Here is a 275,225-nt window from a genome sequence, read left to right as displayed (position 1 = left end):
TAACGTTTTTTATTGTACAAATGCAGAAAGTTTTCTGTTAAAGGGTTAGGGCATAGTCTACGGCATTTCCTCATGTAGATAAGTAAACATTTTCATAAATGTCACTTTAGTCATTTCATTGCTATTTAACAAATTTGAGCCTTTCGCTGTAAAACCCTAAATGTATGCAAGCTTTTTTGGCAAAAAAACACTTCTAAAAAAAGTCTTCAGTCATTTCTAAACAGTGGCGGCCGGTGACTTCTCTTCCGAGGGGCGTGAATTCAAAATATGTGTTCGGTGCGTCATGTGAACCTACAGTATGTGCATCATGCGTTATGTCAAAATACATGCATGCTGCACACGCATCGAAAGGGCCTACGATAAAAGAAACGCTCACATTCACAAAATACTCGCAAGACACTAACTTAACACTAAACTCTGATTACGCATGAGATTAAGCGAGAATCTAAAAAACGTGAGCGTCTCCCTGATCATAAACCCCCTCGAAGCGTCCGCAGCAGGCATGTATTTTGACATGAACATTTTTTTCAGTTTGACAACTAAAATCTGACATACGCGCACCATCGTTCATGCAATTCTTATTCCGCACTTAGAGGACTTTGCTGAAAAATCGTTGTGGTGTTTAACAGATTCTGCCAATAAACCTTTATTTCTTAATGGCTGGGATGAAGCGAATTTGAAGCAAAAGTATTTAATGAACATATAATACGTGCCGAGAGCATCCGTTTTGGAATCCATTCAGCCGTTCTCCGGGTGTGGCGCCAGCACCTCTAGCACAGCCCAGCACAATCCACTGAATCTGACCAGACCATTTAGCGTCGCTCAAAAATAACCCAAAAGTTTCCATACTTTTCCCATTTATAACTTGACTCTTCTGTAGTTATATTGTGTACTAAGACCAACAGAAAATTAAAAGTTGTGATTTTCTAGGCAGATATGGCTAGGAACTATACTCTCATTCTGGCGTAATAATCAAGGACTTTGCTGCCGTAACATGGCTATTGATATTACGCACAGTGCCAAAAAATAAATAGGAAAAATACCGAAACTCTCTAGTTACTTCCGAGCGCGATGCCAACCGTCCAATCAGACTCAACGGACCATGCCAAGCCATGCCAAAAGTGATAGCACCAGACCCGGAGATCGGCTGAATGGGGAGCTGGAAAATGAGCATATTTAAAATATTTATCTATTTATTTATCATAAGACATACAATCATTGTAGTTTTATTCTTACCTTGAATTGTAACGGTTGCTTTTCTGAAATAGAACCTGAAATATTAAACCTTGATAACGCGTGGAGGACACAGCCGAAATACTGTCCAGGACGTGTCCGGGGAAAATGGCACCCTATGGTCACCCTAGTTTAGCAGCTTTTTCAACTGAGCTCTTCATATATTTATATATAGTACTGTGTATGTGTGTATGCATATATTTATATTTAACTTACGGGTCTGTGCGTTGTTTGCGGATATTGGCAATAGCCAGATCCTGACATTGTTCAATCATTATGATTAGCTCTCCGATAGGGCTGTACATCATTGCAAACTCTACAGAGCCTTGCACATGGACATTCCCAAAGTCCCCCGCCTCACTGTACACGCTCATCAAACTGCCGGTGCGCTTCAAAACACAAACAAACAAACAAAGGGGATAAATCTTTCCTGAAGACAATCTGTTTTTGGACTTTCATTTTAATTAGAAGGTGAAGCATGGCAGGAAAGAGTTAGAGACAAAGAGGATTATGGGATTGGGATATGACACGATGTGAACTTGAACCCCATGACACCACTTCAGCCTTTATGTGTCATCATAATGTACTGCATACCAAAGAAGTGTGTATTTTAAAAACTATCCCAGTTTAATATGCATGGTTTATCATGCAGTAAGTCTTTATGAAAATGCTGTAGTGGCTTTCAAACGTCACGTAATTAATTGACATTTTTGATGTTAACAGTGCAGAAATGCAGAAATGACATGCTTCACCTTTAAAAACACAGGCAGAAATGGTCAACAAAATCCTGCTCACATTAACAGACAATCCACTTGAAGAATGACCTTTTTTGCTAGACAGATCTGACCCATAGCTGGACAGTGAGCTGTCATCATCCGAGTTCACCCCTTCATCCTACAACATGAAAAATTATATAAACACCAAAATTTTGCAGGTGTCAAACAGGTGTAACCAACACTACATGCTACATTGATGATGTGATACTCCCACTGAAGAGTTTAAAGGAATAGTCTACTCATTTTCAATATTAAAATATGTTATTACCTTAACTAAGAATTGTTGATACATCCCTCTATCATCTGTGTGTTTGCACGTAAGCGCTGGAGCGCGCTGCGATAGCATTTAGCTTAGCCCCATTCATTCAATGGTACCATTTAGAGATAAAGTTAGAAGTGACCAAACACATCAACGTTTTTCCTATTTAAGACGAGCAGTTATATGAGCAAGTTTGGTGGTACAAAATAAAACGTAGCGCTTTTCTAAGCGGATTTAAAAGAGGAACTATATTTTATGGCATAATAGCACTTTTGGGAGTACTTCGACTCGGCGCAGTAACACTCTCCCTCTCCCATTATGAGAGTGAGAAGGGGAGCGGACTTTTCAGGCGAGTCGAAGTACTCCCAAAAGTGCTATTACGCCATAAAATATAGTTCCTCTTTTAAATCCGATTAGAAAAGCGCTGCGTTTTGTTTTGTGCCACCGGGCTTGCTCGTGTGGCTGCTCGTCTTGAATGGGAGGGACGTTGATGTGTTTGGTCACTTCTAGCTTTGTCTCTGGATGGTACCATTGAATGAATGGGGCCAAGCTAAATGCTAGCGAAGCGTCACGTGCACGCACACAGATGATAGAGGGATGCATCAACAACTCCCAGTCAAGGCAACAACACATTTCATATTTAAAATGAGTAGACTATTCCTTTAAACAGTATATTGGTGAGATGAATAGTACTGTACACTAGCTCATCCTCCCAAGCATCTGCAGTGAAGGAGGGCATTTTAGATCCCTCACCCGAAGCCTCCAAAACAAATGCTTCATGCCTGTTTCCTGAAAACAGCAAATAAAGCACAAAAATCTATGATTATACACCTACCAACAAAGACTTCAGTTAACAGGTGAAGGGTGAACTTTAGCAGCATGTATAAATACATAATCCGGGGTGTGTCTATGTGAGCATTGTTTCTGTAATATCAGCCCTTAAGGGCACAGATCAGCAAAGAAACCAGACACTCTTAAGCTTGCAGTTTCTGGGAATTTTGGAAACTATGCAAATTACACAGGAATAGATAGGATTGTGGCATGCGGAAGAAGATAAGTCAGATGTGAATGATGCTAATGTTTGTATGTGATGTATAATTTGTATAAATGACCTATACATTTACAAATAATTTCATTTAATTCCTTAAACAATTGCTAAAAACAATGTTATTTTGTGTATTTGGTATAATACAATGTGTTTGCGTGGTTTATGATTAAAAAACACATTATTTTCCACATAGCGTACATTTTTGTAGCTCCAGATTTCACTCACTTCCTGAAACGCACGGATTTTATACAAAACTCATCAATTTGAAAAGCGTTGAGTCCCTGATTGGCCAGCTAATCTGTATGTCGTAATTGGCCTGACGTCAGTCGAAAATGTGACGCTCCTTACCATGTTTAAAAGATTTAGTCACAATGCAATGCTAACAGGAGTTAACTTACAGGCTGACTCCAAAGCAGGCGGAATTATAATAATGTCGGTCTTGTCTACATCACCAATCCCAGGAAGTAAACTGTTGCCTACAATCCGTGTGTTTGATGTAGTCCAAGAAAAGAGATTTACGTTGGAGATGATAACTCGCATCATTGTATACTTTTGGGGTTTTTACCTTTTGTATATCTTTAGCATGTACTAATACACACTTACACACAAGGAAATGTAAAATCGTGAATCGGACTATAGGTGCCCTTTAAGTTTCCCACTTGGAATATTTCCAAAATTCCAACCCTACTCTTAAACCCCATAAAATTGCCAGACAAGCTTCTGTGTGAATGCAAACACAAATCTTCTGAGATCATTGCCGGAAAGAGGACCTAGTAAGATACACCGAAAACCCTCGGTGTGAACAAGAAGCCGAAACAATGCCGTAATGGGCGTGTCGTACAGCAAAAGTAATGGTTCAGCTCTTTAAAATAAAAGATTTACATGCAAATCAACATTCACGATGAGAAATGTCGCAAACTAGACTGAAGCAGATATCAGGTAAGTTAGCTCAACACTTACTGTGCTGAAGCGGAGATCATTCAGCAGCATAAAAGAATATCGCGTCACGCGCTCATTTGAGCTTATAATAAACAAAAATGCCTGCGCGTCATCCCAACAAGATATATAATTCAGCACCTCAAAACGGGGGTTTTAAATGCATATGAACAATCACGATGACAAATCAGCTAATCACTAAAGCAGAGATCAGGGAGCTCGTCAAATATCCCCTCTGAAGCGGAGATCATTCACCAGCGTAGAATGACGAGTCACGCGCTCCTTTATAGTCTTATCATAAACAAAAATGCACGCGAGTGGTTTCTGGTTCGAGAAATAATAAATAATATGCAAACTTCAGACGCTGCATAGAAGAATGTGAAGTACTTTAAACAGGTCACGTGTCTTTCCAGGACCTTGCAGATTCCAGCAAATCATTGGCAGTGTTAATGAACAAAAAGTTAAACGATCCCAGAAAAATCCTCACCAAATTATGTACCTATAGTCGCGTAATTTTTTGATTCATTTTCGTGATACTGTAACGAATTTCCGCGTTTTTTCGTAGTTGTATCACGAATTTCTGTTTATGTGTCATTGTCACGTATTGGTTACTTAACTGCTTTTTCCTATTTTCAAACAATTGTCGCTTCGGTTTAGGGTTAGATTTGGTGTTTGCGTTAGGATGTCACTTTAGGTATTGGTCTATACTATTTTTTCTGATTTATTTTTTATATTTTCTACATTTTAAAACATTGTCGCCTGGCGTTATAGGGTTAGAGTTGGGTTTGGGTAAGGATGTCATTTTTATTTATCTAACCCTAAACCGAAGTGACAATGGTAAGAAAATAGGACTGTTGAGTAAACAATACGTGGCAAGAAATTTTGATACGATCACAAAAAAACGCGGAAATTCGTGACAGTATCACGAAAAATAATAAAAAAATTACGTGACTATAGGTACGTAATTTCATATGACTGGGCTAAATGTGCAGTGACTAATAGAAGACATTACTAAACATGACTACTTACCTTCCATTTCTTTCGCACCAGGAGATTCAGATGGCAAAATCACTATTGTGGGAAGTTTATTGTCTCTGTCCTCAGCTGTGATCTTCTGCAAAACAGGTGGTCTTGCCTTTTGGGCTCTTGCAAGAACATTTAGTAGAATATTTGACTCTTTACTCTGGTTTGTGTCTTTGTATCCCTCCACATCATTCATTTCTGAAGAACCACGCGTGGGTTCTGTTACAGTAAGTGGTCCGGCAATGTCTTCAGATGATGATTTGTAAGTTTTAGCTGGATGAACTGGCGTAAAAGCTGCATTGTCATTTTGTTTAGAGCCGACATGCAATGTAACATCTCCACCGTGCACTAACTTTCCATCATCTGTCATGGAAAGATGGTCTTTGCTTAGCTTTCCCAAAACATCACTCGGCCTATGCTTGTCATCCGTTGGCTGTATTTGATCCTTTTCTTCTTGGGAAGGGTTTTCAGTAAATTTAGTGTTAACATTTCCACCGCGTGCTAATTTTCCATCATCTGTCATAGAAAGATGGTGTTTGCTTAGTTGTGGTCGGTTCAGATCACTTGATGACTTTACTTTTTCTCTATCTTCACAGGCATCATCTTTCTTTATCACACATGCATGTGGTTCCACCACATTTACAGATATTTTCTGATTTGGTATCAGCTCAGTGTGGATGTTAGATGTTCCCTTTATTCTGGTCTCAACTTGCTGGAAGTCATCTTTATGATGCATAGGGTCAGAAGGAATTTTGTGTGATTCCATTTTAATTTCCCATTTTTGGGATGGTTCATCAGTATTGGAACACCTATCCATGTGTTTTTCGCCACTTACATGCTTTGATAGCTGATCTGTATCCGCCTTGGCAAGCATGCCAGTGTTTACATATTTTCGCTCGCCTCCCTTCCTGTCTAAACTTGCCTTGTCATTTGCCTCATCTCTGGAGACCACTTCACCACTACTAGCTGAGTTTGAGAAAAACGGCTTATCTGTCTCTGACACTCTATGTAAAACTTGTATCAAATTTTGTTGATTTCCATCTGTGCTGCCTTTTGAAGCATTAGTTGAATAAGTAACTTCTTTTGAACCTAAAAGTTTGGAGATGTTTGATCTTTCTGAAGAAACGTCTTGGATGAAGCGTTTAGGCTTAACTGGAGGAATTTTCTCAGATACTGTTTTTAATGTTGTTTGATCTGCAGAATTTAAAGATGAAGACTCAAAATCAACATTAATCCCATCTACTTTCTTTTGATCTGATATGTCCTTCTTCATCTGTGTCTTTGCGTTCTCACCGTGTGTATTTTCCTCTTTCAGTTTAGGTTCAACAGTACTGCTTTCATCCTGTATAGGTTTAACTGGGTTTGCCTCTAGGGAGATCTTCACCCAGTTTTCTTCAAATGATTGGTCTTTCTTTAGCGCAGGTGGAAGGGAAATCTTTCTTCGTCGCTCAGCATTTGTTGCATCTTTTGTGGCACTTCTTTCAGATTTAGTCTCAGGTTGCATTTGAACTGCATTTGACCATTGAACACCGCCTGTTGTTCTGTCACCAGAGAAGTCTTTGGGTTGAGTTTCTGTTGAGTTGTTTCTTGGCTCTGTGTCATTGAGGGCAGGTCTGTGATCTAAAGAGCTTTTGGGTTGTGCTTTTGGGTCAGTGTTATTGAATGTAGGTTTGTGACCATTTGAAGCCTTTAATTTTTCTAATGAGCTTTTATCAGCCGGACCTACAGTAAAGAAGATAATGCCTCTATAAATACATTAAGGGCCAGTTTAGTTATTTCCAATATTTTAATTCAACTTAATTCCCTATAAAAGTATCCAGTTGTAAAACTGTTCAGATTCAGAATACACTAAGGGACGGTTTCCCGGACTGTAGGAGCTGTCCAAACTAAAAAAATACATCTTAAAATACATCAGTGCCCTTTTCTTGCCTCAAAATGCACAGTAATGTTTTTAGTAAGGCGTGTTTGTTAAAAATTGTTATATTTCATAATTAAACTAAGGCCTAGTTCTGGCTTAAGATAATCCCTGTCCGGGAAACCACCTCTAAAGGTCAGTTTCCCGGACAGGGTTTAGATTAATTCAGGACTAGGCCTTAGTTATATTAATACATTTAAGTAGTTTTAAGAGCTGTCAAAATGAATTCATTTTAACGACACTAATTGTTTTATTAACGTACGATTTATGCAACGCACCATTTCTGTTTGACCCTTGGCCTAGCCCGTTGTTGAGATGCAGTTTTACTGTGGGTTTACACCAGGCACGTTTGAGGTGTCAAATTCGCATGTACCGTGTCTAGTTTGCCGCTTGAACATTTTGAGTTTATTTGCTTCATTCGCGCATGAAATTTTAGTCATCAAGACATTCACGCGGAAATTTGCGTCATGGGAGGGGCTTCTGCGACTCCGCTCACTTCCTGTAATCACGTCACTACTAGAGCAAGCTCCTGATTGGTTAACACGACGCGGTCAGAATTTTCAACTCGCACATTTCCCGCAGCAACGTTCAATTCGCACCATTCGCGTGTCTAGAATTAAGCGCATCTACTGCGCCGCGCTAAACGCCTCATTTGTGCCGCGAGACCCCCAGGCGCGCATCAACGCGTCTTCACATTGACTTAACATTGAAATCACTCGCGCTTGACGCCTCTACCGCGGCTGGTGTGAACACAGCATTAGAAAGTAAATAGTCATTAAACATCTAATATGATCTTTATTTGTACATTTTCTGAGAGGTGTACTGTCCTAAATGCTTAATCTAATACAAAGATGCATGTCCATCCATTTGCACGTCTGAAATTTTGGTTTCAGTTTAAAGGCGGAGTCCACGATGTTTGAAAGCCAATGTTGATATTTGACATCACCCAAACAAACACGCCCCTACCCCAATAGAATCTGGACCTTCTGTTGATAGACCCGCCCCACACATACGCAACCCAGCATTTGATTTGATTTGATTGGCTATAAGTGTGTTTTGGTAGTCGGCCCGTCTCCTTTTCCAACGCGTTTTTCTAACATCGTGGACTCCGCCTTTAAAACAAGCAGGAATTAGAAAATAAAGTGCAGGACTTGCTTGATGTTAAAATAGTTATTAAGAGAGATAAAGTTCGGGATCTGATTGATGTTTTAAAGAGTAATTAAGAGCGACAAGACTCAAAAACGATCTTCCTCGCTCGCGCTGACTGACACATCTGAAACATGCACACAGGCACGCGACCCCGATATATCTGCTGAGTCTTTCACTAATAATAAACATACATTTCCATAAAGCATCCATATTCGTCCATGCCTATGTTGATTAGAATATTAACAACTTGAAAAGTGTTAAAGAGCACCTATAAACAACGTTATTTTGTGTATTTGGTATTATACAATGTGTTCATGTTGTTTATGGTTAAAAAAACACATTATTTTCCACATACCATACATTTTTGTAGCCCCAGCTTTCACTCTCTTCTTGAAACGCATGGATTTGAAAAGCTCTGTGTCCCTGATTGGCCAGCTAATCTGTACATTGTGATTGGCCTGAATACCTCTGACGTCAGCCGGAAATGTGACGCTCCTTACAATGTTTGAAAGATTAACAGGAGTTAACTTACAGGCTGTGAGTCTAAAGTGGGAGGAATTCTGATAATGTCGGTCTTGTCTACATCACCAATCCCAGGAAGTAAACTCTTGCCTACAATCCGTGTGTTTGTTGTAGTCCAAGAAAAAAGATTTACGTTGGAGACGATAACTCGCGTCATCGTTTGCTTTAGGGTTTGTACCTTTTGCATATCATAAACATGTACTAATACACACTTACACACCAAAGGAAATGTAAAAACGTGAATCGGACAATAGGTGCTCTTTAAATTATGGTAAATATAGAACAGATGAAAATGTCAGGTTAACTTATGACAATCATGTGATTAATCTAGATTAAATATTGTAATCGTCTGACAGCCCTAGTAGTTTTACATACAATCTTTAGAAAAAAACATTACTGGTGTGCATCTTGAGACAAAACAGTGGCACTGATTATGTTAAAATAAATTGTTTAAATTAAGGCAGCTACATGCATTTTAGTCTGGGACTAGGATAAGCCCTGTCTGGGAAACGTCGCGATTACGTATGTAATCCTTGTTCCCTGAAGGAAGGGAACGGAGACAACATGTCGTGACCGACTGAAAGGGAACCGCCCCTTTATCACCCAAGCAAAGCTTACTTAATAATTTTGTTGTATAATTTACATATAAAATTACCATGTAGTTCAAACTCACCGTCGTCCATAAAGTCCTCATCAGTATATTGGTGATAGTTCTGAAAAAACAATACATTGAAATTCCAGTCTTGCATAAGAATTGCGGATATTTCTAAATAATCTGAAAATATGGTGTGACAAACCTCTTTTGTAAGAGCTGGATGAATTAATCTAGGGTCAGCAGACGCACTACAGTGGAAAAACAATATAGCATACATGAATGTACATGCCTGACCTGGCTTACTTTGTGACTAAGACAGACTATTAAATACTTATGGCTGGCTGTAAAATAAAAGTCATTACTTTGGAGGTGCGGTACACGTCCCATTTTCACCTTCTATCTTCTCCTCTTCTACATTCTTCAGGAAAGGATTGAATTTATGGGCTGAGATTAAAAAGACAGACGCAAATGCAATGAGTTCTGACAGGTAATGTACTGTACGAATATGGGATTCATAAGTTTTTCTTAACTATCCCAAAACAGTCAATATTTACTTAAAAGTAAAAAAAACTATTCAAGGGCATGCAGGGCACATATTGACACATATGCACAGTTAGTGTTAAACATTTGAAAGGACCGAGGTTTGTGATGTGTGTGCATTGCAAGATTTAAAAAAATCTTGACAAGAATGTGTTCAGGAAGGACAGCATGGATTGCAACACACCTGCCGTTTTCTTCCATCTCATGGAGGACCTCACTACCGCTGTGACATCGGTTCGTTGGCCGTATCGCTTGGCACTGAGCTCCTCGAACCACTCACCTGTCAAGATCTTGAGCTGACTGAGGTCAGGGACTGACTGCCTTAGTTTCCTGGTATGACAAACACAAGCAGTGTGCTGTATCTGATGATACTACGCCTACAGATTAATGCTTTGCACAACTTTTGTAAACTGTAGAAATTACTTCTTACATGCAATCCCACTTTAAATTAGTTTCTTATATAAGCACACATAAGTTCATACTAAAGTTTGCACAAATCAACTTGTTCTTTACTGTTATTATTCAATATTTAAAATTATAATAATAGTGAAGTAAGAAAAAAATATGAAATGATAACATTTATGTAAGGTCCAAAATGATTACATTCCTCAAAGTGGACGCGTGTAAACACATAGGCTACTTAAGTGTGCACTGGCATAGTGAAGCACGCATACTCGTATGATAGTTATAAGAAACATATTTCCTACCTGACTCGTCCCGTCTCAAGTCTTTTTAAATCCTCATCTCGCAACAGCACTTGTCGGATCGCTGCCTCTTCCTCCGCTGACAGAAAGCTCAGGTCAATAAAATCTAATGCGCTTTTAGATGGTTTCATGCTGTTCAATGAAAACTTCTTTCTAGCAGCCGCGCGCCTCTCAAGGTAATCTTCAAACTGCTGCGTTTTCCTCTAATCAAAAACGTATGTACCTACTTTCATTAACTCCGGAGGTGTTTAACTGGTAACGGGTGATTGAGGAAACGAGTTGTGCTTTCAGCGCATGGTTAAAAGCCCGTTCACGTTCACGCGCAGTGACGTCATTCGTCAACACTGTTTGGGAAAAGATAATGAAGTCGCTAATGTTTGCTTTTCAAGTGTCCTTCAATATAACCTGGTTAACTGAAGCAGATCAAACTCGCATTAAAAATACTGTAGCGTTCATTACTATCGTAAAGTGCAGTAATAATGTTGTTTTGCTTGCTAGTAAATAATAAAGTAATCTATATAAATGTATACTTTAACAAAGTGTAGTACGTTAGTCATATTTTTAATGTAGTATAGTCGAGGTTAAAAATGTTAATAAAAGTAGATCTTCACAAGTTGACCAATAAGCTAATACATCATTAACTTACTACGATAGTATTTTTTTGCATAAAAATATAGTAACCGTAAATATGTCATGAATTCCGCCAAAATACTTCACCTTTACTATATTAAAAAAAGACAATACTATATTAAATTACATTTCATATACTGTAAATGGCAAAATCCAAAATTACCTTTCATTGTGATTACCTAATAAAGAAATAATTTTCATATCAGTTACCAAATATTTTGACACAACGTGCTTTCTCTTTGTAAGTTTAGAGATTGTCAAAAAAGAGGAAGTAGTAGAGGTTAGGTCTTTATGAGTCAAGCAAGAGGATGAGATTATATCATCTGACTATTAGAATGCTTCTGGTTTCCTGTTACTTGGTACCAGAGTCTAAGTATTTTTGCTAATGTATGATTTTTTTTTATTTTGAGAAGCTTTTGGAAAGATACACAAAGTAAGAATCTTTCCCAGCCCAACATTTATATTGGGATGTGTTTGGAATGCATTCACCATTGACTTTGGTGTGTTACTGAAAGAACAATGTTGACCAACACCACACCCTTTAGATAAGTCTTTTGCAATGAATAGATATGTTTGAGTTTATGTGGCGCTGCGCCATTTGACGTTTCCTTTTATCACACAGGTACACAGCTGTAAGAAAATTAAAATGGGTTGTGTTTGGTAGACATGAGTACCCTACAGCAAACTTTTTCGGCATGCGGCCCCCCTTGTGTACAGTGCATCCCTTCATGGCCCCCTAAAGAAAATTATGACATTCCAAATCTTAAAATTTGAATTAAACAAAGTAATAAATTATTTTAATTTTCTGATGTTTAACTACACAGAATGTATGATAAATTAATAAAATGTTATAAAGCTGGGGGCCCCCTGGCACCATCTTAGGGCCCCCAGTTTGAGAACCACTGCCCTACAGCACTCCCATAGGCCTACCAGTAGGTGGCATTAATGACAAAAAAAAGAAATCAGCAAAGCCTGAGCTGTTTATATGGTTGATAAATGAAATACATGTCCAGAGATCTGCATGAATTTGTAAGCCTTTGAGGAGAAACGTGTAGCACGAATTTGACGCAAAGACGCACATAGCCTATATAGTAATTTATCTTAAGTGACAATAAATACGGATGATTTTATCTTTGTTTGACATCCTAATCGGAGTTATATCTAGGAAAAAAAGACATTATAGGTTGTAAAATGAATTTTTCCTGATTTTATGTAATGGTTTCTTTTAGAATGCAGGTGCAGATGAAGAATCCTTCATAAAAATCCATCCAATATATTCTTTGCACAAGGAAGCATTTGATCATTTTAAAGATGTTGTGTTCATAGGTTTGTATGTTAAATATATAATCACATATATTTGGTAATAATATGTGTGTATAAATGTGTAGCTGTAGTTTAGAACAATTTATTTTAAATGATTTTAGGAGCATGTTGCTTTTATTCCATCTCACAAATGTTCTGCTTTGCATCCGGGCTTTCTGCATCTAGCCTACAAAGATTTTAGATTCTTCAGCATTGAGGCAAATGGATTGCATCATATTTCCTAATTCTCTTATCTGGGTGTGGCTTTCTTTGAATTATTTGGTAACACTTTATAAGGTTGCATTTGTTAACATTAGTTAAGTTAATGCACAATGAACTAGCATGAACAACTGTATTAACATTAACAAAGATTAATAAATACTGCATCAACTATATTTCTCATTGTTGGTTTGTATTAGTTAATCCATTTTTAATAATGTTAACAAATACAAATTTACTGTAAAGCATGGGCGGATTGGCCATCTGGCAATTCTGGCAAATGGAGCATTCTTGGACCTTTTTTTTTTTTTTAAATGTGGGCCGGTGAGATTTTTTTATATGGGACCCACATAATGAAACCCACATGGAACCCACATATATTGCCTATGTGAAGCCCATGCTCACATGTAACCCATGCTGCCCAGATGGGACCCACGTGGGGCCCACATATCATTGTTTGGGTGGAAACGAAAAGTCCAAAATAAACCTGTGCATCACTTTCAGATCAGTTCACAAGTCTGTGAAAATGTATAGCTTTTGCTGCTGACCCACCAACTCAACTGCCTGATTTAACTCTGTTTACACTTCTGGCCCTTGGGGTCTATATGACCCCAAAATTGAAAGCATAATTGTAAGAAAAATATACATTTTCAATAATACAAATAATATATAATTTTTTGTTTGTTTACTTCTCATCTGTACAATAAAGCTGTGTTTTGAGAGATTTGAAGTACTTTTGTACCTGTTTACCACTAAATTCCTCAACTTCACCATTGGCTTGCCTGAAAAAGATCACATTTTTATGAAAATTCACATAAATTATGATCTAAATTTGATTTAAATTGTTTTTAGATATTAATATAGGTGTTATGTGTTGAATTCAGCCATCGGTTTTTAGAAAAAAAAAAAACATAAAAAATACTGTTTAGGAATTAAATCATTTCGACCAGCAGATGCCATACTTTTACTGGATATGGACAAATCATTACTTTAGTGATACATTTTGTGAATTTATGTTTATATAAACATTAGAAAGCACATTAAAAATAAATATGATTTCAAATTGTAATTTTTTATAATTTTTGATGCATTACATTAGCTACACAGGTAAAATACAGGCCTATGCTGTTTTAAGGATGTGTCAACTGCGCGTTTAACATTTTATAGGCTAACGCACCAGCCTGCAACGCCTAGCTATATTTTACATTGGCCATCTTATTTCACAAACACTTAAAATAAATCTTGGCATGGCAAACAGGAAAACATCATAGACTGAGTCTGAACCCCTATATTGGGCAGATCCATTTACAAGCTTTTACAGCATAGCGACGCATAAGAAAACGATAGGCCAATGCAATACTAGCTGTCTAAACCGTCAGCATTTTTAAATGAACAAATGATGTATGGTGCTTATTTTGCATTTTAGGCCATAAATTGTGTTTTACAAATTTAATAGTAAATTAATAAGGTACGTAGCCTATATTATGCAGCAGAAATGTTGCTCCAAAAGATATGGTGTGAGGTAACCATGCGCGCGCTCATTACTGAGACTTTACAGATCTGACGTCATCATTTACAACTCTCTCTCTCACTCTCTCTTTCACTCTCTCTCTCTCCTCCGTTCTGCAACTGCCAGCGCGTGTGATGATGCACGAGCGTCCAGCCTATTGTCAAGTACCCGTTCACTAAAAACATAAATAACATGCATTTGCGCGCGTGTTACGCATCGAGAAGCGTTAATATCAGTCGTTCGGAATATTAATTCTCCGTCAATGTTTCGCATACAGCCCTTTTATCGGTTGCTCTTAAACGAAGTGATTGACATGTGGATGAACACCACGGTGGATCTGGATGCATTCATACGGATGACCGGTGTGGTGATGTCGCAGCATCATCCTTAACCAACTCGCAGGGATCTTGTTTCGTAAGTGAAGATGGCGACGGGAACGGGATGGCAGCAACCGTACAGCGCAGCTCCAGGCAACACCGCTCCTGCCTCCGGATCAGGGACCAGTCCATCCTTAACATCCAGCAATCTGCTGTACGAGTCTGCTCTCAGCATGGAGTACACTCAAGATCTGCACCTGAAGATGAGTAAAAAAATAGCACAACTCACTAAGGTTGGTATAATGATCATGTATGATGATAGTGATTGCTTTAGATTTTAGGAAATGTCTCGTAGATGGCAGCAGTTTATTAAAACTTCAATGTTCTGCATGTTGTTTAATCGGTATCCCCCACTGAGAAGATGCCCTACATATTGCAATGTTGCACCGCAGCAACAATCCAGCAAAAATCTGTTTATAATCCTTGATACGATTTGCAAGATGCGTTTAATCTCTGATTAATTTCTAAATAAATAGCATCACAAACACATTTATGTAATAAATGCATGCTTCTTTAATGCAAAGATAACCTGTTATGTTTGGGGTCCCAGAGGCATGATGCATGTGGATAAACAATAATTGTGCAGTTAATCTGTTATTTCCCTATACAAATCTTTTAATATGTTCCCCAAACAAAAGCCAGCAGGCAAATATTTTGATGCTGTAATCCTGTTTTGTCACACAGTAGCACGTTGCAGAAATGTGTCAGGTATCTTTTCACTAGTTTCTGTAACATTGTGGGAAAATGCATTTAAAGGGATAGTTCACCCAAAAATTAAAATTCTGTTATCATTTACTCACCCTCATGTTGTCCTAAAGCTGTATGAGATTTATTTGAACACACACACACACAAAAACATAATTTGATAAATTAAGTTAAAGGATAAGTCAATTTTCTTAAAAAAATCCAGATAATTTACTCACCACCATGTCATCCAAAATGTTGATGTCTTTCTTTGTTCAGTCGAGAAGAAATTATGCTTTTAAAGAAAACATTCCAGGATTTTTCTCACTTTAATGGACTTTAATGGACCACAACACGTAACAATTTTAATGCAGTTTAAAATGGCAGTTTCAAAGGACTCTAAACAATCCCAAATGAGGCATAAGGTTCTTATCTAGCGAAACGATTGTCATTTTTGACAAGAAAAATAAAAAATATGCACTTTTAAACCACAACTTCTCGTCTATCTCGGCCCTGTGACGCGACAGCGCGACCTCACGTAATTGTGTAATGCCGTGGAAAGGTCACGTGTTATGAAACGCACATTTGCAGACCATTTCAAACAATAAACTGACACAAAGACATTAATTAGTATCATTCAACATACAACAATGTTGGAACGGTCCTCTTTCTCAACACTTGTAAACACTGGGGCGTATTTTCGCATACGTCCTCCGCTACCTCTTGTCGTGATGACGTATTGCGTGAGGTCGCACTTGCACGTCACAGGACCGGAGATAGATGAGTTGTGGTTTAAAAGTGCATATTTTTTATTTTTCTTGTGAAAAATGTCAATCGTTTCGCTAGATAAGACCCTTATGGCTTGTTATGAGATGGTTTAGAGTCCTTTGAAACTGCGATTTTAAACTGAATTAAAACTGTTACGTGTTGGGGTCCATTAAAGTTCATTAAAATGAAAAAAATCCTGGAATGTTTTCCTCAAAAAACATAATTTCTTCTCGACTGAACAAAGAAAGACATCAACATTTTGGATGAAATGGTCGTGAGTAAATTATCTGGATTTTTTTTTTTTAAGAAAATGGACTAATCCTTTAAGCACACAGTTTAGGTACCCAGTGATTTCCATAGTAGGAAAAACAAATATAGAAGTCAATGGGTATCGTCAACTGTGTTACACTTTTTTTATCAAAATATCTTTTGCGTTCAATAAAGAAACTTATACAGGTTTAGAACAACATGAGGGTGATTAAATAATGAATTTTCATTTTTGGATGAACTATCCCTTTAAGCAAACCATCAGATCAGAGATGATGCATAGCATTTGTTTATTTTTTTAACCTAGTCGTGGATCTCTTGAGACTCCAAACATAAGTAACGTTACATTTTCCATGATGAGTTCTCTCGGAATAGGAAAACCTGTGACGCATCAACATGACACTTGCCGTAAACGCCAAGTTTATTAAAATCTCTCAGACCCCAAAAACATATAAGTGTTAAATAAATTCAAGTATTTCTTCTCTTCATTAGTAAAAAATAAAGAAGGTGCTTGATTTAAGTGAGCATGAAAGAAAATCCAGTTTTGCAGGTGAGAAATTGCCAGGGAATGTTTTAATAAACTACTTAAGGCTACAATTGTGAAGCACAAATGTCTTACAGTATGTTAATAACATAGGATGCGACATAGAGGAATCAATTAAAGATGAAAAGGAGAACAGCAGTACGAGAGCAGCAAGTGAAGACTGTTTGCTTTGATGTGAAACTCTTAAGTGAAGGGAAAGAGTGTTGTGTTAATGAAATGCTTGACTGAAAAGTGTTTGAACCTGAATGCCTCCAGAAGTGAATTTTAATACAAAACCTGTCCTCTTAAATTATACGTTTGATGATTTAATTTAATAATTTGTTATTTGCACTGTTTAGTATTAGTTTTTTATCTCTGTGTCATGCATTGAGAAGTTTTTCATAGAAGATCTAAAGAACGAAAATTCTTCTAGGTCATTTATGCCCTCAACACAAAAAACGACGAGCATGAAGATGCTATCCAGTCTCTAAAGGAGGCTCATGATGAGGAGGTGCAGCACATCCTGACGGAGACACGGGAGAAGATCTTCCACTACAAGAGCAAGATCGGAGACGAGGCCGACTTGAAACGTCGCCTGCAGTCCCTGGAGGAATCCGTGGAGCTGCACGAACACATGAAACGTCAAGCCCTGGCCGAGTTCGAGATGTATCGCCAGCGCATGGAGGACACGCAGTTGTGCACGGAGGCCCAGCACACGCAACGCGTGGTCTCCATGTCCCGTGAGGTGGAGGACATGCGCCACGAGTTCGAGGAGAAACTGCGCTCCTTCAGCCAGGTGCAGGCTCAGTTCGAGCAGGAGAAACGACGTGCGATGGACGAGCTGAAGTCGTCCCACCGGCTGGAGGTGGAGGAGCTGCTGGAAAGCCAGGAGAACCAGAGCGTGTCTTCCAGCATGGAGCAGGAGAAGCTGGCCGAGCTACACCGTACCGAGTTGGAGTCCCTGATGGAGCGCGTGGAGGAGTTGATGCAAGACAAAGTCCGGCTGGTGGAGGAGTACGAGGCCAAGCTGAGCAAGGCGCAGGCGTTTTACGAACGTGAGCTGGAGGCCATGAGGCGAACGCAGCAGCTCACGACAGAAAACCTGCTGGCCTGGAAGAGGACGGAGGTGGAACTAAGAAAGGAGTTTCAGGTGCAGGAAGGTGCGCTCCAGAGGACGCTTTGCAAGCTCCGCTCTGAATTACACAGAGCTCAGGAGGAGGCGCGAGAGAGCAGAGACAAAACCAACAGACTGCAGGCGTCTCTCAACAACGCAGAGGTCACAATCACGGTACTGTATGAATTGCAACATATTCCTTGAACAGAGCTTCAGACTTTTCTTTTGAAATTTGAAGGCCACATTAAGTCTGTCTTTGGGCTACTTTTCAGACGTCTTTGGCAAGATTTTATTCTTTTGCCCTTGTCGCATAGCCAGACGTTCAATCTTAAAAATGAAAAATCACTTTCAATGTGAATTATTAAATACAATGAAAAACTAAACAAAGAGTAAGAAAATAATTGTATACAAAGGGTGAGATTTGTGAAAAAATGTGAGGGGGGATGTTTTTCAAATATTTTTATTTATAAGGAAAAAAAATTAATGAACAACGCTTATTAGGCTTATTAGGGTGGTCCTTATAATGGGTCAATTTTTTTTAAATGTTATACTCTAACCCCTTAAATGTGTTAAGATATCAATAAAAACACACTGTGCAAAATGTTGAATGTTCCTACAATATCTAGAGGTTTTTCAAAGCCTTTTAATTTTTCCGAATTCACATATTTTTTGCAAAAACTGTACCATTTAAAAACGCATAAAACTTGCTTCTTGGAGGGTAACTTTGTTCCAGTTATTTCAGTCTCTTCTGATCTGAGTAACCATATAGCAGACTTGCTTCGTGTTGCTTCCGCCATTGTCTCAGTATATATTGTCTATTCACACTGAAGCTTTCATGCTTTGAAAGACATATCATCACAACTAAAACAGGAGTTTTAATTGCATTAAGCATGGTCAAATAAGTCCATTGCTGCCATTAGGAAAAATAATTAAACAATTATACATGCTAACACAAAGTATCACATAACACGCAAATGTGTTAAACTTGAGCAACCTCTAAATATTAATTAATATTTAAAAAAAAAAAAATTTTTATTTAAACATATTGGTGGGGTGAGAGCATGAACTTTTAAAAGTTGAAAAATAAGGACCACCCTAGGGCTTATATTGATTAATAATTATAATATTTAATAGAAAATGCAATGCACAACATACTATTAGTAACAATAAATAGGCTATCTATTTATGCCTACTTAGACAAGACATCAGACTAAGAAAAAAGTCTGTTTGATGACAGACCTGTTTTTTGCTTTCCTGTTTTATCCTGGCAGTTCCCCACGATTCTAACGATGGTAGTTTCTGTTGTCCCACCGGAAAGAAAAAAAATAGTTAATCAGAGACAGGTATATAAAGACCAGGGGGGGGGGGGTGATCCCCCCATCACCCCAGCAAATCGCACGCTCTACAGAAACTTTTATGTTTGTGTTTTAGAAGCCTAGAACAGTGGTCTCCAACATGGTGCCCGCCTGTGAATTGCCCGCCAAAGCACATTCTATTCTCAATTTTAATATTTATTTATTACATATTTTTATATTGGCTTCCCTGCTGAAAAAAACAATAAAACCATTACAGAAATGTATAATGGTTTCCATTAAAATACCAATAGGAACCATTAGCTTTTACCATTAAAACCACTACACTGTAGTGTTTTGGGCCATATTCCATTAGAACCAATACATATTCCATTAGAACCAATACATACCATTAGAGACTAACAAAAAAAACAATACACTGTAGTGTGTTTTAGGCCATATTCCATTAGAACCAATACATATTCCATTAGAACCAATACATACCATTAGAGACTAACAAAAACCAATACACTGTAGTGTGTTTTGGGCCATATTCCATTAGACCCAATACAATTGCCAATAAAACCATTAGAATTTTCTGTAATGTTTTTATTGTTTTTTTCAGCAGGGTTGGCTTCTTTTATGTGTTTACATTTTAAACAATAATAAAACCTATCCCGCCATTGACGACTCGATATAACTCGTCAATTAACTTCCGCAACTTATACAACCCGGAAGTAGCGCGTCAAGTTAAAGAGAAAGAACTCCGTGTATGTTTTAAACATCGCTCTGCATCTGATCTCTATCAAAAGTCCTTCACAAAAATGTAATTATCTGCGCTTTTTGCTCAAAAATTGAGTGTTTTTGAAGAAACCTACCCATATTTGAGAGGTGATAAAGAGAGAACTAATGAAGGTTTTTTTTTTAAAGGAGAGGGTCTGTTCTTTCATTTGATATAATAAATCTAAATATTATTGTTTGTTTATATATTTAAAGAAGAAAATTTTGGCAACTTTTTTTAAAAACGCCGGCAGGGAAAGAGTTAACAAGTTAAAAAAAATCAAGTAAAACAAAAAAAAAATTGAGTAGACTTAATCAAAAAAGTAGCCCTTCAGATTGTTTAATCCATTTTGGTAGCCCTTGCTCACAAAAAGGTTGGAGACCACTGCCCTAGAAGCTAAAACACCCAGAAGAATCACCAATAAACTGTGCTGGAGAGTTACAGTTTACATGAGCAGAAAAGATAAATGACAAAAAAACTAAAATTGTTTTAAAAAATCAGTTTAAAGGTTTTCTTCTCTTTTGGCAGGAGTTACACAAGCAGCTTGAGGAGGCCATACAGGACGGAGAGATTTGGGTGATGCAGCTTAAGGACACAGAATATGAGCTGGATGGAAGCCGAGATCGAGTTCAGCAGCAGGCCAATGAAATTCTTCACAAAGCCAGTGAGAATAATGTCATGGCCAAATTACATTTTTCGACCTTGTATGAGAGCGAATAACTCAGGCTGCAGTTTTGGTGGTTTTAGAGAGATTGCAGTATCACGATTGAAGCTTGACAGGGCTGTGGTCAGACAGCATGGCCACTGACCGCCCACAGTCTGTTTATTGACCATCTGATGTGTAGTGCACAAAAATTGCCAATTACTGGCTGAAATCGGCCAGTTCCAGTCTGATGGCTGGCTTTACGTAACTCACCGAATTGATGCGGTGAGCACTTGTGAGCCAGAACAAATCACTTGATTTGCTAAAGTCTTGCAAAGTTCGTTTTTGGCATTAAAAACAAATCGATGTCAAAATGGAATTCTGTGTTCCACTTGAATTGTGATTTGTAGACCAGCCACAAGTCAAACGTGTGAATTTTTAATTATTGGAGAGGTGTTAATCTAATCATCAATATTGCCAAAGATAAATTCGGCTATATTTTATCATCTACAGGTCAAATAGGCTCTCTTCAAGCGACTCAAATGAGTCATGAGGCGACTATCAGGGACCTGGGCTCCGAGCAGAACCGTCTGAAGGAGAAGATCCTACAGCTGGAGGAAGAGAGAGAGAGACTACAGAAACAGATTCAAACACTTGAAGAACAACAACACCAGAAGATTCTCAATCTAGAGAAGGTAAAACATCAACAATTATTCTTCCTTCACCTTGGGTTTTCTTACATGGAAGTCACCGCCATAGATATGTATAAAGGCTAGATGTCTCGCTCGTGCTGCTGGCCAATTGAGTGGAACGTCCGCATTTGGCGGCCATCCCACCACAGGCAGCCCGCTCACTCACAGCACTGAGCTCTAATGGTGCAGGTACCTCCAAATGACCACAACTTGCTCAACTTTCTACCGATTTTCAAACGGTTTGGTCTGTTATAAACATCAAAGATGTACCTATGACACTGCATACTTATACAAAAAAAAAAATAATGAAACATGTTAAAGCATCCAGAATTATAGCCACGTTAATACCGTTTGTAAGAAACCAACCCGTTCGAAAATCGGTAGAAAACCAAGCAAGTTATGGTCATTTAAAATCACCTGCACCATTAAAAATCAATGCTACGAGTGAGCGAGCTGCCCGTGGCAAGATGGCCGCCAGTTGATGATGTTAGAGACTCCGCTGTAACACATCTAGCCTTTATACATATCTATGGTCACCGCCATGTTTCTACAGTAGCCCTACTCAGACAATTAATGTTTGTCCTGTGGAGGCTACCATAGCTTCTCTATGCGTTTTCGAAAGGGAGTGGTGACCTGTGAACTGAGCCGTTGGTTGCAACTGGTCTCACTGCTAGATGCCGCTAAAATCTACACAGTGGACCTTTAAAAGCAAGCTATGACATTTTTCAAATACTTTCTTTCGTGCAAGCTTAAAGCACAAAAACAACTATAAGTACAGTTTTATTGTGTAAACTTTTTGCCGCTTTCAACATTACGTTATTTGTTTCAGCGTTCTGATGTGATTGACTCAACTATAGATTCAGCCATTGTATGTTTAGGCCGAAACTATCTGTTGGCTGTAGGGTTGGGAATAGGAAAATCAATTCCAATTCTGGAATCAGATTCTTATTATAAAATTAAAATTTCTTCTTATCAATTCCTGCATTCGTATTTTAAGATAGCCCTGTTTTTTCTTTTATGTTATCTCTGAAGCCAGACCTGCAGCAGTTTACTCCGAGACCTTTGTACTCACGTCCATTTTTTTTTTAACGTAACCTAAATCAAGTTAATGTACCTGTTTGTGTGACCCCTGCATTTACAACCTGATATCTTATTTGAACAGTTGGATTGAAAAGTAATGATTGTTTATACTACAGAAACCATAATTTAACTATGGTTAATGTAATAAAACTAGACTCTAAAAATGTTGAGTTATTTTTAACAGAAAAAGGGATAAACCCAGCCCCTTCGGTTGTAATTTAACCTACACACTGCAAAAAAATGACTTTCTTAGTTTTTAGTAAAAATATCTTTATTCTTAAATCAAAATGCATTTTCTTGATGAGCAAAATGACCTAAAAAAAATAAGTCTAGTTTTAGACCAAAAAAATATAAAATTTAAGTGAATTTGTGCTTAAAACAAGAAAAAAAATATGCCAATGGGGTAAGCAATCAATTTTCAGTAAATTAAGTGTTTAAGAAAAAAGTTAAAGATATTTTTACCCCATTGGAAGACTTTTTTATTTGTTTTATTCACAAATTCACTCAAATTTAATAGACTTATTTTTTAGGTTGTTTTGCTCATCAAGAAAATGCATCTTGATTTAAGAATTTTTAGATATATGTACTTAAAGGGACACTCCACTTTTTTGAAAATATGCTAATTTTCCAGCCCCCCTAGAGTTAAACACTTGATTTTTACCGTTTTGGTATCCATTCAGCTGATCTCCAGGTCTGGCGGTACCACTTTTAGCATAGCTTAGCGCAATCCATTGAATGTGATTAGACCATTAGCATCGTCTAAAAAATAACCAAAGAGTTTCAATATTTTTCCTATTTAAATTTTGACTCTTCTGTAGTTACATTGTGTACTAAGACCGACGGAAAATTAAAAGTTTTTTTTTAACATGATTGCAACAGGCGCACTGATATTGAAAGATACTAAGGGGACTATTTTCGGCTGCTGCGTAATATCATTGTGCCACCTGCAGCCATGTTACGCAGCAAAGTCCTTGATTATGACGCCAGAATTAATTTTAATTTTTAAAATGTTATTTTTGCAGTGCAGGTAAGCTGGGTTGATTTAACCAGTATTGAGTCAAATATTAACATTATCTGGGTTCGTTTTATCCAAACATCTGGCCGTGACCCTTTTTTAAAACAACATTGGGTTAAAAATAGCATTTTTTTAGATTCTGGTAATATGATAATACAAATAGTAATCAATCTGATTTTGATGTTATTGCACTAAAATAGCTTACATTAATACAAACCAGAGAGCACATACAAGAGTTCATCACAAAGTGTTTCAAACACATGTTGGGTTATAAGTAGCCCTTTGCTGAGTTGGTTTAACGCAAATGCTGGGTTGTTTCAACCCATGGCTGGGTAACACATTTATTTATAACCCAACATGTTTTCTTTCCAATATTTACCCAGCATTAGGTTAAAAACAACCCAGAGCAAATCCGCCACTGCCTATTGGAAACACTTATCATGGTCTTCAACATGCTATCAGGGATGTTAATGAAGTGCTGTGCTGTTTTGGCAGTCGCTCCGTGAGGAAAAGCAGAACTACGAGATGGAGCTGGCACACGTCAGGGCCAAATACGAGGAGGAAACGTCTCATCTGAAGGAAAGCCATACGGAAGCATTGGAAGAACTACAGGAGAAGCACAGAGACCAACTAGAGAGTGCACGTAACGCTTCAGAGAGAGAGAAGAGCCAGTTACTCAATGTAAGATGTCTCCCTGCCTATGAAATCCAGGCTAAAGTCTCTTAATCTGTTTATAAGAGCATCAAGGTTTGATTTCACTCATAGATTTCAATCTTTGACACGGCCTTGGTCAATATTTAGGATATCAAGGTAATATTTTCACAGAATGTTCTTTACATTATGTGGGGTGAATTAATATAGCTAGGTTTTGACAGGAATAGTCATGTATACAGTACAGTGTTTGCGTGGAGCTAAAAGGGACACTCCACTTTTTTTTTGAAAATATGCTCATTTTCCAGCTCCCCTTAGAGTTAAACATTTACCTTTTTGGAATCCATTCAGCTGATCTCTGTCTGGTGGTACCACTTTTAGCATAGCTTAGCATAGTTCATTGAATCTGATTAGACCATTAGCATCGCGCTCAAAAATAACCAAAGAGTTTGGATATTTTTCCTAGTTAAAACTTACATCGTGTACTAAGATTGACGGAAAATTAAAAGTTGCAATTTTCTAGGCAGATATGGCTAGGACTATACTCTTATTATGACGTAATAACCAAGGACTTTGCTGCTGTAACATGGCTGCAGAAGGTGCAATGATATTACCCAGTGCCCGAAAGTAGTCTCCTCTGCTATTGAAAGTTACTAAGGGGACTATTTTCAGCTGCTGCGTAATATCATTGTGCTTCCTGCAGCCATGTCACAGCAGCAAAGTTCTTGATAATTACGCCAAAATGAGAGTATAGTCCTAACCATATCTGCATAGAAAATCGCTAATTTTTATTTTCCGCCAGTCTTAGTACATGATGTAACTACAAAAGAGTAGGAAAAATTTATAGGAAAAATTTCGAAAATCTTTGGTTATTTTTTGTGCGATGCTAATGGTCTAATCAGATTCAATGGATTATGCTAAGCCATGGGGACTTGTGACTTGGTGACTTGGACTCGAGTCGACTCAAGTCACTTTTTTTGTGACTTGTGACTTGACTTGACAAAAAATAAAATACTTGAGACTTGACTCGGACTTGGAAGTTAAAGACTCGGGACTTGACTTGACTTGAGACACGATGACTTGAATGACTTGAGTGTTAATCACACATGTTTTCAATTTTAATATAAAATAATTATTTTAAAAAATAAAGTTGACCCAGCTGGAGCGCAGGCTGAGAATGGCGTTGTCATGACTAAATCACGTCATTCGTCATGCCCTCTCGTACCTTACGCACACCATGCCCACTTAGATCAGATATCAACATGTCAGCCGGAGGGGTACCGGGATTCATCGCTTTCGGCTTCAACAAGATGGCAAAAGACGAACAGTGCGTTGTAAGACATGCAACATTAAAATCACAGGCAGCCAGACGACAACCTCAAATTTCGTCCGTCATTTAAGAGCCATTCTGCCTAGTAAATGCTTGTCAATTTGTTAATATGTGGTTAGTTGGTAGTTAGCTAATGTAATAATAGCTAAAGTAGCCATCAAATTATACCGTGTTAGGGACAAATGTGGGCAAAATCATTTTGATTTATTTTTTAAAAATACTTCCCTTGTTTTGAGCGGTACGAGACTTGGCTACTTTTTCTAAGTTTGCAACCTGAACACACACACACACACACACACACAGAGAGAGAAAAATGACTCGATTCTAAAATGTTAGGGGAGGTTCACACGTCTTTTGCACGCTCAAGTTCGTATTTCAAATGTAGGCGCGCGAACGGGTGAGACGCGCACGCGGTGGGAGAAATGTAACACAGTTTAATCTTGTACGTAAACTGTGTTTGAGAGAGAGAGAGGGAGGTGTTCAGAGAGAATCCTGTTGGAAGTTAAAGGAATATTCCATTTTCTTAAAAGAAAAATCCAGATAATTTACTCACCACCATGTCATCCAAAATGTTGATGTCTTTCTTTGTTCAGTCGAGAAGAAATTGTGTTTTTTGAGGAAAACATTGCAGGTTTTTTCTCATTTTAATGGACTTTAATAGAGCCCAACATTTAATACTTAACTCAACACTTAACAGTTTTTTTCAACGGAGTTTCAAAGGTCTATAAACGATCCCAAATGAGGAATGAGGGTCTTATCTAGCAAAACAATTGTCATTTTTGACAAGAAAAATAAAAAATATGCTCTTTTAAATCACAACTTTTCGTCTAGGTCCGGTCCAGCGCAACCTAACGTAAATGCGTAGTGACGTAGGGAGGTCAAGTGTTACATATATAAAACGCACATTTGCGGACCATTGTAAACAATAAACTGACACAAAGACATTAATTAGTATCAGTTGACATACAACAACGTAGGAACAGTCCTCTTTCAACACACTTGTAAACACTGAGGCGGAGTTTGGCGTTCGTTCTCTGTGACCTCTTGACGTCATGACGTATTGCGCTGGGTCACGCTGGCGCATCATGACCGGATTTAGACAAGAAGTTGTGCTTTAAAAGTGGATATTTTTTATTTTTCTTGTCAAAAATGACAATCGTTTTGCTAGATAAGACCCTTATGCCTCGTTTGGGATCGTTTAGAGTCCTTTGAAACTCCGTTGAAAAAAACTGTTAAGTGTTAAGTATTAAATGTTGGGCTCTATTAAAGTCCATTAAAATGAGAAAAATCCTGCAATGGTTTCCTCAAAAAACATAATTTCTTCTTGACTGAACAAAGAAAGACATCAACATTTTGGATGACATGGTGGTGAGTAAATTATCTGGATTTTTCTTTTAAGAAAATGGAATATTCCTTTAAGCTGTTATTTGTTTTATGAACTCAATGTTGAAAATTTCAAACATTGATGGCAGAAGTGAAAAATAAATAATTTATAAAGTTACAATTTTGTTTGATTCCATGATGTATTTTACTGAACATGAGTATTTACAATGCAAATCCAAATTATTGTAATTTACTGATAGTTACTTACTGTACATCTTGTCTTTTTACTTTATTAAGATCAGATTCTGCAGGTAAAATTACAATAATAAGGTGACTTGACTTGGACTTGACTTGACCTAGTACAGGACTTGACATAGCCTGTGACTTGACTTGCCCAAGAAAAAAAATACTTGGGACTTACTTGAGACTTTAAGGTTCAGACTTGAGACTTACTTGAGACTTGCACATGTGTGACTTGGTCCCATCTCTGTGCTAAGCTATGCTAAAAGTGGTACCACCAAACCCGAAGATAAGCTGAATGGATTCCAAAAAGATAAAAATCAAATGTTTAACTCTAGGGGAGCTGGTAAATGAGCATATTTTCAAAAAAAGTGGAGTGTTACTTTAATGTCTGGTAAAGAACTGACATTAGTTTCTCTGTAAGTTTTTGCTGTTTTTCACTTGATAGACACTCCCATGTGTTTTGTACACTTCACTATTCTCTGTGTTGTGATTAATAAAAATTAAACATAACATCTTGTAAATGTATTAGAGCTGGGATTTTGGTACGCAAGACCAATTAACTGTATGAATATTCAGTCCAATAGTGCCACAGCATAACCACTGTTCCCAAATCATATTCGGCTCTTGAGAGCAGCACCACTAAATGAAATTTTCCACCGCTCGCTCAAGTGTGTTGATATGCAAACAACCGTTTCTTATTGCAGCGATGACAAAGTGACATTGATATTATTCCCAGTTTTGTAGCTCCACAAAAATGGCTTTCAATCACGATGAATATTGAGACTAATCTACTTGTCATCTTGTGGCAATCATCTCAATTTATTTTTTTGAAAACATTTCCGCGCCCAACAAAGCTTTATCTTCGATGTAATTAAATCGGCTCCATCTGCCAGCGGCAGATTGTCACACTGTCTGGATGTACCTCTTATTTAATTGCTCTGCTGTGGTTCTTCTAATGTTGTCATTTCATTTTTGCTTACGCAGGAGATGAGACAACAGTTTGAGATTCGCCGTCTGTCATTGGAAGAGCAGAGGAACCACCTGCAACAACAATTAGAGACCATACGAGAGGAACTCACTACCAAGCTCAATATGGCCAACCAAGAGGTTTACATCCACCACTTCTTATCAGTCTTATCAATTATATAAACAGATCATTTCCAGAAACTTGTGTAAAAACATTTTCGTAGACTGGGTGCACAGCCGACATAAATCAGCTCACACATTGAGTTTTATGACATCTACTATGCTGCACAGAACCAAAGCCTAAAACCTAAGCTCACTTAAACCTTTCATTATTCTTTTGCTGCCTTGCAAGCACTGCTATTTCCTTCAGGAAATGCAAATCAAGTTGTAATAGTTGTATATGCATTCAGCTGTCATTGTGGCTTATCTCAGGTGGCTCATCTAAAGGATCTCGTGAAAGAGAGTGAAGAAAACCTGGATAGCGCTGAGAGCCACATCTCTTGTCTTAAAGACAGCCAGGAAAAGCTTCTCATCGAGCTAGACGCCACCAGGTCGAGAGTGAGAGAGACGAGCAACCTGCTCACGGATCTACAAGTAAAATCATTTCCTTTTTTGCTCAATTTATTATTTACAACATGCATGAGTAAATCTCTCATTTTGATCGAAGCTAACAATAGAAAATGTATCAGCATTTAAAGGAAAACACCACCGTTTTTCAATATTTTATGTTCTTACCTCAACTTAGATGAATTAATACATACCTATCTTTTTTCAATGCGTGCACTTTTAGGGCTCTATCTTACACCCGGCGCAATGCAGTGCAATGCGCGACGCAAGTGTATTTTGCTAGTTTCCACCCTGCACAATTATAATTTTCACGTTTAGCACCGCGTTGTTTAAATAGCAAATGCATTTGCACCCCCTTTTGCGCCCATGGCCGTTCTGGTCTGAAAACAAGGTGTGTTCAGGCGCATTGTTGGCGCGTTGCTATTTTGAGGCAACTAAAATATGTTTTAGTTTTAGTTATTTAAAGAGCGTTATGGAACGTAGAGTTATAGAATTCTAATGTTGTTCACAAGCTCTGTATTCTGCAGACCACTCTACCCATGTCTTCTTTTAAAAAAATCACTCGCCCCTCCCATCCATAAAGTAGCCTACAGCTGAGCTGACGGGGCATACAAACTATATAGCCTATTGCAACATAGAAATTCTCTGCCCAGGACGTTATTTTCCGCTACTATCCTCGGGCCGGGCCGATATAAGCATATTTTGAATCATTACTTTATTAGCCCAATTGGGGAGAAAGCTATGCCATAATCAGAAATATTATGACTATATTTAGGGCAAAGTAACAAATGTCTCCAAAAAGTTACACAAATTACAAATTACAAAATGATTTGTAAAAGTTACAAAATGCAACGCGAGTCAGGTGCGGAGTCTCCTCTGGCACGCATCACGCACCGGGCATGCTGTGGGGTACAGTATGGTGGAGCTTAAGTGCAACATGGAGTTTGAAGATGTAAAGAAAAAAGAAAAACAGGAGAATTAACTTTGAGCAAGTTTGGAGGAAAGTCGGAGGTATGGAACCAGTTTATGTACACATATGCATTCTCACTGGTCCCAGTAGTTTTTGTTGTCCTTTGGTTAAGTTTTTAATATTTCTAAACTCTAACATAATAACTTTATTGACATTACTCGAGTTAAGGCGATTATAGTGGTCCTTTCAATTCACGGGTTTCATTTAATTCTATTTTTACACGTAAATGTAATATTTGTGTCTTTAAGTTTTGTTTCACTTTGCCATGCCTCCTGCGGTGTAAAAATAAGATATTTTTCGACTTTAAAATTCCAAAATCATGTCCTAAATTGTCGGAATATATTCCAAATGGATTCATTTGAATTTATAGACGTTTTACATTAAAATCGATGCATGGGAATAATTTATATATTTTTTTTGAAATACCTTTTAGATGTCGCATGCATGTTCCTTATTGTACATATATAATTTAGTTCCTTTTGCGTCGTTTTAATAATTTAATTCAACCGTTTATACATTCATTCAATAAAGCACATGTTCTGTAACATTTACAAGTGCGTTAAACACCGCAAAACAATTTGGCTATATTTTTAAATATTTTTGAAAAGATAACGAACTAGAAAATCGATTACTGAACCTAGCTTAGCTTGGACGCATTTTTCCATCGGAATATGTTTAAAATATCAAAATGGGCCAACATATTTTGATTAAAATATATTCTAAAACCATGCTAAATTATTTTAAGAGTAGACCTTCTCATATAGGCCAACCACACTCCACAGTTCATTCTTGTTCGTTTTATATGTGTTTCATTGTTGCATGCACTTTTTACGCATGCAAACTAAAATGCTATTTATATAGTGCGACCATTGTAAATCAATGCGAATCATTGTAAAAATGTATTAGCAATACATGCCTTAATAACTAGTCCTCGGGAATTTTGCGTTCTGTGATTGAAAAAAATCCAAATTTCTCTTTTGGGACATTGCAAAGCTGATAGATAAACTCATTCGGCGTTCAGTATGTGGCTGTGAGTGTGCGTGCTTGTGTGTTATGCTTATGCCTATTACAGCATATCGGCTGAATGCAATCACGTCGTCAAGACAGAATCTGATAGAATCTGGCTAATACACACTGAAATAAATTAAATCATTTTAAAATTACTAAAATTATCCCTCTCTTCATCACACACCCAACATGGCATACAAAATGTCTTTGTACAGAAACAAACCAAAATCAAGAGATTTTTATAAGATATAATTTTACTGTAATCGCTTTTTTAAATCTCTGCCACCCGGGGGTGCTGCAGCACCTGCAGCACCCCCACTTCCCGCGCCCCTGGCCTGGTAAGTAAATAAATGCTTTGCTTTAAACAAATGCATCTGTTTTTAAATGTTTTTTTTTAAATGCTACCTCACGGATTTATTGTATATGATGACTCTGTACCTGCGGATATGGTGAGATGAGAAACATTTTTAAGTAATGCAATGCTTAAAAAAAACTGACGCTGTCCAAGTGCTGAACCTTGCGGAGGGCCGTTTGTAAATTCTTTATCTCCTGTTTGTTACAAATAAAGTATTTTTACAGTACAAACCTTTTCTTACATACTTGTAAATCATTTTTTGATGATATTTTGATAGCCATACATTTAAAGCAATTAAAAGCCTGCTTTTTTACTTCCATGACTAAAAGAAAACGGGTTTTAAATGTTTTAATAAAAAATAACAATTTCAATACAAGTGAAAAACAACACAATTATTTAACATTAAACTGGTGGTCTTCTTCCTCCGCTTAGTTTTTCAGTTTACAAAGTTCGTCATCTAAATAGGGATTAGACATTTTAAAGGGGATGAGAGCTGAGACTCTCATTGGTTTATTGCACGTTACGCCCAAAATACTCCCATTAATCATTATAAAAATCGGACCAACCCTTTTCGACCATGCGCTCGGCGCACAAACCATTTCTCCCGTCGTTAAATTAGCAAAAGTGCATTCGGACACGCCCATTTAGACGTTGCGCTGTGCGCTTTAGACAATGCGCTTAGATCGTTAAAATAGGGCCCTTAATCTTTGTACAGCACTTTGTGAATGAGTTAGCATTTAGCTTAGCCCCATTCATTTCTATGGCTCCAAATAAAAGTTTAATTTTGTGCCACCATACTTACTCATGTAACTACTCATGTAACAGTCTTTAAATAGGGAAAACATGGAAGTGTTTGGTAGCTTCTAAATTTATCCCTGTGTGGATCCTAAGGAATGAATGGGGCTAGGCTAAATGCTAACACATTTACGAGGCGCTGTACAAAGATTAAAAGTGGCGCATTGAAAAAAGATAGATAGCCTATGTATTATATTGTCTAAGTTGATGTAAGAACAGTAATATATTGAAAAACGGTGGTGTTTTCCTTTAAAATAGCTTGTAGGAGGCTATAAACCGAGAGCTGTGTATTCAGTGGGCCAATCACTGCAATAGAAGATGGATAATGGAGCATGGCGAGATGTTAAAAGAAAAATTAAGCCTCATTCAATTTCGAAGGCGCCCAAAACAGCCGCTTTTGTTTTGCACTGAAGCCCGCAAAGATCTCTTCAGCAAACTGTGCTTTCTTTGCTTTTACCGTGATGAATCATTATCCATACTTCACACACCAACAGGAAGAGATAGAGAGCCAAAAACAGCAACACGAAGCCCGGGTCATCGGCATCAAAACGGAGGAGAAGCAGAAAATGGACAAAATCACGGAGGAGCTGGACCTCAAGTGGACCGACGCTCTGAGGTGCTACAGCAAGCGTATGAGTCACATGATGAGTAATTGTACACGGTGCTAAAAATGGAGCTGAGATTTGCATGCCGCATTAAATTGAATAAACTGCGACTGTACAGTGTTTGGTATTTGAGCACACAGTAAATTAAATAATAAATGCTGTAAAACAAAAGCACTCTGTCTTGAATCAATGCCTATCCAACAAATCTTATTCATCCAGCATGCATTTGGATTAAAATATGATTTTAATCTGATCTGCACAACTGTATACAGTCAAAAGAGTTAACTGAAGGTAACTGAGACGTTTGTGCCGCTGTCAATGAGTTAAACAGCTTTAAAATAATGCATCTTTGTGCCCTTTCTTCACCTGTCTCTTTGTTGCATCTCTGAGGGCCGAGCTGAAGGGTCTGCGAGAGGAGCTGACAGCCGAATATCAGGCAGAAAAACAGATGGCCCTCACACAGCTTTCCCAGCAGAGGGACCTGGAGATGATGGCAGCCAGAGAGAGCTGGCAGAGGAAGGTGGAGGACCTTTTGGAACAGGTAACACACAGTTTGAGAGATGACCCCTATTTATCTATCTGTCTATTGTGTCTGTCTGTCTGCCTGCCTTTCTTAATAACTATCATTACAATTGTAGGGGTGTCACGATTCTCCAAATCCTCGATTCGATTACATTTTTTCGATTCTGAGGTCACGATTCGATTTGTACATTTTTATTTTTTGTTTCCCATGTAAAGAGCAGTTCGCGTGGTGTCTCCTGCCTCTGCCATGCTATCTTTTGACTGGCTGTAGCTAGCTAAGTTAGAGGAGGTTGACTCGCAGCACTCAACACGTGTTTTTTTCCCGCTTGGCAAGCTGACCGGACGTGACATCGATGATTCCATTTTTAATGCGAAGTTCGAGGTTTTGATTTAATTTCGATTTAAAATCTAAATCGTGACACCCTTATACAATTGTATCACAATTGCACATAGCATCTGCTGTGCGCCTTTATTTTCCATGATGCTCTGAGTATTTGAGTCTCGGTGACAACCTGCCTCATGTAATCTGTCTTTGTGTTGGTTTAGAGTCACTGACTCTCATGTCATAGACCTACAAAGGACCTTATCGCCAGTATAGGTCAACATTTTCATATAAGAGAAACTTGTTATTTCTTTGTGATCCTATTGGCAAGTAGTTTCTAGATTTAAGCATAACTTCTCTAAAAACAAGATTTTATATCCAATGTAGCTTTGCTTGTCTTTGCTTCGTGTTCCTATTTGTCATGGGTTCGAAATGGGTTAGGTCGCTTATTTGGACAAGAGCGTATATGACAAATGCATAATGTAAATGTACATTTAAATGCAAGTATGTGTGTTGGGACATTTCACAAGACTTTTTTAAGATGTCAAATAAATCTTTGGTGTCCCCACAGTGCGTATGTGAGGTTTTAGCTCCAAATACCATATGGATAATTTATTATGGAATGTTAACCAATTCCCCGCCAGCCATTTTTTGAAAAGTTTCCCGCCAGCATTTTTTTGTGATTTTCACAAAAGTTTAAAACAAAAACTTCCAGGAAAATTTTCTTCTAAAAATATACAAACATACAAATTTATCAAAAAAAGAACAGACCCTCTGCTTTCAAACGAACAATCAAAAAAAAAACGTTTCATCCTATCTATATAAATAAATAAATATATATATATATATATTTATTTTTTATTTATTTTTTGCTTATAAACTCTTTAATATGAGTATTTTTCTTTAAAATAAAATTTTAGCAAAGAAGCTGAAATAATTGCATTTTTATTCAGAACGATTATCAAAACATACACAATATTTCCATATAAGAAAACTTGTTATTTCTTTGTAATCTTATTGGCAAGTAGTTTCTAGATTTAAGCATAAATTCTCTAAAAACAATGTAGCTTTGCTTGTCTTTGCTTCGTGTTCTTATCTGTCATGGGTTCGAAACATTTGTACTGATAAATATAGATTAAATGCACTATAGGTCTCTTTGGACAAGAGCATTTGACAAATGCATATTGTAAATGTATGTTTAAATGCAAGTATGTGTTTTTTAAAGGGGACATTTCACAAGACTTTTTTAAGATGTCAAATAAATCGTTGGTTTCCCCACAGTGCGTATATGAGGTTTTAGCTCAAAATACCATATGGATAATTTATTATAGCATGTTAACTCATTCCCCGCCAGCCTTTTTTTTTTGAAAAGTTGCCCACCAGCAAAGTTTAAAACAGAAACTTCAAGGAAAATTTTCCTCAAAAAATATACAAACATACAAATATATCAAATAAAAGAACAGACCCTCTGCTTTCAAACAAACAATAAACAAACAAAGAAAACGGGGGAAAAAAAAACGTTTCATCCTATATATTTTTTTCTTTGCTTATAAACTCTTAAATATGTTTTTTTTCATCATTTACAAAGCTCATTTACAATGTTTGCATTTGTATTGTTTTACTACTTACACAATTATTTAAAGAATTAGTTCACCCAAAAGTTACAATTTTATCATAAATCACTTACCCCTGTGTCGTTCTAAACCACCAAGTCAAAACACATTTTTAGATAGTTTTGATGAAAACACGCTGCTGACTTGACCTTCTGATGTAGTTACCCTGATGAGAGCTAGTTAAAGGCGGGGTGCATGATTTTTGAGAAACTCTTTGGAAACAGGAGTCATGCCGAGTACCAAATCACACTTGTAGCCAATCGGTGAGTAAGGGGCATGTCTATTAACCGACATAGTTATATTTTTTAGCAAAAAACTGAAATAATTGCATTTTTGTGAAGGAATTTTGTTAGAGATCAGATTCAAACGATTATCAAAACATAAACAGAGTTTAAAATGAGTAAATAACGTTTTGGCTTCAGTTTTTTATAAATTGGGTAAGTGCACCATCTAGTGGATAATCGCAGTTATGCAGATTAACATAAAAATTCATCAGGAAGACTTGTTTATGCAAATGTTTTCTCTTAATTGATGAGATAACTCTCCAATGGCAGGGAAAGAGTTAAAATTGCCACTTTGTAGGTGTGAGCAAAAATGTGCCATTTTTGGGTGCTGATCTCTGCACTAAACGGGTGTGCCGAGGTTGGAAAGCGTTGATTAAAGAGCAGTATTATGGCTTTCTGACATCACAAGGGGAGCCAAATTTCAATGACCTATTTTTTCACATGCTTGCAGAGAATGGTTTACCAAAGCTAAGTTACTGGGTTGATCCTTTTTACATTTTCTAGGTTAGTAGAAGCAATTATAGCACTTAAACATGGAAAAAGTCAGATTTTCATGATATGTCCCCTTTAATAGACATATATTTTACTGGAAAAGAAGGCGACAATACCGAGCTAGTCTGCTTAGACTGTAACTCTAGTGTGGTCCCTCAACCTCACGTAATCCTGTATCTAATAAGTCCCTCAGCAGTGGGTTAAGACAAATCTCAGAGCCGGTTTCAAAGGCAGTATATACTAAAGCTCCAGTGAAACGCTCTCTTCTTTGTTGGCCTCATTTTATTGCCTCCATGTCTATTTTCGGCCTGCGGTGTGGAGCATGCAGAAATGCGTTCAACATTCTCAGTTTCTCCCTCTTGGTGATTAGAAAGAATTTACTTCATTATTTCTTCATCTTAATCCTGCTCTTATCTTATTTAATAGTCTGTGAGAATTAAACCCCTCTTATCTTGTAAATTGAGCTGTTTTGAATACATTACTTTTCTCATTTCAGGGTACCTAGGGGTATGTAAAAAAAGGTTTCAAATGAAAATTTAATTTACATAAAACTGATGACAAAGCTGCATGGTTGAAATGATTTTAATAGCATCTTCCTGTCTGTACATGTTACAGTACGTGATGTTGATGGGGAAAGTAAGCACTGAACCAAACCTATGTGAGGCAAGGGTGCAGGGACTCATTTACAAAGCGCATTTACAATGTTTGCATTTGTATACTTACACAATTATTTAAAGGGTTAGTTCAACCCTTAATTACAATTTTATCATAAATCACTTACCCTGCGAGATTTTTCACCCTGTTTTTCTTGTGTCAGATCTCATTGCTGAAGCAGAGCCTGGAGCTGCAGATGTCGCAGTCGAAAAGCGCGTTGCAGCAGTTGCAGGCGCAGTTCAGCCAGGAGCGCGAGCACCTTGCGCAGCAGTTGCAGGAACTGGCGATGGAGCATCAGCATAGGGAGCATCATCTGCAGGAGGTCCACTGCTGCACTATGCAGGATATGGAGGATGCGCAACAGATGGAGCTTAGGGTAACGCCACCATATACACCAACATGCGCACAACATAGCCTACTCTAAACAGACATTCACATACACACAAGCTGCATACAGTATAAGCCTGTCACATGGAAAACTGCACATGGAGACACTTTGCATGTCTTGACGTTGTTAGTCTTATTATGTGATTACACTTGAGTCGGGCTGGGCGATATTGACCAAAATTCTTTCAATTTTAAAATTCTATTTGTGGATGATGTATCTCTGTATTTTCTACAAGGTGGGATAGATGTCATCTCATGTGAGATTTCACAACCATTTTATTATAAGAGTAGCATGAAATGAAAAACATCCTGGTAGGAAAGCCAGAGTCATATCAGACCTTACAGATATAGACGGTGTTGTCTAGAGCTGCCTAACGATTAGTTTTGATTAATCATTTGCAGAATAAAAGTTTTTGTTTACATAATATATGCGCGTTTACTGTGTCTAAAAATATGTATATATAAACACACAAATGCATATAATTTTAAGAATAAAATCATTTAAAAAATAAATTATATAATATTTTTATTTATTTATACATAATATAAATTATATATAAATAAAAACATGTATATTCACATGCAAATATTTCTTAAATATATACATGCATGTGTGTGTGTGTGTGTGTGTGTGTGTGTGTGTGTGTGTGTGTGTATTTATACATAATTATTAGACACAGTATGCCTATATATATATTTGGATGTGACTTACCATCTCTCATCCTCTATTGATCACCTTCATTGTGTCTCCTCTTACTCTTCTTAAAGGCATAGTTAATAGTTATTTTTTTCATACAATGAAAGTAAAAGGTGACTAGGGCTGTGCAGTAAGTCAATAACATTCTGCTTAATATCTTTTATTGTATAAAAGTCGTGCATCATTTTTGGGTGAAGTATGCCTTTAAGTTCAAGCTCACTGGACCAGAGCACCCATCTCCACTATGTATGATGTTGATTGTAAATATTGCTCCTTGTCTTCTCTTAACACATTACAAATGTTTAAGCGAACACCTTTCTCCTTCAGGCAACTTGAACACTGTTGTTTATTTCAATATTGGACGTGACAGAATACTTTAGGATATCAACCCAGGCGTTTAAAGTAGGAGTGCTGTGTAACGTCTAACAGGCTTTTCTTTATATCTCTTGGCCTGCTTCTGTGGCCAAGAAAAGTTTTTTAAGCTGATTTGGCCATATTTCGGATTACAGAGTAATGGAAAAACATTAATAGTTGCTTTCATCTCCATCCTTTTTTTTGTTAGACCTTGAATGCATTTGGTGCCGCTGCATGCTGAAATGGCTTTGTGGATGGACTGTGTAAATGTTTCCACGTTCTCCGCAGATCAGGGCTGGCAGTAGAAAATGATCCATGAAATGAGAGTGTAAAGGATAAAGCTGAATGATTTTCTAATTAGATGAAGCTGTTTCCTATTATCATTGTATCTTCATGCACTATAAAGGCAAATGATCTACTTTGCTTTATTTGTTTCTTCATACACTGTGGTTCAAATGTTTAGGGTCAATTTACTGAAATGTTCTTATTTTTTGAAAACCCTTAGATAAACCCTTAGAAGGTGTATGCTTAAATATTTTGAATTTGTTAAGAAAAAATGTAATAGTGCCAACATATACATTTTTGAATTATAATAAAAAAAACTGAGCTCTAGTGTCATATAAAAAACATTATAATTATGCGAAAAAATATTTTTGTATTACAAACAAAAGTGTTGTTATATAGAAAAATGTAATTGTGCCAATATATAATTTTTTTTTATTATAAACTAACATTTTGTTATATAGAAAAACTGTAATTGTGTGGGGAACATTTTTTATTACAAACAAAAATGTTGTCATATAGAAAATTGTAATTGTGCCTGCCAACATATACAGTTTTTTATTGTGTTATATAATATAATTCTAATTATGCGGAAAAAAAAATTTGTATTACAAACGAAAAATTTGTTATATAGAAAACGTTATTGTGCCAACAAATAATTTTTTGTATTACAAACTAAAGGTTTGTTAGAAAAACTGTAATTGTGAGGGGAACATTTTTATTACAAACAAAAATGTAATTGTGCCAACATATAAATTTTTTGATTGTGTTATATAATTATAATTACGTAAAAAGAAAAATATTATTTGTATTACAAGCGAAAAATGTGTGTTATATAGAAAACGTAAAAAAAATTAATTGTGCCAACATATAATTTTTTGTATTACATACAAAATTTTGTTAGATAGAAAAACTGTATTTGTGCGAGGAATTTTTTTATTACAAACAAATATGTTGTCATGTAGAAAAATTTAATTGTGCCAACATATAATTTTTTTGATGTGTTATATAATATAATTATAATTATGTGAAACAAATTATTTTTTGTATTACAAACGAAAACTGTGTTATATAGAAAACGTAATTGTGCCAACAAATACATTTTTTGTATTACAAAAAAAATGTTTAGATAGAAAACTGTAATTGTGCCAACATAAACATTATTTTATTGTGTTATATAATATTATTATAATTACGCAAAACAATTTTTTTGTATTACAAAAAAATTGTTATATAGAAAACGTAACTGTGCCAACAAATACATTTTTTGTATTACAAACAAAAATAATGTTGTATAGAAAAATGTAATTGTGCCAACATATTCATTTTTTGATGTGTTATATACTTTAATTCTAATTATGCTAAACAATTTTTTATTACAAACGAAAAATTTGTTATATAGAAAACGTAATTGTGCCAACAAATACATTTTTTGTATTACAAAAAAAATGTTTGACAGAAAACTGTAATTGTGCCAACATAAACATTATTTTATTGTGTTATATAATATTATTATAATTATGCAAAACAATTTTTTTGTATTACAAACGAAAAATGTGACATATGAAAAACATAATTGTGCCAACAAATACATTTTTTGTATTACAAACAAAAATAATGTTGTATAGAAAAATGTAATTGTGCCAACATATTCATTTTTTGATGTGTTATATACTTTAATTCTAATTATGCTAAACAATTTTTTATTACAAACGAAAAATTTGTTAAATAGACAATGTAATTGTGCCAACAAATACATTTTTTGTATTACAAACAAAAATTTGTTAGATAGAAAAATGTAATTGTGCCAACATATACATTTTTTTAATTTGTGTAATATAATATAATTAAAATTATGCGAAACAAATAGTATTTTTTGTATTACAAACGAAAAATGTGTTATATGAAAAACATAATTGTGCCAAAAAAATTTTTTTTATTACAAATAAAAATCTTATTATGTAGACAAAGTAATTGTGCCAACATATAATTTTTTTGATTGTGTTATATAATATAATTATTATTATTCAAAACAAATAATTTTTTGTATTACAAACAAAAATGTTGTTTTATAGAAAAATGTAATTGTGCCAACATATAAATTTTTTGATTGTGTTATATTATATAATTATGCGAAACAAAAAACATTTTTTTATTAAAAATGAAAAATTTGTTATATAGAAAACGCAATTGTGCCAACAAATAAACATGTTGTATGTGTATGAATATGTTTGCATAGGAGCTGGAGGATCGTATGAAGCAGGAACAGAGGGAAGAGTTACACGCTTTGCGAGAAGCTCACAGACAGACCCTTGAAATCCTCCGTCAGCAGTCGGACCAGGAGCTGCAGACTCTGCGCTTTGAGCTGGAGGATGAGGGCAAAGCCATGCTCGGTGAGTCATATACCCACCATCTTAAATATAGCATCACACACCTTCCTACAGCATCAGAGCCATTAATCGGGTCATTGAAGTCTTTTCATGCAGTATAAGCTTTTGTTATGTAAGTATTTTATAGGGACGATATCTGTGAGTCACTCGGGGCATCTACACAACATTCTGTACAGACTTGAGATGGTGTTTTGGGACAGGGACATAGATTTGTGTGTTCTTTGGTTTTTCTAGCTTTTGTTTTTGTTGTAGCTTCCCTGCGCTCTGAGCTCAATCATCTTCACGCCACTGCCATTGAACATATGAGGCAAGTTCACCTGAAGGAGAACAACGCCGCCAGACGGGAGCTGGACGATACTATTGAACGCTGCAAAGAACATGTGAGACTTTTTCAAAGTATTACTTTGATAACATTACACCCATAGGCCAAACCAGTAAGAAATTGAAATTACTGCTTTGGTTGAAATGTGAACAGAAGAAATGTCAGGTTTAAATTGATGTGCATCAATTTATTAGTTTGTCAAAGTACTGCTGCTTGTGTTGTTAGCAAACATGCAATTGATATAATAAGCTTGTGTAACTTTGACACGCTAGCAAAGTGAAGCAAAAATAAAAGAGCAGCCGCTTTAGTTTTATCAACCCTGTTTATACCTGTATTTAGCGTCGTCCACTTGCAATCCGATCGACTAAAGCGTATCTTAATACCAAGTCTAAACAAGGCCTCAGGGTAGGTTTATGTATATAAATGTCAAGTAGTGTGTAAATAAACAAGATTTTTACATTGTCTAGAGAAAATTAGAGAAAATTCCCACCATAGACAGATAGATGGATGGACAGATGGAATGACGGATAGATAGACGGACAGACAAATAGAGGGAGAGATAGACAGCCAGATAGACAGATGAGCAAATGGATGGACGGACAAATGGATTTACAGACAGATGAATAGACAGACGGATGGACAGACAGACAGACAGACAGACAGACAGACAGATAGATGGATGGCCAACAGACAGATGCATGGATGACCAGACAGATGAGCAGATAGATAGATAGACAGACAGACAGACAAATGCATGGATAACCAGACAGAAGAACAGACAGATAGATGGATGGATGGATGGATGGATAGACAGATGAGCGGATAGATAAACAGACAGACGGACGGACGAACAGACAGACAGATACATAAACAGACAGATGAACAGATAGACAGACAAATAGATAGATGGATGCATGATGGACAGACAGATGAACGTCCAGACAGACGTATGGACAGACAGGCCAACAGACGGACGTATGGACAGACAGGCCAACAGACAGATGCATGGATTACCAGACAGATGAACAGACAGAAAGACGGACAGACCAAGAGGCAGACACACGGATGCATGGATGGACAGACAGATGAACAGATAGATAGACAGACAGACAGATAGATGCATGGATGGACAGACAGATGAACGGATAGATAAACAGATGGACGGACGGACAGATACATGGTTGGACAGACAGATGAACAGATAGACAGACAGATAGATAGACAGATGTATGGATGGATGACCAGATAGATGAATAGATAGATAAACAAATGGACGGATAGACAGACATACAGGCCAACAGACAGATGCATGGATGACCAGACAGATGAACAGATAGATAGATAGACAGATAGATGCATAGATGGACAGACAGATGAACGGATAGATATACAGACGGACGGACAGACAGACGGATACATGGATGGACAGACAGATGAACAAATAGACAGACAGATAGATAGACAGATACATGGATGGATGACCAGATAGATAGACAGATGGACGGATAGACAGACAGAAAGGCCAACAGACAGATGCATGGATGACCAGACAGATGAACAGATAGACAGATGAACAGATAGATAGACAGACAGACAGACAGACAGATAGATAGATGCATGGATGGACAGACAAATAAACGGATAGATAAACTGACAGACAGATGAGCAGATAGATAGACAAATATACAGACAGACAGATGCATGGATGGACGGACAGAAAGACAGAGAGACAGACAGATGCATGGATGAACATATAGGTAGACATACAGACAGACGGACAGATAGATGCATGGATGGACAGACAGGTGAATGGATAGATAGACAGACAGACAGATGGATCTAGACACAGTCTCTATACTGTATGGTAAGTCTGAAGAATTTTCCAGTTGTCTTAGCAAGTACTATCAGCAGAATAACTAGAACCCCACAATCCCACACTGGATTTGTATCCGTAATTTTTCAGGGTGAGAGCCAGGGCCAGCTGTCTTTCTGGATTTATTAAAGATAAAACCAAATGATACATTGCTTCTCTTGGCTTCAAGACGAGGTTGTGGTTTCTGAGAATAGAGCGGCATGAATTCTACTGAGAACTCAAAGCAGTGGCCATGATAAAATGTCTCTAGGCTAAGCTGCACTTTACATGAATGTGAAGAATAACCGCAATGAATAAAAAATGAGGATAGTGAGTTCTGAATTATGGCAGGACTCTGGTCACAATCCTTTCCCATTCTCATATTTGATTTATAATCCTTCTTTTTTCTCTCAGTCTCATGTTTGTCTCACTACAGTTAATACCCCTCACGACTCAGTATTGTATAATATGAACTATATACACTGGGCCAAACCCACAGGTTTTTTTTAAAAGCATTATGATGTGCATAATGTGACTGCGTTTAGTTTAATTCAGTACGTAATTTTTTTTAAATCGAATTAATTAAACTAAAAAAGTAACTTGCATTACTTTTTATAAAAGTAACTCAAATATTAATGTTTACATTTAAAAAGTAATGCGTTACTTTACTCGTTACTTTCAGAAAAGCAATATTATTACGTAATGCACGTTACTTGTAATGCGTTACCCCCAGCATGCCCAGAGCAATCAGTGTGGTCTAAAAAGTTACCAAAACTGCTAAAAAAGCAACAATGTATAATTTTTTTGCTTTTGGTCCAGAGCAAATGAACCGATCTACAGATGTGAAAGCAACCTGACTTTACTTCAGTGTTGTGACGTATTTACACGCGAAACGAGAAAAATAGTGGCCGTGGCTTGTGTTTTCCACTGTGCTTTGATTGGAGAAAAATAGGACTTTAAAATCATGTTCATCTTTTTTCGGGCGTAAAGGGCATAGTTAGACACATCTGAAGTTTCTAGCTGTTTTCTTTGTTTGATGCCTTCAGGAAGAAGACCTCCTGGCACGTATATCAGACTTAGAGCAGGAGGTGAACTGCAGGAAGAACCGGATCGCTGATCTGGACCATGAAATCCACTCTCTCAATGAGACCATCAGCACTCTGACAAAGGAGCTGGAGATTAAAGGAAAAGAAGTTCTGAGGATCCGCAGTGAGGCCAACCTACAGATCAGGTATTGCTCTGTTGTGCTTTCTAAATTCTGTATCCTTGCAAATTTGGGCATGTAACAAAAAAATTAACATGGTTGGTTCAGTTGATCCTAAAATTATCACAAATTTCTCCCTAATGCTGCGTTTAGAGACGTCAAGCGTGAGTGAAGTCAATGTAAAGACGTGTTGAGGCACGTCTGGAGGTCTCGCAGCGCAAATGAGGCGTTTAGCGCGGCACGGTTTGAGCGTTGGCGAATGGCGCAAATTGAGCGTTGCCGCTGGAAACAGCGAGTAAAAAATTTGAACTTTTGCGGAAAAATGCGCCGCATTAACCAATCAGGAACTTAGTCTAGTAGTGACGTGATTACAGGAAGCGAGCGGAGTCGCAAAAGTCCCTCCCATGACGCGAATTTCCAAGTGAATGTCTCAATGACTAGAATTTCACGCGACGCTTTCACGCGAGAATGAAGCGAGTACACTCAAAATGTTTAAGCGTCCAACTATGCGCGGTAGATGCGAATTTGATGCCTCAAACGCGTCTGGTGTGAAACCAACATAATAGTGTATATAACATAAAAATATAAGTAATCTCACTCTAAAAATGGCTAGGTTATTTTTTACCCATAATGGGTAAATATTGGACAGAACACTTGCTGGGTTAATAATATCCCAATGCTGGGTTGTTGTTATGCAACCATGGATTATACTGTAACAACCCAGCTGTTGGGTTAAAACAACCCATTGGGTCAATTTTAACCCAGCAGTGTGTTCTGTCCAACGTTAACCTATTATGGGTCAAAAATAAATCAGCCATTTTTAGAGTGCTGTTACTAAATGACAAATTAGTACCTGTTACATAAGACAATTATGAAGATTTATTGATTTATTGTCAGTTATATTACACTTGAAATAATGATGATTTTGGAAAAAAAATATATATATATAAATATAAATATAAATATATATATATATATATATATATATATATATATATATATATATATATATATATATATATATATATATATATATATATATATATATATATATATATATATATATATATATATATATATATATATGAAGAGTTTGGTTCCAAAACGCAATAAACGCCATTTTTAAAAAAACTGAGTTACTGCCAAAATCAGTATTATATCAGGTCAGTAGTTAAAAGTAAATAATTACTTTTACGCAAAATCCAATACCCGCCGTGATATTCTGTCATCTTTTCTCCCTTTTTTCCCAAAATGCGACAAACGCCACTCCTCCTTTTTTACAGAACGCAATAAATCCATTCCTGATATTACAGCGGACCATTCACGCAATGTAAACAAACATGGCGGCGCGCTGAGTACACGGAATCCTAATTTTCCTCATCTACTTTGTACTTCGTGATCAACAAACATAACAAAATAATACTTTAATGGCATTGCTAAACCTGTGATGGTTTTCTGTGACGGGAAAGAAACGTAAGCCATCAACATCTAATAATTTCCGCGAGAGGCATTCGGCTGCTTGTTCTCCAGACAGCATCAAGCTTCTCATGCTAACACATTGACCCCAGAGGATCTTATGAAAACTTTACATTATTTTACTCAAAGTCAACGAAAATCGAGCGGGACCAAAACATTTTACAGCTGATCGCTGTGAAAATGTAAAGAGACGACGTCAAGTACAGTATAATGTGTTCTTAATATAACAAAGTAAGTGTTTTGGTTAATGCGATTAATGTTTATTTTTTTAGTCATTGTATACCACTAGTCAACTAAATAAATATAAAATGGTAAAGATGAATGCACATTTATACATTGCTTTAATAGATTTATAGCATTTTGAAATAAAAACTGTCATGGATTTATTGCATTTTGTGGAAAAAAATAATTAGTTTTTATAATAAATCTTTGAAAATCAAGTTATGGATTTGAATTTCTTATGTTTTTATAACCTAAAGATGCTATGTGAAAGTTTGTAACAGAAAATAGTGGTTTTCATCTTGTCACTTTCTTGGTATAGAAAACACGTTTTTACCGAAATTTGTCAAAATGGATTTATTGCGTTTTGGAACCAAACTCTTCATATATATATATATATATATATATATATATATATATATATATATATATATATATATATATATATATATATATATATATATATATATATATATATATATATATATATATATATATATATATATATATATATATATATATATATATTAATAATAATAATAATAATAATAATAATAATAATAATTATTATTATTATTATTATTATCATTATTATTATTATTATTATTATTATTATTATTATTATTATTATTATTATTATTATTATTAAATGGCTTGACAAGTAAAGTTTTCAGTCTCGTGATAATGAAATCAGTTTATCTCACTGCATGTTTTCTGTCCTTGTGTATATTACCGAAAGGATAATAATAGACAGAAGTAGAAAATTGCAAGTAAAGGTTATTGTATTAACTGTAAAAATTACAGTGTTCAAAGCTTCTATATTCTCATTTTATTCAGGCAAGAATATCAAAACATGTAATGCGTGTTTAGAATAATGTTTTTACAATCTATTATAATATACAGTACAGAGATTTAAAGGTCAGTCTAGCTGAACCAGACGCTTAATTTAATAAAAGAGGAAGGCACATGTTTCCCACGCAGCCTCAGCTACAATCTTCTTATCTTACCATATGAAAGCCTCAAGGTCAGAGAAGTTGTCTCCAGATACAGTGCTTTATTAGACCTCCTGTCTATTTGTTTCAAACATCATCCTTTATCGTGAAGTGCTTTAATATATATTCCTACAGAGAGTTCTCAACATTTTACCAGTTTGAACAAAAGTGAATTTAATAAATTTCAAATTGAATTGTTTTTAATCCAAATTTGAGTGGGCACATTCACATACTTCGTTTTAACCATTAAACTCTTTTTATTAAATGCCTCATGAAATCAAAATTAAACTTTTTTCCTTGTAGTGTAAATATGTTTAAGGACATATATATAAACTGCCATGGTCCAAAACACTGACAAAATTCTCGTACAGAAGATATAAGCATTCAAAACGTACAGTGTGGCACTTGCGCTAAAAACGGTTTTTGTCACCCCACTTCACCCCGCTTTCTAGACATTGAACCCCTGCCTGACACATCACCAGTCAGGGACGGACTGGGACTAAAAAACAGCCCTGGACTTTGACTACGCCCGGCCCAAAGCAATCGGAGTGCGGAAACTCGACAACAATAATAACGCCTGGCATGAGTGTCACAAGACTTTAATTGTGGCTCATGATACTATCCCATCCAAATTATAGCAATAGCACTGATATTGACTAGATGTTGTGTTAAAAGCATATTATTCTAGATAAACTTGAATACTCACATGTAAATGGAGGTCTCAACACACTGCAGTCCCTCTGGCTGAACCAATACAAAACAGGTAGCTGAAACACACAACATAGTACTGTATGAGTTATATGATAAATCACAAAGTAAAGAGATTTTAATATACAGTTTAACTTGAATACTCACATATAAATGGAGGTTGAATACTCACCTAAAAAAACAATCCAGCAATGGAATTTTACTCAATGTTGGGGATAAGGATTTTCTTCAACAGGTCGCTTTGTTCTGCAACTAAATAGTTCAGTTATTTTGTGACATTTAGCTGCTTCACTATCTAAATTCCGCAATTTTTTTTCTCTCGCCTTCTCAGCCCCACCCTTTTCTTTCCGCTTTTTACCCGCGGCCGCGTTATGCATATTGTTTGTTTGTTTCTATGCTTCTATGTTCTACTTCTATCTAACGTCAGTGCAGCTGGCATCCAACTTAAAGGTGCATTACTGCCACCTACAGTACTGGAGTGTGAATCAGATTAGTGGGGGGGGGAAACAGGTAATGACTGCGTGCGTGCAGGGCCGCATTAAGAGCTCACTGGGCCCCGGGGCTATGAATTACTGCAGCCCCCCCCCCAACACCACTTTAGGTCACCAACTACAGAGAGAACACATTTTTCTAAAACACTGCTGAAGTTGTTTTACATAAATATAATCTAGAATAATTCAGAATAACAGTTGCACGAAAAAAGCTGTTAGATTAACACTAACCTGTAAACATGACTTGCTAATAGCGAATATAGGGGTGGGCGATGAGCTAAATGTTTTATCATTATACGAGTCATTTTATCTAACAATAATGATATACTTCACAGTCAAGTTATATTACTTTTAATAAGAATTTTATCATATAGAAATTTAATGCCACTAACATTTCAGAATTCTTTTGACCAATTTCCATATCACAAAAAATAATAGTCACTTAAGAAAATAATCTCAAGCTTACTGATGACAAGAGTTACAATTAATAACAATAGAACAAAGGCACACAAGAAATCGACCTACTTGAAAAACTCAAAGCACTGAATAATATTATATTGTGTAAAGTAATCAAATATACAGTACCTATCTTTCACTATAAATTCAACATTCATTCTTATTTATTTTACAAAAGTGATTCAGTCAATGGCAGTAAATTACTTTATTTCTGATGTTTGATTTATTTATTTATTTATATTTATTTAATGTTTATTTGACAGGGACAAATGGATAAAACATTGCTTTATAAAAAATACAAAGTAGATGCCATGCATACAGGTTTATAGCCAAGACTAATTTGCAACCCCTGTCCCTGGTTAGGCTTGTACTGTAAGGTTAAAACAGAGATTACAGAGTATTGAAGCACAAATTTATAGCTATTAAAATATATACAATAAATACATCAAATACATCAAATAAGATGTGGGCTTAAATAGATGTAGTAGTCACTATAACACAGAATCTAAACAAATTTATACATTAAGTTGTAGCCTGTATAATCAGCGTTCACAAAGTTGTTTCAGTTTTCAGTTTTAGCCATTGCTTTAAATGTGTATTAAAAACCTTGAGTCCTTTCAGTGTTTTAATTTCTGATGGTAAAGCATTCCACCATTTTATGCCATTTCAAAGTGATGTCTGACCAAATGTTGTTCTACGTTTTGCGACTATACAGCCTATACAGTGCGGCGCGGCTTTTTATATTGCTAAGCAACCACCGAGTAAGCTGTCTTGTCAATCAAATATTGATGCGTGAGCGCTCTTTTACTGTTAACTGTCATATTAGCAGAAACTTTAAAAATAGGACGCTTGCTCTGACCTTGTTTGAGGGTGAGAGGTGCACAAAGACGCAGGAGAAAGTGAGCGAGTGGAGTCTGGTTCTTCCCACAACGTAAGGCTCGCCTCTCCACTCATTCGATTGGACAATGCGCCCGACGCGAATGACGTCGGGCGCTTCTCCGCTCTCAGCGCTTCTTCAAAAGCGCGTGCTGCGGCTGGCGGCAAAAACCTAATTTGTAGGGGGCGTGGTAAGGCTTTGGTAATCAGATGTCTAGTAGCAGTCAATCTGCTTCACAGCCAATCACGGGCCCCCTACTTGTTCGGGCCCCGGGGCTTTAGCCCCGCCTAGCCCTATGGTTAATGCGGCCCTGCGTGCGTGGCGGGTGGTGGGCCGGCCCACCGGCCGTCCTGAGTACCGGCCGCTCTGTGATTCTCCAGATCACACAGATGGCCAGTCCGCCCCTGTCACCAGTAGTGTTTGTTTAGGGCAGCTGTGGCACAAACCTTACATTGGGTGGTGGTCTAATAAATTTGTTAAGTAATAAGAAATGTAGGCTCTAGAAAAAAGTTGTGTCCTCTTGGGAGCTGAGGAGTCAGGTTTAATAAATAAGAGGAAGTTTGTTTGCCTCAGATCCGGTTAATAAGACAAATTTGAACAAATCTGCAGTTTGTTGTGTTTTTGCTATAAATACATCTATAAATTGATTGCCCTTCATTCTCCAAATCTAAACTAATTTTTTTTTTTGGCAGGGCTCATGAACAGGATCTTTCTAAGCGACTGGAGAGAGAGATCGAAGAGTTGAATGCGTCCCACAACAGAGAGACTCAGATCATGCTGTCAGATTTTAACAAAGCTCAAGAGCTGTTAAAAGACAAGATCTCTGCTCTACAGATTTTGTGAGTATGTTAACTCAACTGCGGTTAAGCAAATGGCAATGTCACTTTATTTTCTTCTAAATCATTTTTTAAATATGAATGATTCATATTAGCTCTGTTTCAAAGCTTGCTGTCTACTATACATACATGGCCCTATTTTAAAGGATCAGTATGTAGGATTGTGGCCAAAACTGGTATTGCAATCACAAAACTTGTGGCTAAAACTGGTACTGCAATCACACATGTGGCGGCCAATACACAAAATGACAACATAAACATCAGTTGAGGGCTGCAACTCCACTTTTTAAATGACAATATCCTGGCCAGACCAGTTTTGTCAGTGATATAAGTATTTGAAATGAAAATGATTTCTTAATGTCTAGTGATATATCAGGGTCATTGTATGATTAATTGATATAAATTTCTTACATACTGTTCCTTTAACGTTCTAAGCGCGTGGTCTAAAGCGCACAGCGCAAGTGCATTTAGGGCGTCTCCAAATCCACTTTCGCTAGTTTAACGAAAAAATGGTCTTTGCGCCTGGCACACAGTCTAAAAGTGTTGTTCCTATTCTCGTAATGAGTAATTGGTGTGGTTTGGGCGTAAAGTTCAATAAACCAATGAGAGTCTCAGCTTTCATCCCCTTTAAAAGCCACTTGCGCCGGCGCCAAGGTGGATTGCCTACCTACATGGCAGAGTTTGTAAGCAAAAGAACTGTAAGCATAGGAAGAAGACCATCAGTTTAAGACTGATGTTCAAAAAAGTGCTTTGTTTTATTTATTAAAATGGTTATTTTTGTAATTAGTTGATGATAAATTATGATGCATGATTACTGTAATCACAAAATGTTTTTTGCAAGTAAAAATACTTTATTTGTAACAAATAGATAAAGAATTTACAAACGAGTAGAGAGGCGTTCCAGCACTGGGAGTAAAAATATTATAAAAATACTATAAAATATTTTAAAATATTATAAAATATTATAAAAATATTACGTAAAAATGGTTTTCACCTGACTATATCTAAAGGTACAAAGTCATTATATTCAATAAATCCGTGGGGTAGCATTAAAAAAACTAAATAAATGCAATATAGCAAAAAAACTGCTTACCAGGCTACAGGTGAAGCAGCTCTTCATGCCTTCTAAAGTCCTGTAAACTATCCTAATTTATGTGCAAGATACTCAATAATAATATTTTACATTTTATCCAAGCATGTAAAAAGCAAATGTGCGTTGTCGTCCCATTTAAAGGTGCATATTAATAATGCGCTCTTAAAATAACAAAAACAATATTGCGACATTGAATTTAGCCTTTAGACCAGGTTTTAGTTGGTCAATGGTGTAGTCTATTTTAGTAGGAGAAAACTGTCCTGATTTCGTCTTCCGTTTTAAAATCTACATCGTGTTAAGGTCACAGGTTGTCACGTGGCGACGTACGATGTACTACAGTGAGTATTCATGAGACTACATTCTTATCCAATAAGAAGACGTTCAGTTCGAACCAGGGAGCTTCTTGCTGTGAGGGAACAGTGCTATGTCATGTTTAACTTATGATGCCTAGCAATGTTAATAAGCTGTTTGATTATAAATGTATGCATCTGGTTGAGCAGGCTGGAAGGAACAGAGGAGAAGTTCAGGAACAGAGAGAGCAGACCAGAAGATCTCCAGGTGATCGCTGACCTCCGAGAAATGGTGACTGAAAGAGAGTCTCTGGTGAAAAAGCTTGTGGTAAGCCTTTACAGTAAAAAACCATCACGGTACAGCACTAATCTCGATTTGTGTTATAGATGTGTTTCGTTTTTGTATAGTCCCAAAGCATTACACATGTTCACAGTCAAAGTCAGTTAATTTTGTTTCTGCACAGGGTCTTTTGGTCTGACTCTGCCTTCTTTGTTCCAGGATGACAAGAAGTTTTATCAGCTGGAGTTGGTGAATCGAGAGCCTGGCTTCAACAAAGTGTTCAACACCAATCCTAATGTTGGGGTCATAAACCCCCTCATAAAGGTTAGAGAGTAACAGCTACACCCATCAGAGGATTTATCTGCTGTCAGCAAACATGATTTCATAGTAAACGGCGCACAAATCTTTTTAAGCGCTCCATCTACACAGTTCATGGAGTTCAGCGTAAAATGAATTATTAAGGAATACTTTAAAGGTTATGTCTTACAAATGTATTTTATAAAGGTACCACTGGCATGGGAGGTTCTGCAACTATTGTCTGTAATACTCTTTCCTGAGTTTAACTTTTGCTTCCTGATGTATAACTTCTGTTTGTGGCCATTGTTCGTCTTTTATATTCATGTTCTGCCATACATGAACTTTAACCATGCAGTTCACATTATAAGCTCTGCTCCAAAACCTAAATACCCACGATGCTTATTGCTTACTACTGCCACAAGTATTGGATTGAATTATTTTTATATATCTTTTAGGATTTAAATAAATATGAATATACACTCACCTAAAGTATTATTAGGAACACCTGTTCAATTTCTCATTAATGCAATTATCTAATCAACCAATCACATGGCAGTTGCTTCAATACATTTAGGGGTGTGGTCCTGGTCAAGACAATCTCCTGAACTCCAAACTGAATGTCAGAATGGGAAAGAAAGGTGATTTAAGCAATTTTGAGCGTGGCATGGTTGTTGATGTCAGACGGGACAGTCTAAGTATTTCAGAATCTGCTCAGTTACTGGGATTTTCACGCACAACCATTTCTAGGGTTTACAAAGAATGGTGTGAAAAGGGTAAAACATCCAGTATGCGGCAGTCCTGTGGGCGAAAATGCCTTGTTGATGCTAGAGGTCAGAGGAGAATGGGCCGACTGATTCAAGTTGATAGAAGAGCAACTTTGACTGAAATAACCACTCGTTACAACCGAGGTATGCAGCAAAGCATTTGTGAAGCCACAACACGCACAACCTTGAGGCAAATGGGCTACATCAGCCGAAGACTCCACCGGGGACCACTCATCTCCACTACAAATAGGAAAAAGAGGCTACAATTTGCACGAGCTCACCAAAATTGGACAGTTGAAGACTGGAAAAATGTTGCTTGGTCTGATGAGTCTCGACTTCTGTTGAGACATTCAGATGGTAGAGTCAGAATTTGGTGTAAACAGAATGAGAACATGGATCCATCATGCCTTGTTACCACTGTGCAGGCTGGTGGTGGTGTTGTAATGGTGTGGGGGATGTTAGTGCCAATTGGGCATCGTTTAAATGCCACTGCCTACCTGAGCATTGTTTCTGACCATGTCTCTATCCCTTTATGACCACCATGTACCCATCATTTGATGGCTACTTCCAGCATGATAATGCACCATGTCACAAAGCTCAAATCATTTCAAATTGGTTTCTTGAACATGACAATGAGTTCACTGTACTAAAATGGCCCCCACAGTCACCAGATCTCAATCCAATAGAGCATCTTTGAGATGTGGTGGAACGGGAGCTTTGTGCCCTGGATGTGCATCCCACAAATCTCCATCAACTGCAAGATGCTATAATTTCAATATGGACCAACATTTCTTAAGAATGCTTTCAGCACCTTATTGAATCAATGCCACGTAGAATTAAGGCAGTTCTGAAGGCGAAAGGGGGTCAAACACAGTATTAGTATGGTGTTCCTAATAATCCTTTAGGTAAGTGTTTATCTTAGGTTGTCCACCATCTTGGAATAACTTTTGCAATGCATTCTGGAAATGATACAATGTCTTAATATTAGGCGGTGGCATCTTACCATTACTTTTTGAAATACCTCATTAGTTAGGTTTGTAACAGAGCTGTAATCTATCATTTCTATTCCCTGTCCACATTCACGATGGCGTTCGTAGCCTTGTCATTGTTAACTCTACGGTTCGCCATCACTTTCCACCTCCCACGATTCCTTTCTGTGTGTGTCCTTTTTAATGTAGCATAAGAGTAGAAAACCTGCGAACAGCTCTCCGAACCTAAGTGTTGTCGCGGTGGAAGGGACGGCAGGCAGGTCCGTTCCGCCCTCCTGCCTAGAGTCTTTCCCCATCTCCCCCATTCACCACCCTGAGCTCAGGTCTAGCAAAGCTCAACCCCCTCCGACCCCTCCGCCTCAGGCCGACTCCGCTCGGAGGTGAGATGCGCCTCGTCGTTTGACGTTCTTGTCTTTACATAACGTAAGAGAGACATGCTTAAACCACAGAACTGTCTGCCATTGGTTGGATCACACGGTCTCAGTCCTGTGCTGCGGTCGCTGAAGAACCGTCAGTCTGTCTGTTGATTGGACGTTTTGATGCGAGAACACAGCCATGTGTGTCCACAGTGAATTGTGGGTATGCTTGTCTCACCCTTCAGCACATCGTGCGATGAATGGCTCACAGCGAAATGTATGTTTTTTTTAATATGCATGTTAAGTCATGCGTATTAATTCTTTTTAATATCCACTGTGTGTGTGTGGTTTGTGTACAAAAGTTGATTGAATAATCACAAAACTGCACCGTTGAGACTGATGCTCATGAAAAAAGGACTGAAATATCACAAACTGTGTGTGATCACACAATGGCATTGGAATGCCAAAGCGAGCATGCCGCCAATCTCATGACATCATCATCATTGCATATAGCTGTGCCTTCATGAACGTGTGGCCCCGCCCATTAGCTGTACTTCATCTTTCATTTTTCATGCATATGTTGTTTTTGTGTTTTTATTCAAATGATCCCTGGTAGTCCTGATAACATTTCCAAATGTAAAGCAGGCACTGGGACTTACCGCACAAAGCTTCAGGCTCGGAGATAATGTTAGACAGCTCTGGCAGTGCAACATATTTTATTTATTATTTAAAGGATATACTAGTTCAGCATGACTGCTTTGTGTCTGTGGTTGATTTAATGCTTTAAGGAAAGGCAGCTTTCCATGTGTCCTGCCATAGTTATTCTTGCGGTCACAAAAGCCAAACGATATCTGATTTTAAAAATGCCTACATTAGGGAAATAATGTAAATGAATTGTATACACTGATACCAAAACGTGTTTGGACACTTGCTGTATGCCGCACATGTCTTTGCATTAGAAACATCAAAATATTAAAGGGACACTCCACTTTTTTGAAAATATGCTTATTTTCCAGCTCCCCTAGAGTTTGATTCTTGCCGTTTTGGAATCCGTTCGGTTGGTCACCGGGTCTGGCGCTGCCACATTTGGCATGGCTTGGCAAAATTCATTGGGTCTGGTTGGACCATTGGCATTGCGGTGGAGAGTGACCAAAGAGTTTTGATATTTTTTATATTTGGGACTTGACTCTTCTGTAGTTACATCGACCGACGGAAAATTAAAAGTTGCAATTTTCTAGGCCAGTGGTTCCCAAACTTTTTCAGCGTGCGGCCCCCTTGTGTATGGTGCATTCCTTCGCGGCCCCCCAAAGAAAATTTGTGACAAAAACTGTTCTTAAATTCAACATTTTAATAAAAAAAGGTTTTTAGGTTTAATTACACAGAATTCATGATAAATTAATGTATTTCATAAAATGTCATAAAAATGGGGCCCCCCTGGCACCATCTCGCAGCCCCCCAGTTTGAAAACCACTGTTCTAGGCCAATTTGGCTAGGAACTATACTCTCATTCTGGCGTAATAATCAAGGACTTTGCTGTCGTACCACGGCTGCAGCAGGCGCAATGATATTATGCAGCAGCTGAAAATAGTCCCCTTAGCTTATTTTATTTCTCTGTCGGTCTTAGTACACAATGTAACTACAGAAGAGTCAAGTTTTAAATAGCCAAAACTCTTTGGTTATTTTTTTGCGCAATGCTAATGGTCTAATCAGATTCAATGGATTGTGCTAGGCTATGCTAAAAGTGGTAGCGCCAGACCTGGAGATCAGCTGAATAGATTCCAAATTGGTAAAAATCAAATGTTTTACTGATAGCTGGAAAATGAGCACATTTTCAAGATAAGTGGAGTGTCCCTTTAAACCAAATGATATACAAGCACAATGCTAGACCTTTTTTAATAAGTTATTTTTCCGGTGGCTTTTTAACAAATCTGACCCTGGACCACATCATAAGGGTCAATAATAATAATAATAATAATATGTTTTCCATTGATGTGTGGTTTGTTAGGATAGGACAATATTTGGCCAAGATACAACTGTTTAAAATTCTGGAATCTGAGGGTGCAAAAAAATCCAAATATTGAGAAAATCGCCTTTAAAGTTGTCCAAATGAAGTCCTAAGAAACACATATTACTGATGATAAATACAATTTTTATATATATTCACTTATATTTACTTAACATCCTAATTATTTTTTCAATAATTTTGACCCATACAATAAATTTTGTCCATTTCCACACATATATACCAATGCGACTTATGACTGGATTTGTGGTCCAGGTTCACAAATGGACTCAAGGTCAATTTTTGTGGATGAATATGAATGTGTTCCACTTTATTCGACATTTCCATTTTACTTTTATGCATTTGGCAGATTTGTGCAACTTGCAGTGCACTCAAGTTATGTTATATGATTTTATCAATTTATATGTTTCTTGAGATTAAATCCACAACCTTTTGCACTGCTAATGTATTGAGCTTTATGAACCAGACAACCAGAGATTTTAAAAATAGTTTATGCATCAATTAAGTAATATTATATATTTTTTAAACATGAATGACTTGTTATTCTTCTCTTTCTTAAATAACTTATATTTTGTTACCATTTTAATGGAATTACATTAATGTACATTTCAGTATGCCATAAGTGTCCAAATACCTTTTGGTGTCCACTGTGTGTAATGCAGAAAATGTATCAATGTGTTAAGTGTTCACTTTATGTTGATGTCCTCGTATTGATGCTGTAGTGTAACTGGTTATGTTTAAATTTTGTGTGTCCTGTGCAGCCCTCTTGAGTCTGAGGACGCAACCGTAGCACCGACTGAAGAGGACCCACAAGAGCTATTTTCACAATACTTCTCCTTTTAAATTTTTCAAGAAACAACCTAAAGAGCATGTACTGTAAAACAGCAGTTTTCAATAGTTCATTCGTCTGTCCTCGATATTTCACTGTGATTTTTCTTATTTTACTCTTTTGATATAGGCATTTATTCGATATAAAATGAGATGCACATTCATTTCATATACTGTAATATTAATAGATATGTCCTTTCTGGATGGACTGAAACTGTTGGAACACCAATGTCTTGCCAGTTTTGAAAATAAATTGCACAAACACGTGTATATTTGTATTATATTGTCTATTATAAACGATACCTTGCAAAAGAGCAATTTGCGATATATGTCCATTAACACGTGTCCAAAATAATGAGTCTGTGAAAACCCAGCTAGTCATTTTTTGTGATTTATCATAAAATCATCCTACATAATGTAAAGAACATTCTGTGAAAATATAATCTTTATATCTTTATTACTTTGATGCTCCAAATCTTTAGACTTAAATTTTATTTATCTTCTAACCATTACCTCAAAGCCACCGTGATATGTGATCTCCGCTATGTCCATCCATTTGTAGCAATATGAACATTATAATATTTATATAATAAGTCATGCCATCGGATGCTGATCGTATACCAGTGGGCTGAAAATTTGCTTATGAAGTTTACAACTTATAGACTTTTTCATTGCCCATTCTCGCTCAATGTAAAACTAGGAGGTTTTGTTACAAGCAAAATAACTGCTTATCATAAAATGACTTGAACATGATGTTCATATCTCACTACTTTTGTTTAAAACATTTAATCAGAACATAAAACAAACATTGCCTTTATTGGTTTACCAGATTTAAAAATATCTGTATAATCTCTATATCATTCTCTCTGACCATTTCACAAGAAGAGACATTGATGTGTTAAATGTACAAGCTACAGTAGTTTACACCAGTGCCCACATGCTTTTTTCTCGGTGAATTATAAATAATTTCTGAGGCTGGCTTATTAATTTTGCATTTCAACACCGCAATTACAAGAAAAATGTTTTGGGCATCAGTGTGAAAGACGTGTCTGTCTGCTTTTGGAAAACAGCTCTTACAGTATAGTTATATGAGTTATACTAACTCAGAGGTCAAATATAGCCTTTAGTAGGAAAAACGCAACAAACATAAAATCAGTGCAATCATTTTCAGAAAATTGACATGTGTTGCATCATCATTAGGAACTTCAGTGCCCTAAGATCTATCCCAGTTCATCTTCTGATTGGCCGGTTGTCATCTTTTGGTGTTACATCAGCAAGACGATAATGTAGATAAGCAGGAGGCAGATAAGGATGAGGGAGAAGTTGATGATGAGATCTTGCAAGTTGCGCTTGGCCTGCGGATTCACTTCAATATTGGACGCCCTCCGAATCGCTGACCGTGTCATGTGCTGCACCCTTTCCATCCTGCTGGGTTCCAAAGGTGAGAGTCAAGATTGAAGACACGGGTAAGCAGAGTCGATGGATTTCAGGAGATTATGGTGCTTTTTTATTGTAGTTGTGCTTCGTGGGAAATTAAAGAGAAATACTTTTAAAACACATTGTTTCAGGAAACAGCATTAATAGTACATTAGATTTTTTGATAAAGGTGGCTCAGTTTAATAGTATAGTTGATATATTTTTAAAAGCATTTTTTGCACTCAAGAGTGTGCTGTTGCAACCAAATACCCACTGGTGTTGTTTTTAAACATCGAGTAGATTTACAACTTCACTCTAAAAATGTCTGGGTTATTTTTGACCCATAATGGGTAAATATTGGACAGAACACATGCTTAGTTAAAAATTACCCCGTGCTGGGTTAAAATGACCCAATGTTGGGTTGTTGTTATGCAACCATGGGGTATAATAGCCCAGCAGTTGGGTCAATTTTTGGCCCAGCACGTGTTCTGTCCAGTGTTTGCCCATTGTGGGTGGAAAATAACCCAGCCATTTTTAGAGTGTTGTAATGACTTTTTGTTTACTGTTGTTCTAAGTAAAAAATTTTTGCCAACCTATTGCATTTATGTTTACATTTATGCATTGGACAGAATCTTAATAAGACCAAGGTGCTTTAAAGATATATAGGTTTATACAGTGCTTTAAAGGTATTAAATTAGGTTCAAACCACCATGTGACAATTAGATTTGTTGTTTTTGCAATGTTATAGTGAATATATATTATTGTTTCTCAGTCTCTTTAATAGAATACATCCAGAAAATACAGAAAATGTGTATATAGAATTGTATAGAAACTGTAAATGTAAACTGATCTGTCAAGTTTTTAGGGTAAACTCCCCTTCCACTTGACCGATAGCAGGAAACTGAAGGATCTCTTAAACTTAAATAAAATTAAAGCAACACTATGTAGTTTTTTTTACCTTTAAAAAATTTCTCTAAAATTATTTCAGTGATAGAACAACTTTTAACTGGACAAATTGTACTGTTGCTGCAACCTGAGCAGCCTCCTAGCTGCTACAAGCAGACTCTGAAAGTGGCGGTGGAGGGTAGGAAACACAGCTCCGCCCCTTCCCCTGCCTGCAGAGAGTGTCTGATACCAGGCACTGTTGCGCTTTTCAACCACATGGGGGAGCTGTAAGTAATTTTTACATGGAAACTACATAGTGTTGCTTTAAATCCTAATTTTAAAGAAATTTGTTTTTTACTGCATTCTGCTCAAAAACTCTCAAGATGTGTTTAGTGCCAAGAGAGGTCACATTAAACAAAGACGATGGCTAAAATAGACATTTAGGCCTGAAAATTACATTTTTTTTACATATTTCCTGTATTTTCTGTTTGTATCTTAATAAAATAGATTGAAAAATAAATATGGATGGACATTAAAACTTCTAAAACAAAAGGTCTGGTGGTGGTGGTGGCCTAAGACTTTTGCACAGTATATTAAAGGTGACATAGAATGATTGAACGGAGTATTTATCCTCGTTCTGTGATGTGACATGTAGACACATTTTTTTTGTTTGGGTCTGTAATGCCTTAGAAGCTTCCTAAAAACCTCTCTCATAAAGCTCTATTAGGGCGGGGGATTTTAAACAAGTGGTTTTGCACCTATTTGGCTCCCCCTACTGGCTTAACTTGCAATCTCATTACTAATTGGCAGGCTTTGCTGCCACTCAAAAAAATGTAGTCAATTATTTTAAAGTGGAGGGGCAGTTAGATGCCTGTGATGTCATAAGCATCAGTTTTTCAGATTTTCAGTTTTCTGGCTGACATTTCTAAAAGACTAATTTCTATGAGACTGAGATGTTTAGCATATTTAGCACTTTTTGTATGTTTGTGAATGTGGGTAGACTACCATTATTCAACAAAGACAAGGTAAAAATGGTTTTTCATTCTCTGTCCCCTTTAAAAAGACCAAAGTGCTTTAAGGATTTATGAGTTTATACAGTGCATGGTATTTATTTTTTTATTTGTATGTGCATTATAGGTTAAAATTATATATATATATATATATATATATATATATATATATATATATATATATATATATATATATATATATATATATATATATATATATATATATAAAATTAAAAATAAAGATATAAATGTATTTATTTATTTGATTATTATTTGTTCATGTTAGCTAATGCATTATTGTTAACAATACGGTCTTATGGTATTTGCTCTTGAGTTTACTTTGTCTTTGCTTTGCTTTATTATCCACGTTGTGGAAATGTGTCTCCTGGCATAACACATAAAAAAATAAGAAAGCACTTCAATCTTTATTGTGAGTCCCTCTACATCATCTTCTTCTTTATATTCGTTAAAATTATGTTGCATATAATTATTGATTGTTGCGAAACTGTCTTGGAGGTGCTGTTTTATTTTTACTGATGCTAATATGTATTGACTATATTCCCAGAAGGACATGGATCTGTATCAACACCCTCTGATTTGTTCTGGGAGCAACATATTCATCAAGTTAATTGAGCATTAAAGAGACAAGGCTCAAGAGAACTGTAGAAGTTCACTATATCATATTAATGGTAGTGTTAAGATTGGTTATGCTTTGCCTAGGATTCCTAGAACTATCATTGAATGAGACAATGAAAGTGGATAGCAACCACAGACAGCTTTACTGAAAATGTGCCAAAACTCATTATAATTCTCACATGTCATAAACATGCCAGGTATAAGTTGAAGAATTTAAGTGAACAACTTCATTTTGATTCTTACACATATAGACACAGAACAGATATCATAAATATTGCTTTTACACTGTAGAAAATGATTTGTTGGTTCAACTTAAAAATGTAAGTTCCCTGGTTGCCTTAAAATTTTGAGTTAATTTTAATTAAAAATATTATCTCTAAAAAGTTATTTAAAAATTGTTGTGTCAAGTTGAATTAACTAAAAATTTTAGTCAACCAGATAACTTTTTTTTAAGTGGGACTTCTTTTATGATCTTTCATGATACTTTATTTATTAAGTTGCTCCAGATTCTAACATTGGATAAACAAGCATCAGCCAGAATGATAAAAATATCACAGCGAAAGTCAGACTGGGCAGTGTGTCACCAAAAAATGCCCTTAATCCCAGTTTAAAGTCTCTAAAACCAGTAGCCTACTTATGAAGGATCCACTGTTGTGATCCAGTGAAACTGCTCAGCTTTATGTAAACACAAGCGTCTGTGATGTTTTGAAGTTAAATAAAAGGTAGACTTGCCTTTTATTCAGCTTCAAAAGCCTGAGCAAAAAGAAAACACCGTGTAATGTTTGTACAGTAATAAAAATTGTAAACGATACACACAGACACAAGTATTGTATGTTTTCAGTTCACTCATTTGCATAGAAACAAATTTTCTGAGTGTGATATTTCAGTTCAGCATGCAAATTAGCTTTTTGGAGGACAGCACATCCTCTGTGTATGTTGTGTATTTTATTTATCTCTGTATTTTTATTTTCTAAACCAAGCACAATGTCTAGCAATAGAAAAGATCATGTGAATATTAAATAAATTAGTAGATTAAAGTATTAAGTTAACTATAATTGTAATCCACTATTTTAACATCACTTTGATAGTTCTGTTCAGGCATGGTTAACAAAAATGTAATGTCTTACCTGTAAAAAATACGTCAGGCAGATCCAAGCACTCCTTTCAAACGTGAGGCACAAAGTGAACCAGGAAAATGCTGGATGTAGCCAACAAAAACTCCTGTTGTTGTCTCTTACAACATGCTACAAAGTTTATAGGAGGGACTGAAAGGGGTGGAGAAACATTACAGGATGACTAGATATAGAGGGAAACACGTCCCCAAGAGGACAATCCTGTTTGTATCTACCTTTTAGTCCAGTGTTTGTTTTGATGACATTAATACAGTTCTCTCCAAACGCCAGTTTACAGTAAATAGAAAGAGGATTGATACAGCTGGTATAGATTTTGTAATTAAATCAATGTAACTGTTATAAAACTATCTATTGACTGAAAATGGAGAGTCATGCACACAAAAGTACTTTTAAGGCTTGTTCGACTTCATGCGGCGCTGCAAGAACCGACAAGCGGATGACGTCAAAGTACCGCGAGAGCGATTCGAGAAATCATTACGAAGTGTAATTTCGTCTCGCTCTCACGGCACTTTGACGTCATCCGCCTGTCAGTTCCAGCGGCACCTTATGAAGATGAACAAGCCTATTATCGGATGTACGTGCGTTGCCGCGGTTACGAGTGTGGGGGTTAACTTCCGGTCTATTCTTGTTTATCGGTTTGGAAAGTGACTAAACTGACCTCTTGAACAAATACCTGAGGAAAAAATGTTTCTGTTTCCAAAAAACGAGGGGAGACAGTTGTCGTGGATCACCGGTGTGCGGATTTGGCAACCAGGCAAGCTAACATTGTAAAGAAAGTTTCATCAGATTCAGTGTGTTTTCATGCCTCTACGAAAATTAACTATGTTTACTACACTTTTACCTGTAAAAAACATGGTTAATTTTCGTAAGGGCGGTTACGCGCCTGAACCGAACTTCCGGTCTGTATTTATTAATCAGTCTGACTAAACTGGCCTCTGAAACAAATACCTTGTCAAAAATTCAATATAATAAAATGTTTTGGTTTACTGAAGACGAGCATGTAGCCTATCACAACTGTGAGGAGAGGTTTGGCAGCCAGGCAAGATTTCAATGTAAAATGAAAATTGTAACTTATACAGTAACGTTAGCCAGCGTTATGATATATGAACAAAGGTTAATTTACGTTTTTTGTTATCAAAAATAAACTAGCTTTAAAGGACTATATTGTTATTGATTCAATATGTAAGTCTACTACCGGAAGATGCATTTAGTCCACAAAAGCTATTTGTTTATGTTGTTGCTGCCGAAACTGTCTAACGTTTTATACATAAATTTTACACATGCGATGGTTGCCCAGTGTGATGGTTGAAGTGCTTTAGCTATGATTTGAACAAAGTAAAATTACTACTGGTTATTTATTTTGCTTGTTTTAAAAAAATAATCTACTCTAGAAGGGCTCTGTTGTCATTGGTTCTATGAGGAGGTCTACCGGAAGTCAAGTTTGGTCACAAAAAAAAAACAACAACGTTGTTGCCGCTGAAACTGTCTATACAAATGCATTTGAAAAATTGATGATTTCTGTATCAAGGATTTCTTTATACGACAACAGGGCATTGCGGAGGCTCCTTTGTGTTAAAAAGCTTTGCAAGCTTTGGACAACCTAAATCGAGCACTGATAAACGTTTCAAAAGCCCACCGCTCTCTTATCTAGCAGCCAGGGATGGGTACGGGAATGTGTGCTGCTTGTGTTTTCCCTGGATTCGACTTTGCTGCTTTTGGCATTACTCCATATCTCCTGCTGTTCACCAGCTATGTGAATGCACATGACTCCACAGTATAAACCCTGCGGCTATTACTAAAATAAATGTGCAGAAGTGAATGAGAAGATGACAGTGCAATGATGTGTTACCAGACAGGGATGAAATGGATGCTGTGTGACTTTCTTTCATGTTTTACTGTGTGCTGCAATATAAAGCTTTAGCGAACTGTTTAGATTTCATGCAGCTCAATGGGTGCTAGCAATGCATAGGCCATGGGTTTGAATCCTGGGAAATGCACATGCTTATAAAAAGTATAGTTTGAATGCACTGTAAGACACTTTTGATAAAAATGTTATTTGCTTTTGCTTTCACTATAAATAAATAAACAAAAAGAGGTTATGCAGTGTTAGGAAAAGGCCTCTAGGGCAGGTGAGAGATCATGGTAATTCATTCATTGTTCTTATTCTCGATTTTCAAAGCTCCGTCTGCGTTTTGTCATTGCAAAGAGGACAACAGTGTCACTTCCAGTGAAGACGCAGAGGACCCTGTCAACACCTCCTGGTTGTGGTGGATGGATGGCTCCAACAGAAATGTCAGGGCAAAGAAGGTGCTGCTTTTCCACAGGATAAGGAGTGGATCCCGCATGTCTGACACATAGAAATGACATTCTGCAAAGGTGCCGTTTGATGCATCATGGCGAGAGAGGGCAACTGATAATCTTAGAGGTATTGGTTATTTGAAAGCGTATTTGGCCTGGACTTGTTAGCCATTAAGATGCAGAAATGCAAATTTATTAAACCAAAACCTGGTTATATATAGTTGTGGCATTTTATATAACATCATAAAGCATCGTCCTATTCTGATTTCAGAATAGTACTACAAGCTGTTTTGGGGTGCAGTTTCACTATTTAAACCTTCATCCTGTGGTGACATTGTAAATGAATTTGGAGTTAAGGGGAAATAATATGCAGGGAACATGCAGAAGGCTTGTACCGATAGATGAATTATTACCAAGAGTTTTATGGACAGTCGCACATAACCAGATAGATTAACACCCCTTTCAGCTGTAGAGGGATGCTTTCCACAGGCTTTGTAAATTAAAAGCACTTTAGAGGGATTTAGCGTGATGGGCTAAGAAGAATGCCTTGAACTATTTTTATATCCACATTCACAACAGGCCTTATTTGGAAACCGAAACAAATTAACAGGCTGTTGTATTTTAAGAAGAAACCGAATTTCTGTTTCTTCATTATTATATTCCATACTCTATTAAAGCCATGACCTTACGCAATGCTCTTCCAATTAAGGTACAATATACTGATAATAAACAGACCAGGGGCACCATTTACATCCATAGTATTATTTTTCCCACTATGGAAGTCAGTGGTGTCCCAGATCTGCTTTGTTACAAACATTCTTCATTATATCTTCCTTGTGTTCAGCAGAATGAATACATTTAGGTTTGGAACAACATGAAGAAATATGTGAATGATGACCGAATGTTGACTTTTTTTTTGGTGATCTATCCCTTGAGTTAAAGGGACACTCCACTTTTTTGAAAATAGGCTCCTTTTTCAGCTCCCCTAATGTTTTGGAATTCATTCAGCTGATCCCCGGTTCTGGCGGTACCACTTTTAGCATAGCTTAGCACAATCCATTGAATCTGACCAGACCATTAGCATGGCGCTCAAAAATAACCAAAGAGTTTGGATATGTTTCCCATTCAAAACTTAGATTGTGTATTAAGATCGGCTGAAACGTAAAAGTTGCGATTTTCTAGGGCGATATGGCTAGGAACTATACTCCCATTCTGGCGTAATAATCAAGGACTTTGCTGCCGTAACATGGCTGCAGCAGGCGCAATGATATTACGCAGCCCCGAAAATAGTCCCCTTGTTACTTTCATATAATAATAGCAGAGGGACTATTTTCGGCCATTGCGTAATAAAAAAAAGTGTCCCTTTAAGCAAATTCAACTTGTTTTTAAAAGTTATAGCAACTAATCATAACAACAAAACAGTAAAGAATAAAACAACGTTAGTTGAAATGAATTGCACAGCAAATTGTTTAAACTACACTGTAAAAAATCTTTGCTGCCTTTTTTTGTTGAGATTTACAAGTCATGTCAACTTATTTATGTCAACTATTATTTATCCTGACAAGAGACCAGTTGCTACAACTTATAAAATATAGTTAAAAAAGGCAACTTCATTTTATAAGTTATAACAACTCATCTGTAGTTATAACAACTCATCTCTAGTCAATATAAATAATAATAAGTTGAAATGACTTGATTGAGTTGATTCAACCGAAAAAGTTAAGGCAGCAAATAATTTGTTTACAGTGTAAGAATTTTAAGACAAGAACAACTTTATAGGAGACCAACAAATCACATCTTTATAACAATTTTTATACCCATTTAATGACCTAGCTTAGGACTTTGAACAATGTACAGGTCAGCCTTTTGCTCTGTGAAATTATAATACCACATTCATCGACGAGCCTCATCCCTCATAGTTTTGTTATAGGGATTTTCTTGGACCGCGGCTGATCAGAGTCAAATAGGATCTCCCAGAATAAACTTCCTTTGTTCTTACAAATCCTCTCCAGTCTAAATAAAACTCGAGTGGCAGTCTTTGCGTAGTTGTGGCGGGCTGGTCCTGAGAGAACACCCTGACCAAACTTTCACCGCGGCGTGTCCCAGAGCCATCCACACACTCCTGTTCTTACGTATTCAAGCAGGTGTGAGGGATTTTCACATATTTGTGGGACGATGACAATACTTTCTTCACGATTTACAATTAGAAAATGATCTCATGAGTGAGTTACTGAGTAAAACAACTTCTATAGACGGTCTTATTTTTTGGTCTCTGCTGACAACAATGAAAGAGAATAGCAAGTATTTGGGGTATACGTTGCTTACTGTACACTCTTAAAAATAAAGGTGTTACACTCCCATAATGAGACACCATAAATATAAACTAAAATGTGCAAAAAATATATTTAAAAAATGTATTTAGGTACCACTTGTAGTAAACTTGAACCCATGTTTGTATGAAAGTCGAGTTCAAGTTTAATACAAGTGTTAACTAAATACATTTTTAATACAAAGTGCATTTTAGTTCATATTCATGGTGTCTCAAAATAGCACAGTGAAGTACACTTAGATAATCTTAAGAACATCTTAAGAGGTACTAAACATGAATTTTTAGTAGGCTATATTAAGTACAAAATTAGTGTGCGAAAATAAAGCACTTAAAGTACACTATGGGTTGTTTTGACCATTTCTTACTGTCTACAATATACAGTGTGCAGCATGCAGAAACCTTACTGGTAGTTGACCAATAGCATCCATATTTCATCACTATAAGCTCCCAAATACTAAGGAGAGGAACAATTAAATGGATTAACTGTATCTCTTAATACACATGTGCTGTGCTCTATCTGACTGTGTGATATTTTAGTCTTGGCGAAGTTACAACTTGGATGAAGACAGTGGAAAACATTTCTGTTATTTATAAGGTCTGATTAAAGGGTGAGACCTTCTCATGTGATTGTGTAAACACATAAACAAGTACATCTGGTTCATTGTCACACCACAGGGTCAATTACAAAGGACTTTGCGGGTTTAAAACGTGGCCTCTTTATCAACAGGACATGTAGCTTTCACACTGGCAATTAGACACATGTTGTTTATCCTTTCCTCTTGGAGCTCCACATTATTTGCATGCAGGACACGTTCATTAAATGACAAAACGCAAATGATTAAAACCGCTATCTATCGTATAATCAAAATTAACCAAGCGACGGCCCTCTGCAAATGTCAGTTTCATTTTTGGGGTTATGTATAAGCAAATGCTGTGTAAATATAAAGCATTTGGGCTTTGGTTATGTTGTGTGACTTTAAGGCCACAACATGTAACGCACGTTCAATAGAAAAGAGATCAAAAGGCCCATCTTTTATTTTATCATTTTTAGAGAATTGTTTTTTAACACATTATAAAGTTCAGTACTGAAGTGTGGAGGGTCACCGTTAAACAGTTTTCCCACATTTTCTGTGTTTAGGATCATTTGGGCGGAGTTAAAACGGTAGCTCGATGACATGCTGGAGCCACCGAGCATAGCCCAGCCCCTAACACAACCACAAGCATCCATTCAGGTTGTAGAGGTATTTGGAAGTTGAGAGAGATCAGAACAGGGGTGTTTAACGCATGTAAAATAAAGGCTAGTTGTCTTACAGCGGAGTCTCAACACCGGCGGCCATCTTGTCTCCCTCAGCTTGGTTTGTTTTCTTACAAACGTTATTAACGTTGCTAAAATTCTGGATGCTTGAACATGTTTCATGAACATTATTTATAAGTATGCAGTGTCGTAGATACATCTCTGACATTTATAACAAACCAAACAGTTTAAAATTGGAGAAAATTAAGCAAGTTATGGTTATTTAAAAAAAACGAGCATGCACCATTAACACAATGCTACGAGTGAGCGAGCTGACTGAGACAGGATGGCCGCCAGGTGCAGACGTCGACCTTCATTGGCCAGCAGCAAGGGCAAGACATCTAGCCTTTATTATACATATCATGGTTCAACCCATCATCGTGTTGTTGCAGCTTTTCCGCATGTGGGCGTAGTTTTACCATCGACAGCGGACACGCCCCCAGCGTTTGAGAGTAGAGAATGCGCTTATGTTTCCCATTCCCAGACTATGATCACTTTTTTATGGCGTTTTTATCATTCAAATTTGGCTGGGTGGTTAATTACACATTTTTCTGTTGGTGTGACAAACTTGGATCACATATTTAATATCACTTAACACAGACTTTAAAATCTATTAACCCCCTTTAAAAAGGCTTACCGTGCATAAAAGCGTTTCTCGAGTCAGAGTTATGATCTAATGCAGTGGTGATTTTTATAACAAAAATACTAGTTTGCCGATGCATAATATTTTAATGGCTTGAAATTGTGAGATGAGAGCCTGTAAATATTGTTGTGGACAATGGGAGCCTTGAAGGGATAGTTCACCTTAAAATGAAAATTCTGTCATAATTTACTCATCCTCATGTTGTTCTAAACCTGTATGAATTTCTTTTTTCTGATAAACACAAAGAATATATTTTGAGAAATGATGATAGACACACAGCAGATAGTGACCATTGACTTCCATAGTAGGAATAAAAAATGTTATGGAATTTAATGGGTACTGTCAACTGTGTGTTTACCATCATTTATCAAAATATTTTCTTCATCATTTATCACAATACTTTCAAAATATGTTTTCCTACTGTGGAGGTCAGTGGTCGCTGTCTGCTGTGTGTTTACTGCTGTTGTTTCTCAAAATACCTTCTTTTGTGTTCATCAGAAAAAAGAAATTCATACAGGTTTAGAACAACATGAGGATGAGTAAATGATGACAGAATTTTCATTTTAGGGTGAACTATCCCTTTAAAGTCAAAAAGGTTTAGAATAGATCTACTGAACTTACCAGTTAGTAAAGATTTTGGAGAGTGGCACCACCTAGTGGTGAACTCTATTAAAACATGCTTCAGGTTAAATCTTACAACGTATGATCTACCAGTAGCATCTGTGTCATTTTTTATAAGATACTGTTACCTTTGCATACTGGAAACACAATTTTTGTTTTGTTTTTACAAAATAGGGGCAAATCTAAATTATGTGCTTATGGTACAAATGTTGTTGTTATGGGCTAGAATCTGGAACAATCCTTTAATTCAAATGTGATCCTGGACCACAAAACCAGTCAATTGTGAGTGTCAATTGTTAAAAATTGAGATGTATGCATCATCTGAAAGATAAATAAATAAGTGTTTTATAGGACAATAGGATATGACAATTTTTGTCCAAGATACAACTATTTCAAAATCTGGAATATGAGGGTGCAAAAAATCTAAATATTAATGAAATCGCTTTTAAAGTTGTCCAGATTAAGTCCTTAGCAACACATATTACTAATGATATACATACATTTTGATATATTTATGGTATGTTCATTTACTGTACATTTACTAAATATCTTCATGGAACATGATCTTTACTTCATATCCTAATGATTTTTGGCATAAAAATAATTTTGACCCATACAATGTATTGTTGGCTATAGCTACAAATATACCGGTGCGACATATGACTAGTTTTGTGGTCCAGGGTCACATATGCATTTTAATTGTGTACTCTTTCCTATTCTCATTGTACTTGTATGTGGTTATAGTACTGTACAGTATCTTGGATATGGCACAAAATTTACATCTTTTAATTGACAAAATTTGCTCTTATGTCACCACATTAGATCTGTTGGCAATTACATTTTAACCATTAAATAAACACTTCCTTGTAAAGATAAGATTCTCCACACTTTACCGTCAAGTGTCATAGTTCAGCCTCTCTACTTTGATATCCACCAATGAAAGGCAGTTTTAGAGATTCTTACGAAACACCTGCTCGGTTCCCGTTTGTCCTCTGGTCAGACACACCTGTACCACGCAGACCTGTGACTAAAGCTTTGGTTATATATGTTATTGATTGATACTTCATGTTTTTGAAGTGTCTGCTATTGTCATGTAAAAATTGACACTTGAGTTCACAGTCAGAGCAGGCTGTGTTGTATATCAAGAAGTTTGGAGTCTGAAAAATGGTAAAGATTTGCAGAAAACGGAATGAAACTATTGGTTTAGAGACTCTTTTTGGACTTTTCTGTCTATTGATTTATCTCAAAGCTTCATTGTGTGACAAATGCCTTCTTGATGCCTCAGTGCAGCTCATGGTAAGACTCCAAGAGTTATTTTTTTAATATATGAGTTTTCATTTGCTTTAACTAATGTCCAGCTAAAGTTTAACTAAATTGTAATTCTAGACACCGAAAAGTGATTACGGAGAGTTCAAGAATGACACTTGCCAAAGTAAGTGAAGCTCAAATCAAATTCACATTGTGTCTCTCAGTGTCTGTTTCCTGATTCATTTGCTTTAATTCATGCCCAGAGGATTTGTGTAAGATCACAGCACCGTATGCATCTTGGATTGGATCTCACAGTATTACTTTGACCTGGAAAGCTCAGAATCAATCGGATGTTGTGTATATTCCTCAATGGACAAGCCCGATTCTGTCTGGAGTTTGGGCACAAGCAGAGGTGGATATCTTTGTTGATTATTTATCTTAGTGATGCGTAAAATGCTATTGACTTTGTTTCTTTGTTTTTTATGTACTGTATCATTCTTAAATTGTTAACTTTACAAAAAGGTTGCAATTGTTAGCATTAGTTAATGCGCTGTGAACTAACATAAACAACTGAGTTTTTATAAACATACCTTATAAAAAAACAATACTAGTGTAGATCTTGAGAAAAAACAATGACACTGATATATGTTAGGTCAGTGCAAGATGTTTTTAAATTAAGGCACCTCAAACATGCATTTTAGTTACATCAGTGGCGGCTTGTGACTGCTCATCCGAGGGGCGCAAATTCAAAATATGTGTTCGGAGTGTTTTCAAAAATATTTGTTTGTTGTGTCGTGTTAACCATGGGCATCACGTCTTTTGTCAAAATAAGTGCCTGCTGCACACACGTCAAAACCTTTTATGATAAAAGAGATGCTCACGTTCACGAAATACACGCAAGACACTTCCTTAATAGTAAACTCTGATTACGCATGAGATTATACGAGTATCTGGCAAACGCGAGCATCTCTTTTATCATAAACCCTTTAGATGTGTCTGCAGCAGGCACTTATTTTGACAAGACACTTGATACATATGAATATGATCACTCGACGCACAGAAAACATATTTTGAAATTACGCACCACACACATGACGGGCTACTTACATGTTGTGATGAACTTCGCATCAAGCGCCCTCGAAAAAAGAAGTCACCACCGCCACTGGATCACATAAGTCCTGTCTGGGAAACCGCCCCTAAGTGTTCAAGTTAATTCAACTTAATTCAGTTAATTCAACTTAAAGGTGCAGTGTGTAGATTTTAGCGGCATCTGGCAGTGAGATTGTGAATTACAACCAACAGATCAGTCCGCCGTTCACTGAAACGCATAGAGAAGCTACGGTAGCCGCCCAAGGACAAACATGTTATTGTCTAAGACAAAGTACAGTAGTGACAAAATGCGCCCTGTAGAGCAGTTTGTCCGTTTAGTGCTACTGTAGAAACATGGCGGCACAAAATGGCGACTTCCTATGACCTATTTTTTCACATGCTTGCAAAGAATGGTTTATCAAAACTAAGTTACTGGGTTGTTATTTTTCAATTATAGCACTTAAAACATGGATAAAGTCAGATTTTCTTGATATGTCCCCTTTAACTAATTAAATGAATATTTAATAAAATACAGCAACACACATTTGAATGAGGGAAAAGTCGAAAATAAACAACTAAATAAATTTTTTACTATTTTTGAGTTTCCAGGTTGAAAAATCACCTGGATTTTCCGTGTCTTTAAGAGTGAGATTTGATCACTTAAATTTTTTATACTTTTAACATTTGTTTATATTGAACAGTTTTTTTTCTTATTTTCCCCATGTAGAACGTTACAGAATCAACATACACTGTTGAACAGCTTGAACCTTTCACCTGTTACAAATTCAGGGTCTGGGCAGTGAAAGCAGAAGAGTACATTCGTTCACCAGAAAGCCCTTGGTATCAAACCGAACCATTTGGATGTAAGTGAACTTGAACGTAATTTCTTTCATTTAAGGTTCAAAATTAATCGTCTGGAGCTACTCATTTCTGTGCTCCTTTCTAAAGTGCCATCTAGCCCTTTTATTGACAGTGTTGAAAGCCTGTCTGGAGAGAGCGTGGACGTCCACTGGTCTCCACCTGAGAAACCAGGAGGACACATTTTAGGCTTTAACCTCAACCTCACAACCAACAAACACGTCATCAGTTTAGCAACCAGTGGAAATGTTTTCTTCACCACATTCTATCCTACGTCTCATAACACTACATACAGGTAGATACAGTAATGTCTTCTTAAGATGTCATTTAAAACATTGTATTGCGTCTCACTTACTCTCACTGTGTCTTATTCAGGATCTCTATAGCTGCTGTTAACAGGGAAGGTCAAGGATCTGTAGCTGAAGCCAGTATAACAACACCAGAACGAGCTGGTTAGTTGTTTACAATAAAATGTTTATGTTATCCTGCATTAGTGACCATGATTTTGCCAAGTACAACAGATTTTCGAATCATCATCGTTTGATGTAAAACTGCGACCAATAGTTTCCAATTGATAATTTCTTGTGCACATTGCATTCAGTATATATAAAATACATCAAACTGTTTTTTCTTTGCAGTATACAGATGGCGCCAAGTTTTTCACGACTATTTGTATATATCCATATAATAGTGTATGTAACAACTCTTGAATCTAATGTTCAACCACCTAAGCTAATCTTAAAATTGGATTGGTTGATAGAAGTGTTGTTTAAAAGGGACATTTTACAAGACTTTTTTAAGATGTAAAATAAATCTTTGGTGTCCATAGAGTACATATGTAAAGTTCTAGCTTAAAATACCATATAGATAATTTATTATAGCATGCTAAAATTTGCAGGTGTGAGCAAAAATGTGTCCTTTTAAATGCAAATGAGCTAGTCTCTGAACAAATGGCAGTGCCGTGGTTGGATAGTGCAGATTAAGGGGCTGTATTATCCCCTTCTGACATCACAAGGGGAGCCAAATTTCAATGACCTATTTTTTCACATGCTTGCAGAGAATGGTTTACCAAAACTAAGTCACTAGGTTGATCTTTTTTACATTTTCTAGGTTGATAGAAGCACTGGGTACCCAATTATAACTAAAAGTCAGATTTTTATGATATGTCCACTTTAAAGACCAACAAGGTGCTCCTGAAACATATCCAACTTGGTTAAATGCTTGTATACATCATGTTACCACATGTTTACACCATTCTGCAATCATTGTGTCAATGCATTGTTTTAAAATAAGCAGGATTCTTATTGGTCCTTTTGTGCATGTCTTTCAGAGCAGGATGGAGGACGTTGGGTGTTTGCATCTAGATGGAACACATTAAGAAAAAGAGAAAAGGATGCTGATTTCTTCACTACAGCTGAATGTCTCTCTGAAGGTCTAATAGAGAGCAACATTACAGGTCAATTCTGCAACAAATCTATAAATATTGATCCGCTAAACACAAGAATGTCCAAGTTAGAGATCACAGTGTAAATTCAAACATTTCTCATTATTTTACAGCACTACAGTATAGTTGTATAGTGATCAATTATTGGTCACATCACCTAAAATATGTTTCATGTAACTATTTAGTATCTAAATGACCTGATTTTGCTTAAAGGTCACATAGTATGCCCACTTTTCAAGAAGTAATATAAGTCTCAGGTGTGCCTAGAAAGTGCCTTTGACGTTTCAGCTCAAAATACCCCACAGATCATTTATTATAGCATGTCCAAAAAAATGCTTCTATTTGGGTGGGAGCAAAAAGCACCGTTTTTATGTGTAGTACCTTTAAATGCAAATGAGCTACTGCTCCCCCCCTCTCTTACCAACAGACAGTGAGCGCTTTTAGTTAAAAATAGATCTGATTCCTGGAAATACAGTCAGAGACATCAGTATCTTTAGCCACATTAGCTCTACAACGTGCTAACAAACACATTTAGAAAAGCTTTTGGGTGAAATTAACCAGTCAGTCAGTGGTAGTGGGCGGGGCTTTGTTTGTATGACATCCAATAACAAGAGAATCAAAACAGCTACTTTGGGTAAATAGGGATTATAAAAGATAGAGATGGAGGATTTTTTTGTGCTCACCCAAGGTCAACACACATTTATGTCCAAACACCTTGTTAAAGTGGATTTTCCATAAAATGTGCCCTTTAATATAAAAAATCAACCTGACTATAGCTATCCCAACAAAATGGTAAATGACAAAGTATACTCCCACATGAAAAAATACTGTAGTATGCGTTAGTTACTTTTTCGGCGTGCACCACCCCCAAAAGAAAATGTATGACATACAAAATTATTTAAATTAAAAAACATATTATATTATGCAGTTAAGCGCTGTTGGTTAGTAGCCTTATTTTTCTGATGTTTAATTACACAGAATTTATGAAAAAATTTATGTATTTTTAAAAAGTCATAAGGGTGGGGGGGCTGGCACAATCTCGTGGCCCCCTGGCCCCAGTTTGATAACCACTGCTACTTTAATATGTGCTATGTTAAGATTCAAAAACAATATAATATCAGGAATTTTACTAAGGTATCCAATAGTAAATGTTCAAATAAACCACATTTTTTTATGTTAGCTCTGTGTCAATAATTGTTTCATTTGCTGAAATTTGATTTAAAAAGTACACCTTTTACCTAAAAAGTTCATATTAGTGCGTGAGTGCTTATTAGTACCTCAAATGTACATATTAGTAACAAATATATATATCTGTACCTACATGGTACATATTAGGACTTTTTTAAATGGTACTGCCCCAGTGACAGTGTAGATGAATGTTACCTGAGCTATGAAAGAGTCTTCGCTATTTGCTTTCTAATATCTGACTCATGCTTTTTACAGGAGTGGCCATGCACTACAGTTCAAACAAGGTGTATTTTTCTGAAGGGACTCATATTTGGGTGAAAGGGGCAGAAAATCTCACTGACCACTCGGATCTTAAGCTTCTTCACTCTGCTCATCTAAAGGTCACAGCACTGACAATCGATTGGCTTTATCAGAGGATTTACTATGTTTCCAGCGGTAGGGTGAGTATTTACCTTTTGAACCTCCATCTGGATTTTTATATGCTGTTGTAGTTATGTTTGTTTGATCACTCTGTTATTAAATATTGTCATAATACGCTCTTTATTTCCTGCTGCAGGTCTATTATTGTGGATTAGATGACTGTTCTGTGCCAGTCAGTGTAAATCTCACCTTATTCAGTGACCTTTTAAACATAATTGCAGATCCATATAATGGGTAAGTATCATTCATTTTTTATTACCTCTTTTTTAACTCTTTCCTCGCCATTGACGAGTTATCTCATCAATTAAAGGCAGGGTTCATGATCTCTGAAAGCCAGTGTTGACATTTGAAATCCCCTAAACAAACACGCCCCTACCCCAATAGAATCTGGACCTTTTTTTGATAGACCCGCCCCACACATACGCAACGCAGGCAACAATGTCGTTTTTAGTTTACTGCTGATTGGCTACATGTGTGTTTTGGTAGTCGGCCCGACTCTCTTTTACAAAGCGTTTTTCAGATATCATGCACCCCGCCTTTAAGAGAAAACATTTGCATAAAAAATTTGTTCCTGATGAGGTTTTATGTTGATCTGTAATAGCGCGATTATCCACTAGATGACACACTTACCCAATTTATAAAAAAACTGAAGCAAAAAAATGATTTACCAATTTTAAACTATGTTTTGATAGTCGTTCAGAATTGATCTCTAACAAAATTCCTTCACAAAAATGCAATTATTTCAGCTTTTTGCTAATTTTTAAATTTTTTTTAAAGAAAAATAGTAATACTCATATTTAAGAGTTTATAAGCAGAGAAAAAAATATAGATAGAATGAAACTTTTTTCTGTTTTGTTAGTTTGTTTGTTTGCAGAGGATCTGTTCTTTCATTTGATATATTTGTATGTTTATATATTTTTAGAAGAAAATTTTCCTGGAAGGCATTTTGTGAAACTCTTGTGAAAATCACAAAAATGCTGGCGGGCAACTTTTTAAAAATGGCTAGCGGGGAATGAGTTAAGAGCTTAACATTATATATATTAAAGCTGCAATCTTTACTTTTTGGGTTAAAAATAAAAAAAGTAAGTTATTTCGCAAGTAAATAAAGACTGTACCCATTTTTAGGGATAGTACACCTAAAAATGTAAATTCTGTCATCAATTATTCACCCTCAAGTTGTTACAAACCTGTATTCATTTCTTTGTTCTGCTAAACACAGAGATATTTTGAGCAAAGTTTGTAACCAAACAGTTTTTGAGCGCCATTGACTTCCATAGTAGTCTTTTATACTACTATTGAAGTCAATGGTGCTTTTGTTTCCTACTTCATTACAAATATCTTTGTAATTTATACAGGTTTGTAATAACATAAGGGTAATTCATTTCAGTTCATTTTTCATTGAACAATCCCTTTAAGATTATATTTGATCATTTTGTAACCAATTACATTTATTTTAAATGTAAAAATTATGTTTTGTCAGCTTTTTATTCTTGCTGATGCCCAACGGTATATTCCGCACCCCTCTTCACGGCCAACAAGATGAGTTAACACAAATTGTGAACACATCGACAAATGCTTTCTATGACTTGGTGGTCAGTTTCCCCAATAAGAGGCTGGTTTTTCACGACAGAAAGGATCAGATTCTCAAAGCCGTGTCTCTGGATGGCTTACACGCGGTTACACTGTACACAAGCGTTACGTTTGGAGCGACCAGTATTGCTAACGAGAACGATTTCTTCATGCTCACCAATGGATACGCACTTTACAAACAGGTTGGCCATGGTCAGGTGGCCATCTTTAATGAATTCCCTATGGACTGTGATATCTTCAATCAGTATGAAGGCTTTGGTAATCTCTGCTATTTTAGTCCATCTGCCCAGCCTTACCCTGTGCCACAAAGGCCAAGAAATCTCGGAATCCTGTTTGGATCAGATAAGGCCAATTTGTACTGGGATGAACCTGAAAATATGATCGGAGCGAGTAAGCAATAAAGCTAATATATTGTTTGTCATTTATTTTTAAGGTTTGATTTAGCTCATTAAATGCACAATATTTTTTTTTTGCATTGTAGGCTCATCCGCCTGGCAAAATTGGACTTATTCTGTAAACTGCTCATTGCATGGTCTGCTGGTGACCAGCATTAGTGGTGTAATTGGCACACATTTAACAATGTCAGATCTGCAAAGTTCACAGCGGTACGATGTTTCTGTCAGGGCTTGTTCTCCTGGTGGATGTTCTACATCTGTCTCATATGAAGGATCAACTCTTCACATTGGTGACTTGATCTTTGATTTTTACCTATAAAGTTTAATGGCAGTGTTTACAAAACTGGTTAAACATTATGGGATTTCTTGTCTTTTTAACTAGCGGATGAGGCACCATATATAGCTGCTGCTGCTCAGTATGGCATCTGGAAGCAGGATTTGGATAGCAATGAACTTCTTGAAGCACTGGTGACTAATATTAAAGATGTTAAAGGTAAGATTGACAGATCATATAGAGACTGACTTAGAAAAGTGAAGAAATCAACAAACCCTGTGACCCTGGACCACCAAACCAGTAGTAGCACAAACCATTTGTAGCAATAGCCAACAATTCATTGTCATTTTTTACACAAAAAAATTATTATGATATTAAGTAAAGATCATGTTCCATGAAGATATTTTGTAATTTTCCTATCGTAAGTATATCGAAATGTATTTATCATTAGTAATGTGTGTTGCTAAGGACTTCATTTGGACAACTTTAAATTTAACTTCTAAATTTTCTCAATATTTAGATTTTTTTGCACTCTCAAATTAAAACCTTACATCGTTGGAAATGTATTTATTTAGCTTTCAGATGATGTATAAGTCTCAATTTTAAAAAAAAACCTTATGACTGGTGGTCCAAGGTCACATTTATGCATTTGCCTGGCACGTTTTTCTTAAGCGACTTGCGTTACATTCAGGCAATATATATATATATATATAAGTGATTACTTTTTCTTATTATAAAATTATTTTTTAATAATTAAATTATCAATAATGTAGAAAATAGCAATAGTGTGTGTCCAAATGTTTGAGTTTTACACTGTAAAAAGTTGGATCAACTTAAAAAAATTGTAACGCCTATATATATATAAATATTTGGTGTTACCAATTCAAGTACTTTTTAAAAAAATGCTAAAAAAATCACCTTACATTTTCACTTAAAGGAACAGTATGCAGGATTGTGGTCAAAACTGGTATTGCAATCACATAACTTGTGGCTAAAACTTGTACTGCAATCACACAACTGGTGGCCAATACACAAAATGACAACATAAACATCAGTTGAGGGCTGCAACTCCACTTTTTAAATGACAATATTCTGGCCATACCACTGTTGTCAGTGATATAAGTATTTGAAATGAAAATGTTTTGTTAATGTCTAGTGACATATCAGGGCCATTTTATGATTAATTGATATACATTTCTTACATACTGTTCCTTTAAGTGAGAACATTTTAATTGAAAAACATGGATTTTAGGCATTGGTAGAAAACTTTTTACAGTGTAAAACTCAAACATTTGGATACACACTATTACTGTTTTCCACATTACTATTGATAATTCAATTATCAAATAGATATGAAAGTTTTAATTTGAATTGTTTAGTACGATTTTTCAAACTTTACAATGCCAAGGACTTCCAAATATGATTAACCTTTTGTAAGGGCCCCTGTACCTAAAACATATAGTATGAATTAATATATTTTTATTTTTAGCAAATATACACTTGGAGTACTGCTGGATGTACAAACCTGGAAGAAAATCATTTTCAATTCAATTCAATTCAAATTTATAAACTAAATGGGACATTTCACAAGACTCTTTTAAATTGTAAAATAAATCTTTGGTGTCCCAGAGCACATGTGTGAAGTTTTAGCTCAAATGAACATATGGATAATTTATTATAACATGTTAAAATTGCCACTTTATAGGTGTGAGCAAAAATTTGTCGTTTTTGGGTCCTTTAAAATGCACATGAGCTGATGAAATGCAAACACTGATTGCCATAATGGTGGTCTGTTGAAATGGAAACTCAATTTTTTCTCTCTTTTTCTCTGCACTACATGGCAGTGCCGTGGTTGGATAGTGCAGATTGAATTATAATAATATCCCCTTCTGACATCACAAGGGGAACCAAATTTCAATGACCTATTTTTTCACGTGCTTGCAGAGAATTGTTTACCAAAACTAAGATCTTTTTCACATTTTCTAGGTTGATAGAACCACTGGGGACCCAATTATAACATGTAAAAAGTCAAATTTTCATGACATGTCCCCTTTAAAGCAGCTTTATAAAGACTTTAAAAATAACCCTTATGAGTGAGATAAAGGAGATTGTAATAAGGAAAACACTTCATGATATATTGTTATAACAAATACACATTTGTCTACATAAATGTGTCCAAACGTACTGTACAATATTTAATACAATTTTGTATGACATTTCATACTATAATGCCTTAAATATCTGCTTTCGTGTGGAATAGACATTGACTGGTATAATGGAACAATCTACTGGAGCAACAGCTCAGGCCACATTAACTGGGTTGAACTAGCTGACCCGTCTGTGAGTGAGAGAGTCATGACAAATCCATTATCACTAAAGGCTGAATCTGTGGCGTTTGACTGGCTTGGCCACTATCTATACTGGAGCTGCAACTCAAATCAGGTACGTCCATATGATGTTTAATATCAACTATAAACACTGTGACTTAAAAAACACTGAAAACAAAAAAAACTGTTGGACATATTTGTCCCCTATATTAGATATGCAGAGGGTCTACATCGAAACAGGATGTTGAGGTATTTCTCCAAGCAGATGATACGATTCTCAGTTTGGTCATCGATTCATTGAATGCTGCCATCTACTGGACCACTAAACTATCTGTGGAGGGTTGTAGATTGGATGGAGGTGGTTATCAACTTCTGGATAAAATGAGCGTGTTCTCTGGAAGAGAGGTGAGATGTGCACATCAAACTGATATAAGAGTCTTATATAGGCACTTAAAGCCTGGCAGATAAATTTTATATTGACAACAAATATGTGTTAATACACTTGTTGTAGGTTGCTGGAATCACTTTGGATGTGATGGAGAGAAATCTTTATTGGCTGGTGAAGGATGGTACACTGTTACATCTGTACAGAGCAAACTTTAGCGGAGACAGGTTGGAACAGAGAAGATATTTATCTTATAAAGGATTGTTAAAATGATTGCTATAAGTGAATTAAAAAATACCAATTTGATGTTACTTTAAAGGATGCAAGAGCCTAAAGTGGTAGAATATGTTAAATGGACCACATCTCAAATCTTGAATCATCAAGTGGGCTACTACAGCGGACGACTTGTGTGGCTGGATGAGAATAAACAGTTGAGGATACAAGAGGTGAACCAAAAAAACAGTGTCCACATGTCTTCCAGTAACACACTGACAGCATTTACCATAGTACAGAAAATGCTCAAACCTCTGCCAGGTAAAGTGGCCCACATCTCATTGCACATTACAACTTTAAAGTCTGTGTAAAGTCATTTCAGAGATTTGTTTCTAAAAGCATTATAAATGTTAAAAATGTATTGCTTAAACACACTACAAATACTGTGAATTATGTTGTACTGAATTGTGGAGTTACTGTTAAAAAGTGTCCCCACCTTTCTGTGTTCAGGAATATTTTGGGCGGGGATAAAATGTTGGCTCGAAGCCACGAGCATGGCCCCGCCCCTAACACAATCGCAGCATTCGTTCATTTTGATCAGCAATGTTTTTGAAAAGGGTTTCACCACGGGCGTGGTTTCAGTGCCAACAGGGCGTGGTTTCAGTGCCAACAGAGGACATGCGCCCAGCGTGATTATTTTAAAAGATTTTGATAACTTATTTTATATTTTTATAATGTAAATTTGGCTGGATGGTTAATATCACATTTTTCTGTGGTGTCACAAACTGAGAACACATTTCATCTCAGACTTTACACAAACTTTAAAGGGACAGTTCACCCAAAAATCAAAATTCTTTCATAATTTTTTTATCCTCATGTTGTTCTAAACATGTATGAATTTCTTTTTTCTGATGAAACACAAAAGAAGATATTTTAATAAATGATGGTAAGCACAAATACAATGAAGTTCAATGGGTACCAGGGGCGGAGTGGGAACAAAAAATCTACAGAGAAATTTCGTATACCACCGGCCCTCCGTGGTAAAAAAAAAATGTTTCGTAGCCTATTTGTAGTAAAACTAGGGTAGGCTAATACAAATCGTAATCAATTTGCCCCCCCAAAAAAAACTTTTTCATAATAATAATAAAATCATTAAATCATGGCTAATTTTCCTAAATGAGTAACTATACAAAATGATACCTGGTTGAAAGACGGAGATGCGTACCTCAATCAGCTATTACATAACAGAGCGAGGCCAGAGATGAATGTGCTCATAAACGGAGTAATATGGAATAATTTGTGCATCTTTGAATAACTGTAAGAATATTTCCTTTAAATATCATTTTTGTCATATGAAGTTTTGAGAGATAGCCTAATAATGTTTTTCCACGGTTATTGCTTATTTATTTTAACGTGTTTGGCGCATTACCTTAGAGTTTATTTCAGTAATATTGCTTTTTTTCTCTCTAATAATAATACAATTTACATGCCAATCCTGCTTCCTTGTCTTTTTTTTATTTCATTATGCTGTAATGTTAATTTATATGTGGATATGAGACGTTCATTGCCGTTATATAATCTCGTCTAATTTTAAAATCATATCTGGAATAATGTGTGCATCTTTGAATAACTGTAAGTATACAGTTCATTTGAAAATAATTTGAGAAATGAATAAGTTGAATAAGTTTTGAGAAATAATAATGTTGTGAGGATATTTATATATTCAAGTTGAATACTCTCAACTATTAATATGGAAATCTAATAGAAATCTAATAGTAGGAAATATAAAATGTGATACTGCAAAGTTACCCTTCTTAATTTTATTTATGATATATAGCCATATGGAGATAAACCTTTGCAAATGTGCTGATTTTATCCATTCAAGTAATGACCACCAGGCTAGAAATTTTAAACATCCTTAATCCACACTTTCTATTAAATAGTGGATTGATGGATCAATCCGACCGCATATGTACTGCAATAAACAGGCATTCAGCGACGCGGCTTTTCACATCAAAGGCCGACAGGCTATGGCAATTTGGAGAGGGGCCGTTCAATAATCCCCCTATATTTTTAAAAAATCCTAAACATGGTTGGACCTGCCGAACAGGTTGAGCACTTTTATATAGCCTACTGTGTTGAGCAAAGAGGCTGCACAGTTTGACCAGAGGGAAGCGGCCGCACATCAGGCCGCCAGACGGGGTTAACTTGCAATGTATAACTATTATCAGACCGGCCCTCGCAGCCTCAAAACACTATCGGCCCACCGGGAAATGTCCCGACTCTCCCGATGGCCACTCCACTACTGATGGGTACCATCAACTGTACCATCATTTATCAAAATATCTTCTTGATCATTTATCACAATACTTCAATTTTATTTATTTTTCTACTATGGAAGTCAATGGTTACCATTAACTGTGTGCTTACCATCATTTTTCAAAATATCTTCATAATATGTGTTAATCCGAAAAATAATCATACAGGGTTATTTATGAACTTTACGTTTAAAGGATTAGTCCATTTATTAGTCCACCACCATGTCATAGAAAATGTTGACGTCTTTCTTTGTTCAGTCAAGAAGAAATTATGTTTTTTGAGGAAAACATTCCAGGATTTTTCTCATTTTAATGGACCCCAACACGTAACAGTTTTAATGCAGTTTAAAATTGCAGTTTCAACAGAGTTTCAAAGGACTCTTAACAATCCCAAACAAGGCATAAGGGTCTTATCTAGTGAAACAATTGTAATTTTTTACAAGAAAAAAAGTGCGACCTCACGTAATTGCGTACTGTGGTGGAAAGGTCACGTGTTACATGAAATGCACATTGCGGACCATTTTAAACAATAAACTGACACAAAGACATTAATTAGTATCATTCAACATACAACGAAAGCGATCCTCTTTCTCCACACTTGTAAACACTGGGGCAGAGTTTCGAATACGTCATCCGTGACCTCTTGACGTGATGACGGATTATGTGAGGTCACGTTGGCGCGTCACAGGACCGGAGATAGACAAGAAGTTGTGGTTTAAAAGTGCATATTTTTTATTTTTCTTGTCAAAAATGACTATTGTTTCGCTAGATAAGACCCTTATGCCTTGTTTGGGATCGTTTAGAGTCCTTTGAAACTGCAATTTTAAACTGCATTAAAACTGTTACGTGTTGGGGTCCATTAAAGTCCATTCAAATGAAAAAAATCCTGGAATGTTTTCCTCAACAATTTCTTCTCGATTGAACAAAGAAAGACATCAACATTTTGGATGACATGGTGGTGAGTAAATTATCTGGATTTTTTTTAAGAAAATGGACTAATCCTTTAAGTCATCATCTGCCAAACCTTCATACAGTTTAAAGTGAGCACTTTAATGTGTCTGTGTGTGTTGCAGATGGGTTCCTGTCTTCCCCTGTAGTTATTCCACCTGCAGTTCCCAAAACCTCTGTTCATCTTGAAGGCAATCACACATTTTTCCAGATACTCTGGGATGCCATTAATACTGACTTTGGGAATGCGTTTTATTGTGTGGTGTCTAATGGACTGTCACAAAATGTGAAACGACTTCAAAATGTACATCACTTTTCTTAATAAGATATAAGAGTGTTTTTAAAGAGAAACGTATTAATGATCGTCTTTTTGATTCATTTTTTACAGAACTACCCAAGCAGATATTGTCACCCTGCCAATACAATTTCTGAGCCAGTCATAAATGTGACCAGATTTAAGCCGGACACTGAATTTAACGTCACCATTACTCCCTTTTCATACTGGGGTAAAGGGGAATCAACAAGTACAGTTCTCTATACTCCAGGAAAGGGTAAGGATGCTTGATTATTATTGTATTTGTATACATTTATAATATGTACTATAAATCACTTTATATATGCAACAATAATATGAAAATGAAGAAAGCTCAAATAGGACTATGTGTGTAATCTAACTCTGTAACCCAACAGGCTCTTCAAAACAATCTGACATGACGTTGGTTATTGTAATCATAGCAGTGTGTGTCAGTATTGCACTTATTATTATCATCCTGTCTGCAGTCTGTAAGTATAAAAGTGATACAACTTTAGAAAAAAGAATGTACACTTTACTAGACTTAAAGTGCATGTTATCATCACTGTTTTTCTGTAGTTTGGCACAGACGTCAAAATAAAAAGGATCATGGGACATCTACACAAACCGGTGTGCATATCCACAGCGATGAGGAGTTGGAGTATATCCGAGGTTTGGTTGGTCTTGGGAACGCTTGCTATGCCGTCAGGTGAGCAAGAATGTCACATCCAGTGTCTAAGGTTTTATATTATTTTTTCTAATTGCAAGTGTATTTATCTTGAAATAAATGTCTCCAGTGCCATACCCGCCCAAAGAGAGATCGAGTCCATCCCTGTGTTTCCCAGGGACTGTCTGAAGCTCCAGAGGTTGTTGGGAAGTGGAGCGTTTGGAGAGGTTTATGAAGCTATCACAGTTGGCAGCCAACTCACTGCTGGAGTCATGCCAGAGATGAGAGTGGCTGTTAAGGTACATCTGAATGAATACTTCAGGGATACTTTAGGGATGTTTATATAGGCTTCTCTAAATGTCCGGTATGTTGTTTGATGAATGTCTTTCAATCTCCAGGAATTTGCATTTTCACATTGCACTGGCAAATATTGCATAGTGTAAATCTTATAAATAAGTCTTAGGTTGACTTCCGTCAGCATGTGTAAATACTCTGTGATGCTGACAAACATTGCTGTTCATTTGAGTGTCCTGAGCATTGTGATTTAGGATTGGAAAGTTTTATTACTTTGCATTTCTATTTGTCGATGCTAGTGGCACAGACATTATACAGTTAGGGGCAGTTTCCCGAACAGGGTTTAGATTAATCCAGGACTAGGCCTTAGTTATAAAATAGTTTTTACAAACAAATCTTACAAAAAAACAAAACTGGTGTGCATCTTGAGTTAAAACAATGTATGTTAACATATGTCAGTACAAGCTGTTTTTAAATTAAGGCACCTCAAACACGCATTTTAATCTGGGACAGGATAAGCCCGGTCTGGGAAACCGCATTTAGGGGCGGTTTCCCGGACAGGGATTATTTTAAGCCAGGACTAGACCTGAGTTTAATTGGGAAATATAACTTGTTTTAACAAACATACCTTACTAAAAACATTACTTATGTGCATTTTGAGCCAAAACCAAGGGCACTGATGTATTTTAAGATATGCCAGTGCAAGTTGTTTTGAGTTTGGACAGCTCTTTTATTTATTTTAGTCTAGGACTAGTCTAATCCCTGTCCGGGAAACCGCCCCTTAATGTTTAAAAGGTTCATCCCTAACTTCTGTAATGGACCAACATCTTTCACAAGTATACTTCTTCAGGGGCCGTTCACATATCGCGTCTTTTGCGTGCTCAAGTTCATTATTTCAAATGTATGCTCATAACGGTACATTCACACAGGGCAAGAAGGCTTGTCTGAAGCATGGCCAACGGCCAATCACAGTGGCCGCAACAAATGCTCTGGTCTTGCATAAACGTAGTTGGCTGGTTCGCACTAGGTTATTTAAATAAGGTGATCTGATTGGCTGACGCATGCATTGGTGCTTGAAAAGTTGAGAAGTGTTCAACTTCTGCCGCGAGAAACGGCAGTGACGCAACGACAATGGGTCCACAAATCAGTTCGGCAACACATGACGTCGCCCATTAAAAGTAAATGAAAAGCGTTAACGCTTACGCCCCGCGAACGTACCGTAATAGAAGTGACGCGATCACGACGCGCACATGATGCGACTTGCTCGTTTTTTTCCAGGCGCGTCTGCACCGCATCGAGCTAAAAACACCCCAACTTTTCAGAATGCCGCAAGAGCACCGCAGGTCATGTGACAAGAACCTACGCACCTCGTGTTTCCACGTGTTTTAGGCGCGACATGTGAACGGCCCCTTAGAAACTATAACAAACACAATTGGTGCCATTTTGAATTCATCTCTTCACAGACGCTGCGCAGCGGTGCCAGTGAATATGAGAAAGTTGAATTCTTGAAGGAGGCTCATCTCATGAGGTATAAACAAACTTTTTCCTCAGGATCACATTAAATGATCATAATCATATTTTTTTTAAACGTGACCCAGTCTGTGAAATCACAGTTAAAGGTGCAGTGTGTACATTTTAGAAGGATCTTTTAACAGCAACGCAATATAATATAGATAACTATGTTTTCAGTGATTTATAAAGACCTTACAAAATGAACTGTATTGTTTTTATTACCATAGAATGAGCCAGTTTTATCTACATACACCACGGGTGCCCTTACACAGAAGCCGCCATTTTGCGCCATCATGTTTCTACAGAAGCCCCAAACAAACAAACTGCTCTACATAGCGTGTTTGTCACCACGTTATCTCAGATGATGACATGTTTTTCCTGTGACGCCACCATAGCTTCTCTATGTGCTTCGAAAGGGAGGGTGCAATTTGCAACCTCACCACTAGATGCCACTAAAATGCACACATGGCACCTTTAAAGTAATTTTTTGATTTACAGTTTTTTACATCAAACATGCTACATAATGTAAATACTTTATGTAAATATATAACTATTAGGGATACTGAGTAAGGCCACGTCAAAAATTTTAAACAATGTAAAAAATCAAATTTTAATGGTACTAATATCATCATTAGATTATGAGTCTTTAGCCTGGATTTCACAGACAGAGTCACATATTGACTAAGATATTGGAGCAATTCTATGTTTTTTTTTTTTTTTTTTTTGATAGCCAGTTTACTCATACTAACATCCTGCGTTTGCTTGGAGTCTGCCTGCTGAATGAACCTCATTACCTCATTCTGGAGCTGATGGAGGGAGGAGACCTCCGTTCCTACCTGAGGGGAGCTCGACCTACCAATGTAAGAGTCTCATTGAAGTAGCAACTAAATTGAAATAAAAAAAAAAACTTTTAATTGGTCCTTTAGTTTGTAAGAACACACAAACATGTGTATAGCAATACACATACAGTCGAGGTCACACTGTTATGAATGTGAGATTTTTTTTACATTTCTGGTTTGAAAGACTCGGGAATGCTTTAGTAACATCTGCAGTCTTATATCTTACAGAACCACAGAGAGCTACTAAATCTAACCAGCCTTCTGGACATCAGTTTGGATGCCTCCAAAGGGTGTGCTTATTTAGAAAGGAAGCGCTTTGTTCATAGGTAACATCTTTTGGTATTATAGATTCATACTTCAACTACATTTAAAGGGGACATATTTAGAAAATCTGACTTTTTTCATGTTTAAGTGCTATAATTTGGTCCCCAGTGCTTATATCAATCTAGAAAATGTGAAAAAATCAACCCAGTAACTTACTTTTGGTAAACCATTCTCTGCAAACATGTGAAAAAATTAGGTAATTGAAATTTGGCTCCCCCCGCGACGCCAGAATGGGACAGCATCGTCCCCTAATCTGCACCATCCAAACATTTAGTGCCACTTAGTGCAGAGATCAGCTCATTTGCATTAAAAACGACACATTTTTGCTCACACCTAAAATGTGGCAATTTTAACATGTTATAATAACTTATCTGTGGGGTTTTCTTAGCTAAAACTTTAAATACTCACTCTGGAGGCACCAAAGATTTATTTGACATCCGAAAAAAGTCTTGTGAAATGTCCCCTTTAAAAAAAATAAAGGTTCTTCACAGTGATGTTATAAAAAAACATTATATCCTATCTGTTGATTCATAATCTAAATAACCTTTCTTCACTACAAAGAATCTTTTGTAAAACAAAAATGTTAAGGTTATTTAATGAACCATGTAGCCAAAAATGTTTTTTTGTATAGCGTCATACAGCACCTTTATTTATTTGGGTTTTTTTGTGGATATTAAACTTTTTTATAGAACCATACAGTCTGACAGAAGTCTTTAAAGGAGCAGTGTGTAATTTTTAGAAGGATCTCTTGACAGAAATGCAAAATAATATACAAAACTATATTATCAGGGGTGTACAAAGACCTTTCATAATGAACCGTTATGTGTTTATTACCTTAGAACGAGATCTTTTTATTTACATACAAAGAGGGTCCCCTTACATGGAAGTCGCCATTTTGTGCCACCATTTTTCTAGAGAAGCCCTAAACGGACAATTTTTTTACTAAGTTGTCTCTGACGATGACATGTTTGTCCGGTGGCAGCTACCGTTGCTTCTCTATGTGTGTCAAAAGCGAGGGGTGAGCAGTGGACTACGCCGTTGGTTGCAATTCGCAACCTCACCACTAGATGCAGCTAAAATTTACACATTGCACCTTTAAAGCAGTGGTTCTCAAACTGGGGGCCGGGGCCCCCAGGGGGGCTGCAAGATGGTGCCAGGGTGGCCCCAGTTTTATGACATTTTATAAAATACATTAATTTATCATGAATTCTGTGTTATTAAACCTAAAAAATTTGTATAATTTAATGTTTTTTTTTATTCAAACGTCAAGTTTTAGAACTGTTTTTTGTCATACATTTTCTTTGGGGGGGCCGCGAAGGAATGCACCGTACACAAAGGGGGCTGTCCGCTGAAAAAGTTTGAGAACGACTGCTTTAAAGAGCTTTTATTTAAAGCTGTCTAGGCTCTCCATTAGAAAACATAGAACTGTATTCAATAGTGCACTGTATTAATTTCTTGTGTACAGAGATATTGCCTCAAGGAACTGTTTGGTTTCAGTAAAAAGCTATACGGACCCAAACAGAGTCATTAAAATAGGTGACTTTGGATTGGCCCGTGATGTGTACAAGAATGACTACTACAGGAAAAAGGGTGAAGGTTTATTTCCTGTTCGCTGGATGTCACCAGAAAGTTTAACAGATGGAATTTTCAACAAATACTCGGATGTCTGGTAAATATTGAAAATATTGCCATTTACATTTTTTTTTTTGGAATTCATATCCTATCATGAAAATGTTATTTACATATTTTCAGGGCGTTTGGTGTACTCCTGTGGGAGATTATGACATTAGGAAAGCTTCCATATCCAACATACACCAACCATGAAGTCTTAAGCTACATTAATGCCGGTGGACGACTGCCTTTACCAACAGGGTGTCCTAAGAGTTTGTGAGTTCAATAAATAATTGTTAAATGTGTTGACTGAAAACAAAGACATAACAATTGCTTTAAACATGTATTGTATTGTTTGTATTGTATTATATCATGTTTTGATTTATAATATTATATTATAGGTACAATCTGATGATGGACTGTTGGAAAAAGGGGCCAAATGAAAGACCAAGCTTCCAGGACCTACAGGAAACCCTGCATAGATTGCGAGATTACGAAGCAGATCAAATAGGCGAAAATATGATTGCATGTCATGTAAACCAAGCATACCAAGAAGATGGTAAGAAACAAGCATGTTGAAATGTTTTCTATCTCTTCTTTTATATACCCTTTAGAACCACTTCGTATTGTCAATATATAAGCTTTCCTTTTCACCTAAAAAAACATTATGATTAGGTTTCTCAAAATCCTCTGGATTAAATTGCATTGCAAACTTAACCAATTTTGTAAATTGGTACAAATGTACTAATAGTATCTGTTTTTGGTTTTGTCAGAGGAGGAGGTCTGCACAAGGGTGGATGAAGATGAAGATGTAGAAACAGGACTTTCTCCTGTGCTCAACAACGATGGACTGAATTACTTGATGTATCGAGCTGACAGTCCAGACAGTATCAAAACAGACAAATCCACACTGTCAGAGGACAGATAAGACTAGGAAACCACATTTTTACAAGACTTTTTTAAGATGTCAAATAAATATTTGGTGTCCCCAGAATACGTATGTGAAGTTTTAGCTCAAAATACCATCTAGATCATTTATTATAACATGTTAAAATTGACACTTTGTAGGTGAAAATGTGCCGTTTTGGGTGTGTCCTTTAAAATGCAAATGAGCTGATCTCGGCACTAAATGGCAGTGCTGTGGTTGGATTGTGCAGATGAAGGGGTGGTATTATCCCATTCTGACATCACAAGGGGAGCCAAATTTCAATGACCTATTTTATCACATGCTTGCAGAGAATGGTTTACCAAAACTAAGTTACTGTCATTGACTTTCACGCTGCTGCTTCCTCAAATTCATTCCATTTGGCTCATTAGAGTCCATATAATTTAAACTCCATTTCGTGTTTTCACTACTTTCGCCTGTTGCGCTCCTACAACAAAACAAGGTAAACAAAGCTCTTAGGCTATAAAACAATTGTTTCATGAAAAGTCAACAGAATACAAGAAAAATGTATCTACTCCAGGAAATGTTTTGGAACCAGAATATAAGTATTTTACAGTATAAGTGTTAAAAATTATTTTATTTTAAAACTTCTCAACATCTGCCATAGAAGTTACTACCTATTAAGTGAACCAAACATAAGAACAAAATCCTGGTGTCCACTACAAAGGACATCAAATAAAATTTTGCTTTGTAAGGATCAAAATGATGGTCTACATTTTTGAAATACAGCTAAATACAGTCTAGACTCTCATTTTGGAAAAAAAAAAGATGATTATCAAATATATATTCTGCAGAAAAGTATTACTTAGTTATCTTGTTGCTATAAAATGTGAAAATCACAACTGTTGTTGTTTTGAAAAGTTTGTGTCCCCATATAAGACCCAGAGGATGTCCTCTGGACCAAACAGTATGATTCAAATAGGTTGAACAAATTGTGCTTGACTTAGAGGTCTGAAACTCATGTTCATTATACAGAAGACAAAAATGAATTGCTGGGACTCAGGTGGCTATATTGATATTTATTAATCATTACCATTTGACAGTAGCAGAATAAAAGTACAGTTTTTTCCACTAGAAAAAGTGTCCATCTTTATATATACTCTAAAAGTACTAGTTACAAAAAAATACTCAAGAAAATATAACAATTTAAATGTAATTCAATACTACCCACCTCTGATGTCAAGATGCACAGCTGATTACCATACATGTATATTAGGCCTACATACATCTGAATTATTCTTATGGCTCAAATGTTTCAATATTTATTTGTTTGTTTATCCAAAAAAACGTGTTTATATATGAGTAAATCTTCAAGTTATTTACAATAATCTACTTTATTTATATAAACTGTTCATGTATTTGTTGAAAGTCTAAGGGATGGTTTCCCGGAAAGGGATTAGCTTAAACCAGGACTAGGCCTTAGTTTAAAATATATAACTAGTATATATAATTATATATAAACTAGTTTTAACAAACATTAGTTAATGTATTACCTAACATGAACAAACCATCAGCAATACATTTGTTACAGTATTTATTAATTTTTGTTAATGTTATTTAATAGAAATAAATCTTTAAATTGTTTGTTCATGTTAGTTCACACTGCATTAACTAATGTTAACAAGAATTTAATAAAGTCTTAGTAATTGTTAAATGTAATATTACCAAGATTAATAAATGCTTTATAAGTGCAGTTCATTATTAGTTCATGTTAACTAATGTAGTTAACTAATGAACCTTATTGTAAAGTGTTACAACATGCCTTACTTAAAACATTACTTGTGTGCATTTTGGGGCAAAACAAAGTGCCTCAATTTGGACAGACTAGGACTAGTCTAATCCCTGTCCGGGAAATCGCCCCAAAGGGTTTAAACATAATGAATAAAATGTCATTCAATATATTTGTGCGTGTGTGCTCCAACATTAAAATTATTTGGATCTCACTATGAAAACCAACAGAAATGTTTAGTGTCAAGAAATGACATCAATTCAATATTTTCATTAAACAGGCCAAGAGGCACTCTACCACCTGTTAGATACTGTAGATATTTAGGGGTGGTTTTCCATACAGGGCTTATCTTAGTCCCAGACTACAATGCATGTTTGAGTTTCCTTCATTAAAAAAAAAAAAAAATCTAAATACACTGTAAAAAATGACTTTCTTAGTATTTTTGTCTTGTTTTCAGTAAAAAATCTAAAAATTCTTAAATCAAGATGTATTTTCTTGATGAACAAAATTACCTAAGAAAATAATACTAGTTTTTAGACAAAAAATATACAATTTAAGTGAATTTATGCTTAAAACAAGCAAAAATATCTGCCAATGGGGTGAGTAAATTTTACTTAAATTAAGCGTTTAAGAAAAAATAAATCTTATTTTTTTCTCACCCCATTGGCAGATAATTTTGCTTGTTTTAAGGACCGCCTTTTGAAGCCGCAGAAAACTTCGAAACAAGTTTCTGGTCTTGAAACACTGGACCTGTATATGAAAAGCGTTTTATGAATTTTACAGTATAAGAGTTAAGGAGAACAATAAGATAATTCTTTCTTCCAGTATTATATTGATTATGTAAGTATATGGGCCAACATGTTTGACATTAAGTTGACATCAAATCAACGTCATGTTAAAGGCGTTCAGTTGATTTCAAATTGATATCAATATAAATTTAAAATAATTTAAAAAAATTAACTGGGCCCTCAAATTGCATCCATTTGGCACATATGTTTTGAATCATATGTTGTTGGATTTCTGCATAAAAGTGGACTTGTGTAACTTCTGTGGGTAAAACAAATAAACAACAACAACAAAAACATTTATGTAAATTACTGATAATGAAATAAGAAGCGAACAGTAATTATTATATTTGACAAAAAATATATACGGATTTGCTTAATTACAATAAAAAAGTAAAAAGGGCAGCATTTTTGCTGTAACCCCACATGAAGTCCTTATTTTTTTTAAATCATTTTTTATTTTTAGTGATATTATATACGTTATAACTAAAATACATTTGTTGTAATTGATAATGAAATTGTAATACCCTATACCTATAATGTAAGCATACATACAGTATTACAATTACATGGTAATTTATGGAAAATTTACATTAGTTAGATTTTTCATAGTGAACATGCTGCATATTTTAAAATGATTTAGATTTTCTCGTCTTTAACTGATAAATGCAATGCTAGGGTTCTTAAAAAAATCATATTTATTTTTCAGAAATTCATTTTTTTTTTAATTATAAAAAATGTAGGGCCTACATGCCCATTCATATTGTCTATTCCTAATACCACCTGTAGATGGCGCCATAGCTTTTTGACATTCTTGGGTTTCTCTGCAGCTAAATAATGGACTACAACAATTAATTAATGTATTTTGTGTGTAAATTGATTCAAACCTAGTATGACAATGTTATACATGTATACACGAAAAAAATAAAATATTTGAAAGATTCACGACGTTGATGACCGTTGAAACGCACGTCATTACGTCAGGCCAGACAGTGTGCGCGGGAAGTCGAAGCAGCTCGAGAAGGTTGGCGCTTTTATCAAGTGAGTAATAAACATCTCATGAAATAAAACATAATTTGGTAATTTTAAAAACTTAAAAGATTGTGTTTTGATTAAATATTTGACGTTGCAATGAGTATTTTGTTCTTTTTGTGAATTGAAATTTCCCGGCTGTTAATGTAACGTTACTGTGAAGGATTCTGAGGTAATTTAACAGAGTTAGATCCATTAAGCAGGTACCTATTGTTTTTTTTTTTTTTAATGTCTACGATTTTTAAATGTCGCGAGTAATGTTAGTTTTACAGTTTTTGTTCGTACTAATAAAACTGCCCTAACGTTTGAATCTCTTTCCCGCATGCGATGCAACAAAACACAACAACCCATTATTATTCAAAAATGTGTCCACTAAAGTTAGATGCGAAATTAACATGACGTAGGCTACATCGTTGTTATGTCTTTATCAGTGCAGTTGGATCGTTGAATCGGTAAGTTAAGCTATACTGTACTGTACGCAGCGAGTTCGCCAGTACGACGTTTGTTCAGAACGACGACTCGTACACGAATGATTCATTTAAACCGCTTCATTTAAGCTATTGAACTTTTCAGTCATATGTCGTGTTGGTATAAAAAAATCTTGTGAAGGTGGTGAAAAAGGTAGTAAATTTATCTCTATAATTTCTGAATATACCCTGATTGAATCATTTAAATTGAACCACAGAGAATGCAAGATGTGAACAAGCTTTGATCATTTAGTAAAACTGGTTAAATCAGTTGGCCATTGTGGGCTAAAAAGTTAATTAAAAGTGATAAAAAGCTTTATTTTATTAAAAACATTCCTGTTTGGTAAAATAAGTGATGTTTTATATAACTTTTAACTGAATAATTGTCATTTTCATCTAATTTTATTAACACCCTGTCTCTCGTCTTGTCTTTGTCAGATCGTTTTTTAAGAGTCTCTGTTTGTTTCAGCCATTGTGTTCCTTTATGCTCCTCCAGAGACTACTATCCGGGTTGTCCATGCCAGGGTTGTGACTCTTGCATCTTTCACCGTGTGAAGTTGTCCGGCAGGGCCCGAGGGTGAGTGGGGGCTCTGAATCTCTCCCTGTGATTTGCTTATCCAGGGTTTTTTCCTCCAGGGTTAGCCTATATGTGCTGTTTGGTGTAACAATGGACCGAGTTCCACATCTTTCCCATCACCAAACACATAAATACGATTACTGTTATCATGTATAATTGGTTGTCTTTTTTCTTTCATCAAAGGTTCTTACAAACAGATTGATGGCAACAATGAACATGGATGGTTCAGGGGTGAAGAAGGCCTTTGAAAAACACGGCTATGTCGGGTTATAATAGGTACTACATTACGTTTTTTGTATGACTAGATGATGTAGTGTTGTGTCTATTTAGTGTTACCCATTGTGCAGCAAACTTTTATCAGGGTTTCCGTGGGGTCTTAAAACGTCTCAAATTCAGAATGTTACATATAAGGCCTTAAAAAGTTTTAAAAACACCCAGATTTGTATCCTAGGCCTTCAATTTAATTTACCAAAGTCTTAAATTTCTAAATTCCGTTCATTCCCGAAAAGCGTTGTCCACAAAAAATAAAATAATAATTTAAAACACAGAAGAACTAATCAGTGGCAGAGGCAGAAAGTGTTTAATGGGTGGGTCTTAAAAAAGAAACCTTCTGCACTTTGTCATAGTCCACGCAAATCGTAGGACCCAGAAACGAAAAAAAGCAACAGCTTTATTGAAACTCAATTTACACAATCGGGCCGTCGAGTCACGTGCCACCAACAGCGAGTCAACTTTAGTATTACACAGTTTTCACTTTGGAGGCTTTTGCTTACCTCACTGCTCAAAGCGCGTTTACTCCATTGACTTTAAGCTGCTCTCAGTCTCTGCTGCAAATGCACTCGAACCGAACCTAACGCGCTTCCCCTTCAGCTCTTCACAAACAGCAGTGATTGGCGGCGGGAATCAAGAAAGTACCGTAATAAACCATATATTTCAAAAAAGTGTAATTGTCGTCTTTTAGAAACAATTTAAACTTTTTTTGAAAGTGCAAATGCTTCAGGAGTTACGGTTAAATGAATAGCGGTAGAATCAGAGCCCTTCAGTCTGTAACCTCCGGAGGTCACATACGTCATCAAGCCTGGTTTATTTAAGTAACTGAGCATTACATTCGCAAGTCATAATCATATTACAACAATTTATGATTAACTAAGCAGGGCTCCAGACTAACTTTTTTCACTAGGAGCACAGTGGCCCCCAACTGAAAATTTTAGGGGCGCAACCAAAAAATTTGGGGGCAACACCGTAAATCAACATGCTAACCAAATAATCACATTTCTACAAATTTCCTAATAAATACTTAGATGATAGATGCAGAAAGTACAATGTGCTGTTTCAAATTCAGTGTCACATCACAAAAAAAAGGTCAAATTTACTTGTCGCACATGTGCGACTGGATGTAAAATTCAGTGGCACACTCTCAAATTTTGGTGGCAAAATGCCACCATTTGGGGGCAGTCTGGAGCCCTGCTAAGAATAATAATCAATATTTTAATTCAAAATTTAATTTCAATGTTAATATTCTGAAATAAGACTTTATGACGTATGCAGCTAGAAATGCGACCTCCGGAGGCTACAGCCTTCGGATTGAGAAGCGGCCTTAGTGGATAATGTTAGCAACACATAACAAACAATGAACACCCTTTTAATGGTATATTTCATTTTCTTAATGCAAATTCATCCGTTATTGTGTAATTAGAGATTAAAAGTGATGGCGTTAGTGCATATTTATTAGGGCTGGGACAACGCGTCGACGTAATCGACGACGTCGACGCAAAAAATACGTCGACGCAAAATATGCGCGTCGATTCGTCAGACCCAAAAAGGCGGCGCCGTATAATACGTCAGACCCAAAAAGCAATAGTAGCAACGCGAGTGGCTTCAGTCCAAGCCGGTTTCACACAGCAAGTGTGAGCAGTACGTGCGGCGCGTGTTTTTTTCAGCGCCCATGTTAACAAGCATGCACCCCGCCGCTTGAGCAGCGCGAGCTCGCGGCTCTGTAGCAACAGTGCTGCAATCGTTTCTGCGTCGGTTCTGCTGCGCTGCTCATGCTCAATTAAAGTGAAAGTGCTTTGTTTATGGTTTAAATGCTCGCGGATTGACGCGAAAAAGTGTCATTTTACCTTAAAATCATGAATGTGAAGTGTGTTTTAAACAGTCATGACTTTGAGCAATTTAACAGAAAGCAATGAAATATACTGTTGCCAGAAGACTGCGCTTTCATTCACTCTCTGTCCAGCAGTAAATGAGTCCTAGTCTATCTTAACAAACTTAAGAGAAAGAGATTTAATAATATATGTGCTTCTTAAGCCTATAATTGTGTTTATATCTGTCATTAAATGGACTAGAACAGCACGAAAAGAATGTGGATTAAACAAATCAAGTTATAAAAGTTACACTGACCATCAAAAGGCACATTGAAGAGGTTTTGCTCATAAATGCATGTAAAATAAAGTAATTTGAACTTGAGATTTTTATACTGTTACTAAACTGCACAGTATGAGCTGCAAACGCTTTATTGAATGCTACCTCTGACTAAGAATGCAGTATTTTGCACTTGTATAGTCTTTTTTTATTTTGAAATTTTAAGAGCAATGAACATATATTGAAATGTTTACATTCAGATATATAAATCAACATGTATAAATTGCTATTAGTTAATTAATGGGGAGATAATCGAGAATCGAATCGAAGTCGAATCGGACTGATAAAATGAATCGTTAGATTAATCGATGCATCGAAAAAATAATCGCTAGATTAATCGTTGAAAAAATAATCGTTTATCCCAGCCCTAATATTTATGCATAAAACGTATGGATGGCGTGTTTTTGGCTCTGTGATTCTGTATTCAATTAACCCTTGTGCCTTGTTCCAGTTTGCTACCCTTTCGTGTTGTTGGCGGCCAGGGAAGGCCACTAAATTAAACTGCTGTGAAGATGTATCGGATTAATATTTTTTTCAAAATTGTTTGCATGGATCTGTTGATCAGCCTCGGAACTGATCAAAACTACCAAATGTTTCCAAAAATGTCATGATTTTAACTCTTTAATTGCCAATCTCATGAGTGATGCCACTTTTTTGAGAAAAAAAAAACACAAAATCACTGATTTTCAATATAAAAAGTGAATGTGGACTGGGTTTTCTTTTGCCTTTTTTGCGGTCTTGGGCATGTCAAAGATTAGTAAAACCATTGGCTTTGATGCATTTTTAGTTTGTGTGCAGCATCAGATTAAATTTTTTTCTCCCTCATTTATGGTTTGTGGCCATTTTTTCCCCATTGACTTCCATTATAACAACATTTTTTGATTGCAGAGCTATGACACCTTATTACCATGCATTCTTGATTCTTTGTGGCTTTTCCTTTTGCAAAGAGGTAAAATTTGTCATTTTTACTGTTGATCACAATGTGGCACCATTAACCCTTTGGTAGCCTGTGCAAAAAAAACAGAGCTTAATTTCTGGTTTGTACATTGAGTTATATGGACTATAACACCATAGTGTGTGTGTGTGTGTGTGTGTGTGTGTGTGTGTGTGTGTGTGTGTGTGTGTGTGTAGGGTTAGTGTTAGTATTGAGGAGAGAGCACCTCCCTCGCCCACCAGTTAGTGCTGCACTGGTGAGAGGGATTTAGTCTCCTGTGGCTGTCCCTCTAGACACAAATCCACAGACACCAGCAGGCACCAGTGGCTCAGGAGTGAAGAGGGGAACATGCAAGTGGTGTACAGAACAAAAAAAAGAACAGTCAGCACTTGTATCCGTTGTGGTACACACACTTGCAGAGAGCACCAAGTAATATGCTGCAAGTCCTGCTGAAAAGACTGAACACACACAGGTACACATATACACACTAAAAATTAGTTTGATTGTTTAGTTCTCCATCCATCTTCTACTCTTGCTTCATTGTTCAGTTTATTTGAAGTTGTTTTTGCATTTTGGTTCATAATAAATGTAGTTCATAAATCTGATGCAGAGAAGATTTTTTACAGATTTTTTTACACAGACGCACACACACACACACACACACTCTCTCTCTTTCTCTCTCTCTCTCTCTAATATGCTGTTATACTCCATATAACTCAATGTACAATCCAGAATTTAAGCTCTGTTTTTTTGCACATGCTACTAAAGGGTTAATGGTGCCACATGGTGATCAACAGTAAAAATGACAAATTTTACCTCTTTGCAAAAGGTACAACCACAAAGAATCAAGAATGCATGGTAATAAGGTGTCATGGCTCTGCTTTTAAAAAATGTTGTTATAATGGAAGTCAATGGGGAAAAAATGGCCACAAACAATAAATGAGGGAGAAAAAAATTGATTCTGATGCTGCACAAAAACTAAAAATGCATCAAAGCCAATGTTTTTACCAATCTTTGACATGCCCAAGACTGTTAAAAAGGTAAAAGAAAATCCAGTCCACATTCACTTTTTATATTGAAAATCTGTCATTTTGTGTGTGTTTTTTCCCCAAATAAGTGACACTACTTATAAACTTGGCAATGAAAGAGTTGAAATCATGGAATTTTTGCGAGCGTTTGGTAGTTTTGATCGGTGCTGAGGTTGATTAACAGATTTATGCAAAAAAAAGTGTGAGAAAGAATTCATCCGATATATTTTTGCAGCGGTTTGGTTTGGTGGCCTTTTTTGGCCGCTAACGACACGTAAGGGTAGTAAATTTGCCCACGGTATATTGTTAAGTTTTTGAAAAATTTCAAAGCATTTTCTTAAAATATGTGTAAATATAAGATTTGTCACCAAAAATCATTCCATTTGCTGAAACACAGAGAAAGTTGTGGCCAAATTAAGACAAAAAAATTGCAAAAATGGCCCCAACAACACATAAGGGTTAAAGGCACACCGCAGAACTTTTTGGCCATGTATTTTTCACGCCTAGAGGCCACAAGCGCCGCAGCACTGTCGCATAGGAAAAGAACTGGCCAACCTTAAAACTAAACTAAAAACTAAACCTTTAAAACACATGGGGACGATTTCCCAGACAGGGATTAGACTAGTCCTAGACTAAAATAAATGTAAGAGCTGTCCAAACTGAAAACAACTTGCACGGACATATCTTTAAATACATCAGTGCCCTTTGTTTTGCCTCAAAATGCACACCAGTAATGTTTTTAGTAAGTCATGTTTGTTATAACTAGTTATATTTCATAATTAAACTAAGGCCTAGTCTTGGTTTAAGCTAATCCCTGTCCAGGAAACCACCCCTAAACGATCCACATTTTGAGGCATCAGGGAGAAACGCAGTCATGTTACAACTTTCTGATGAGGAAAGCCATTTCTCAATCTGAAGGTTGCAGCCTCCGGATGACGAATTTCTAAGCTGCATACGTCATCAAGACTGTCTTATTTCAGAATATTAACAATTATAAAGTTGACTATTATACTTAGTTAATCGTAAATTGTTGCAGTATGCTTATGACTTGCGAATGTAATGCTCAATTTATCTTAATAAACCAGGCTTGATGACGTATGCAGCCTGCATATTTGACCTCCGGATGCTGCAGCCTTCCAATTGAGAAACAACCAGAAGTATTTCCTTGCCTTTTTCGAAACCAATATTGTTGCATCGTCTCTCTCTCCCTCGCCACCAGGATTTTCCCCAATGGCACTCGTTTTTCCTCTCTTTTGTGTGAAAATTGTCGCTCCAAATCCAAGTAAACCAATGTGTTTTGGTCTGCCGCTTTGTAATACGTCATGCGAGATACAGCGGAACGCAGCAAATGAGGTAGAGAGAAGAGAGAAACGCTCGGATCTGATTGGTGAATGAATAGGGTTTGGTTTTACACTGTGCGAGTTTGAGCAAGTTTGACTGCTATAGCATCCTGAATTGTAATGTAAATACCATAGACAGTAAAAGAAAAGTAAATACGTGAACACGTGAATGCAGCATCTGAATACAGGGAACTATATGCAAGATAATCGCCGTCATTTAGAAAGATCGCATTGATGTATGAATCAAGATTGTGAGTTTATATATAAAAAAATGCCTTAAAGGGGAATCGAACCCGGGTCGCCCGTATCATAGGTCCGTGACACTAACACGGTGCCACAGTCACATAATAGAAATTGCTCTCTACACTCCTTAAGTAACCTCCAGCAAAATTCACGTTAAAAAAATTGTGTGCCGTAAAGCAGTCGAATTTTGTAGTTTTTTTGTGCTCTGGTTACTACCCGAAACCCTAAGTTTTAAAGTACGAGTAAAAGCGATACAGACCCCGTCAGGCTATGGTAGACATTGTCATTCAACCTATTAAAGTCGATGTACTATCACAAGGGTCTTGAAAATTTATTATGAAGGTTGAAAATCTACATGGTGTCGCTTTAAATGCAATAAATTATTTATTAATAACTTTCAATAAAATGCATGTATTAATGCTTTTAAATATTAATAATAATGGAAAGTGATCTTTTTTTAGTATTTATAAATCAAACAGGCACAAGATATATACACAGCAGACAGTCAGTTGTACATTATAAACATGCATAAACATTATGGTGTGGTTTCCCGGACAGGGATTATCTTATAGCCAATCAGCAGTAAGGAGTGTGTCTACTAACCGACATCCTTGCCGGGTTGGGTATGTGTGGGGCAGGTCTTTTAAAAGAAGATCCAGAAGATTCTATTGGGGTAGGGGCATGTTTGTTTAGGTGATTTCAAATATCAACATTGGCCTTTAAGCCAGGACTAGGCCTTAGTTTAATTAGGAAATATAACTAGTTTTAACAAACATGTCTTTCTAAAAACATTACTTGTGTGCATTTGGATGTATTTTAAAGACCCAGTAAAATGACAATTTTAAGCATCCTATCACTCTTTATAAGTCCCGGACAACAGGTTTAAATGCATGCAAGGTCAAAAAACACTTTTAAATTTAAAATTGCCCCATTTCTCAGAGATCTCCAAACGATTCATGTGAAGCCGTTTAACGACTCAGTCTGCCTAAACCCCACCTTTCAGTAGCCTACTCTGCTCTGATTGGTCAACTGACAATAGTCTTCACACAGATCAGTGGCACAGACCAACAATAGTGCAACATGTATTGACTAGGGGTGGGCGATATGACCAAAATCTTCTATCATGATAGGATTCATTTTATATCATGATAACGATATGTATCACGGTAGAGGTTTTTTATGTTTTAATAAGGTTTAAATCTTTAATACCATAGAAATGTTCATAATTCTCACAAAAAAAACATATACAAGCATAGAAAGAAGATAAAAACAAACAAAACTCAAGCTCTCTGAAGATAAACAGTGAATGATTTGAGAATGATAATAAATAATTATCCATGTATGTATAGGCCTATATATATTTTTATTTAAGGTGGAAAAGTGATTTAATCAGGAGCAGTGAGAGATTTTCTTTCAATGCTGATTGATTAACACGAGTGACAGACAGGAGCAAAATAAGGCAACTTCTCCTTTAAGACCAAAGTCCGGATCCAATACACTGTTACAAATATGCGCTTTCTCTTTTAGCTGTTTACTTTCTCTTCAGACCTAACGGGTTGTGTTTATGAGGATGCTTGCAAAGACTTGAATTTTGACACATATGTCTATTTAACGCCAATAGAGCGGAAAAATGCTCATGAGCTTAATGAGTAGCGGTCACGCGACTTGTGTGCTCCTCACAGACAGAAAGAGCAGCGGTTGCGCGACACACAGAAAGAACGCACGCATACAGATCTGTTGTCTGTGTTTCAATGGCTTAAAATAACTTGTTTTAAAACGGCAGTGCTTAAATACGTGTACAAACGTTACGTTTTCGCGACCACGTGGACATGCGCGACGTGGGCGCGTAACCTCGATAGAAACAATAGTCCAAAATCTCTACCGGTTGACAAATTTCTACCGGTAAATTATGTCTACTGGTTTATCGCCCACCCCTAGTATTGACCTAGTGCTAACATGATTTACTGAGAAGACATTATCGACATCAATACATTACACATCATTCATCATTAATCCAATCAATAAAAACGGTGATAGAAACTAACATTTTACACTCATTTAAGCATTTATGTAAGCTTACCGAGTCATAGCAAAACCGTAAGTGAGCATGCGTTAGCCGCTTGCTAACGTGACTCTCTGACAGTATATAGAGTTTAAACAACGACATCATTCATCATTAATCCAAGCAATAAAAACGATGACAGAAACTAACAATTTTACACTCATTTAAGCATTTATGTAAACTAACCGGGTCATAGCAAAAATCTACAGATATATGTATAGTTAATAATTTACTTACCAGTAATTAAAGTATTCAAGTGTTACTGATAAAGTAAAGCAAAACATAAATAATAATTTTAACTTTGCACACGTTTGATTGTAACACACTGAAATACATTACTTCCGGTCGCCGCGTCACATGCGGTGTAGTCGCATAAGTTTATTTTCTTTAATGCATCCAAAGCTCGAATTGGATCAGATAATTATGCACCCGCAGATGGTTGGCACCCCACACAGCCCCTTTCTGCGTTGTCTTGTACAGTGGAAAGGTAAAAGTAACCATGCTGAATTTAAATCAGACTATGGTCGTTTCTCAATAAGGCTGCAGCCTCCGGAGGTCGCATTTCCAGGCTACGTCATAGCAAAACCGTAAGTGCAGCATAAGCCGCTTGCTATCGTGACTCTGACTGTATATAGAGCATAAACAATGACATCATTCATCATTAATCCAAGCAATAAAAACATTTTAAACTCATTTAAGCAAGTATGTAGCTATAATCATACTTACAGGTTGTGATTAGGAGACGCATGTTGTTCCAAATAAAGTGGGTACTGAACCATCTTTCATTGCCAAACGTCTAAATCCCTTCGTTAAAAATTAATTTTAACCACTGATTCTTCACAGCTAGACACGTTTAGTATTTCCCTCCTTGAAAAAAGTCTCCTTTGGTAGTGAAAACAACACAAACTGAAAACACAGCTTGATTTGATGTTTACACATACTAACTAGCTGTGGGCGGGTCATAGTTTTCGTTTCTCCCGCGGGCGAGGCTGTAGGCAGAGATTAGTATCTCGTGTGACGTGGAAGTGTTTGTGTGACGTGGACAAAGTCAGGCAGTAGATCCAATCCATATAACGACTCATTTCAGCGATTCAGAGTTGACTCCCTACTTTAGAAGCCAATAACTTTATTAATCGTGCACTTTTTGGTTCAACTACTTTCATGACACTCTGCAATACAGCTCAGTTTCGACCTGTGTGGCTCTTTAAGACATGTAAGTGCAAGTTGTTTTCAGTATAGACAGCTCTTAATTTTTTTTAGTCTAGAACTAGTCTAATCCCTGTCTGAGAAACCATCCCTATAAATTTACATACTACACAGTGTGATGCATTTTAAAGCTTTAAAGTTGTATGAGGCAGTGTAAAACAGGACACAAACCAGCAGCTGACCATACTAAGTGATCTCATATTAGTGGATTTTATTTGTCAAAAAACATTGTTGCAGGACCGGCAACGGAGCGGCCGTCGGCAGGACCAGCAAAGGACCGGCTGACGGCACGACTGGCTGAGGGGCGGGACCACCAGAGGAGCGGGTACGACTGGGACCTGCGGGCGGTACTGGCAAAGGTGCGTCCATGGGCAGAGGGGAAGCTCAGGCTGAGCTGAACCTGATAAGGAAGAATAAAAATAATGGCAGTAACACTTAAAATTAAGATTTTAAGAACAATTGTGCATATAAGAAAAACTGATTGAAATTTAAATGATTTTTTTAATAACTTACAGATATCCTCTGAGGACCACACCAGCTCAGGACCGGCCAAGTGCTGGACCGGCTTAGCAGTGGCCGTCGGCAAGACCGGCAACGGAGCGGCTGACAGCTGCACCCGCTGAGGACCGGCCTAATCTTAAAAACAAGACCAAGAAAAGTGCCAGAGTTATATTCCACTCTAAAGGATAGGACGACACTTAAGAGGTTAAACAACAGCTGTCTATAAAAATGTTGAAATAGCCAAACATTACATTATAAATGTTTAAGTTAAAACAGAGAGAACTTGATAAACATACTGAGCTGGATGCAAAGTTCTCGCCCTTTTTCTCGTCTGTTTTATCTCCTGTAAATATAAACAAACAAAGATTGAATGCATGTATATTACACTACATTTTACATATAGATTGACATTAGTTTTGTTTAGGACAAATTTTTACCTGTGACATAGCACCAGCATGGCGCTTGTGAGCCTTTGTCTTCTCTTCTGTCTCTTTCTTCTTTTTTGCTGCAAAGACAAAAGAGAATAGAGATGTAATACATGCATATTACACTACACATTAGATATAAATTGGCAGTAGATATGTTTAGGTAAATTTCTACCTCTGAAAGAACAGCTGAAGGCCCTGGTGCTGGCTGCACTTGTGGATAGGAAGGTCTATAAATACATAAAACAATATAATTAAGACCTGTTTTTACAAACATTCAGACGTTAAACAACTGCTGTCTATAAAAATGTTGAAACAGCTAAACATTACATTATAAATGTTTGAGTTAAAACAGAGAGAACTTGATAAACATACTGAGCAGGAGGCGTAGTTCTTGCCCTTTTTCTAGTCTGTATCTCCTGTAAATATAAACAAACAAAGATTGAATGCATGTATATTACACTACATTTTACATATAGATTGACATTAGTTTTGTTTAGGACAAACTTTTACCTGTGACATAGCATCAGCATGGCGCTTGTGGGGCGCACATGCTGGTGCTGGCTGCACTTGTGGAGCGGAAGGTCTATAAATACATAAAATAAAACAATATTTCTAAGAGCTGTTGCTTCAAATATTCAAACACTAACCGAATGTTGCCTATAAAAAGCATGTTACAAATGTTAAAGTTATTTGGCTAAAACTTACTGAGCTGACTTTGCCGCCCGTCTTCTCTGTCTTTGCTGCCTTCTCTTCTCTCTTTTTTCTTCTTTTGCTGCAAATTAAACAAATAGAGATTTAATGCATGTATATTACACTACACATAAATTGGCAGTAGATATATGTAGGGTTCTGGTAAATTTCTACCTCTGAGACTGAGGTTGAAGGCCTATAAAACACATAAAACTATATTGTTAAGACCTGTTGCTTCAAATATTCAAACACTAAGCACAAGTTTTCTATATAATAACTGTAAATGACCACAGCTAAACATTATAAAAAGAGAATTTGTTAAACTTACTGAGCTACAGAATTGCCTTTAATTGTCATTCTGGCTTTTTTCGCTTCAACCTCCCCCTCATCAAATGTGTGTGGCTGTAAAAAAAAAAGAGATTTAATGCATGCATAGCACACTACATTTTACATATTAATTGACATTAGTTATGTCTGACTCTGGTAAATGTTGAAGGATCCTACCTTAGATCCTTACGTGCAGAATGTTTTTATTATTGTGTTTTTTTATGTTTAATCATTTATTTACATAATCATCATAATCATTTTATAATCATTAGTTTTTATCCATTTAATTATTGTATTTGATTATTTAATATTATTTTATCATTATCAATTTCATTATTATCATTTTTATTATTACATTATTGTTTATTAATTCATTTATTCATTATTGTTTTTATTCATTTATTCATTCATTATTATATTTCTGTATTTTATTATATCATTCATTAATTCATTGTATTTCTATATTTTATATGTCTCTCTGTGGTTCAGTTTCACATTTGGGAAGTTTCATAGAGCTGTTCTGTCTGTGTGTAAACAAGATAGATAAAGAAAATGTTTATGGAAGCCCAAGGTCTAAGGGATGATGCAGCTGAGCAATTTGGATATAAAGTGCATGCTGTGTTCCTGGGGTGGACGAGGTTTGAGCATCGGGACATATGCAGCTGAAACTAACTGTCCATCAATAAAACTCTGTTCTATTTTATCATCTAAAACCTCCGTCTCACGACTCCGTTTATGCTCTCATCTAGCAACAATTGATCAGCCTTGTATCTGACAGATACTTTAACAAAGTAAACTTATATTTTCTGACGTGATCTGGTGTCCGGGGCTGGATCGTTTTATTTTTTTCTGTGGTGTGGAGACCAGATATACCAATGTTTACCTGTGAAATAGCAGCAGCACGGCATTTGAGGGACGCACGTGCTGGTGCTGGCTGCACTTGTGGAGGGGAAGGTCTATAAATACATAAAATAAAACAATATTGTTAAGAGCTGTTGCTGCAAATATTCCAACACTTAACATTTGCTATTTGTAAAATCCCTAAAGCAAAACGTTATTTTACAAATGTTCAACCTAAACACTTTAGAATTTGTTAAACTTACTGAGCTACTGAAGTACAAAGAGAAGTGGCCAGAGCAGCCCAAGGTGGAACTGGCAGAGGAGCGGGCCACGTTAGGACCTGCTGATTAGCGGTCCATGGCGGGACTTGCTGAGGAGCCGCGGGACTGGCAGAGGAGCAAGAATAAAAGCAAGAATAAAAATAATGGCAAAAACACTAAAAATTATGATTTTGGGAACATTTGTGCATATAAGAAAAACTATTTGAAATTTAAATACATTTTTAAATAACTTCCAGATAACCGGCAACGGTCCGGCCATCAGCAGAAACGGCGGAGAGGCGGGGCCGACAGAGGCATGGGCGCTACCAGCAGAGGAGCAGGTGCGGGCTGGACGGCCAGAATAGCCGGCTGGACCGGCAGAGGCGCGGGCACGGGTGGGACCTGCACAGGATCGGCCGCGGGTCGCAGTGGCTGTCGGCAGGACCAGCTACGGAGCGGCCGTCGGCAGGACCGGCAAAGGACCGGCCGACGGCAGCACCCGCTGAGGACCGGCCAACGGCACGACTGGCTGAAGGGCAGGACCACCAGAGGAGCAAGTGCGACCAGCAGAGGAGCGGGCGTGGCCCCCAGAGGAGCGTGCGCGACGGGACCTGCCCTCTGCCGGTCGCACCCGCGGCCACATTCTCAGGCTGAGCTGAACCTGATAAGCAAGAATAAAAAATAATGTCAGTAACACTAAAAGTAACGATTTTAAGAACAATTGTGCATATAAGAAAAACTGATTGAAATTTAAATGAATTTTTTAATAACTTAAGATATCCTCTGAGGACCACACCAGCTCAGGACCGGCCAAGTGCTGGACCGGCTTAGCAGTGGCCATCAGCAAGACCGGCAACGGAGCGGCCGACGGCTGCACCCGCTGAGGACCGGCCGACGGCTGCACCCGCTGAGGACCGGCCGACGGCTGCACCCGCTGAGGACCGGCCGACGGCTGCACCCGCTGAGGACCGGCCGACGGCTGCACCCGCTGAGGACCGGCCGACAGCACGACCGGCTGAGGGGCGAGACTGCCAGAGGTGCGGGCCGGACTGGCAGAGTAGCGGGCGCGACCGGAACCTCCAGATGAGTGCCTGCGTGCTGCGGGTGCGACTGGCAGAGGGGCGGCCGTGGGCAGATTTTTTTTATAACTTACAGATATCCTCTGAGGACCGTACCGGCTCAGGACTGGCCAAGTGCTGGATCGACTTAGCAGTGGCCGGGTGCAGGGCCGGTGGACGAGCAGCAATGGGTCGTCGTGTAACCCGGGCAGGTACTGGACATGAGGGGGCGTACTGGTGTATATATATATATATATATATATAAATAAATAAAAATATTCAGGGACTACCCAATTGCTGTTAACATATTTACATAAACATGGCTAAAACAAATATTACAAATGATTAAGTATAACAAAAGGTTAATAGCTGAACTCACGGAGCATTAGATCTCTGTCTAAAGCTCGCATCCACCTCCTCATACGTCACAGTAACAGTCTGCAGGAAAAATAACAAACTGAGAATTAACAAATGATCATTAAACTACTTTTTAACTTAAAATTGAACTAGTTATGATCAAATTTAAACCCGCGAGATTTTCGCAGACTGAATCCTGCCCGGGCCTGGCCTTCGACCATTGGGCATGGCAAAACCTGATAAGCAAGAATAAAAATTACAAGTTAAAGAACAATTGTGAAGCCCTCGAATCTTAATAAATATGTATTAGAACATTTCAAACTTACTTTGGTGGGTGGACAAACCGCGAGACAACAAAGGACCTTCTCGAGCATCCAACGGACCTCCTGGAGGGAACTCCTCAACTAGCTTTGTTTTCTGCATTTCCAGCCAAGTGGGACAGAGAATTAATACATGCACATTCAATTTCTTTGTAACTTGGCACTAGTTATGATCAGTGTTGGGTGTAACTAGTTACTATGTAATTAGTTACTGTTATTAAATTACTTTTCCCTTGAAAAAGTAAAGTAAGGGATTACTCTTATTTTTCTTGTAATCTAATTACAGTTACTTCTGATGTAATTAAATACTGTGTATGGACCCTAAAACAATTATATATACTATAATACAATAGTGGATTTAACATGGTTTAAGTTTACAATTCTCACTATTAATAGGTTGATTATTAGCATTAATATTAATGAGATACTGGCTGTTTATTAATACTTAATAGCATGTATTAATGCCTGATTCTGCAAAACCTTATTTTACGTCCATACCCTCCCCATTTCTACCAATACTTAAAATTAACAACTTCTTTAGTATTAATAAGCATTAGTTGGATTATACTGAGGCAAAAGTAGTTAATAGAGAGAATTGGACACTAAAGTAGGACTAGAATTATTGATGTACTTTTATATATTATTTCTTTGAGCCATTTCAAGCCTATCTTTGTATCATTTACTAAATAGGATTTAGAAAGTAATTAGTAATAAGTATTTAAATACTTTTTGGAGAAAGTAATTTGTAAAGTAATCTAATTACATGATTGAAGATGTAATTAGTAACTAGTAATTAATTACTTTTTTTGAGTAACTTACCCAACACTGGTTATGATAAGGGCTCTGGTAAAACTCTAACCTGTGAAGCACAAGTGGGACGCTTGTGAGGAGTTAGTCCCAGGGATCCTGGATAGCTCATAGAAGAAAGTCTATAAATACAAATAAAACATGTAATAAAACCTGTTTGTGCAAACACTCAAGCACAATGTAATTTTTTATTTACAGCTAAACATATTTTTTTGTTTAAAACATGAAATTACAAATGTTAAAAGGAAACATTGCAATATTCTCTGATGAATTCAGTGCCTTCTAATAGACCAATAGACAAATAACAAGCCAACTGACATTATAACACAGGGGTACCCAAATTCGGTGGGTGTCCTGCAGAGTTTAGCTCCAACCCTAATCAAACACATCTTACTAAGCATAATAGAAACTTCCAGGTAAGTATGCTGAGGCGAGTTGGAGCTAAACCCTATAGGACGACCACCCCACAGGACAGAGTTTGGGTACCCCTGCTAGGGCTGCACGATTCCAGGCAAAATGATGATCACAATTGTTTTGCTCAAACTTTTGATCACGATTAGAAATCACGATCATTCTCTAAGTGAAGAACTTCTATTCACTTCAGTATTTTTATTACACTTTACAGCCATGTATATAATATTAGGCTAAATATATTTAATATATTATAAAATATTTTATTGTTTTGTAATATTCACAGTTCCCATTCTCTTTTTAAAACATTTAAAATCATTCCGCAAAATTCTGCATAGAATTACCTAATCAACATCACTTTCCTCAAATCCGAAATATCTAAACAATGGAGTATATGACCCTTTTCGGGAACAAACTTTCGGAAAAACTTCTGAAAAAAACTGTATTTCTGCACTTTCTTCTTGTTGCTCTGCCATTATGGTTCAAGATGAATGACTGAAAATCTCGTGATGCCAACTTAATTCTACCATAACACAGACCCACGCTTGCAAATATCCACTCCGTTTACTCTGACTCCGCCCATATCAAGCAAACACATTGCTTGATTCTAGACCCTCTGCTTTGTGCTTGGTCTTTACCCATTAATCGCGCCGACTGTCTTTAACTAATTGTGGGGCGCACATATCGTTATCATGATAAAATACGATTAATCGTGCAACCCTAACCCCTGCATTAACAAGTTCATGCATTTCAACTGATTCTTTATATTATTTACTGTGAATGTTCTATCTTACCCTTCACTGAGACCGCCTTTGTTTGAAGCCGCAGAAAACTTCAAAACAGGTTTCTGGGCTTGTAACACTGGACCTGTATATGAAAAGCATTTTATGAGTTTTACAGTATAAGAGTTAAGGAGAAAAACAAGATCATTATTTTTTCCAGTATATTGTCCAGAAGTGTCCATTTGAGATTAAGTCAGGTGTGAGAAGAACATGCAATGTCAACAACATTAACAACGGAGTTTGGTAACGCTTTATATTACGACCCGCAATGTACGGCATAATTAAATTGAATTTACAGCGTAGCTATTTGTAACAACAGAATACCTTTACAATACATACTTGTAGGTATAAGGTAACAATATGTTTATTTTGGGGTAATGAGCTGGTAAGAATATGGAAAATTATCAATTATTTATACTTTATAAATTATTTATAAGTATTTTATAACTACGTATCTGGGAAAATTATGTATAAATTATTTAATGATTTCATTGTACATTTTTCATATTCGCTACTTACCTGAAGAAAGTATATTGTTTACAGTCGATGTCTACGAGCCACGTCGTCAAATAAAATATAACAGCACATCACTTTTTAGTAGCCTATATTACTGATATGCTTTAAATAGCAAAAGTCCAGCTGTAAGTATGTTGGATGAAATGCCAGCAGTACTTTTGTATTGCAATTAACAGCTAACAGCGCATCATTAACAATGGAGGAAACTTTATTTCCTTTGAATAAAATGACAGTGGATAGTGTAAGTGTATAATCAAAATTCCATTCAAAGTTTGTAAGTTTTCTAAGAAGAGAGGAAACCTGTGGGTTCACAGTAGCGTTTTTCTGCACAACTTGGCCAGTTTTCTTTGAAGTCATTTTCCCTGTCTTCATCTTTGATCCACGCTCCAAGTTGATGTCGAGAAACCATCTAAAGGCACAAAACAAACAACAAAAAATACTATTATTTTGATGTCTACACTCTAAAAACGAACGTGTTAAACACAACACAATCAGTGTTATTATTGGAACAACACATTTTGTTTTACTTTTAACACAACTTGTGTTGTCACTTATTTATTTTAACACAAAATAGATTGCATTTCACTGACATAACTTGGAGTGTCGTGTGTTGCTCGTGTTTTCAAAATCTGTGTTTGTTGCATCATGTGAACCATGTGCATCACGTGTTTTGTCAAAATAAGTGCCTGCTGCACACGCATCAAAACCGTTTATGATAAAAGAGACGCTCACGTTGCAGGTGAACACCTTTGAGCAGATTCTCCATGTTCATCTTTTATGTGTAGCTGCTCACCTTAAACAGATCCAGTACATTTAAAGTAATGTTTCAACACAAATGAAGCACTTTAATATTGTTTATGTGTACAATAATTGGTAATAGGTTTGACAGATAAAAAGGTTTATACCATTCTTTATATAAATCCTATGACTGTTAACTTTTGTTCCAGCCTGTCTAGATCTTCAATAGATGTTGGAGAAAAGACACCATCCTCTTCTATAATCTCCATCTGCATTTGGGGTAACAAGAGACTGGACCAGTGAAGACAGTGAAGATTGTCTTGTCTACAGCTGCAATATCAAAGATAATTGAATTAGAAGTGTAGCTTTTATTTACATTTAGTATTAAGTGTTTTTTTTTATTTAAATTGATAATGTGCATATGTGTACATTGTTTTGGTACAGCACTCAAGACTGCAGATTCACTGTGAGGTTTTGAATGTTGGACGGACCATCAGACCTGCATCTGCCTCGGACAGCTAATGATGATGATTTTTCATAAGAGCTTTTATAAATACATTTATTTTTTACTTTTTTAGGCTACTTACTCTATATTCGACCTTGCAGGTCACACCATGGTCTCAAGAGTGAGAATGAGTGCTCTATGGATTAAACAGAAATGGTAGTATTATTACACAGTGTTATGTTGCATTTGTTTTCTTCCTAATTATGTCAACAAATGCTCTTTCACCTTGTATGTTACTTTAGATGAATCAAAACTCCAACCATCTGCATGAGGGTCTGGATGAGGGATGCTCACTGGAGCTGGAAATGATGGATCAGGTCATTTTCATTTGTCACAACTACAAAGACACTGTCTGTGGCAAATACACTAGACAAAAGTATTGGGGTGCCTTCTTCTAATAAACATGTTTATCTATTCCAGTAATTCTTTAAAAACTATTATAAAACGGCTAGTTCCAATCCTTGATTCTGATTGGTCACCAGGTGTGCTTTATTCACAATAAAACACTGCTATGACCGCTTTACCCAACGGTTCTATTTAATATCACTGCGCCCTTAGCAACACCCTTAGCAACACATAAACATATAATGAGACAAAGTCTGAGAACAGTTTGTTGTTTTTATTTGAGCTTTCATGTTGTTGTTCGCAGTCAGGGACTATTTATTCTAGCGGAAGGAATGCTTTTATTGATTTAACTTAATGAAAGTTGCACTTATATTTTTTTTTACTTTAATATTGTGTGGTAACCGTTTTATAAAAGCAATAAGGTACTCGAGGCAAGTGCTGTATCGTAAATAAGTAATGGCTGAGTAGAAGGGCGTTGTTAGGCATGACGCGAAGCTGAGTACAGCACAGCCTCTCGTACATTATTGCTTACATATAAATGCTATACCATACAATACCACTTCAAAGAGTCTTTTTGATTTTTGTTGCAACAGTTTTGGAAGTGCATTTTTAAAGTGACACCATGTAATTTTTCAACCTTCATAATAAATTTTCAAGACCCTTGTGATAGTAACTCGACTTTACATAGGTTGAATGACATGTCTACCATAGCCTGACGGGGTCTGTATCACTTTTACTCGTATTTTAAAACTTAGGGTTTCTGGTAGTAACCAGAGCACAAAAAAAACTACAAAATTCGACTGCTCTACGGCATACGTCACTTCCTCCACACAATTTGTTTTTAACGTGAATTTTGCTGGAGGCTTACTTAAGGAATGTAGAGAGCAGCTATTATTATGTGACTCTGTGGCGCAGTCTTTAGTGTCACAGACCTATGATACGGGCGACCCGGGTTCGATTCCCCTTTAAGGCAATTTTTTATATAAACTCTTGATTCATACATAAATGCGATGTTCTTTATAAATGACGGCGATTATCTTGCATATAGTTCCCTGTATTCACATGCGGTGTTCGCGTATTTACCTTTCTTTTACTGTGTCTATGATATTTACATTCCAATCCAGGATGCAATAGCAGTCAAACTTGCTCAAACTCACACAGTGTAAAACCAAACCCTATTCATTCACCAATCAGATCCGAGCGTTTCTCTCTTCTCTCTTCCTCATTTGCTGCGTTCCGCTGTCACTCGCGTGACGTATTACAAAGCGGCAGCCTTTAGGTCTGCTTGGACCACATCGGTTTACTTGGATTTGGAGCGACAATTTTCACACAAAAGAGAGGGAAAACGAGCGCCATTGGGGAAAATGCAACAATATTTGTTTGGGAAAAGGCAAGGAAATACTTCTGGTCGTTTTTCAATTGGAAGGCTGCAGCCTCCGGAGGTCAAATATGCAGGCTGCATACGTCATCAAGCCTGGTTTATTAAGGTAAACTGAGCATTACATTCGCAAGTCATAAGCATACTGCAACAATTTACGATTAACTAAGTATAATAGTCAACTTTGTAATTGTTAATATTGTGAAATAAGACAGTCTTGATGACGTATACAGCTTAGAAATACGACATCTGGAGGCTGCAACCTTCAGATTGAGAAATGGCTTTCCTCATCAGAAAGTTGTAACATGACTGCGTTTCTCCCTGTTGTCTCAAAATGTTGATCATTTAGCGTTTTAAATGTTTAGTTTTTAGTTTAGTTTTAAGGTTGGCCAGTTCCTTTCCTTTGCGACAGTGCTGCGGCGCTTGTGAGCTCTAGGGGCGCTAGAAGTGAAAAATACATGTCTAGCACCCCCTAGTGGCCAAAAAGTTCTGCGGTGTCCCTTTAAATACATAACTATAGAAATATGCTACCACTTATTTCTATAGTTATTTTACAATAACAAACAATATATTCCAGTATACTCACACAACATATCTAGTTACGATAACTATAAGTTTACTTGGTAATGTACCTAAAAGAAAATGGCTTTTATAAACTTCCACTTGACACCATTTTAGTCACGTGGGTTTGTTTCAGTAATATTTTACTCCATAATGTCTTATGGATTTATTTGTCAAGACAGCGGAGGAAAGTCATTCAAGAACAACCCTTTTCTACAAACAAATTACGCTGAAACGCTTTAAAAACAGTTATTAAAATCAATATTTGACGCATAAAGAAGCTTTAAATGTAACGTTAGCGGCGCATTTCCTTCTCTGCATATTAACAATAACAAACGGCACACAACACGTGTTTCAAACGAGTCTATAATTGGCTACGCATCAGATTACACATTTATCATCGAACAACAAAACATCGATAAATGATCCATAAATGTTTACATAAAACAGTACTTACAGCTTAGGTTTGGCGGCAACTTTCAGTATTATGCGACGCGCTTGCTCGAATCTCCCGCGCTGAAAAAATGACGTAGGAAAGTGGGACGAACTTTTAAGTTTTCTTCAACGCTATTGGCCGAGTCGCGCGTTTTGAACCCACCCCGCGTGTGACGTGAGTGACGTTTCCGATACCGTACTTCAGATTCTTCTAAATTTAAAGAAGACCCTAAATAAAAATTGATAAATGAGCATTATTCTCTCTTGTTTTAATTTGAACATTGTACCTTTATAAATATTGGAAGTCTATTATAGAGGATAACTAAATGTTATATCATTTTCATCATTGCCTGTGGCAAAACTGTCCTCATGTGAGACACTGGCATAAATAATGTAACACAGCCTGGGGTTTGTTTGATGTAACTTAGTCCTATAGCAGAGAATAGACAAATTACACTTCGTGTAATGTAGGAAGCAGCGTTTGTATCTGCTTAGGGTGAAATGCAATGCCAAATACTGTGATAAAACTGATGACTCTATTGGGACATATCATATCTCCCTCATTTAGCTCATTTTCTCTCTCTCTCTCTCTCTCTCTCTCTGTGTGTGTGTTTGTCTGTGTTAATATTGTCTTAATTATAATGTAACATTTCATGGTGTCTACTAGTGGAGCATTGCACAAAAGCATGAACTATTTCTCAAGGTAAAATTTCATAATGAAGATTTGATCATGGCAGGCACATAAATATTTAACATCCTTGGGTTTAGAAGAGATGATGATTACAAATTTCCTAAAATATGATGGCTAATATGCTTCTTGCTTTATTGTTTCACCCCTTGACATTAACAACACCCTTAAACCATCTCATAAAACACAAACACACAATAGAGATGTTTTATTAACTCACATTTTGTGAGAGTTTCAGAGATTTGCTGGAACAATGCGCACCGGAGTCATTATATACGCACTTTTTAAGAATAAATGATCTAATAAATTAAACTCCGTTCCGCGTTTTGACTTTCACGCTGCTGCTTCCTCAAATCCATTCCATTTGGCCTATGAGTCCATATAATTTAAACTCCATTTCGTGTTTTCACTACTTTCGCCTGTTGCGCTACAACAAAACAAGGTAAACAAAGCTCTTAGGCTATAAAACAATAAAGGCAACAGAATACAAGAAAAATGTATCTACTCCAGGAAATGTTTTGGACCCAGAATATAAGTATTTTACAGTATAAGTGTTAAAAATTATTTTATTTAAAAACTTCTCAACATCTGCCATAGAAGTTACTACCTATTAAGGGAACCAAACATAAGAACAAAATCCTGGTGTTGTTTTGAAAAGAAAGTTTGTGTCCCCATATAAGACCCAGAGGATGTCCTCTGGACCGAACAGTATGATTCAAATAGGTTGAACAAATTGTGCTTGACTTAAGTTAGAGGTCTGAAACTCATGTTCATTATACTGTACAAAAGACAAAAATGAATTGCTGGGACTCAGGTGGCTATATTAATATTTATTAATCATTACCATTTGACAGTAGCAGAATAAAAGTACATTCTTTTCCACTAGAAATGTACTTAAGTAAAAGTATCCATCTTTAAATATACTCTAAAAGTATTAGTTACAAAAACTTAATGTTTAAACGTAAAAAAATTACGCAAGAAAATATAACAATTTAAATGTAATTCAATACTACCCACCTCTGATGTCAAGATGCACAGCTGATTACCATACATGTATATTAGGCCTACATACACCTGAATTATTTTTTTGGCTCAAATGTTTCAATATTTATTTGTATCCGCCTTAGTTTAAAATATATATATATAACTAGTATATATAATTATATATAATAATATAATTATATATATGTATAACTAGTTTTAACAAACATTAGTTAATGTATTACCTAACATGAACCCATCAGCAATACATTTGTTACAGTATTAGTATTTATTAAATTTTGTTAATGTTAGTTAATAGAAATAAATCTTTAAATTGTTTGTTCATGTTAGTTCACAGTGCATTGACTAACGTTAACAAGATTTTAATAAAGTATTAGTAATTGTTGAATTTAACATTACCAAGATTAATAAATGCTTTATAAGTGCAGTTCATTATTAGTTCATGTTAACTAATGTAGTTAACTAATGAACCTTATTGTAAAGTGTTACCAACATGCCCTACTTAAAACATTACTTGTGTGCATTTTGGGGCAAAACAAAGTGCCTCAATTTGGACAGACTAGGACTAGTCTAATCCCTGTCTGGGAAATAGCCCCAAAGTGTTTAAACATAATGAATAAAATGTCATTCAATATATTTGTGCGTGTGTGCTCCAACATTAAAATTATTTGGATCTCACTATGAAAACCAACAGAAATGTTTAGTGTCAAGAAATAACATCAATTCAATATTTTCATTAAACAGGCCAAGTTTACCACCTGTTAGATACTGTAGATATTTAGGGGTGGTTTTCCATACAGGGCTTATCTCAGTCCCAGACTACAATACATGTTTGAGTTGCCTTCGTTTAACAAAAAAATCTAAATATATTTAAAAACCTCTTGTATTGACATTAACATATATCAGTGCCAATGTTTTGTTTTAAGATGCACCCAGTATTGTTATTTTGTCAGGTATGTTTGTAAAAACTACTTAAATGTCGTAATATAACTAAGACCTAGTTCTGGATTAATCTAATCCCTCTTTGGGAATCTGCCCCTTAATCAAATAAAATGTTTTAATATGTGACCAAATTTAAGTAGTTTAAAAAATATATATATTAAAAACGATACTGGTGTGCATCTTGAGACAAAACACTGATATATGTTGAGATGTCAGTACAAAATGATGGCAGCTCACATTTGCATTTTAGTCTGGTACTAGAATAAGCCCATCTGGGAAACAGCCCTGTTGTGTCATATCAGATGTAGGTGGCTTCAGGTTCAGCTGTGATTTTTAGGTGTAGTTGTGGTCAGAGACAGATAAATCCTCCGATTTCGTTTCTGCATCACACTTCAGGAGCATGTGGAAGGTCTCATCCTCACACCGCATCACTTATCTGTGAAAATAATAAAACCATAAACATATTTTTACATTAGTACTTAAAATACATCATGAGAATTAATATATGATGGGATGATTATCTGAATATTTTTATGTGGCCGAAAGTCCCTCTCAGCTGGATGTAAGATAACAAAATGAATGCAATGGCGTCACATTCATTGGCGGCAGATCATGGGATGCAAAGTTAAAGGCTTGATCATCACAGATTTCATTGCTTCTGGTTGACTCTATGGCTGCAGTCATCATTGAGCATCACACTGAACCGGAGCTGGATCTGTCAGTCTCTTCATGTCTCTTTGGGAACAAAAGGATGAGAAATGCAGAAAAAACAAGTTAGTCTGAAGGCTGCTGATATAATGTACAGTTTTTACAGTAAGATAGATGTGCGTTTGGTTCGGGTCAAGCTTATATTGAAATGAAAACATGTTTAGGCAATAAATCAGGTGAACGCTTAGTTAAACATACGAGTCTTTAGACTGATCTTTCAACAAAACAATAAAGAAAATGAATAAAATTAAATATTTAAAACAAATCCATATAAATCAACGAACAAAACGCATTAATAATTTACTGTATAACACTTCATGATGCACGATTAGTATTTCTGTCTGCCACGTCTTCACATAAAACTTCCAGCTTTGAGCTTCTTCATTGCTGGAGGATATACGGTTATCAAACAGAATATACAGCTGTCTGTCTGTAGCCATTTGGGAACCATGAGAAGAAACCCTGCAACTCATGACATCTGCTAATGAGTTAATGTTAATGTAATGTAAAATGTATGGCTGTAGATCCTGACATCTTGAATTGTTTACCTGATTTTAAGCTTGAACACTGTACTCATCTGTAATCTAACCTGTTTTAATGTTACTATTATAAAAGAATGGAGGACCTTTTGTCTGAGTCAAATTTCTTTTTCATTTTTTTCTCATCAAATTTCTCTCTCTCTCTCTCTCAACTTTTTTCTCATTTTACACGTTGAATTCAGAAATCTCATATCACACCATCCTCAACAGATTTCTCTTAATAACATGGAGAGGACACGCATGTGACAGACTTCCCCCATCACCTCTGATACTGATAAGCTGTTATTATTGTTGAACTAAACCTGATCCCGGACAGGTTTTAACGTTTGAATCTGTTGCTTGACAGCAACTACAGGATGTGATTCTAAGAAACAAATAGATCAAAGAACCCAAAAAATAACAATGAAATCCAGCTAACTGAGTAATAAGTTTAAAAAGTTGTAAAGCAATGATCTCAAGTTTCAGGTCCTTAAATTGTTTAATTGTATTTTTTGGGGCGGGGGGGCTTCATTGAAGCTTTCTGCTGCTGCTGCTGCCCTCAACTTCATTTTTTGTGAACGGACAAGCAAAACAGCTTTCTCTCCAGGCTGTCTATAGCACTGCTTATTGAAGCCTGAAAATAAAACAAATGGAGATTTAATGCATGTACGTCACTCTACATATTAAATATAACATGACACTTGTTATATTCAGGGCTCTGGTAAATTTTTACCTGTGAGACCGCAGTGCTAGACGAAGCCTGGAGAGTAGATGCACTCTGGGCTTGAAGTGCACGTCTATAAATACATAAAACACATTTCTTAATGACCAGCAATATTCTTCATTTCTGCAAACAGTCAAACATTAAACTTTTGTTAAAACTGAGATTTTGCTAGACTTGCTGAGACTTACTGAATAGCCCGATTTCGCCTTTGCCTTCTCCTCCTTCTTTTTCTTCTTTTTTGCTGCAAAGACAAAAGAGAATAGAGATGTAATACATGCATATTACACTACACATTAGATATAAATTGGCAGTAGATATGTTTAGGTAAATTTCTACCTCTGAAAGGACAGCTTGTGTAGAGGAAGGTCTATAAATACATAAAACAATATAATTAAGACCTGTTTTTACAAACATTCAGACGTTAAACAACTGCTGTCTATAAAAATGTTGAAACAGCTAAACATTACATTATAAATTTTTGAGTTAAAACAGAGAGAACTTGATAAACATACTGAGGAGGAGGCGTCAATCTTGCCCTTTTTCTCGTCTGTATCTCCTGTAAATATAAACAAACAAAGATTGAATGCATGTATATTACACTACATTTTACATATAGATTGACATTAGTTTTGTTTAGGACAAATTTTTACCTGTGACATAGCACCAGCATGGCGCTTGTGGGGCGCACATGCTGGTGCTGGCTGCACTTGTGGAAGGGAAGGTCTATAAATACATAAAATAAAACAATATTGTTAAGAGCTGTTGCTGCAAATATTCCAACACTTAACATTTGCTATTTGTAAAATCCCTAAAGCAAAACGTAATTTTACAAATGTTCAACCTAAACACTTTAGAATTTGTTAAACTTACTGAGCTACTGAAGTAAAGATGAAGTGGCCGGAAGTGGCCGGAGCAGCCCACGGTGGAACTGGCAGAGGAGCAAGAATAAAAGCAAGAATAAAAATAATGGCAGTAACACTAAAAATTATGATTTTGGGAACATTTGTGCATATAAGAAAAACTGTTTGAAATGTAAATACATTTTTAAATAACTTACAGATAACCGGCTGAGGGCCAGGACCGCCAGAGGAGCGGGCGCGACCCCCACAGGAGCGGCCGCGGCCCCCAGAGGAGCGGGTGCGGCCCCCAGAGGAGCGTGCGCGACCTGCCCTCTGCTGGCCCTCTGCCGGCCCTCTGCCGGTCGCACCCGCGGCCACAATCTCAAGCTGAGCTAAACCTGATAAGCAAGAATAAAAATAATGTCAGTAAGACTAAAAATTACGATTTTAAGAACAATTGTGCATATAAGAAAAACTGATTGAAATTTAAATGAATTTTTTAATAACTTACAGATGTCCTCTGAGGACCGGACGGGCGGACGAGCGGCCATGGGTCGTCTGGTAACCCGGGCACGGGTGGGACCTTCACAGGATCGGCCGCGGGTCGCAGTGGCCGTCGGCCGGAGCAGCAACGGAGCGGCCGTCGGCAGGACCGGCAAAGGACCGGCCGACGGCAGAACCCGCTGAGGGCCGGCCGACTGCACGACCGGCTGAGGGCCGGCCGACTGCACGACCGGCTGAGGGCCAGGACCGCCAGAGGAGCGGGCGCGGCCCCCAGAGGAGCGGGTGCGGCCCCCAGAGGAGCGTGCGTGACCTGCCCTCTGCTGGCCCTCTGCCAGCCCTCTGCCGGTCGCACCCGCGGCCACAATCTCAAGCTGAGCTAAACCTGATAAGCAAGAATAAAAATAATGTCAGTAAGACTAAAAGTTACGATTTTAAGAACAATTGTGCATATAAGAAAAACTGATTGAAATTTAAGTGCATTTTTTAATAACTTACAGATGTCCTCTGAGGACTGGACCGGCGGACGAGCGGCCATGGGTCGTCTGGTAACCCGGGCACGGGTGGGACCTTCACAGGATCGGCCGCGGGTCGCAGTGGCCGTCGGCCGGAGCAGCAACGGAGCGGCCGTCGGCAGGACCGGCAAAGGACCGGCCGACGGCAGAACCCGCTGAGGGCCGGCCGACTGCACGACCGGCTGAGGGCCAGGACCGCCAGAGGAGCGGGCGCGACCCCCACAGGAGCGGGCGCGGCCCCCAGAGGAGCGGGTGCGGCCCCCAGAGGAGCGTGCGCGACCTGCCCTCTGCTGGCCCTCTGCCGGCCCACTGCCGGTCGCACCCGCGGCCACAATCTCAAGCTGAGCTAAAAATGATAAGCAAGAATAAAAATAATGTCAGTAAGACTAAAAGTTACGATTTTAAGAACAATTGTGCATATAAGAAAAACTGATTGAAATTTAAGTGCATTTTTTAATAACTTACAGATGTCCTCTGAGGACTGGACCGGCGGACGAGCGGACATGGGTTGTCTGGTAACCCGGGCACGGGTGGGACCTTCACAGGATCGGCCGCGGGTCGCAGTGGCCGTCGGCCGGACCAGCAACGGAGCGGCCGTCGGCAGGACCGGCAAAGGACCCCCTGACGGCAGAACCCGCTGAGGGCCGGCCGACTGCACGACCGGCTGAGGGCCAGGACCGCCAGAGGAGTGGGCGCGACCCCCACAGGAGCGGGCGCGGCCCCCAGAGGAGCGGGCGCGGCCCCCAGAGGAGCGTGCGCGACCTGCCCTCTGCCGGCCCTCTGCTGGCCCTCTGCCAGTCGCACCCGCGGCCACAATCTCAGGCTGAGCTAAACCTGATAAGCAAGAATAAAAATAATGTCAGTAAGACTAAAAGATACGATTTTAAGAACAATTGTGCATATAAGAAAAACTGATTGAAATTTAAATGAATTTTTTAATAACTTACACATGTCCTCTGAGGACCGGACGGGCGGACGAGCGGCCATGGGTCGTCTGGTAACCCGGGCACTAGTGGGGCCTTCACAAGATCGGACGCGGGTCGCAGTGGCCGTCGGCAGGACCGTCAACGGAGCGGCCGTCGGCAGGACCGGCAAAGGACCGGCCGACGGCAGCACCCGCTGAGGGCCGGCCGACGGCACGACCGGCTGAGGGCCAGGACCGCCAGAGGAGCGGGCGCGGCCCCCAGAGGAGCGTGCGCAACCTGCCCTCTGCTGGCCCTCTGCCGGCCCTCTGCCGGTCGCACCCGCGGCCACAATCTCAGGCTGAGCTAAACCTGATAAGCAAGAATAAAAATAATGTCAGTAAGACTAAAAGTTACGATTTTAAGAACAAATGTGCATATAAGAAAAACTGATTGAAATTTAAATGAATTTTTTAATAACTTACAGATGTCCTCTGAGGACCGGACGGGCGGACGAGCGGCCATGGGTCGTCTGGTAACCCGGGCAGGTACCGGACATATGAGGGGGCGTACTGGTCTATATATATATATAAATAAATATAAAAATATTCAGGGACTACCCAATTGCTGTTACCATATTTACATAAACATGGCTAAAACAAATATTACAAATGATTAAGTATAACAAAAGGTTAATAGCTGAACTCACGGAGCATTAGATCTCTGCCTAAAGCTCGCATCCACCTCCTCATACGTCACAGTAACAGTCTGCAGGAAAATAACAAACTGAGAATTAACAAATGATCATTAAACTACTTTTTAACTTAAAATTGAACTAGTTATGATCAAATTTAAACCTGCGAGATTTTCGCAGACTGAATCCTGCCCGGGCCTGGCCTTCGACCACTCGGCTGGGCAAACCCTGATAAGCAAGAATAAAAATTACAAGTTAAAGAACAATTGTGAAGCCCTCGAATCTTAATAAATATGTATTAGAACATTTCAAACTTACTTTGGTGGGTGGACAAACCGCGAGACAACAAAGGACCTTCTCGAGCATCCAACGGACCTCCTGGAGGGAACTCCTCAACTAGCTTTGTCCCACTTGGCTGGAAATGCAGAAAACAGAGAATTAATACATGCACATTCAATTTCTTTGTAACTTGGCACTAGTTATGATAAGGGCTCTGGTAAAACTCTAACCTGTGAAGTACAAGTGGGACGCTTGTGAGGAGTTAGTCCCAGGGATCCTGGATAGCTCATAGAAGGTCTATAAATACAAATAAAACATGTAATAAAATCTGTTTGTGCAAACACTCAAGTACAATGTAATTTTTTATTTACAGCTAAACATATTTTTTTGTTTAAAACATGAAATTACAAATGTTAAAAGGAAACATTGCAATATTCTCTGATGAATTTAGTGCCTTCTAATAGACCAATAGACAAATGTTTCCTTCAGCACTCATCTGAATCATTACAAGCCAACTGACATTATAACACAGGGGTACCCAAAGTCGGTGGGTGTCCTGCAGAGTTTAGCTCCAACCCTAATCAAACACATCTTACTAAGCATACTAGAAACTGCCAGGCAAGCTGAGGCGAGTTGGAGCTAAACCCTGTAGGACAACCGCCCCACAGGACAGAGTTTGGGTACCCCTGCATTAACAAGTTCATGCATTTCAACTGATTCTTTATATTATTTACTGTGAATGTTTTATCTTACCCTTTACTGAGACCGCCTTTGTTTGAAGCTGCAGAAAACTTCAAAACAGGTTTCTGGGCTTTTAACACTGGACCTGTATATGAAAAGCATTTTATGAGTTTTACAGTATAAGAGTTAAGGAGAACAACAAGATCATTCTTTCTTCCAGTATATTGTCCAGAAGTGTCCATTTGAGATTAAGTCAGGTGTGAGAAGAACATGCAATGTCAACAACATTAACAACGGAGTTTGGTAACGCTTTATATTACGACCCGCAATGTACGGCATAATTAAGCATAGCTATTTGTAACAACAGAGTAACTTTAAAGTACATACTTGTAGGTATAAGGTAACAATAGATTTATTTTGGGGTAATAGGGTGGTAAGAATATGGAAAATTATCAATTATTTATACTTTATAAATTATTTATAAGTATTTTATAACTACAGTGTACCTATTGTAATATTACATGGTATGTACGACTTAGGCAAATATCTGGGGAAATGATGTATAAATTATTTAATAATTTTTTTGTACATTTTTCTTATTCCCTACTTACCTGAAGAAAGTATATTGTATACAGTCGATGCCTACGAGCCACGTCGTCAAATAAAATATAACAGCACATCACTTTTTAGTAGCCTATATTACTGATATGATTTAAATAGCAAAAGTCCAGCTGATTTATAATAATATCGCCCCTTAGTCATACATACCAAGTAATATTACAATAGTTACAAAAAATGTTCTGTGGTAATCATGTTGTATTTAACTCTGTCCAAAAGCTTTGGTTTTACCACACAATACAACAGAAAAACCACATATGGCATCTAATGGTAAATTCGTGTGATACAATACAACAAAAAAGTGCTGTGGTAATCCTGTCATATTTAGCTCCAATCATTTTTTGTGTGGTAGTTTCTTGTTGTACCGAAGCAGTATCACAGGATTAACACAGGACTTTTTGTAAGGGTAAAATACTTCAAGTATAAATAATTTATAATTTTCCATATTTTACCACCTTATTACCCCAAACGTATCATATTGTTCCCTTATACCTACAAGTATTGTGTACTATAAAGGTACTCTGTTGTTACAAATAGGTACGTTGTAAATGATGTTTAATTACCCGGTACATTGCGGGTCTTAATATGAAGCGTTACCCATGGGTTTAAAGTAACTGTCAAGTTTTTAAGTTAACGTTAGTATAGTAACAAAACGATAACTGAGTTTTACACTTTAAACGACTTTTTAGTTACAGATACTGACTCACTTACACAGTTCATGTCAAACTCTGATTAACACAAATATAATAAACACATGTCATTTGACTCTATAGTTAATAACAGAAGAAATGGGTTTACTTACAGGTCTCTCTCGCGGTGTCCGAAATACGGTGAACAGGCATCACCGCGGGCTCCACAGCTGGCATCCGAGGACGCCTGCTGTATTGTCCGCGGTGGACCTCCGTTTCACCGCTATGGTCCCGGCAGAATGGCTCGGTACTAGGCTGGCGTCCCAAGAAAGAGACCAGCCAATTGTACATGGCCAAAAAAACCCGCGCGATTAGCCAGCCAAAGAATGGCCGGCTAACCGCAGCGGGCTTTTTTGGCCTTCTATATATCTTCATGAAGAAGATACCAAACACACAAAAATAAAACAAAACAAAACACACCAAACACCACCAAAACACGCAGAAGAACAAACGCCCAAAAACACAAATAACACGCCCAAAACACACAAATATCAAGCCAAAAACAGACCAAAAAACACGCCAACTTCAAATTCTCACTCTGTATAACTCCTAACTGTAAACCCACAAATTTTCTGGAATTCGCGCGGTCTTATATAGCCCTCTTGCAGTGACGAAATAATCACACACACACACACACACAGTTCCATTAGCGTCACTTCTACTGTGACATCACCCTCTGCGCCATAGAAATAGTTTAAAACGTCAAACAGAATATTTAACCCATTAAATAGACAAAAAAAGTATACAATTTTGTTAAAAACATAATAAGCACAAAATAGACATCAAGATAGATCTATTAACATTATACAGAGGAAAAACTATAGACCATTTTGCCAGATGTAAACAACACTGGTCCAGAAGCACTCACTCTTGTTTTAAATGTTTTTTTTTTATTTTAATTTTTCAGTTAATATTTATTTTACATTTTGATTCAATTCTACATTTTCTGTTGGTTGTATTTTCTTCCAATATTAATTAAAATTAATATTTTGTTCAGTGTTAAAAAACTGAAACTTGTCTATAAAGACATTCCCCTTTAAAATCTCCTTCGACCCAAAGCTAGGCCTATGATGTAAAAACATAAATATTAGCCATATGTAACATGTGACATAAGTACATTTACATTCAGCAGACGGTTTAATCCAAAGGGATTTACAAATGATGTGGAAGCAATCACATCAACAAAAGGGCAGCAGTACATAATTGCTCTGAATCTTGTCTCGGTTAACCTAACCCAGTACATGGTTATTTTTTATATAAAGGAAACATTATGAAAGAACAGAATAAGAGAAAAAGTAAGTGGTGGCAATGCAGGCTCAGGTGTTAATAAAAGTGATATGTCTTCAGTCGATTTCTGAAGGTTGCCAACGACTCTGCTGCTCTTGTGGCGCTGATGATGAAGCCACCGCAAGCCACCGGAGCGCAGACATCTGAAAGAGTGTGTGACTGAATTAGTTTATTAGTGTGTGTATGTATAGGGGTGCAGAGTATGTGGCCGTCTTCTCCCTGTAAAACTTTTCCTTGTAAATTGGGTTGCCAGCCACATTCTGTATTTTTACAACTGTAGACAACTTTTACAGACTTGACCTGTAATTACCAGATACAGTATCATGCTGCAATTTATTTTTTACAGTATGTTCTATAAAACTTTACACTGTAAATTTACATAATGGCAGCTGTAATGCCAGCAAATTACTGTATTTTTACAAAACTATAACCAAGTTCTGTATTCTACTGATATGCCACTTAATTATAAGAGAGTCATTACATGTATTATATTGCAATAAATTGTAAATATTGTTTTTATTAAAAGTCTCAAATGGAAAGTAAATACATAATACACACATACAAAATTTAAAACGTTTATTTTTTACAGGCAAAAACCATAAAACTGCCTTATATAAACATGTTGGCTGAAATGTCTGCTGTATGAAATAAATGCACTTGACAGTTAACAGAACAGTTCAAGGAACAGTATGTAAGAAATTTATATCAATTAATCATAAAATAGCTCTGATATGTCACTAGACATTAACAAAACATTTTCATTTCAAATACTTATAACACTGACAACAGTGGTCTGGACAGGATATTGTCATTTAAAAAGTGGAGTTGCAGCCCTCAACTGATGTTTATGTTGTCATTTTGTGTATTGGCCACCAGTTGGGTGATTGCAGTACCAGTTTTAGCCACAAGTTTTGTGATTGCAATACCAGTTTTGGCCAGAATCCTACATACTGTTCCTTTAAGAATTATCAGAACATAAACAATGCTCTTATAACTTTCAAAGAATGGAAAGGTTTTAAAATATTTATTTTAAAATTATGCAAAAAAAAAAGAAGGAAAAAAATGAAAGCCAGGAGGAAAAAAAAAAAAATTACTATTATTTTGATGTCTACACTCTAAAAAACGAATGTGTTAAACACAACACAATTAGTGTTATTATTGGAACAACACACTTCGTGTTACTTTTACACAACTTGTGTTGTCACTTTTATTTATTTTAACACAAAATACATTGCATTTCACTGACAAAACTTGCAAACAAACCAAACTTTCCACCTTAAACTATATTCTGCTATAAAAAAATAACAAACTTGTGTATACTTTCAGGTGCTCAGCCAAGGCTGCATATTAAAAATAAAAGTTTGATGAACTTTTGGATGTTGTCTTCTTACTTACACAGTAATTATTAAATATTTATTCATTAATTGTGCAATTTAATTGTATTATTTGGTGTAAACAGAAGTAACTGGGGAAGATCAATGGTCTGTTAAAAAAAAACGTTCTAGTCAAAACGGAAATCTGAATGTTAGGGCTGCAACCCACATTAAACAATTATTAAGCATATCAAAATATAAATCCAAAATGCCTTTTTTTACTTCATGTTGTTAATGCCCAAATCAGAATTTGTAGAAAAAAATCTGATCTTTATTGTGCACTGGATCACAACTATATCACAACTAAATGTGTCCTAAATATTTTATATTAGATTAAGATGAGGTCAGATGAATACAGTTCATACTTATTTAGCTTTAAAATAAAGTTTCAGTTTTACAAGACATGACCCACACTTACGATTACACTGTACAATGTTGCAAAACTTCTGCTTGCAACTTGATTTACACCTTTTTACACTTGTAATGTCATGTACACTCTCGCAAATTGTATCCTGCACATGCAAATCTTTTAGGTGTGATTTTATTTTCACACATCACCCAGTTTTTAATGATATTGTCTTCTTTAGACACCCAGCTTATGTAGAGAAAATTCAGCTTTTCACAAAAAAGCATTGTGGGGATTCAATCCAAACCTTGGTAACTATATATAAGTGACCCATTTAATGTGTTTATTGAAGACGTTGATGATGTAAAATATGTGTTAAGTTATCAATAAACTGTATTTAACCTTTGTGAATAAATATAAATGTAAAAAACATATGAATGGCAAACCTCTGAACAAACTCAAAGGTGTATGCCAACTCTTCCTGATACTGGAGGTTAAAATTGTAGAATGAGGCAATCAGCGCTTCAAGATCAGAGATAAAGTTGGGCTGCTCTCCTTCACACACAACCTGACCGTCCATGCTCAACATTCAGCGCTGGTTGCTTAGATACTGAAAAATTACCAAAAAAGAGATTAATAAAACATTTTAAATAAAAAAGTATTTTTGTCTATTTTTGTGATGTTATTTAGTTGTTTTTATATATAACTTTTAAACATAACTAAAGCCCAACCAATGAGGGTTTTTTGGGGGGGTCGATGCCGATACAGATATTAGGAAGTAAAAAAGGCAGATATTGATATATAGACCGAAATTCTTTATGTGTAAATTATAGGACAGTACAGTACAAATATACCACAGTATAGTGCTGTATACAGTCAAAGGTTTGGACACTGGAAGTAAGTTCAAACGTTTGACTGGTACTGTATATAGAATACAGTACATACATAAACAGAATATACTATACATCATCACCACATTTGAGTGATAATTGCAAGAAATATGTTTATCAAACACTTAAAAATGATGTGACAAAGATATTTAATGGGGGCAGGGGTAACAATTTAACAATAAACTTGTTAAATTGTTGCACTGAACAGTAAGTATCACTTTACTTATAATAACTTTAAAACACATTGACGATATTTATCGTAATAATGACAGGTCCACCAGTTTAGTTTATGTATATTGTACAACATTTAAATATACCTATCACAGTGGCGGCTCGTGACTCCTCATTCCAGGGGCGCAAATTCAAAATATGTGTTCGGAGTGTCATGTGTGTTGCTCGTGTTTTCAAAAATGTGTTTGTTGCTTCATGTGAACCATGGCATGTGCATCACGTGTTTTGTCAAAATAAGTACATTTAGTTACTTTTTTAACTTACACTGCATTCGACCTTGCAGGTCACACCATGCTCAAGAGTGAAAATGAGTGCTCTATGGATTAAACAGAAATTGTAGTATTATTACCCAGTGTTATGTTGTATTTAAAGGACCATTTCACCCATGGAAACATTAATCTTTATTAAAAGTGGATCATATTTGTAGTCGAAATGTAACATAAATTTTGAATTTGTTGCCTATTTGACCGAGAAAATTAGTAGTTTGTAGTCTCACCCCCTCAACAAAGATATTGGACTTCCTTCTTTCAATGAAGCAAAATGATGGTTTTTACATCATTGAAAGAAGGAAGTGCAACACTGAAATCAGAAACAGAGGGAATGATGCACGACCATTCAAAAACATGACTGGGTTTCTAACTATACAAAGCTTAATGCAAATGGGTGAAGTGTCCCTTTAAATGCCATGAACAATGCATTTGTTTTCTTCTTAATTATGTCAACAAATGCTCTTTCACCTTGTATGTTACTTTAGATGAATCAAAACTCCAACCATCTGCATGAGGGTCTGGATTAGGGATGCTCACTGGAGCTGGAAATTATGGATCGGTCACATCTACAAAGAAGCACACTTTAGGGCTTGCGGTACACTGTCTGTGGCAAATACACTAGACAAGTATTGGGGCGTCTCCTTCTAATTAACATGTTTATCTATTCCAGTAATTCTTTAAAAACTAATATAAATGCTATACCATATACTTCAAAGAGTCTTTTTGATTTTTGTTGCAACAGTTTTGGAAGTGCATTTTTAAGTTCCGAAATGATTATACAGTACGTCTCTGTGCAAATCATTGATAGATTTAGGTGATGAGTGTTTGGTTAAAAACCTTTGAGGTTTCAATTCAGCTGAGTTGAGGTCTGGGCTTTATTCAAGTATTTAAACCGTTTTTTAAGAAGGATGCCTCACAATATTTATGTCTATATTATGTCTATATAGTTTATGTTTGTAGCCTACATTTTCTAAATACTGCTAAATTTTAAGTCTAGACTCACATTTTGAAAAAAAAGATAATTATCAAATATATAATCTGCAGAAAAGAATTACTTAGTTCCCTTGTTGCCATAACATTTGAAAATCACAACTGTCGTTATTTTGAAAAGAAAGTTTGTTTCCCCATGTAAGACCCAATAGGATGTCCTCTTGACCGAACAGTATGATTGAAATAGTTTGAACAAACTGAGCTTGACTTAAAGGTCTGAAACTCATGTTCACTACTGAAGACAAAAATGAATTGCTGGGACTCAGGTGGCTATATTGATATTTATTAATTATTACCATTTGCCAGTAGCAGAATAAAAGTACAGTTTTTACACTAGAAATGTACTTAAGTAAAATTATCCATCTTTATATATACTCTGAAAGTACCAGTTACTAAAAATATTTACTCAAGTAAATGCAACAAAGTAAATGTAGTTCGATACTACCCACCTCTGATGTCAAGATGGACAGCTGATAACCATTATTAGGCCTACATACATCGGAATTATTCTTATGGCTCAAATGTTTTAATATTTATTTGTTTGTTTATCCAAAATTACTTGTTTATATGATAGTAAATCTTTACAATAGTCTACTTTATTTATAAAAACTTGTTCATGTATTTGTTGAAAATCTTAGGGATGGTTTTCCAGAAAGGGATTAGCTTAAACCAGGACTAGGCCTTAGTTTAATTAGGAAATATAACCGTTTTAACAAACATTAGTTAATGTATTACTTAACATAAACAAACCATGAGCAATACATTTTGTTACAGTATTTATTAATCTTTTTTAATGTTAGTTAATAGAAATAAAGTTCATGTTAGTTCTCAGTGCATTAATTAACCTTAACAAGATTTGAATAAAGTATTAGTAATTGTTGAATTTAACCTGCAGAGGGGCGGCCGCGACTGGCAAAGGTGGATTAACATGAACACTAACATGAACAAACATTTTAAAGCTTTACATATTTATATGAACTGGCCTGGGTTTGGACGTAACTTCAGCTGTTTGAAAAGTACTTGCGCCCATGTAACGTTACTATAGTGGAGTGGATAGAAGACGTTAGCAGATGGCCAAATATAAAGTGGCCAGATACATATATACGTATAGTGCAACCAAACGCAACAACCAAACATTTTGATGCTGGAAAACCGTTTTAATAAACTTACTGAGTTGCTAACACGTTAGAACCACTGGGGAACAACACCACTTCCGTTGCCAAAATGCGCGCGCTGGCTGTTTGATCACGTGAGTTGTGAAAGGGTCTCTATGGAGTCTGAGCACAAGTAGTTTAGTGTGAAATAATTGCACGTTTTTAATTTTTATTTTATTGTTTATATTTGCATTGTTTAAAATTAGTGATTTAATACAAAGTTTTATCACAATCTGATTTAATTTAATGTTTGAAAAAGCGTAGCGCATTGAAAAGTAAGACACGCCCCTTTTAAGGGACGTGTGTGGCTGGCGTGTCACGTGATCGTCCTGGGTGGAAGCAGCATGGAGCGTACGAGTGCGAAGCTCCTCCACAAACTCCACTTTTTTTGCACTTAGTTTGTCTTTATTTTCAATCTGGCACCGTGGACGTACGCGTAATAAAGGCTGGAATAAGATCGCAGGATGGACGAAGGGAATAAACTTCAGTTCCCGTCCCTGCCAGTCGCCAAAGAAGAGCAGTTGGTATGTTAAAAAGATGTATGAATTTCATATGGCCTCTGCGCAGACGACATCACAGGACCGCGAGAACGATTCAAAAGCTGTGGTCACAGATCGTCTCGCGGTACTCTGATGTCATAGGCCGATCGTCTGCGCAGTACGCACGAAGCCGAACACACGAATTAGCCCAATGCTAGTGCTCAGTACAACTGAATAATATCAGTTGCTGTACAGCGAATTTTGAACCGGTGTATGTTTGTTACATGTATATAAATGATTAAATAAATGCGGATAATTTTAATATTATTATTGAAGTGTTAAACTCGTGGTTATGACCGGTGTGTAGTTAGCATTTGCTATCCAGTTTCAGAAGAATAACAACAGCATAGAAGTTAAAGTCTTGGGTTTATAACATATATCTTACCACATGACAACCAGACCTGGTTATTATTTATACTTTTACAGTTAAGGGTCATGACCATAAATAAATACACGGTTATACTGTTCATAAGAATTGTATTCTCTGTTTCAGACTGCAGTTGTGCAATCTGAGATTGCTAAAGTACTAGTATTAAATTCAGTGTCTGTAGACCAATAATATAATTTCCCCATTACATTTCTGCAGGACTGGGCATATCCAATGAGAAGAGAGATGCAGGTGGGTGATAATTAAGATAATTTCATTTATTTATATAGCACATTTAAACCCAACTCAAGTGCTTTCCATAAAATTGCATATCTACAAACAAACAACATAAATACATTGTGAGATTATGTTCATTTGAGGCATAGTAATACAAACTGCTTTCTTTTGTTTAGCTGGTATCAGTATGAACCTGTTCTTTACTCAATTGAATTATACTTGTTTTCAATGTATTAGGTGTATTAAATTCTCTTAAAGGAATAGTTAACCAAAAATCTGCATAAATGTCTTTGTTCTGCTGAACCCAACAGAAGATATTTTGAGGGATGTTTGTAATCAAGCAAGTTTGGGCATCACCAGTGTTGTGACTGAATGAGTTCATTGAACGAAAGTTTTGAATTGAACTGAACGTACTGTATTTCTGCCTGATGAACATTACTGTAAACTCGTTCATTCTGGTGTTTGTGAATGGCGCGCTTTCTCAGTGTAACGGTATTCAGTAGGGTGCCAGAGTCTTCCAGGCGAAAACCCGGCTAAAACACACTGTAAACAAGCCTTAATTTGTAGCGGAAAAACATCAGTGTTTCATTGCTGCATGCTTCATCAAAACAAAAAGCAGCATGGAGGTGACGCACTGAAATCCCTGCCGCGCCACAGCATGCCACTCACATAGTTAAATAAAACAATAAGCCCCAAGAAGCAGCGGGTTACCAGTGCATTTTATAACAGCTAAGGGGCGTTGTTAGGCACGACGCGAAGCTGTTATAAAATGCACTGTAACCCCACTGCTTCGCGGGGTTTATTGCGTTTATAAAACGGTTACTTCATATGCATAGCAGGGTTTCACAAAATGAAACACAAATAAGTTGTAATTGTATTAGTACAAATATTACTCTTCCGCCAAACAAAGAAGTTCCTCAGAATCAAGTGTGACTGCAACAGAGCGCAGTTCACAAACAACACAGACGCAGCAAAGACACAATGAAAATATGATTTAAGACTGTGGTGTTTATTTTATAAATCAACATTCATCTAAAATATACATTAACATTTATATCATGCAACTGTTGAAGTGATGATCAAATATGCTTGGAAGCATCCTTAAAGGGAAACTTCACCCATTTGCATTAAGCTTTGTACCGTTAGAACCCCAGTCATGTTTTTGAATGGTCGTGCAACATTCCCTCAGTTTCCCCTGAGAGGGGAGAAATACTGATTTCAGTGAGGCACTTCCTTCTTTCAATGATGTAAAAATCGTCATTTTGCGTCATTGAAAGAAGGAAATCCTGTATCTCTATTGAGTGTGAAAGACTACAGACACTCATTTCTCATTTTTCCAAGGTGGGGGCTATGGGTGGGACCCACTCGCGCTTCAGACCAATTACAGATAAGTGGGCGGGACTTACGAAAATATACGAACACAGACCGAACAAAAACGATCAGCCGCCATCTTTATGCTAAGCTAAGCTAAACAGAAGTTGTGGAGCGAGCCGAATTCATGTTACAATAACAGTGGAAGTTAATCAATATTACATGGAAGAGGGTGATTTTACAAGCGTGATGCTCTAATCCGCTGTACATTGCACCTTTATGAGCCACAATACTGCAAAGAGCTGAGGCAGATGTAGGAACAGAAGCCCGAGGAGAAGCCGGAGCCTGGGCGTCGGCTGGGTAGAGGAGCCGGGTGAAGACGCAGCAACCATCGGCCTCTGCTGCGTAGAGAAGCTTGTACAGACTACTGCCTGTATTCTCGCTGTGTGCTTGCTTTATTACATTTTTGCATCAGATAAGGATATGGGCGTTTGTTTGGTGAAGGTTTCTATGCAAGAGAGGAACTTTGCGCGCGTTTGGAACGTTTATTTCACGGACATGTTTCGGTTTACGAGCAGACGCGCTGCGGAGTATATAAGCTTGGACGGACTCGCGCCGTTTGCTTTCGGTTTAACATTTCTGGATCAGATAAGGATATGAACGTTTGTTTTGTGAATGTTTCTGGTCGCGTGCTTATTTCAAAGACGTGTTTCGGTTTACGAGCACAAGCTCCAAGAGCTGAGGCAGCGCGTATGTGGAGATATTGTGCAGGGGACGCGTTTGTGTGGTGGAGGATGGAGGGATAAACGGACGTCTGACTAAAGTGAGTGTTTATATTTTCTTTGTTATACTAACGTGGCATTTATGTACACAATAGCATATCTGAGCGGTGTTTTATATGTCTATATTGTGAGACCAGTGAGGCCAATAATAACACAAATGTAATTACAGTAAACAAGAGACAAAAAGAAAATTGGTAAAACTAAATAAACATTTAAAAGGCATACCCTTTTTTAACTAATTGAAAAGACATTTGTACTGCGGATCTGAAACCGCACGTTACTGTTTGAATAAGACTTTGCTACACACCAGGCCAGAGTGTTATTGTGTGTAACACAATGTAACATCACGTTTAAAAGTAAATCATGATTGGTGTCTGTCAGACACAGTGGTGGTGGCTATTTTCTTTGTTTTACTAACGTGGCATTTATGTAGATAATAGCATGTCTGAGCCGTGTTCCGATTAATGGGAGTGGCTTGCAGAGCTGTGCATTGTGGTGCATAGTGGCAGTTGTAGTTTTTCATACAAATGTGCTCTAAAGTCACATTTTGTCTTTTCTCTGTCAAATAGGCACAAAATTCTACATTTATGTTACATTTTGACTACAAATATGACTCACTTTCCATAAAGATTAATGTTCCTATCGGTGAAATGGCCCTTTAACTCTTTCCCCGTCAGCGTTTTTTTTTTTTTCTTTAAGTTGCCACCCAGTTTTAGTTTAATGCCTTACAGAAAAATTATCTTCTTTAAATAAACATAAAATATCAAATGAAAGAAAAGACCACCCGCTTTCCAACAACAACAATAAAAAAAGTTTCATCCTACCTTCATTTGTTCTCTTACGTTTTCTCTTTATTGACAAAATGACTCAACAATATTTATTGACATTTATCTGGATATTGCCATAATTGTGCAAATGTAGAAAAATTAAAATATGATTAAAGACTGTGTTGTTTATTTTCATAAATCAGTACGCACACAGCAAAATCACCGGTGTTAAAATAACACCCACGGTGTCAAATTTAACACCGGCAAAGTGTGTATATGTGTCCACACTACACTGTGTTAATTTAGTCAAAAGTGTAGTGTTAATTTAACAACACCCATTATATGTTAATTTAACACTCAATATTGTTAAATTTTACACTTTGTTCAACAACATTCATTGTTGTTTCCACACTACACTGGTGTTGGCACAGAAATACAGTGTTAAAAATTAACACTCCTAATTTAAGGTCAACACCAGTGTAATGTGAATTCAACAATGTTAAGTGTTAAAATACTGATTAATAGCCACTTTTGTTGCTAATGGGTTGTTTCTATAAAAGAAAAATGACAAGAAATATTGCAAAACCTCTCTTTATTAAAGTAAATCACATTTAATATTTACATTGATACACACAACACTTTGCATTTAACACTGCTTATTTAAATACCTCAGCTACAATTAGAAACAGAATACAGTATGGAATAATGAAAGTTATCTTATACCACAGCGCAGTGACATGAAAACCACTTATTATAAAAGGTCTTTAATATATCAAATAACAGTTAAAATAATTAGCCACCCTGCTCAAAACTTGAACATTAAAATACATGCAATTACCTTATCGGCAAGCAGAAAGGCTTATCCTTCACAATACTAAAGATTTATCCATAACAAAACAGACATTTCAATTCAAAAGACGTTTCATTTTTCTTAAACACGTTCCAACCTGGTATTTAGTTCTGTAGTTGTTTTACTGTACAGTAGTGGAAGGCTGCATCAGTGGTCTTCATCATGGAGGGAATGGCTTTTTGGTCCAGAATGATGCAAAAATTCTGGATGCAACTTTTGTTCCCAACGCAGAGCAGGCAGGGCTGTGCTGATTCATCCCCCTCAAAGCATGGATTGATGCTCATCACCTAAGTGTTTTAAAAGAGTGTATTTGATGAATGTATTTGATGTGTATTTATGAACTTGTATGCATTTCCATGGGGTGAACAATGCAAGCAAACTAACTGCTGAATAAACAACTAGAACAAAATACCAAAAAAACGTACACAGCACAATCAGTAGCTTCAGTTGCACATTGACCCTCTCCAGTCTTTCCTCCTTTCACAAATGAAGGCAAGAAGTGAATGAGCCAGGGAAGAGCTGCCACATCACTGTCCCGTCCTAGCAAAACAGAATTTAAACACCATGAGTATACAGTTAAACTTTAAAACCGTAAAAGTAGCAAACCCATGTACACTTACCATATTTAAACTCCTGTTGACCAGACAGAGGGTCATCCATATCTTCATCAGGATATAGGCTGCAATTATCCTTTAATTGTTGTATGTTGGCTATTTTGCAATACATCACCTCAGCATATTTCTGCAGATTGTCAAAGACAAAAGGGTCAAGAAAATACCAAAAAGGATGCAGTTTTAACCGTTATTTGAATCAAAATCATCTCAGTATAATCATGTTAGAGACAGTGTACAGTACTAATGTACTCTGTGTACTCACATAACTAGTTGGTAAGCTCTTATCCTCCAAACTGGGTTAAGGAATAACAGTTCCAGAATTCACGGGTATGCCGTATTCAAATATAGTCTGGTAGGGTCCTATCACAAAAAAATGACAATAAAGACTCTGAAAACTCAACATTCTTTTTATATTAAAAACAGCACTCAAGACAATATGAATCTTCAATTATACATTTTCAAAATAGTAATCAATTTGATTGCTATTTAATATGACGTCAATAGCAAAACGATGTATGAGAAGATAATATATTTTTATTAAAGTTGGCAGCAGGTCATGTAACTTTCTTGCCTGATTAATAACCATAATATGTACAAAACTACATATACTAAAAAGATTGGTTAACTGTTCAGTTATATCAAATAAAATGATTTATATGTATAAATGAAACTTACCTTCTTTAATGAATTTATATAAGTATTAGCAGTCGTTTCTCATTGGAAGTCATCCATGTCAGGTCTTCTTTAATAAACTGCCCTTAAAACAGCATCTCTTCTGAATGATTTGAAGCACTCAGTGTGTACTTTCACCAAACTAGCATCTATAATGACAGAAAAACAAATGTTTGCCATACACGTTTTACACTTTCGTATGTATTTGCTATTTGCATCTGTCTGACATCTAGCGCCACGAAAAGCTTACAACACACAATGCATCCAATCTGTGCATATTCTGAGGTAAAATTAATTGTTGGTTTGGCGATATTTTCCCTGTTTGCATACATCTAAAAAAAACACACATGACGATGCGGTTGCGGTTTTCTCCGTGTTTTTCAGTAATTTGAATAATTAACCGATATCCGTGCACTCACGTGCATGTAAACGACCTCGTTAACTCACGGTATCTAGCCTATATGATTACCTCATAACGAGCATCATATGGTGAATAAACGAGCTTTCATTTAACTTAATTTCATACCTTCAATTTGTAGTGCATGTCGCGTTTTATCAGGGTTCAACCTTTCGTTCATATCTCCTGTTAATATTATCCTTCTTGGTTAAAACTTTTAGCTAGCAGTTTAACTTTATACCAAACTAACAAGGGAACAACGTAACACAAGGTAGCTCTGATTAAACTGAACCAAATAACGAACAAAGGGGAAATAAAATGGGAAAAATATCTTATTTAGGTTTTTTGGCATATGGCTGCGTAGAGTCAGACAGAGAAATAACAGTTTAATTTAACTAAACCAAGTGAATATGAGATTTACCTGCTCTCTTCAGTCCTCCTTTGAAAGAAAATGGCGGTAAAATCCCTGACAGGATATGTTTAGTGGAGGCGTGGCTTGATTTACACCGCTCAGTGTGAAATCTGGTAACACCCTTGTTTTACACTGACACTGTCGTGGATATAACACTGGCCCAGCAATGGCAGTGTTATTTTATTACCAGATAGTGTTAAAACAGCATCAACACTGTGTATTTAACACCATCCCTGAAATTTTAACACTGGTGATTTTGCTGTGCAGCAACAGTGGCGCAGTGATACTTGTGATGCGGTCTGAACCGTGGGTTTACCGGGGTATTTTATCACGGCTTAGAATGCGTTTCAACCAATCAGAATGAAGAACCAGACGAGCCGTTTTATAACATTTAATAACATCACATTTGTCCCAAATTGTTAACGATTAACATAGGCTGCTTACGCATATTCTGGATCATAAAATAGACTCTGACTAAGCTCACGCTAATTAACGTGCACGTGCGGTGTGCGATACCTGCGAGTAGTCATACACACGACCCCGCGCAGCACTTCTTGCCCGGTGTGCAACCCCCTTAAAGCACCGGCTAGCCTTTTAAGGTATGTGCAAGCAAATACAAAAATTAAAAGACAGTCAATGCTAATGTAAACCCTGGTTGGATAAGGATTTAAAGTTGGATATGAAGATGAAATCTGACGCATTTAGCTTCAGTGTTAAAACTGATCAAATAATTGCTGTCTGTGGTTCTATATGGGCTATAATGGCAATCATTTTTTAAAAATGATATGGGGAAAAAGAACTATAAATTAGTGCATTTTTGGAACTGTGAACTAGTTCAAAATTTTTTAGATATGAACTATGAACTGAACTAGTTCATTTAAAAATTTGTGAACTGAAATTAGTTCATGTAGGAAGTGAACTTTCCCAACACTGGGCACCATTGACTTCTATAGTAGGAAAAATACTATGAAAGTCAAAGGTTCTCCAAAATTCTCTCAAAATATTTTTCTTTGTGTTCATCAAAACAAAGACATTTATGCAGATTTTGGAACAACATGCGGGTAAGTAAATGACAGAATGTTCGTTTTTGGGTAAACTAACACTTGAACATTTCTCATTAATGTGATGACATGGAGGACATGTGATCCATTTAACTAAATGTATAATGCTTTGATTTTAGGAAATCCTCCCTAGTTTGTTTCTTGGACCCTATTCAGCTGCAATGAAGAGCAAGGTATTGTAGAAATAACTTAAAGATGAAAATGGACTATTTTGATCAAATAACAATTTTTTTGTCTTTTAGCTCTCAGTGCTGGAGAAGCAGGGAATAACTCACATTGTGTGTGTGAGACAAGACATTGAGGCCAACTTCATAAAGCCAAACTTTCCCCTTAAATTTAGGTAATGTTTTATTAGTCTATTGTTATGTGTAATTCACTAAAAAAAGGTTGACTGATTTTCTTATTTTATTGTTTACAGGTACCTTGTTTTAGATATAGCAGATAACCCTGTGGAAAATATAATTAGATATTTCCCAATGGTAAGATTGCCTTTCATGAAAAATTCAACATAATTAATAAGGTTTTTATTGGTGCTTCTTTTGTATAATTATGCATGTGTACCCATTTTTCTGTGTCTCTCTATAGACAAAAGAATTTATTGATGGATGTTTAGAGACAGGAGGTAATATATTTATTTTGGCACTGATTGATAGTATATGGGTCAGTGACAAAAACAGTTTGGCAAGATGATACATTTTTTTTTAAAACTTGTGTTAAAAGCATGCATCAGGTTTATTTCAATGCACAGTGTATGTATGTTAATTTTATCCAATAAAAAATGCATTTGTACCATTTTTATGAAAGTTAAGACTGAGTGGACCTGAAAATGTCAAATGGTGTAACCACCAATTGTGCCAAAGAATGAGAAATATTAAATATTTTGTCCACCTTGATGGCGTATAAGTGTAATCATCAAAAAAACATTTTAAAATATAATTTTATTAGTTGTTTCTAAATGTAAATTTTAATGCGTTTTTGTAATATTTGTCCTGACATATGCTGAAAACAGCTCTGTTTTCTAAATAATCTTTGACAAATTATGTAAAAATGTATGTAAAAAATCATATTAGACCAAACTAGATGATTATATTTTATTCCAATTTTTTATGAATATATTTATATTTTAATAAAAAAACTACTAGTTACACCAATTGACACAGATCGGTTACACCACATTGACATTTTTGCTATTATCTCCCAAATATTCTATTAAAATGAAATAAAACCAGAAATTTTACACTCAAAAAAGAGAATGTATGCAAGTAATCTGCTAATTTATTTTGAAATTTTAACCCTTTTATATTTAATTTATCCATACGGACACAAAATAATTGACATCACGTCATTGACCCATATAATAACACTCCATGTTGTACCATATTTCACCATATACATTGCGTTGCAGGGAAGGTACTTGTTCATGGAAATGCAGGGATATCAAGAAGGTATGTTTTGTAACAAAACAAATCCAAAATCTTTCCATAATACTGTTTTATGGGAACACAATGTGATTTGCTTAATTAAAATAAAACACTGAACAACTTTGCCATTTATTTTCCAGTGCTGCCTTAGTTATTGCCTACCTTATGGAAACATTTGGTGTAAAATACAGGTAATAGCCAAAAATCTGTTCAAACGTGGCTAAAAATGTTAATATAAAAAGTATGTACTCTTGGAACTGATTGGTGTTGTGTTATTTGATCACAGAGATGCCTTTAGTCATGTACAGGAGAGACGATTTTGCATTAATCCCAACGTAGGCTTCGTTCATCAGCTCCAGGTAATCTCTGAAAAATAACCTCAACATTGAAGGGAAAGGTCACCCAAAAATAAAAATTCTGAACTTGTTTCACACCTGTGTACATTTTTAATAGAAGAACAGATTTTAAGCAATGTTTGTAACCATTTAGTTTTAGAGCACCATTGACTTCCATGATATTTAATCTACTTCTATCGTAAATTAGATGATAAATTGGACAATAGTGTTCCTGCTTGATTACAAATGTCTTCATTTGTGTTCAGCTTAACAAAGACATTTTGAAGCTGTTTACACCTGGTATTAAGAAACGTTTTGATCAGTTGGATCATAAATGGATGACAGTAAATACAGGTGTAAATGGAGTGTAAAACATTTTGAGCTTGTCCACTTACGACCACATTCGGAAGTAGTAGATAACGCCTTTGAGGTGAAGACGCGTATGTCGGATGTGTTCGAGCAGCCACTTAGGATCTAATGTAATGTACAGAGCGCAATGTTATGTATATTATATGGCGCTTTTCCATTGCATAGTACCCCACGGTTTAGTTTAGTTTGGGTCTGGTCAGCTCACCTCACTTTGGCGTGGTTAGCTCTACCATCGAGTTTGGTATCACTTCGCAGTGGGAGGGATTATAGGCGTGTCGTTATATTTGGGCTGCATACTGCTGTGACATCATACAAGTGAGAGCGTCCTTGTACATTCCCATACATTTATTTATTTCTCAGTCCGCCACAAAATTCAAATTGGCCACCACAAGTAGATGTTTGCACATCGCGTTTATCACTAACGTTACCGCTGTTTCTTTTTAAACACCGCGGCGTCAGTCGACGGCGCTCCGCTGAGCCTCATTGAAGTTGCATTTAAGCATATAATGCTGACGTGCTCGTCGCGAATGTTCCGCCACAAACTGCAAGTTTGGGAAAAAACTGTTATGATGTTCCTGATTCTCAACCTGTGGATGTTTTTCATCGCTAAAAAGGAGTTTGGGAACTTATAGCAAAACACAGATGACAAATTTTTTTTCTTGAGACAGCGCAAGCTAGCACAGGTAAAGCTAATCTTCTTTATAGCGATGACGCTGTAGTGACAATTTTCTCAGACCAATCAGTGATCTACTGTGTTTTCGCCTCACGTTTGGTATCAGCTCGGGTTGCTTGGAACCCCAACAAAGGTGGTACGAAAAAAAGTATTGGGTACTACGTACTGCACCCAACGGAAAAGCTCCCTAAAGTAAGCTGACCCAAACTAAACCAAACCGTGGGGTACTATGCAATGGAAAAGCGCCATTATAGAGATACTTCTAAAAATTACACAATGCACCTTTAAGGATGGGTATGATGATGACCGAATTTACTTTTTGGGCAAACTATATATATAATTCTCATTTTTATATATATATACTAATAAATGGATGTTCTTTCTGGTAACTTGAAGGAATATGAAGCAATATATCTTGCCAAGTTAACCATCAAGATGATGTCACCCATTCAGTTGGGCAGGTCTTACTCCATCCAAGCTGGGATGCCAGGTGAGGGACATTCAATGGCTATTTTGTATTGGAATTAGTTTATGAATTACTTGGCTTGCACGGTATTGGGGCAAACTGACATTTTTCGGATATTTGTTGTTTCACCTCCCCCACCTCTACAATGTGTGTATAGGTGCACGGGAACAATCCTTCCTGGAATGCGTTAGACTTTCATTTGCAAAGACGTGAAACAAAAATTGCTGCAAAAGATGCTTTCCAACAGCTGTTTTAGCATTCGCTGTAAACTTGTGGACCTATTTTTCCAAACGCCTCACACCCGTATATTCTTCCGATGAGAACTTGAATAATAGACGCTCCAGCCCAGGTGGTGGCGATAACCACCTTTGCCAATTCCAAGAATACAAACAACGTTCCCGTCGTGGAGTAATACCGTACCTCACATCTAATACAAGTCAATGGAGATGGCAAAAACTACGATAAAACCTGTTGGAGGGCGTCTTTTGCAGCGATTTTTGTGTGAGCATATCGGTGAGCGCCCCTGACCACTCGGTGGGTTTCGCGTCTTTGTAGGCGAGAGTTTGGTGCATTTTGGGAAGGATTGTTCCAGTGCACCTATGCAGCCATTGTAGGGGTGGGAGGTGAAACAACAAACACCCCAAAATTCTCGGGGCAGCCGCATATGTCGAGATTTCAGTGGGAACCGTTCTATTTCATCATAAACAATCTGAAAACAGGGCTTTAAGTGTAAAATACCGAACTTGTCCTTTAATGGTGGTAAATGATTGAGATGATGTACTAAGGCAATCTGTCATTTGTGCAGTTGTAATGTTCAAATCGAAGCTCATAATACAAACTAGATGTCTCGCATTTTTGTTGTCCCCCAGGAAGTCTAAAGCGAACACTAGAGGAGGACGAAGACTTCGGGAGTATGCAAGTCACAGCAGCACAAAACGGATAGGCTTTACTAAAAAGCGCTTAACCGCAGCAGACTTTCTTTATAATTTTTTTTATTGGGATTAAAAGTGTAAATATTTGTACAGGGGGGTCGGGAGGGAGTGACTGCTCCTTGTTATTCTTGGAGTTAGGGAAGATTTGATATTTTTTTCTTTTTTTGAGCTGTATGCACTGAAATGTTTTGCAGTTTTATAGTATTTAAAGCATTTTGCATTTGCAGCGGGACAGTATTGCAATAATGCACTTTTGATACTTGAACTACTGTTGCTGATACGATGGGGGCATCCGAGAAATTGGACTGTCACTGCCGTAATAAATGAATTGGTGGAACGAAACAGTCTTCAGGTGGAAATGAATTAAGTTTGAAATATTTTTGCCATAGAATTAACATCCCACTGCTCAATAAAAGATGGCTACTCACTTTGTGTTTTTAGTGTTATTAATGCATGGAATAAGGATCTGTCACAATCATAATAAGATCAGGGAACTACTTAAATTTTTTATTAAATCTTAAAGAGCACATATTTTATTGCTAAAAACCATGTTATTTTGTGTATTTTGTATAATACAATGTGTTTGTGTGGTTTATAGTAAAAAAAAAAACATTATTTTCCATGTAGCGTACATTTTGTATCTCTAGATTTCACTCTCGGATTTTGGTCAAAACTCATCGATTTGAAAAGCTCTGTGTCCCTGATTGGCCTGAATACCCCTGACGTGAGCAGGAAATGTGACGCTCCTTACCATGTTTTAAAGATTTGCTCACAATGCAACGCTAACAGTTAACTTACACGCATTAAGGAATTCTGATAATGTCGGTCGTGTCTACATCACCAATCCCAGGAACTAAACTGTTGCCTACAATCCGAGTGTTTGTTGTACTCCAAGAAACGATATTTACGTTGGAGACGATAACTTGCATCATCGTTTACTTTGGGGTTTGTACCTTTTGCATATCGTTAAAATGTACTAATACACACTTACACACCAAAGGAAATGTAAAAATGTGAATCAGACAATAGGTGCTCTTTTATGGCCTAGCCCACCGCCCCTTTATCACTGCATTTCGAGTCATTAAAATGTATAATCAGATTTGATTTAAAATTTATTTAAATACAATACAACAGTAAAGTAACAGTTTAAACCCATTCACCATCTTGTCATTGGTTTTATTAACAGGTTTAAAAAAATCACTATCAAATATTAAGTTGTTGATTGACAGATGAGTGCTATCCAACTGAATGCCCCTTTTTGCAATCGATAAAGGTATAAAAATAAATGCATTTATTGTATAAAGATGAACTTGTTGCATTAGGATAAAATTTGCAACAAAATAATTTATTTGCCTTCATTCTGGTTTTGCACATAACTCCTCACTGGTGGCTTAAACTAAAGCCAACTTCTTGTGACAAATACAAAAGTATAATAAATAAATGTAAACTTTTATATCATTGTTCTCTACATTAAAGCCAAGTACCTGGAGGACAGAAAAATATGAGATTCAATGCACTTAAATAACTTATAATATGTGATTAAGTTTCAGTATATTTCAAAGGACATATAGCATAACAGTAAGAGTAAAACCTTCACCATGCAGTTTGTAAATAGCATATTATTAAAACTATTTCAAAAGTGAATACATCACCTTACAAAAAGATAATCTCTGTATTAAATTATCATGGTAAATTATTCAAGTATATATGATAAACCAATTGTGTCTTTTCTCTTTGACAGGCCATAGTGATTTGTACAATACATGATCAGATTATACTTCTGCTTCTCTTGCAAATTCCAATAAAAAAAAAAGTGAACATGTTAATGTAAGTGCTTGACATTGACTGCTGAAGTTAAGACAGAACATTCATTAAAATCAATTTTGTTCTGTTACAGTAAACTTAAAATGCTCATTACATAATATTTATTTATTGTGACTGAGACCTGTCAAGACTTATTGTTTTTCCTTTTTTTTTTTTGCTGGCTGAAAGGTGCAACTTTGAGGTAGTCTGATTTAACCATTTTAGAGAAAGACCTCACAACAGCTCGCAATTCTTCAGCGAACATTCTTCAACAATGTTCTAGATCCGTCTGGGTTCAGTCAAAGAAACGGCACTGCATGTAAGTTTCATGTGATGCCGAGTAGCCCAACTTCTTATAGAATTCCACATTGTTTGCTGCACACTCCAGAGTTACTTTGTAGCACTGTAATTTTTTGCTGAGGAGGGTCAATGTCGATACCAACCTATAAAACGCAAATAACTGTTGGTCGAAATGTACATGCATTTTTGTAATAAGCAAAAGAAATAAAATGTGAATAATCTGATTCTAACAGAATTGAAGTGGAGTATGTGTAAAATTGTTGATCGATATCAGAATTAGGGATGCGTAACAAATAATCGCGATTAATTTATAGCTGAATAAAAGTTTTTGTTTACATCATATATATGTGTGTGATCTATGTATAATAATCATGTATATAGAAATATGCACATGTGCATGTATAATTTTAAGAAAAAATATATATTTATATATAATATAAATTATACATAAATATACAAATGTATATACACATGTGAACTTTTCTTAAATATATACATTCATGTGTGTGCATTTATCTATGCAAGGTTTTTATGCACAGTTCACACACAAATAATGTAAACAAAAATTTTTTATTCTGCTATATATTATTCGCGATTATTACACGGCTCTCTGGAATGCTTGATTCTGATTGGTCAGTTGAGACATTTGCAGGTTCGTTCTTTTCGAATAATAACCGCTCCAAAATAATAACGCATAGCCGGACTACTTGCACGAGTAATATCGCTCCGCGCCAATAAAGATCAATAAAGATTACTGTCTGTGTGGCGCCATCTTGTGACAAACACTCGACAACCACGACAAGAGACAGACAGCTTACTGAGACTGAACTTGACAAAATAGAGCATGACAGCTACGAAGCACACAAACAAAAAATACAGAATGGGGATTAAAACTTCGCAAAGAGAAAAAATGGAGACAAGTATGAAGCAGAGGATCTTTATAAGGTATTACGATCATTTTATGCATCTGTGCAAAGTTTCGCGGAAGGATAAAAATGTTACAATATGCCAATAAAATGTTTCAAATTCATATTCATGTCCAGTTTTTTTTCTTATGTGGCAAGTAGCCGTGTAATAAGCGGGATAATGTAGAGGCAGCCGGTAGTTATTGGGAAATAAGCCCCTTCAGTGTGATACAAGACCCTCCGCTTCGCGTCGGGTCCTGATCACACTGTCGGGGCTTATTTCCCAATAACTACCGGCTGCCTCTACATTATCCCTTACTTAATCGTTATGCATCCCTAATCAGAATAGATTCCCATCACAAAAAGAGAGACAATCCAAACTCACAATTTTCCGAGCTGTTTTCCTCTGCAAACATCACTTACAACCACTTCCTCCACACGTCCTCTCTGCCAGAACGAAAATGTTATATAATTGGTCACAGGATGACAGTTAAAACTGTAAAATATCTAACAGTAAAATTATGTATTAATAAGCCATGTACCTTTGCACAAGCATGGATGAATTTGTGTTCGATGATAAGCGTTGCGGTGGCAACAATCTGTCCAAGATTTGTGTCTTCCACCACTATAACATAATAGTCTCCAGTTCTCTTCATATGTTCAAATTTTGCTTTGAAAATAAGACCTCAATAAGAATATATACAAAATGTATAACTAGAAACATCATTAGCAGCTGTATCTTTGTGCCATTATGTATAAGTTGTCCACCAAAGGGGAACCAACTGTTGCGAAGTTGGGGGTTTCCTGCAGAATCTGATTATTTAAAACTGTTGACATGAATGTTTTTATCACAGACTAAATGTGGATGGATTTTGTGTTCATTTTATTTATGAAAGTAAAGTTTTGGTATTTGGAAAAAGCTAATTGGGATAGATTTTATTTTTACACAAATCTGTGCGCCCACAACCATACTACTGTATATTTATAAGGGCTGTCAAAAGATAAATCGCGATTAAGTGCATACAAAATAAAAGTTTGTTTTTGCATAATATATATGTGTGTGTGTGTACTATTTGTAATTATTATGTATATGTAAATACACACATACATGTATACATTTAATATATATATATATATATATATATATATATATATATATATATATATATATATATATATATATATATATATATATATATATATATATATATATATATATATATATATATATATATATATATATATATATATATATATATATATATATATGAAGAGTTTGGTTCCAAAACGAAATAAATCCATTTTGACAAATTTCGGTAAAACGTGTTTTCTATACCAAGAAAGTGACAAGATGAAAACCAGTATTTTCTGTTACAAACTTTCACATAGCACTTTAGGTTATAAAAACATAAAAAATTCAATCCATAACTTGATTTTCAAAGATTTATTATAAAAACAAATTCTTTTTTCCACAAAATACAATAAATCCATGACAGTTTTTTTATTTCAAAATGCTATAAATCTATTAAATCAATGTATAAATGTGCATTCATCTTTACCATTTTATATTTATTTAGTTGACTAGTGGTATACAATGACTAAAAAAATAAACATTAATGGCATTAACCAAAACACTTACTTTGTTATATTAAGAACACTGTCATTGCTGCGGTTACTTGACGTCGTCTCTTTACATTTTTCACTGCGATCAGCTGTAAAATGTTTTGGTCCTACTCGATTTTCGTTGACTTTGAGTAAAATAATGTAAAGTTTTTCATAAGATCCTCTGGGGTCAATGTGTTAGCATGAGAAGCTTGATGCTGTCTGGAGAACAAGCACCCGAGTGCCTCTCGCGGAAATTATTAGATGTTGATGGCTTACGTTTCTTTCCCGTCACAGAAAACCATCACAGTTTTATCAATGCAATTAAAGTATTATTTTGTTTTGTTTGTTGATCACGAAGTACAAAGGAGATGAGGAAAACTAGGACTCCGTGTACTCAGCGCGTCCGCCATTGCTTGTTTACATTGCGTGACTGGTGGGCTGTAATTTCAGAAATGGATTTATTGCGTTCTGTAAAAAATGAGGAGTGGCGTTTATCGCATTTTGGGAAAAAAGGGAGAAAAGATGACAGAATAACACGGCGGATATTGGATTTTGCGTAAAATTAAGAATTTACTTTTAACTACTGACCTGATATAATACTGATTTTGGCAGTAACTAATTTTTTTTAAAAATGGCGTTTATTGCGTTTTGAAACCAAACTCTTCATATATATATATATTTTTTTTTTCAATATATCATCAATCTACATAAATAAATATAAATATATACAAATTTTATGTTTTTAAATACATACATGCATGTGTGTGTGTTTATAAATACAAAAGAATTACACAGTGTAAACACAAATATTATGCTCTTATTTTGTATGCGATTAATCTTTTGACAGCCCTAATATTTATCAATGTAACATGCTGCTGTGTAAACCCAAATATTTTAACTGCTTACACAATAATCCGAGATGAAAGCGTTACCGAACACCACATTAAAAATGTACTGTATTTTTAAAAAATTGTAATACTGAGTTAGTACTACCAAAGGCTAAACAGTGAAAAACTGTGAGTGACGTATGCATCAGGACCGTTCTAAAATGGTGAACGCGCCTACATTTATGGAGTGGTCGAATGTCGTATCTAGTTAGTCAAAATATTGAAGTCAATAAGTACAAAAAGACTCGATTACAAACAGTGAGTTGTTAGCTATGTATTTTATAAATCTGAATAGGGGCCATTCTTCCCGGACGCGTCCTGGCCAGGACGAAATGCGCTCTATAGTACAGTTTGTCCATTTAGGGCTACTGTAGAAACATGGCAGCGACTTTCATGAAGATAAAAACCGCTTATTCTAAGGTAATAAAAACAATACAATTCATTCACACCCCCCTGATAATACAGTTATGTATATTATATTACATTTCTGTCAAGAGATCCTTTTAAACATTACACAGCGCACCTTTAAATCAAGTAGTAATGAAGAATGGTGTGCTATACCTTTGAACTGCTCTTCTGTCACATCTCCAGCTTCTGTGAGCTGTGATAAGACTTTGTAAAAGCCTGCAAAAAAGCAAAAGTCAAACATATGCCCATGTTTTGAACTACTATGATCATGATTGAAAAGTTAACCTGTACCTCTGTCTAGGTCAGCAGTACAGAGGGGTCGGAGCACCAGACAATCACCAGGCTGCAAGGGGGAGATTTGGGGGGAGAAGGAGACGGTGTTGCTGCTCCAGTCCAGCTCTTGGAGAAGAGATGGATCAAACAGCGGACTCTCGTCGAGCAACATTCTAGACGTCCTGGCGTGAAATAATACAGGCATGTACAATAAAGTTATAAAACTTTATCAGGGATTATCAGTTTATACAACTATCAGAGATGAAGCATTTCTATCAATACATGTGTGTTACAGGCAACAATTTATTTGGACTTTGATTGTCCAAACATTTACATTTCAAAGTCAAAGTTGTGCCCAGCCTACAGCCCTGGGTGTAGGGGTCTGTACCCGAAATGACGAAACTTGCAATGAAGTAATCGAAACCATCACAGAAACAGGGTTATAATGGATGTTTTAATGAAAACTCTATTTCCCGGACAGGGCTTATCCTAGTCCCAGACTAATGCATGTTTGAGATGCTTTAATTTAAAATCACCTTGTCCTGTTCAATTTTAACATATATCAGTGACATTTTTTGTCCCAAGATGCACACCTGTAGTGTTTTTTGTAAGGCATGTTTGTAAAAACTTCTTAAATTATGAATAAGGCCTAGTCTTGGACTAAACCCTGTCCGGGAAACCGCCCCTTTGGGCCTCTACTGGTAATAGTTGGGTTCTATTGATGCCAGATGGGAACCAATAGATCACCATTATATTCTACTGAAAAACACCCAAAACACACATTAAATAAAGGAATTTTGTAATAGTTTTAATGGTATATGCTATTTGTTATAAAAACCATTACATTTATATAAGACACACCTTGTACATATACTGACTAAATTAACTGTAGTATATTACTAACATTGGCTAACAAAATTAATATACACAGTTCAACTCAGGTTTCGTATCCCTGTACTAAATCAGATAACACAGATAACATCAAAGCAAGTTATAGCAGTTCCTAATACAAGCAACATTTAAACGACAAAGGTCAAAATACAGTGAATAAAAGTTAGCACGTGCCGGACTCTTAATCGTTTAAAGTAAACGTTCAACCCTTATTTTAAGCTACCATTTCTTTTTCTGAGACCCAACTCGATTTACAATAAAGCTCTAATTCATCAAATGCAATCCATATGTACAGTTTACTCTTAATCAGTCTTACAATCAAAGTATTCATATAACTAAGATCAGTTTTACTTAAAACAATGATTTACTTACGGAGACATGTGAATATGGATTGCTTTCGCTTCTTTTAAAATGTTTGAATGGATCCTGGAAACTCTGAATACAGTAACAGGGATACTCAATATTCCAGCATGACACACTTCCTTCTGCGTTATTATTTTCCCCACCCGAATTACGACCGGTCCCTCCTTTCACCCAGTCACCGTCTGTTCTGATTGGTGCATCAAAATGAACGGCGTTTACGATATCCAATCATAGCCATAGGTAAGTAGCGTACACCAATCGTTGGGAAGAGTGATAAAAATGGGGCGGGACTTCGTCTCCTCCCTCTATGTGCATTCGTGGAGTATGACGTGGCACGCACAACATGCGATGCCGCAAGAAACGACAGCCGGATGACGTCAAAGTACCGCGAGAACGATTAGAGAAATCATACGAAGTCTAGTTTCGTCTCGTTCTCGCGGTACTTTGACGTCATCCGGCTGTCGGTTCTTGCGGCGCCTCATAAAGTCGAACAAGCCTTTTGGGTTCGGTCAATGGATTGACGTTTGCGGATGTCTGGGAGAAATTATCGTTTCGCAAGAAAATATCCAGATTACAAACTGGTTCTTCTGAAGTTTCATACGTTTTTGTTTTCGTTTTGCGGTTGAATACGAACAATTGCTTTCATCAGATTTGACGAGACTGTTAAGACAGATAAAAATTTAATGCACGTGTTCACGCGCTTACAAAAGTTACCATGGTAACCACGATCTTTAACAAATAACATACAATTAATATATTTTATTAGAAATAATTTAATTTAAAATAGCTAAGTTATTATACAGTTGAATATAGTTGTGTTTTGATGTATTAATTCAGTGGTTTTCAAACTGGGTGCCGCGAGATGGTGCCAGGGGGGCCCCAGTTTTATGACATTTTATGAAATACATTAATTTATCATGAATTCTGTGTAATTAAACCTAAAAAAATAAGGCTACTAACAAAAAGCACTACTTTTTTGTATAATTTAATGTTTTTTTAATTAAAATGTTGAGTTTTAGAACAGTTTTTTGTCACAAATTTTCTTGGGGGGGGCTGCACGCTGAAAAAGTTTGGAGACCACTGTATTACTTAGTTTTGTTTGTTAAAAGAGAACAGTGATTTTATTCCTGGAGCAGTCAGTAATGTTACATGAATACATCCCTTTCCTAATAAATGCAATGGTTGTCATCAGTGGTAATGTGTGTGCGTATTGTGTAAAAGTTTAGTCCATTATATAACAAGAATGCTTTATTTTTATAGTGTGTTAAATGTCAGTGTAACTATCAGGTGCGTACATCTAATAAAATAAGGATGCATCAGAGACAAAGCGCTTGTGACAACACGTTATCTCTATAATGCATCTCCTATTACGGCTTAAAAAGGCATCCTTAATAAGCTCAATAACTTTGAAAAGGGAAGCAGGGAGACAGCAGAAAAGGAAAGCAGGGAGACAGCAGGTATTGAATGAAGCTTGCGGGAAATTGGGAGGCTGAGAGCACAAAAAATGCCTGCAGAAAGCTGATATACTGGTTCACATGACTACGCCATGGATCATTACACTGAGTGGATAATACAAATCACAGAAATCCTGTCTTGTCTAATGGTTTTACATAGAGGCAGAAAATGAGACAGCAGATATTGGTCTTTTCATATTTTTTTAATGTAAAAGATTACATTTACAGACATTGAGCATTGTAATATCGATGGCCTATTCATAATCATTGATGTATTGTAATGCCATGTATGTAACTATTTTTTGCACAGTAGGCTATGCATAAAACAGCTCTATAAGAACCTTATAATTTATGCATGGACAAACTGCTTTTAATTAATGTTGCCAATTAATTACAAACATTTAAAGGCCATTCAACCCTTTAATTTTTTAACACTATGTATTTTTAAATATACTATATGTATAATATTAAATCTCTTATAAAACATTAACAATATACTTCACAATAGTATGTTTTATTCTAAAAGTATGGTGCAATCTACACTCTCCCAAAACCACATTGGCACCCCATCACAGTAAAGCTGGGCGCAGGGCACATCGGCTGCACCAGCAGTTAAAGCAGCTGTCCAGAAACAGATACAGATCAATGGAGAGAACATGAACGCCAGAGCCATGGAGCCAGAGACTTCCTGTTGATTTAATTACAGACTTTCCATCACTCAAAGAGCCACCATTCTCAACCAACATCAGTGCATCTATTCTTGAACGATGGTCATGCGATATTATCGTCCAGACGCTCTGTGAACCGGTGCAGACAATGGAGCCATTATAACCTGAGGACCTACCAGTCTGTTTACTAAAAGCCTTAAACTTCTACATTACCATAAACAAGTCATTGGGGAGGTGTTGAGAACGTACGCTAAAAGAAAGGTGCTCGTAAAATGGGCGAGGCTCGTATGGCCCTGTGTGTAACAGTTTGACAACACGATCCAATAAAATATTCATCATATCCTTGGTTGCTTTGCAATGTAGCAGATCGATAGCACGGTAATAGCTGGCATATATGAGATCTATTTGCCATGGTTCCCTTCCTTTGATAAACTGTGCCATGTTAATGGGCATACTGAGTTACCATCCTCATGCACACGGAAATGATTTCTTGCAGATATGCTACGTATTGCATACAGGAGCTTGTTCTCCCAGTTGTGTGATCTTGTTACTTCTTCCAGCTCAACGTGTTTTGGTTTTGCGTGCATGTGGTCGGGGAGAATCCAGATTTAGTATTTGACAGAAGCTGTGGCATTCTGGGAAATCGCAGAGGAGAATGAAAAGGTTAGAGGGCAAATGATGCTGCTCTTCTCAAAGATGAAGATCAGTAAGAAAGGGTTCTCTTTAAATGCATGTAAATCACAGTTAACATTCTGATCTGATCTTTTAAAGACATCTGAGTATTTATACATGCAGTGCAAGCCTGAACAACCCATCATGTGATCTTGAAATCACTTATGCCGTTACATATTGATTTGCACTACCATTTTAACAAATCACCGTTTTATCCCTCACTTTCCTGGATTGTCCTGGTTGACCCACGTCAAGAGAGGTCAAAATAAAATAAAAAGACATACAATAGACACTGAACAATCCTTCCTTGCGGTTGCCCTTCCTTTTTATTACATTAGGCACATTTAAAGGGATAGTTCACCCAAAAATGAAAATTCTGTCATTATTTACTTATCCTCATGTTGTTACAAACCTGTATAAAAAAAGAGATTTTGAGGAATGTTTGTAACCAAATCGTTTCGTAAGCTCCATTCACTTCCATAGTATCATTTTTTCCTACTATGGAAGTGAATGTAGCTTACGAAACGATTTGGTTAAAACATTCTGCAAAATATCTTCCTCAGAACAAAGAAATGAGCAAGTAAATTAAGAATTTTCATTTTTGGGTGTACTATCCCTTTAATGCCCCCAACAGCGGATCTGTTTCTAAATTATGATATCCACCCCCACCACCAAGCCTGAATATGATAACATTCTTACTCTAATAAATAATTCATTGTTATAAAGTATGCTCGCGACATTAAAAAATGAGAGTAGCATATATTAAAACTTGAGAATGACATCACCTAATGACCGTACCATACAGCCGTAATGAGTTATTGAATTTATTTGTAATCCATTTAGCAGACCGGATGCACATCCCTCTGATACTACTTTTGATATTTGACACTTTCCGGGTGGAAATTGGGAACGGACCTGAATGGGTGTCAAAAATTGCTTTTCTGCCTGGCAAATCTTCTGTGGCGGAAGTTCTTAGGTTAAAGAAGGACACTGATCAATAAATCAATGAAGCGAAGCTTTCAATGTCTGCTAGGACATTTCCCGTTTCCTTCCTAACAAGGTTGCCCTCGTAAATAGATGTCCGTTATTATTGACTAATTAGATCTTAGAGCTCATTGATTCATTGACGGTAAGTCAAAGTGTAGATACATTTCAAAATATTTATTTTTTGGCATATTTTTCCTTTAAGAGCATACAGCATATGTAGACTGATATAATAGCTTAAACCCATCTCAAATTCTCAATGTCATTTTTTTTTAGTACAGCAAATTCATTGTCGGATATGATACAGCGTGGGTTAACTGCCCATTGACAAAAGTACACTCTTCCGTCCAGTGAAGGGCATGTATTCCTCAGAGGAATTGATACTGGAGAGGTTTTATATAGGAGAGATGAGCTCCCCCCATTCAGTTCATGCTGAGCTCTCAATGCACGAACTTCAGACATGGAAAAACTGACCACTGCTTTGTGAGGATTAAGATTTTTCCTGAACATTTTGAAGGTACGATGCATGAATATCTTTCATTAAATAAATAAATATGCAAGGATAATAAGCTATATATATATATAGTTGCTAGTTTATATAGATATACTAGACTGTTACATGTTGCTGCAAAATTATTGTCAATTTTGGCTTAGATTTTCGTATTTCGTAAGTTTTAGTTTTATCCATCTTATCTGTACTTATCAAAACTCTTCCTACACACTTCTTGTGAAATGATACATGCACCTCTTAAAGAGATAGTTCACACAAAAATAAAAATGCTGTCATCATTTACTCACTTTCATGTTGTTACAAACCTGTATAAATTTCTTTGTTCTGATGAACACAAAGGAAGATATTTTGAGGAATGTTCATAAGCCCCATTCACTTCCATAGTATTCTTTTTCCTACTATGGAAGTAAATGGGGCTTACGATCGATTTGGTTACATATTTTCCTTCGTGTTCATCAGAACAAAGAAATGTATACATTATAGTTTGTAACAATTTGAGAGTGAAAAAATTATGACAACATTTTCAATTTTGAGTGAACTATGCCTTTAAGGAGATTATGCAGTCAGATTTGTATTCATGTTACTTGCATAAATCATTTTATGTGGCAGCATGATCAGATACAACTCATGTCAAAAAACTTTAAGGGGAAAAAATGGGCCCCATTCACTAAGCATGCGTACGCACAAATTTTTTTGGACATTTTAACTTACAAATCATGATTCAACAAAAACTTTCGTACAAAAATGTATTCTAACATCTGTTTACGTTTGTAAGAACTTAGACCACACGTGCGCAATAATCATAAACAAGGAAAAATAACCCTATATATCTGTGTTATATATCTGTTCTTACGTTTTTGAATACATTTAAAATAAATTTTAGTACGTTTTTGTTGAATCATGATTTGTAAGTTAAAACGTCCGTATGCACATTTTACGAACAAATTTGTGCGTACGCATGCTTAGTGAATTGGACCCATTGTTTTTTGGGGGGTTTACATTTCCACTTTTTTATGTTGAGTAGGTGTCAATCTTGTTGTTGATTATATGAAGTCCATTTAACATTAAATTAAAAAATAACTTATACAGAAACATTTTTAACATTTTAAGGTTTTTAAGGTCACAGGTATGACCTATTTTTGGTTCCCCAATAAAGCATTCTGTCAAAAGGTTCTTAAAAGAACCATTTTTCTTATAATTTTATTGTCTATAAAACCTTTTCACTACAAAGAACCTTGGGTTCCTCGGTTGTTATTAGTTCCTCGCTGAAGCAAACAGCCAAAAATTGATTTACTGCATCGTGTACCTTTATTTTTTTTAAAGTTCACAGTTAACAGTAAACTAGTCCCAATGTGAGTTATTATTTATTAGTATTGTTGTATTATTCAATATATTGTTCGTCCCAATCTTATTTTATTTCCATATTCTGTGCAGCAATTGTCTTGATAAAGGACCTGCAGCAATGTCAGAAAGGAAGCCCAAAAACTCGGACACACGTCCCAAGAATCTTCGGAGCTGGAGTGCCGATAGTTACATCCGCAGCATCAAAAAACGCTCAAGAGGGTCCCGCCACGAGACAGCGCCCAAAGGGGAAGAAGGGGAGGGAATGGAGGATCAGAGCATGCGCTCGGTCTCTTGTCCCCGGAGACGCAGGGAAAGAAAGTGCAGTTGCACGATCCCGGGAGAACCCGAATCGGACTCACCTTGCAGAAAAGCTATGACTCGTCGATCACTGAGACAGAAGTTTCAGGACGCTGTCGGCCAGTGTCTTCCTCTTCGCAGTCATCACCACCACCATCATCATCATCACCAGTCTGGTTCTTCACGTCCGTTCTCCGTCCTTCTTTGGTCCAAACGAAAGATTCACGTTTCCGAGCTCATGGAGGACAAGTGTCCCTTCTCCCCAAAGTCCGAAATAGCTCAATGTTGGCATCTGATCAAGAAACACGGCACTCAGATCAAACCTCCTTTAAGCATCGCAGCAGAACCCAAAGGGCCCCGTACGACTTCCTCTCCTCCACCACTTATTTCCTGGGAGGAGATCAGTTCCAATGGAGCTTCTAGCTTGGATGACTGGGATCCATCTTTTTTACACGGGGACAGCCAGTGTTGTTCCCACACTGATTATATCTTAGTACCTGATCTTCTTCAGATCAACAACAGCCCCTGTTACTGGGGCGTCCTGGACCGTTTTGAAGCCGAGCAGCTTTTGGAGGGGCAACCCGAGGGGACATTTCTGCTCCGAGACTCTGCTCAGGATGAATACCTCTTCTCGGTTAGCTTCAGGCGCTACAGTCGCTCCCTCCATGCTCGAATAGAGCAAAACGGGAAGCGCTTTAGCTTTGATGGCCGTGACCCGTGCATGTACAGAGACTCGAGTGTCACCGGCCTGCTCAAGCATTATAGCGACCCTTCCGCCTGTCTGTTTTTTGAGCCCCTTCTTTCTCGCCCTCTACCTAGGAACTTTCCTTTTTCTCTACAGCACATGTGCAGGGCGGTTATCTGTAGTCGTACAACATATCAGGGCATCGATGTCCTGCCATTACCCCAAAGTTTGAGAGAATATGTTAGGCAGTATCACTATAGATGTAATGGTGCCTGTGCTATTTAAATGCTGTCACAACAATGAGACAAAATTACGTGCTGCTACTTTTGAATGGTCCTAAAAAAACGTTTACTGTGGATGAAGTTATCATGTAAGGCAAAGGCCTGCTATATAGCTCATCTATCTCAGTCTGCAAAACAAACCAAAGACATGCAAGCAGATTTGTATTTTTTACCATATATTTGATTTGATTGTCTTATTCTGCTTACGTCAGACCATCATCTGTTCATATATTGTTTTGTAACTTTTTGTGTGCAATATAGACTTTCATACACCAGATATTCATGTAAGACAGGAAATTAATGCCAGTTTCATCTTATGGTAGTCCGTCATGTTGTAGTATAACCATGTTCCACTAGATGGCAGAGTTGTAAAACTTGCTTCACATATTCAAATGGTGAAATATGGACACATCTTGAACTTTTGAAGTTACCAATGCTGCAAAACTGAAACATCTTATCTGTGAGTATTATTTGATAGATCTCTCATTATCATAATCAATTTAACTGTGGTAGCTACCCATTGTTAATAAACAAAAGCAATAGGAGACTTATTTGTTTTGTGTTTCACAGATGGGCGTTGGAAGACAAAAAATGTGGGTGGGTCAATAGGGGTTCAGTCTATGATGATTCCCCTGTTCCCTCATCGTGGGATTAACAAAATAATGTTCGCCATTCCAAGATTTATTTGAAGTGTTTGTGAAATAAAATGAAGGCCAATTTAAAATATAGCTCAGTGTTGCAGGGGGGCGCGTTAGCCTATAAAATGTTTCACACCAGTTGACACATCCTTAAGACACCACAGGCCTATATTTCAGTATTCATACCTGTGTAGCTAATGGACTTTAGCTTAATCTAATGTGACAAAACTAATCTTACATGTCAGTAGAAATTCAAGCAAATTTGGAGAATTACTAAATGCATTTCTTGTGAGTAAATAAAAAATCAACTCGGCGCAGTAACACCCTCCCTCTCCCATTATGAGAGGGAGAAGGGTAGCGGACTTTTCAGGCGAGTCGAAGTACTCCCAAAAGAGCTATTACGCCATAAAATATAGTTCCTCTTTTAAATCCGCTTAGAAAAGCGCTACGTTGTATTTTGTACCACCAAACTTGCTCGTATAACTACTCGTCTTAAATAGGAAAAACGTTGATGTGTTTGGTCACTTCTAACTTTATCTCTAAATGGTACCATTAAATGAATAGGGCTAAGCTAAATGCTATCGAAGCGTCGCCAAAGAGTATAGAAGCCTTCTATACTCTTTGGCGTCGCAGCGCGCTCCGGCGCTTACGTGCACGCACACAGATGATATGGGATGTATCAACAATTCTTAGTTAAGGTAATAACATATTTTAATATGAAAATGAGTAGACTATTCCTTTAAGAAAACAGTGTAGCTATTAGCATATACAAAACAACGTATTAAGCATAAATAACTTTACCATGCGCAACGCAGCACAATGTCACTTTTGTCACAATTGAAGTTACATGATATAAATTGGTACATTGTTATACTATATAAATTAGGCAGATGAGATGGTGGGTCTGCAGCAAAAGTTATGCATTTTCACAGAACTGACCTGAAAGTGATGCACATGTTTTATTTTGACTGTTCTTTTCCATTTGGAGACAGAATGCTGTGTCTTCCCAGGCATAGCTGTCCATCAATTGTGATTAAATAAGAAGAATGTGGTGGGCCAGATTAAACAAGATTTTCATTTCAATCAATATAAAAGTATTAAATGCAATAAAAAAGTAATTGACGTAATAAACATATGTGTAAATTTACATGCATCATTTATTAAGCATTATATAAAATCCCGCAATATTTTTTTTATAACTTTCATAACGTGTTATTATCCCTGCATTTAAAGAGTAACTAAACCCTGAACAAACTTTTTTAGTTAATGATCTGTAAGAATGGGGCTTTATTGTTGCTGTTCATTGATTTTAGTACGTTTTTTGACATTTGGACAATATATGGTGTAAAAATGTCTGAGTGCTGCCCTCTTCAGGTTGAACGGTGGCTACTGCAGTTGAATTTTCCTATTGGATATAGAGACAGAGCGCAGCGCGTCATAACCTGAAAACCACGCCCACCGGGGGGAACAATCCAACCGTCTCATTTACATTTATTTATTTATTTATTCATTCATTTACTAATTTACAGATACAACTTAAAAACAGAATAATACCTAAAAGCTGTTGTGTGACAAGGTGTACAGCTAATAAGCCAAAAAACCCAGAAATAAGTTTTTATAAGCTGTCGAGCCGTAAAATCCAGCCTTTAAGGAGAAAAAAGTGGCCCACTTTTCTTGCATTTTTCAAATATTGCCAGTGGGTGGAGACAGGCTCTGACCAGGGGTTTAGTTACGCTTTAAAATGCAGGCTGGAGCAGGAAGTTGACCCTTTCTTTCGCGAGCTCTCGCGAGGCCGTTCTTACGTCACGTGACCTCAATTTTCAGAGAACCTTTCAACGTTTTCTCCGCATTTAACATTATTATTAACATATAAATCATATGATTTGTAAACATTACGTCTCTGTTCATTTATAATATGTTTTTTTTTATATAATTGGCGGGTTTAAGTTAAAGCGAGTTTGTCTGTCAGTGTGTTCGTCACGATGTTGGTAAGTAACGTTATTAAATATAAGTTAGCCTTTTGTCATTTCTGTGTTGTTAGAAATAAGAATTAATTTACAGATATAAATAATTTTACAGCTAATACAACCGACACAATAAATTAATTCAGTTATCAAACCACTCCACTATAAACTTGAAGGCTGCTTTTGTGAAAATACGTTAATTCGTCTATGTAACGTTAACTTACTCCAAGCAAGTAGGGGCGGCAAGAGACATTTTATTAAATTTATTACATTTTATTATTAATGTTAAGTTAAACAGGGGCTGGCCTAGCTCACCCCACCAAAATTTAAGTTACGTTCAACGTGTCTTGTCTTCAGGATTTGCAGCGGCCTGGTTGATATTGGCTTGATAAACTCTGATAAAATGTTTAAAACATATAAGGCAATCTATCTTAAGATAAACGACAGACATAACATATGTAGGTTAGTTACCTTAACATTGATTAGTCAGCGTTGATGCTTCATCTGTTGGTTTTGGTAAATCACAAAAGTTCGAAGATCGAGGTGAAAAAGAGAAAAAAAATCGGTCTGCGATAGTTTGACACGACGATACACCAAAGTCTCAAAATCATCATGATATACACCAAACACAACTGGATTAGAGCAGCCCTTAAACACATCTCCATAGTGTCCGCCTGTATGTGGCACTGCGCAAACCACTATGACATCAAAGTACCTTTTTAAGGTACTTTAAGGTAAACTTTTCCTTGGCTTTTGAATGACTCTCGCGGTACTTCGATGTCATGTTATACTGTTGGTCTAAATGAAAAGCTCATAAAATGCGTTTCATATACAGGTCCAGTGTTTCAAGACCAGAAACTTTTTTCGAAGTTTTCTGCTGCTTCAAACAAAGGCGGTCTTAGTAAAGGGTAACATAAAACGTTCACAGTAAATAATATAAATAATCTGTTGAAATGCATGAACGTGTTAATGCATGGGTTAGGGCCGCACGATTAATCGTATTTTATCATGATAACGATATGTGCGCCCCACGATTAGTTAAAGACAATCGGCGCAATTAATGTGTAAAGACCAAGCACAAAGCAGAGGGTCTAGAATCAAGCAATGTGTTTGCTTGATATGGGCGGAGTCGGAGTAAACAGAGTGGATATTTGCAAGCGTGGGTCTGTGTATAAAGCACGGGATACACTGCACGATAATTGGCTGTCCCAGACGAAAGATTGCCATCGTGAAACTATCGTCGCAATTTCTGTGATCGTGGCTCTCTATCGGTAGTCCTATGTCGTACAGTGAGAGAGGTTCAAAGACGGCCGTTTTACCGGTCTATCCAAAGATAGCCTACGATAGTTTTCTGGCAGTGTCAGAAATTCGGCATGATCACCGCACAGTGTGTTTGCTGCTACGACGGGTGTGCCTCATAAGCCTTGAAAAGTGAAGCCTCTGGCTCTTTGATCGCCCCCTGGTGGCTGGCTGCAGTACAAGTCATAACCCCGCCCTCTCCATTCAAATGAATGGGACTATGCTCTAAATAAAAAAAAATATTTACACTTCCAATTAAAGTTTTCGAAAGATGGTTTTGGTCCTTTCAAGTAGTTGTTATCACGCTGATATATGTTCAAGTGTTAATTTTTGTGATAAGTTTCATTTTAGCTTGTAATTTGCTGCTATAGAAACGGGGCGTGTCGTTATGAATGGAGTGGTTGAATTGGCCGCTCGAGCGTTTGGGCGGAAGTTTGATACCGCGGCTCCGCCTCTGGCTTCACGGACGATTCCTTCTGCGCATGCCTTGGCTCCAAACTGACGTTTTTACGTAACATGGCGGCGACCGTGGTCGGACATTTTTGGCTTCAATTCATTACAATGGTGGGAGGCGACGTCGTGTCGTCCATCTTTTTTTACAGTCTATGTGCTACGACCTGCGCGCCGGTATTTGTTTACCACGACCGCATGCTGATGACGTTGCGCAACGTGTGACGCAGCCGCCGAAGCTTCTGTGTCATCATCGTACAGTCTACATGCCTCTCGTACCCGAGTTTAAACGATACATGTCGCACAGTGTGATAAGGTAATGATTTTATAAGAGGACAAAAATCGTGCAGTGTATTCCGGGCTTTAGAAGGCACTGAATTCATCAGAGAATATTGCAGTGTTTCCTTTTAACATTTGTAATTTCATGTTTTAAACAAAAAAAAAAATGTTTAGCTGTAAATAAAAAATGACATTGTACTTGAGTGTTTGCACAAACAAGTTTTATTACATGTTTTATTTGTATTTATAGACTTTCTTCTATGAGCTATTCACGATCCCTCGGACTAACTCCTCACAAGCGTCCCACTTGTGCTTCACAGGTTAGAGTTTTACCAGAGCCCTTATCATAACTAGTGCCAAGTTACAAACAAATTGAATGTGCATGTATTAATTCTCTGTCCCACTTGGCTGGAAATGCAGAAAACAAAGCTAGTTGAGGAGTTCCCTCCAGGAGGTCCATTGGATGCTCAAGGTGGTCCTTTGTTTGTGTCCCGCGGTTTGTCCACCCACCGAAGTAAGATTAAAATGTTGTAATACATATTTATTAAGATTTGAGGGCTTCACAATTGTTCTTTAACTTGTAATTTTTATTCTTGCTTATCAGGTTTTGCCATGCCCAATGGTCGAAGGCCAGGCCCGGGCAGGATTCAGTCTGCGAAAATCTTGCAGGTTTAAATTTGATCATAAATAGTTCAATTTTAGTTCAGTTTAATGATCATTTGTTAATTCTCAGTTTGTTATTTTTCCTGCAGACTGTTACTGTGACATATGAGGAGGTGGATGCGAGCTTTAGACAAAGACCTAATGCTCCGTGAGTTCAGCTGTTAACCTTTTGTTTTACTTAATCATTTGTAATATTTGTTTTAGCCATGTTTATGTAAATATGTAAACAGCAATTGGGTAGTCCCTGAAAATTTTTATATTTATTTATATATATATACACCAGTACGCCCCCTCATATGTCCAGTACCTGCCCGGGTTACACGACGACCCATTGCTGCTCGTCCACCGGCCCTGCACCCGCCCACTGCTAAGTCGGTCCAGCACTTGGCCAGTCCTGAGCCGGTACGGTCCTCAGAGGATATCTGTAAGTTATAAAAAAAATCTGCCCACGGCCGCCCCTCTGCCGGTCGCACCCGCAGCACGCAGGCACTCCTCTGGAGGTCCCGGTCGCGCCCGCTCCTCTGGGGGTCCCGCCCGCTACTCTCCCAGTCCGGCCCGCGCCTCTGGCAGTCGCGCCCCTCAGTCGGTCGTGCTGTCGGCCGGTCCTCAGCAGGTGCAGCCGTCGGCCACTCCGTTGCCGGTCTTGCTGATGGCCACTGCTAAGCCGGTCCAGCACTTGGCCGGTCCTGACCTGGTGTGGTCCTCAGAGGATATCTGTAAGTTATTAAAAAATTCATTTAAATTTCAATCAGTTTTTCTTATATGCACAATTGTTCTTAAAATCGTAACTTTTAGTGTTACTGACATTTATTTTTATTCTTGCTTATCAGGTTCAGCTCAGCCTGAGCCTGTGTCCACGGCTGCACCTCTGCCAGTCCCGCCCTTGGCCGGCCCTCTGCCGGTCGCACCCACGGCTCGCAGCTGCTCCTCTGCAGGTGCTGCCGTCGGCCATTGCTGAGCTGGTCCAGAACTTCACTGGTCCTGAGCCGGGCCGGTCCTCAGAGGACATCTGTAAGTTATTAAAAAATTCATTTAAATTTCAATCAGTTTTTCTTATATGCACAATTGTTCTTAAAATCGTAACTTTTAGTGTTACTGACATTATTTTTATTCTCGGTTATCAGGTTCAGCTCAGCCTGAGACTGTGGCCGCGAGTGTGACCGGCAGAGGGCAGGTCCCGGTCGCGCACGCTTCTCTGGGGGCCGCGCCCGCTCCTCTGGGGGTCGCACTTGCTCCTCTGGCGGTCCTGCCCCTCAGCCAGTCGTGCCATTGGCCGGTCCTCAGCGGGTGCTGCCGACGGGTGCTGCCGACGGCCGCTGCGACCCACGGCCGATCCTGTGCAGGTCCCACCCGTGCCTCTGCCAGTCGCGCCCGCTCCTCTGCCGGCCCAGCCGGCTATTCTGGCCGTCCAGCCCGCACCTGCTCCTCTGCTGGTAGCGCCCATGCCTCTGGGGGTCGCACTTGCTCCTCTGGCGGTCCTGCCCCTCAGCCAGTCGTGCCGTCGGCCGGTCCTCAGCGGATGCTGCCGACAGCCGCTCTGTTGCTGGTCCTGCCGACAGCCACTGCGACCTTGCGGCCGATCCTGTGCAGGTCCCACCCGTGCCTCTGCAAGTCGCGCCCGTGCCTCTGCAAGTCGCGCCCGCTCCTCTGCCGGCCCAGCCGGCTATTCTGGCCATCCAGCCGACGGCCGCTCTGTTGCTGGTCCTGCCAACGGCCACTGCGACCCGCGGCCGATCCTGTGCAGGTCCCACCCGTGCCTCTGCCAGTCGCGCCCGCTCCTCTGCCGGCCCAGACGGCTATTCTGGCCATCTAGCCCGCACCTCCTCCTCTGCTGGTAGCGCCCATGCCTCTGGGGGTCGCACTTGCTCCTCTGGCGGTCCTGCCCCTCAGCCAGTCGTGCCGTCAGCCGGTCCTCAGCGGGTGCTGCCGACGGCCGCTCTGTTGCTGGTCCTGCCGACAGCCACTGCGACCCGCGGCCGATCCTGTGCAGGTCCCACCCGTGCCTTTGCCAGTCGCGCCCGCTCCTCTGCCGGCCCAGCCGGCTATTCTGGCCGTTCAGCCCGCACCTGCTCCTCTGCTGGTAGCGCCCATGCCTCTGGCGGCCCCGCCCCTCCGCCGTTTCTGCTGATGGCCGGACCGTTGCCGGTTATCTGTAAGTTATTTAAAAATGTATTTAAATTTCAAACAGTTTTTCTTATATGCACAAATGTTCCCAAAATCATAATTTTTAGTGTTACTGCCATTATTTTTATTCTTGCTTTATTCTTGCTCCTCTGCCAGTCCCACCTGCTCCACAGCAAGTCCCGCCATGGACCAATCAGCAGGTCTTAACGTGTCCCGGTCCTCTGCCGGTTCCACCGTGGGCTGCTCCGGCCACTTCTCTTTGTACTTCAGTAGCTCAGTAAGTTTAACAAATTCTAAAGTGTTTAGGTTGAACATTTGTAAAATAACGTTTTGCTTTAGGGATTTTACAAATAGCAAATGTTAAGTGTTGGAATATTTGCAGCAACAGCTCTTAACAATATTGTTTTATTTTATGTATTTATAGACCTTCCCTTCCACAAGTGCAGCCAGCACGTGCGTCCCTCAAGCGCCGTGCTGCTGTTATGTCACAGGTAAACATTTACCAGAGTCAGACATAACTAATGTCAATTAATATGTAAAATGTAGTGTGCTATGCATGCATTAAATCTCTTTTTTTTACAGCCACACACATTTGATGAGGGGGAGGTTGAAGCGAAAAAAGCCAGAATGACAATTAAAGGCAATTCTGTAGCTCAGTAAGTTTAACAAATTCTCTTTTTATAATGTTTAGCTGTGGTCATTTACAGTTATTATATAGAAAAGTTTTGCTTAGTGTTTGAATATTTGAACCAACAGGTCTTAACAATATTGTTTTATAGGCCTTCAACCTCAGTCTCAGAGGTAGAAATTTACCAGAACCCTACATATATCTACTGCCAATTTATGTGTAGTGTAATATACATGCATTAAATCTCTATTTGTTTAATTTGCAGCAAAAGAAGAAGAAAAAAAGAGAAAAGAGAAGGCAGCAAAGAATGAGAAGACAGGCGGCAAAGTCTATAGCTCAGTAAGTTTTAGCAAAATAACTTTAACATTTGTAACATGCTTTTTATAGGCAGCATTCGGTTAGTGTTTAAATATTTGCAGCAACAGCTCTTAAAAATATTGTTTTATTTTATGTATTTATAGACCTTCCTCTCCACAAGTGCAGCCAGCACCAGCATGTGCGCCCCACAAGCGCCATACTGATGCTATGTCGCAGGTAAAAATTTACCAGAGTCCTAAACAAAACTAATGTCAATCTATATGTAAAATGTAGTGTAATATACATGCATTCAATCTTTGTTCCTATTTACAGGAGATACAGACTAGAAAAAGGGCGAGAACTTTGCATCCAGCTCAGTATGTTTATCAAGTTCTCTCTGTTTTAACTTAAACATTTATAATGTAATGTTTAGCTGTTTCAACATTTTTAAAGACAGCTGTTGTTTAATGTCTGAATGTTTGTAAAAACAGGTCTTAATTATATTGTTTTATGTATTTATAGACCTTCATGTGCTGTGCTGTCCAGACCAGGGCCTTCATCTGTTCTTTCAGAGGTAGAAACTTACCTAAACTAGGGCCCCATAAAATCCGTTTTATTTTTTCCCAAATTCCGTTTTATTTTTTCCCAAATTCCGTTTTCTCCGTTTTAATTTTTGCAAATTCCGTTTTATCCGTTTTAATTTTTGGCAATTATATTTTTTAGCCTTTACAGTTATTTTAGTCATAAAAAGAGTGTGCCTTTAATGTTAATGATTAAAATGTAAATGATTTGGGGGAAAAAACTGGATAACAGGATTACTTATTGACTATAAAAGATGCATTTACACACGCACACACACACACAACTCAATTCAATGCATTGTTTAGTGTTGTTGCAGGAGGCTACAACAAGGTGTCAAAGCAGTGGTTCCTTCAGAAGTGCCTTAAACACATCAATCCAGCGGAACGCGATCCATATTTTAATACACAATCGCTTGAAATGCATGTAACTTTACAAACATACACAGGATAGTGATCTGACTTAGGACAGCATGAGCGCGCAGCTCTTTGCACGTGCGAGAGAAAGAGAGACAGAGAGCGGCGCCATGATGCAGATGATTATATTTTAAATGCGAGGGATAGTTAGTTTGCCTCAGCTCGCTTGAAATGCATAAAACTGAACAAATACATGAGGATTTGTGTTCGCACTTCGGACAGATGCGAGAGCTTGTGACAGTGAGACAGACGTGGATGAGAGAGTGCATGTATCTTTGCGCTCACCGTGAACAGAGTGTTGACAAAACTTCCAAAATAACAGTTCTCCGGTCACATAAAAGTCATGTGAGACCTTCGGAACTAAGTGCTTAGCGTCGAATTTCTTAATTTTTTCGCTGACGAAAGCAGAGTCGTGGAGAGCCGCTTCACCATGGTTTCAGTGTTTTGGAGGGGGTCTGAAATGACGGGAGGGGGCATGTGGCCCAGATTTACTCCCCCGGTCTGCATTTCCCCCAGACATACGTTCGTCTCCCACACAAAAACATAATTTTATTCAAAATATGTAAAATTCCGCGAAATTCCGCGTTAATACTAGATTCCGTGTTAATTAGCCAATTCCGCGATTCCGTCCGCGATTCCGTGAACGCGGAAATTATAGGGCCCTACTAAACTCTGTCAGTTCGGCCCGCGCCCGCACCTCTGGCAGTCGCGCCCCTCAGCCTGTCGTGCTGTCAGCCGGTCCTGAGCTGGTGTGGTCCTCAGAGGATATCTTTAAGTTATTAAAAAATTCATTTAAATTTCAATCAGTTGTTCTTATATGCACAATTGTTCTTAAAATCGTTACTATTAGTGTTACTGACATTATTTTTATTCTTGCTTATCAGGTTCAGCTCAGCCTGAGCCTGTGTCCACGGCTGCACCTCTGCCAGTCCCGCCCTTGGCCGGCCCTCTGCCGGTCACACCCGCGGCTCGCAGCTGCTCCTCTGCAGGTCCCGGTCGCGCCCGCTCCTCTGCCAGTCCGGCCCGCGCCCGCACCTCTGGCAGTCGCGCCCCTCAGCCGGTCATGCAGCCGTCGGCCGGTCCTCAGCGGGTGCAGCCGTCGGCCGCTCCGTTGCCGGTCTTGCCGACGGCCACTGCTAAGCCGGTCCAGCACTTGGCCGGTCCTGAGCTGGTATGGTCCTCAGAGGATATCTGTAAGTTATTAAAAAATTCATTTAAATTTCAATCAGTTTCTCTTATATGCACAATTGCTCTTAAAATCTTAATTTTAAGTGTTACTGCCATTTATTTTTATTCTTCCTTATCAGGTTCAGCTCAGCCTGAGCTTCCCCTCTGCCCATGGACGCACCTTTGCCAGTACCGCCCGCAGGTCCCAGTCGTACCCGCTCCTCTGGTGGTCCCGCCCCTCAGCCAGTCGTGCCGTCAGCCGGTCCTTTGCTGGTCCTGCCGACGGCCGCTCCGTTGCCGGTCCTGCAACAATGTTTTTTGACAAATAAAATCCACTACTATGAGATCACTGAGTATGGTCAGCTGCTGGTTTGTGTCCTGTTGTACACTGCCTCATACAACTTTAAAGCTTTATAATGCATCACACTGTGTAGTATGTAAATTTATAGGGATGGTTTCTCAGACAGGGATTAGACTAGTTCTAGACTAAAAAAATTAGGAGCTGTCCATACTGAAAACAACTTGCACTTACATGTCTTAAAGAGCCACACAGGTCGAAACTGAGCTGTATTGCAGAGTGTCATGTAGCTGTCCATCAATGTAAACAATGTGCAAAGTAGTTGAACCAAAAAGTGCACGATTAATAAAGTTATTGGCTTCTAAAGTAGGTAGTCAACTCTGAATCGCTGAAACGAGTCGTTATACGGATTGGATCTCCTGCCTGACTTTGTCCACGTCACACAAACACTTCCACGTCACACGAGATACTAATCTCTGCCTACAGCCTCGCCCGCGGGGGAAACGAAAACTATGACCCGCCCACAGCTAGTTAGTATGTGTAAACATCAAATCACGCTGTGTTTTCAGTTTGTGTTGTTTTCACTACCAAAGGAGACTTTTTCAAGGAGGGATATACTAAACGTGTCTAGCTGTGAAGAATCAGTGGTTAAAATTAATTTTTAACGGAGGGATTTAGACGTTTGGCAATGAAAGATGGTTCAGTACCCACTTTATTTGGAACAACATGCGTCTCCTAATCACAACCTGTAAGTATGATTATAGCATACATACTTGCTTAAATGTTTAAAATGTTTTTATTGCTTGGAATAATGATGAATGATGTCGTTGTTTATGTTCTATATACAGTCAGAGTCACGATAGCAAGCGGCTTATGCTGCACTTACGGTTTTGCTATGACGTAGCCTGGAAATGCGACCTCCGGAGGCTGCAGCCTTATTGAGAAACGACCATAGTCTGATTTAAATTCAGCATGGTTACTTTTACCTTTCCACTGTACAAGACAACGCAGAAAGGGGCTGTGTGGGGTGCCAACCATCTGTAGGTGCGTAATTATCTGATCCAATTCAAGCTTTGGATGCATTAAAGAAAATAAACTTATGCGACTACACCGCATGTGACGCGGCGACCGGAAGTGATGTATTTCAGTGTGTTCCAATCAAACTGTGCAAAGTTAAAATTATTAATTATGTTTTGTTTTACTTTATCAGTAACACTTGAATACTTTAATTACTGGTAAGTAAATTATTAACTATACATATATTCGTAGATTAAAGGTTCTCTCCCATGACAGATTTACGATTAAACTTCATTTTCATTACGACTGCCACTAGGGGGTGAACTCCCGACAGTTATATCTGTATGTAATGTACAATGAAAGGCTGTTTAATCTATATATCTATAAAATATTAAAGAAAGAAAACATGTAGTGCAATTTTAGTCATTAGGAGAAGACTGGCTATATGTTGTGTATACTTGACATGTAACAGTTAATGAAAGTTAAACAGTTATAAACAAAATATGTTTAGGAGTGTTGATATTTTACACTTTTACTATTAACATTTGGCTCTTACATGTTAAACTGCAATTGTTTTTAAATATTAATAAAGAAAATATGAATTTTCAGTAATTAAAAGGCTTTTAAATAAAATTTTTTTTGAAAATGCATGTTTTTCAAATATACTACAACAAAAGTAACAAAAACGACAACAACACACACACACACACACACACACACACACATATATGCAGGCATGAAAACGGGTCAGGGGTGAAAAAGGTGAGAAGGGTGCTCGAGGGGCGATGTGGCCTCTGATGGGGCCGCGAGGTGGGAGGACCCCCCAGAATAAATATTATGGCCTCATTAGGGAACATGCTGTAACTTAACTTATTTATTCTTCAGGCATGTGATTGGCCAAGGACAAAAAAGAAGGAAGGAACTCAACATCCCTCCATGTGCGCAGAAACAAAATGCACACTATAACATGCGCAAAAAATACATTATGACCATTATTTCAATTATTTAATTCTTTCAAATTTAAAATGTAAACATTTGACTAGTAACAGAAACCATGTTTAATTAAATGGGTTGATAAATGTGGAAAGCTGTAACAAGTAGCATTCCCATACTTTTTTAAATCTGCAATCATTTTATTTTGCCATAATCTGACCATCAGTCGCAAGGCCATACAATTTTAAGTTGGCCTTGAAATAGGGTGGACCTATACTTACTGTGCTATTACAATATAGTTTGTGCATATATCTCCTGTCAATCCCCAAAAAATATGCGTTTGCTTTGCGTGATTTTTGAAACGCGCGTTGGGCGTGGGCTTTTGAGTTTGTGCGCGTAAACTTCCTTATTAACTGTATTAGTAACAGTATGTTCTTATTACAGCATGTCATGCAATATTTTGCAGTTTCACCATATTTACATTTAAGTACTTACAGCCGTAGACCAATGTGACTTACAAGCGAGGAGTACGTCCATAATTTGTTCCAGTCCGTTCCAACAAAAAATCTTTTAGGTGTAGATATGTTGTTTTAACTGGTTGATGCCTTACAATTCCACAATGATAGTTTTACAGCGTTTTCTGTTGACTTTACGTCCCGAAGGCAGTCGCTCTACGCACCTTCAACAAGCTTGTATGACGAAGAATACAGAAATGCAGATGACATCACAGTAGCGCGAGAGCCGTTCGAAAGCAGACTTCCTTATGACTTCTCGATTCACTCTCGTGATACTTTGATGTCACCTGTCTGCCTGTCGGGTTTTGTAGCGCAGCATGAACTCAAACAAATCTAATGTAGTGGGATACATGTTGGATGACAGCGAAGGGCGCGTCTACAAACAACGCGCGCATGCCCCCCTCCCCCAAAAATTTTTTCTCATCGAATCTACATGATTCACGTGGGTCACCTTTTTTGGCTTCAAAACAGCGAATTTTGCCATAAGGTGAGGGATTTTCATGCCTGTATATGGTAAAAGTAAAAAATATATCAAAAGTAAAAATAGGGGTAAAAGTTTGGCCCGCGTCATATTTACGATTTTAAAATCTGGCCCCCAAAGAAAAGTAGTTGAAGACCCTTGGCTTACATAAATGCTTAAAACTGTTAGGCTGCGTTCACACGGTACCATAATACGGTTGTCAAACCCGTATTTGAGTCCTTAAGACGGTTCCGTTCACACGCAGTTCGGTTATTTACGGGTTTGACAACCGCATTCTATAACCGACCTCACACCCGTAACTTTTCGGGTTTCACAACCGTATTTACAGAGAAACTGTGCCGTGTGAACGGAATCGCACTGGACAACCAGTTGTCTGTCACGTCATTCGTTGCTCTTTGTGTTAAGATAACATTACAGTGCATGAACAGCAGAATTGCTCCATAAGGTTAATGCAGTGCTTCTCAATTATTTTCTGTCATGCCCCCCCTAGGAAGAAGTAAACATTTCGCGCCCCCCCCAACTCTCCGCCGCAACTGTAAATAGTATAATTTGTCTATAAAATTACACATCTGCAAAACATTGTATTCTTATTAACATTAAACAGGGAGCTACACTGCGACCAAAATGGTCGCATATGCGACCTTTTGAACTGCCGTTGCGACCCTAATTTTTAATGGGTCGCAAATGTGCTACCTAATGTTTTAGACAATATGCTATGATTTACTATGAGCATTTATTAAAACATAAATGTGGATTTTAAGAATACGTTTTATAACGTGCTCTGAGCCATCAACACGTTGGCTTCATTTTGCGTGAAAGCACGTCGTGTCCCTCCCCATCAGTGTGCGTTTGCGTGCTCAGCTGTTTCTCAATGAACTGGGTGCGACGCGACGCAAGCGCAGTGTCTTCCATGTTTCTGAACTTGAGCAGAGGTCTTTCTTCACTGAGGACGCGGGACCCGTATGGTTCCGGGTTTATATTTTAAATGGTCTGTCGGGTCCGGTTAGGTCCTAGTTTAATTACTTTGGGTCCCAAGTCTGATTAATATTGAGTTTATAACCCGAGTCGATCGGAAAACGGCCATGAGCGCTACCGCGCTAAAGCTCGAGTGCAGTTTAGCGTGCCTTCGGTTTCTATGGCGATGGTTCTTGTTACGACCACGCGCTGCGTTTTCTTTCTCACATGTTTTTAATAATCTTATTATTAATAAACCATATCTTTTCTAAAACCATATCCATATTAAGTTTGCACAGATTGTAGCAAAAAAGCAGTGCTAATGTCAAGCCCATTGCACTAAACGAGCAAAGCAATGTAAAGTTTGTCACCGGACAGCAAGTAGATTTGAAAATAAAATAAGTGGAATAATATTATTGAAATAATAAGTGGATTAAGCTTTTTAAATCGGCAAGAGAGAAATAGAAAGATAGAGCAGAAGAAGCAGTAAAAGTGCCTATTTAATATAAATTATTACCATTATAACATCAGTCATAACATCAGTCACATTTATAATCTATAGACCTGCACTGTCTATTAATATACTATACATAGTATTGTATTATATTGAGTTTGATAAATGGGGTCTAATTGCTTCATATATCAGTGCAAAAACAGTAAGTGTTTTCGTGGTGCTTTGACAAACAGTGTCAGCTTTGTTAATGTCAAAGAAAGTTTGGAGTGTTTAGATTAATGAAATATAATGTGAAATTAATATTAATTTTCAATAAATCAAAGTATTGTGTTGTGTCACACATTATTAGTTCTTTGTCATATGTATAGTAGACCATTATTTGTCAGTGGGTAATGATTGCCCTTTTTACCGGTTACCACCACCAAGTAAATTTCAGATCTGTGGGAAACACTGACTGCAACGTTTAAGAAAACAAGGCGGCATGTGGTTTAAAAGATGGCAAGTAAAATAAAAAGCATATCTGTATGCAATACAGTTTCATTATTGTTCATTATTAACCAGAGCGCCTTAATAGAACTTGAAAAAAATATGTGCGACCAAATCATATTTTGCGCCAGTAACTGAAAAAGTTGGTAGCGCAAGTGCCACCAGTGGAAAAGGGTAGTGTAGTTCCCTGTTAAAGAAAAATAAATATCGATCAACTTACAACAAAGAATAACTTTATTAACATTGTTTTTTAGTCTGTAACAGAAAAGACTTAAAATGCATCAATTTGCCTGTAATAAAAAACTCAAGCGGCTTATCAGCGTGATTGGGGTGTAATGTCTTTAAGTGACGGTGCAAAAACAATCACTTTCTGAAAAAGTATTTTCCCCGGGGTCTCGCGCGCCGCCCCTGGTGTCGCTTCGAGCCCCCCCTGGGGGTCCCGCCCCACTATTTGAGAAGCACTGGGTTAATGTGATATTATATTACCTACATAGACGCCACAGAACATATTACATTACGCATAAAATTGCGTGCAGCCCAGTAAGTGATTATATATAAGTTTAAACCTTAAAAGTGGATGATTAATATAATGTTACGTGTAAAATAAAAAGGATACAAAAATAAGCTGTTAATTCACTTATCTTTTATCTTCAGTGAAGCAATAAAGAAGATATTTTTTTGCAGGATATTGAACGTTATTAACAACATTATTAGTGTCCATACAGAACTGTGGCAACATATAAAGTGTGCTTTTTACACTCCCGCTCTTTAGGTGGCGCTAAGAGGCTGGTTTTGCCTGTGGTTGGTAAACCATAATCTCTGCACCACCTACAGAGCGGGAGCGTAAGCGCACTTCCTATTTGGCTGGGTAATGCTTTAAATAAAATTCAGTTTCTTGCAAAAACGGATCGATTTGCTTCACAAGTCATTATGATTACTTTTGTATCTGCTTTGGTAAAATGTGCAGTTGCTGAAACTGATTTTATGTTCATTCATTTTGGAAATTAAAACTTACATAAGGAACCACCTTTGTTTATTTTTTTACTCTGCACAATGGTAAGCGTTAAACCAGCCAGCTGTTTTTGTTAATTACATAAATAAAGTTTTGCCCATTGCATAAATAATACTTTTTTAAATATTTTTGTCCGTCACTATGGTTACAGGCGCCGCGTGTAACTAGAATACGGGTTTGAGGTCGGTTGCTCGTTCATACAGGCAGTGTTCTATTTGTGTCCTTAATTTGCTGTGTGAACAGGACACTTCCAAACTCACACCTGTAAGTAAATAAACACGGTTGTCACTCCCGCAATTTTGTCGTGTGAACGCACCCTTAGTTTCTATCGTCTTTTATATAGCTTGGATTAATGATGAATGATGTCGTTGTTTAAACTCTATATACTGTCTGAGTCACATTAGCAAGCGGCTTATGCTGCACTTACGGTTTTGCTATGACCCGGTTAGTTTACATAAATGTTTAAATGATTGTAACATTGTTAGTTTCTGTCGTCGTTTTTATTGCTTGGATTAATGATGAATGATGTCGTTGTTTAAACTCTATATACTGTCAGAGAGTCACGTTAGCAAGCGGCTAACGCATGCTCACTTACGGTTTTGCTATGACTCGGTAAGCTTACATAAATGCTTAAATGAGTGTAAAATGTTAGTTTCTATCACCGTTTTTATTGATTGGATTAATGATGAATGATGTGTAATGTATTGATGTCGATAATGTCTTCTCAGTAAATCATGTTAGCACTAGGTCAATACTAGGGGTGGGCGATAAACCAGTAGACATAATTAACCGGTAGAAATTTGTCAACCGGTAGAGATTTTGGACTATCCTTTCTATCGAGGTTACGCGCCCACGTTGCGCATGTCCACGTGGTTGCGAAAACGTAACATTTGTACATGTATTTAAGCACTGCAGTTTTGAAACAAGTTATTTTAAGCCATTGAAACACAGACAACAGATCTGTAATTATTTATTATCATTCTCATATCATTCACTGTTTATCTTCAGAGAGCTTAAGTTTTGTTTATTTTTATCTTCTTTCTATGCTTGTATATGTTTTTTGTGAGAATTATGAACATTTCTATGGTATTAAAGATTTAAACCTTATTAAAACATTAAAAAAACTCTACCGTGATACATATCGTTATCATGATTTAAAATTAATCCTTTCATGATAGAAGATTTTGGTCATATCGCCCACCCCTACTCAATACATGTTGCACTATTGTTGGTCTGTGCCACTGATCTGTGCGAAGACTATTGTCAGTTGACCAATCAGAGCAGAGTAGGCTACTGAAAGGTGGGGTTTAGGCAGACTGAGTCGTTGAACGGCTTCACACGAATCGTTTGGAGATCTCTGAGAAATAGGCAATTTTAAATTGTAAAAGTGTTTTTTGACCTTGCATGCATTTAAACCGGTTGTCCGGGACTTATAAAGAGTGATAGGATGCTTAAAATTGTCATCTTACTGGGTCTTTAAAATACATCCAAATGCACACAAGTAATGTTTTTAGAAAGACATGTTTGTTAAAACTAGTTATATTTCCTAATTAAACTAAGGCCTAGTCCTGGCTTAAAGGCGGAGTACACAATGTTTGAAAGCCGTTAGGTGTGTTCGACTTCATGCGGCGCTGCGCAGACCGATCAGCAGCTGACTTGAAGCAGTGCATTCCGGTTAGTAATTTTGTCCGACTTAAGCTGGTGCTGCAGGCACGTGACTGTGTCATATGGTTTTTAAGTACCACGAGAGCGGTTCGAGATCAGCCGCCTGAGTTAGCCAGCGCAGTTCGCGAAGAGGAGCTGCACGGGCTGTAATGACGACACAGCTGTTTCACGATTGGTCGGATTCACCACATGACAACAATCACGTGTATTTTATTTTCACGCCCTCAGTTCCACAAATGCTCACAAATCTGTATTTTTATAACAGTTAAAGCTATTTTCATGTAGTTGCGATGTTATATTGTGTCATCTTCATCAAAATAAAATGGATGAAAAACGTAGACCCCACTCCATTGGTATTTAAATAATATATGCTTATGTTGAACTTTATTCTTGTAAAAACAGATGCTGTAAGCCTCTTCAGTTCCACTCATGCTCATACACGGACATTCAAAACAGTATAATTCACTTTTTATGTAGTTTACATGTTACAAATCATGTTTATTGCGATAAAGCAAGCAAACGGCACGTGATCAGCCATGCCTGACGTAAATGCAGCAAACTACGGGAACCACAGCGCGTCCGACTTCACGTCGCCGTTTTCAGCTCCTCCCCGCCTGCACGCGGCTAATCTCGCCGATCGGTTACATCCAGCCACAGCCGATGTCGAACACACCTAATGTTGATATTTGAAATCACCTAAACAAACACGCCCCTACCCCAATAGAATCTTCTGGATCTTCTTTTAAAAGACCCGCCCCACACATACGCAACCCGGCAAGGATGTCGGTTAGTAGACACACTCCTTACTGCTGATTGGCTATAAGTGTGTTTTGGTAGTCGGCCCGTCTCCTTTTCCAAAGCGTTTTTCAAACATTGTGCACTCCGCTTTTAAGATAATCCCTGTCCGGGAAACCACATCATAATGTTTATGCATGTTTATAATGTACAACTGACTGTGTACTGTGTATATATCATCTTGTGCCTGTTTGATTTATAAATACTAAAAAAAGACCACTTTCCATTATTATTAATATTTAAAAGCATTAATATATGCATTTTATTGAAAGTTATTAATAAATAATTTATTGCATTTAAAGCGACACCATGTCGTTTTTCAACCTTCATAATACATTTTCAAGACCCTTGTGATAGTACATCGACTTTAAATAGGTTGAATGACATGTCTACCATAGCCTGACGAGGTCTGTATCGCTTTTACTCGTACTTTAAAACTTAGGGTTTCGGGTAGTAACCAGAGCACAAAAAAAAAAAACTACAAAATTCGACTGCTTTACGGCACACAATTTTTTTAACATGAATTTTGCTGGAGGTTACTTAAGGAGTGTAGAGAGCAATTTCTATTATGTGACTGTGGCACCGTGTTAGTGTCACGGACCTATGATATGGGCGACCCGGGTTCGATTCCCCTTTAAGGCATTTTTTTATATAAACTCTTGATTCATACATAAATGCGATCTTTCTAAATGACGGCGATTATCTTGCATATAGTTCCCTGTATTCAGATGCTGCATTCACGTGTTCACATATTTACTTTTCTTTTACTGTCTATGGTATTTACATTACAATCCAGGATGCTATAGCAGTCAAACTTGCTCAAACTCACACAGTGTAAAACCAAACCCTATTCATTCACCAATCAGATCCGAGCGTTTCTCTCTTCTCTCTACCTCATTTGCTGCGTTCCGCTGTATCTCGCGTGACGTATTACAAAGCGGCAGACCAAAACACATTGGTTTACTTGGATTTGGAGCGACAATTTTCAAACAAAAGAGAGGAAAAACGAGTGCCATTGGGGAAAATCCTGGTGGCGAGGGAGAGAGAGAGACGATGCAGCAATATTTGTTTCGAAAAAGGCAAGGAAATACTTCTGGTTGTTTCTCAATTGGAAGGCTGCAGCATCCGGAGGTCAAATATGCAGGCTGCATACGTCATCAAGCCTGGTTTATTAAGATAAATTGAGCATTACATTCGCAAGTCATAAGCATACTGCAACAATTTACGATTAACTAAGTATAATAGTCAACTTTATAATTGTTAATATTCTGAAATAAGACAGTCTTGATAACGTATGCAGCTTAGAAATTCGTCATCCGGAGGCTGCAACCTTCAGATTGAGAAATGGCTTTCCTCATCAGAAAGTTGTAACATGACTGCGTTTCTCCCTGATGCCTCAAAATGTGGATCGTTTAGGGGTGGTTTCCTGGACAGGGATTAGCTTAAACCAGGACTAGGCCTTAGTTTAATTATGAAATATAACTAGTTATAACAAACATGACTTACTAAAAACATTACTTGTGTGCATTTTGAGACAAACAAAGGGCACTGATGCATTTTTAAATATGTCCGTGCAAGTTGTTTTCAGTTTGGACAGCTCTTACATTTATTTTAGTGTAGGACTAGTCTAATCCCTGTCTGGAAAATCGTCCCCATGCGTTTTAAAGGTTTAGTTTAGTTTTAAGGTTGGCCAGTTCTTTTCCTATGCGACAGTGCTGCGGCGCTTGTGGCCTCTAGGGGCGCTAGGCGTGAAAAATACATGGCCAAAAAGTTCTGCGGTGTGCCTTTAATTGAATACAGAATCACAGAGCCAAAAACACGCCATCCATACATTTTATGCATAAATATGCACTAACGCCAGCACTTTTAATCTCTAATTACACAATAACGGATGAATTTGCATTAAGAAAATGAAATATACCATTAAAAGGCTGTTCATTGTTTGTTATGTGTTGCTAACATTATCCACTAGGGCCGCTTCTCAACCCGTCATAAAGTCTTATTTCAGAATATTAACATTGAAATTAAATTTTGAATTAAAATATTGATTATTATTCTTAGCAGGGCTCCAGACTGCCCCCAAATGGTGGCATTTTGCCACCAAAATGTGAGAGTGTGCCACTGAATTTTACATCCAGTCGCACATGTGCGACAAGTAAATTTGACCTTTTTTTTGTAATGTGACAGTGAATTTGAAACAGCACATTGTACTTTCTGCATCTATCATCTAAGTATTTATTAGGAAATTTGTAGAAATGTGATTATTTGTTTAGCATGTTGATTTACGGTGTGTGCCCCCAAATTTTTTGGTTGCGCCCCTAAAATTTTCAGTTGGGGGCCACTGTGCTCCTAGTGAAAAATGTTAGTCTGGAGCCCTGCTTAGTTAATCATAAATTGTTGTATTATGATTATGACTTGCGAATGTAATGCTCAGTTACTTAAATAAACCAGGCTTGATGACGTATGCGACCTCCGGAGGTTACAGACTGAAGGGCTCTGATTCTACCGCTATTCATTTAACCGTTACTCCTGAAGCATTTGCACTATCAAAAAAAGTTTAAATTGTTTCTAAAAGACGACAATTGCACTTTTTTGAAATATATGGTTTATTACGGTACTTTCTTGATTCCCGCCGCCAATCACTGCTGTTTGTGAAGAGCTGAAGGGAAAGCGCGTTAGGTTCGGTTCGAGTGCATTTGCAGCAGAGACTGAGAGCAGCTTAAAGTCAATGGAGTAAACGCGCTTTGAGCAGTGAGGTAAACAAAAGCCTCCAAAGTGAAAACTGTGTAATACTAAACAGGGAACTACACTAACCTTTTCCACAGGTGGCACTTGCGCTACAAACTTTTTCAGTTACTGGCGCAAAATATGATTTGGTCGCACATATTTTTTTCAAGTTATATTAAGGCGCTCTGGATAATAATGAACAATAATGAAACTGTATTGCATACAGATATGCTTTTTATTTTACTTGCCATCTTTTAAACCACATGCCTTCTTGTTTCCCACAGATCTGAAATTTACTTGGTGGTGAAAAGGGCAATTATTACCCACTGACAAATAATGGTCTACTATACATGTGAAGTAGAACTAATAATGTGTGACACAACACAATACTTTGATTTATTGAAAATTAATATTAATTTCACATTATATTTCATTAATCTAACCACCCCAAACTTTCTTTGCCATTAACAAAGCTGACACTGTTTGTCAAAGCACCACGAAAACACTTACTGTTTTTGCACTGATATATGAAGCAATTAGACTCCTTTTATCAAACTCAATATAATACAATACTATGTGTATAGTATATTAATAGACAGTGCAGGTCTATAGATTATAAATGTGACTGATGTTATGACTGATGTTATAATGGTAATAATTACTATTAGATAGAGCAGAAGCAGTAAATGTGCCTATCTTTCTATTTCTCTCTTGCAGATTTAAAAAGCTTAATCCACTAATTTTTTCAGATTTAAAAGTCTACTTGCTGTCCCGGTGACAGACTTTACATTGCTTTGCTCGTTCAGTGCAATTGGCTTGACATTAGCATTGCTCTTTGCTACAATCTCTGTCCAAACTTAATATGGATATGGTTTTAGAAAAGATATGGTTTATTAATAATAAGATTATTAAAAAAATGTGAGAAAGCAAATGCAGCGCGTGGTCGTAACAAGAACCGTCGCCATAGAAACCGAAGGCACGCTAAACTGCACTCGAGCTTTAGCGCGGTAGCGCTCATGGCCGTTTCCCGATCGACTCGGGTTATAAACACAACATTAATCAGACATGGGACCCAAAGTAATTAAACTAGGACCTAACCGGACCCGACAGACCACTTAAAATATAAACCCGGAACCATACGGGTCCCGCGTCCTCAGTGAAGAAAGACCTCTGCTCAAGTTCAGACACATGGAAGACACTGCGCTTGCTTCGCGTCGCACCTAATTCATTGAGAAACAGCTGAGCACGCAAACGCACACTGATAGGGAGAGACACGACGTGCTTTCACCCAAAATGAAGCCAACGTGTTGATGGCTCAGAGCACGTTATAAAACGTATTCTTAAAATCCACATTTCTGTTTTAATAAATGCTCATAGTAAATCATAGCATATTGTCTAAAACATTAGGTAGCACATTTGCGACCCATTAAAAATTAGGGTCCCAACGGCAGTTCAAAAGGTCGCATATGCGACCATTTTGGTCGCAGTGTAGCTCCCTGCTAAAGTTGACTCGCTGTTGGTGGCACGTGACTCGACGGCCTGATTGTTTAAATTGAGGTTCAATAAAGCTGTTGCTTTTTTTCGTTTCTGGGTCCTACGATTTGTGTGGACTATGACAAAGTGCAGAAGGTTTCTTTTTTAAGACCCACCCATTAAACACTTTCTGCCTCTGCCACTGATTAGTTCTTCTGTGTTTTAAATTATTATTTTATTTTTTGTGGACAACGCTTTTCGGGAATGAACGGAAGTTAGAAATTTAAGACTTTGGTAAATTAAATTGAAGGCCTAGGATACAAATCTGGGTGTGTTTAAAACTTTTTAAGGCCTTATATGTAACATTCTGAATTTGAGACGTTTTAAGACCCCGCGGAAACCCTGATAAAAGTTTGCTGCACAATGGGTAACACTAAATCAGGCATGAAAACGGGTCAGGGGTGAAAAAGGTGAGAAGGGCACTCGAGGGGCGATGTGGCCGCGAGGTGGGAGGACCCCCCAGAATAAATATTATGGCCTCATTAGGGAACATGCTGTAACTTAACTTATTTATTCTTCAGGCATGTGATTGGCCAAGGACAAAAAAGAAGGAAGGAACGCAACATCCCTCCATGTGCGCAGAAACAAAATGCACACCATAACATACGCAAAATATGACCTTTATTTCATTATTATTATTATTATTTAATTCTTTCAAATTTAAAATGTAAACATTTAACGGTAACACTTTATTATAATGTTCATGATTTACCATTAGTTAATGTATTAACTAACATGAACAAACCATGAGCAATACATTTGTTATAGTATTTATTCATCTTTGTTAATGTTAGTTAATAGAAATAAAGCTGTTCATTGTTTGTTCATGTTAGTTCACGGTGCATTAACTAACGTTAACCAAATTTTAATAAAGTATTAGTAATTGTTGAAATTAACATTAATAAAGATTAATAAATGCTGCACAAGTGCAGTTCATCATTAGTTCATGTTAACTAATGTAGTTAACTAATGTTAATTAATGAACATTATAATAAAGTGTTACCCATTTAACTAGTGACAGAAACCATGTTTAATTAAATGGGTTGATAAATGTGGAAAGCTGTAACAAGTAGCATTCCCTTACTATTTTAAATCTGCAATAATTTTATTTTGCCATAATCTGACCATCAGTCGCAAGGCCATACAATTTTAAGTTGGCCTTGCAATAGGGTGGACCTGAAGGCCTACATCTAATTAAAAATGAATTAATTTAACAATATAGTACTGGTTAAATGAATTAAATTATGGTTTTTGAGTCATGGGTTGAATAATTTTCAGATAAGCAAAAAAGTGATGTGGGAAAATAAAATAAGAACAAATCAAGAGAGACATTACAAGCATATAAAATAGAAAAGAACAAAGTTACAAATAAAGTAAGATCTAACAGTATTGATTAGGTTGAAAAAACAGTATCAAATTAACATAACACTGTTTTTATTCTATAAATTAAATATAATTGATCTTTTTAAAGCTATAAAAGTGATTTTCCTTATTTCTTTTGTAGATTAACATAATGACTCAAACATATGCATTTCTTATGAGATGAACTGTCCCTTTAACAACGGAGAAGCGATCAGTGACACATGATCAACTGCTCACTTATAATAAACGACTGTTTTTATGAGAATACTTGCAGAGACTGTGGTATTACAATATAGTTTGTGCGTATATCTCCTGTCAAGCCCCCAAAAATATGCGTTTGCTTTGCGTGATTTTTCAAAACGCGCGTTGGGCGTGGGCTTTTGAGTTTGTGCGCGTATGCGCACTGAAAACAGTTCACTTTAGCATCTTTGTCGCTCAAATAGTATAAAATCGCTTAAATGTTACTGTAAACTTTCTTATTAGCAGTATTGATAATAGTATGTTCTTATTACAGCATTTCATGCAATATTTTGCAGTTTCACCAAATTTACATTTAAGTACTTACAGCCGTATCAATGACTTACAAGCGAGGAGTACGTCCATAATTCGTTCCAATCCATTACAACAAAAATATTTTAGGTCACTTTGCAGTGTCAGTCTGTGTAGATATGTTGTTTTAATTGGTTGATGCCTTACAATTCCACAATGATAGTTTTACAGCGTTTTGTGTTGACTTTACGTCCCGAAGGCAGTCGCTCAACGCATCTTCAACAAGCTTGTATGACGAAGAACACAGTAGCGCGAGAGCCGATCGAAAGCAGACTTCCTTATGGCTTCTCGATTCACTCTCGTGATACTTTGATGTCACCTGCCTGCCTGTCGGGTTTTGCAACGCAGCATGAACTCAAACAATGTATGGGATACATGTTGGATGACAGCGAAGCGCACCCCCCCCCCAAAAAAAAATGTTTTCTCATCGAATCTACATGATTCACGTGGGTCACATTTTTTGGCTTCAAAACGGCGAATTTCGCAGAAAGGTGAGGGATTTTCATGCCTGCTAAATAGACACAACATCTAATCCATAGACCGTAAAAAAATATGGACGTAGTGCCTGTGACGTCACCCATTGGTGTGTGAAGATCGTTTTTGAATCTTAAAGTAGGCGTTGGTTGCCGTCGCGAATCACCCGCGGAAAACCAAAAATGGTTAAAGAGGCGGGACATGGGTGAAGCTGATGTGAAACCACGCCCGCCTAGCGCGAGTCTAGTGACAGCAGTGGCTGTTATAACCATCACTCAAGTGGCCACGCCCTTAATTATGCAGAAGTATAAGACTTAATATAAAAACGGATGAGTTACAAAAAAATTCACCCACCTCACAGTTGTCATGAAGGGCAAAATTAGCTAAATAAACCGGGGACACTTTTTGTACCAGGCTGTGGACACGTAGTTTTCTGCTGTGGAGTTGGGCATTTTTAACATGGGGGTCTGTGGGATTGGCTCCCTTTTGGAGCCGGTCTCGAGCGGCCAGTCGATGAATTGCAGTTTAAGTCACTTCCGTGTTGGCTTCATTAGAGAGATCGAAAGGTTGCCCCTCGATCTAATCATACAAAAAACGTAATGTAGTACCTATTATAACATGACATAGCCGTGTTTTTCAAAGGCCTTCTTCACCCCTGAACCATCCATGTTCATTGTTGCCATCAATCTGTTTGTAAGAACTCTGATGAAAGAAAAAAGACAACCAATTATACATGATAACAGTAATCGTATTTATGTGTTTGGTGATGGGAAAGATGTGGAACTCGGTCCATTGTTACACCAAACAGCACATAGGCTAACATAGAAGGAGAGGAAAAAAGCTGGATAAGCAAATCACAGGGAGAGATTCAGAGCCCCCACTCACCCTCGGGCCCCGCCGGACAACGTCACACAGGGAGAAAGATGCAAGAGTCACAACCCTGGCACGGACAACCCAGATAGTAGTCTCTGGAGGAGCATAAAGGAACACAATGGCTGAAACAAACAGAGACTCTTAAAAAACGATCTGACAAAGACAAGACGAGAGACAGGGTGTTAATAAAATTAGATGAAAATGACAATTATTAAGTTAAAAGTTATATAAAACATCACTTATTTTACCAAACAGGAATGTTTTTAATAAAATAAAGCTTTTTATCACTTTTAACTAACTTTTTAGCCCACAATGGCCAACTGAATTAACCAGTTTTACTAAATGATCATAGCTCGTTCACATCTTGCATTCTCTGTGGTTCATTTTAAATGATTCAATCAGGGTATATTCAGGAATCATAGATATGAATTACTAAATTTTTTACCACATTCACAAGATTTTTTACTACCAACACGACATATGACTGAAAAGTTCAATAGCTTAAATGAAGCGGTTCAAATGAATCATTCGTGTACGAGTCGTCGTTCTGAACAAACGTCGTACTGGCGAACTCGCTGCGTACAGTACAGTAATAGCTTAACTTACCGATTCAACGATCCAACTGCACTGATAAAGACATAACAACGATGTAGCCAACGTCATGTTAATTTCGCATCTAACTTTAGTGGACACATTTTTGAATAATAATGGGTTGTTGTGTTTTGTTGCATCGCATGCGGGAAAGAGATTCAAACGTTAGGGCAGTTTTATGAGTACGAACAAAAACTGTAAAACTAACATTACTCGCGACATTTAAAAATCGTAGACAATTAACTCTAACTCTGTTAAATTACCTCAGAATCCTTCACAGTAACGTTACATTAACAGCCGGGAAATTTCAATTCACAAAATACTCATTGCAACGTCAAATATTTAATCAAAACACAATCTTTTAAGTTTTTAAAATTACCAAATTATGTTTTATTTCATGAGATGTTTATTACTCACTTGATAAAAGCGCCAACCTTCTCGAGCTGCTTCGACTTCCCGCGCACACTGTCTGGCCTGACGTAATGACGTGCGTTTCAACGGTCATCAACGTCGTGAATCTTTCAAATATTTTATTTTTTATTTTTTTCGTGTATACATGTATAACATTGTCATACTAGGTTTGCATCAATTTACACACAAAAATAAATTAATTAATTGTTGTAGTCCATTATTTAGCTGCAGAGAAACCCAAGAATGTCAAAAAGCTATGGCGCCATCTACAGGTGGTATTAGGAATAGACAATATGAATGGGCATTGTAGGCCCTACATTTTTTATAATAAAAAAAATGAATTTCTGAAAAATAAATATGATTTTTTTTAAGAACCCTAGCATTGCATTTATCAGTTAAAGACAAGAAAATCTAAATCATTTTAAAATATGCAGCATGTTCACTATGAAAAATCTAACTAATGTAAATTTTCCATAAATTACCATGTAATTGTAATACTGTATGTATGCTTACATTATAGTTATAGGGTATTACAATTTAATTATCAATTACAACAAATGTATTTTAGTTATAACGTATATAATATCACTAAAAATAAAAAATGATTTAAAAAAAAAAGGACTTCATGTGGGGTTACAGCAAAAATGCTGCCCTTTTTACTTTTTTATTGTAATTAAGCAAATCAGTATATATTTTTTGTCAAATATAATAATTACTGTTCGCTTCTTATTTCATTATCAGTAATTTACATAAATGTTTTTGTTGTTGTTTATTTGTTTTACCCACAGAAGTTACACAAGTCCACTTTTATGCAGAAATCCAACAACATATGATTCAAAACATATGTGCAAAATGGGTGCAATTTGAGGGCCCAGATAATTTTTTTAAATTATTTTAAATTTATATTGATATCAATTTGATGTCAATTTGAAATCAACTGAACGCCTTTAACATGACGTTGATTTGACGTCAACTTAATGTCAAACATGTTGGCCCATATACTTACATAATCAATATAATACTGGAAGAAAGAATTATCTTATTGTTCTCCTTAACTCTTATACTGTAAAATTCATAAAACGCTTTTCATATACAGGTCCAGTGTTTCAAGACCAGAAACTTGTTTCGAAGTTTTCTGCGGCTTCAAAAGGCGGTCCTTAAAACAAGCAAAATTATCTGCCAATGGGGTGAGAAAAAAATAAGATTTATTTTTTCTTAAACGCTTAATTTAAGTAAAATTTACTCACCCCATTGGCAGATATTTTTGCTTGTTTTAAGCATAAATTCACTTAAATTGTATTTTTTTGTCTAAAAACTAGTATTATTTTCTTAGGTAATTTTGTTCATCAAGAAAATACATCTTGATTTAAGAATTTTTAGATTTTTTACTGAAAACAAGACAAAAATACTAAGTAAGAAAGTCATTTTTTACAGTGTATTTAGATTTTTTTTTTTTTTAATGAAGGAAACTCAAACATGCATTGTAGTCTGGGACTAAGATAAGCCCTGTGGAAAACCACCCCTAAATATCTACAGTATCTAACAGGTGGTAGAGTGCCTCTTGGCCTGTTTAATGAAAATATTGAATTGATGTCATTTCTTGACACTAAACATTTCTGTTGGTTTTCATAGTGAGATCCAAATAATTTTAATGTTGGAGCACACACGCACAAATATATTGAATGACATTTTATTCATTATGTTTAAACCCTTTGGGGCGATTTCCCGGACAGGGATTAGACTAGTCTGTCCAAATTGAGGCACTTTGTTTTGCCCCAAAATGCACACAAGTAATGTTTTAAGTAAGGCATGTTGTAACACTTTACAATAAGGTTCATTAGTTAACTACATTAGTTAACATGAACTAATAATGAACTGCACTTATAAAGCATTTATTAATCTTGGTAATATTACATTTAACAATTACTAAGACTTTATTAAAATCTTGTTAACATTAGTTAATGCAGTGTGAACTAACATGAACAAACAATTTAAAGATTTATTTCTATTAACTAACATTAACAAAAATTAATAAATACTGTAACAAATGTATTGCTGATGGTTTGTTCATGTTAGGTAATACATTAACTAATGTTTGTTAAAACTAGTTTATATATAATTATATATACTAGTTATATATTTTAAACTAAGGCCTAGTCCTGGTTTAAGCTAATCCCTTTCCGGGAAACCACCCCTTAGACCTTCAACAAATACATGAACAGTTTATATAAATAAAGTAGATTATTGTAAATAACTTGAAGATTTACTCATATATAAACACGTTTTTTTGGATAAACAAACAAATAAATATTGAAACATTTGAGCCATAAGAATAATTCAGATGTATGTAGGCCTAATATACATGTATGGTAATCAGCTGTGCATCTTGACATCAGAGGTGGGTAGTATTGAATTACATTTAAATTGTTATATTTTCTTGCGTAATTTTTTTACGTTTAAACATTAAGTTTTTGTAACTAGTACTTTTAGAGTATATTTAAAGATGGATACTTTTACTTAAGTACATTTCTAGTGGAAAAAACTGTACTTTTATTCTGCTACTGTCAAATGGTAATGATTAATAAATATCAATATAGCCACCTGAGTCCCAGCAATTCATTTTTGTCTTCTGTATAATGAACATGAGTTTCAGACCTCAAGCACATTTTGTTCAACCTATTTGAATCATACTGTTTGGTCCAGAGGACATCCTCTGGGTCTTATATGGGGACACAAACTTTTCAAAACAACAACAGTTGTGATTTTCACATTTTATAGCAACAAGGGAACTAAGTAATACTTTTCTGCAGAATATATATTTGATAATCATCTTTTTTTTCCAAAATGAGAGTCTAGACTGTATTTAGCTGTATTTCAAAAATGTAGACCATCATTTTGACCCTTACAAAGCAAAATTTTATTTGATGTCCTTTGTAGTGGACACCAGGATTTTGTTCTTATGTTTGGTTCACTTAATAGGTAATAACTTCTATGGCAGATGTTGAGAAGTTTTAAAATAAAAAAATTTTTAACACTTATACTGTAAAATACTTATATTCTGGTTCCAAAACATTTCCTGGAGTAGATACATTTTTCTTGTATTCTGTTGACTTTTCATGAAACAATTGTTTTATAGCCTAAGAGCTTTGTTTACCTTGTTTTGTTGTAGGAGCGCAACAGGCGAAAGTAGCGAAAACACGAAATGGAGTTTAAATTATATCGACTCTAATGAGCCAAATGGAATGAATTTGAGGAAGCAGCAGCGTGAAAGTCAATGACAGTAACTTAGTTTTGGTAAACCATTCTCTGCAAGCATGTGATAAAATAGGTAATTGAAATTTGGCTCCCCTTGTGATGTCAGAATGGGATAATACCACCCCTTCATCTGCACTATCCAACCACAGCACTGCCATTTAGTGCCGAGATCAGCTCATTTGCATTTTAAAGGACACACCCAAAACGGCACATTTTCACCTACAAAGTGTCAATTTTAACATGTTATAATAAATGATCTAGATGGTATTTTGAGCTAAAACTTCACATACGTATTCTGGGGACACCAAATATTTATTTGACATCTTAAAAAAGTCTTGTAAAAATGTGGTTTCCTAGTCTTATCTGTCCTCTGACAGTGTGGATTTGTCTGTTTTGATACTGTCTGGACTGTCAGCTCGATACATCAAGTAATTCAGTCCATCGTTGTTGAGCACAGGAGACAGTCCTGTTTCTACATCTTCATCTTCATCCACCCTTGTGCAGACCTCCTCCTCTGACAAAAACCAAAAACAGATACTATTAGTACAATATGCAAAATTGGTTAAGTTTGCAATGGAATTTAATCCAGAGGATTTTGAGAAACCTAATCATAATGTTTTTTATGTGAAAAGGAAAGCTTATATATTGACAATACGAAGTGGTTCTAAAGGGTATATAAAAGAAGAGATAGAAAACATTTCAACATGCTTGTTTCTTACCATCTTCTTGGTATGCTTGGTTTACATGACATGCAATCATATTTTTGCCTATTTGATCTGCTTCGTAATCTCGCAATCTATGCAGGGTTTCCTGTAGGTCCTGGAAGCTTGGCCTTTCATTTGGCCCCTTTTTCCAACAGTCCACATCAGATTGTACCTATAATATAATATAATAAAACAAAACATGATATAATACACACACAGTGGGGCGACAGTGGCTCAGTGGTTCATGTAGGTTGTCTACAAACCGGAAGGTTGGTGGTTCAATCCCCGGCTCCACCGGACCAAGTGTCGAGGTGTCCTTGAGCAAGACACCTAACCCCAGCTGCTCCCGACGAGCTGGATGGCGCCTTGCATGGCTGACACCGCCGTCGGTGTATGAATGTGTGCGTGAATGGGTGAATGTGAGGCCAACTTGTAAAGCGCTTTGGATGGCCATAGGTCTGTTAAAAGCGCTATATAAATGCAGTACATTTACATTACATTTACAACAATACAATACATGTTTAAAGCAATTGTTATGTCTTTGTTTTCAGTCAACACATTTAACAATTATTTATTGAACTCACAAACTCTTAGGACACCCTGTTGGTAAAGGCAGTCGTCCACCGGCATTAATGTAGCTTAAGACTTCATGGTTGGTGTATGTTGGATATGGAAGCTTTCCTAATGTCATAATCTCCCACAGGAGTACACCAAACGCCCTGAAAATATGTAAATAACATTTTCATGATAGGATATGAATACAAAAAAAAAAATTTAAATGGCAATATTTTCAGACATCTGAGTATTTGTTGAAAATTCCATCTGTTAAACTCTCTGGTGACATCCAGCGAACAGGAAATAAACCTTCACCCTTTTTCCTGTAGTAGTCATTCTTGTACACATCACGGGCCAATCCAAAGTCGCCTATTTTAATGACTCTGTTTAGGTCCGTATAGCTTTTTACTGAAACCAAACAGTTCCTTGAGGCAATATCTCTGTACACAAGAAATTAATACAGTGCACTATTGAATACAGTTCTATGTTTTCTAATGGAGAGCCTAGACAGCTTTAAATAAAAGCTCTTTAAAGCCGTCGTTCTCAAACTTTTTCAGCGGACAGCCCCCTTTGTGTACGGTGCATTCCTTCGCGGCCCCCCCAAAGAAAATGTATGACAAAAAACAGTTCTAAAACTTGACGTTTGAATTTAAAAAAACATTAAATTATACAAATTTTTTAGGTTTAATTTCACAGAATTCATGATAAATTAATGTATTTTATAAAATGTCATAAAACGGGGGCCCCCCTGGCACCATCTCGCAGCCCCCCTGGGGGCCCCGGACCCCAGTTTGAGAACCACTGCTTTAAAGGTGCAATGTGTAAATTTTAGCTGCATTTAGTGGTGAGGTTGCGAATTGCAACCAACGGCGTAGTCCACTGCTCACCTCTTGCTTTTGACACACATAGAAAAGCAACTGTAGCTGCCACCAGACAAACATGTCATCGTCAGAGACAACTTAGTAAAAAAATTGTCCGTTAAGGGCTTCTCTAGAAAAATGGTGGCACAAAATGGCGACTTCCATGTAGGGGGACCCTCTTTGTATGTAAGTAAGAGGTCCTCGTTCTAAGGTAATAAACACATAGCGGTTCATTGTGAGGGGTCTTTGTACACCCCTGATAGTGTAGTTTTGTATGTTGTTTTGCATTTCTGTTAAGAGATCCTTCTAAAAATTACACACTGCACCTTTAAAGACTTCTGTCAGGCTGTATGGTTCTATAAAAAAAGTTTAATATCCACAAAAAAACCCAAATAAATAAAGGTGCTGAATGACGCTATACAAAAAAACATTTTGGGCTACATGGTTCATTAAATAACCTTAACATTTTTGTTTTACAAAAGATTCTTTGTAGTGAAGAAAGGTTATTTAGATTATAAATCAACAGATAGGATATAATGTTTTTTCTATAACATCACTGTCAAGAACCCTTATTTTTTTTAAAGGGGACATTTCACAAGACTTTTATCGGATGTCAAATAAATCTTTGGTGTCTCCAGAGTAAATATTTGAAGTTTTAGCTTAACCCCCCCCCCTATTTCAATTTAGTTGCTACTTTAATGAGACTCTTACATTGGTAGGTCGAGCTCCCCTCAGGTAGGAACGGAGGTCTCCTCCCTCCATCAGCTCCAGAATGAGGTAATGAGGTTCATTCAGCAGGCAGACTCCAAGCAAACGCAGGATGTTAGTATGATTAAACTGGCTATCAAAAAAAAAATCATAAACATGCTCCAATATCTTATAGGCAATATGTGACTCTGTCTGTGAAATCCAGGCTAAAGACTCATAATCTAATGATAATAATAATAATAATAATAATAATAAGTTTATTTGAACATGTAATAAAAATACAAAAATATACATATATATAATAATAAAGTATTTATACTGTGTATGCATACATACAAAACAAACAAAAAAAATAAAAATAAAAATTACAGATAAATAAGGACATGTACTTCTCAGCACTTTCTACAAAAATTATTATAAATAATAAATAATTCAAAAACACAAATATATTCCCATGTTCAAAAGGAGTAGGAAGAAGTTCATAAACTTTTCAAATCCCACCCCCTTTCTCTAGTTTTATCAATTAGATAAATACACAAGGATTCCACACAATTCTTATTTACATAAATATTCACCTCATATCTACCTACCTACAGCTCACATATACCCATACATACATAGACCACAGACAGATGCAAACATGCATACACACCTACAACACTATTTTCATTTCTTTCAATATACCATGCTATAACCTCAAGTCCTTTTTATAGCCATTCAATACATGATTTTTAAATAATCTCTTGAATTTACTAATTGTTGTACATGATTTCATCAAGGCAAATATTAGTACCATTAAAATTAAAATTTGAGTATCTATATTGTTTAAAATTTTTGACGTGGCCTTACCCAGTATCCCTAATAGTTATATATTTACAGAAAGTATTTACGTTATGTAGCATGTTTGATGTAAAAAACTGTAAATCAAAAAAATGACTTGTGCCGTGTGTGCATTTTAGTGGCATCTGGTGGTGAGGTTGCAAATTGCACCCTCACTTACGAAGCACATAGAGAAGCTATGGTGGCTGTCACAGGATAAACATGTCATCGTCTGAGACAACGTAGTGACAAACGCGCTATGTAGAGCAGTTTGTTCGTTTGGGGCTACTGTAGAAACATGATGGCGCAAAATGTAAGGGAACCCTTGGTGTATATGAAGAGTTTCGTTGCAAAACGAGATAACCACCGTTTTTTTTAATTGTTCAGAAATCTTTTTTTTTGGTTGTGCATTCCAATTAATTTCAATTGTTAGATCTGGTCTCCACACCACAGAAAAAATATAACGATCCAGCCCCGGACACCAGATCACGTCAGAAAATATAAGTTTACTTTGGAAAAGTATCTGTCAGATACAAGGCTGATCAATTGTTGCATGAAGAGAGCATAAACAGAGGCGTAAACAGAGTCGTGAGACAGAGGTTTTAGATGATAAAATAGAACAGAGTTTTATTGATGGACAATAGTTTCAGTTGCATATGTCTCAATGTTCAAACCTCGTCTACCCAGGAATACAGCATGCACTTGTTAAAAGCTGAAAAAACGTATTCCGTTGTTCAGTTTCCTCCCTGAACGATCGCGTGACCTGCTTGATCGAGCAGTACTGACCAAACATATCGAAATGTATTAAAATCTCGATAGAAAATACAAAAACAACCTCCAACACATGAACTCAAATACAGCGGGATAGGACGCGTGCCTGCAAATATGGCGGATTATCCATATTGCAACACCGCGTGACGTCAACTCCACATTCCCTATACTATATTGCATTACTGTTAAAATATCCTTCTAAAATTTACACACTGCACCTTTAACTGTAATTTCACAGACTGGGTCACGTATAAAAAAAGTATGATTGTGATAATTTAATGTGATCCTGAGAGAAAATGTTTTTTTATACCTCATCAGATGAGCCTCCTTCAAGAATTCAACTTTCTCATTTTCACTGGCACCGCTGCGCAGCGTCTGTGAAGAGATAACTTCAAAACAGCACCAATTGTGTTTGCAGAAAGATTTATATTTTCTAAGGGGCCGATGTTGCGCCTAAAACACTAGAAATCGTTAGGTGCGTAGGTTCTTGTCACATGACCTGCAGTGCGCTTGCGGCATTCTGAAAAGTTGGGGTGTTTTTAGCTGTTGTGGTGCAGACGTGCCTGGAAAAAACGAGCGAGTTGCATCGTGTGCGCGCTGTGATCGCGTCGCTTCTATTACGATACGTTCGCGGGGCGTAAGCGTTAACACTTTTCATTTACTTTAAATGGGCGACGTCATGTGTTGCCGAACTGATTTGTGGATCCATCGTCGTTGCGTCACTGCCGTTGCTCGCGGCAGAAGTTGAACGCTTCTCAACTTTTCAAGCACCAATGCATGCGTCAGCCAATCAGATCACCTTATTTAAATAACCTAGTGCGAACCAGCCATTTACGTTTATGCAAGACCAGAGCATTTGTTGCGGCCACTGTGATTGGCTGTTGTCCATGCATCAGACAAGCCTTCTGTCAAGCGTTAACGCTTTTGCCCCGTGTAAAAGTACCGTTATGAGCGCACATACAATTTAAATAACAAACTTGAGCGCACAAAAGACGCGATATGTGAACGGCCCCTGAAGAAGTATACTTGGTCCATTACAGAAGTTAGGAATTAACCTTTTAAACTAAACTAATTAAGGGGCGGTTTCCTAGACCGGGTTTATCCTAGTCCCAGGCTAAAATGCATGTTTGAAGTGCCTTATTTGCATCGGCAAATAGAAATGCAAAGTAATAAAACTTCCCACTCCTAAATCACAATGCTCAGGACACTCAAATGAACAGCAATATTTGTCAGCATCACCGAGTATTTACACATGCTGACGGAAGTCAACCTAAGACTTATTTATAAGATTTACACTATGCAATATTTGCCAGTGCAAAGAGAAAATGAAAATGCTAATTCTGGAGATTGAAAGGCATTCATCAACCAACATACCGGACATTTAGAGAAGCCTATATAAACATCCCTAAAGTATCCCTGAAGTATTCAGATGTACCTTAACAGCCACTCTCATCTCTGGCATGACTCCAGCAGTGAGTTGGCTGCCAACTGTGATAGCTTCATAAAACCTTTCCAAACGCTCCACTTCCCAACAACCTCTGGAGCTTCAGACAGTCCCTGGGAAACACAGGGATGGACTCGATCTCTCTTTGGGCGGGTATGGCACTGGAGACATTTATTTCAAGATAAATACACTTGCAATTAGAAAAAATAATATAAAACCTTAGACACCGGATGTGACATTCTTGCTCACCTGACGGCATAGCAAGCGTTCCCAAGACCAACCAAACCTCGGATATACTCCAACTCCTCATCGCTGTGGATATGCACACCGGTTTGTGTAGATGTCCCATGATCCTTTTTATTTTGACGTCTGTGCCAAACTACAGAAAAACAATGATGATAACATGCAGTTTAAGTCTAGTAAAGTGTACATTCTTTTTTCTAAACTTGTATCACTTTTATACACTTTTATACAGACTGCAGACAGGATGATAATAATAAGTGCAATACTGACACACACTGCTATGATTACAATAACCAACGTCATGTCAGATTGTTTTGAAGAGCCTGTTGGGTTACAGAGTTAGATTACACACATAGTCCTATTTGAGCTTTCTTTGTTTTGATATTATTGTTGCATATATAAAGTGATTTATAGTACATATTATAAATGTATACAAATACAATAATAATCAAGCATCCTTACCCTTTCCTGGAGTATAGAGAACTGTACTTGTTGATTCCCCTTTATCCCAGTATGAAAATGGAGTAATGGTGACGTTAAATTCAGTGTCCGGCTTAAATCTGGTCACATTTATGACTGGCTCAGAAATTGTATTGGCAGGGTGACAATATCTGCTTGGGTAGTTCTGTAAAAAAGGAATCAAAAAGGCGATTATTAATACGCTTCTCTTTAAAAACACTCTTATATCTTATTAAGAAAAGTGATGTACATTTTGAAGTCGTTTCACATTTTGTGACAGTCCATTAGACACCACACAATAAAACACATTCCCAAAGTCAGTATTAATGGCATCCCAGAGTATCTGGAAAAATGTGTGATTGCCTTCAAGATGAACAGAGGTTTTGGGAACTGCAGGTGGAATAACTACAGGAGGAGACAGGAACCCATCTGCAACACACACAGACACATGAAAGTGCTCACTTTAAACTGTATGAAGGTTTGGCAGATGATGACTTAAAGGATTAGTCAATTTTCTTAAAAAAAAATCCAGATAATTTACTCACCACCATGTCATCCAAAATGTTGATGTCTTTCTTTGTTCAATCGAGAAGAAATTATGTTAGTTGAGGAAAACATTCCAGGAATTTTTTTCATTTTAATGGACTTTAATGGACCCCAACACGTAACAGTTTTAATGCAGTTTAAAATTGCAGTTTCAAAGGACTCTAAATGATTCCAAACAAGGCATAAGGGTCTTATCTAGCGAAACAATAGTCATTTTTGACAAGAAAAATAAAAAATATGCACTTTTAAACCACAACTTTTTGTCTATAGCCGCAAATGTCAAAATTTCAGTCAATACAAAATAGCCATTGAATGTCCCTCACCTGGCATCCCAGCTTGGATGGAGTAAGACCTGCCCAACTGAATGGGTGACATCATCTTGATGGTTAACTTGGCAAGATATATTGCTTCATATTCCTTCAAGTTACCAGAAAAAACATCCATTTATTAGTGTATATATATATATATAAATGAGAATTATTAAAGGGATAGTTTGCCCAAAAAGTAAATTCGGTCATCATCATAGCCACCCTTAAAGGTGCATTGTGTAATTTTTAGAAGTATCTCTATAATGGCGCTTTTCCATTGCATAGTACCCCACGGTTTGGTTTAGTTTGGGTCAGCTTACTTTAGGGAGCTTTTCCGTTGGGTGCAGTACGTAGTACCCGATACTTTTTTTCGTACCACCTTGGTTGGGGTTCCAAGCAACCCGAGCTGATACCAAACGTGACGCGAAAACACAGTAGATCACTGATTGGTCTGAGAAAATCGTCACTACAGCGTCATCGCTATAAAGAAGATTAGCTTTACCTGTGCTAGCTTGCGCTGTCTCAAGAAAAAAATTGTCATCTGTGTTTTGCTATAAGTTCCCAAACTCCTTTTTAGCGATGAAAAACATCCACAGGTTGAGAATCAGGAACATCATAACAGTTTTTTCTAAACTTGCAGTTTGTGGCGGAACATTCGCGACGAGCACGTTAGCATTATATGCTTAAATGCAACTTCAATGAGGCTCAGCGGAGCGCCGTCGACTGACGCCGCGGTGTTTAAAAAGAAACTGTCATGTGAGACAGCGGTAACGTTAGTGATAAACGCGATGTGCAAACATCTACTTGTGGTGGCCAATTTGAATTTTGTGGCGGACTGAGAAATAAATAAATGTATGGGAATGTACAAGGACGCTCTCACTTGTATGATGTCACAGCAGTATGCAGCCCAAATATAACGACACGCCTATAATCCCTCCCACTGCGAAGTGATACCAAACTCGATGGTAGAGCTAACCACGCCAAAGTGAGGTGAGCTGACCAGACCCAAACTAAACTAAACCGTGGGGTACTATGCAATGGAAAAGCGCCATATAATATACATAACATTGCGCTCTGTACATTACATTAGATCCTAAGTGGCTGCTCGAACACATCCGACATACGCGTCTACACCTCAAAGGCGTTATCTACTACTTCCGAATGTGGTCGTAAGTGGACAAGCTCAAAATGTTTTACACTCCATTTACACCTGTATTTACTGTCATCCATTTATGATCCAACTGATCAAAACGTTTCTTAATACCAGGTGTAAACAGCTTCAAAATGTCTTTGTTAAGCTGAACACAAATGAAGACATTTGTAATCAAGCAGGAACACTATTGTCCAATTTATCATCTAATTTACGATAGAAGTAGATTAAATATCATGGAAGTCAATGGTGCTCTAAAACTAAATGGTTACAAACATTGCTTAAAATCTGTTCTTCTATTAAAAATGTACACAGGTGTGAAACAAGTTCAGAATTTTTATTTTTGGGTGACCTTTCCCTTCAATGTTGAGGTTATTTTTCAGAGATTACCTGGAGCTGATGAACGAAGCCTACGTTGGGATTAATGCAAAATCGTCTCTCCTGTACATGACTAAAGGCATCTCTGTGATCAAATAACACAACACCAATCAGTTCCAAGAGTACATACTTTTTATATTAACATTTTTAGCCACGTTTGAACAGATTTTTGGCTATTACCTGTATTTTACACCAAATGTTTCCATAAGGTAGGCAATAACTAAGGCAGCACTGGAAAATAAATGGCAAAGTTGTTCAGTGTTTTATTTTAATTAAGCAAATCACATTGTGTTCCCATAAAACAGTATTATGGAAAGATTTTGGATTTGTTTTGTTACAAAACATACCTTCTTGATATCCCTGCATTTCCATGAACAAGTACCTTCCCTGCAACGCAATGTATATGGTGAAATATGGTACAACATGGAGTGTTATTATATAGGTCAATGACGTGATGTCAATTATTTTGTGTCCGTATGGATAAATTAAATATAAAAGGGTTAAAATTTCAAAATAAATTTGCAGATTACTTGCATACATTCTCTTTTTTGAGTGTAAAATTTCTGGTTTTATTTCATTTTAAAAGAATATTTGGGAGATAATAGCAAAAATGTCAATGTGGTGTAACCGATCTGTGTCAATTGGTGTAACTAGTAGTTTTTTTTTTATTAAAATATAAATATATTCATAAAAAATGTGGAATAAAATATAATCATCTAGTTTGGTCTAATATGATTTTTTTCATACATTTTTACATCATTTGTCAAAGATTATTTAGAAAACAGAGCGGTTTTCAGCATATGTCAGGACAAATATTACAAAAACGCATTAAAATTTACATTTAGAAACAACTAATAAAATTCTATTTTAAAATGTTTTTTTGATGATTACACTTATACGCCATCAAGGTGGACAAAATATTTAATATTTCTCATTCTTTGGCACAATTGGTGGTTACACCATTTGACATTTTCAGGTCCACTCAGTCTTAACTTTCATAAAAATGGTACAAATGCATTTTTATTGAATAAAATTAACATACATACACTGTGCATTGAAATAAACCTGATGCATGCTTTTAACACAAGTTTTAAAAAAAAATTTATCATCTTGCCAAACTGTTTTTGTCACTGACCCATATACTATCAATCAGTGCCAAAATAAATATATTACCTCCTGTCTCTAAACATCCATCAATAAATTCTTTTGTCTATAGAGAGACACAGAAAAATGGGTACACAGCATAATTATACAAAAGAAGCACCAATAAATTATGTTGCATTTTTCATGAAAGGCAATCTTACCATTGGGAAATATCTAATTATATTTTCCACAGGGTTATCTGCTATATCTAAAACAAGGTACCTGTAAACAATAAAATAAGAAAATCAGTCAACCTTTTTTTAGTGAATTACACATAACAATAGACTAATAAAACATTACCTAAATTTAAGGGGAAAGTTTGGCTTTATGAAGTTGGCCTCAATGTCTTGTCTCACACACACAATGTGAGTTATTCCCTGCTTCTCCAGCACTGAGAGCTAAAATTGTTATTTGATCAAAATAGTCCATTTTCATCTTTAAGTTATTTCTACAATACCTTGCTCTTCATTGCAGCTGAATAGGGTCCAAGAAACAAACTTGGGAGGATTTCCTAAAATCAAAGCATCATACATTTAGTTAAATGGATCACATGTCCTCCATGTCATCACATTAATGAGAAATGTTCAAGTGTTAGTTTACCCAAAAATGAACATTCTGTCATTTACTTACCCGCATGTTGTTCCAAAATCTGCATAAATGTCTTTGTTTTGATGAACACAAAGAAAAATATTTTGAGAGAATTTTGGAGCGCCTTTGACTTTCATAGTATTTTTCCTACTATAGAAGTCAATGGTGCCCAGTGTTGGGAAAGTTCACTTCCTACATGAACTAATTTCAGTTCACAAATTTTAAAATGAACTAGTTCAGTTCATAGTTCATATCTAAAAATTTTGAACTAGTTCACAGTTCCAAAAATGAACTAATTTATAGTTCTTTTTCCCCATATCATTTTTTAAACATTATTGCCATTATAGCCCATATAGAACCACAGACAGCAATTATTTGATCAGTTTTAACACTGAAGCTAAATGCGTCAGATTTCATCTTCATATCCAACCAGGGTTTACATTAGCATTGACTGTCTTTTAATTTTTTTATTTGCTTGCACATACCTTGAAAGGCTAGCTGGGTGCTTCAAGGGGGTCGCACACCGGGCAAGAAGTGCTGCGCGGGGTCGTGTGTATGACTACTCGCAGGTATCGCACACCGCACGTGCACGTTAATTAGCGTGAGCTTAGTCAGAGTCTATTTTATGATCCAGAATATGCGTAAGCAGCCTATGTTAATCGTTAACAATTTGGGACAAATGTGATGTTATTAAATGTTATAAAACGGCTCGTCTGGTTCTTCATTCTGATTGGTTGAAACGCATTCTAAGCCGTGATAAAATACCCCGGTAAACCCACGGTTCAGACCGCATCACAAGTATCACTGCGCCACTGTTGCTGCGTACTGATTTATGAAAATAAACAACACAGTCTTTAATCATATTTTAATTTTTCTACATTTCCACAATTATGGCGATATCCAGATAAATGTCAATAAATATTGTTGAGTCATTTTGTCAATAAAGAGAAAACGTTCTCTGGGTTGTTTGTCTTAAATTGATATTTCCGCTATTATCCACTAGATGGCAATCTTACACAACTTAAACACTGACGCATTCACTCGACACAACAGCGTTGTGGTGGATTTAGTGTGACGTGTACGTTTTGATGGCTCTGAATCTGATCTCTTACAAAAGTTCTTCACAAAAATGGAATTATCTCCTCTTTAAGCTGAACATTTGAGAGGTGATAACTGATAAGAGAACAAATGAAGGTAGGATGAAACTTTTTTTATTGTTGTTGTTGGAAAGCGGGTGGTCTTTTCCTTCATTTGATATTTTATGTTTATTTAAAGAAGATAATTTTTCTGTAAGGCATTAAACTAAAACTGGGTGGCAACTTAAAGAAAAGAAAAAAAACGCTGACGGGGAAAGAGTTAAGGATGCTTCCAAGCATATTTGATCATCACTTCAACAGTTGCATGATATAAATGTTAATGTATATTTTAGATGAATGTTGATTTATAAAAATAAACATCACAATCTTTAATCATATTTTCATTGTGTCTTTGCTGCGTCTGTGTTGGTTGTGAACTGCGCTCTGTTGCAGCCACACTTGATTCTGAGGAACTACTTTGTTTGGCGGAAGAGTAATATTTGTACTAATACAATTACAACTTATTTGTGTTTCATTTGTGAAACCCTGCTATGCATTTGAAGTAACCGTTTTATAAACGCAATAAACCCCGCGAAGCAGTGGGGTTACAGTGCATTTTATAACAGCTTCGCGTCGTGCCTAACAACGCCCCTTAGCTGTTATAAAATGCACTGGTAACCCGCTGCTTCTTGGGGCTTATTGTTTTATTTAACTATGTGAGTGGCATGCTGTGGCGCGGCAGGGATTTCAGTGCGTCACCTCCATGCTGCTTTTTGTTTTGATGAAGCATGCAGCAATGAAACACTGATGTTTTTCCGCTACAAATTAAGGCTTGTTTACAGTGTGTTTTAGCCGGGTTTTCGCCTGGAAGACTCTGGCACCCTATTGAATGACGTTACACTGAGAAAGCGCGCCATTCACAAACACCAGAATGAACGAGTTTACAGTAATGTTCATCAGGCAGAAATACAGTACGTTCAGTTCAATTCAAAACTTTCGTTCAATGAACTCATTCAGTCACAACACTGGTGATGCCCAAACTTGCTTGATTACAAACATCCCTCAAAATATCTTCTGTTGGGTTCAGCAGAACAAAGACATTTATGCAGATTTTTGGTTAACTATTCCTTTAAGAGAATTTAATACACCTAATACATTGAAAACAAGTATAATTCAATTGAGTAAAGAACAGGTTCATACTGATACCAGCTAAACAAAAGAAAGCAGTTTGTATTACTATGCCTCAAATGAACATAATCTCACAATGTATTTATGTTTTTTTTTTTGTAGATGGGCCATTCTACCGAATTGGTGCAAATTGACACTTCAAAACCTCTTGAAAAAAGTGTGTTTTTTCCTGCAAGCTTTGTAGTCATAAACATAGTAGAACATCTAAGGAACATTAATCTACTGATTGGACACTTTAGTTTCCTAGCATGTTTTTATACAGTTTCGAAATGTTTTCTCTCTCCCAAAATTTGTCACTACCGAAACACAACAACATTTGATATAAAAATTAGGTTTTTAATAGCCTATTCTGATTTTCTTTACATTAACCTTCTAAATATATTTTTTAAATTTTTTTAAAGACAGTGTCATGGGTATATTGGTTAGAAATATTATTTTAACAAAACTATAAGAGTGGTTCATCAAATTAAATGCATTTTGAAAGCAATATTTCTCTGTAATTGCCATACATGCACTGATACAGTTTTCAAATTCAAGGATTCATTAGTTTAAATTTTTATCTAACTAAATAAAATTATGTCATCTTTTCTGATAACAAAACCTATTTTATTTTTCCAGAACATTATTTGTTTCGGTCGTGACATCAAATGTTCGGTAGTGACGACCATATTGGATTGTCCATATTTTGTGTAAAAAAAAAAGTAATTAGTTAGTCAAAAATGGTTGGCATTATGCAGTCAAAACATACAGCACAAAGATTATCTAACGCAACACCACATAAAAGCACTTTGCACTGAAATTACGCTGAAGAGATGGCGGATAGTTCAGACCTTGAAGGGATGCAAGATGCTGTGTTGATTTCTCTTGAGAAAAAGATGATAATGTATGTCCATATAAAACTTCAGGCCCACAGTATAAACTACAGAATTTGGTGTGTGTGCACCCATGTCCATCTGTAATGTTGGTGTACACATGTGTGCCTGTTTTTCCATTACAAATTCTAACTTCTCTAAACCTCCTTAACTGATTCTCTTGTTGCTGAGTTTGACTTTTTTGAGTTTGAAGTAAACTTAATTATTTATTTGTTTTGAGGTAGGTTGAATAAATTTTCATATGAAAGAACTAGTGATAGACCGATATATCGGCCGATTTTTGCGAGTTTTATGTGTATTGGCATTGGCCGATTTGTGGCTGCTGTGTTCACAGAGTTTTTTCGGCATTATTTACACACAGAAATATAGTTTTTTAAGTTCAATAAATGTTACTTTTTTAAATTGAGACTTATAAAGATGACACGATGATGCCAAATGTTACAAGTACACTAAGTGAGCAAAAGAAGTATCGGCTCAAGAAAATAGGCTCTCTCAGTCTGTCCGCTCTACTTTCATCTTTCCGTCTATGCATGTTGGTGATTCCTCTCTCTCTGTAGCTATCTCTACAAATTAACCAAAGATATTTACATTTACATTATTAGTGTGAGCCTGCCCTGTCTACACTTAACAATGACATGTCAATTTACAATGATACTGATAAGTGCTATCTGTTATGTCATTTATATAAAGCAATCAGTCAAAGTCCCGCTAAATTAGCGCAGAAAGTTTTCCTAGAGACCAGAGGTAGAATCATATAGCCTTCATTTAAATCAATAATGAGTCAAGCTACTACTGTATGAATTAATTAAATTAATCTGGCCTAGTTCATTTTATCTTAGTTTGTAGTCCTAGTCAAATCACGTACAACATTACAGAAATATGACTAACAAATTATTTGTACTGAAAAATAATATATGTGCACTTGAAAGTTTCTATTTATTTATTAAAATAAAGAAATAAGTGTCATTTTGTCACTACCGAAACAATCACGTCACAACCGAAATGTCAACAAATGTTTCGGTTGTGACTGTTTCGGTAGTGACGATTTAAGCTAACTTTGATCCTACTGCTAAGATGCTAATCAGTACGTATTTAACTAGCACAGTTCTCAACATTGAAACATGAGTAAAACCTAAATGACCAGTAGAAAAAATAAAAAAAACTTAATTAATCATTGAAAACGTGTGATCGGTAGTGACATTCATAAATGTCACACACTGATTTCCAAACTTTTGATCACATTTACTTCAAAACCATGGGGCTGATCTAATCACCATGTCACCACAAGGGAGAGAGACACAGACAAAGTTTCTGGTTCAAAATGGAGGGGAGTGGCTTAAAGCATTATTATATTATTGACCAAACTATGCAATGTTTCGGTAGTGACGTGAACATGCGGGACAGTGTTTTTTTACATGATTTTACATGATTTTTTTACTGAAAATATTCAATAAATATAATTTGGGTTTTAATTAACAAAAGTATTCAAAATGATACTTCTTAAAACAATGATAAAAAAAATTACAAAAATTATTTCATATTTTTTTTCCTATGGTGAAATTCAGACCTTGGGGTTTGGGACAACCACCTCTCAATTGAAAGCACCATATAAATGATGATATTTTATATATAAAGCCTGCCGCTACCTCAAATATTACTTTGGGTTTTGATTGGTATTTGCTTGTATTTTTTTATTATCAAACATTTTCCTACATTAATGCTTTTTAAATTAGTTTTTTGGTTCCGGGACAGCAATTTGCACGAATTCGGTAGAATGGCCCAGATATGCAATTTTATGGAAAGCACTTGAGTTGGGTTTAAATGTGCTATATAAATAAATTAAATTATCTTAATTATCACTCACCTGCATCTCTCTTCTCATTGGATATGCCCAGTCCTGCAGAAATGTAATGGGGAAATTATATTATTGGTCTACAGACACTGAATTTAATACTAGTACTTTAGCAATCTCAGATTGCACAACTGCAGTCTGAAACAGAGAATACAATTCTTATGAACAGTATAACCGTGTATTTATTTATGGTCATGACCCTTAACTGTAAAAGTATAAATAATAACCAGGTCTGGTTGTCATTTGGTAAGATATATGTTATAAACCCAAGACTTTAACTTCTATGCTGTTGTTATTCTTCTGAAACTGGATAGCAAATGCTAACTACACACCGGTCATAACCACGAGTTTAACACTTCAATAATAATATTAAAATTATCCGCATTTATTTAATCATTTATATACATGTAACAAACATACACCGGTTCAAAATTCGCTGTACAGCAACTGATATTATTCAGTTGTACTGAGCACTAGCATTCGGCTAATTCGTGTGTTCGGCTTCGTGCGTACTGCGCAGACGATCGGCCTATGACATCAGAGTACCGCGAGACGATCTGTGACCACAGCTTTTGAATCGTTCTCGCGGTCCTGTGATGTCGTCTGCGCAGAGGCCATATGAAATTCATACATCTTTTTAACATACCAACTGCTCTTCTTTGGCGACTGGCAGGGACGGGAACTGAAGTTTATTCCCTTCGTCCATCCTGCGATCTTATTCCAGCCTTTATTACGCGTACGTCCACGGTGGCAGATTGAAAATAAAGACAAACTTAAGTGCAAAAAAAGTGGAGTTTGTGGAGGAGCTTCGCACTCGTACGCTCCATGATGCTTCCACCCAGGACGATCACGTGACACGCCAGCCACACACGTCCCTTAAAAGGGGCGTGTCTTACTTTTCAATGCGCTACGCTTTTTCAAACATTAAATTAAATCAGATTGTGATAAAACTTTGTATTAAATCACTAATTTTAAACAATGCAAATATAAACAATAAAATAAAAATTAAAAACGTGCAATTATTTCACACTAAACTACTTGTGCTCAGACTCCATAGAGACCCTTTCACAACTCACGTGATCAAACAGCCAGCGCGCGCATTTTGGCAACGGAAGTGGTGTTGTTCCCCAGTGGTTCTAACGTGTTAGCAACTCAGTAAGTTTATTAAAACGGTTTTCCAGCATCAAAATGTCTGGTTGTTGCGTTTGGTTGCACTATACGTATGTATCTGGCCACTTTATATTTGGCCATCTGCTAACGTCTTCTATCCACTCCACTATAGTAACGTTACATGGGCGCAAGTACTTTTCAAACAGCTGAAGTTACGTCCAAACCCAGGCCAGTTCATATAAATATGTAAAGCTTTAAAATGTTTGTTCATGTTAGTGTTCATGTTAAAAGAGGTTTAAGCTAATCCCTTTCTGGAAAACCATCCCTAAGACTTTCAACAAATACATGAACAAGTTTTTATAAATAAAGTAGACTATTGTAAAGATTTACTATCATATAAACAAGTAATTTTGGATAAACAAACAAATAAATATTAAAACATTTGAGCCATAAGAATAATTCCGATGTATGTAGGCCTAATAATGGTTATCAGCTGTCCATCTTGACATCAGAGGTGGGTACCCAGCAAACATTGGTCCGACCGCAACGTCGTGTCCCTGGCCAAAAATAGTCGCGGTATGACGGCACAAATCGGTGAAAATATGTAACACGGAACATTTCATAAACATGCATTCAGATACATTTGTACATGTCTATAGTTCTATGGGGTTGCATGTATAATTGTTACTTTGACTTTTACTACGCGTGCTTCAATATTTATACCCTGTTGTGAATCGGTTGTAAGAGGTCGTCACTAGGTGACGTCTTTTACACGTGCATTTATAGTCCACCATGACCCTCTATAAAAAATCATAAACCTTCTATAAAGTCATTGTGAAATATGCAAATATGTGCTTACACCTTGGTTAATACTGCAATAATTAATTTAAGTGCAAAAAGTAGGTTTTTAAGAGGTTGTGAATAGACGTCCACTGACGTCTTTTACACGTCTAGACTAGACTAGTAGGAAAAAAACAGGATAATCTTTATGAAATACACGATTTGTATACAAAGTAAATATATTAACTTTATCTTGTTTAAATCAATTATAATCACAAAGTGCCCAGTGTGATTGCAAAGCCACACTGCATTTTAGTCATTATTTCAACCTGTTTTATTATTGAATGTATGCATATAAATGTAAAACAGATACATATCCGGTCACCATTTAGGTCTGAGTTGGATGTAATTTCAAAAATTGTGCTTCCAATATTATTTTAAGAAATATATTACAAAATCCCGCGATAGGACGAATCTCGCGAGATAGTGGTCACGTCACGCGTTCTTCCGGAAGTTCACATTCAAACACGAGGAGCGATTACGATGGAGTTTTGTCTATATATCATTCAAAATCTACTGTTGGGTAAGTACATTGTGTATTATTTGATTAACGTGCTTACGTTGTACTTGTTTGACACGAAGGCTCCGAAATAAACGTTGCAAGAATTGTCCACACTGATCATTGCAAAAATTAGCTAGAAGGCTAAAAGCTAACGTAACTTACTTTGAACTTATACATGGTAAGTATGTTTAAGGATACAGTCAAAGTAACTTATTAATGTAGCCTCTTGAAAGTCTCTTTCAGAAAGTAAATTATCTGAAAAATAAAAGTTATTTGGCATTAATGAAATTACAATAATTTGATTGCCTAAACATTGCACATGCAAAATATTAAATACTGTTTTGCATTAAAAGTTTAGCAGAAGTGTTTGTTTGATTAACTTCCTTTGCTTTTGTTTTGTACAAAGGAAAAGCAGAACCTCATCCAAATAAAAATAAACAAGCTGTTAAAGGCACTGTGTCCTACACAGACCCTCCAAAGTATAACCACCCAAAACCCAAGTCAGGTAAATGCCTCAGTTTGAAAATACATTAACAAATTGGAGTTGTTATTGTGGATTTAATATCATTAATTACAATTTCGTTTTTTTTACAGTTGAAGGTCAACACAAACCAAATAAAGATGTGCATTCTACAAACAAAAAAAAGGTATGGAAAACTGTATATATTAATTTTTGTAGATATGGCTTAAACAGTCTACACATTTGTTAATGTTCTAATGTTTTATATGTCCTTGTTTGTGCTAAAGATCAAGTTTTGTGTCCACCACATTTAGATGAGGCGTGCCCGACCCCTGAATTTGTCTACCCTACATTAAGTTGTAAGTTTTTGACTGCTTTGCTTAATACTACGAAAAAACATGATTCTTTCAAAAATGACTTTTATATATTTTGATATGAAACTCAAAAATGTAAATAAATTGTTTTGGAGTATTTTGTTTACACAGGCACACTTCGTGACAGTAAACATCGGTATCACAATGGTGTGATTGATCTAGCAGTGACACTATGAGACGTACGTGCTACTGATGCTTTTTTTCGGTGAATTCCCACACTATACAAACACATTGCTTGGCTCCTAAGTGAATACACTTTTGCCTTTATAATGTCATTCTCATTTTTAGGTAAAAATGTATTCCATGAGTCAGGGTTTTGCCTGAATGTCAACATAATATCCAAAAACTTTGATATAAAAAGTGATTTATTTTAATATTTTACACTACTATGTATTTTTTAAAATACATTGTGCATGTGTATGTTTATTGTACTTAATGAAGTTACATGCAAGGTGTCATTTGTTTCGCAGGGTCACAATGAACAGCCATCTTACAGACAATCGAAAGAGGCATAGTATTCTTTTCTTGTTTCTTGTCTATTGTCATACACCTAAAGAGGATTTTTGTAATCGTACAATTATGGTGTTATTCATTCATGAATGTGTCCTACCTTAAATAACTTATTCGTTTTCACTACTTTTGTTTTTAATGTCTATATAGTATTCTCTACAATCCCAAATTCTGGATTGACGCCCCAGTACCAGAGGGCACCCCAATCCCAGAGGGCACCCCAATCCCAGAGGGCACCCCAATCCCAGAGAGCATCCATCTGAAACCAGGTGATGGTAATTTACTACTAATCAAGGAACCGGCTTTACTGACGAGATGCGTATGATATCACATGCGATTTATCGTGCATCACAAGATTTTACATTAGTGACAACACAGCTAAGAGTATAAACATTTACATTTCTCTGAATCTGAGTTAATAGTTACAAATACAGAGCTTATAATATCTGTCATTGCTCAACCACAAAGACCTAAAAGTACAGCCAGCTGATTTCATAACTAATGCAGTATTACACTGTGAAGTGATTTACTGTTAATATTTTACACTACCATATAATTAACACTATTTGTACAGGTGAGGTAACACAACGAAAAAATTACCGGATGGAGACTACTTGATTCTTCACCTATGGCCTCAGCTTCAAATGCAAGAAGTAAGAAATGCTATATGACTGTGTATTTTGCATTATGATAATGAATACATCAAAGATGTTGATAACAAGTTGATCTGCGTAAATTGTGACATAAAGAATATGTATTTATATTTCCATCTATCTTTCTATAACATTATTTCCATTGTTTCCATTATTTCACATGTAGGTCCAGCAACTGTCTGAGTTGGTGGATATTTTGTCAGAGACTGCGTGAACAACGTTATGAACAGGTATGTATTTCTCTTGATTTATGTAATCCTGCATAATATTTAAGGAATATATATTGATTACCACCATAATTAACCCAGCTATTTATATTACTTCAATTCAGGATTTAATCCGTCACACATCACTTGTTCAGAAGTTTTAATGTTCGTAGTGATTTAAACAGTTAGCCATACTGAAAACAAGAAATCAAAACATAATTTCAGTGTAAGCCGTTACTTGTCACCCAAACGTATGGATGAGGATATAGTTCATAGCACTTGTTACATGGTAGATGAAACAAGTGAAGTTGTGAAGTGTTAACACATAGTGTATGTTTGGACATTGTATACAATTGCTCATTACTGTTAATTGTGATTTATTGACCTTTTAGGTTTTTTGTCTAAGGTGAAGTAATCTTACATTTCTTTCACAGAATGATGTCAAATTGTCTTATGGCAAAGTTCAATATGAGGGGTGGTGGACATCTGGAAAAGAAGTCTTTTAAAGGCACACCTTTGTATTATGTTATTCAAGGTAATTTGGGGAATGTTGATCTTAAAAAACTTGTTCTTGTATATTGATGTAATTTTTATTGTTATGCTTGATCTATTCAGGGGACATCACAGCTCACCTGTCTTTATCAGAAATATCCTGTTCATTTTTTGACAATTACACACCTAGTGATAAGGGTCTTTCTCAAGGGCACCACAGTGGTTTTGTAAAGGGAGGGGACAAATGCTGTTTCCCCCACAACTGATCTAACACTTATTTAAAGCAGAACATATTTTGTACAAAAATATATATAATATTAATATATCAGTTTAGCTGTAGACCATAAAGATTTTGAAAGTAAGTGCATGTCATTTACCTCCAAATTTTAATTGTATTTATTTTAAAAAGAAACATTCTTCTCTTCCTTCAGATGCTGTGAAGAGGTGGAGCCAAAATTCCACAGACTCGGAAATAGATGCAGCTATGGCAGATCACCTCAAGCACGCTCCAGGAAGAGCTGGGGGTGGTGGATACAAAAAAGCCAAACAGCTGTGATGTGTTAGAGAGAGTTCACCAAAAAATGAAAATTGTTATAATTTTCTTATCCACATGTTTCAAACATGTATACCTTTCTATTTTTTGCTGAACACAAAGATTGAAGAATGTTTGTAACTTCACAACCCATTAACTGTCAATTTTTTTTACAATTGTAGTAATGGGTTGTGAGATCTGCTTTGTTAAAAACATTCTTTCAAATATCTTTGTGTTCAGCAGAACATGGAGGGGTATACAGGTTTGAAACATGAGAGGGAATAAAAGACTAAATATAAATTTTTGGGTGAACTATCCCTTTATAGAAAGTGTTTTGAAATTGTTATTATAGTTAAATGGTTAAAAAAAATAAAAAGTGCTAAATCAGAACCTGCTTCTTTTTTGGCTATGGCCACAAATATTGTGTTCTTTAATGTGTTTGTGTAGTACACGTGGTTAAAACGGTTTATGGACGTTCAGGTCTGACTGGACCAATTTTGAACCGATTTTGAACCTTTGTGAATATGTGTTAAACCTCAATACAATTGATTGCCTTTCACGATGTTACACAATGGGTGTATATTCATTTTATATGCATACATTTAAACTATGCAGCAACACATTTAAACATCCAGAAGACGGCACATTTAGACGTCCAGGGACGGGCAGAAAAGACGTGTAATTCACGGCCAAATGACGTCAAAGACGTCCGCTCAACTTTAATTTAGGATATTTTTCAACCGTGATGGGACGTGACGAAGGGACGTCTTTTCAACGGTCATAATTCGTCCGCATGTTTGCTATATGGGGGCTTAAAACATATATTTAAACTATGCAGGAACACATTTAAACATCCAGAAGACGGCGCATTTAAACGTCCAGGGACGTGCAGAAAAGACGTGTAATTCACGGCCAGATGACGTCAAAGACGTCGGCTCAACTTTCATTTTGGATATATTTTTCAACGCGGACGGGACGTGACGAACGGACGTCTTTTCAACGGTCATCACACGTCCAAATGTTTGTTGGGTAGTATCGAACTACATTTACTTTGTTGCATTTACTTGAGTAAATATTTTTAGTAACTGGTACTGTCACGATCGGTATAATACCGGAAAGTGGAAAACAAAGGATGAACCAAACGCAAGAGATGTAAGAAAATATAACTATGTATTTTAATAAAACAGAACAAAACAAACCCACGTGGGGGTAAAACAGAGGATGAAATAATACTGTGATGGAACACAAAACACTAGAACAGAACTCAGGCACACGGAGAACATGAACACTGAAATTCAACAACGCACGCACACCACACAGAGGACACGAGGGCATAAAATAGACAGCACATCAATGGGGAACAGGTGAACATAATTAATCACGTAAGACACAAGTACATAAGGGAGTAGGGTAAAAGTGACGAGACACTGGGACATGATGTGAAAACACACGTGTTCCCACGTAAACACAATGCTGCCATAGCCTTGCCCTCTAACATTCAACCTGGATAATAACCAAGGTCAGGCAAGACCATGACAGCCACAAAACACTGGGAACACATGGAAGCCACACAACTATATGCCTCCATGTGCTCCCACACAGAACATAGTACTGTCATGGTCTTGCCAGATACACTCAGACCTGAGTCTAGTACAAAAGATCTGGCAAGCCCATGACAGGTACTTTCAGAGTATATATAAAGATGGATAATTTTACTTAAGTACATTTCTAGTGTAAAAACTTTACTTTTATTCTGCTACTGGCAAATGATAATAATGAATAAATATCAATATAGCCACCTGAGTCCCAGCAATTCATTTTTGTCTTCAGTAGTGAACATGAGTTTCAGACCTTTAAGTCAAGCTCAGTTTGTTCAAACTATTTCAATCATACTGTTCGGTCAAGAGGACATCCTATTGGGTCTTATGGGGAAACAAACTTTCTTTTCAAAATAACGACAGTTGTGATTTTCAAATGTTATGGCAACAAGGGAACTAAGTAATTCTTTTCTGCAGATTATATATTTGATAATTATCTTTTTTTTCAAAATGTGAGTCTAGACTTAAAATTTAGCAGTATTTAGAAAATGTAGGCTACAAACATAAACTATATAGACATAATATAGACATAAATATTGTGAGGCATCCTTCTTAAAAAACGGTTTAAATACTTGAATAAAGCCCAGACCTCAACTCAGCTGAATTGAAACCTCAAAGGTTTTTAACCAAACACTCATCACCTAAATCTATCAATGATTTGCACAGAGACGTACTGTATAATCATTTCGGAACTTAAAAATGCACTTCCAAAACTGTTGCAACAAAAATCAAAAAGACTCTTTGAAGTATATGGTATAGCATTTATATTAGTTTTTAAAGAATTACTGGAATAGATAAACATGTTAATTAGAAGGAGACGCCCCAATACTTGTCTAGTGTATTTGCCACAGACAGTGTACCGCAAGCCCTAAAGTGTGCTTCTTTGTAGATGTGACCGATCCATCATTTCCAGCTCCAGTGAGCATCCCTAATCCAGACCCTCATGCAGATGGTTGGAGTTTTGATTCATCTAAAGTAACATACAAGGTGAAAGAGCATTTGTTGACATAATTAAGAAGAAAACAAATGCATTGTTCATGGCATTTAAAGGGACACTTCACCCATTTACATTAAGCTTTGTATAGTTAGAAACCCAGTCATGTTTTTGAATGGTCGTGCATCATTCCCTCTGTTTCTGATTTCAGTGTTGCACTTCCTTCTTTCAATGATGTTAAAACCATCATTTTGCTTCATTGAAAGAAGGAAGTCCAATATCTTTGTTGAGGGGGTGAGACTACAAACTACTAATTTTCTCGGTCAAATAGGCAACAAATTCAAAATTTATGTTACATTTCGACTACAAATATGATCCACTTTTAATAAACATTAAAGGATTAGTCCATTTTCTTAAAAGAAAAATCCAGAAAATTTACTCACCACCATGTCATCCAAAATGTTGATGTCTTTCTTTGTTCAGTCGAGAAGAAATATTTCTTTTTTGAGGAAAACATTGCAGGATTTTTCTAATTTTAATGGACCAACATTTAATACTTAACACATAACAGTTTTTTTCAACGGAGTTTCAAAGGACTATAAACAATCTCAAACGAGGCATAAGGGTTTTATCTAGCAAAACGATTGTCATTTTTGACAATAAAAATGACAAATATACACTTTTAAAGCACAACTTCTTGTCTAGATCTGGTCGTGATGTGCTAGCGTGACCCGACGCAATACGTCATCACGTCAAGAGGTCAAAGAGGACGAACACGAAACTCCGCCTCAGTGTTTACATGTGTTGAGAAAGAGGACCGTTCCGACGTTGTTGTATATCAACTGATACTAATTAATGTCTTTGTGGCTGTTTATTGTTTACAATGGTCCGCAAATGTGCGTTTTATATATGTAACACGTGACCTCCCTATACGTCACTATGCATTTACGTTAGGTCGCGCTGGACCGGACCATGACGAAAAGTTGTGGTTTAAAAGTAAATATTTTTAATTTTTCTTGTCAAAAATGACAATCGTTTCGCTAGATAAGACCCTTATGCCTCGTTTGGGATTGTTTATAGTCCTTTGAAACTCCGTTGAAAAAAACTGTTAAGTGTTGAGTTAAGTATTAAATGTTGGGTTCTATTAAAGTCCATTAAAATTAGAAAAATCCTGCAATGTTTTCCTCAAAAAACATAATTTCTTCTTGACTGAACAAAGAAAGACATCAACATTTTGGATGACATGGTGGTGAATAAATTATCTGGATTTTTCTTTTAAGAAAATTGACTAATCCTTTAATGTTTCCATGGGTGAAATGGTCCTTTAAATACAACATAACACTGGGTAATAATACTACAATTTCTGTTTAATCCATAGAGCACTCATTTTCACTCTTGAGCATGGTGTGACCTGCAAGGTCGAATGCAGTGTAAGTTAAAAAAGTAACTAAATGTACTTATTTTGACAAAACACGTGATGCACATGCCATGGTTCACATTTTTGAAAACACGAGCAACACATGACACTCCGAACACATATTTTGAATTTGCGCCCCTGGAATGAGGAGTCACGAGCCGCCACTGTGATAGGTATATTTAAATGTTGTACAATATACATAAACTAAACTGGTGGACCTGTCATTATTACGATAAATATCGTCAATGTGTTTTAAAGTTATTATAAGTAAAGTGATACTTACTGTTCAGTGCAACAATTTAACAAGTTTATTGTTAAATTGTTACCCCTGCCCCCATTAAATATCTTTGTCACATCATTTTTAAGTGTTTGATAAACATATTTCTTGCAATTATCACTCAAATGTGGTGATGATGTATAGTATATTCTGTATTCTATATACAGTACCAGTCAAACGTTTGAACTTACTTCCAGTGTCCAAACCTTTGACTGTATACAGCACTATACTGTGGTATATTTGTACTGTACTGTCCTATAATTTACACATAAAGAATTTCGGTCTATATATCAATATCTGCCTTTTTTACTTCCTAATATCTGTATCGGCATCGGCCCCCCCAAAAAACCCTCATTGGTTGGGCTTTAGTTATGTTTAAAAGTTATATATAAAAACAACTAAATAACATCACAAAAATAGACAAAAATACTTTTTTATTTAAAATGTTTTATTAATCTCTTTTTTGGTAATTTTTCAGTATCTAAACAACCATCGCTGGATGTTGAACATGGAAGGTCAGGTTGTGTGTGAAAGAGAGCAGCCCAACTTTATCTCTGATCTTGAAGCGCTGATTGCCTCATTCTACAATTTTAACCTCCAGTATCAGGAAGAGTTGGCATACACCTTTGAGTTTGTTCAGAGGTTTGCCATTCATATGTTTTTTACATTTATATTTATTCACAAAGGTTAAATACAGTTTATTGATAACTTATCACATATTTTACATCATCAACGTCTTCAATAAACACATTAAATGGGTCACTTATATATAGTTACCAAGGTTTGGATTGAATCCCCACAATGCTTTTTTGTGAAAAGCTGAATTTGCTCTACATAAGCTGGGTGTCTAAAGAAGACAATATCATTAAAAACTGGGTGATGTATGAAAATAAAATCACACCTAAAACATTTGCATGTGCAGGATACAATTTGCGAGAGTGTACATGACATTACAAGTGTAAAAAGGTGTAAATTAAGTTGCAAGCAGAAGTTTTGCAACATTGTACAGTGTAATCGTAAGTGTGGGTCATGTCTTGTAAAACTGAAACTTTATTTTAAAGCTAAATAAGTATGAACTGTATTCATCTGACCTCATCTTAATCTAATATAAAATATTTAGGACACATTTAGTTGTGATATAGTTGTGATCCAGTGCACAATAAAGATCAGATTTTTTTCTACAAATTCTGATTTGGGCATTAACAACATGAAGTAAAAAAGGTATTTTGGATTTATATTTTGATATACTATGCTTAATAATTGTTTAATGTGGGTTGCAGCCCTAACATTCAGATTTCCGTTTTGACTAGAACGTTTTTTTTTAACAGACCATTGATCTTCCCCTGTTACTTCTGTTTACACCAAATAATACAATTAAATTGCACAATTAATGAATAAATATTTAATAATTACTGTGTAAGTAAGAAGACAACATCCAAAAGTTCATCAAACTTTTATTTTTAATATGCAGCCTTGGCTGAGCACCTGAAAGTATACACAAGTTTGTTATTTTTTTATAGCAGAATATAGTTTAAGGTGGAAAGTTTGGTTTGTTTGCAAGTTTTGTCAGTGAAATGCAATGTATTTTGTGTTAAAATAAATAAAAGTGACAACACAAGTTGTGTAAAAGTAACACGAAGTGTGTTGTTCCAATAATAACACTAATTGTGTTGTGTTTAACACATTCGTTTTTTAGAGTGTAGACATCAAAATAATAGTAATTTTTGTTTTTTGTATTTTTCCCTCCTGGCTTTCATTTTTTTCCTTCTTTTTTTTTTTGCATAATTTTAAAATAAATATTTTAAAACCTTTCCATTCTTTGAAAGTTATAAGAGCATTGTTTATGTTCTGATAATTCTTAAAGGAACAGTATGTAGGATTCTGGCCAAAACTGGTATTGCAATCACAAAACTTGTGGCTAAAACTGGTACTGCAATCACCCAACTGGTGGCCAATACACAAAATGACAACATAAACATCAGTTGAGGGCTGCAACTCCACTTTTTAAATGACAATATCCTGTCCAGACCACTGTTGTCAGTGTTATAAGTATTTGAAATGAAAATGTTTTGTTAATGTCTAGTGACATATCAGAGCTATTTTATGATTAATTGATATAAATTTCTTACATACTGTTCCTTGAACTGTTCTGTTAACTGTCAAGTGCATTTATTTCATACAGCAGATATTTCAGCCAACATGTTTATATAAGGCAGTTTTATGGTTTTTGCCTGTAAAAAATAAACGTTTTAAATTTTGTATGTGTGTATTATGTATTTACTTTCCATTTGAGACTTTTAATAAAAACAATATTTACAATTTATTGCAATAACACATGTAATGACTCTCTTATAATTAAGTGGCATATCAGTAGAATACAGAACTTGGTTATAGTTTTGTAAAAATACAGTAATTTGCTGGCATTACAGCTGCCATTATGTAAATTTACAGTGTAAAGTTTTATAGAACATACTGTAAAAAATAAATTGCAGCATGATACTGTATCTGGTAATTACAGGTCAAGTCTGTAAAAGTTGTCTACAGTTGTAAAAATACAGAATGTGGCTGGAAACCCAATTTACAAGGAAAAGTTTTACAGGGAGAAGACGGCCACATACTCTGCACCCCTATACATACACACACTAATAAACTAATTCAGTCACACACTCTTTCAGATGTCTGCGCTCCGGTGGCTTGCGGTGGCTTCATCATCAGCGCCACAAGAGCAGCAGAGTCGTTGGCAAACTTCAGAAATCGACTGAAGACATATCACTTTTATTTACACCTGAGCCTGCATTGCCACCACTTACTTTTTCTCTTATTCTGTTCTTTCATAATGTTTCCTTTATATAAAAAATAACCATGTACTGGGTTAGGTTAACCGAGACAAGATTCAGAGCAATTATGTACTGCTGCCCTTTTGTTGATGTGATTGCTTCCACATCATTTGTAAATCCCTTTGGATTAAACCGTCTGCTGAATGTAAATGTACTTATGTCACATGTTACATATGGCTAATATTTATGTTTTTACATCATAGGCCTAGCTTTGGGTCGAAGGAGATTTTAAAGGGGAATGTCTTTATAGACAAGTTTCAGTTTTTTAACACTGAACAAAATATTAATTTTAATTAATATTGGAAGAAAATACAACCAACAGAAAATGTAGAATTGAATCAAAATGTAAAATAAATATTAACTTAAAAATTAAAATAAAATAAAAAACATTTAAAACAAGAGTGAGTGCTTCTGGACCAGTGTTGTTTACATCTGGCAAAATGGTCTATAGTTTTTCCTCTGTATAATGTTAATAGATCTATCTTGATGTCTATTTTGTGCTTATTATGTTTTTAACAAAATTGTATACTTTTTTTGTCTAATTAATGGGTTAAATATTCTGTTTGACGTTTTAAACTATTTCTATGGCACAGAGGGTGATGTCACAGTAGAAGTGACGCTAATGGAACTGTGTGTGTGTGTGTGTGTGATTATTTCGTCACTGCAAGAGGGCTATATAAGACCGCGCGAATTCCAGAAAATTTGTGGGTTTACAGTTAGGAGTTATACAGAGTGAGAATTTGAAGTTGGCGTGTTTTTTGGCCTGTTTTTGGCTTGATATTTGTGTGTTTTGGGCGTGTTATTTGTGTTTTTGGGCGTTTGTTCTTCTGCGTGTTTTGGTGGTGTTTGGTGTGTTTTGTTTTGTTTTATTTTTGTGTGTTGGTATCTTCTTCATGAAGATATATAGAAGGCCAAAAAAGCCCGCTGCGGTTAGCCGGCCATTCTTTGGCTGGCTAATCGCGCGGGTTTTTTTGGCCATGTACAATTGGCTGGTCTCTTTCTTGGGACGCCAGCCTAGTACCGAGCCATACTGCCGGGACCATAGCGGTGAACCGGAGGTCCACCGCGGACAATTCAGGAGGCGTCCTCGGATGCCAGCTGTGGAGCCCGCGGTGATGCCGGTTCACCGTATTTCGGACACCGCGAGAGAGACCTGTAAGTAAACCCATTTCTTTGTTATTAACTATAGAGTCAAATGAGATGTGTTTATTATATTTGTGTTAATCAGAGTTCGACATGAACTGTGTAAGTGAGTCAGTATCTGTAACTAAAAAGTCGTTTAAAGTGTAAAACTCAGTTATCGTTTTGCTACTATACTAACGTTAACTTAAAAACTTGACAGTTACTTTAAAACCATGGGTAACGCTTCATATTAAGACCCGCAATGTACCGGGTAATTAAACATCATTTACAACGTACCTATTTGTAACAACAGAGTACCTTTATAGTACACAATACTTGTAGGTATAAGGGAACAATATGATACGTTTGGGGTAATAAGGTGGTAAAATATGGAAAATTATAAATTATTTATACTTGAAGTATTTTACCCTTACAAAAAGTCCTGTGTTAATCCTGTGATACTGCTTCGGTACAACAAGAAACTACCACACAAAAAATGATTGGAGCTAAATATGACAGGATTACCACAGCACTTTTTTGTTGTATTGTATCACACGAATTTACCATTAGATGCCATATGTGGTTTTTCTGTTGTATTGTGTGGTAAAACCAAAGCTTTTGGACAGAGTTAAATACCACAGGATTACCACAGAACATTTTTTGTAACTATTGTAATATTACTTGGTATGTATGACTAAGGGGCGATATTATTATAAATCAGCTGGACTTTTGCTATTTAAATCATATCAGTAATATAGGCTACTAAAAAGTGATGTGCTGTTATATTTTATTTGACGACGTGGCTCGTAGGCATCGACTGTATACAATATACTTTCTTCAGGTAAGTAGGGAATAAGAAAAATGTACAAAAAAATTATTAAATAATTTATACATCATTTCCCCAGATATTTGCCTAAGTCGTACATACCATGTAATATTACAATAGGTACACTGTAGTTATAAAATACTTTTAAATAATTTATAAAGTATAAATAATTGATAATTTTCCATATTCTTACCACCCTATTACCCCAAAATAAATCTATTGTTACCTTATACCTACAAGTATCGACTGTATACAATATACTTTCTTCAGGTAAGTAGGGAATAAGAAAAATGTACAAAAAAATTATTAAATAATTTATACATCATTTCCCCAGATATTTGCCTAAGTCGTACATACCATGTAATATTACAATAGGTACACTGTAGTTATAAAATACTTATATAAATAATTTATAAAGTATAAATAATTGATAATTTTCCATATTCTTACCACCCTATTACCCCAAAATAAATCTATTGTTACCTTATACCTACAAGTATGTACTTTAAAGTTACTCTGTTGTTACAAATAGCTATGCTTAATTATGCCGTACATTGCGGGTCGTAATATAAAGCGTTACCAAACTCCGTTGTTAATGTTGTTGACATTGCATGTTCTTCTCACACCTGACTTAATCTCAAATGGACACTTCTGGACAATATACTGGAAGAAAGAATGATCTTGTTGTTCTCCTTAACTCTTATACTGTAAAACTCATAAAATGCTTTTCATATACAGGTCCAGTGTTACAAGCCCAGAAACCTGTTTTGAAGTTTTCTGCGGCTTCAAACAAAGGCGGTCTCAGTAAAGGGTAAGATAAAACATTCACAGTAAATAATATAAAGAATCAGTTGAAATGCATGAACTTGTTAATGCAGGGGTACCCAAACTCTGTCCTGTGGGGCGGTTGTCCTACAGGGTTTAGCTCCAACTCGCCTCAGCTTGCCTGGCAGTTTCTAGTATGCTTAGTAAGATGTGTTTGATTAGGGTTGGAGCTAAACTCTGCAGGACACCCACCGAATTTGGGTACCCCTGTGTTATAATGTCAGTTGGCTTGTAATGATTCAGATGAGTGCTGAAGGAAACATTTGTCTATTGGTCTATTAGAAGGCACTAAATTCATCAGAGAATATTGCAATGTTTCCTTTTAACATTTGTAATTTCATGTTTTAAACAAAAAAATATGTTTAGCTGTAAATAAAAAATTACATTGTACTTGAGTGTTTGCACAAACAGATTTTATTACATGTTTTATTTGTATTTTTAGACCTTCTATGAGCTATCCAGGATCCCTGGGACTAACTCCTCACAAGCGTCCCACTTGTACTTCACAGGTTAGAGTTTTACCAGAGCCCTTATCATAACTAGTGCCAAGTTACAAAGAAATTGAATGTGCATGTATTAATTCTCTGTTTTCTGCATTTCCAGCCAAGTGGGACAAAGCTAGTTGAGGAGTTCCCTCCAGGAGGTCCGTTGGATGCTCGAGAAGGTCCTTTGTTGTCTCGCGGTTTGTCCACCCACCAAAGTAAGTTTGAAATGTTCTAATACATATTTATTAAGATTCGATGGATTCACAATTGTTCTTTAACTTGTAATTTTTATTCTTGCTTATCAGGGTTTGCCCAGCCGAGTGGTCGAAGGCCAGGCCCGGGCAGGATTCAGTCTGCGAAAATCTCGCAGGTTTAAATTTGATCATAACTAGTTCAATTTTAAGTTAAAAAGTAGTTTAATGATCATTTGTTAATTCTCAGTTTGTTATTTTTCCTGCAGACTGTAACTGTGACATATGAGGAGGTGGATGCGAGCTTTAGGCAGAGATCTAATGCTCCGTGAGTTCAGCTATTAACCTTTTGTTATACTTAATCATTTATAATATTTGTTTTAGCCATGTTTATGTAAATATGGTAACAGCAATTGGGTAGTCCCTGAATATTTTTATATTTATTTATATAGACCAGTACGCCCCCTCATATGTCCGGTACCTGCCCGGGTTACCAGACGACCCATGGCCGCTCGTCCGCCCGTCCGGTCCTCAGAGGACATCTGTAAGTTATTAAAAAATTCATTTAAATTTCAATCAGTTTTTTCTTATATGCACATTTGTTCTTAAAATCGTAACTTTTAGTCTTACTGACATTATTTTTATTCTTGCTTATCAGGTTTAGCTCAGCCTGAGATTGTGGCCGCGGGTGAGACCGGCAGAGGGCCGGCAGAGGGCCAGCAGGGGGAAGGTCGCGCACGCTCCTCTGGGGGCCGCGCCCGCTCCTCTGGCGGTCCTGGCCCTCAGCCGGTCGTGCCGTCGGCCGTCCCTCAGCGGGTGCTGCCGTCGGCCGGTCCTTTGCCGGTCCTGCCGACGGCCGCTCCGTTGATGGTCCTGCCGACGGCCACTGCGACCCGCGGCCGATCTTGTGAAGGCCCCACTAGTGCCCGGGTTACCAGACGACCCATGGCCGCTCGTCCGCCCGTCCGGTCCTCAGAGGACATCTGTAAGTTATTAAAAAATTCATTTAAATTTCAATCAATTTTTCTTATATGCACAATTGTTCTTAAAATCATATCTTTTAGTCTTACTAACATTATTTTTATTCTTGCTTATCAGGTTTAGCTCAGCCTGAGATTGTGGCCGCGGGTGCGACTGGCAGAGGGCCAGCAGAGGGCCGGCAGAGGGCAGGTCGCGCACGCTCCTCTGGGGGCCGCGCCCGCTCCTCTGGGGGCCGCGCCCGCTCCTGTGAGGGTCGCGCCCACTCCTCTGGCGGTCCTGGCCCTCAGCCGGTCGTGCAGTCGGCCGGCCCTCAGCGGGTTCTGCCGTCAGGGGGTCCTTTGCCGGTCCTGCCGACGGCCGCTCCGTTGATGGTCCCGCCGACGGCCACTGCGACCCGCGGCCGATCTTGTGAAGGCCCCACTAGTGCCCGGGTTACCAGACGACCCATGGCCGCTCGTCCGCCCGTCCGGTCCTCAGAGGACATCTGTAAGTTATTAAAAAATTCATTTAAATTTCAATCAATTTTTCTTATATGCACAATTGTTCTTAAAATCGTATCTTTTAGTCTTACTGACATTATTTTTATTCTTGCTTATCAGGTTTAGCTCAGCCTGAGATTGTGGCCGCGGGTGCGACTGGCAGAGGGCCAGCAGAGGGCCGGCAGAGGGCAGGTCGCGCACGCTCCTCTGGGGGCCGCGCCCGCTCCTCTGGGGGCCGCGCCCGCTCCTGTGAGGGTCGCGCCCACTCCTCTGGCGGTCCTGGCCCTCAGCCGGTCGTGCAGTCGGCCGGCCCTCAGCCGGTCGTGCAGTCGGCCGGCCCTCAGCGGGTTCTGCCGTCGGCCGGTCCTTTGCCGGTCCTGCCGACGGCCGCTCCGTTGCTGCTCCGGCCGACGGCCACTGCGACCCGCGGCCGATCCTGTGAAGGTCCCACCCGTGCCCGGGTTACCAGACGACCCATGGCCGCTCGTCCGCCCGTCCGGTCCTCAGAGGACATCTGTAAGTTATTAAAAAATTCATTTAAATTTTAATCCGTTTTTCTTATATGCACAATTGTTCTTAAAATCGTAACTTTTAGTCTTACTGACATTATTTTTATTCTTGCTTATCAGGTTTAGCTCAGCTTGAGATTGTGGCCGCGGGTGCGACCGGCAGAGGGCTGGCAGAGGGCCAGCAGGGGTCAGGTCGCGCACGCTCTTCTGGGGGCCGCACCCGCTCCTCTGGGGGCCGCGCCCGCTCTTGTGGGGGTCGCGCCCGCTCCTCTGGCGGTCCTGGCCCTCAGCCGGTCGTGCAGTCGGCCGGCCCTCAGCCGGTCGTGCAGTCGGCCGGCCCTCAGCGGGTTCTGCCGTCGGCCGGTCCTTTGCCGGTCCTGCCGACGTCCGCTCCGTTGCTGGGCCTGCCGACGGCCACTGCGACCCGCGGCCAATCCTGTGAAGGTCCCACCCGTGCCCGGGTTACCAGACGACCCATGGCCGCTCGTCCGCCCGTCCGGTCCTCAGAGGACATCTGTAAGTTATTAAAAAATTCATTTAAATTTCAATCCGTTTTTCTTATATGCACAATTGTTCTTAAAATCTTAACTTTAAGTCTTACTGACATTTTTATTCTTGCTTATCAGGTTTAGCTCAGCTTGAGATTGTGGCCGCGGGTGCGACCGGCAGAGGGCCGGCAGAGGGCCAGCAGAGGGCAGGTCCCGCACGGTCCTCTGTGGGCCGCACCGGCACCTCTGGGGGCCGCGCCCGCTCCTGTGGGGGTCGCGCCCGCTCCTCTGGCGGTCCTGGCCCTCAGCCGGTTATCTGTAAGTTATTTAAAAATGTATTTACATTTCAAACAGTTTTTCTTATATGCACAAATGTTCCCAAAATCATAATTTTTAGTGTTACTGCCATTATTTTTATTCTTGCTTTTATTCTTGCTCCTCTGCCAGTTCCACCGTGGGCTGCTCCGGCCACTTCCGGCCACATCCTCTGTACTTCAGTAGCTCAGTAAGTTTAACAAATTCTAAAGTGTTTAGGTTGAACATTTGTAAAATAACGTTTTGCTTTAGGGATTTTACAAATAGCAAATGTTAAGTGTTGGAATATTTGCAGCAACAGCTCTTAACAATATTGTTTTATTTTATGTATTTATAGACCTTCCCTTCCAAAAGTGCAGCCAGCACCAGCATGTGCGCCCCACAAGCGCCATGCTGGTGCTATGTCACAGGTACAAATTTGTCCTAAACAAAACTAATGTCAATCTATATGTAAAATGTAGTGTAATATACATGCATTCAATCTTTGTTTGTTTATATTTACAGGAGATACAGACGAGAAAAAGGGCAAGATTTATGCCTCCTGCTCAGTATGTTTATCAAGTTCTCTCTGTTTTAACTCAAACATTTATAATGTAATGTTTAGCTGTTTCAACATTTTTATAGACAGCAGTTGTTTAACGTCTGAATGTTTGTAAAAACAGGTCTTAATTATATTGTTTTATGTATTTATAGACCTTCCTCTACACAAGCTGTCCTTTCAGAGGTAGAAATTTACCTAAACATATCTACTGCCAATTTATATCTAATGTGTAGTGTAATATGCATGTATTACATCTCTATTCTCTTTTGTCTTTGCAGCAAAAAAGAAGAAAGAGAAGGAGGAGAAGGCAAAGGCAAAGGCGAAATCGGGCTATTCAGTAAGTCTCAGCAAGTCTAGCAAAATCTCAGTTTTAACAAAAGTTTAATGTTTGACTGTTTGCAGAAATGAAGAATATTGCTGGTCATTAAGAAATGTGTTTATGTATTTATAGACGTGCACTTCAAGCCCAGAGTGCATCTACTCTCCAGGCTTCGTCTAGCACTGCGGTCTCACAGGTAAAAATTTACCAGAGACCTGAATATAACAAGTGTCATGTTATATTTAATATGTAGAGTGACGTACATGCATTAAATCTCCATTTGTTTTATTTTCAGGCTTCAATAAGCAGTGCTATAGACAGCCTGGAGAGAAAGCTGTTTTGCTTGTCCGTTCACAAAAAATGAAGTTGAGGGCAGCAGCAGCAGCAGAAAGCTTCAATGAAGCCCCCCCGCCCCAAAAAATACAATTAAACAATTTAAGGACCTGAAACTTGAGATCATTGCTTTACAACTTTTTAAACTTATTACTCAGTTAGCTGGATTTCATTGTTATTTTTTGGGTTCTTTGATATATTTGTTTCTTAGAATCACATCCTGTAGTTGCTGTCAAGCAACAGATTCAAACGTTAAAACCTGTCCGGAATCAGGTTTAGTTCAACAATAATAACAGCTTATCAGTATCAGAGGTTATGGGGGAAGTCTGTCACATGCGTGTCCTCTCCATGTTATTAAGAGAAATCTGTTGAGGATGGTGTGATATGAGATTTCTGAATTCAACGTGTAAAATGAGAAAAAAGTTGAGAGAGAGAGAAATTTGATGAGAAAAAATGAAAAAGAAATTTGACTCAGACAAAAGGTCCTCCATTCTTTTATAATAGTAACATTAAAACAGGTTAGATTACAGATGAGTACAGTGTTCAAGCTTAAAATCAGGTAAACAATTCAAGATGTCAGGATCTACAGCCATACATTTTACATTACATTAACATTAACTCATTAGCAGATGTCATGAGTTGCAGGGTTTCTTCTCATGGTTCCCAAATGGCTACAGACAGACAGCTGTATATTCTGTTTGATAACCGTATATCCTCCAGCAATGAAGAAGCTCAAAGCTGGAAGTTTTATGTGAAGACGTGGCAGACAGAAATACTAATCGTGCATCATGAAGTGTTATACAGTAAATTATTAATGCGTTTTGTTCGTTGATTTATATGGATTCGTTTTAAATATTTAATTTTATTCATTTTTTTATTGTTTTGTTGAAAGATCAGTCTAAAGACTCGTATGTTTAACTAAGCGTTCACCTGATTTATTGCCTAAACATGTTTTCACTTCAATATAAGCTTGACCCAAACCAAACGCACATCTATCTTACTGTAAAAACTGTACATTATATCAGCACCCTTCAAACTAACTTGTTTTTTCTGCATTTCTCATCCTTTAGTTCCCAAAGAGACATGAAGAGACTGACAGATCCAGCTCCGGTTCAGTGTGATGCTCAATGATGACTGCAGCCATAGAGTCAACCAGAAGCAATGAAATCTGTGATGATCAAGCCTTTAACTTTGCATCCCATGATCTGCCGCCAATGAATGTGACGCCATTGCATTCATTTTGTCATCTTACATCCAGCTGAGAGGGACTTTCGGCCACATAAAAATATTCAGATAATCATCCCATCATATATTAATTCTCATGATGTATTTTAAGTACTAATGTAAAAATATGTTTATGGTTTTATTATTTTCACAGATAAGTGATGCGGTGTGAGGATGAGACCTTCCACATGCTCCTGAAGTGTGATGCAGAAACGAAATCGGAGGATTTATCTGTCTCTGACCACAACTACACCTCAAAATCACAGCTGAACCTGAAGCCACCTACATCTGATATGACACAACAGGGCTGTTTCCCAGATGGGCTTATTCTAGTACCAGACTAAAATGCAAATGTGAGCTGCCATCATTTTGTACTGACATCTCAACATATATCAGTGTTTTGTCTCAAGATGCACACCAGTATCGATTTTAATATATATATTTTTTAAACTACTTAAATTTGGTCACATATTAAAACATTTTATTTGATTAAGGGGCAGATTCCCAAAGAGGGATTAGATTAATCCAGAACTAGGTCTTAGTTATATTACGACATTTAAGTAGTTTTTACAAACATACCTGACAAAATAACAATACTGGGTGCATCTTAAAACAAAACATTGGCACTGATATATGTTAATGTCAATACAAGAGGTTTTTAAATATATTTAGATTTTTTTGTTAAACGAAGGCAACTCAAACATGCATTGTAGTCTGGGACTGAGATAAGCCCTGTATGGAAAACCACCCCTAAATATCTACAGTATCTAACAGGTGGTAAACTTGGCCTGTTTAATGAAAATATTGAATTGATGTTATTTCTTGACACTAAACATTTCTGTTGGTTTTCATAGTGAGATCCAAATAATTTTAATGTTGGAGCACACACGCACAAATATATTGAATGACATTTTATTCATTATGTTTAAACACTTTGGGGCGATTTCCCAGACAGGGATTAGACTAGTCCTAGTCTGTCCAAATTGAGGCACTTTGTTTTGCCCCAAAATGCACACAAGTAATGTTTTAAGTAGGGCATGTTGGTAACACTTTACAATATGGTTCATTAGTTAACTACATTAGTTAAACATGAACTAATAGTGAACTGCACTTATAAAGCATTTATTAATCTTGGTAATGTTAAATTCAACAATTACTAATACTTTATTAAAATCTTGTTAACGTTAGTCAATGCACTGTGAACTAACATGAACAAACAATTTAAAGATTTATTTCTATTAACTAACATTAACAAAATTTAATAAATACTAATACTGTAACAAATGTATTGCTGATGGGTTCATGTTAGGTAATACATTAACTAATGTTTGTTAAAACTAGTTATACATATATATAATTATATTATTATATATAATTATATATACTAGTTATATATATATATTTTAAACTAAGGCGGATACAAATAAATATTGAAACATTTGAGCCATAAGAATAATTCAGATGTATGTAGGCCTAATATACATGTATGGTAATCAGCTGTGCATCTTGACATCAGAGGTGGGTAGTATTGAATTACATTTAAATTGTTATATTTTCTTGCGTAATTTTTTTACGTTTAAACATTAAGTTTTTGTAACTAGTACTTTTAGAGTATATTTAAAGATGGATACTTTTACTTAAAGGTATTGCGGAGGATTTTCTATTTCCGGGTGGATCATCAACACTATTGGTCCTCCTAGTGGTCAATCAGGAGTGTTGTGCAATTGCATTTTTTAAAAACGTTGAGAAGGCGGTTCTTTTCTAAAATTCGAGAAAATCCTCCGCTATACCTTTAAGTACATTTCTAGTGGAAAAAAATGTACTTTTATTCTGCTACTGTCAAATGGTAATGATTAATAAATATCAATATAGCCACCTGAGTCCCAGCAATTCATTTTTGTCTTCTGTACAGTATAATGAACACGAGTTTCAGACCTCTAACTTAAGTCAAGCACAATTTGTTCAACCTATTTGAATCATACTGTTCGGTCCAGAGGACATCCTCTGGGTCTTATATGGGGACACAAACTTTCTTTTCAAAACAACACCAGGATTTTGTTCTTATGTTTGGTTCCCTTAATAGGTAGTAACTTCTATGGCAGATGTTGAGAAGTTTTTAAATAAAATAATTTTTAACACTTATACTGTAAAATACTTATATTCTGGGTCCAAAACATTTCCTGGAGTAGATACATTTTTCTTGTATTCTGTTGCCTTTATTGTTTTATAGCCTAAGAGCTTTGTTTACCTTGTTTTGTTGTAGCGCAACAGGCGAAAGTAGTGAAAACACGAAATGGAGTTAAAATAATATGGACTCATAGGCCAAATGGAATGGATTTGAGGAAGCAGCAGCGTGAAAGTCAAAACGCGGAACGGAGTTTAATTTATTAGATCATTTATTCTTAAAAAGTGCGTATATAATGACTCCGGTGCGCATTGTTCCAGCAAATCTCTGAAACTCTCACAAAATGTGAGTTAATAAAAACATCTCTATTGTGTGTTTGTGTTTTATGAGATGGTTTAAGGGTGTTGTTAATGTCAAGGGGTGAAACAATAAAGCAAGAAGCATATAGCCATCATATTTTAGGAAATTGGTAATCATCATCTCTTCTAAACTCAAGGATGTTAAATATTTATGTGCCTGCCATGATCAAATCTTCATTATGAAATTTTACCTTGAGAAATAGTTCATGCTTTTGTGCAATGCTCCACTAGTAGACACCATGAAATGTTACATTATAATTAAGACAATATTAACACAGACAAACACACACACAGAGAGAGAGAGAAAATGAGCTAAATGAGGGAGATATGATATGTCCCAATAGAGTCATTAGTTTTATCACAGTATTTGGCATTGCATTTCACCCTAAGCAGATACAAACGCTGCTTCCTACATTACACGAAGTGTAATTTGTCTATTCTCTGCTATAAGTTACATCAAACAAACCCCAGGCTGTGTTACATTATTAATGCCAGTGTCTCACATGAGGACAGTTTTGCCACAGGCAATGATGAAAATGATATAACATTTAGTTATCGTCTATAATAGACTTCCAATATTTATAAAGGTACAATGTTCAAATTAAAACAAGAGAGAATAATGCTCATTTATCAATTTTAGGGTCTTCTTTAAATTTAGAAGAATCTGAAGTATGGTATCGGAAACGTCACTCACGTCACACGCGGGGTGGGTTCAAAACGCGCGACTCGGCCAATAGCGTTGAAGAAAACTTAAAAGTTCGTCCCACTTTCCTACGTCATTTTTTTCAGCGCGGGAGATGCGAGCAAGCGCGTCGCATAATACTGAAAGTTGCCGCCAAACCTAAGCTGTAAGTACTGTTTTATGTAAACATTTATGGATCATTTATCGATGTATTGTTGTTCGATGATAAATGTGTAATCTGATGCGTAGCCAATTATAGACTCGTTTGAAACACGTGTTGTGTGCCGTTTGTTATTGTTAATATGCAGAGAAGGAAATGCGCTGCTAACGTTACATTTAAAGCTTCTTTATGCGTCAAATATTGATTTTAATAACTGTTTTTAAAGCGTTTCAGTGTAATTTGTTTGTAGAAAAGGTTGACTTTCCTCCGCTGTCTTGACAAATAAATCCATAAGACATTATGGAGTAAAATATTACTGAAACAAACCCACGTGACTAAAATGGTGTCAAGTGGAAGTTTATAAAAGCCATTTTCTTTTAGGTACATTACCAAGTAAACTTATAGTTATCGTAACTAGATATGTTGTGTGAGTATACTGGAATATATTGTTTGTTATTGTAAAATAACTATAGAAATAAGTGGTAACATATTTCTATAGTTATGTATTTAAATGCATGTTTATTGTGATATGTGATTTGATAATACACGTTGCTGCAGCCATAACTGACCTGAGAACAACATCATGCCGTGTGAAAGAAAGCCCATGAGATACGGTCATTCAGAGGGACTCACTGACGTTTGCTTTGATGATGAGGGAAAGTGAGTATTTCATTAAAGGGATGGTTCACTCAAAAATAAAAATTCTGTCACCATTTACTCATTGTCATATTGGCACAAAGTTTCTTTGTTCTGATGAACACAAGGGAAGATATTTTGAAGAATGTTTGTAAACCTATACCTTTCCATAGTATTATTTTTCCTACTATGGAAGTAAATAGGGCTCATGATCGGTTTGGTTACAGACATTCTTCAAAATATTTTCCTTTGTGTTCATCAGAATCAAGACATTTATACAGGTTTGTAACAACATGAGCGTGAGTAAATGATGACAGAAGTTTCATTTTTAGATGAACTATCCCTTTAAAGCTACATTTTAGTTTTAATTTTAAATCAGGAAATTTAAGTCAGAAGTTACTTAAATCTATCATTTGATCTTTTCCAGGTGTATTGTCACCTGTGGAAGTGATGGAGATGTTCGCATATGGGAAAGCCTTGATGATGATGATCCTAAATCTATAAATGTCGGAGAGAAGGCGTTTTCAGTAGCCCTGAAGGTTTGTTAACTGTTAATTCTTTAAAATAAGCACATTTTAATTGTAAGCGCTGTAGAAATTTGCAATGAAGCAATCATTTTCTAAATCAGTGCTTTTTTCCCCTAACAGAATGGAAAATTAATAACTGCAGTGTCCAACAACACAGTTCAGATTCACACTTTTCCAGAAGGAGATCCGGATGGAATTCTCACTCGATTCACCACAAACGCAAACCACGTCACATTCAACCCCAGCGGCTCACGAGTGGCTGTGGGCTCAAGGTTTGTTTTTAAGTTGCTATCAATTACATTTAGGCATTTAGCAGACACTTTTATCCAAGTGAGGAATGATGTGTTTGTGTAGCTCAGTTGGTAAAGCATTGCGTTAGCAGCGCCAAAAATTGTGGATTTGATTCCAGGGACCATTCATGATGTAACGAATACATTGTAATGCATTGCAAGTCGCTTTGAAAAAGCATCTGCCAAATGCATACATGTAATAGGGCTGCGACAACTAATCGATAAAAATCAAGTTTCATTATCGATTCTTTGGTCTGTGACATCACATGCTCCCACACCACGGTCGGACAGCGTGGACACGGGTCTGCTTCATGCAGTGGGAACTGTACACTTATAAATAAGGTCAGGCGCTGTTTCTTCATACGCTTTATCAGGCGCTGCTGCTTCTCACTGCGCAACCAGCTTGTTTAAAAGCATTCTGAAATAGGCTACATTTAAACTATTTCTGCAGGTTGATGTTTACGTGTGCAGCAGGCACTTATTTTGACAAGATGCATGATGCACGTGGTTTACATGATGCGCCGAACACATGTTGAAATGATGAACCACACACATGACTGGCTAAATACGTGTTGTGACGAACTTCGCATCCTGTGCCCTCAAAAATGAAGTCACTGTCTGCCAGTGTGGTAAATAAAGGTTTAAAGGTGCAATTTGTAAGATATTTGCAGTAAAATCTCCAAAAACCACTAGGCCAGTGTTATATATTTTGTCCAGCTGATTACTATCAATATCTGTAATTTTTTCTACTACTTGTAAATCGTGAGAAAATTTCCATTCAAAACATTGACACGGGGCAGTGCAGTCTCCTGTCAATGACGTTAATATCCATGTGACCCTTTGTCACCGCCTTTACTGACGTAACCCACATGAGAACAGTGGTCGAGCTCGAAAAAATAAAATGGCGACCAAGGAAGCGGCTGGAGCACAAATTTAGTGAAAATAAACGTATATTTTCACTTTTTAAGCATTTTAATTTCATTTCTAGCGAGAAATTAGTATTGTAGTTTTCAAATATGTGATTAGTTATCACAAAGGCGCTCTCTGTTTTTATTTCAAACACGCTGCCTTTGAAGTGCGTCGGAAAGCCTTTCTCTGAGCGGCCTTCAGGCCTCCGAGTCCGAAGTCATGTCCTCATGAGGCAGCGAGGCCACAAGTCCTCACAGTCCTCACTGCCTTGAGTTTTCGGACGCAGCCAGTGTCGTGGACAAATGCGGAACTATGCGCTTGCCTATGGACTTATGGATATCTCTGTACCGTCTGCCGCTGGTTGTGTCAGCTCCTGTAAGCGTACGGGCCAACCAAACGACCCAAGAAGAGTTTGGAACAAAACGAGGGAGGATCAATTTGGTGTTGCATTATCTGGATAGAGAGAGCTTCACGACAACATTTAACTAGACCGAGATTCTGATCCTGCTTGTGTTTTACGCGATGGGTGAGTTTTGATTCGTAACCCTTCAAAAAACGTATGCTATTATATTTATCACAACATTACTGTAATCAGCGCGTCTTCCCGCGGACGATATGCACATCAAAGGTATTGTGAGATTCTGATCCTGCTTGTGTTTTACGCGATGGGTGAGTTGTTTTGATTCGTAACCCTTCAAAAAACGTATGCTATTACATTGATCACAACATTAGTGTGTAGATTGTAATCAGCGCTTCTTCCCGCGGACGATATGCACATCAAGAGGTATTGTACAGCAATATAAATGGTCATTTTAAGACACTTCACAATAAGATTTGTACTGTCAATACATGATGTGAAAAATCATTGTAATTTGAAAACTTAATTCTGAGCTGTGTTTACCATCGAATTTGGACTAATACTGTAATATCAATATGACTAACAATTTCGTTTTGAACATCACATATAAACTTACATAATGAAATAAAGGATGTCATCAAACGCAACATTTATAAGACTTGATTACCTTATCCATCAACGTGATTTCTCGTTCTCGTTTGATTCATGGCTAAAGTTAAAGACTACAAATCCCATAAATCCACGCTGCTTCAGAGCGTCAGTAAACAACATCATTGTTTTTGTTTGATCTGGCGCCATCTTTCGGCACATAAATACAAATTGTATCTTTAATTTCATCCTTGAATAAGGTCATCAAGTTCTACACAGGGCTCCAGACTGCCACCAAATGGTGGCATTATGCCACCAAAATTTAACAGTGTGCCACTGAATGTTACATCCAGTTACCAGTAAATTTGACCTTTTTTTGTGATGTGACACTGAATTTGAAAACAGTACATTGTACTTTCTGCATCTATCATTAAAGTATTTATTAGTAATACAGTGGAAATTAGTAGAAATGTGTATATTTGGTTATCATGTTGATTTACAGTGTGTGCCCCTAAATTTTCTGGTTGTGCCCCTAAAATTTTCAGTTGGGGGCCACCGTGCTCTAGGGTAAAAAGTTAGTCTGGAGCCCTGCTACAGTGGAAGAATAAAATGAAGTTAATTAATCTGTGGGAAAATTCCCTCACCGGCACATCCCTGAAGACTTGTTTGTTTAAATTTTGACATTTAAAAATGGTTTTTATTTAAAGGCTTAAAGTTGGGATGCATAATGATTAATCGCAATTAATCTATAGCAGAATAAAAGTTTTTGTTTACATCATATATGTGTGTGACCTGTGTATAATAACTTTGTATAGATAAATAAACGCACACATGCATGTAAATATTTAAGAAATGTTTACTTGTGTGTGTGTGTGTGTGTGTGTGTGTGTATATACATTTGTATATTTATGAATAATTTATATAATAAATATAAATACTTAATATATAAATATATTTTTCTTAAAATTATACATGCATGTGTGCATATTTATATATAGATAATTATTATACACCGTTTACACACATATATGATGTAAACAAATACTTTTATTCTGCTATAGATTAATAGTTATGGATCCCTAGTTTAAAGTATTAAAAACAAAAATATTAGTAAAACTCTAGTAGTGTGTGACTTTTGCACTTTTAAAATTCCATGTTAATACCCTAATTTAGTGCCTTGATAAGTGAAAAATCGAATGATGTAATTTTGTTTTTATTCGATTAGTCGAAAAAGAATCACCCGATTAATCGATTATAAGAATAATTGTTAGTTGCAGCCCTAAAATGTAAACAGCGCCATCTAACTCTGTGTTTTGTATGTGATACATGTTTGTCACAATTTTGTAAATGAATATTATTTTAGTGCTACAGGGTGTCAGATATGACTCATAATAGCATCCCTTTGCTTTTGGCTGGCATCAGTGCAGAAAGCAAACCGCTTTGATCGTTCTGTGATTAGTTGTATTTGGAGTAAATGGCCGTTTGCTTGATATATGGATTGTTTGAAACTAACGCATCACGGGGACGAAGGCAGGAAGCATGTCATAGCATTGATTGAGCGGTTTTATCCTTTGGCGTCTGCTTGAATATTGATGCAGGTGTCGTTGGCAGCTGAGCCTCCAAACAGGTTATTTGATTTCTCTTCGGAAATGAGTTTTCATTTATTTTCCCGCTTCAGATCGGAACGGCCGAGCTGTTGCAGAAAATAGTGGCTGCTAATTTTGGCATTCTGCTTTCTAGTGACTTCCTGGTGAAGATAGTGGAGGTGACGGACAGCAGCCAGCAGAAGACACTGCGTGGTCATGATGCGCCTGTCCTCAGTGTGGCCTTTGACCCTTCTGATGAGTTCATTGTAAGTTTCATTGTACTTTGGAACGTCGGAATTGGGGTGAACGGTGCTCCCTTGCATCTTACCCCATCCACCCATTAACAGTATTTTGTATGTTCTCAGCATTTGTTGTACATTAACACGTATGATTTCACTTCCTGATAGGCTTCTTCCAGCTGTGATGGCTCAGTCACTGTGTGGTCTGTCGAATCACAGGTATGAGGCATTATTACTGAGTCATGATTGATTGATTGATACTTCTGAATGTAGATAAATGTTAATACGGCAGTACAAAATTTTGTGTAGTCGTGCGTAAAGGTTATTGTATGTTCTAGGCTCAGGTTGCTCAATGGAAAGTGCTACAGAAGTCAAGTGATGTGAGCAATGCTAAATCACTTTGCAGACTTGCCTGGCAGCCTCGATCTGGAAAGGTATTGAACATTTCACACACTTTTAAGAAACCTCAAATGTTTTATCTTGCTTTGCATATAACGGGTATCTCACACAGTGATCATAATACTGAGATTTAAAGAGAAGTTAAACCTATGTTAACATTTTGTGTCTGTCTTTGTAGCTGCTTGCTGTACCAGTGGACGCAACCGTGCAGCTGTATGACAAAAACACATGGGCACAAGTTGGCACGCTCTCAGATGATCTCAACACACAGGTCAGTGGACCAATAATCACACCCATTCATTCATTGTGTTGACCTATTTTATATATATATATATATATCAAGAGTTAAAGGATTAGTCAATTTTCTTAAAAAATCCAGATCATTTACTCACCACCATGTAATGCAAAATGTTGATGTCTTTCTTTGTTCAGTCGAGAAGAAATTATGTTTTTTGAGGAAAACATTCCAGGATTTTTCTCATTTTAATGGACTTTAATGGACCCCAACACTTAACAGTTTAAAATTGCAGTTTCAAAGGATCCCAAACAAGGCGTAAGGGTCTTATCTAGTGAAACGATATGCATTTTTGGCAAGAAAAATAAAAAAATATGCACTTTTAAACCACAACTTCTCGTCTTCCTCCGGCTGTGTAGCGCGACCTCACGTAATTGCGTAATGCCATGGAAAGGTCACGTGTTATATGAAACGCACATTTGGGGACCATTTTAAACATATATTTAGACATATAACAACGTCGGAGCGGTCCTCTTTCTCCACACTTGTAAACACTGGGGCGTAGTTTCGCATATGTCAACCGTGACCTCTTGACGTGACGACGCATAACGTGAGGCCGCGCTGGCGTGTCACACAGTGGGAGGAAGACGAGAAGTTATTAAAAGTGCATTTTTTTCTTGCCAAAAATGACAATCGCCCCGCCAGACAAGACCCTTATGCCTCGTTTGGGATCGTTTAGAGTCCTTTGAAACTGCAATTTTAAACTGCACTAAAACTGTTAAAGCAACACCAAAGAGTTTGTGTACCTTAAGATAACGTTTCCAAAAAAGTTTCAGTCGTTCATCCACTCTAAACAGGGTGAACGGCACTTTCACATTCGCTTTGCAGCCCTCTATCGGCCAAAACCGCACTAAAGATGTTTCCAACTGTCGTGTCGCGGTCCTGTAGTTCGAGTGAAAACTACAAAAACTTGCTTAACGGCAGACCTACAATCCAATCAGAGCCAGCTACGCTGCAGTATTTACGACAGTGGTAATGGACAATTACGCTTCTAACCTGTAGGGGGAGCAAAGAGCAAAAACTCTTTAGTGTTGCTTTAAGTGTTGGGGTCCATTAAAGTCCATTAAAATAAGAAAAATCCTGGAATGTTTTCCTCAAAAAACATAATTTCTTCTCGACTGAACAAAGAAAGACATCAACATTTTGGATGACATGGTGGTGAGTAAATTACCTAGATTTTTTTTTTTTCAGAAAATTGACTAATCCTTTAATTTAGGTATTAGTTACCCTTATTATAAAGAGTTACCAAAAGTGTAATAAGCAAGTTATTCCATGACTCTTTTTTTTTTTCTTTAGGTTGTTAATGTTGTGGTCTGGTCACCATGTGGGAAGTTTCTGGCTGCAGGAACGATTGGTGGAAACCTGTTAATCTGGGATGTAGAGGCCAAACTGTGTGTCGAGAGGTACAAGTCACATTTTTTCTGATGTCGTTGCAGCTTTAGTAATATATCATCAGAAATTTTTCACAGCAGGATACGGAATGAGACGATAGATATAGGTATGGTCTGGTACGAATCTAGATGATCTGTTAGAAATGTACACTGTGGTCAGACGTAAGCTTTACAACCAACGCTCATCTTGTACTGCTGTATATTTTTGCTGTATTTAACAAGGAAAACCCTCTCTTTGAATTTTTATTTTCATCATACTCTCTTTTAAAAAAGCTGTTTTTAACATGGCACGTGAGACTTTGACTTGCATGTAAACGTTTATTCCACATATCCAATCCGTATATCACCATTCATCCCAAAATTACAAGGATGTGTATATGGTCAGGTTCGCCCTGCTCTTATCCAAACCAGACAGAATGTGCATGTGGGTTTTTGTGCATTTTACCCGAGTAAGGGGAAAATGGATAAGGACTGTTTTTTATTTTATTAGATGTTAATCTCATTATTTAACAGACAGAAACACGAGAAAGGGTTCACGGTGTGTGGGATGGCATGGCATCCCTCAGGGGGGAGGATCGCTTACACTGACACCGAGGGCTGCCTCGGGCTCCTGGATGGAGTGTCTTCCTCCTCTTCCACCTCCTCATCGACCACTCCGAGCACCAAGGTCAGTCATCCTCTCATCACCTTTTCTTTCCTGCTTATACAGCACCAGAAATGACATCACTTACTGAATGTAAAGAGAGAGTTTTAATGAAGTGACCTTCCCAGGCCATTTTCTGCTTCTGGAATATTGGTTTTAATATAACTGGTGTAGTTTAGTCACTAAGTCTGGCGGAAGTTGATAGGATCTTTTAATGACATTTCGTTCCTGCATTTTAGTTGGTAGAGCATTGGTAAGGTCACGTGGGTTTGACCCTGACTGAATTGTGTGGATGCACTAAGTGTTATTGGTTATCGTGTCTGCATGTGTGATTTGTGAAATCTGTTTTTGTTTAATGTTTAGGCAACCGCAGCCAAAGAAACAAATGATTATGACGGCCTGTTTGATGAAGATGATGACCAGATGTTGGACGATGGCATGAGTGAGTCACGCTCTCCGGTGAAAAAAGCCTTAGTGGAGGATGATGATGATGATGATGACCTCATGCCTGCCACAGGCAGAGCACGAAACAGAGGAGCGTTTCTAGATGATGACAATTCTCAAGGTATGACAAAAAAAGTTACTTCTAAGTGGAAAAATATTTTGAATGAGTTTCAAAAAACCTTTAGAGTTGTGGTTACCACATAAATGTTTCCCAATTGCCAATAAAATTGATTTGAACAAATGCATATTGATCTATTTGTTAGAACTGCTAAAATATAGTGTAATTTATTCTGTTTATTATTACCAATTTTAATTGTCCACCATAAGTCAATTAATAAATGCATATTTACAGATGCAGGGTTAGCAAACCTGGATAAACTTCCAGATGATGATGGCAGCAGTGCAATTCTTCCTGCTGTGGCTCCTGTTGTGTCTCGTCCAGTTTATGAGGGTCCCATGCCAACACAACCCCAAAGGGCTTTCCAACCAGGATCTACACCTGTGCACCTCATGCATCGCTTTATGATGAGAAGAAACCAGAGCTGTTTCCAACTTTAAAAAATGTGCTACAAATTATTTTATCTGATAGGGTGTCATTATGGGGACATTTAATTTTTTCATTTTATTTAACGCTGGTTAAATTATTTGCCTAAAACATTTCCCTCACAATAATTCAATTTAATCATAAAAATGAACACACTGCATATGCAGTATATATGGTATGCATGTGTGTATGTGTAATGTAAAATTGTAATGGCATTTTTAAAGATTGCTTCGTTCTCGTTCAGATGTGGAACTCTGTGGGTATCGTTCGCGGCTATAACGATGACCAGGACAACGCCATTGATGTTGAGTTTCACGATACAGCAATACATCATGCCATGCACCTCACCAACACATTAGGCCACACTATGGCTGACCTTTCCCAGGAGGCTGTGCTGCTGGCCTGTGAGGGAACTGATGAGCTTGCTAGGTAAAACATTCACACAATGACGAAAGGTGGATTTTTTTCATGTTTCACAGGTGACACATTTTGTATCAGCTGTTCTTTGAACTTTGTTCTGTAGTATCGTTCCCCTTTGCCCTTAATTGCTTGTCTATCTCCGCTTGCAAGGCAAATTTATAATACTACACCACTGTTCTTCTACTTGTGATCCTTTTGATCTAATGAGTCAACTTATAACTCCAATAAAAGTCCAATAAAGTTTTCTACAGTGGGGCAAAAAAGTATCCAGTCAGCCACCAACTGTGCAAGCTCTCCCACCCAAAAAGACGAGAGAGGCCTGCAACTCCCGTCAAAGGCACACGTCAACTATGAGAGACAAAATGAGAAAAAAAATTCAGAAAATCACATTGTCTGATTTTTTAAGAATTTATATGTAAATTATGAAGAAAAATAAGTATTTGGTCAATAACAAAAGTTCATGTAAATACTTTGTTATATACCCTTTGTTGGCAATGACAGAGATCAAACGTTTTCTGTAAGTCTCCACAAGATTTTTACACACTGTTGCTGGTAGTTTGGCCCATTCCTACATGCAGATCTACTCTAGAACAGTGATGTTTTGGGACTGTCACTGGGCAACACGGATTTTCAACTCCCTCCAAAGATTTTCTATGGGGTTGAGATCTGGAGACTGGCTAGGCCACTCCAGGACCTTGAAATGCTTCTTACGAAACCACTTCTTTGTTGCCCGGGCGGTATGTTTGGGATCACTGCCATACTGAAAGATCCAGACACGTTTCATCTTCAATGCCCTTGCTGAAGAAAGGAGGTTTTCAGTCAAAATCTCATGATACATAGACCCATTCATTCTTTCCTTTACGCGGATCAGTCGTCCTGGTCCCTTTGCAGAAAAACAGCCCCAAAGCATGATGTTTCCACCCCCATGCTTCACAGTAGGTATAGTGTTCTTTGGATGCAACTCAGCATCTTTCTCCTCCAAACAGAAGAAGTTGAGTTTCTACCAAAAAGTTATGTTTTGGTTTCATCTGACCATATGACATTCTCCCAATCTTCTTCTGGATCATCCAAATGCTCTCTAGCAAACTTCAGACGGGTCCGGACATGTACTGGCTTAAGCAGGGGGACACGTCTGGCACTGCAGGATTTGAGTCCCTGGCTGCGTAGTGTGTTACTGATGGTAGCCGTTGTTACTTTGGTCCCGGCTCTCTGCAGGTCATTCACTAGGTCCCCCCATGTGGTTCTGGGATTTTTGCTCACCATTCTGGTGATCATTTTTACCCTACAGGATGAGATCTTGCGTGGAGCCCCAGATCGAGGGAGATTATCAGTGTTCTTGTATGTCTTCCATTTTCTAATAATTGCTCTCACAGTTGATTTCTTCACACCAAGCTGCTTACCTATTGCAGATTCAGTCTTCCCAGCCTGGTGCAGATCTACAATTTTGTTTCTGGTGTCCTTTGACAGCTCTTTGGTCTTGGCCATAGTTGACTTTGGAGTCTGACTGTTTTAGGTTGTGGACATGTGTCTTTTATACTGCTAACAAGTTCAAACAGGTGCCTTTAATACAAGTAACAAGTGGAGGACAGAGGATCCTCTTATAGAAGAAGTTACAGGTCTGTAAGAGCCAGAAATCTTGCTTTTTTGTTTTTGACCAAATACTTATTTTCCACGATCAATTGCAAATGGATTCTTGGAGAATCAGACAGTGTGATTTTCTGGAATTTTTTTCTCGTTTTGTCTCTCATAGTTGACGTGTACTTGTGATGAAAATTACAGGCCCCTCTCATCTTTTTAAGTGGGAGAACTTGCACAATTGGTGGCTGACTAAATACTTTTTTGCCCCACTGTATATCTCGTGTTGGGATAAGCATTGTGTTCGGATTCCAAATGTTAATTGGTTTAATTTACCAGGAAACAAGCATTTTGCATGTAAGTTAAAGCGTAAGGATTAAAGCATCTGTCAAATGCATAAATGTATAGCAATAGAGCATAAGCAGACATGCCTTTTACCATGGGTTTTAGGCACTCGTTGTGATTATCTGTTTCTCTTAACAGCAAGATCCAATGTTTGCATTTCTCCTGCTGGGACACGCATAAGGAGTGGATGGTGGACCTTCCCAAAGGAGAAGACGTTCGTGCATTGTGTATGGGTCAGGGCTGGGCTGCTGTGGCCACCAGTACCCTTATGGTTAGACTTTTCTCCATTGGTGGCGTGCAGAAGGAGATGTTCAGCCTGCCTGGAGCCGTGGTCTGCATGGCGGGTCACGGCGAGCAGCTCCTCATAGTCTATCATAGAGGTAGTTATAATACTTCTGCTTTCCTGGTACAAGCAAATCCTTAACCAGAAGTATTAAACTATGGCAGATGAGTTGTCAGGGAGATTTTGTAATCATAACAACTGACACAGTCTTATTTTACATGTCAATCCAGTTTAGACCTGTTTTGCTAAAATTGGTTGTTTTACTAAAATTGTTCTTTCATTTCTGCAAGTACTTCCTGCTCAGCTTACAGTGAAGTCTGTAATTAATTAATGTGATCTTTTTAATAGAAGTGGTTGAAATCTGTTGTCTTGTATGGTTTTAGGTACTGGTTTTGATGGAGATCAGTCTCTTGGGGTGCAGTTGCTTCAGCTTGGGCGGAAGAGAAAACAGGTCATCCATGGAGAACCGTTGCCTCTTTCACAGAAGTCTTACCTGGCATGGATGGGCTTTACTGCAGAGGGTGAGTCATTTATTGGGTATATACACACTTGCATCAATGCCTTTCCAGGCTTAAGGTCTTATAAGCATGGAAACCTTGTGTTTTTGGTGTTCTTTTTGTTGTAGCTTATTTACAATAGCAAAGGTTTTATTCCCAAGAAATAAAAAATGTACTTTGAATGCTTGGAATAAAAATGGCTGCCACGTGTAAATGTGCGAAACACCATCCTACGGTAGGAGACTTGGGGCAGTTGTCTTTAAAGGTCTTCTTAGTTCCAAAGAAATGTACCTGAACTGATATGACCCGAATCTCTTTTTACTCAAACCCAACTTCCCTAAATCATTTTTTTTTTTTTATAAAGAAAGACCTGACCCCAGTCCAACCCGACCCAGTGGCAATTTTTTTGTGTAAAAAATCAATGCTCACATGCAAGAGTTTGTGTCTTCTCATGTTCGTTCGGCAAAAACACATTGATTTTAAATTAACAGAGGCCACTAATATTATTCCCGGGTCGGACCTCGTGTTTTTGGATCTAAGTGTACTGTTAAAGTCTTGTAATTCCTTTAAAGCAGTGGTCTCAAACTCCCGTCCCTCAGGCCATTTGCGGCCCGCCCTCCTCCTCTTTGCGGCCCGGGTCACCTTTCAAAAATATAACATAATCTGGCCCACAGAAAGATTTTAATTCACTTTGTTTTATATTCGTTTGATTTTTGATTTAAACGTTCAAGTGTTTGTTCACATGTCGCGTCTAACAACGCGTTAAAACGAGTTAAAGGATTACTTTCCAAAGTGTTCGGGAGCGGAAGTTGCGCTCCGTGGCATGGGTCGCGTCACGCAGCCATAAACCTCGCGCACTCCGTGATGTCGAGGATAACGGAATGCTTAATCGGATTTTAATTCCTCAACTGAACCTTGCGTCAATCATACCATTGTCACCATGCGATCGGTTAATCTGGTTGGGACTTTGTAGTGTTTGTCCAGAGAAGATTTGTTACTTCCGGGTGAATACTCAGCTGTTTTTTAGAGAAGATCGAGCTGCGGTGGGGTTAGTTCACCTCAAGTTACAGCATCTAATGGAGACACCGCATATGTAGGCAGAGCGGTAGATGTAATGAAGTATAATATGTTATTATGTAGCTTACTATTCAATTCACATAGAGCAGTAGTATTATTTTTTTTCTGTCCAACTAGCTTACATAACATGGACTACCCATTCAAAAGTTATGGGATCACTTTCATTTATTAATATTTTTCCACATATAATAGAAAATTCATTAAAACTGAAATAACAAAGAACATAATGAAGTCAATACTATGACTGAAAACAATCCAAAATAAATCAAAACAGAAACACTTTTTTATAATAGTTTATAAATGTATATAGGAATTAAATGTGTTAGTTTAGTGCAAGGTTATAACAGGTCTTAGTTAAGATAAGGTTAAGAAAAGATTTACTTGGGCTATTTTTATAAAATAATGTATATTAAAAAGATAAAACCACTGCTTATATATTTTCAAGTATTATTATAAATTAAATAATAGAAATTAAACATGACATTTACAGAAATATTGTACTTTGTTGAATGTTAAAATAGCTCTTCGGACCCCCGATGAAATATCTGTCTTAGAAATGGCCCCAAGCCAGTTTGAGTTTGAGACCCCTGCTTTAAAGGAACACGCCGACTTTTTGGGACTTTAGCTTATTCACCGTATCCCCCAGCATTAGATAAGTCCATGAATACCTTTTTCATCTCCGTATGTGCTGTAACTGTCTGACGCACCCATTGCTACCCTAGCTTAGCACAAAGACTGGAAGTAAATGGCTCCAGCTAGCATACAGCTCCCAATACGTGACAAAATAATGACAATATTTTCCTATTTATACGTGATTTAAATAGTCAATAACAAATAACAATGTCATATGAGACAGACATCTTTTAACCTTATACATACTGGGAACTATATTTTCAGAAGGCGAAGCACTGCTACTTGGCGGAGTGATTAGCACAACACTTTCGCAAACTCTCTGCTCCTCACCATGGGGCTTCTCAGGTGCTGTGAGCAAATCACTCCGCCCAAGTAGCAGTGCTTAGCCTTCTGAGAATATAGTTCCCAGTATGTGTACTGTTAAAAGATGGCTGTGTCTCATATAATCTTGTTATTGGCTATGTTATACACTAAAATAAAAGTCTTTTTATGTGTTTAGAAAGGTTTTCCTTTGTTTTTGCAGGAACCCCATGCTGTATTGACTCTGAGGGGGTTGTACGTATGCTGAACAGAACTCTTGGAAACACATGGACACCTGTGTGTAACACCAGAGAAAGCTGCAAGAGCAAATCTGATCATTATTGGGTTGTTGGAATTCACGAGAGTCCGCAGCAGCTTAGGTACGCCTTTCTCTACTTATTACAAAATTCCCAGCTGGGTCTGTTTGGCTGCTTAGCAAGTTTAATTCAGATTGAAATTAAATGCCGGTAATCTCTCCCTCAGGTGTATCCCGTGTAAAGGTTCCCGTTTTCCACCCACCTTACCTCGCCCTGCTGTGGCCGTTCTGCCCTTTAAACTACCCTATTGTCAGACCGCCACAGAGAAAGGCCAGATGGAGGTATTACTGCAAATACTTCATAAATATGACTATTAACATACTGAATCAAATAAGATTTAATGCTTTGTTGTGTGTGTTGTAGGAGCAATACTGGCGTTCTCTGCTCTTCCGTAACCACTACGACTTCCTGTCGTCTAGCGGTTATGAAATCGACAGTGAAGGTCAGTCTCAGGCTGAGAAAGAGCAGCAGGAGCTGTTGATGAAGATGTTCGCTGTAAGTCATTCACAGAACAGGAAGATGACTCCTGGCTAAATTCATTTGGATATGCCTGGATTGCATTTCACTATGTACAGTCACATTTGATTGTATTCTGTTTCTTTGATTGCGTGCGTGCGTGTGTTTGTTTGCCCGGCAGCTGTCATGTAAACTGGAACGAGAGTTTCGCTGCGTGGAGCTGGCAGAGATGATGACTCATAACGTGGTGACGCTGGCCATCCGTTATGCTTCTCGATCCAGACGCATGGCTCTGGCACAGAAGCTCAATGAACTCGCTCTGGAAAAGGCCAATCAGCTACTGGAGGAGGACCAGGAGGAAGAGGAGCCAGCCTATCAGAGAGTGGCACGGAGCTCTGGGTAATATTAAGTTATTTTATTTCCTTTTTTTCTACTGTTATTGAACATTTGTCAGATAAGGATTGTTGGTTTTTAATGATAACTCTTTTTGTGTTTTCAAATGGGCTAGTATATGAACCGGATAACATTAATCATAATATTACATTTTTATGAGAGGTTCCTGCCTTGTTGTCATTATTTTAAAATGGTTATAATTCTGATGTCTAACCTCCAGGGGGTTTCCATGAACCTGAAACCCTAAATGACTTATAACTTAACTATAAATTATTTATTTGATTATGTAGTAATAATAATTGACTAGAAAAGTGCTTTCTTTCAGGGTTCCCACGCCACAAGCATTTAAAAAATTTAAAAGCTGTGAAACTGACATATGAAATGTTTTTGTGTTTTTAGGTTTAACCATGTCCGTAGAGAATCGAGTCAGATGAACGGCAGACAGGTTGATAATGGCTGTGTTGAGGAAGATGATGTGGAGGAAGAATATACACATGAAGAAGAAATGGATGCAGAGGAGCCATCAGAGACCAGGAAATCATGTAAATATTTTACCCTAAGTCAGTCATTTATGGGTCAGTAACAAAAACGGTTTGGCAAGATAAGAAATTCAATAAAAAAAAAACTTGCATCAGGTTTATTTCAATACACCGTGTATTTATGTTAATTTTATGCAAAAAAAAAACATTTGCACCATTTTTATGAAAGTTAGACTGAATGGACCTAAAAATGTCAAATGGTGTAACCAGCAATTGCGACAAAGAATAAGAAATATTAAATATTTTATCCACCTTGATGGCATGTAAGCGTAATAATAAAAACATTTAAAAATATATTTTATTAATTATTTCTAAATGTAAATTTTAATGTGTTTTTGTCCTGAAATATGCTAAAAAAAACAGCTTTGTTTTCTAAATAATCTTTGACAAATGATGTAAAAATGTATGTAAAAAAATCATATACTAAACCTAGATGATTATTTTTATTCCACATTTTTTATGAAGATATTTATATTTCATTTAAAAAAAAAGTAGTAGATACACCAATTGACACAGACCGGTTACACCACATTGACATTTTTGCAATTACTCCCCAAATATTCTTTCAAAATGAAATAAAATCAGAAATTTTAGACTTGGTCCTTGCATACAAGAAAATGTATGCATACAAGAAAATGTATGCAAGTAATCTGCAAATGTATTTTGAAATTTGAACACCTTTATATTTAATTTATCCATACGGAGACAAAGTAATTAACGTTGTGTCATTGACCCTTATACTGTATATAATGGTATTGCATACAGAACTACAGATGTGCTTACTTGTCTCTTTAGTTTTATTGTGTTTTTTAAAAATTATTTGCCATTGCAGGTTTGAATCCATTTAAAAAAGGAGGAAAATCCCCTGAAAGGCCCTCCCCCAAACCAGGTGAGTGCTTTGAAATGAGGACTTGATCGGTCAGTTAAATGATTGTATAAAATTTTAAATGAAATGTATATTATGTGTATATATAAAGGTGTATCTGTAGTTACTAATATATATATATATATATATATATATATATATATATATATATATATATATATATATATATATATATATATATATATATATATATATATATATATATATATATATATATAAATAAAAAATTTTTTTTTTAGTAATTTTATTATTGATTTGTAATATTTATCAAGTCGATCCACATGATCGCAATACTGTAGATCTTTTTTATTGATATGTTTTCTCAATTGATCTCAGCTAACAAAAATAAATCTTTGTTACAGTAAACAAAGAAGCACGTGTAAACCCTTTTAAGGTAGGTTTAAGATTTCTGCACAGTTTGACGTGTTCGTAAGAAAATACATGATGATGATAATGATGCACATTTTCTCTTAATAAACAATAAATGTGTTTAATGTTCAGGTGTCCAGTGCAGGAAAACCATCAAGTTCACCGGCTGGTCAGTCCAGAGGGACTAATGTTTTGGACGGTATGACAATGTCCAACAGAAAACCGGTGGCTCTTGTTGGAACATCCAAACAGGGCAAAGCTCCAGTCCTAAAGCCCCTGGCACCCAAAGCCAAGTCCAAGGTACAGTACTCTTGGCCAATCATAATTGTTCTCCAACCACATGGTGTCACACACCCCATAAAACTCTTTCTAAACTCTGTCTACCAGGAATGACCTTTTCCTATCTAGTATATTTTCTGATATAACATTCTTAAAATGTCAAAGGTGTATCCATTAGCGACATTATTTGCTTTAGCTGTTTTGTCTTTATTAATAAGTGTTATTTTTTTTTAGACCCAGGCCACTTTGCTACAGATGACTACGCCTAAAGGAAGCAGTAAGAAGCAGGAGAGCCAATCAGTAACGGAGACTGTGAAACAGGCGCCTGCAGCAACCCCTCCAGTATCTGCAGAGAATACAGAAAACAGGAAGTATGAGATTTAAAGCGCTTTTTTAAATGTTATAAGCCGAATCCTTATCTGAATTTGGTTAAGATATTGAGTGTTTTGAAGGCATAAAAGTACATTTCTTCATTTTTTGTTTTTGTGTTCTGGGTTGGGTGTGTAAGTCACCAAATCCAACCTTATATTATTTAAATCACTGTCTACTAATAACACAACACACTCGTAGTAACTGATAGCTGGGATTAAAAATATTTTTACACAGTGGGGTTAGTAAGCCTCAGGTATACAATGTAAATACTATTAATTAAAATGATAACTGTTAATGCAATATCAGGGAAAATAACTCACAATTATATTTTTTTATTTTGATGCCCTTTCAAAAAAATCTATTTCTATGCATTGATGCACAATACTAGGATGGTTAGATGAGGGATCATGGATGGATGCACGTTTGGATATCTATCCATTGTAGGCAGATATACAAACAATGTCCACCTTTAGCATATAGACAGAATTTTATTAAATTATTTGTGTTTAAAGAAAATTTTCTAGCAGGTGTTACAACAAACCCTCTGTTTGTTAAAATGAACCCCACCTATGTTTGCACTCCTGTCACTTTCTGTGTAATTGTACGATAACAGTACGACCCACAAACAAACTTTAAGTGTTTATTCGTAGCAGAGATGTGTGTTGATTGTGTAAAAAATTATTGATCTAACTTAAAAATTAATTAAAAGAGTTACTTTATACCTTGCTCTCCCCTACCATATGTATATACATACAATTTGCCATTTAACAGCACACTGCAAGCTATGTATTTATTTAGTTCAGTCATTATTACTGTTGGTAAATCTGTTAATGGACCAATCAAATGTAGTTATTAGCATATAATCTTAATTATTGGTCAATACTATTACTACTTATTTTGTGCATTCCAAAATTAAATAATAAATAAATGATTGGTTTAAGCATCTGCCAGTAATTTTATGTTCAGCTTCTCTTTAACTCATATTTACTTCCTTTAGGCCAAAAACCGGCTTTCAGTTGTGGCTCGATGAGAACAGGAAGAATATTCTCGCTGACAATCCTGACTTCGAGGAAATGGATATTATCAAGGAAGGCATGGGGCGTTTCCGCACGCTTACTGCGGAGGAAAGACTAGTAAGTTATTTCCAATTCATTACAACACGTGTCTGGAAATGTATGTTTAAACCTGTTGTTCATTCATTTCATTTCCTTGTTATCTTTTTGGGTGTGTACAAAATCCACCTGTTGTCTGAGATGCATCCTCTTGCCTGTTTTTCTAGTTTGATTTCATTTTCAATACTCAAGAATAATAATTCATTTGCTAGTTTGTGGAAAATCTCCTCGTTGTTAAATGTCCTGTCACCTGAGTATGTGCTTCACAAACGAACAATCACGTTCTCCACCTGCACAGAGGAGCCGTTCGTGACCCCGCACCCAGAGGGCCACTCAGTGCAGCTCTGAATGACTCTTCACGCGCTCCAGCCTGGAGGGGGAATGGTTAGGACGCCCGTTGCTCTGGAAACCCTTGACGGGGGTGTGGGCCACGCTCATTGATCTTATGTTAATGACATAGGGGGTGGCATCAGGCAGTGAAAGAGCGTGTTACACTGTTGAATGGCGTGTAGTGGGGACGTGCAGAAAAGGCCCGGGTGCTCATATGTGAAATGGGTCCGGTGACTCATCGTGTCTGTAAATGTTCTCTACCTTTGTTTTATGGTGAACAAAAGTATCTACGCTGGCAGTGGCTCGATGGCCCATTTTAATAACAATCATATAGTTGCTTGTTTAGATGCATGCGTTTGCCTGGACTATAAAAAGCACCATGTTAAAGGGACACTCCACTTTTTTTAAAAATATGCTCATTTTCTAGCTCCCCTAGAGTTGAACATTTGATTCTTGTCGTTTTGGAGTCCATTCGGCTGATCTCCGGGTCTGGCGCTGGCACTTTTAGCATAGCTTAGCACAATCCATTGAATCTGATTGGACCATTGGCATCGTGTTAAAAATAACCAAAGAGTTTGGATGTGTTTCCCATTTAAAACTTGACTCTTCTGTAGTACAACGTGTACTAAGACCGACAGTAAATTAAAAGTTGCGATTTTCTAGGCAGATATATACTCTCAAACTGGCGTAATAAACAAGGACTTTGCTGCTGTAACATGGCTGCAGCAGGCGTAGTGATATTACGCAGTGCACGAAAATAGTTCCCTTGGATACTTTTAATAGCAGGCAGGCAGTGCGTAATATTACTAGAAAAAATATTGAAACTTTGGTTATTATTTTGCGCGATGCTAATGGTCTAATCAGATTGGATTGTGCTAAGCTATGCTAAGGGGCTGTCCACACGGAGACGCATATCACTGCATACGTATAAATTTGTTATCGTATTGGCGTTACATCCACACGGATCCGGCGTTTTGGGAGACTGAATCCGCTATTTTTTGAAACCGGGTCCTAAAGTGGATAAATCTGAAACCGACACCCTTGCGGTTTCGTCTGTACAGCCAATCCGTATATTTTGTGAAGCGAAAACGTCATCACATCACGTGTCGGAAGCGTCACACGTAACAGCAGCCAAATCTATTGCTTCTATGCAATTGTGGTGACCAACAATCGATAATAGACAACACCATACGTTGGTTATGCGCATGCTCAAAGTCTTCTTCTCCGTGTATAGTGTATATCTGTGGCAGAATTACAGCGCCCCATACTGGTCCGGCATATATACTACACCACTTTCAGTCGGTTTCAGTGGTTTCGTGTGTACGGATTATTTTTTTTAGAGCAAGGAAAAAAAATGATCGGATAGGGGATGCACCGGCTTCGTGTGGACATAGCCTTAAAGTGCTATCGCCGGACCCGGGGATCAGCTGAATGGATTCCAAAACGATGGGAATCGGGTGTTTAATTCTAGGGGAGTTGGAAAATGAGCATATTTCCAAAAAGAAGTGCAGTGTCCCTTTAAGCTTGGACGGCGTGAGCTCAAGCATGTGTGAAGTTTTCTGCTCCTGGGTTATGAACACATCCACTTTTTCTCTTTTAGGACTGGTCAGAAAGAGCAAAGAGTGAATCCGACCCAAAGAAAAGAAAACGTGATGATGGAGGAGAGGAAGATGAACAAACAGAGAAGGATGAGGGAGGGGCCAAAAAGAAAAAGCCATTGGATAGCTCTGCTAAACTTTCAGCGTTCGCATTTAACAAAGAATAAAGGATATTTTTACAACATATTTTAATGTCAATTAATCTTTTAAAGTTGTTTTTCATTGATCACTGTAGTTTTCTGTCCTTTCATAGTCTTTAAGGACTGCCCATTGTGTTCAGATCTTTAATTTATGTCCCCAAGTTTGAGCTCTTTTGAAATCGTGCATGGCTAACTTCATTTGCATTTCAAATGAAGCTTATGTTCATTGTTAAACATTTCGCAATATGACATTATTGTGTTTATCTAGGTCTCTGTGAAATTGACAATATATTCTGGGTATACTGTTGATCTGTTTTGGATACTTGTACATATGTTTTTGTGAACTTTTCTAGTGTATGTAAACTATTATAATAATAATAAAAGCTAAAAAATAATTTTGAATGATTGTTTTGTTTTCTGAATGAGACACTTCCATGTGAAATGTTTTGTATGTTTGTGTACAGCTAATGAGCATTCTTTAAATGAAAAATGACATTTTGTTCATTTCTAAGGTCACTGAACTTGATTTTGCAATCACACTGACGTGAAACTGATCTAAACTGACAAGCTTTCACGTGATCTCCCAACATCAACAAAAGGTCTGTTGAGTCCTTGGGGGGTGCTCCAGTCAGCCCCAAGACATTAATAGCCTATAAAGAGATCTTATTTGTTTTTATTGTTATTGTGCATTTATACATAAGAACAAGAGGTAATACATAGTCACATTATTAACATAACATCAGTTGCAAGAAAAAGACAAATGTTACATGTTTTCAGTTTTTTGTGTTTAGTTTATTCAAAACGGTTTATGAATCATTAATCAATTCATTAATAAAATAAATCAAAAGCTATTGCAAAGAGCCTACTTTTTTATATAATTTTATATAATTTTTTCCTAGTAAGATAACTATACATTTTTTTATAATATTTTTACGAATGTTAGATTCATTTTCAACGGGATCAAAAAATGTGAATGTTTTAAGCAGTTTAATGTTTTTATTATTTACCAGTTTTAGAGAAGATATAAAGCTGTCAAGTTCCACAATGCACAACATAAAAATTGGGGATGAATTTAAATTTTTTTTGTTTATGCTTATAAAATTTTGCCAGCAATATTAGTAAATAAAAATTTATTCAAGATCTTTGTTAAAATTGCTTTCCTAATAATATCCTTTAATCCCTACTTAAAAGTCCACCTAAGACCAGCATAAGCTGGTTTTAGCTGGTCTCCCAACTTGTTTTGTAGCAAGCTGGTCTAGCTGTGTCACTTTTTAAGCTGTTCTAGCTTTGTTTTTGTCACTTTTTAAGCTGGTCTAGCTGTGTTCTTGTCACTTTTTAAGCTGGTCTAGCTGTGTTTTTGTCACTTTAAGCTGGTCTAGCTGTGTTTTTGTCACTTTAAGCTGTTCTAGCTGTGTTTTTGTCACTTTAAGCTGGTCTAGCTGCAGGGCCGTGCACAGACATTTTGAGGGGCAGTGGCCCAAACCAAAAAGGGGGCACGGGGGGCACAATTTATATGGTTTTAACAATATGATTTGTTATAGATTAGTATCAAATAATATAAGTGATTATAATGGAAAATAGACTTTAGAACAAGATTTAGAGTGTGACAAAACTTCTTAATATTCTATATGATTTACGTGCTGAAGCTTTGAATCCATGTTTGCAATTTTGAACAGCTTTTGCAGCCTCCCTTCCAACTCTGTCTTTTTTTTTGAAAACATTGTTTTTTATTTTTTGTCGACAAAGTGTGCCAACAACAGCAAATTTGGTGTTATTTAGATTAGATCTCATCGGGTACATTACACATTAGACAATCACTGTAGTTCTAAAAATGTTTGCTAAGTTGTTAGCACTTTGAGAAGACCGAGAGCAAATCATTACCCACGGAAATACAAAAACATAGGAAAGCCGAGAGAGGTCATCCATATATTTTTTTTTTGCTGCTTGTTTTCTCATGATCTCGAGAAAACAAAAGTTGTTTTCTCACTATCCAGACATAATAATCCAAATGCCATAATGTAATTTCCTGTCCATAATATTTCATTTATTTTGAAGTGGACTGCTGATGCATATGAAGTCTTCGCCGTTACCACGCGTAGCTAGTTGTCGATAGACTTAATAAATAAATAAATAAAGTTTAATGTTCGTGAATTTAGGGACCATCTCTAAAGTGCACTGTACACGTTTCTATCTTCAATAGTATTTAACAGTTTATTTGAATAAATATAAAACATCTAAAAAAGTGTGCCTTATAGTTGACAACCACGAACACTTTACAGTTGGTTTTGTGACTGTTTGTTGACTTTAAGTTATTCCATTTTAATGCTGTTTAAAGTAGAAACGTATATGGAGTTACTTTAAAGACGGTTCCTAAATTCACCGCTATCAAACGGTTAATTATTGGCAAATCTGTTTCATCTTGAGCGAATCCCTGATCTAAGTAAAATCTCATTTGTTCATCCATGCTTATTTAGCTAAATATGCTTTTGCTGTCTAAAAATTATGTTCTATTGAGTAGACGTAAGCTTTAATCATCACAAGAATACAACTTTTGTTATGTCGAGATCACGAGAAAACAAGCTGCTGTTTTCTCGAGATAACGAAAAAATTAAGTAGTGATCACGAGAACACAAGCAAGCAAAAATAAATATAGAACACGACCGCTCTCGGCTTCAAACTACCAAATTACTAATTGAGCAGCTCAACAACTGAGGTAATGTAATGAATCTACCTGTTCATACAACAAACTGTCGTCTTCGCCCTTCAAAGAGTGGACACAGAATGTGGGAGATGCTGCGGAGCGGGTGGGAAATCACGAAGTGGATTACCAGAAACAGTGGATCTTTAGACGAGCGGTAACAGAACACTTTGACTGGGGTTGGCGAGAGGGGCACCTCAGCCGATTAGGGCAGATGGGCAGTTGCTCTAGCCACCGGGCCACCCCCCTGTGCACGGCCCTGTCTAGCTGTGTTTTTGTCACTTTTTAAACTGGTCTAGCTGTGTTTTGTCACTTTTTAAGCTGGTCTAGCTGTGCTTTTGTCACTTTTTAAGCTGGTCTAGCTGAACTTAGCTGGTCAGACTGGAAGACCAACTGACCTACCAGCTTTTGACCATCTTTGCCAGGGAGGACCAGCTTAAACCAGCTACCATCTTATGCTAGTCTTAGCTGAATTTTTCAGTAGGGAGTAAAATTATATTTGACTAACTAATTTAAAAACAAAGTCTATGTAAGCAACTCCTTTTGCAAAAAGTACATAAATCATAAATATCAGAGTATTTTAAAATGACTGATTTAACAAGGTAGATATTATGCAAAAATAAAGAGACCTCATCTTTTTTTTTATTAATGCTTCAAAACATTTAACAAAAGAGACAGAATACACAAAAACCTCTACAGGAATGAAAACATACAGATTATATATGTAAAGTTTCACAAATAAAATACGATAACAGAAAGATAAATAAGTACAATAAAAAATAAAAACCAAATAAATAAATATATATTTATATAAAAAATTAACAAGTTAACATAGGAAAACATTATGCATCAGAGACCTCATCCTCTTACTAGACACAGGTTGCGTGACGCAATCACGACTTTGGACCAATCAGAATCGTGCGGATTAGCCGATGTTTATAAATGTGCCAACGCACGAGCGAAGCGGAGTCTGACAACCGGTGGACTTCACACAAGTTTCATTGCACTTTAAACAGCGTTTAAAGCAACCTTAAAACAGACTTTCAGTCAGTCAAACTGCCTACTTTTACCAAGCATGGAGCGCTCTAAGCAGACACAACCGAAAGAAAGTGAGAAAGAAACGGCAAGTATGAATGGACTGCACTTTGACGCGCGAGGAAAGATGCCCGGCTGGAGCGCGGGAGGCACCGGTGAGGACGCGAGAGCCGCGACCTCCTCCGTGATGGAGAGCTGGCGGGAAGAGCGCACTCGCAGCGTGGAGGACAACGAGATGAGTCTACCGAGCATCGCCGCCGCTTACACGACAATCCTCCGGGGTCTCGGTGAGGATCCTCAGCGGCAGGGGCTTCTCAAAACCCCGTGGAGAGCCGCCACGGCCATGCAGTTCTTCACCAAAGGCTATCAGGAAAAAATAATCGGTGAGTTACAGGAACTGGTGAATACTGATGAGCATTTATTATTATGTGCGCTAAGAGGCTTTAAACTGGTCAGAAGCATCGCTGTAAGTTTATTTTCTATGCTAAAGGTTTCATAAACCTTAAAAAATTATAGCCATAATTTTACTTCCAGACTAGGTAAATTATGTTAAAAATGTACCATTGTCTTACCACAGTAACCAAGCGAACAAAATACTTGCTATATAATCAAACCATTGTTAATTATTCATTAGGGATAGTAATAGTTTTACGTTCACGTTCATACATCTCATTGAACATTGTTGTAGTACAGACAAAACGCGCTTCTAATAAAAGTTGAGCTGTTTTGTTTTAAGTTGACGCGCCGTATTAAAAACAGATGCTGCAAATACGCTTGCACGCGAACGCAGCTGTCAACCACTGAAAAAATAATGCAGACGGAACGTCATACGCGCGCGTCTTTATCTCTTAAAACCCTTGCTATCACGTACTTTTAAAATTGTATGTTCTCCTAACTTTTGTGTTGGTGTTTGGTCTTCTTTTGATCTGTTCTTCTCTCAATCTTTCTGGTATCGTGCAATCTTTTTCATAACTCATTGATTATTCTTCTTTGACAAATGCACAGTCAAGCATCTTGAGTTAAAAGTATTTCCTTCTCATGCACGTGTTGCATGAATATGATCAACTGGCTCAACAGGTACTCCACCTCAAAGCGAAGGTTAAAGGAAGATCTTACATAATTGTTTATTGGCCAGGCTGTTGTTTGAATGGTTGAACCGGGGTGCTGCCCACACATCACCTCACCAACAACAGCCCCGTATAAAAAGCAGCACATCTGGACCTAGTTTACTCAGCATTTTAGAGCCTATGCATATGGATTTTATTATTGTTGCTTTTCTTACCGAAATAAAGAGAAAATGTTCATTAAATGAGACTTTTGCCCCTAATGACCTCAGGTCTTGAGTCTCTTGCACCAAGTTTACAATGTTATGTGCAATGTCACGATGAGGTGTGCAAAGATAAGACCGTCCGAGAGGAAAGTCCTCCTTTCTGAGACATGATTGGGTGAAATTTTTACCACCCCTAAAACAAAATTGTAGTTTTGTAAATCTGGTATTCATTCAGTTTATATGACTGAACCATATTGAAGTGGTTTGATATTGTGTGTGTCTCACATTAAGGAATTTGTGTGAAGTTGTTGTAGTGCATTTTTTTGTGTTCATTATGTACTGTTGAATTATTCCTTTATAAATAGCTATAAATAGTTTTTAACAGGAACAGGAAGTTCCTGATATATTGTAGGTGCACTTGAATCTCATTCAGTATGTGATGTTAAAATTAATTTTTGTATTATATAATGCGTGACCCATGAACATTGTGCTACTGTTAATAAAAATCATAAAAGTTTATATTTCACATAGCAGATACACATTTATACGAGAACCTGGTCACAGGTAAACACAAGTAATGATATTCTAGTTAATAATATAGGCCCGCAACAACTAATAGGTAATAATTGATTATGAAAATCATTGTCAATGAATCGCATGTAACAGGGTGCATTTGAGTTCAACTCAAAACTTGTTTTGTTAATGTATATTTGTGACATTTAAAGGAAGGTGCATTGTGTAACTTCTAGAAGGATCTCTTGACAGAAATGCAGTATAATATACATAACTATATTATCAGACCTTACATAATGAACTGTATTGTTAACTAAGAATGAGCCGTTTTATCTACATACACCGCGGGTACCTTTACATGGAAGTTGCCATTTCGCACCGCCATGTTTCTACAGTAGCCCTAAAGGACAAACTGGTCTTCAAAGCACATTTCGTCACTAATGCTGCGTTTACACCAGCCACGGTAGTGGCGGTAAGCGCAGGTGATTTACATGTTAAGTCGATGCAAAGACGCGATTACACGCCGATTATAATCCACATTTAATCTATGCAGTAAGCACACCGCGAATGACGCGGATGGAGCGTTTTGCACGAATTGAGCGTTGCCGCAGGAAACGCGCGAGTTGAAAAATCTGAACTTTGGCGGATTTCCGCGCCACGTTAACCAATCAGGACTTTGTTGTAGTAGTGACGTGATTACAGGAAGCGAGCGGAGTCTCAGCGGAGTCTCAGACGCCCCTCCCATGACACGAATTTCCGCAAGAATTTCTCGAATGACTAGAATTTCACACGCGGCTTTCAGGCGCGAATGAAGCAAGTGAACTCAAATGTTCACGCGGCCAACTACGCGCGAATAGCGCGTTTTTGCCGCCCTACCGTGGCTGGTGTAAACGCAACATTAGTTGTCTCAGACGATGACATGTTTATCATGTGGCAGCTACCGTAGCTTCTCTATGTGATTCGAAAGGGAGGGACTAAGCCATTGGTTGCAATTAAAAATTTCACCGCGAAATGCTGCTAAAAATCTACACAGTGGACCTTTAAGGTTTAAAATAACAAACTCGAGGAGTATATTAGTAAAACTCAAAATGTTTTACACTTATAAATACCTCGACTTAGGGGGTAGTCATATTTATGCATTTGGCAGATGCTTTTATCCAAAATGACTTGAATTGCATAACCTATATGCTTTTTATCAGTATGTATGTTTCCTGGGATTGAACCCATGACTTTTGTGTTGCTAATACAAAGCTCTAATAGTTGAGCTACAAGATCATTATAGTTATTATAAGCAAAAAATCTAATTGAAAAGTTAGGCCTTTTATCCGATTAATCGGTTAATAAAAAAATTATCATACGATTAATCCATTATCAAAATAATTGTTAGTGGCAGCCCTAATAATATTTATGGTAGTGTTTTGTTATGATAATGTGATTCATTGTACATCAAGTGCTTGCATTATTATACAGTTTATTATACAAAACTAAAAAATTCACCTTGTCTTAAAAGAAAAACCCATTCTGTCTGTGACCACCTGTGGGTTACAGATCACATCACAGTTGAGAACCACCTCTTCAAATTCATTATCCACCTAGTTTATGTTTTTGTTGCTATATTTGGTTCCAGATAACCATTTCACAGAATAAAGCAATCAAGACAAGTGATATAGCTTTATTTTTCATTATGCAGCTCAGTACAGTCTTTTCTGTATTACTCGTCATTACGCCCAATCGTTCCCTGCTCCCAACCGCCTGGACGGATGCCTGTCTCTTATTTAAAGGATGCAGAACAAACCAAGCCCTCAACATCGCAAACGTTACCCTAAGCCAGAGCTCTGATCATTGACATCCTCACAATTTGAAAGGGTTTCTATGGTTACTTATTGTATTCCAAGTGTATGTTTGCTTGGTCTGTAAGCAAATTTGTGTGTGTAATCGAGTGTGGTTGGCGGGCGGTAGCAGCGCAGGGTTGAAAGATGACTTTGGGTACATGTTGATTTGATTTCCTGCTCTTTTTGTTGGTGGCACTGTCATAGGTGAGACCTTTTTATGTGTCACGCGTGGCTGTTTGTTTAAGATGAGCTTGATGACAGTTTGGCTTTTAACAGCTGCTGGCCTCAGGGTAAATTCAGTGCGTTTGATGCCTAGATCAGCTGCTTTAGTTAACCAAAACAGCATGTACGCAATACGCTTGTTTCCTGAAAAGCACCCTGGTTAGTGTCTTCTATCTCCAGAATCAGGTTAAAAATTAATAGAGCTTCTTGGTATCACAAAACCAGAACACCATAGCAACCCACTAAAACTATTTAGAACACCAAAATAGCAACACCAACATCACTGACATTTTACCCAAAGCAACTTAGATTTTATCAGGATGTGTGTTACCAGGAATCAAACCCATTTTGTTAATGTAATGCTCTACCAGTTGAGCTACATACTGTAGGCAACTTTTGCAAGTCTAGAAGAAGTTGGTGATATGATGTTGCACCTGTTGCTGAAGTGATCACATGTGCCTTAAGATTAAATAATTATTAGTGGCTTTACTGCACCATACAACTCAAAAGTGCCAATAACATATCGCAACAGGATCCTGAAGCCTCCCAATCAGTTTGCCATGTTTCCACGGAAACCTTCCCGAGATAAACGACCAGGAAATTAAAAAAGCCCCACAAAGAGGCGAGAGTGCCTTTTTAAACTAGATAAAACAGGATATATTAGAAAAATTATACTAGGTAAAAAAAAAGTGATACACATGAACAACAGGAATAAAAACAGGTGAAAAATAATGCCTTGAGTTTTTACTTCCTAGAAGGCATTGTCATTGTTCACCTGTATCTTGTTTTATCTCTCTGCAGATGTCCTGAACGACGCAATATTTGATGAAGATCATGATGAGATGGTGATCGTTAAAGATATTGACATGTTTTCCATGTGTGAACATCATCTGGTTCCCATTTTTGGTCGGGTAAGACTAAGATTGGTTTACTTTACAATTTTTCATCTGTTTACTTTTGTTTAGTTTCCCAACGTCATTTATTAGTGTAGCATTGTAGAAAATAAATAGTTAACAAAAGGCTATCAATGGGGCAGTACCCTTTAAAAAGGTCCTAATGTGTACCATTTAGGTACAGATATGTATACTTTTGGTACCAATGTGCACCTTTGAGGTACCAATGTGCACCTTTGAGGTACCAATGTGAACCTTTGAGGTACCGGTGTGCACTTTTTGGTACCAGTGTGCACCTTTGAGGAACCAGTGTGCACTCTTTGGTACCAATGTGCACCTTTTGAGGTACCAATGTGAACCTTTGAGGTACCGGTGTGCACTTTTTGGTACCAGTGTGCACCTTTGAGGAACCAGTGTGCACTTTTTGGTACCAATGTGCACCTTTGAAGTACCAATGTGCACCTTTGAGGTACCAGTGTGCACCTTTGAGGTACGATGTGCACCTTTGAAGTACCAATGTGCACCTTTGAGGTACCAGTGTGGACCTTTAAGGTACTGGTGTGCACTCTTTGGTACCAGTGTGCACCTTTGAGGTACCAATGTGCACCTTTGAGGTATGATGTGCACTCTTTGTTACCAATGTGCACCTTTGAGGTATGATGTGCACTCTTTGTTACCAATGTGCACCTTTGAGGTGTCAATTTGCCCCTGTTGGTACCAATGTGCACCTTTGAGGTACCAGTGTGCACCTTTTGAGGTACCAATGTGCACAGTTGAGGTACCGGTGTGCACTCTTTGGTACCAGTGTGCACCTTTGAGGTAGGATGTGCACTCTTTGTTACCAATGTGCACCTTTGATGTGTCAATTTGCCCCTTTTGGTACCAATGTGCACCCTTTGAGGTACCAATGTGCACATTTGAGGTACCGGTGTGCACTCTTTGGTACCAGTGTGCACCTTTGAGGTGTCAATTTGCCCCTTTTGGTACCAATGTGCACCTTTTGAGGTACCAATGTGCACATTTGAGGTACCGGTGTGCACTCTTTGGTACCAGTGTGCACTTTTGAGGTATGATGTGCACTCTTTGTTACCAATGTGCACCTTTGAGCTGTCAATTTGCCCCTTTTGGTACCAATGTGCACCTTTGAGGTATCAATGTGCACTCTTTGGTACCAATGTGCACCTTTGAGGTATGATGTGCACTCTTTGTTACCAATGTGCACCTTTGAGGTATGATGTGCACTCTTTGTTACCAATGTGCACCTTTGAGGTATAATTTTTTTATTTTGCATAGAGTAAAGAGAATTTTAGGGCCCTTTAAGATTTTTTACATAACATGTATGATAATGAAACACTTTTGCCTGCAGTTCCCCAATTGTGAAAAATTCTACTAATATCAGTTTGAGTATTTGTAAATATGTAAGTATATCATGTAGTGTTTGCTTAAATATACATTATGAAATGTTTGCTGACTTTCATAAAAACATGTCTGTATTGCAGTAATAAAACCATGTTATTTATTATAGTAAAGACAATTTAGGAGGTATGGACATAATTATATAAAATGTACATAATTATTTTGAAAATAATGCCACAAATGCAAATGGTCCTAAACAAGCTTTGTTTCTTTAAGTAAAATATAATGATCTGTTGTCTATTATTATTATTTTGTCTATATGTCTATTGATTTTGTGGATTTTCCAACCTACCAACATAAAATAGTTGTGTTTTCTGAAAAAAGTGGATATGTAATGTGTCAATAAGTAAAGTTGACACATAATTAAACTTCCCTGAGAAATCCAGAAGTTATCTCACTTCTGAGATTTCACCCACTCGTAATCCTCCAGATTTGACATTTCGTACCTCCCTCCAGCTTACAGCCCTGCAGGTGTTTGCCATTTAAGACAAAAGAAACACAGACGATCCTTTCACCGCACAAATGGTCGGTGATGATAGACTGAGCCATTGATCAAGTGCACGTTTTTTTCCCCGCCACTTGCAATTTTGTTTGTCAGACGCTGTTGGAGGGCCGGCGTTTCCGCTGCTGCCCCCGCTGATAGCTCCCTGTCGTCAGCGGCGCCGTTTCTTATCCCTCTCATCTATTTACCTCACCGCATCTACAACAAGATAATGACTCGCCAATTTCATTCAAAGGGACCCGTGTTAGTTTTCTTTCATTTCTGGGCCTCTTTCCCTTACGCTTCACTGTCCAAGATCTCTTTGAGCTCGCTTAGCGTCCATCATGAACAACAACATCCTGCACTAACCTGATGATCTGAAATGGTTGCAAAAACTCATTTCCAATAAAGCCCATATGCTTTAAAGTTATCGCATATGTTTTTGGAGAGTGCCGCGTGACATGAATATTATCGCACCAAAACAGAGAGCAAAAGAAAAAAGCACATAAAATCCAATGCATGCCTGCTGATCCTAACAGATTTGTTGATGTTGCCCTTTCTCCGGGGCGATTCATTTAATCGTTGGTGACATTTGAGTTTGACGGCAGAATGGAGGTTAGAGGAAGAGGGTGGGAGTTGGGAGTGAGGGGGATGCTGGATGTCAGGTGGATGCCATTTCCATGCACATGCATGTTTTAAAGTAATGTCTGGGCTAAGTTCACGTGTTTTGCTTTATTTTACAGGTACATATAGGTTACCTTCCAAACAAGAGGGTTCTTGGTCTAAGTAAACTGGCACGGTAGGTACACTACACCTAAAGCTTTTAGGTGTCCTTTTTCTTCATGAGGGTGGGTATATTGCAGCCTTAACTGGGCTTTTGTATCTTGCCGAAGTTGTTGAATAGTTCACACTGTATACCTTCACAAAAAAATTGCAAAATGTTTTCTACTTGTAAATCAACTGGTAGCAGGGTTGCCGGGTTTTTACAGCAAAACCCGGACAGCATTTTTTGGCATGCTTCATCTGCTAAAATTTGCATTCCCAGACTTAATATCACATTGTTGGGATTGCTTCAACAAACAAACATAAAAAACAGCCCACAGCAACAGTTTTACCATATTCGCGTCTACCGCGTCTAGTTTGCCGCTTGAACATTTGGAGTCTACTTGTTTTTCCGCCAAATTTCAAATTTTTCCTGCGCCAAGGCTCAAGCGCGAGTGATGTCAATGTTAAGTCAATAAAAAGGCGCGCGTGAAATTTTAGTTATCGAAACATTCACGTCGAAATTTGTGTCATGGGAGGGGCTTCTGCGACTCCGCTCGCTTTCTGTAATCACGTCACTATTAGTGCAAGCTCCTGATTGGTTAATGCGGCGCGTTTTTCTGCCAAAGTTCAAATTTTTTCTGCGGCAATGCTCAATTTGCGTAATTCGCGCAAACTAGACGCGCAAATGAGGCGTTTAGCGATTCCGCCTCATTTTCGTGTTTAGTTTGCGCGAATGGCGCGGAGTCGCTGGACGCCTCATTTGCGTGTCTAGTTTGGGCGAATGGCGCGAATTGAGCATTGACTTATTTTTATTGACTTAACATTGAAATCACTTGCGCTTGACGCCTCTACCGCGGCTGGTCTGAACGCAGCATTAAAATAGCCCAATCCTGCGGGAAAACCACAGACTTCGCAGCCCTAATTGGTAGAGCATTGTGTTAGCAGCAGAAAAGTCATTGTTTCGATGCCCAGGGATCATATATACTGAAAGAGAAGTTTGTCTTGAATGCGCTATAAGTCACTTTGGATGAAAGATTCTGCCAAAGCATAAATGCAAATGTAAAGAAAAAGCAACATAAAGCAATCTTGAGGTAATTAATATGTGTCTTTCCTCAAGGTTGTTGTTTATCTGTGAAATCAAGACACTCTTACGTATGTTTGTGATGAAGCAGGGAGAGAGTAATTGTCTTTAAGAGGATTAGATACGATGTGTGAGTGACATAGAGAGGCTTGATCCAATCTGACCCTAATACCTGTGCCTTAAGCCCTTTCACTGACTGTGTGTACCAGACAGAACACGCTTGCATTTCAAATTAAAATTGATCTTTCATAACTGTTAGGAGAAACGCTTTTCTTTTTATTTAGGTGAAACAAGCTTCAAAATGGCATATGCCTTTTCCAATAATCGCTAATAGTGTTGCTGGGTAGCATGGTCACAGATTAATATTAGACTAATAAGCTTATTATTAGTGTTCCTGCATCATTTGGCTTATAAACTTCCATGACTTTCCTAGTTGTTTGTTATTATTGGATGAGGATTTTGATTTATGAATTAATAGAAATTCTATCACGACTTTAAAAGATTATTTTTTATTTTCACAACTTTCTTTTCTTTTGATTATAGTTTCTGGCTATCTATGGTCCTTAACTCTTTCCCCGCCATTTCCCCGAGTTATCTCGTCAATTAAGAGGAAACATTTGCATAAAAAATGTGTTCCTGATAAATTTTTATGTTAATCTGCAATAATTTTAAAATCTGGGAATGTTTTGCAAATCAAATTTTGCTAACAAAATTTCTTCACAAAAATACAATTATTTCAACTGTTTGCTTAAAAAATATATTTTTTTAAAGAAAAATACCCATATTTAAGAGTTTATAATCAAAGAAAAAATATAGATACTATGAAATTGTTTTTTCCCTTTTTGTTTGTTTGTTTATTTATTGCTTGTTTGAAAGCAGAAGGTCTGTTATCTCATTTGATATATTTGTATGTTTATATATTCACGTGTGCATGCGATAGTTTCACGTGAGAGCGTGTGAAAGTTTCCTGTGAGCGCGCGATAGTTTCACGTGCGCACACGAAATTAAAGGTAGGGTAACAGATTTGATCCTGAAACATTTTTTGTTATGCTGGTTAAAAGTCTCCTTACATCCTGATAGCAATCACTGTGTTAAGTTGTTTAAATGTATTTGTAGAAATTTATGTTATCTGTGAAAGGCGTAGGACCAAAAAATTTTCAACAAATCATAGATTTCGGTCCGAACGGACGTTTCCATTTTTGTCCCTCATACGTAAGCATAATTTGAATGCCAACCACGCAGCGAGTCCACGCAGACACCATACGTCATCGGCGCGTTCACGTGCGCTCACCTCCTGCCTGTAAACAGTGAGAACAGCAAACTTTTCTGCTAAATTGACAACCTACACAGGAGCCACAAAACGAAAGGCATCTTTTATAACAACAACAGCAAAAACTGCCTGGATCAGCAAGAGCAAAAAACGAAATTAACATCGGTAACTTTACTGCTTTACCACGAGATGAAACAGCTGCAGGAGCTGCAAAGGGTCTGAAAGAGTCGTTGCACTGTTTATTTTGGTAAGGTAGGTACGCGATATGTTTGTATTGAGATGGATTTAGATATTCTACTTTGATGAAACATTGTGTTGCTTATGAAATTTGTGTTCGTTTACGGATTAGCGTAACGATATAGTTACTACGTCTACACAACCGAACGTGTGCTTAAACTAATTCTGATGTAAACCAGTTGTTTGGTTATTTTGGAAGTGTTATTCGTCTTTGTACTAATGAGACATGAAATGTGACCGTCTGATCTGTGCGTGTTCATGTGTTTTGAAAGAGGCGTGACTTTGGATGGCGATTTGACTTGAGGGTGGTATCGGGATTTTATTGCTAGGCGGCTACCGTTAGCATTTTTCAAAATGTGTTACCCTACCTTTAAACTTTAATAAATTTTTGCTCCACGCCCCCTTAGGGGCTCCGTATGAAACTTTTGTAAAAAACACAAAAAATGCTGGCGGGCAACTTTTCAAAAAATGGCTGGCGGGGAATGAGTGTTGCTCAACCTTATGTCAAACCCCAATGTCTTTCTTTGTTCATCAGAACCCAAATGTTGCTTTGTTAAAAAAAGTGTTATTTTGGTTTTCTGGTTACTATGGGAGTGAACGGAGACTCCCTCGTTCACAATCAGAGGCGTCATGCCCATTTAAACTGAGGGGGCACGTGCCCCGTCGGATTTTTGAGCCAGGTGGATTTTGCATGCAACCTCAATGAAGCAACTGTTACTTGTTTAATAGGCAAACCAGTCTTGCACTTCACTGAGATTTTCAATTTTTAAATCACGTGTTTCATTCTGGACGCAATTAATTTAATTAATTATACAAACCTAGATGCAAAAGAAGAGAGATGCTGGTGCTGCATTTTGTTATCCGATAAAATTAACAAGCTATCACAAACGCTCGCAACAATTTCAAAACGCAGCTGCTACCACAGTGTTCAGTTTACCCTGTGTACAAAGATGATGGTTCAAAGTCCGTTTCCTAATGTTTATATCTAGATTCACCCCAAGAGGGGGCATGGAATCACGTTTATGTGCTTTGATTCTGAGATCAAATATATGATGCAAAAAAAGTAAACATCCTAAAACTGCCTGAATCAACAGTTCAAGACTTTCATCAAATAATGGATTACATTTTAGTTTGTTTTCACCAAACCCTTTTGTGTGCCTTCTGGATACTTGAAATATACACCACTTTTTGAGTGAAGGTATTTGATTAACACTTTTGGGTCCTTTTCAAGCCTGAAGTGGCGGTCACCATCCACTCCCATAGTAATAAAAAAAAAGGTCCCTGTGAACCAGAAGTCATGATCGACTTTTCCTCCTTGTTGTGGCGTATTTCCGAGTGAAACAGAATATCACGTTTCATTGAGAAATTGTAGTTTCATTGTAGGCGTTTCATTGAGAAATTGAACTCGTGAGACTGGGGTCTCTGCAGAATAAAGAGAGGCGTTTCCTAATTTTGGGGCGTTCTCGACCTGAAATGGGTGTTTTTCCACCTCTTTGTCTGATTGGCTCAAATTGAGTGGGCGATTCCCAAATGCATTTTTGAGAAGGAGGTCTCTGCGGAACAAAAATAGGCACTTCCCAATGTTGGGGCGTTTTTAAACTGAAATAGGTGTTACAAAAAATGATGTATGGCTTGATTGGATTATTAAAAACACCTAATCCCAGTTTAAAAACACCCCAAAATTGGGAAACTCCCCTTTTTTGTTCCACAGAAACCTATACTTTGAACTCACAGCAGACTGACAGATAGAGGGGGCGGAGTTAACAGATTTTTTTTTATTTTATTTTTTTTATTCAAAAACAATGTACAGATAACAAAAATGACAAATTATAACAATAACAACAAGAGTATGAAAAACAAACGAAACAAAACAATATAGAACAACTAGGGGGAGGTATAGGTTAAGTGTGTTATTCATAAATAATAATAAATAAAATTATAAAACCTCAAAGAAAGGAAAGGAATTACATACAGATAGAGTTTTTAGAGCTTTTTTGTTCTCAGACATTCTGATAGTAGTAAAGTATTTTTTAAACTCTTTCAAAAAAACAAGAAAAAGAGGTTGCGGAGTTAACAGATGTTCCCGCCCAAGCCGTCTAGCTGACATCATCAAGAAAGGATCACCACAAGGGTGAAAGTACATTTTCAGATTTGATTAAATTTTATGAGGACACATGAACAACTGCATTTGTAACACAGTCTCACACCCATGGCGTCAATATTTGACGACACTTGACCATGCGTCAACATTTTGACGCGGAGGGTATACCTTTCGCGTCATTTTTTGACGAACTGGGGACTTCAATACTATTACGTCCGTTGCATTCTCTTTTCCTATTTTCAAACCATTTTTGCGTCGGTTTAGGGTTAGATTACGCAAAATTAAACAGTGTACGCGAAATTAAACAGTTGTCACCTGGCGTTGGGGTTGGAGTTAGGTACGCGAAATTAAACAGTTGTCACCTGGCGTTGGGGTTAGAGTTAGGTTTGGGTAGGGATGTCATTATGTAAATCTAACCCTAAACCGACGCGAAAATGGTAAGAAAATAGGAAAAGAGAATGCAACGGACGTAATAGTATTGAAGTCCCCAGTTCGTCATATTGACGCATGGTCAAGTGTCGTCAAATATTGACGCCATGGGTGTGAGACTGGCAAGGCCGCCTTAATGCACGGGCTTACCTGGGCTGAAGCCCAGGGGCCTCCCAAGTTCAAGGGCCTCCCAAGTTTGCGTTCATGACGAGCTGAAAATGTCATATTGTTTTGTAACTTGTCGGGTTTTCTGACAATCACTCTAATTGGACGTTACATGGCTGCTGATTGGTCCGTTGTAACTTAACGTGAAATAAAATGTCAGACGTAACATATTTTTTATTCTGCGTAATGTAGTGCGCGTTGTCAACTTGACATTCCTGCACGTTAGACTGAGTGTGACAGAGAAACGGGAAATAATCCACCAACAAATGAAAGAGTAATTTCTGAAATTTCATAATGCACTAGTGAGGTGCAGGTCTCTCTCTCTCTTTCGTGCGCGCGCTCGCTCGTTCGCTCTATGTGCTCGTTCAGCTCTCTGGCATGCAGAAGTCTCTGACCCGTGCACAAGAAACTGTGCCGCTAAATTAAGAAAGGAGTTCCCGCACATAATGCTGTTAGTTGTTATAAAGTTTAAGTTTACTCGCGTTTATATCAGTGACGCGTGCGCAGCTGGAGCGATGTAGTTTGACGCGACGTCAGCTCACAGTACACACATCTGTTGGTAGAAAGACGAGAAAGAGACGCAACGGTAAAGGTGCAATTCTAAGAAAGTAAAGAGCGACAAGACCATCTCAAATGATCATCCCCTGATAGCACCATTATAATCTCATTATCTAAAGATCTTATATACAGGTATGTTCCCTGTCTGTCTTGTGCATATTCATACTTGGTCGGTTTACATGCTTATGTATGCATAAATACTAAATACAATGCATACTATATCTTCAATAGCCTACAAAATAAATAACTGATTAAAAAACAAGATTCTGTCTATAAAGACTTATCTTTTGTTATCATTAATGCATTTAACAAGATTATGTCTATAAAGACTTATCTTTTGTTATCATTAATGCATTTTCACTTTAAAACAAACTTTAACTTATTATATGTTTAAAACTGTGGTGAGCATTTAGTTAGTGATTGGCAATTTTCTGCAAATTATATTCCAAAAACTATATAAACATAAAGCTTATAAACATATAAACTTTCACACATTTTGGTTTTATTATCACCACAAGTTGCTGTGTGTGGTTGTTAAATAAAGTGTCTTGTGTTTATGCTCAAGTGGACTCAGTGATATGTTAATAATGATATTATGGTGTTTTCTGGCTCAAAGAGGGAAAACTCACTGTTGTATGTCTCGAAAGAAACTAATGCATTTTGTGATGTAGATTACCTAGATATTACACTTAAAAAAGAGACTATAAATCGATGGGAAGGGGGGCCTACAAAACCTCTTAGCCCCGGGGCCTCACATTAGGTTAAGGCGGCCCTGGAGACTGGGTTGGCATTTGGGTTCTACAAAGAAAGACATTCAGTGTTGATATGATGGGGAGTTTTTGGGTGAGCTATCCAAATAATATCCCTTAACTACTGTACAAACATACAGAGATCTGTCTTGAAATGGTTAAATCTTTCTTAATTGTTAACTCTATACAATGTGTTGTTTTTTGCATCAGGATTGTTGAAATATACAGTAGAAGACTGCAAGGTAACAATTTGTGAATCATTTTTGTACACACAAATTTCATACACATACTCAATAGTAGCATGTGGTCATTTTTTCTCCATGTCTTATTTTGTTGGTGTTCAGTTCAAGAGCGATTGACTAAACAGATTGCCGTGGCGATCACTGAAGCACTACAGCCTGCTGGTGTTGGGGTTGTTATTGAAGCAACGTATGTATACTAAGTATTAGTGTTTACAATTAACATAATGTGGGATCAGTGTTGGGTAAGTTACTCAAAAAAAGTAATTAATTACTAGTTACTAATTACATCTTCAATCATGTAATTAGATTACTTTACAAATTACTCTCTACAAAAAGTATTTAATTACTTATTAGTAATTACTTTCTAAATCCTATTTAGTACATGATACAAGGATAGGCTTGAAATGGCTTGAATAAATAATATATAAAAGTACATCAATTCTTCTGGTCCCACTTTAGGGTCCAATTCTCTCTATTAACTAACTATTAACTACTTTTGCCTCAATATACTCCAACAACTAATACTAAAGAAGTTTTAGGTATTGGTAGAAATGGGAAGGGTTAAGGATGTAGAATAAGGTTTTGCAGAATCAGGCATTAATATGTGCTATTAAGTATTAATAAACAGCCAGCATCTTATTAATATTAATGCTAATAATCAACCAGTTAATAGTGAGAATTGTAAACTTAAACCATGTTAAATCCACTATTGTATTATAGTATATATAATTGTTTAGAGTCCATACACAGTATTTAGTTACATCAGAAGTAACTGTAATTAGATTACAAGAAAAATAAGAGTAATCCCTTACTTTACTTTTTCAAAGGAAAAGTAATTTAATTACAGTAACTAATTACTTAGTAACTAGTTACACCCAACACTGTGTGGGATAATACTATGAATTTATATATGATTTCATGATACATTTAATAGTTTATAAATACAGGTTTATTCCTTACGTCTCAGTCTTTACTTTAAAGCTGCTTTGCATCAATGCAAAACTGTGAAAGCAACGTATAAAAATAAATTTGAATTGGAAAAATGTACTGTATTACATTTTTCACCAGTCACATGTGCATGGTCATGAGGGGAGTTCAGAAAATGAACAGCAAGACGGTGACCAGCACCATGTTGGGTGTCTTCAGAGAGGACCCCAAAACACGAGACGAGTTCTTGACCCTGATCAGGAGCTGAGAGGATTCGTCCCCACCCTCCACTGCCAAAACACTCAGACCAGCCCTCTTCTCAAATGCCTCGCTGGACCTCTTTGGTTCTGCCCTCAGAACAGACACTGCTGCTGTGTCCTGCTCGTCTGTGGGGTGGTTACCTCGGTAAATCCATCTCTACTGTTTTATGTGTGTGTCAGTGGTTGAGGTTTTGTGCTTTGTGGTTCATCAGGTGTCAAGACTTGACTGTGAAACTGTCAAGCACCAAACCCACTAAAACGTGTTTACGTCTCTTTCCTGTCGGGTCACATTTGCGCTCTATTAAACGCAATTGAGTTGCGTAAGAAAGAGGTTTTATTTTCACGGGAGGTACTTTGTGTCATTCTGATAATTCTGACTATAAGAAAAAAAACATCTATACCGTTACAAAAAAGTATGTGGTACTGTGATACAGTGAGGGCATTGGGTGGTAATACTATGGTACTGAATGATTGCCCTATTATTCACATACATGGTACTCCAAGGAATTTCAAAGATTACCATAGTATTACCAAAAAAAATTAACATTGTACCATTGTCTAAAATGCATGGTACTAAACGATTATCCTATTCAAATACTATGATAGCCATATACCATTATATTATTTATTATTATCATTGTATTGATTATCATGGTGCATTATTAAAGTTTTTAACGCTATGCTATGTATTAGTGCAATTCTGTCCAGACTCAATGTATCACCTGTTCTTATGCTTAAAGAGGCAGTGTTTATTTCAACCCAGTATTTACATCCTAACATGTTTTGTGTGCAACGTTGTTACTTTTTAATTCAGCTGTCTGAAATGTGTTGGATGTTGATTGTTATAGTGATGACCGGATCCAGCCTTTTAAATGTTCTGTCTTAATGTGATAGATGTTGTTTACACTCTGAAGGTTATCTTTATTTTTATTTGTTGGAAAAACGACCAAAGGTAAGAGGTGCAGTTAAAGGTGCAATATGGGGTGTTTAGCGGCATCTAGCGGTGAGATTGTGAATTGCAACCAGCGTTTCAGTCCACAGTTCACCCCTAGATACAAATGACTCATTTTACTGAAATAAAAACTATACAGTTCATTATGTAAGGTCTTTATAGACCACTGATAATATAGTTATGTATATTATATTGAATTTCTGTCAAGAGATCCTTCTTAATGTCCCACATTGCACCTTTAAGGTCAATATAGTCGATTTTGCACATTTTGAGAGATAAATACTTAATTCCCGATGACAAGATTTCCAAGTACTACATTAAGTGTGTGTATGTGTGTGTTGATAAAAAAGAATGTGAACTTAGGGTTTACAAACTTGATAAAAATATGAAGGAAACCTATAATAAAAGTGAAGATATTCTACATTTGTAGAGGATATTTTGTACATTTACTCTGACACGTTTACTCTTCTTCTGGTTCTCATTATACGTGTGTTTTGAATTACAGTAGAATATTAACTATATAAATATGTATTATTTTAGAAAAATATATATTATCAAAAAAATACTGGTTGTAATGCTTGTGTATTCATTTTTTGTATTTGAAAAATGTCTATCAATTTTGATGTTCTTGTGACTTCAGATGAGAACAGTGTCTGAGATCTTTCATTGTCACGTTCACTTCAAAGCAGTCGATTCATTAAGAAAATAAGGACTTTGCTAACTCTAACTTAGTGTTATTAATGTGGCCTTCTTTGTAGGACTCAATGCGCCTTTCAGATACTTCATACAGTACTTTACAATTGATGTATCGCCATCTTCAGCTTAAATAAATCTAAACATGTCAAATGTGTAATTTTCCTTTCATATTTTTTTGGGAATGTGGTGACATTTTAACAGCAAGAGAGTGAAGCAAAAAATGTAATCTTAAAAATGTGACAAAACCAGTCATAAGTATCACGGGTATATTGTATGCCAAATCAGTGTATTAAGTAAAGATCATGTTTCTTGAAGATATTTTGTAAATTTACTACCATAAATATATCGAAAATGTATTTATCATTATATCAGTAATATGTGTTGCGTAAAGCTTCGTTTGGACAACTTCAAAGGCGATTTTATTACGCCCTCAGATTTTTCAAATAGTTAAATCTCCACGAAATATTGTGCGTTCGACTTGCGGCGCAGAAAGAAGTGACAGGCGGATGACGTCAAAGTACCGCGACAGCGAGTTGAAATTAGACTTCTAATGATTACGCGAATCTGTTGTTGATACTCTTGTTTGTATTGTTATTATTTGTCACTTTTGTTATGTACATTGTTTTTGAAAAGAATTAAAAAAAAAAAAGATTACGCGAATCGCTCTCGCGGTACTTTTACGTCATTCGTCTGTCAGTTCTTTCGGGGCCGCATAGTCGAACACGCCTTTTGCAACGACGTAATATTTCCACCACGTGACCGCGCGGGAGCTCGCCCTGTTGAGTGGCAAAACATTCAACAAAATGGTTGTTTTTCATAGAGGCTGCTGCGTAAACGCCAGTAAAACTGACTATTACCAGTTTAAATTGAATTTAGTTGGCCTTAACAGTGACCCTAACAACTTGCTAAATGACCAGTAGGCTGTGGACATTGGCATATGGTCAGACATTGCATTTCCTGACATATATGCTTGTCTTGCCTAACACTATTAAACCATCCCACCTTTGTAGAACACAAGCCTCATCATAATTGATGTTTTTTAATGAAGGCTCACTGACAAAACTTTGCAATTACACAGAATAAGAGTATTCATTGGTGTATTTTTTTATACCAAAATTTTACATACCTGACATATGGCTACTGCTTTACTTCTCTTTTGAGTGTTTTTTGCAGTCTGGAAAAAAGACCGCTCCAAATTTTTGCTGAATCTGTTAGCACAGTCGATCACACAACTACTTTTCCCATTTTAGACTCGTTTTTCACGTGACTCTCAGACTTTTTGCCACTCAGTGGGCGTAACCGCAGTCACTTTCGCCGAAGGTGACGTCATGTGCTCTATTCAGCTTTAAGATGATATATAAATCTCTATTTGAAAAATTGACTCTTATGACAGGTTTTGTGGTACATGGTCATGCATCTGAAAATATATTTCACAGTTTATAATTAGAAAATGCAAATTTTTAAAATGAATTTGCATTAGGCTACTGTAATGTGAAAAAACTTACTTATGTAATACAACTTTAGACATTATGTAATATCCTACATAATGATATGCATAGATCTGCACTATTTGTTTCACAAAAAATTTGAATGGTCCTAAAATAATGCAAGAATTAGATAACGTAACAGAATCTATTACAGAGATTTCTGGTAAAACTCAAATTTAAATTGATTCAGGGATTTAAAAAAATACAATTCTTAAAAAAATGTATATATAATGCAATGATGGTTTCTTTGGGCCATCATAAATGAGTTTATTAAAATGAGGTAAAAGAGAGCAAGTGACTCAGCATTTGTTTCATTCTTCAGTAAGCTCTGCCTCCACAATAAAATTCTGTTTCAAGCTCTCTGATTGGGTGAAATCGAGAGGAGGCAATAAATTCCTTTTTTGATGTGGTTCCACATCAGAAATCATGGTAAAACACAACATCTTTTTCAAAAGTTACTCTTTAATACTTTATGTCTGTGGTTATTACAAAGATGTCAAGCATTTGACACAGACCCAATAAAACACATTCATTGGACATACACAACATCACAAACACACAAAACAGTACAATCTCCCATGTTTATCCCAGGTCACAAAAATACACAAGGCTCCACGAAAAAGCAGTCACTGAAACATTTGACTGAAGTGAAGTTATTTCAGTGAAGGCACTTGTATAAACCTTTGCTAAGATGAGCGAAGAACCGTAACATGAGCTGTGACTCCTTCCGTTGGGTATCATACAACAGATAACAGGAAGTCTTGTATGAAGTCATTCATGCCATGAAACATCATTGTCTATAAGGATATATCTACAAAATTAAAAGACAATCTGGTTTCTTTCTCATCTGAATACACAGCGTCACATTCACACACACACATAGAAAACAAAAACATATACATCTGTGTGTTGTACAGACAGGTAAAATTCATAACTTCATATCAGCACTGAAAGTACCTAAAGCATACAGATGAACCACCGAGCAGGCACATTAAAAACAGCTCGCATGGACTTTGCATGTTTGGATGTTTCGACCATCAATGCGTCTTGCTTATCTCTACATTTAGAGCCATAAAAAATCATTTACATTTGGGGTAAATGTCTGAATACAAAAAAAGGCACTGCCAGTTATTCTAGATACTTTAGATATGACTTCCCAGCCTCTTGCATGCATCTAAAATATAAATTACTATTTTTTGTACTTTTTTTATCCGTTTTCATTTTTTAATTGTTTTTTTTCATAACCATAGGATTCTTTTAAAATATATAGATTTTTATATGTATACATACGTCAGCCTGCACTCAATACAGGACATCAGATCTCAAAAGTAACAAAAAAACAAAGTAAAGCAAAAAAGACCCTTGTTACAGTATAGATGCATGTTTACAAAACCAAAAACGATATAAAAAATAAAATAAAATCGATCAGCATCGGATATGTTCCAACATGCTAATGTGCAGAGCCCATTACAAAATCTAACAATAAAGGCTTCATCATCGCTAACTAAAAACTTGTATTTTTTTGGAATATAAAGGTAGCATGTATATGTTAACACTGTTACAGCACTTTTTTATTTTTGCTGCATGGTTGCAGTCGAATGCATTTGGACAGAAGCGCACAAAAGCTTAAATCACACGAGAAGTATATTACACATCAAATGGGATGGAGATGCGAAGACATTTAATCCTGGACTTTTACTGTCACTTTTGGACAAACCAGAAATGAATATTCATCAAACTCCATGAGAAAATAAGAGCGAGCAGCATTCTTGTTCAAAACCATTAGATTTGCTGCAATGGGACTGGATGCATTATGTGACCCTGGACCACAAAAGCAGTCATAAGTAGCACAGGTATATTTGTAGCAACATTTTATGGGTCAAAATTATTTTTAATACATTAAATTATTATTTTATTAAGTTTTAATGCTAAAAATTATTGGAATATTAAGTAAAAATGATGTCCACACTGCAAAAAATGATTTTTTTGTCTTGTTTTCAGTAAACATATAAAAAAATTCTTAAATGAAGCGGCTTTTTCTTGATGAGCAAAACGACCCAAGAAAATAAGTCTAGTTTTTAGACCATAAAACAAGCAAAAAAAATCTGCCACTGGGGCAAGCAAAAAAATCCTGAACATTTTTCTTAAACACTAAATTCAAGAAAAATTTGCTTACCCCATTGGCAGACCTCCTCTTGCTTGTTTGATGCACAAAATCACTTAAATTTGATATTTTTGGTCTAAAAACTAC

The 275,225-nt window shown here is 37.1% G+C and overlaps 15 protein-coding genes and 3 long non-coding RNA genes across 49 annotated transcripts in view; 11 read left to right on the top strand and 7 right to left on the bottom strand.

Moving 5' to 3' along the window:
- LOC129417317 (synaptotagmin-like protein 2) overlaps positions 1 to 11,309 on the bottom strand; it is a 16,493-nt gene extending 5,184 nt beyond the window's left edge. Inside the window, exons 1-9 of the mRNA XM_073869264.1 lie at positions 10,704 to 11,309; positions 10,181 to 10,326; positions 9,819 to 9,900; positions 9,659 to 9,704; positions 9,535 to 9,574; positions 5,282 to 6,997; positions 2,980 to 3,057; positions 2,029 to 2,129; positions 1,450 to 1,622 (exon numbers count right to left, since the gene is read on the bottom strand). Coding sequence (XP_073725365.1) covers positions 1,450 to 1,622; positions 2,029 to 2,129; positions 2,980 to 3,057; positions 5,282 to 6,997; positions 9,535 to 9,574; positions 9,659 to 9,704; positions 9,819 to 9,900; positions 10,181 to 10,326; positions 10,704 to 10,831 — 2,510 coding nt within the window. The 5' untranslated portion in view covers positions 10,832 to 11,309. The remainder of the gene's footprint in view (positions 1 to 1,449; positions 1,623 to 2,028; positions 2,130 to 2,979; positions 3,058 to 5,281; positions 6,998 to 9,534; positions 9,575 to 9,658; positions 9,705 to 9,818; positions 9,901 to 10,180; positions 10,327 to 10,703) is intronic.
- Positions 11,310 to 14,457: 3,148 nt separating this feature from the next.
- fam184aa (family with sequence similarity 184 member Aa) lies at positions 14,458 to 57,028 on the top strand. Of its 2 annotated transcripts, XM_055171898.2 has the most exons (18): positions 14,458 to 14,971; positions 17,414 to 18,268; positions 20,696 to 20,831; positions 21,324 to 21,505; positions 24,093 to 24,278; positions 28,129 to 28,251; positions 28,543 to 28,704; positions 32,300 to 32,421; positions 32,801 to 32,951; positions 36,461 to 36,673; positions 40,257 to 40,410; positions 40,660 to 40,787; positions 43,628 to 43,812; positions 49,697 to 49,843; positions 51,434 to 51,551; positions 51,723 to 51,827; positions 53,743 to 53,933; positions 56,694 to 57,028. In XM_055171898.2, exons 1-18 carry the CDS (start codon positions 14,786 to 14,788, stop codon positions 56,773 to 56,775), a joined length of 3,426 nt encoding a protein of 1,141 aa, XP_055027873.2. In that variant the 5' UTR covers positions 14,458 to 14,785; the 3' UTR covers positions 56,776 to 57,028. The 2 variants fall into 2 exon arrangements, with proteins under 2 accessions (XP_055027873.2, XP_055027874.2); XM_055171899.2 differs by lacking the exon at positions 53,743 to 53,933.
- A 487-nt stretch (positions 57,029 to 57,515) lies between these two features.
- On the bottom strand, positions 57,516 to 62,175 carry pln2 (phospholamban 2). Of its 2 annotated transcripts, XM_055171902.2 has the most exons (3): positions 62,056 to 62,175; positions 61,835 to 61,972; positions 57,558 to 58,281 (listed from the first exon to the last, which is right to left on the bottom strand). In XM_055171902.2, exon 3 carries the CDS (start codon positions 58,182 to 58,184, stop codon positions 58,026 to 58,028), a length of 159 nt encoding a protein of 52 aa, XP_055027877.1. In that variant the 5' UTR covers positions 58,185 to 58,281; positions 61,835 to 61,972; positions 62,056 to 62,175; the 3' UTR covers positions 57,558 to 58,025. The 2 variants fall into 2 exon arrangements, with proteins under 2 accessions (XP_055027878.1, XP_055027877.1); XM_055171903.2 differs by having other exon boundaries at positions 57,516 to 58,188; positions 61,835 to 62,160.
- A 1,844-nt stretch (positions 62,176 to 64,019) lies between these two features.
- ros1 (c-ros oncogene 1, receptor tyrosine kinase) lies at positions 64,020 to 94,816 on the top strand. Of its 11 annotated transcripts, none has more exons than XM_055171884.2 (29): positions 64,020 to 64,265; positions 70,275 to 70,321; positions 70,412 to 70,457; positions 70,537 to 70,685; positions 72,090 to 72,225; positions 72,311 to 72,515; positions 72,596 to 72,672; positions 73,551 to 73,676; positions 75,108 to 75,292; positions 75,409 to 75,506; positions 76,753 to 77,252; positions 77,344 to 77,547; positions 77,640 to 77,750; positions 79,792 to 79,973; positions 80,072 to 80,263; positions 80,370 to 80,470; positions 80,563 to 80,777; positions 83,848 to 84,026; positions 84,111 to 84,273; positions 84,413 to 84,505; positions 84,594 to 84,723; positions 84,812 to 84,980; positions 86,439 to 86,503; positions 87,218 to 87,347; positions 87,555 to 87,652; positions 89,116 to 89,319; positions 89,403 to 89,537; positions 89,663 to 89,820; positions 90,035 to 92,108. In XM_055171884.2, the coding sequence occupies exons 2-29, from the start codon at positions 70,319 to 70,321 to the stop codon at positions 90,187 to 90,189; spliced, it is 4,209 nt and encodes a 1,402-aa protein (XP_055027859.2). In that variant the 5' UTR covers positions 64,020 to 64,265; positions 70,275 to 70,318; the 3' UTR covers positions 90,190 to 92,108. The 11 variants fall into 11 exon arrangements, 8 of the variants coding, with proteins under 8 accessions (XP_055027859.2, XP_055027862.2, XP_073725355.1 ...); XM_055171883.2 differs by lacking the exon at positions 64,020 to 64,265 and having other exon boundaries at positions 69,395 to 70,321; positions 75,108 to 75,136; positions 75,233 to 75,292; XM_055171881.2 differs by lacking the exon at positions 64,020 to 64,265 and having other exon boundaries at positions 69,396 to 70,321.
- A 9,393-nt stretch (positions 94,817 to 104,209) lies between these two features.
- On the bottom strand, positions 104,210 to 108,607 carry LOC141365232 (uncharacterized). Of its 4 annotated transcripts, none has more exons than XM_073869263.1 (14): positions 108,515 to 108,607; positions 107,316 to 107,738; positions 107,081 to 107,129; positions 106,861 to 106,933; positions 105,979 to 106,052; positions 105,825 to 105,846; positions 105,666 to 105,732; positions 105,471 to 105,543; positions 105,333 to 105,376; positions 105,133 to 105,187; positions 104,970 to 105,037; positions 104,829 to 104,875; positions 104,545 to 104,667; positions 104,210 to 104,431 (listed from the first exon to the last, which is right to left on the bottom strand). In XM_073869263.1, the coding sequence occupies exons 5-14, from the start codon at positions 106,005 to 106,007 to the stop codon at positions 104,243 to 104,245; spliced, it is 717 nt and encodes a 238-aa protein (XP_073725364.1). In that variant the 5' UTR covers positions 106,008 to 106,052; positions 106,861 to 106,933; positions 107,081 to 107,129; positions 107,316 to 107,738; positions 108,515 to 108,607; the 3' UTR covers positions 104,210 to 104,242. The 4 variants fall into 4 exon arrangements, with proteins under 4 accessions (XP_073725364.1, XP_073725361.1, XP_073725363.1 ...); XM_073869260.1 differs by lacking the exon at positions 108,515 to 108,607 and adding an exon at positions 107,849 to 107,986; XM_073869262.1 differs by lacking the exon at positions 108,515 to 108,607 and having other exon boundaries at positions 107,316 to 107,841.
- Positions 108,608 to 119,623: 11,016 nt separating this feature from the next.
- LOC129417738 (uncharacterized) lies at positions 119,624 to 126,125 on the bottom strand. 2 transcript variants are annotated; one of them, XM_073869257.1, is made up of 19 exons: positions 125,704 to 126,125; positions 124,356 to 124,428; positions 123,833 to 123,899; positions 123,642 to 123,738; positions 123,487 to 123,551; positions 123,339 to 123,397; positions 123,115 to 123,206; positions 122,675 to 123,001; positions 122,193 to 122,561; positions 121,711 to 122,073; positions 121,223 to 121,597; positions 120,930 to 121,109; positions 120,743 to 120,800; positions 120,523 to 120,595; positions 120,385 to 120,428; positions 120,209 to 120,239; positions 120,061 to 120,113; positions 119,882 to 119,945; positions 119,624 to 119,782 (listed from the first exon to the last, which is right to left on the bottom strand). In XM_073869257.1, exons 1-19 carry the CDS (start codon positions 125,963 to 125,965, stop codon positions 119,714 to 119,716), a joined length of 2,721 nt encoding a protein of 906 aa, XP_073725358.1. In that variant the 5' UTR covers positions 125,966 to 126,125; the 3' UTR covers positions 119,624 to 119,713. The 2 variants fall into 2 exon arrangements, with proteins under 2 accessions (XP_073725358.1, XP_073725359.1); XM_073869258.1 differs by having other exon boundaries at positions 121,223 to 121,591.
- Positions 126,126 to 132,425: 6,300 nt separating this feature from the next.
- LOC129417312 (serine/threonine/tyrosine-interacting protein A) lies at positions 132,426 to 144,762 on the top strand. The gene is made up of 11 exons (XM_055171895.2): positions 132,426 to 132,654; positions 133,256 to 133,288; positions 140,259 to 140,312; positions 140,382 to 140,479; positions 140,558 to 140,618; positions 140,725 to 140,761; positions 141,545 to 141,584; positions 141,701 to 141,751; positions 141,847 to 141,919; positions 143,334 to 143,427; positions 144,273 to 144,762. The coding sequence occupies exons 1-11, from the start codon at positions 132,595 to 132,597 to the stop codon at positions 144,344 to 144,346; spliced, it is 675 nt and encodes a 224-aa protein (XP_055027870.1). The 5' UTR covers positions 132,426 to 132,594; the 3' UTR covers positions 144,347 to 144,762.
- LOC129455195 (uncharacterized) lies at positions 136,361 to 139,319 on the bottom strand. Of its 2 annotated transcripts, XR_012370398.1 has the most exons (6): positions 139,088 to 139,319; positions 138,273 to 138,418; positions 137,860 to 137,957; positions 137,604 to 137,724; positions 137,409 to 137,523; positions 136,361 to 137,270 (listed from the first exon to the last, which is right to left on the bottom strand). It is a non-coding gene; the product is annotated as an uncharacterized lncRNA (long non-coding RNA). The 2 variants fall into 2 exon arrangements; XR_008648279.2 differs by having other exon boundaries at positions 138,273 to 139,314.
- Positions 144,763 to 145,659: 897 nt separating the features above from the next.
- gnpnat1 (glucosamine-phosphate N-acetyltransferase 1) lies at positions 145,660 to 151,926 on the bottom strand. The gene is made up of 6 exons (XM_055171897.2): positions 151,780 to 151,926; positions 150,535 to 150,698; positions 150,397 to 150,459; positions 147,886 to 148,013; positions 147,729 to 147,790; positions 145,660 to 146,581 (listed from the first exon to the last, which is right to left on the bottom strand). The coding sequence occupies exons 1-6, from the start codon at positions 151,785 to 151,787 to the stop codon at positions 146,434 to 146,436; spliced, it is 573 nt and encodes a 190-aa protein (XP_055027872.1). The 5' UTR covers positions 151,788 to 151,926; the 3' UTR covers positions 145,660 to 146,433.
- Positions 151,927 to 155,109: 3,183 nt separating this feature from the next.
- socs4 (suppressor of cytokine signaling 4) lies at positions 155,110 to 163,616 on the top strand. The gene is made up of 3 exons (XM_055171894.2): positions 155,110 to 156,065; positions 157,494 to 161,292; positions 163,547 to 163,616. Exon 2 carries the CDS (start codon positions 157,522 to 157,524, stop codon positions 158,668 to 158,670), a length of 1,149 nt encoding a protein of 382 aa, XP_055027869.1. The 5' UTR covers positions 155,110 to 156,065; positions 157,494 to 157,521; the 3' UTR covers positions 158,671 to 161,292; positions 163,547 to 163,616.
- LOC141365230 (serine/threonine/tyrosine-interacting protein A-like) lies at positions 163,496 to 206,093 on the bottom strand. 15 transcript variants are annotated; one of them, XM_073869238.1, is made up of 25 exons: positions 205,866 to 206,093; positions 205,232 to 205,264; positions 200,101 to 200,154; positions 199,944 to 200,041; positions 199,805 to 199,865; positions 199,674 to 199,710; positions 198,848 to 198,887; positions 198,681 to 198,731; positions 198,513 to 198,585; positions 196,988 to 197,081; positions 196,369 to 196,547; positions 196,122 to 196,284; positions 195,890 to 195,982; positions 195,666 to 195,795; positions 195,408 to 195,577; positions 194,283 to 194,347; positions 192,386 to 192,477; positions 190,523 to 191,254; positions 190,275 to 190,431; positions 186,307 to 190,069; positions 185,034 to 185,420; positions 169,352 to 169,473; positions 168,864 to 169,194; positions 164,765 to 164,968; positions 163,496 to 164,673 (listed from the first exon to the last, which is right to left on the bottom strand). In XM_073869238.1, exons 1-15 carry the CDS (start codon positions 205,923 to 205,925, stop codon positions 195,472 to 195,474), a joined length of 1,272 nt encoding a protein of 423 aa, XP_073725339.1. In that variant the 5' UTR covers positions 205,926 to 206,093; the 3' UTR covers positions 163,496 to 164,673; positions 164,765 to 164,968; positions 168,864 to 169,194; positions 169,352 to 169,473; positions 185,034 to 185,420; positions 186,307 to 190,069; positions 190,275 to 190,431; positions 190,523 to 191,254; positions 192,386 to 192,477; positions 194,283 to 194,347; positions 195,408 to 195,471. The 15 variants fall into 15 exon arrangements, with proteins under 15 accessions (XP_073725339.1, XP_073725340.1, XP_073725342.1 ...); XM_073869239.1 differs by lacking the exon at positions 164,765 to 164,968; XM_073869241.1 differs by lacking the exons at positions 163,496 to 164,673; positions 164,765 to 164,968; positions 168,864 to 169,194; positions 169,352 to 169,473; positions 185,034 to 185,420 and having other exon boundaries at positions 189,326 to 190,069; positions 190,523 to 190,978; positions 191,130 to 191,254.
- Positions 164,256 to 170,465, top strand: LOC129417310 (uncharacterized). Its single transcript, XM_073870022.1, has 15 exons — positions 164,256 to 164,262; positions 164,439 to 164,675; positions 164,790 to 164,894; positions 165,084 to 165,259; positions 165,397 to 166,111; positions 166,240 to 166,360; positions 166,508 to 166,574; positions 166,666 to 166,739; positions 166,863 to 166,884; positions 166,977 to 167,050; positions 167,173 to 167,245; positions 167,342 to 167,385; positions 167,531 to 167,582; positions 168,888 to 169,196; positions 169,311 to 170,465. The coding sequence occupies exons 1-15, from the start codon at positions 164,256 to 164,258 to the stop codon at positions 169,497 to 169,499; spliced, it is 2,265 nt and encodes a 754-aa protein (XP_073726123.1). The 3' UTR covers positions 169,500 to 170,465.
- A 2,906-nt stretch (positions 206,094 to 208,999) lies between the features above and the next one.
- Positions 209,000 to 211,288, top strand: LOC141365229 (uncharacterized). The gene is made up of 5 exons (XR_012370395.1): positions 209,000 to 209,284; positions 209,590 to 209,668; positions 209,835 to 209,898; positions 210,309 to 210,409; positions 210,798 to 211,288. It is a non-coding gene; the product is annotated as an uncharacterized lncRNA (long non-coding RNA).
- Positions 211,289 to 211,930: 642 nt separating this feature from the next.
- LOC129417315 (uncharacterized) lies at positions 211,931 to 215,934 on the top strand. Its single transcript, XR_012370396.1, has 3 exons — positions 211,931 to 213,483; positions 214,809 to 214,860; positions 215,603 to 215,934. It is a non-coding gene; the product is annotated as an uncharacterized lncRNA (long non-coding RNA).
- A 2,698-nt stretch (positions 215,935 to 218,632) lies between these two features.
- Positions 218,633 to 224,376, top strand: LOC141365416 (uncharacterized). The gene is made up of 12 exons (XM_073870021.1): positions 218,633 to 219,116; positions 220,648 to 220,720; positions 221,177 to 221,243; positions 221,338 to 221,434; positions 221,525 to 221,589; positions 221,680 to 221,738; positions 221,863 to 221,954; positions 222,069 to 222,395; positions 222,509 to 222,877; positions 222,991 to 223,386; positions 223,500 to 223,895; positions 224,006 to 224,376. The coding sequence occupies exons 1-12, from the start codon at positions 218,855 to 218,857 to the stop codon at positions 224,374 to 224,376; spliced, it is 2,574 nt and encodes an 857-aa protein (XP_073726122.1). The 5' UTR covers positions 218,633 to 218,854.
- A 126-nt stretch (positions 224,377 to 224,502) lies between these two features.
- LOC129417305 (uncharacterized) lies at positions 224,503 to 225,496 on the top strand. Its single transcript, XM_073869253.1, has 6 exons — positions 224,503 to 224,592; positions 224,687 to 224,730; positions 224,876 to 224,906; positions 225,002 to 225,060; positions 225,175 to 225,238; positions 225,338 to 225,496. Exons 1-6 carry the CDS (start codon positions 224,573 to 224,575, stop codon positions 225,345 to 225,347), a joined length of 228 nt encoding a protein of 75 aa, XP_073725354.1. The 5' UTR covers positions 224,503 to 224,572; the 3' UTR covers positions 225,348 to 225,496.
- Positions 225,497 to 229,781: 4,285 nt separating this feature from the next.
- wdhd1 (WD repeat and HMG-box DNA binding protein 1) lies at positions 229,782 to 251,090 on the top strand. Its single transcript, XM_073869226.1, has 26 exons — positions 229,782 to 229,931; positions 230,484 to 230,585; positions 230,989 to 231,100; positions 231,209 to 231,360; positions 234,974 to 235,085; positions 235,227 to 235,277; positions 235,397 to 235,492; positions 235,636 to 235,728; positions 237,049 to 237,155; positions 237,657 to 237,810; positions 238,150 to 238,351; positions 238,583 to 238,758; positions 239,022 to 239,203; positions 241,253 to 241,494; positions 241,781 to 241,918; positions 244,128 to 244,284; positions 244,388 to 244,502; positions 244,585 to 244,716; positions 244,859 to 245,076; positions 245,470 to 245,612; positions 246,442 to 246,498; positions 246,858 to 246,889; positions 246,997 to 247,164; positions 247,378 to 247,514; positions 248,513 to 248,648; positions 250,558 to 251,090. The coding sequence occupies exons 2-26, from the start codon at positions 230,509 to 230,511 to the stop codon at positions 250,720 to 250,722; spliced, it is 3,354 nt and encodes a 1,117-aa protein (XP_073725327.1). The 5' UTR covers positions 229,782 to 229,931; positions 230,484 to 230,508; the 3' UTR covers positions 250,723 to 251,090.
- Positions 251,091 to 254,373: 3,283 nt separating this feature from the next.
- gch1 (GTP cyclohydrolase 1) lies at positions 254,374 to 271,644 on the top strand. Its single transcript, XM_055172573.2, has 6 exons — positions 254,374 to 254,811; positions 259,067 to 259,176; positions 261,799 to 261,854; positions 268,621 to 268,652; positions 268,755 to 268,839; positions 269,721 to 271,644. Exons 1-6 carry the CDS (start codon positions 254,469 to 254,471, stop codon positions 269,845 to 269,847), a joined length of 753 nt encoding a protein of 250 aa, XP_055028548.1. The 5' UTR covers positions 254,374 to 254,468; the 3' UTR covers positions 269,848 to 271,644.
- The last annotated feature ends 3,581 nt before the right edge of the window (positions 271,645 to 275,225 follow it).

Source organism: Misgurnus anguillicaudatus, chromosome 7 (genome assembly GCF_027580225.2).
Source record: "Misgurnus anguillicaudatus chromosome 7, ASM2758022v2, whole genome shotgun sequence".
NCBI classification, from domain to species: domain Eukaryota; kingdom Metazoa; phylum Chordata; class Actinopteri; order Cypriniformes; family Cobitidae; genus Misgurnus; species Misgurnus anguillicaudatus.
Note: the sequence above shows the minus strand (reverse complement) of the source record. Positions and strands in the feature narration are given on the sequence as shown.

Coding starts and splice junctions, on each gene's coding strand:
- LOC141365232 (XM_073869263.1), bottom strand. CDS start 106,007: ATGACAATTAAAGGCAATTCTGTAGCTCA. Junction 105,377..105,470: donor ATGCTGATGCTATGTCACAG/GTAAAAGTTTGT, acceptor TTATATTTACAG/GAGATACAGACTAGAAAAAG. Junction 104,876..104,969: donor ATGCTGGTGCTATGTCACAG/GTAAAAATTTGT, acceptor TTATATTTACAG/GAGATAAAACAGACGAGAAA.
- fam184aa (XM_055171898.2), top strand. CDS start 14,786: ATGGCGACGGGAACGGGATGGCAGCAACCGTACAGCGCAGCTCCAGGC. Junction 40,411..40,659: donor TGAGGGCAAAGCCATGCTCG/GTGAGTCATATA, acceptor TTTTTGTTGTAG/CTTCCCTGCGCTCTGAGCTC. Junction 51,552..51,722: donor CTCTGGTGAAAAAGCTTGTG/GTAAGCCTTTAC, acceptor TCTTTGTTCCAG/GATGACAAGAAGTTTTATCA.
- LOC141365416 (XM_073870021.1), top strand. CDS start 218,855: ATGAAGATATATAGAAGGCCAAAAAAGCCCGCTGCGGTTAGCCGGCCA. Junction 221,955..222,068: donor CCGGTCCTCAGAGGACATCT/GTAAGTTATTAA, acceptor CTTGCTTATCAG/GTTTAGCTCAGCCTGAGATT. Junction 222,878..222,990: donor CCGGTCCTCAGAGGACATCT/GTAAGTTATTAA, acceptor CTTGCTTATCAG/GTTTAGCTCAGCCTGAGATT.
- gnpnat1 (XM_055171897.2), bottom strand. Junction 150,460..150,534: donor TACTGCTGACCTAGACAGAG/GTACAGGTTAAC, acceptor GCTTTTTTGCAG/GCTTTTACAAAGTCTTATCA. Junction 148,014..150,396: donor GACAGAAGAGCAGTTCAAAG/GTATAGCACACC, acceptor TTATTTTCAAAG/CAAAATTTGAACATATGAAG.
- LOC129417310 (XM_073870022.1), top strand. Junction 164,676..164,789: donor GTGGTCCTCAGAGGATATCT/GTAAGTTATTAA, acceptor CTTGCTTATCAG/GTTCAGCTCAGCCTGAGCCT. Junction 166,885..166,976: donor CTTCAACCTCAGTCTCAGAG/GTAGAAATTTAC, acceptor TTTAATTTGCAG/CAAAAGAAGAAGAAAAAAAG.
- LOC129417305 (XM_073869253.1), top strand. CDS start 224,573: ATGCTGGTGCTATGTCACAG. Junction 224,593..224,686: donor ATGCTGGTGCTATGTCACAG/GTACAAATTTGT, acceptor TTATATTTACAG/GAGATACAGACGAGAAAAAG. Junction 224,731..224,875: donor AGATTTATGCCTCCTGCTCA/GTATGTTTATCA, acceptor ATGTATTTATAG/ACCTTCCTCTACACAAGCTG.
- LOC129417738 (XM_073869257.1), bottom strand. CDS start 125,965: ATGAAGATATATAGAAGGCCAAAAAAGCCCGCTGCGGTTAGCCGGCCA. Junction 124,429..125,703: donor GGACACCGCGAGAGAGACCT/GTAAGTAAACCC, acceptor TTTCATATACAG/GTCCAGTGTTAAAAGCCCAG. Junction 123,207..123,338: donor AGGCAGAGATCTAATGCTCC/GTGAGTTCAGCT, acceptor ATATATATATAG/ACCAGTACGCCCCCTCATAT.
- pln2 (XM_055171902.2), bottom strand. CDS start 58,184: ATGGAAAGGGTGCAGCACATGACACGGTCAGCGATTCGGAGGGCGTCC.
- gch1 (XM_055172573.2), top strand. CDS start 254,469: ATGGAGCGCTCTAAGCAGACACAACCGAAAGAAAGTGAGAAAGAAACG. Junction 259,177..261,798: donor TGGTTCCCATTTTTGGTCGG/GTAAGACTAAGA, acceptor TTTATTTTACAG/GTACATATAGGTTACCTTCC. Junction 268,840..269,720: donor GGGGTTGTTATTGAAGCAAC/GTATGTATACTA, acceptor ATTTTTCACCAG/TCACATGTGCATGGTCATGA.
- wdhd1 (XM_073869226.1), top strand. CDS start 230,509: ATGCCGTGTGAAAGAAAGCCCATGAGATACGGTCATTCAGAGGGACTC. Junction 238,352..238,582: donor AGATGATGACAATTCTCAAG/GTATGACAAAAA, acceptor GCATATTTACAG/ATGCAGGGTTAGCAAACCTG. Junction 245,077..245,469: donor AGAGTGGCACGGAGCTCTGG/GTAATATTAAGT, acceptor TTGTGTTTTTAG/GTTTAACCATGTCCGTAGAG.
- LOC129417312 (XM_055171895.2), top strand. CDS start 132,595: ATGGACGAAGGGAATAAACTTCAGTTCCCGTCCCTGCCAGTCGCCAAA. Junction 132,655..133,255: donor TCGCCAAAGAAGAGCAGTTG/GTATGTTAAAAA, acceptor ACATTTCTGCAG/GACTGGGCATATCCAATGAG. Junction 141,920..143,333: donor GCTTCGTTCATCAGCTCCAG/GTAATCTCTGAA, acceptor GGTAACTTGAAG/GAATATGAAGCAATATATCT.
- socs4 (XM_055171894.2), top strand. CDS start 157,522: ATGTCAGAAAGGAAGCCCAAAAACTCGGACACACGTCCCAAGAATCTT.
- ros1 (XM_055171881.2), top strand. CDS start 70,190: ATGGTAAAGATTTGCAGAAAACGGAATGAAACTATTGGTTTAGAGACT. Junction 84,506..84,593: donor TATCATCCTGTCTGCAGTCT/GTAAGTATAAAA, acceptor GTTTTTCTGTAG/TTTGGCACAGACGTCAAAAT. Junction 87,348..87,554: donor GGGGAGCTCGACCTACCAAT/GTAAGAGTCTCA, acceptor TATATCTTACAG/AACCACAGAGAGCTACTAAA.
- LOC141365230 (XM_073869238.1), bottom strand. CDS start 205,925: ATGGACGAAGGGAATAAACTTCAGTTCCCGTCCCTGCCAGTCGCCAAA. Junction 205,265..205,865: donor TCGCCAAAGAAGAGCAGTTG/GTATGTTAAAAA, acceptor ACATTTCTGCAG/GACTGGGCATATCCAATGAG. Junction 199,866..199,943: donor AACTTTCCCCTTAAATTTAG/GTAATGTTTTAT, acceptor TATTGTTTACAG/GTACCTTGTTTTAGATATAG.